This window comes from Macaca fascicularis, chromosome 17 (genome assembly GCF_037993035.2).
Source record: "Macaca fascicularis isolate 582-1 chromosome 17, T2T-MFA8v1.1".
Lineage (NCBI taxonomy): Eukaryota > Metazoa > Chordata > Mammalia > Primates > Cercopithecidae > Macaca > Macaca fascicularis.
The window spans coordinates 36,950,171-37,238,528 of NC_088391.1; the positions used below are offsets into that span (position 1 = coordinate 36,950,171).

The 288,358-nt window shown below is 34.4% G+C and overlaps 1 protein-coding gene and 1 long non-coding RNA gene across 9 annotated transcripts; one reads left to right on the forward strand and one right to left on the reverse strand.

Moving 5' to 3' along the window:
- Positions 1-3,334: 3,334 nt before the first annotated feature.
- Positions 3,335-163,251, reverse strand: LOC102132238 (uncharacterized). Of its 2 annotated transcripts, XR_012426680.1 has the most exons (6): positions 163,135-163,251; positions 110,838-110,960; positions 90,473-90,614; positions 19,164-19,272; positions 16,606-16,744; positions 3,335-3,611 (listed from the first exon to the last, which is right to left on the reverse strand). It is a non-coding gene; the product is annotated as an uncharacterized lncRNA (long non-coding RNA). The 2 variants fall into 2 exon arrangements; XR_010582613.2 differs by lacking the exon at positions 3,335-3,611 and having other exon boundaries at positions 16,383-16,744.
- Positions 55,704-153,175, forward strand: PCDH17 (protocadherin 17). 7 transcript variants are annotated; one of them, XM_015439303.4, is made up of 6 exons: positions 55,704-56,246; positions 56,352-60,708; positions 91,472-91,530; positions 91,665-91,837; positions 133,380-133,463; positions 148,459-153,175. In XM_015439303.4, exons 2-6 carry the CDS (start codon positions 58,144-58,146, stop codon positions 149,139-149,141), a joined length of 3,564 nt encoding a protein of 1,187 aa, XP_015294789.3. In that variant the 5' UTR covers positions 55,704-56,246; positions 56,352-58,143; the 3' UTR covers positions 149,142-153,175. The 7 variants fall into 7 exon arrangements, 4 of the variants coding, with proteins under 4 accessions (XP_015294789.3, XP_015294790.3, XP_073877689.1 ...); XM_015439304.4 differs by having other exon boundaries at positions 55,704-60,708; positions 91,668-91,837; XM_074021588.1 differs by lacking the exon at positions 133,380-133,463.
- Positions 163,252-288,358: the final 125,107 nt, after the last annotated feature.

The window sequence follows — 288,358 nt, forward strand, 5'->3', positions numbered from 1 at the left end:
CATGACTTACATCCCATCCCTAAGTAAGAATCATATCTTGAGTCCCTCATATCTTATCGTGAGTTCTTCAAACTGTTGATGTATAATTAATCCATAACCTATTGCCATTGACAAGGACACTGATTTGTTTCTAAATCATGAAGTTATGCTGTTTTGTTTCTGGATCATGAAATTTTACAGATTGTTTTAGGCGTAAAGCATCTTAGCCATTATGCTGTCATCTGTAACCAACAATTGTAACCACTATATAGTACCTGCCAACGTAAAGAAAAAACAAAAACAAAACAAAACAAAAACACAAAAACAACTCTGGTATGAGAAATCTTCCTTTCTCTTAAATTTTCTTTTAAAAACGTTCCAATCTGTAACAGATTTTGAAACACATTTACATTTGTTGGTGTGTCTTCCTAGGTTGAGCCTCACATTTGGCTTCCAGAAACTTTTAGCAAATTATTTCTGCCTTAACAGTCTTAATTTCAGTTGATACTTGTTATTTCTGTCCTGGATAGTACAATAATATCTTAACTAGATTCCACAATTCCAAGCAATTCTTTGTGGCTTTGTCAATGTTTTCTTTTTAAAACCTAAATGTGAAAGTGTCACATCTCCACCAAAAAACTAAAATCAGTTGCAAAGTTAAGATAAAATGTCCCAGACTTCCACTGATTTAGTTAATATTACAGCTTTATTTATTCAAGACATTCACCCGAATGTTCCTTGCTTTCTAGCATAATTATGCTAAATATTGTCTTTTCTGCCAGCTTTTGCTTTCTGGAACACCTTTCACTTCATATATATCCATAGGGAAGTTTTTCCAAAGCTTTAGTTTTCAAGGCTTAGTTCATTAATATTGAAAAAAAAAAAACCCACAAAACCTCTGCAGAGAGAATTAATTAGATTAAATCCCTCCTCTCCTGTCTTTCCATATCCCTTCTTTTGTATCTGACATATAGCCTCAGTAAAATAATTAATATTAGAATACACATATCTTATGGGCATAAGCTCTTACTAGATTGTGACATCCTTAAAGACTATATTGATCTTTAAATTTCTATCATTCATTGGTCGATGATGGGTACCAGATACCCAATATTTTTAATTGTGTAAATAAATGAGTTCTAGTTTTATAGCTGCAGTTAAGAAAGTGGATAAGAAATAAAGTATATAATTTTAAAACACCTCCTATTTCTAATATATTCTACTACCTATGAATTAGTACTGCTGTTTCTATGTCCACTTTGTTTCCTGACTGCCTATCAACTTTGCTTAATAGTGGTTGTTTCTTAATGATTGTTCAATGTGTGTGAGATATCTAGCTTCAACTCCACCCCCTACTCCTGTTGCTGTAAGTGTGAGCAGGCAAATGATAGTAGCTGTGTTAGCATTAATTTAATAAAATGTAAACTTACTTAAACAACTAGTATTCACATTATGGTGCTTCAGAATATTTTTCAGGAGAAAGGCAGAGAGAAGTATATACTATTTCCAATAAGTCAGGAAAAAATAAGAAAATTTTCAAGTTAAAATGCTCTTTAGCCAATCTCTATGACTTAAAACATGTTTTATAGTATTGCCTGGAAATGTAAATTTCTTCCAAAAGCATCTATTGCTTTATTCACTAACTGGTATTTTAGGTACTTCCCAGAAAGAATAGAACTGTCATTACATTAAATAGTATACAATATGGCAACTCTACTTAGTGTTATGTATTCTTATACCACTTTTTTCCATCACGCATTGTTTTTTTCTTCTGTAATTGTTCAGCATTTCAACATGTAAGTCTGAGGTGTGTGGAAATGTCAGAGTGTGAACGCGTGGCTGTCTTTGTACATTATAAGTCTGTATTTATTACACAGATGCCGATCATACTGTCATCTCACAGGGGCAACGCCAACTTACAATCTCCCTATGTTTCAGTTTTTATGTAAGAAAAAAATATATTATGCAGAGTGAAGAATTGGCAGCCAAGAGGTAAATGCTGCTAAATGTCAGTTGACAAAATCATGAGAGCTTACGCACGAGAAACTATATATTTTTACTATATGACACTATATTAGGTTGGAAGAACAGCCTTCTGAAGAGGAGAAAAAAATCTGACTATACTCTGATTTCTTGGAAGCAATCTTCTTCAAGAGAATAAAAATTAATTGCATGTAATTTTTTCTTATACTATTTAGGAAAACTTGTCCAAGTTTTAACAATATAATGCAAGATTATTACTAAATCATCACATTAATGTGTGTTTTTTTTTTTTTTTTTTTTTTTTTTTTTTTTTTTTTTTTTTTTTTTTTTTGAGACGGAGTCTCGCTATGTCGCCCAGGCTAGAGTGCAGTGGCCGGATCTCAGCTCACTGCAAGCTCCGCCTCCCGGGTTCACGCCATTCTCCGGCCTCAGCCTCCCGAGTAGCTGGGACTACAGGCGCCCACCACCTCGCCCGGCTAGTTTTTTGTATTTCTTAATAGAGACGGGGTTTCACCGTGTTAGCCAAGATGGTTTCGATCTCCTGACCTCGTGATCCGCCCGTCTCGGCCTCCCAAAGTGCTGGGATTACAGGCTTGAGCCACCGCGCCCGGCCACATTAATGTGTTTTTAAAGAAATGTTCACTTTTAGAAGAAAGTATAACATTTTTCATGAAAAATATTACATGATAATCACTGTAGAGGCTTATATTGACAAATATATGATTTTTGCAAAAAAAAATTTAGCTTAGAAAATTGTAACATAAAGAAATATGTTTTTAGATAACTATAAAAATTCTACGCTAATATTCAGCCACATTTTCTTCTGGTTTTGGGGGTTTCAGTTTTGTTCAATTATGAAATTTTATCATATGCACAGTGCTATACCAAATACTTCATCAAAGTAATTATTCACTGACAAATTTTTCATGAAATCAATTATGTAAACTGTGATCTTTTTCTGTGCCTTCTTTCTTTTTTTTTTGTTAGGCGCAGCATCATACTTTCCTAAATTATTTAAAGTTTAGAATATGTTTTATTTTTCATCTTTGTAGCTCTTCATTAATTTTCCTGAACATTATTCTTTTATTTGGATTTCACACATGTGTCTTCCATGCAAGGCAATTCTATAAATTAAAAGACCATTTGAATTTGTATTGCAATTGCATGAAAATGCAATAGTCATTCAAAAATAATTCTCTTCTGATTATCAATTAAATTTTAACAAGCTACACCCCCAAACCTTAGTGGCTTAAAATGACAAATATTTTATCATAGCCCGTGATTCTGTGGGTCAATAATTTTGAGCGGATTTAGCTAGACAGTTGTGCTCCACATAGGTTTATGGTGGTAGCAACTACAATTGAGCCAATCAGGAGATTCCAAGACAACTTTATTCAAATACCTAATACCTTAGCCTGGGTAGCTGGAGTGCTCCCTCCCCATTTAGTCTAAGGGTCTCTCCACATGGACTCTTCCACAAATTGTTGAACCTTATGCATGGCATCTCAGGCTTCAAGAAACCAAGGCTGAAGCTTCTAGCTTCATAAAAAAATAGGCCTGAAGTAGCAGAGTCACTTTTGCTGTACTCTATTAGTCAAAGCAGTCACAAGCCAGCCAAGATTCAAGGAGAAGGAGCTAGATTCCACTGCCTGAAAAAAAAAAAAAAAAAAAAAAAAAAAAAAAAAAATTTGCAAAGATTCTGCAGCCATCTTTAATCCAGCATAGTTGACCCTCTGCTCACAATTTACCTGAAGTCTTGTAACATATCAGATACACTTATCTCCTCTCAAGACTCCCAAACTCTGACTCCATTACAGTCCCAGATCAAAGTGATGAAAAGAGGATTTTATCCCTTAAGATGTGGTATGTAGTATAGAGTATAAGACAAGGCTGAAATTCAGCCAATATACATTTGTGGTACCATCCTGGATGTTAAATTAATGAAGTACTTCCAAAGTTTGATTCTGTTTATAATCTCTCAGCTCTGCTCAATTCCTCACCACTGCCCCTGCCTTGAGTTCCTGTCCTTAATCCAGCATTCAGAGTGTTAAAACCTGGCACAGTCAGTGCTTTTGGGGATAAACCTTCAGCAAGAAGGCCCATCTTCTTCCTAATTGCAAAATACTCTTGATAATCTAATTCAATATTATTCATATCGACATTGGAAGGAAGACAAACTAGTAAAATTTACAAATAAATGAGTTTAATACTGTATTATATTATTTATGCAGTAAATAGATTTGATAAGAGTCAGATAGTGATGTCCCAAGAACCTCATTTTCTCCTCCCTTTTGGTATCTTAGTCCAAATCAGCTCACCTAAACTATTCTTACTGTTCCTGGCTGGTAGGGCTGTTTCCAAGGCCTAAGAATGCAGGCCTTAGTGCTCACTGTATACATTTCTTATCACTCTTCCTGGCCCAGAGATACCATTGTATAGAGAAACTAGGTGTTTCCTAGCTCCTAGTAGGGTGCTAACTTATAAATATGGTCTGGAGGTATTTTTCCCACTCTTCTTGGTGTGCTCTGGTTTCATGCCTATGCTTGCTTCTGGCTGAAGCTGGCCTCCCTCTGTGGAAACCTTGGCTGAGGTGCATACAGAACCCCTCCATGCCCCTCCATGTTATGGAATAGAGTTTGGAGGACAGCATGCTCTCTGCTACCTCTCTGATTGTTGATTATTCCCCCTCCCAAATTTTTATAACTGTATTCTGTGGCAGTAGTGGCATGTATCTGTAATGTCCTCCAACCCCACACAATACCATTCAATGAAATAATTAGTAAGGAATATTTCATCATTTTTACAACCATTTTAGATATTTTTGTTTACTTGAAAATGTAATAGCATGTTACATGAAAAACTAAAATGTATAGACTTAGGCAGAAATAATCCATTTGCTCTATCAGTTTCTGCATAAAGACTCAAATATTGCAAAAGTCACTGATTTTCATTAAAATTTTAAAATTTAATAATTCAGTTTATTTACTAGAAAATCTTACATTAAGTCAGTTTCAAAATATTTTTTCAATCGAATTTAATTTCAAAGCATCTGCAGAAAATTAGAATAAACAATGGCACTTTTGAAAATGTACATGTATGGTCTTATCAGCTTAATTATAACTTTGTTTTTGTCATTTCAGCTTCAGCATGTATATCTGGAGCTTGTCTGGTTGGAAATTTAAGACCTATGTTCTAGGAAATGGTTGACATTTTTTAGCAACATGAAGAAGCTTTTTATAGAGCCATTTGCAATCTATTAATTATAATCCACACCACCCATGTCATTATCATGTGAATTGAGCTGAAAGATCTGATCACGTGCTCTTCTGCACAGAGCAGATTACATCTATGTCACTCACTGAGCATTTTAAAAACACATTTTTAAAATTATTACAAATAGATAACATTAAAAAGAATAAGCTTTGGGAAAAAATAAACATGGAAAATATTTTCAGTGCTTGAATCCTGTTGGGATTTAGACTTCTGGATAAATAATATTTTTAAATCTACATTTTTAGTCAATTGTGAAGAAAGGGATCCTGTTCTATTATTCTATCTTGTACATTTTTGTGAAATGTAGGGAAGTAATTGTTTTTTAATAGTTATTATAAAAATATACTAGTAACATATCTATTATTATTTTTGAGGGTGTGTGAGTCACTGTTCTTACCCTTTCTATACAGAACATCTTTTTGAAATAAGGGACATTGGGCTGTAGCTTTTGATAATAATTGTATTATTTTATTTCTTCACTTATTACATTGGATGAAAATTCAAGAATAATGCAATAGCAGTCATATTTCTTAAGATTAAATGGGAATGCCAACACATATGATCTATGAAAGATAAGCTTTATTTTCCCATTTTATTAACAACCTTTATTAATGTCATATATTTAATTTCATCAAACTTTTATAATCTATTAAATAATTATATATTTTTCCCTTTGACCAGTGATGAAACAAATTATATTAATATATTGAAACATTAACAGATTTATCTTTCTTTTTTTGAGACAAGAGTCTCACTCTGTCACCAAGCTGGAGTTCAGTGGCACGATCTCTGCTCACTGCAACCTTGGACTCCCGGGTTCAAGGGATCCTCCTGCCTCACCCAGACTCCCGAGTAGCTGGGACTACAGGCACCCACCACCACTCCCAGCTAATTTTTTGTGTTTTTAGTAGAGAAGGGGTTTCAACATGTTGATCAGGATGGTCTCGATCTCTTGACCTTTTGATCCACCCACCTCGGTCTCCCAAAGTGCTGGGATTACAGGCGTGAGCCACGGCTCCCGGCCAGATCACATAATCTTTTATGAGAATTCCCATAACAAAATTTACTTTATTACGTATTGTTGGATTTGTTTTGCTAGTATTTTAAAAATATTTTTAAAACTAAGATATTTCTTTAATTTCCAAACATGAGATTCTTTTTTGTGCTACTTTTGTCAAATTTTGGTAGAAGTTTACCAGCTTCATAACATGAATTTAGAAATTTTGTATCCTAGTCTATGTGTTGAAAAACTTTAATAGTATGTGTTAAAAATAGTTATTCTTGGTAAATTTTAGAAAATTGACTTTTCCTTTTCTTTTCTTTTTTTTTTTTTCTTTGAGACAGAGTCTCCCTCTGTCGCCCAGGCTGGAATGCAGTGGCGCAATCTCAGCTCACTGCAAGCTCCGCCTCCCGGGTTCATGCCATTCTCCTGACTCAGCCTCCCAAGTAGCTGGGACTACAGGAGCCCGCCACCACGCCCAGCTAATTTTTTGTATTTTTAGTAGAGACGGGGTTTCACCGTATTAGCCAGGATGGTCTCGATCTCCTGACCTTGTGATCCCCCCGCCTCGGCCTCCCAAAGTGCTGGGATTACAGGCATGAGCCACCATGCCCGGCCCCGAAAACTGACTTTTAAAAACATCCGACTAGAGATAAAAAATTATCTCTAGGAGAGAGAATTATTTGACATATTTTTCTATTTTATTCAAGTTTATTCACCTTGTTTTATTCTCATTTTTTAAATAAAACCTACTGATCATCTATGTTTTGCTACAAATCTCCCATTTGGTTCTGATTTTTCAAATGCTATCTGAAAATATACATAGTAAATAGTTTGACGGTTTTTCTATAAAATATTTGTTTTAAATTTATGTATCTGCTTTCTTTCTTTCCTTCCAATTGACTAGGATTTTAAAAGTTTTTATAATAATTTTTAAAAATAATTTTCTATGTATTTTTAATTCTACTATGTAATAATTTTTTTCTTTTATCTCTGTTATTTCCTTGTTGCTATTTTGATTTATGCAGTTCGTTTTAAACCATTATCTCTTCTCTCTTCCTGCTTAATTTTAGTCCTTTCTGTTCGCCAATTGAGTCTTTGAGTGTTTTGTTATAAAGGTAAGCATGTTACAACATCTTTGTTGGATTCATTTATGTTTCAAAATTCCTTTGCGACCCCATCACCACCACAGCCCCTCCAAAAAGAGCAAGTTGCCTAATATTTATTCATCCAGTTACACTTTTCCACTTCAAAGCTCTTTAGCTTGGTCTACTTTTATGTAATATTTAATATTTGGAGAAATATTCTTAATTCAATGTATTTCTACCTGACGATTTATTTTCACTTAGTTATCTTTAATAGGCTTATGAAACATCTTAATGCAGACTATTTTTAGTTTTCCATTATGTGATTTTTTTGGAAACAGGGTGTCACTCTGTTGCCCAGGCTAGAGTGTAACGACGTGATCTCCACTCACTGCCACCTACGCCTCCTGGGTTCAATTGATTCTTAGGCCTCAGCCTCCTGAGTAGCTGGGACTACAGGCCCGCGCCATCATGACTGGCTAATTTTTGTATTTTTGGTAGAGACGGAGTTTCGCCATATTGGCCAGGCTGGTCTCAAACTCCTGACCTCAAACGATCCGCTGGCCTCGGCCTTGGCCTTGGCCTCCCAAAGTGCTGGGATTACAGATGTGAGCCACCACACCCAGTCTCCATTCTGTATTTTAAATGCCGTTCATGCTCAATTCTCTGTATTTTCTTTTCTCCAGCAAAACCAATAGCCTCATATTTTCTCTATACAATACTGATTTAGTCATCTGTATCATTCATGTTGACTTTAATTCTAATACTGTATTTTGTTTCTGTAGTTACTGATCTATTTTTTTTGGTTTTCTTCTCAGCTGGTCAATTAGCAATTTACTATATTATTTTACCAATTTTTCTATTACATATATTTTTTTTAAAAACATGTGTTCTGGTGGGCAGTTGGGGGAGAGAAATTTTATTGGTAATAAAAGGCAGGAGATTTCTACTATGTTTCTTTCCTTTGTATTTTTCCATAGCATGCCCTTTGTATGCTATCACATTGTCTTATTTGGTTATATAGTTTGTATATTATTATTGGAGAGAACAGTTGTGTGTCTACTTATTCTTGACTGAAGAGGATAATATGCAAGCTTAGCAGGGTAATTTTCATGACCAGCAGCAGGGTAGGAGAATCCTTCTGTTCTTTGGTTGCTCTTAAAATTCTTTTTTCTGATTTTAAGTTACTGACTGGGAGATATAAATATACTTCTTTATTTCATTAATTATTATCATTCTAAGAAAAAGAAAAGCCTTTTCAGGACAAAATTCCTTCCATGAACGCTTTAAATCTTTTACAGAACTCAACGTAATTTGGGACACATACAAATTTCTTTTGATGGCATTGAATCTATAAATTACCTTGGGCAGTATGGCCATTTTCACGATATTGATTCTTCCTATCCATGAGCATGGTATGTTCTTCCATTTGTTTGTGTCCTCTTTTATTTCACTGAGCAGTGGTTTGTAGTTCTCCTTGAAGAGGACCTTTACATCCCTTGTCAGTTGGATTCCTAGATATTTTATTCTCTTTGAAGCAATTGTGAATGGAAGTTCATTCATGATTTGGCTCTGTGTTTGTCTGTTACTGGTGTATAAGAATGCTTGTGATTTTTGCACATTAATTTTGTATCCTGAGACTTTGCTGAAGTTGCTTATCAGCTTAAGGAGATTTTGGGCTGAGACAATGGGGTTTTCTAAATATACAATCATGTCATCTGCAAATAGATTCAATGCCATCCCCATCAAGCTACCAATGAGTTTCTTCACAGAATTGGAAAAAACTGCTTTAAAATTCATATGGAACCAAAAAAGAGCCCACATCTCCAAGACAATCCTAAGTCAAAAGAACAAAGCTGGAGGCATCACGCTACCTGACTTCAAACTATACTACAAGGCTACAGTAACCAAAACAGCATGGTACTGGTACCAAAACAGAGATATAGACCAATGGAACAGAACAGAGTCCTCAGAAATAATACCACACATCTACAGCCATCTGATCTTTGACAAACCTGAGAGAAACAAGAAATGGGGAAAGGATTCCCTATTTAATAAATGGTGCTGGGAAAATTGGCTAGCCATAAGTAGAAAGCTGAAACTGGATCCTTTCCTTACTCCTTATACGAAAATTAATTCAAGATGGATTAGAGACTTAAATGTTAGACCTAATACCATAAAAATCCTAGAGGAAAACCTAGGTAGTACCATTCAGGACATAGGCATGGGCAAAGACTTCATGTCTAAAACACCAAAAGCAACGGCAGCAAAAGCCAAAATTGAACAATGGGATCTCATTAAACTAAAGAGCTTCTGCACAGCAAAAGAAACTACCATCAGAGTGAACAGGCAACCTACAGAATGGGAGAAAATTTTTGCAATCTACTCATCTGACAAAGGGCTAATACCCAGAACCTACAAAGAACTCAAACAAATTTACAAGAAAAAAACAAACAACCCCATCAAAAAGTGGGCAAAGGATATGAACAGACATTTCTCAAAAGAAGACATTCATACAGCCAACAGACACATGAAAAAATGCTCATCATCACTGGCCATCAGAGAAATGCAAATCAAAACCACAATGAGATACCATCTCACACCAGTTAGAATGGCGATCATTAAAAAGTCAGGAAACAACAGGTGCTGGAGAGGATGTGGAGAAATAGGAACGCTTTTACACTGTTGGTGGGATTGTAAACTAGTTCAACCATTATGGAAAACAGTATGTCGATTCCTCAAGGATCTAGAACTAGATGTACCATATGACCCAGCCATCCCATTACTGGGTATATACCCAAAGGATTATAAATTATGCTGCTATAAAGACACATGCACACATATGTTTATTGCAGCACTATTCACAATAGCAAAGACTTGGAATCAACCCAAATGTCCATCAGTGACAGATTGGATTAAGAAAATGTGGCACATATACACCATGGAATACTATGCAGCCATCAAAAAGGATGAGTTTGTGTCCTTTGTAGGGACATGGATGCAGCTGGAAACCATCATTCTTAGCAAACTATCACAAGAACAGAAAACCAAACACCACATGTTCTCACTCATAGGTGGGAACTGAACAATGAGATCACTTGGACTCAGGAAGGGGAACATCACACACCGGGGCCTATCATGGGGAGGGGGGAGGGGGGAGGGATTGCATTGGGAGTTATACCTGATGTAAATGATGAGTTGATGGGTGCAGCACAGCAACATGGCACAAGTATACATATGTAACAAACCTGCACGTTATGCACATGTACCCTAGAACTTAAAGTATAATAATAATAAATAAATAAATAAATAAAATAAAATAAAATAAAATTTCTTTTGATGGATTAAAAAATGGTGTAGTGATACTATGAAGATGAAATTGGTAGAGCAATAAAAATTCTTACTTCATATTTCATATACATGCCAAAATTCTTGATTTGAAGTCATACAGCCATTCGTAGCTATTGTGTGTAAATCTGTGTCTTGTGCTAAGCATGCTTTCACCCCCAACCTTGTTTACGGTCAAATACTTGGATTTGCTCATTTATATGCCCACCAACTGTAGAATAATCTTACACATTTTTATAAACATGTGTTGTTGCACACAAGAAAATAAAATGTAAAATGTAGAATTTTAAATGTGTTAAAATGTAATTTTTGAAACATGGAAAGGTAACACAAAACAAGTGTTATGCTTGTTTCCTCAATCATACTCTACATGACTAGCAGAGTCATTGGACCCAAGCATAAACGAGCAAGGCCAAAGTTAAGTAGGCTATTTTTCATCAAATTAGTAGCTTGGCTTCTTTTTATGCAGGATTGCAAACCTCAGTTCGTTTTGGCTGACCCTTAATATTTGTATGGTCTGATGTCCGATATCTATTATATATCCCTGTCCTTCTGCCTGCTAGTACACAATCTGCTTTGTTCTGTTGTTGCTAATATTAAAAACTTTTACTTAGTGAAGGTTTAACTACTGTTTCTGCAATTTAGTGTTTAAAATGGCTCATATTCCTGTTCATTCATGGATGTCTATACTTTATATATACAAGCCTTGTTGCAAGGGTCATTTACAAATATTTTTAAATTCAGTTCATAATTTTTTCCTTCTTAAAATTTACCTAACAACCTTCACCATCATCACCCAGGTGGATTTGCCCAGTATATTCTTAAAGCCACCAATGCATTTTTTTATATGAAACAAAATTGTGTATCTTATCTCTCCAATTACAATGTAGCTCTTTTTCAATTAGAGGTTACATCTTATTTATCTTTGCAACACTAGTACTTAGTATGCCAGTGAAAACTACTAAATTAGCTTGTTTTACAAAATGTATGCTATAGGTGCTCCTCGTTATAATACAGAAACTATTGATATTTGTAGAAAAGGTATCAGTAGCAGGGGCCTGGCCAAAGTGCCTGTTCTGTTACTTGCCAGCTAAAGATCTTCAGGCAAACTAATGTCCATTAAACAGGATTAAATTTTTTGCATTCCTCATAGGGTTGAGAATTTAATGAGTTATGGTATATAACCCACATAGCAAGCATTGAATAAATTTTAATGAATGTTATTATCCCTGTATGTCAGTAAGGTAGTATACTTATAAAAGTATACTACCTTAATAATATTCATACTTCGATAATAATATTCATACTTCGATCCTTACAAAGTACTATCTTTTAGAATACTACTTATATTCTTTTAGAATACTACTTATATTCTAAAAATTAAAGTTAAGAGTACCAGAATTACTTTGCAGTGAGTTGTCATCAGAGTATAATTTAATATTTCACTTGTCGGTGACCCAGTTCTAGTAATTAACATTAAGTGGGGTTTATAAAAAGATCAGTGGTAGATTTATATAACACAGCCATAAGGAAGATTTGAAACTCCTAGTGCTTTGTAGTGCTAAAACTCAATAGCTCATTAAAGCATATTAGCAAGTCCACATGTTTCTGAGGAGACTGTCGTGATCTGGGTGTCTATTACTCTATCAATGTTTACAACTCTATTTAGTGCATCTCTCTAGGCTATCATTTTATCTTTAAATCTCCCATACTGGGTACAATGTTGGCAGATAGACACTCAATAACTACATTGAGGGAGAACAAAAACAAGAAACAGAAACACTTCTGTAAAACAATGGCCCGATTATCAAAAATTCAATTTATTTACAACAAAACTATGCTTAAAGTGGTAAAATGTGTGCTTCCAATATTATTTGGTTTATGTTATTGCAGTGGAGATTAATTTTTCAAACTGTCTTTATTGTTGTTTTCTTCACTTGGCTTTTTTTAAAAAAAAAGTTACTATATTTTATGAAAAATCATGTGCTAAGAAAAAAATATGAAAATGAGACCTACCAATTTAATTATTTAATGTTTTAAGTTTTATTTTTAATTGATGCATGATAATTCTACATGCTTATGAGGTAAAGAGTGATGCTTCCATATGTGTATAGCTTGCATAAAGACCAAATCAAGATATATAGCTTATCTATCACCTCAAACGCTTATTTCTTGGTGGTGAGAAAATTCAGAATCTTCTCCAGTTATTTTAAAATATAGAATATTGTTAGCTATCATTACTCTACTTTGTAATAGCACACCAGAATGTATTCCTCCTATATAGTTGTAATTTTGTATCCATTGAACAGTCTCTGCCCATCTTTTGCTTTTCCCCTGCCTTCCCCAGCCTCTGGTAACCACTATACTACTCTACTCCTATATCAACTATTTTAGATTCTGCAAATGAATCAGATATGTGGTATTTTTCTTTCTGTGGCTGGCTTATTTTACTTAGCGTAATGCTCTCCAGTTCCATTTGTATTGCTTCAAATGACAGGATTTCATTGTTTGTAATATCTGAATAGTATTCCATTATACATATATATCACATTTTCTTTATCCATGCTTCCACTGACGGACATTTGAGTTGGGTACTCATCTTGGTTATTGTGTGTATAATGCTACAATAATCTTAGAAGCACAATTATCTCTTCAACATACTGATTTTATTTCCATTAGATAACTGCTCAGTAGTGGGATTGCTGGATCATATGGCAGTTCTACTTTTTATTTTTTTGAGGAAGCTCCATACTGTTTTACATAATAGCTGTACTAATGCCCACCAACAGAGAACAAGAGTTCCCCTTTGTCTGGATCTTTATAAGCAATTGTTAATTTTTTGGCTTTTGAATAATAGTCATTCTAATTGTGGTGAGGTGATATCTCATTGTGATTGTGATTTGGATTTTCCTAATGGTTGGTAATGTTGAGCATTTTTTCATATGCCTATTGGCTATTTGTATGGTACCAATTTAAGCTTTACATTTCATCAAAGTTAATTCTTAATTGTTTTAAATTTTTTGTCAAAATAAAGTGGAAATGTGTTTAATCATGAGATTTGGGGAAAGGATAAATCTTGCCTTGCAATATACTAAAGACAGACATGCATTAATCAACAAAGTACCTTAAGAAAATAACTTCGTAAGACTTCATGTCTAAAACACCAAAAGCAACGGCAGCAAAAGCCAAAATTGACAAATGGGATCTCATTAAACTAAAGAGCTTCTGCACAGCAAAAGAAACTACCATCAGAGTGAACAGGCAACCTACAGAATGGGAGAAAATTTTTGCAATCTACTCATCTGACAAAGGGCTAATACCCAGAACCTACAAAGAACTCAAACAAATTTACAAGAAAAAAACAAACAACCCCATCAAAAAGTGGGCAAAGGATATGAACAGACATTTCTCAAAAGAAGACATTCATACAGCCAACAGACACATGAAAAAATGCTCATCATCACTGGCCATCAGAGAAATGCAAATCAAAACCACAATGAGATACCATCTCACACCAGTTAGAATGGCAATCATTAAAAAGTCAGGAAACAACAGGTGCTGGAGAGGATGTGGAGAAATAGGAACACTTTTACACTGTTGGTGGGATTGTAAACTAGTTCAACCATTATGGAAAACAGTATGTCGATTCCTCAAGGATCTAGAACTAGATGTACCATATGACCCAGCCATCCCATTACTGGGTATATACCCAAAGGATTCTAAATCATGCTGCTATAAAGACACATGCACACATATGTTTATTGCAGCACTGTTCACAATAGCAAAGACTTGGAATCAACCCAAATGTCCATCAGTGACAGATTGGATTAAGAAAATGTGGCACATATACACCATGGAATACTATGCAGCCATCAAAAAGGATGAGTTTGTGTCCTTTGTAGGGACATGGATGCAGCTGGAAACCATCATTCTTAGCAAACTATCACAAGAACAGAAAACCAAACACCGCATGTTCTCACTCATAGGTGGGAACTGAACCATGAGATCACTTGGACTCGGGAAGGGGAACATCACACACTGGGGCCTATCATGGGGAGGGGGGAGGGGGGAGGGATTGCATTGGGAGTTATACCTGATGTAAATGACGAGTTGATGGGTGCTGACGAGTTGATGGGTGCAGCACACCAACATGGCACAAGTATACATATGTAACAAACCTGCACGTTATGCACATGTACCCTAGAAATTAAAGTACAATAATAATAAATAAATAAATAAATAAAAAAGAAAAAAAAAAAGAAAAGAAAAGAAAAGACAAAAGGACCTGTATTGTTTTGGAATAACACATAGGTGGTAAAACTGTAAAGAAAATAGAAAAAGAAATTTCCTAAAAATCAGGATCGTGATTGTTCAGAGAGAAGGTTGAGATGTGTGGTCAGAAAGAGTCATATAGGTGGCTTCCTCTGTGCTTCTAGTTTTCTTTTTCTTGACTGGATACTGGTTACACATTGTTCAAATTAAAAATATTCTTAAAATTTTTCTGTAAAATTAAAATACAGGTTTGCTATTTTTTCTGACTTTTCTGTATGTTTATGTTTAACAATAAAATTAATTTTCAGAATTTAAGGTAAAACAAAAAAAAGAAAACAACTTCGTGCATATGGAAATAAGAAATTAAATCATAAATGTTAATTAATATAGCTATTAAAAAACAATGTGATTGGAGAAGAAAACATAAATTATGGCAGGGTATAGTGGCTGACTCCTGTAATTCCAGCACTTTGGGAGGCCGAGGAGGGAGGATCACTTTAGTCCCTGAGTTTGAGACTAGCCTAGGCAACACAGTGGGACCCTGTCCCTATAAAAATAAATAAATAAAAGATAGGTAGATGAATAAATAAATAAGATAACATAAAGTATAACAAAGCTCTCTTTTTAAATCTGTTTTTACTTTTTACCCTCTCTCATTAATGAATTGTCATTGAATTGTAAAGTCATCCCAGTGAGAAGATGATGATGTTGGTACACACTATACTGTATTTGTTGGGGCTCATAAAAAAGATACCCAAAAGTATGGCAACTTTGAACTAAAAGAGCAGCTTCAAGGTGTCTCTCTGACCCTTCCCCTCTCTGGAATCTCTTTCATTCCTGAAGTACCCCGTGTGGTATTCTCTAAAATTCTCTTATCTGATTAAGGGAAATTCCTCCAGAATAAGGGTCGTCTTTGACCCTCTCCCTGATCTACATTAACCAGACAAGATTAATTCCTGTTGCAGGAGAGAAGACTAAAAGTCTCCATGCCCACGTTACCATGCCCAGGTAGACTTTTCACTTATTTTTTTCAACTATTCTTCTAAGGTCTGCTACCTGAGAGCCTTTATCTGTATAATAAGAAAACTTTTATTTTCTATGACATTTCTCTCCCTTCGCTTTCCCATGTTAGCAGTTCCACCTCCCTACCTATCCATCAGAGGTCCCTGTTTCTTTCTGTAGCTCACGGTGCTATTTTAAACTCCAGCCATCTGGACCTGAGTTTAATCTTTCACGTGGCTCTCGTGTACTTGCACATTAATAAACTTGTACACCTTTTTTCCTTTAATCTGTCCATTGTTCATTTGTTCCATACCTTCATGAGATAGAAAAAAATCTTCCACCCCTACATATGTAAGCCTAGAACATATGACTATTAATGTGAAGATTGAGGTATAAGTAGATATTAGTGAAATTAAATATTTTATATAGAAAGCATTCATTTAAACATATGATTTAATATATTTATTTTATTGCAAATAATACTAAATCATCAGAAAAAGTTCTACCATAGATAAATGAGGGTGGGAGACTGAATTATATACCTCTAGAAAGGTAATTGGACTTATGTTTGCAATAACATCTTTGACTTGTGGATCCGTATTAGCCTACTAGGAGTGTCATAAGAGACTGGGTGGCTTAAGCATCAGAAATTTATTTTCTTACAGTTTTGGAGGCTGGAAGTCCAAGAGTAAAGTCCCAGCAGTGTTGGTTTCTGGGGCAGCCTCTATCCTTAGCTTGCCATCGTAATATCTTTTTTTCTGTGTGCAGGCATCCTCGGTATCTCTTCCTCTTCTAAAAAGAACTTCAGTCATATTGAATTAGAGCACTGTCTTTAAGATTTGATTTAATTTTAATTACCTCTTTAAAGGTCTAATCTGCAAATATTGTCACACGGTGGGCAAGGAATTCAATATATGAATTTTGGGAAAACACAATTCAATCCAAAATGTGTTTTACTTTCAGAACAATTCAGGAATGTGGATATGTAGAATAACATCTATTCTACATATTCCTGGTAATTCTACATATCCATAACTACCTGAATGGATACAGATAATTCTGAAAGCTTTTAGGAAATGTTAGCAGCAGAATAGATGAGAGCTCAAAGTGTCAAGATATTTTTACTTAAATTAAACATTTGTGAATTATAGTGTTGATCATAATTAATATAAGAACCACAGGAAAATAAACTTTTGTATAGGATATGCTCTGATAATTTTTACATATTATTCATAGATAGATAAACAGATAAACTGAACAGAGTCATACAAATGAAACAACTTGTAAATTTCCACAATAATTTGCTGTAAAGTTCAAAACATAAAAATAATATTATAGAATAATGTTATTGAAGGGTAGGGCCTACATTTAAAGAAAAATCAATTTCCATTAGATCTCCAGCCTGACATATGCTGAACATTTTATACATATATGTTGAATGAATTTGTTTATTAAAACAGTGTGGAGCAAATAAATATAATGTCTGTTTTTATGAAAAAAATGATTTATATAAAGTTTATCATTATTGCTAACTTAATTAATTTAATAGAATTTAGTTTTTGCTCCAAATATCAAGGTCTACCAGGAATCGGTAAGATATGTTAGACCCACTCTCTATTTTCCAGGGGGTCATAGTATATATAGAGAGATACATTATTATGAAATAGTGAAATATTAAAATAAATCTTCAATGATGTCCTGAGGTTAAAAGAAAGCATAGAAGAATGAACAACTCACTAGACCTGGAGGTCTCTGAGAAGATTTCACAGAGGTTAACGATATATGAATAGACTGCAAAGTATAAGCAGGTAAGAGACTTAAGGATGTTTTCAGCAAAAAGAGAAATAAAATTAACTATTATGATGGTATAAAGAAGCATCCTGTGGAATAAAAAAGAAAACTCTTATTTATACTTATAAAAAGAAGTAGGAATTGGACAAGAGATGGCTCTGGATTAAAAGTCTGGAGTTAAGCTATAAAATACTTCAAATTTTAGCCTCTAGCATGGTATCAGGTACCAGCAAGCTTTTCCTGTGAAGGGTAAAATATTAAGCACCTTAAGTTTTGTAGAACGTAGCTCTCAGTCACAGCTACTTACCATTGAAGTGTAAACTACTCATAGACAGTACGTAAACAAAGGAATGTGGCTATGTTACTATAAAATGCTATTTACAAAAACAGCTATTGTTTTCCAAGCTCTGCTTTAGCAAGTGGATACAAAAGAATGGTCAACTTTTATTCAGAAACTATTATAAGAAAAATAAGTTGAAAATATTAATTTCATGTTTTAATTTGTCCTTTTGCAGACTTTCACTTTTCATTTTCACCTTCAAAGTCAAGCAGTAAATTATTTTTATTTCAAGGACGAGACAGTGATTATCTTGTCCAATAAAAAAGCAAATAAAGTCAGATACAGTGTCTCATACCTGTAATCCCTGCATTTTGGGGGGCTGAAGCAGGAGAGTTGCTTGATCCCAGAATTTGAGACTAGCCTAGGCAACATAGTGAGACCTCCATCTCTACAAAAAATTAGCCAAGCGTGGTGGCACTTTCCTGCGCTTGAGTCTAGAAGTTTGAGGCTAGCCTAGGCAACATAGTGAGACCTCTATCTCTACAAAAAATTAGACAAGTGTGGTGGCACTTTCCTGTAGTCAGAGCTACTTGGGAGGCTGAAGCAGGAGGATCACTTCAGCCTTGGAAACTGAAGCCACAGTGAGCCGTGATGACACCACTGCATTCCAGCCTGGGCTGCAGAGTTCCTGCCTCAAAAAACAAAACAAAATAAAATAAAACTTAAGAAAAGTGTATAAGCTAAATTTCATTATTCTTTTTATCAAACCAAGACTTAAACTAGAAAAATGTGTAATAAATTCGGGGAAAAGAGAGAATTTGATCACACAAGAAGTAGAAAATACAAAAGCTAGTCCTTCCTGTACTGGAGGATTGCATCAAGAATAATGGAGAGTTTCTGCCATGAAGTGCCATGGTGGTGGGGGTAGGGGGGTAGATAAAGAATAGTAGAGAGAACAGCAAAAGAGTTAGGTGCTCTGGATGTGTTCATCATACCTCTTTAGGATCCAGTATCACATAAGGGAGGAGTGTGCTAAACGCAGGAGTTACTGTGTACCACTAATATCAGGACTCTAGGTGGAGATCACTTTCTATGTTATTCCCCTACTCCACACCAGAAACCGGCCCCATCACAGTACAGTGCTACATACATCAGGGATAGTCAGAGTCCTGTTTGCACTCGCCGATTGCCTCTGTTCTCAGGTGCAGTGGATAGAACCTTCTGGCAGTGTGGAACCTTCTGGTGCTCCATAGAGAAAACTGAGAAACAAGAAGCAGAGAAAAATCATCTTCACTAGTGGAAGACATGAATGAAATAAAGAAGGAAGAGAAGACCACAAAACAACCAGAAAACAAATAACAAAATGGAAGGAGTACGTCCTTACTTATCAATGATCAATGATAACATTGAATGTAAATAGACTAAACTCTCTAATCAAAAGACATAGACTGGTTAAATGGATGAAAAAACAAGACCATTCATCTGTTGTCCACAAGAAACACACTTTACCTATAAAAACACACATAGACTGAAATACAGGGATGGAAAAAGAGATTCCATTCCAATGGAAAACAAAAAAGAACAGAAGTAACTATACTTATATCAGACAAATTAGATTTGAAAACAAAAACTATAAGAAGAGACAAAGAAGGTCACTATATAATTATAAGGGGTCAATTCAGCAAATGATAATACAATTTTCAATATATATGCACCCAACACTGGAGCAACAAGACATATCAAGAAAGTATTATCATAGTTAAAAATACAAATAGGCCCCAATATAATAATATCTGAAAACTTCAACACTCAACTTTCAGCATTGGATGGATTTTCCAGACACAAAATCAATAAAGAAACGTCTGACTTAATCTGCACTGTAGATTAAATGTATCTAATAGATATTTACAGATCATTTCATCCAAGAGCTGAAAAATACACATTCTTTTCCTCAGCACATGTATCATTCTCAAGGACAGATCATGTATTAGGCCAGAAAACATAAAACATTCAAATGAATAATATCAAGAATCCGCTCTGACCACAATGGAATAAAACTAGAAATTAATAACGTGAAGAATTTTGATAACTATACAATTACATGGAAATTAAACAATATGCTTCTTAATGAACAATAGGTCAATAAGAAAATTAAGAAAAAAATTGAAAAATTCCCCAAAACAAATTAAAATTGAAATACAACCTATCAAAGTCTATGAGATACAAGAAAAGCAATACTAAGAGGGAAGTTTATAGCTATAAGTGCCTGCATCAAAAAAGGGGAAAAAATTCAAATAAACAATCTAACAATGCATCTTAAGAACTACAAAAGCAAACCAAACCCAAAATTAGTAGAAGAAAAGAAATAATAAAGTTCAGAGAAGATATAAACAAAATTGAAATTAAAAAAATACTAAAAATCAATAAAAAATTGTTTTTTTGAAAATTTTAACAAAACTGAGAAATCTTTAGCTAATCTAAGAAAAAAGAGAGAAAATCCAAGTAAATAAAATCAGAAATAAAAAGGAGACATTACAACTGACACTGCAGAAATTCCAAGAATCATTAGTGACTGCTATGAGCAACTATAGTACCAATAAGTAAAAAGTCTAGAAGAAATGGACAAATTTCTAGATACATACAACTTACCAAGTTTAAAACAGGAAGAAATCCAAAACCTGAACCCACCCAAAACAAGTAATAAGGTTGAAGCTGTAATATAAAGTCTCCCAGTAAATAAAAGCTTTGGTCCTAATGGCTTCACTGCTAAATTCTACCAAACATTTAAGGAAAAACCAATACCAATCCCACTCAAACTATTCCAAAAAATAGAGGAGGAGGAAATACTTCCACACTCATTCTATAAGACCAGTGTTACTGTGATACCAAAACCAGACAAAGACACATCATAAAAAGAAAACAGCATGCCAATATCTCTGATTAATATTAATGCAAAAATCCTCAAGGAAATATTATCAAACTGAATTAAACTATATGTTAGAAAGATCATTTGTCATGGCTAAGTGGGATTTATCCCTGTGATATGAGCATGGTTCAGCATACACAAATCAATCAATATGTTATATCATATCAACAGAATGAAGGGTAAAAAACATACGATCACGTCAATTGATGCTAAAAAAGCATTTGATAAAACTCAACAACCCTTCATGACAAAAACCAAAAATATTGGTGATAGCAGAAACATATCTCAACATAATAAAAGCTGTGTATGACAGACTCACACAGCTAGTATTACACTAAAATGAGGGAAAACTGAAAGCCTTTCCTCTATAAGCTGGGACAGACAAGAATGCCCACAGTCACCACTGTTATTCAACATAGTGCTGGAAATCCTAGCTAGAGCAATCAGACAAGAGGAAGATATAAAGAGTGTCCAACTTGGAAAGGAATAGGTCAAAATATCCTTATTTCCAGATGACATTATCCTCTATTTTGAAAAACATAAAGACCCCACAAGAAACTATTAGAATTGATGAACAAATTCAGCAAAGCTGTAGCCTGTAACATCAACATACATAAATCAGTAGCATTTCTATATGCCAACACTGAACGATGTACAAAAAGAAATAAAAAATAGTCCCATTCACAATAGTCACACATAAAATACCTAGGAATTAACCCAAAAAGTGAATGATCTCTATAATGAAAACTGTAAGACACTGATGAAAGGAATTGAAGAGGACACCAAAAACATGAAAAAATATTCCATGTTCAGGGATTGGAAGAATCAGCGTTGTTAAAATATTCATACTACCCAAAACAATCTTCAGATTCAATGCAATCCCTTTTAAAATACCAATGACATTCTTCACATAAATAAAAATATTATATAATTTATATGAAACCACAAAAGACAGAGAATAGCCAAAGCTATCCTAAGCAAAATGAGCAAAATGAGAGGAATCATACTACCTGACTTCAAATTATACTATGGAGCTGTAGTAACCAAAAGAACATGGTACTGGCATAAAAACAGACACATAGATCAATGCAACAGAATAGAAAACCCAGAAACAAATCCACACACCTACTATGAATTCATTTTCAATGAAAGTATCAAGAACACACACTGGGGAAAAGATAGCCTCTTCAATAAATGGTGCTAAGAAAACTGGAGATCCACATGCAGAACAACGAAACTAGAGCCCCATCTTTTGCCATATACAAAAAAAAAAAAATAAAATCAAAGTAGATTAAAGACTTACATCTAAGACCTCAAACCATGAAACTACCAAAATAAAACTACCAAAATGAAACTCTCCACAACTGTCTAGGCAAAAATTTATTGAGCAATACCCCACAAGCACAGGCAACGAAGGCAAAATGCACAAATGGCATCTCATCAAGTTAAAAAGTTTCTGCACAGTAAAGGATACAATCAAAAAAGTGAAGTGATAGCCCACAGAATAGGAGAAAATATTTGCAAACTGCCCATCTGACAAGAGATTAACTACCAGAATGTATAAGGAGCTCAAACAACTCCATAGGAAAAAAATCTAATAATCTGATCAAAAGATGGACAAAATATTTGAATAGACATTTCTCAAAAGAAGGCATACAAATGGCATAGAAATGAATAGATACTCAATGTCATTGATCATGAGAGAAAATGCAAATCAAAAATATAAGATATCATCTCATCCCAGTTAAAATGGCTTATATCCAAAAGATAGGCAATAATAAACACTGGCAGCATGTGGAGAAAATGAAACCCTTGTACACTGTTGGTAGAAATGTAAATTAGTACAACCACTATGAAGAACAGTTTGAAAATTCCTCTAAAAACTGAGCTACCATAGTATCCAGCAATCCCAATGCGGGGTACACACCCCAAAGAAAGGACATCAGTATGTCGAAGAGATATCTGCACCTCTTATTTGTTGTGGCACTGTTTATAATAACTAAGGTTTAGAAGCAGCCTAACTGCCCATCAACAGATGTATGGATAAACAAAATGTGGTACTAATACATAATCGAGTGCTGTTCAGCCACACAAAAAAATGAGATCCAGTCATTTACAACAACATGGATGGAAATGTAGATCATTAGGTTAAGTGAAAATATGCCAGACACAGAAAGACAAACATTGCCTGTTCTCACTTATTTGTGGGATCTAAAAACCAACACAATTGAACTTATGGATGTAGAGAGTAGAAGGATGGTTACCAGAGGCTGGGAAGGGCAGTTGGGGTGTAGGGGAGATGGAGATAGTTAATAGGTGCAAAATCATAGTTAGAAAGAATGAATAAGATCTTCTATTTGATAGCGCAACAGGGTGACTATAGTAAATAATAACTGTAGATATTAAAATAACTTAGAGTGTAATTGGATTGTTTGCAACTCAGTGGATAAATGCTTGAGGCGACAGATACCCCATTCTTCATAATGTGCTTCTTTCACATTGCATGCCTGTACAAAAATACCGCATATGTCCCATAAATATATACATGTACTATATACCCACAAAAATTAAAAATTAAATAGAAGAGAAAAATTAAGGCTGCCATGCAAGCAGACAATACATGATTCAAGTGGAGCACATGGCAGAAACTCTGAGACCTGTGCATGTGTCAGCTAAGGTAGAGCACCACTGGACATGTGGGAAGGTGCCAGGTAAGAGTTATACAGTTGCCAGGCGTGGTGGTTCACACCTGTAATCCTAGCACTTTGGGAGGCCGAGGCGGGTGGATCACAAGGTCAGGAGTTCGAGATCAGCCTGACCAACATGGTGAAACCCCATCTCTACTAAAAATACAAAAATCAGCTGAGTGTGGTGGCATGCACCTGTAATCCCACCTACTCAGGAGGCTGAGGCAGGAGAACTGCTTGAACCCAGGAGGCAGAGGTTGCAGTGAGCCGAGATCATGACACTGCACTCCAGCCTGGGCAACAGAGTGAGACTCTGTCACAACACACACACACACACACACACAAACACACACACGCACGCACACGAAGAATTATACAGTCACCACAGCAGAGGCCACTGGGTCAGATAAACCATACCTACCTCCATAATATGAAACACCTCTATGGGAAGAATGTAGGGAAGGTGGACAGATATAAAGAACTAAAATTTAAGAGACAGATAATTTTTCCTTACAATAAACCTATTTAACAAACATGGAAAATAGACTCTCTAAATTATTACAAAAACTAAATTTTCAAAAGTCAACTAAAAACTAGTTTTGGTAAAGTGGCTTATAATACTGAATTACCGGCACATCATGTCTAAAAGGTCAATTTTCTTTGCACGTGTGAATAGTTTCAATATAGTGAAGTTGATATGCAATTCTGCTTCAAAAAGCGTATCTAAAAATTGTCTTTTAGAAAACTAAACCTAAATAAAGTAAAAAAAACACAAAAAGCAGGACAATAACAGTAGAGAGGAAACATTTCTAAGACAGAAAGAACAGTTAAGAGATTTGGTGCATCATCATGAAAATCTGAACTGAAAAAAAAAAAAAACAATAAAAGTAATGAAAAAAAGACATGAATGAATTGAGTTTTAGCATTTTTTTTTTTTTTGGACTACATGGCTTTACGATTTAAAGCAGGATCATAAAATTGAGTGGCTGTGTGATTAAACACTTTTATTTAACCTTGTGTTTACTCTTTAAAAGGCAAATACAAATACACCATGGTATTTTCCTCAATGATTATGTTTCTTTTCTTTCTTTTTTTTTTTCTTAACTTCATGTTCTAAAATCTGGATTGGAGCTGGATGTGGTGGCTCTTCTCTGTAATATGATAATCCCAGCACTTTAGGAGGACAAGGTGGGTGGATCACTTGAGTCCAGGAATTTGAAACCAGCTGGGACAACATAGTGAGACCTTATCTCTACAAAAAAATAAAAATAAAGATAAAAACATAGCTAGGTGTGGTGGCATGTGCCTATAGTTTCAGCTACCAGAGAAGCTGAAATGGGAGAACTGCTTGAGCCCAGGAGGTTAAAGCCACAGTAAGCCAAGATCACACCACTGTACTCCAGCCTGGGCAATAGAGTGAAACCCCGTCTGCAAAAAAATAAAAATAAATAATAATAATTGAAGTCAATACCTAGATGATAAATTTAAGCTATATTCCAAAATCTATTTAATTGATAAAATAATAGAACATATTGATGGATTTGATTGTATAACGAGTAGTGGGAGGGAAAGACAGCAGCTGAGGTTTACTCTAATATTTATTTGTAAAACTAAGTAAATGATGATATCACTGAGCAAGACAGCAAGTACAGAAGAAGAAGCAAAATTTAGAAGTAGGCTAAGAAGTAATTAATTTAGACTGAAAGAACTCAATTTTATGTTGTCTATGAGATACACAAAAGGTAAAGTATCCCAGAACAGAGAAAGAGTTTAGATATGGCTATCATCATTGCCTGCAAATCATAAGAATTGATTATTCCAAAGCTGAAGCCATACAGGAAAAACATCTGGTGCAAGAAATTGACCAATGAATGAACAGAGAGCAACAAAAATTTATAAACCGTGAAGAATGAGAGAAATTTGTTAGGAATCCTAAGAAGAGTAGTTATATTAATGAGAGAATATGAAAGAGTAGACTCACGAGGTGGAAAGAGGAAAGTCATAAATACAGTGGGTGAGTAGCAATGTCAAATGCTAACAATAGGTCAGATTAAATGAAAACTTAAAACAGGTTTTTGCATCAGTTACTTCAGCAGCAATTTTGGAGTAGAAGTCAAAGGCAGTAGATCTGTGAATTAATTTGAGGAAATGGAATTTTTTTGTTACTATTTTCAGAGATTCTGGACGTGAAGTGAATCAAAAGAAAAAATAGTAGAAGAGGGAGGTCAAGGCACGAGGAATGTAAAAAAGAATTCAGATGTACATAAGTTTGGTCTCAGAGCACTACGGAAAGTTAAAAGGTTGAGCATTGAATATGTTTTGTTAATTTGCTCTGGACCAAGTTGAGTGAAGATATTGTACAGAGTAAAAATTTGTAATAGTTGTTATAAGACACGTAAAAAAGATGGACTGTAGACAAGTAAAAACATGACTCAATGGCCATGGCATTGTAGGTGATATTTAGAAACCATGAAGCTATAACTGTGTCACTCAGCGTTATTCCATAATTATCCCGTCAGCAGGCTACAAGAAGGAAAATTCCATTTTAAAAAACCAAACATGAGATGAAGATTCCATGGAATTTTTCTTGAGTTAATCTCATTTGCCTGTGAAAGAAATGTCACTAAAATGTTTATCTGCAAACAAGAAAGAAATCCTGTTTATCTCTTAAAATGATATATAAGAAAGAGCTGGGCAAGGTGGCTCACATCTGTAATCCCAGTGCTTTGGGAGGCTGAGACAGGAGAATTGCTTGAGGCCAGCAGTAAGAACAGCCTGGGCAACACTGTAAGACCCTGTCTCTACAAAAATTGTAAAAAATTAACTGGGTGTGATGGTGTGCACCTATAGTCCCGGTTACCAGGGAGACTGAGTGAGGAGGATTGCTTGAGCGAGGAGGAGTTTGAGGTTGCAGTGAGCTATAATGGTGCCACACTGCACTCCAACCTGGGTGACAAAGTGACACCTTGTTTCTTAAAAAAAAAAAAAAAACAAAAAAAAGATACATAAGAAAGAGCAGGGGCTGTGTGCAGTGGCTCACACCTGTAAACCCAACACTTTGGTAGGCCGAGGCAGGTGGATCAACTGAGGTCAGGAGTTTGAGATCAGTCTGATCAACATGGTGAAACCCCATCTCTACTAAAAATACAAAACTTAGCTGGGCAAGGAGATGGGTACCTATAATCCCAGCTATACTGGAGGCTGAGATAGGAGAATGGCCTGAACCTGGGAGGCAGAGGCTGCAGTGAGCTGAGATCTTGCCATTTCACTCCAGCCTGGGCAACAAGAGTGAAACTCCATTTCAAAAAAAGAAAGCAAGAAGTATATCAGGGACCTGACAAACTTTCATCAAATTAGTATATGGAACATTGGCATGGTACACTCTTTTTTTGTTTTTTTTTTTTTTCTCTTTTTTTTCTCTCTCTCTCTCTTTTTGTTTTTTTCCTGAGCTTTGAGGTATGGTATGGTTTTTAAAGTTGAATTTAGCATGAGAAGATTTGGGTTCAAATTATGGCTCTGCACCAACTGTGTTTTGTGTTTGTAGCTGCTTCAACAGTTGTGATTGATTGTTTTTATGGCTAGTCCTGATTACACCATAATAGGGACCCTGGGGTTTGTTTCGTTGTGTTTTTGTTTTTTATATCTGTTTGAATGAGTTACTACAGAATGAAGGAATAGGTAAGCAAAGTGTTCGAAACATAGCTGGTGCTAATAAATGGGATTTGTTATTGTCATGGTTTCTCTACTCATTTTTCTATTAACTTCTAAGACATCATTATACTCTAAAGTCTATCTCTCATACTGTAAATTTAGGCAGAGTTTTGTTCCTACAAAAATATAATAATAATTATCCTCTTTGCTCCTCTAAACTTATTTGTGAAATAGTCCACATAGAGTATTTATAAGATCTATTCAACTAATCAGCTAATATAAAAATGTATGAGTATATGTTTCTGAAACCAATGATCTCCATTTTCGCAGGCAAGGAGTGAAGATAATCAAATGTTATAAAAAGGAGAGTGGTGTTAAAGCAAAAAGTAATGATGGCATAGAAATTTCACATCTTTAGCAAATGCATCAAATCTTTTCCAAACTACACACAAGCTTTCCTTGCCTCAGAACAAATGAATTAAAATTCAGTGAAAAGGCAAACCCAAACATTTGCTTTTCATATAGCACTGGTATACCAAATGAGGAATTTATTATAGTACAGTATATGTAAAGCTCTTTGCTTAAAATCAGCTTAATTTTTCTCCTTGAAAGAATAGTATATTCATGGTTTTTAACTTGATTTTCTTAGATGCAAGAATAATAAAATGCCTACAGAATATTCTCTTTACATTATATTGAGATATAAAATACCACACACTTATACCACTGTAGAGTCATATTTATTACATTTCATTTCTGGAGCATGACATAGTTGAAAGGTCTGTTAAAGTGATATTACAATTACAATTTGTGTTCAAAGCACAACAAGGGAATTATAATTCTTAATACAAATGGTTATATGGCTGGTAGTGCAGTTTATTCTCTAGTTGGTGGCTCTCACATAAGCTAGAGGATATTCTACCCTCTCCCAACCCCAAAGAAAACAATAGTGAAACAAAACAGCAAAATCTGGCTATGGACTGGATAACCAAGTTAATCTCATTTACTCGTGAATGAAGTAGTTCCTTTTGGTAGATTGTTGCTGATATTTTAAGAACCTCTGTTACAACCACTACTGTAAAGTGGGAGTACAACTTCAAAGCAAAACTTCTCTGCTGATTCTGCATTGTTATATGTGGAATGGCTAGTATAAACAACATATAAGCCTAGCAGTATTTTAGGAGACAAAGTATTAATCAACCACCAGGGAGCTCACCCGTATTAAACCCCCTGAGGTTTCTGAAAGTATTATCAGTAAAGCAATTCCAATGCCTCTGGCAGTCAAAGGGTTTTAGTATGTTAAACTCAACTGCAATTTTTTACTGAGAGGGGAGGGATGCTCTGGAATACTTAATGTGACAATTTGTAGCTGCTAAAGTTGGGGATTTTATTGTTTGTTCCTACAATTATGTTTCCTGACAATCCTACTTAGGTCCTAGGATTTTAAAGTCATGAAACCCAAAGAGAGTCTATCTTTTGGTAGTTAAGCAGACAGCATATTTACAAATGGAATTAAAAATAAAACACAACCAAAAGATGTCACTGTTTTCAAATTATTTTGTATTAGATTGGCCTTGAAATTGGTGTAAGGTTAGGTACCATAACAATAATTTGATTTATTTTTTTCTTATATCACCTAATCTCTTCTGGATTGCTTAAAACATTGTATCTAATTTTAATAACATTAACCATTTCCACTCTCACATACAATCCCTCAACTAGAGATATACCTTTTTCAAAATACTGATTATTAGCTAGCAACTGAAATAGATTTAGAACTGCCTGAACTTGAATATCAGCATTGATTTTGGAGAGTGAAAGGTAATTAATTTAACTAAAGAGAAGTTGGCAATATAGTAAACAAATAAAATAAACAAACCAATGGTATTCTCTACCAATTTTTTTCTTATACTTGACTTTCACTTCTTCATTTTTGCCTAATTTAGTATATAAAGACAGGGTGAAGAGAGGGAAGGAGAATAAATGGAAAGCAAAAGGAGAACATGTTTCTCATTTATAGAAAAAGCAATTACAATAGAATAAAAATGCACCAGAGTTAATTTGCCTACCAGTTTAGTTCTTCCCAGACCCTGCTCTTCAAAATGCTTTTATATCAAGATGTTGAAAAATAAAGGAACATTATAGTCATATACAGAATGTGTAACAGAAAGGATAGACCTGATAGATATCTATTACATAATTCTATCTAAATATTTATACAAAATAAGCAAAATTTATGGAGTCTAATAGCATTTAGAAGACATATAACTTCTTTAATTAAACTAACACCCACCTGCTTTAATTGAAATAGTGATAGAAAACTGTGTTTGTACAGAAGCACAATTATATGAAATAATTTATGTTTATATTGTCTATAAATATTGCATTTAACTCTGTAGCTATAGCTAAGCTATTAATGTTTCGCAGGTCAATTTTAAAATTATAAAACACATAAACATAATTTATAACATTACATTCATATGAGTCATTGTACATCCAGTGATGTGATTACTCCCAAAGGAAAAAAAAAATAGGGTTAAAACCAAGTGATTAAACTGTGGTCATACTACAGAGAATATCTCACAGATTAATCTTTTAATTTTTATGTAACTTATTCTACCTCTTCTAGACCATAGAGAATTCATAGCATTTCTTGAATCTTGTATCCCTTTTCATTCTAAATCCACTGCTCATTATTTTCATAAATGGAGACATTTGTTTTCCCCAACACAAATTCTAATATTGCAGTTATTGTTAAGTGACACTCAATTTTTTAAAAGGCTTTCCTAAATTAATGTCCTCTTCTATTGAAGAGTTATTTTGAGAGACTTTTCTCTGAAGGATATACATTCATTTCTCCCCATTTGGCAGGACAAGTTTCAACACAGTTTTATATTCATTTTCCTGAGGAATGCCAAATTTTGATACACTTTGTGACCTTTCTTAAAAAGCCTTGAAAAACACAAACATAAAATATTATATGTGTTTGTTGCTAAACATATTAGTATATTTTATAAATTTGTGCACGTCCAAAAACATTTTGCCTCCAGATGCAATTGCTGCTGATACAAAACTGAATCAGTCATTCTTATTTTGTTATATTATGCGTAACTTGGCTTTGCTTCTGGATACATTTAGAATTTTCACCCTCCTTTGTGTTCCAAGATTTGACCTAGTTATGTTAAAGAGCAAGTCATCAAATTTCTTCTGATTTCATTGAATGGATCCTTTCAATTTTAAGATACATTTTTTAAAATCAGGAAATTTTTCTTGTGTTTTTGCTGTAATTGAATTAACATAACTCATCAGACTTTTCACCTTATTTTTCTTTTATATTTTTAAACTCTTCATAGTTTTTACTGTAAACATTTGGGTACCCCTTTCACTTTGCCTTCAAAATCATTGAAACTTAACTGATAGGTGTGTCTGTTTTATTCACAGAACCACCAGCATTCAAAATGTAGCTGCCTACCAACAAGCTATATTGTCGTAGGCAAGTTACTCAAATTCACTCGGAGTCAGTTTCCTCATTTATAAATGAGATGATAGGAGAATCAAATGTTTGGATTTATTATGAGAATTGGGTAAGTTAAGAATAACATCAAGTGTATAGAACAGTTCTTAACCCTTTGTAACCATGAAGAAAAACATTATCTTTTTTTTTTTTTAACAAGCAGATGGCTTTTAGCCCGCTAATATATTATTTGATTTATTCATGGATTTTTTCTATTCCAAAAATTGTGCAATTTTACTTGCTCTCTTTGCTGTTTATTTTCATATAGCTAAGTCTATTTTTCAATGTATATTTTTGACTACCCAACTTCTCCTCGGAATTTCTTTGGCGTGTGTTATTAGTATTTTTATTTTTAATGGTCTTTTCCTGAATTGTTTGGTATCAATGTGGTCCTTTATTCATGTCTTTCTTATTCCACATAAGTATGGTAATCATTGGTTTTTCATTCATTTTTACATGCAAAGACCAAGTGTTTAACATAAAGCATTGATATAGACTTCCTTTTCTGTTCTGTGAGTCTGTTCCACAGGAGGTCTCTTGCTTAGTAAGGAAGGCTATGACAGGCGCCATGTCAGAGGATGCTTCACTGCAGAATGCCTAAACATAGCACAGTTTCCAAAGGAAGGAGGACTTACTCTGACTACAGTCCTTCAGTAAATTTCATTACTAGGAAAAAGTCATGGTCTTCCATTTTTTTAAATGTTCCCTTCAGAAGCTATGATTTCTTTTTGGGGGGCCTTGACATCTACATTTGCAGCTACCTGTGTACCATATCTGCCATGAATAAAGAGCAGGTCTTAGTTTTAAATCCAGCTGCAACCCTAGTGGGGCAGTGGGATAAAAGAGGAAAGCTCAAGCTGGCTGAGATGTTTTAATTAAAGTTCTGTAATAAATTACGTAGACAATCTCTTCTTCTCATCTTTTGTTCTTTGGATTTATTGACCCTAAGCTTAGAGCTTGTCTGAAGTCACATGGGAAGGAACCTTTATCTCTGGTGTTCACAGGCGCTGGTTGCTTTTCTATTTCATCTTCCGAAATTCAAACCCAATTCATTTTTACACATTCAAAAGTCTTTCTGAACAATTTCTGCATACTTTTGTTTGTTTGTCTGCCTTTTTGCATGTTACGGTTACATTTCTAGTTTCTTTTAATGAAGGAGCTTCTCATTATCTACCATGATCAGTTCCAGGAAAAACAAAAAGTCACTCAAAGTAAATCATCTTAAAGCAAAGACTGAAATTTTATATAAGGAGAGGACACAATAAAGTTTGTTTGGAAAATTAGCTTAAAATAAAAAAATAAATATTTTCAAGATCCTTAGTAAGTTTTTTCATCAGTGGTTAGCTGTTTTAATACTGACATGTATTATATTATGTACATAATTTGTAATTCCAACAGCTGCAGTTCTCTAATATCACTTCCATTGCTTTCAAGACATCCTGCATATATCTTCAGAATTTCAATTTTGATTTTTTAAATGTACATTATATTTATATTACATTGTGGATTGTTCTCAATATAGGATTGTGAAGGAGAAAATATCTGACAAAATTGTGATGTGATTAGCTAATATTAAATGATATATATTCCATCAATTCAGTAGAATGAAAAAAATTTTTAAAAACTATGTTGTACTCTTTTTGTTTTAAATTATTTTGTAAACATTTTTTCTTTTGTAAATCACAAACTCTATTTTCTAGACCTCATAAAATAAATGATCTCAAACAGTTAATAGTTAAATGGCTAATAATGGTTGAATCTTCTGGTATGTATTTTCTTACCAACCTTTTTATAAAGCTGTTTCAAATTAATTCATAATAACTTTTCAGTGTAAGAATTTTAGAGATGAACTCTTAATGATTCTTATTTTTAAAGCATTACTTTATCACAAAAGTTCATTCTAAATAATTTCTATATATTAATTACATATACATATATTATTTATTGCACACTTAATTTGTACCACCAACTAGCAGTAAGAGGCAATCTAAGATGTAATTTTTTACAAAGAATCCCCAACATTTCCTCACCATAACTCTTTTTAACAGAGTAAGGCTTGAGTGATTGTTGGTTTCTTCGGAAAAGCCTGCTATCCATGATAAGATTTTCTAATTCCAGCCTATCAACAATCAACAAAAGGTCTAATACTTTGCCTCTGTTCATTTTTATATGCTGATTTCTTGGACATTGTCAGGAGGTCTGGGACATAACTGCACAATATCTCTTTCTGTTAAAATATGTTTTAGCCTTTGGCCCTTATTAAAGTACATGTCCTTAACTACAGACATGCTCTACTCATATATTTACAAGAGTCCAATAAGGATCATGGTTAAGTTACTTCACTTTTATAGCCTACAGTTACAAAATTGGAATTGTTCTATATATAATTCAGGCTTTTTCATAGTATTAGTCCATAGCCATGTGGTAATAAAAATTTGTCTTGCATACCGTGAAACACAGCAAAATTAATCTCATGCATACAATATTTGTGCAAATTAGTAACCAACCTCTGTTAGTTTTGAAAGAAACCCTCCATTTTAATAAAATATATGCAAAGGATTCAAACTAAATTCTTTGATCACGTAACAATTTGAGTGATTATTAGCAAATATATTACTTCTAAGGAATTCTAATCTATGTAAACATATATGAATATGGAGTATAAATGTTAACTCACTATATTATCTAGAAAATTCCAATTTGATTATGTTGAGACTTTCAGTAAAGGGCAAAAATCTGAGGTAATAGTCTTTGTTCATTAACTAGGATGAGAGAATGATTGATTGATTGTTTAATATTTAAACTGTTCTTCCATGTGCATTGAATTAACTCCTCTGTTGATAGGGTAGCTGTCATGAATAATGCTTCGACAGCTTAAATAACGAATTATTTCATTAGAAGAACTGCAATATCATCATTGTTATTTGTTATTCATACAAATTATGCTAATTATTACCATGTCATATTTTAAGAAGCTTAGATGAAGTCCCTCAAAATTAAGCAATAGTTTTAGGACAACGAAGTAATATACTAAGACATTCCATTTGCAAAATAAGGGTTATATTAGCCATGATTTTAGAAGATGACTTTTAATCTGTGACTCTACCATTTATTTTTCATGTATCCTGGATATATTTATATATGTTTAATGTCATTCATTTATAATGACTTATAAATAATAAGAATGGTATATTTTTATCTTTTTTTGTATAGGGTTAAATGTTGTGCACAATTATTAAACATTTTCTCACTAGTTCATTTTAATTCAGCTGTAATAAGTGTAATAAGTGTAATATGTGGCATTTGGACTGCTGAAGTTAGTCAAGAGGCCACAATTACATAGCTCTTCTCTTGTATTTATTGTATGCTAAGATAATTGGGAAATTATATTTCTGAATTTCAGATGTTCAACTAGTATCTTGACAGAGAGAACATAATACTGTTAAAGTTACTCACAAAATCTGGCAGACCAATTTAATTCAGTTTTTGTTGAGGGGAAGCTAATTCTGTTAGATACAATGGTGTATGCAGAGTTTTAAAAAAAGTCTTTGTCCTCTAGGTCTTTAAAGTGTGATGATGGATCAAGGTGAAATAATAATAAAATAAAAATGATAATGAAAAACAAAATATTTGTCATAAGAAATTATAAATAAATTGTTATGCAGTCCAAGAAAGGGGAAATCATATCCAATTATAAGCAATTAGGACAGGACTTTCACTTAGGTAGGACTTACATGGATGTTAAGAGATGACTTTAAGAAATTTTAAAATAAAAGGATTAATATAATTTTCATATGTAGAGATGAGGTGCTGAAGCCATTCTAATTAAAAAGGAAAATACTTGAAAACATAAGGCATATTTAAGAAATGCCAATTAGTTCAGGATCAGAAATGCATGTAAGTGCTGTATGTTAATGAATACTGCTTTATTTCACCACCTGATTCTTTTTCACCCTTCACTCTAGAAAATCTGAATCCTATTCTCCTGTCACCATAACAGAAGTAAAAGCTGAGAAAGATGGACCAGGTGTGTGTGTGTGTGTGTGTGTGTGTGTGTGTGTGTGTGTATGTAAAAACTTCAGACAAGTTAAATTTAACAGAGTCTATTTTTGCAAAAAACTATTCATGAATCAGGCAGCACTCTGAACCAGGAGAGGTTTACAGAGTTCCATTCAGGAACGTGGACAGGCAGCATTTATAGCCAGAAAAAGAAACTGACACACATAAAGAGCTTGATGGGTTATAGCTTAGCATTTGCCTTATATAAACATGATCTGATAGGTGGCCCACCTGTGATTGGCTAAAGCTTGGTTGCTCTGATTGGCTGAGACACAGATGTTTGATATAAGAATCTACTCTTAGGTTACAGTATTTTTTTTTTTTTTAATATTAAGTTAGGTTGCAGTTTTCTGTGTGGAAATTCAAAATACAGAGGCAGTTTTAGGTCAAAGGTAATGCAATTTAACAATTTGTAGCTTGGTTTTGTTTCATAAAATGCACTACATTTGTTTTCTGAGACAGAGTCTTACTCTGTCGCTCAGCTGAAGTGCAGTGGTACAATCTCAGCTCACTGCAATCTTCCCCTCCTGGGTTCAACCAATTCTCGTGCCTTAGCCTCCCAACCAGCTGGGAGTACAGGCCTGTGCCAGTAAGCCAGACGAATTTTTGTATTTTCAGTAGAGACAGGGTTTCACTATGTTGGCCAGGTTGGTCTTGAACTCCTGACCTCAAGTGATCTGCTGGCCTCAGCCTCCAAAAGTGCTGGGATTACCCACCACACTGGGCCTAAAATGTACTTTAGAAATGTTCAAATCATACACCAGAAGGGTCATGGAATAAATATTTGAAAGTGATGTTTTTCATTTTATTCCTGAGTGAAAACTTCCTTAGGTAAGAAGAAACTGCAAAAAGTCATGAGGACCAACTCCAGCTACCACGGTTCCACATATACCTTTTTTTAGGTAACTATTCTGGGACAACCATCTGCAGTTGTACTTTCCATTAGATGAGTCAACATATTCTGAGCAATATGTTTCAATGTCTGTCATTGTAAAGAGAGTCAAGAAGTCATTCTTCTTAAATTATAGCTTATTGAGAACATTTTCAGATAATTAATGTTCAGAACATTATATTTTCACTAATTATTTCTGAAAATAGCACATTTTTAATGTATAGCCTAATCCTGTACCTTCTTGGAGTTAGAAAACACAAAAGAATCATAGTGCTGCCTTTACTGAGCAGTTTTAAGAACAGTCAGTTTGGAAAAAACAAAATTGGGACTCAGAACAAAAGAATATTTTATATAAAACATTTTTGTCCATTAGTATTCCAGTTCTTGATCTTACTGTTCTTAGATATCATGACCTTTTAATTTCCTATTCACCATATGCATTGTATTTAATACAATATATTATGACAATTCAGATTCGTTAAACTACACAATTAGCTGCATATTTTAATGCTTTTTCTATGCTTCCTCCCCCAAAAGAAATTTACACATTAAAAGCAAATGGAATGTCCTTGAGAAAAGTTCAGTAACTGGGCCTTAGTAAATATTATAAAAACAACAATTTCTTCATCAGTATGAGAAACCAGTTTCAAAAAGCCTGAAGAATATGAATTAAGTGTTCTCTGGGAGAAATGGAAAAGGTTAAAATTCATCATTTTAACTGATAGGCTTTATACGGGAAAATAAGTAATGCAAAGAATACCAAATGCAGTTTTAATTTTGTTGTTTTTCCCAAATACATTTTCTAAGGGAAAAAATAGTTTAATTATTTCAATTGTAAACATGCTTATGATAATTATTGATTTTATGTTTAATAGTCCTTAATAAGATATATCTCTGAGTTTTAAAACACTGCATAAAAAAAATTATCACCTTTCTTCTTTTAAATGCAGTGCAACCTGTAAATTGTAATTTTAACTATTTCATGTTTTATGTGGTTAGATTAGATCTGAGCCTGTCTTTCATGGGTAAACAGAAATAGAATTAATTTCAATTGTAAACTTAAAACACCAATGTATTCACAAGACTACGAAATCAGGTTTTTTGCAAAAACTATTATTTCTATGCTTCAGCTTTTCTTCATTTCCTGGGGAGCAAAATAAGATAAAGTGCAAGGTCATCAGTTCTTCTAGCAAAAAAGGAAAAATTAGTAGTGGTAGAGTTTGACACCAAGATGAATATTTTTTTCTTAAGTTTAACCTTGTTCTGATTAATGCTTTGCCAAAGATTGTTGCTATCAATGAGTGATCTGGAATCAGTTCCTTTACTTACAAGAGAAATCAGAAAGGTTCTCTCCCCAAGCCTAAATATTATAGATTATCTACAGACAACAGGAATCAGAGGATTGCTATATTTCACAGGAATTGTGTTGACTTTGCTATTTTTGCCTCCTATTTCCTTAATCTACAGGGCAAGAACCCTTGGAAAGAACCACAAACAGTGTTCCTACCACAGAGGAAGAGCACAAAATTCCTGAACATAGTTATTGAAGGGGACAAGAGAATGTTATCTTAAGGGATATTAATGAAAAGATTTGGTTTTGTTTAAACAAAAGGGAATTTGCATGACTGATTCCAAAGGGAACTTGTGGGACCTACAGGAGTAGGCCAGAAAGCAAATAGGGATGAGAACCCAAAATCAAAATTCCCTTCACATTAGGGCTTATATTTAACCAAATGGAGTTGTGGATTTCTTTTGTAAAGGGTAAAAGAAGGGCTGGAAGCTTGATTTTTCCAGAGGCATTTATGTTTATGTGAGGGAGACAGAGCATGAAGGATAGACAATGACAGTAATACATCCTTAATACTGATACCAGACAAAAAGCCAAAGTGGAACCCAGTGGCTGGGGCTGGCCAGGAATTACTGAGGTGAGCTGGACAGGCTATTATTGAATACACAGATACTCAGGAAAGAATTCCTGGTCCATTCTTATGAAACTTCAATGTGCAAACACATTTCCAATGTCAGTGTCTCTTTCAACCCTATGTCTCTTGCCTTGTATTTTTCTACTCAGTTTTCCATATCTTGAGCAATATCTCAGCATTTAAGAGAAATGTAATCTACTTATTAAAATACCAAATGGTGCATTTGAAGCTAATCTTCTTTCCAATCTTACTTTTTGATCTTAAAATTTTTTTCAAATATTACTTTAATTTTAAATTAAGTAGACCATGCTAACTATATAATCTTGGAAAGTTTTTTTACCTCTAAATTTTTTCATCTGTAAAATGTGGACAATCATACTTCAAACTGTTGTTGAGAGGATTAAATGGCATGATATGTGTAAATTGGTAAGTAGTCAGCCATAAATAAATGACTATTATTGACTTATTATAAATTTTCCTTTAATCTTTTAATTTTTTTTACTTTTACATTTCTGCAGATTGCTAGATATTATGTCTGTTTTCATGATAGTTTGGACCTATCACAAAGGCACAGTCCATTTACCTAGTTATTATCTTGGGAAATTTGGCACATAGCCTTCTTTTGTTGTGGTTCCAGCTTGTTTAATCTCAGGGCTAGAGATGAAAGGAGTGGGGTCAATAAAATCTCCTCAACACCCTCAAGCTATTTACCATAATGAGCAATTAATTTCCTCTCTTGGATGTTTTCATATGAAGTTCTCCATGGGACATGAAAATAGCATAAACTACAAACTTGGAATATTTGCTAAAGAAGTCTAAATGCACATCTGTTCATCTAGAAGAAACATAGATTATCCCCTTTTATAAATTTGTATTTAAAGTTTTTATTTGGATGGAGATTGAAGTGGCCTCAGTTATTGATATGATTTAAATAGTTTTTACTGTTGTGAGAGATTTTTTTCCTTAAGATAGTTCAGTACAATTATATTGAACACATTTTAGCTAAGTAGCTTTTACACGTAGAGTAATAAAGGCAAAATTAGTCACAACATGTTCCATTCTCTGTATTGCATATCTTTCGTTCATATAAGTAGGTATTTTTCAAGTTCAGTTTTATTAACACCATGTCTATTTTACTCAGGTGGTTAGTGCACGTTGCTAATGAAGCCAAGGGCATGGGTGACATCAGTTTTCGGGCCAATTAGTTTTACTCTGCCAACAGACCATAACCCTAAACTAAGGCAAATTGTGCTAAAACTGAATGCCCTTTACTATGCGGCAGCCAGAAATGGAACATATGTGATTATTTTATCCCAACTGGAAATACAATTCAGTGTCCATGTCGGTACAGGTCAAATCACTGTAGACTTACATAAACACAGCACATTATTATTATTTTTAATTACCTTTATCTCTCTAGGTTCTTGCTTTTTTCTCAGATTACTTTGAGACAAATTAGTTCACTGATGTTTAAATCACTTTAATTTGAATGTTTTTAATTTGAATATCCCCTGCATGTATACTCCAAATCAGAGAGGTGAATAGTAGTTTTTACTGTGGGTATTCTACTGATACCTAGATTTAGAACTCTTACAAAGAGTTTCAACTTTTGTTTTATTCTCCATAAGCCCACAAATAAAAATATTATTTGAACTTTTAGGTCAGTTTCTGTTTTACCATTAAGTTTGATTGATGACTTCTATTCATAGCAGTAGTATATGAGTTAGGTTTATGATTCCCAGAGGAGTGTTGAGCCTTTAGAACCGCACATACACCTCTTACCATTAGTTAGCCCCTAAAAGTGTGACTGAACATTTCAAAACAGCTTATAAATCATTACAATTAACAACTTTCAAACTGTCCATCCAAAGCGACTGGCTTGACATGCCATCTGTTATTTTTTCTTTAAAACCCTGTAGTCCGTTTATTTAAGGCAGCCATTTAACATTTAAAATGATGCTTCTTTTTAAGGTGTATGATGGGCTAATGAAGACAAGCTTTTGTTTTAATTATCAACAATTTTTGTGATGCAATATAATTTTTGCAGCGCTCAGGGCCCTTTACAAATCAAAAGGAATCCAACTAAAACAGTAATTAATGTCAAATGACTAGTCACAAAAGGCCCTATTTAATTAAAAAGTTCTAATCTTTGATTAAACCTCATCACACGTTCTCCTGATTGCAAACTGTTGTCTGAAAAAGGAATGTAATTGGGGACAGAGTTTATTGTGTCTCTAAAATGACACCTGCAAATTACACAAAATGACTACGGTCTGCTTAAAGTTGAAAATTATTCTTAAGTCATGTTTTTATATGAGTTATTTTTCTCTTTTTGCAACTATAATCGGAAGCCTTGTTTTTCATTAAATAGTTTACAAGCAAAAAAACAGGAAAAAAATTTACTTATGAATTCAAAATCTGTTAATAAGTATGTTTTGGACCAACTATTTTTCTTGAAGTTGAAATCGAAGAGTATCTTTATTCTTGTAAAATCAATAGAAATGAGAGAAAAATTCAAAAATTGGGTCTACTCATGATTACATATTGTGCTTATAATTACAAATTTTTCAAATGTACGTTTTAAAAATGTATATGTTATAAAGCATGTTCTTTTTAACTGCGTAGTGAAATTATTGATGGATAATTCAGTTTTCTTCTATTTATTGCCTTCCATTTCACTTTTTAATTTTGTTAGATTTATTTGTAAGATTCCTATGTTGGGACATAAATGTTGTTTTATTATATTTAGGTCATTAAAAATAGTTATAATCCTAACTGGACTTAAAAACAGAAGTTTATTGGCATACTACTGAATGGAAGGTACAGTCACGTGTTTTTTCTTTTTTCATTATGATGGCGAGGAGCTAAACAATATTCAGTTCAATAACATAATTAATTGCTCACTCAAGTTTTAATTGATCTTTTACACAGTAATGTTGTTTCAAACCATGTTACCACTATTTATATCCATATCCAATCAACTTTATGCCAATCTTATGTACCATTCTGACATCACCTGTGCCATTTTAACCATTTCTATTGTGCCCAAAGAAAATAATAAAAGAAGAATTTAAGAAAAGCTAGAGAGAAAAAGATTAAAGGAATCCATTCAGTACCTACTTCTGCCCTATGTGTGGCATTAAATATATACCACTTCATATAACCTACCAATCAAATCATTTATCATCTATATAGAAAACTTAGCACATATATAACATGGAATCTCTACAACAGTTCAAGGAAATGTAAATATTTCCTTCCTTGTAGTGATTAAACCACAGAAAATGTAAGTAAAACTTTTTAACAGCAAGTACTTTTGCTTATGACAGTTTAGTATCTCATAAATTATTTTTAATTCTAAGATCCAGCTAATGACTAAAGAAATAAAAATGCTTCCTTGAGTCTTCTTTTTAAAATAGAATTAAGCACTTGATTAATTAACATAACACATCTTAAAGTGTAGCATCAAGTCATTTGTATGTATGACTTATATGAGTAAAGCAGTTTGCTAAAATTTGTGGAACTGCCACTTCAGTAAAAAATGGAATTAACTTCATAAGGATAATTGAAACAATAAAGCAAGTTAAAAGACATGTCATAAAATGATTCCAAAATTAATCCTATCAAGTATTCAACGTATGATGACAAAATTGAGAACCATCCACCTATAATGAAAATATAAATATAAATTGTTATTGAATTTTGATGACTCTCTTCCTTGAACATCTAAGACTACTATAATCTTTTTATGTATAATAATGTAATAAACTGTCTAATTCTGGAGACAATTTCTATTATAAGGTGTACAAAAGAACAATTCTATCAGCAGGAAAATTTTACTCAAGAGTATTGTGATAGCTAAGAGAGATTGAACTCAACTCCCCTAAAACAAAAGGCACGAAAAGTTTAAATACTTGGATGAGGTAGTGCAAAACTATATTATATACACACACTCCTATTTATTTTTATATCTATGTTGGTAACCATGAGTACATCTAATTCCACTGAAAAACTGTGGAGTCACATGACTTCCACCTACTTCCAAATTTATATCTGCTTCCTGGAGTTTGACATTTGTTTACGCCATCTTAATTCTCCTGTATGTAGCCAATCTCCCAACGCTGTTAGGCTACTATACCCTCACATTGGGCCCTACACTGATTTGAACGTGCCTAATATTGGGCTGCCTACCTCATTTGAGTTTGTCTAATGGATTTGTGACAATGCAAGGAAATAAAGAAGAAGAGTGGAAGAGACAGAGTGGAAAGAACACCTGTAAACCCTCTACTAGATTTAGCTTTTGTAAAAATTTTGTCACATTTGTTTTCTCTTTCTCTTTCTTTCTCTTCTCTATATGGCATGTATGTATAAACATATGCATCCATTAAGAGTATATGCATATACATATCATCTGTGTATACACATGCATTACTTTCTGAATCATTTGAAAATAAGACTTACAAATCATAGCCATTCACTCCCAAATATTTTAATGTGTATTTCCTCAAAATAAGGATAGTGCCTTAAATAACCCCTTGTAGACTTACTGCCATCAAAATCTAACATTGATACAGTCATCCCTTGGTACGGGTGGTGGAGAAATTTGTTCCAACAACCTCCAAGAACCTATGCTGATACCAAATTTGAGGAATGCTCAAGTCCCTTATTTTAAATGATGTAAAAATTAAAAATAAATAAAGTAGTTGGGCATGGTGGCATGTGTCTGTAGTCCCAACTGCTCAGGAGGCTGAGACAGGAGGAATGCTTAAGTCCAGGACCCCAGGAGCTCCAGGCTGCAGTGAGCTATGATCACACCACTGCACTCCAGCCTGTTCCACAGAGTGAGACTGTGTCTTATTAAATGAATGAATAAAATGACATAGTATGACCTACTGTATCTGTCAGTTCTACATTCACAGATTCAACAGACCGTGGATAGAAATACATTTTCCGACAGGCACAGTGGCTCATGCCTGTAATCTCAGCACTTTGGGAAGCCAAGATGGGTGGATCACTTGAGCCCAGGAGTTTGAGACCAGCCTGTACAACATGGTGAAACCCAATCTCTGCAAAATACAAAAATTAGCCTGATGTGGTGGCGGGTAACTATAGTCTCACTTACTCAGGAGGCTGAGGTGGGAGAATCACTTAAGCCCAGGAGGTTGAGGCTGCAGTGAGCAGTGATTGCACCACTGCACTGCAGCTTTGGCAATAGAGTGAAACCTTGTCTCAAACAGAGAAAAAAGGAAAAAAAGAAAATACAGTATTTTATATAAGTACAGTATGTATTTATTTTTGTCCAATCAACTAAGCATATACAAATTCTGTCATTTTATCCAATATTGTTATTTAGAGTATTTTTATTTAAGTAAAGAATCCTGTTTAGGATTGTTAATTAATTTCTCTTTAGTTTCCTCTAATCTGAAATATTTCCACAGCCTTTTTGTGTCTTGCATGACATTTACATTTGTGAAGAATGCAGTATCCCCAACTTTTAATTATAATATACCAATTTGTTATGAAATGTGCATTTCTTTTGATATGGATAATTAATTTCTTGCAAAATAATTTCATGTAGAAAATACTCCTACAAATATAGAACAGAAAAAGATCTTATGTCAATTTCAACACTAAAAGAAAGATCATCAGAATCAGTCTATATACCTATTAAGAGGGAATTAGTTACATACTAATATCTACACGATGAAATTCTACACATCCATTCAAAAATATAATGTTCTACTATGGAAAGATATTCTTGGTATATCATTACTGGAAGAAAAATAAATCATAAAAATGTGATTATCATGTCTCATTTAAATTTGCTAATGTATTGCTGCTTTTACAAAAACTATGACAACCAAATTTAAAAAATTTATGTCAACATTATTTTGTATCAAAGATATACATTTAAAATATTACTCAGGTTATATTTAAGACTAATCTAAATAATTGAAACCTCTCCTAAATTCTAAAAAAAGTTTTAATTTTACTATTCCACAATTTTCTGACATTAGGTATTTATAACAATTTTACTGACATCTAAAAGTATTGTAATCATAAGTATTTTATTCAATATAGGACTTCTGATAGCAAAGTCTTTTTACAAATTTAGAAAAGGAGTATTCACTGGTATTTTGGAATATGTAAGATTATTATTAATTTAACAAATAATTTTTGGTAATATGTCTAGTATATAATCAAACAAATTACATGCTGAAACTGTACATATCAAATAACTATCAAAATAATGTGATTATCTTTTGAATCAACTTATAGACATTCAGCAGAAAGTCACATGTAGATATGTCATCTGTATAATAAACTAGCATGTCAATTTCCCCCCACAAAAATCATGCAATAGCCAGCAGAGTATTGATGCTAATTGGTATATGTTTTTCTTTTAGAAGTGAAAATTCTAACCTTTCACTTGACAGATGTTTGGGTAAAATGCCATGTAACATTTTGAAAGCTTATCTGTGCTCTTTACAGTTGTGTTTATGCTGCCACACATTCAGGAGCAAACAAATGAAAAAGTAAACAAGAGTAAAAATATGAATGCATTAGCTATTTACAGATAAACATATAAATCAAAAGCAAGTTAATCTCCCATATGTAAAAATATGTAACTAATTAATCAAATAAAATATCAACCTAGAAAGCATATTTCAAAACATTTGTAACGCTCGGAAACAAACAGCATATAGGATGGTCAAAAGATTCATAATTTTAAATAGATGTGAAAACCATATCTCTTATGAACACAAATTTCTAATTCTCAGATGCTGATTATATTCCTTTCTGTCGTAATTTAGCTACAAATGACTACTAATGCAATAATTATAGTGACAACTGTTTTTTAGAGTTAGTAAAAATTTATTCAAGTATAATCTGGTTCCCACAAATGTGGGTAGAAGGAATGTCAGATATTTTATGAGCATTTTTGAGATTAAAAATTTAGTCTCTGTGAAGTTAGCTAATTTGCCTACTGGACTAGATTAAAACCAAGGTATTCTGATAATATTTTCAACCTCATTAATTAAGAGTCCACCCCCTCCTCACTTCAACAGTTATCAGAAACTTTTAGGTATAATTATGACTGCCAGTAATTCCATGTGCTTTATTATATGTTATGATTACTACGACTGCATCGCTAAATGAATTTATTAATGTCTCTATTAAAAACGTTTACCAAGTCCACACAAATCAATGAGTTTTGTTTGTTCTTGTGTCATAGCTATCTTTTTTTAGTTGTTTATTTATTATTATTTTTTTAAGAGATGAGATCTTGCTATGTTGCCCAGGCTGATCTAGATCTCTTGAGCTCAAGTGATCCTCCTGCTTCAGCCTCCCAAAGGGTTGATATTACAGGCATGAGCCACTGATCCTGGCTTTGTATCATAAATATCTTAAGTTCATCAGGATAAAAGACAAATACATTTGATTGAAAAAATACACAGAGAATTATGAGTTATAATAAGTTAATTCATACTTTCATAAACAATAGTTTATCAATGTAACACTAATCTAATTGATCCACTAAAGAAACTCATCAGATATTGGACCCTATATACACAACAGTATTAAAATATAACAATTTAGTATACCTAATCTATGGAGTTAAGTAACAGAAAGAAAAGCAGGAAGTAGTAACAAGTATTTTTTTCCTTTGAAATGTTAAGTTACAGCATACCATATCAATAGGTTCTTATTTCATTTACCTATAAATTAATTTCTCTTTTTTGTTAACTGGCTTCTCAGCAATACATTAAAATAAAAAAAAAAAAGATAGTTAGTCATGCACCCACACCCAGGTTGCTGCTATTCTACTTTGGGGATAAATTATTTACTATAACTGTTATAATGGAAAACAAGAAAAAGTAGTATAAGCAATCAGTTGGAACTCTCGAGTTTTGGAAAACAGATTTCTGTAAAGAAAAGATTTGCCTGGAGAAAAGAGCAAAAGAAAACATGGAAATTGATATCACTTATATAAGAGGTAGTGAAGTAATAAGAGACTAAATGTATTGGTGAGGGAAAATTGTACTACTTCTCTATTTATATATTTTCTTTATCATAAATTAATGTGTTCATAATACAATATTTATAAAATACATGATGTTAAGGAGTCACCCACCATTCTACCACTCATGGAAATATTTATAGCATATGTTTATAAATACTTGATGTTTATCTCACCATTTATTTTTCTACATACAAATGTGTATATACAAGTTTTAAGAATGTTTTAATAGTATATACTCTGTTCCTATTCCGTTTCAGTATACATTTTGACTGTTTCCATTTTATTAATTTTTATGTTAACATTTCGATGGACAGCTATCATATAAGTTGTAGAATTTGTTTATCCAATTCTTTTGTGGTTAGTCAGAATGCTACATTATATGGGGAAAAAAAAAGTACTTTGCAGATTTAACTAAGATTGCAGACTGATTTAGGGAGATTGTCCTTAGTTGTCTGACTGGACCCAATCTAGTAACATAAGCCCTTAAAAGCAGAGAATTTTCTTCTACTGGAGGCCAAAGAAATAGCACAGAAGGGGAATTCAGACAGATTTAAAGCTTAAGAAGGAACAGACTTTGCTGCTTTGAATATGGAAGAGCAACATGATAAAGAATGCAAACTGCTGAGGAAATCTCTTGTCTGAGAACCGGCAAGGAAATATGGACCTCCACTCCTACAGCAACGCTGAATTTATACAACCTTGGACCTTGGATGAAGCACCTTCCTTGTCTGCCTCCTTCACTATTATAATTCAATGCCCTAAAATTTACATCTCATTTGCTAAGTCAATAAATAAATAAATTATATTCCTTTTTTTGGAGATTGTTCTTTAATGTCACTTGTTGAAGATTTTTTTTTCCCTTTACTTGAGGAATAATTCCACCTTTCTTATTGATTTGTGGGAGCTCAAAGTTCTACACAGGTATTAAATACATAAAGGATGAGAAATTCAGAAGACAAATCTGTCTTATAGAAGAAGAAAAATGCATGAAAGTGAGTTAATGAAAATTAAAAGAAATTGGGAGACCGCCCAAAGCAGTTCTGGGAAGCATAAATTAGGGTTACCCCTTGACAGTAATTTTCTCATCATCCTTGAATTTCACATGTCAGGGGAATATGTCTATGTTTGTTCTTACGTTTTGTTGGTATTCAATGAGCTGGTCTAATTTATAAACCTCGGCCTTTTCAAACTTTTCTCCTCATATTTTTATGGTTATAGATTTTCCTCAGTTTCCCCATTTTATTTTGTTTTCTTCTTTTAAAATTTCTGTCATTTATTACTATATTCTGGTAATAGCCTGTACTTGTCACTATATTTATTTGTCTCTGATTTTATTTATTTCTTCATCCACCCCATTGCACTGAGTTATTGAAAAATATCTGAACTTTCTCTTGCATTTCTCTGTTTTCTGCAATATTCTCTCTGCTATTGATGGCACTTACTGTAGTTTTTCACTTTACAGTCATGATATTTTATTTTAAGATGGAGTCTAACTCTTGTTGCCCAGGCTGGAGTGCAATGGTATGATCTCAGCTCACTGCAACCTCCACCTCCCAGGTTCAAGTGATTCTCCTGCCTCAGCCTCCCAAGTAACTAGGATTACAGGCACCCACCACCATGTCCACCTAATTTTTGTATTTTTAGTAAAGACGGGATTTCGCCATGTTGGCCAGGCTGGTCTCGAACTCCTAATCTCAGGTGATCCACGACCTGGGCCTCCCAAAGTGCTGGGATTACAGGTGAGCCACTGCGCCTCAGTCATGAAATTTAAATATTGTCACTTTTTCTTCATGATCACCTATTCAAGTTTCATGGATTCACTGTTTCCAAAAATCTTTTTGAGACCATGATGTAGAATTTTTACAAAGACTTTCTTCTGTCTCTGCATTACTTCCACTTTGTTAGAGAATGTATACTTTGATTCCTTAATGTGATCCTGAAACTCTAACTTATAGTACTATTTTTCATAATGATACACTTCCCTTGTTCATCTTCACAGAGAGATCCTTGAGGGTTAAGACAGGTTCCCTGAGAGACTGCAGATTTTTATCAAATGCAGACAAAAGTGAGGGCTGAAACTTCTGATTCACTTCCTATAACTACTGATAAAATTTGCAACCACTACTTTCCACAGCCTATTATTTGTGCTTCTTCTCTTCACAGACATGATATTTACATTCTTCCAGGGTCTCTTCCTCTTACTCCCAGAGAAGTGACTGTGGGGAGTTAAGACTTGAGAAATGCCCTTCAATGTAGTCCCATCTCACCTGTATCTATAAATCACTCTTAGTTACTCAAATATGTCACTGTGGTTTTTTCTATTGTCATGCACAATTTTGTTTGTATTCATTTAGTTTCTAGTGATATTTTAAATGACAATTTAGCAAGATTTGAGGCAAAGGAGTAATACGTGACAACTGCACATGCCACTAACTCAATTTAAAATTAGGACAAGGTTTTAAACTGTGTTTAATCTTAGGTAATTCTTAGGTGCTTAAATTTCTTCTAATCTGGAGTCCGTGGATCATAAGCAATTTCGTAGCTTGCTTCTTCATAAATAACTTTTTAAAAGTATATAATATTTGAAATATAATGTTTTTATATGCAAATATATTGGAAATATATTTGAAATTCAAATGCACTCAGCAGATTCTTGGAAGGGTGAATGACTTAAAAATCTAGTTACCACTTTTAGAATATTGTTAATTTATATTTGTTGAAAAGACTGAGCCATAAAATAAACTTTTAAATCTTCACCATTTTCATGCCCTTCTCTTACGGCTCTTGCCTGTCCACATCAGAAGTGCCCTTTACCTCTAGCTAGATAGACTTATAACATCCATCTTTCACCAGTCAGAGTGAGAAAGATCTCTACATCTCAATGGATTTGTTGCTGCTAAGCCTGAATAGTAAAGTGAAAAGACCGCACCCTGGACAATCTTTTCATTCTCTCCTGGTTGTGAGATGCACTTGAACCACAATAGTTTCAAGCTTCCAATTGTAAATGAAGTTTCTGGTCATAAGCTCAGGAAGCTGTTTTTATAAACAGATTTTTCAATTATTAAAATACGATCATATTGTGAAATGTATTACACAAATTCATCTCACTTTTCTTAAAATTTTAATATTAGCAGATTAAAGCTAATTCCTGAAAATTTTTGAAACTGAGCTACTTCAGTGTTTGTAAACACTGAGTATGCTAGTCAACTATATACAATTCCTACAAGTGTTCATGAAAATATTTGTGTAAATTGAATTTATAGATCACCATCAAATTTATTGAAAAGAGGTTTTGTAGCATTCTTGAATGGATCTTTGTAACAAAGGAGTTTAATTAGCAGTATTCTTTACTGATATACTTTCAGAATATTGTTAATTTATATTTGTGTAAATAGCTGAACAGTACAATACATTTTAAACTAATCTGCTTTTATGACTTTCTTCGAGTCTTATGCCCTGAGTATATGATTTGGAGGGGAAAATGGATCACCCTGACTCATATAATTATTATAACCAATATGTTTCTGAATTTGATCTGTATGTTTCTGAGAAAAGATGGCCAATATTTAAATAAGTATTTGAGAATCTAAATTCCTTTTTTCTAATACTACATTTATGATTATCACATATCAAACATATATTGCAATAAGCATTTTTGGTAAGAAATTAAGACGTCTCACTTATTTACTACCAAAGTTCTACTTAAATCTTTCAATGTTTAATTAAAATATTATATAAATCATTCTATTTCTGTTTTAGTATTGTCGATTTGTAAATGATTATAGCCTTTTTCTGACATATTCTTCTTATCTTTTCTCTTACCACTGGGAAAAAAGTGACATTGACTCAGAAAGCTACAAATACTCTTTAAAAATCTGAGTATACAGATAGATTACATTTCAGTAGCTCCAAAAATCAATTCAGTCATGGTAAATTTCAAGAAGTTTCATTCCAGTGGTTCCTTTTATTTAGTATCTAACATCATTTCAAAAACTTCACTCAAGTAAGAACAGAAATTATTTTATCAGATGTATATTTGTTTATGAATATTTTGGGGGAAAAAAAAAAAAAACGAAACAAAGGTGCTTTACCTAAAACAAGAGTGTGCTGTTTTGAGGGTTACAGACAATAGCTGTTTAACAGCCCTTGGTTTTCTACTGAAATGCTCCGAATTTTAAAAGATAAGAGAAAGTAATATGCTTAGCTCGCTGAAAAGAGGAATTTACATAAGCAGAACGTAATTATCCAAGTAAGACCTTGTCGCTGAAACTTGGGAGGGTTAATGATTATGATGATAATTAAAATGCAGGGATTTGTAGAGCACTTATTTGCTTTCTGAAGAGCTCAGCGTACTTCTATATTCTTCTCATTGATCTCTGGGCAAGAGCTATACAATAGGCTGTTTAAATACCTCAGAATTATGGAAAGAAACATATGGCTTGTTATATCCATAAGTTATTGTAAGCTTTTGGTTTTTGCCTCACCTGAAAGGCAGGACCTCCTGTGACACAGCTTTTTGAAACATCATTTTAGGTCATTGTTGCTAAACTGACTCTGAGGAAAGAGTGCCACCTACTGAATCAAATTACCCGGGTTCCCTCCAAGGGCTGGTCTCCAGCTTTAGAATTGTCCTAACATGCTTAACTATAAGAAATAACGGGATTGCTGCACCATGCATGAAATCATCTTTGTTTCCAGCTTTAACCACTTTATTTTAACAATCCACAGGTTACATCTATAAATTAACTATTTAATTCATAAGCTTTTCATTTGTTTTTCAAAAGTAGTATACAAAGATTAAACAAACCTAATTTTCCTAAGAAGTAAATTTCCCTAATGCCTGAATCTCTCTCTCTATTGTCAAAGTGACCACAAGGGGGAGCTAGCATGTAACTTCTTATGGGGCAGGAGCATTGACGTTGTGTAATGAATTGATCTTACTTCTGGCTGACAAATCAGGAAAGAATGGAAATATGCCACTTGAAACTCACGAAGCTCAAGACAGTTTTTCTCTGAATTACATCTTGCACAACGTAATCTAACTCCCCTTCTTAATATGTACTAGCTAATACATCAGATAGAGTGTAACATGTTTTTTGGTCAGACAATTCTTTTTTATCTAGGGTCAAGTCTATCTATACATACACAATTTATTTTGACCTTACTAAATGACGTTCAATTTTAAAACTTAAATGTTTTTAAATATTAAAGTCTTAAAATATTTAAAGTCTTAAAATAATTTTAAATATATCTCAGTACTTCAGAATATATGCCCTGAAATATGTGTCATTATTCAAGAGTCATTGGTTACTAATTTATATTTACTTCTGACTTACAAACTTAAAATTATACGTAAAGTACATAAATACAAGTTGTAAATTTAGGTCATTTATTGCAGAAATTACAAATTAATCTCATGCTATGTAACTTCCCTGTCTTTGTAGGGTTAATCCTACAAAGTGACTTTGAGTGTTCATTGGCAACGCACTTCCTATACTAGCAAGGAGAACCCATATTAACAGATACGTAAATCTCATCATATAATTACATATTATAACATAGACATAATGTTGAAGAAAATTAAAATACATTTCCTGATCTAAATATTTTTTCTAATAGCAACATTTCACAATTGTAATAAAAACAGAAAAAGTTCCATATTAAATTTAAAATGCTGTCTGTTTACAGAAATATTTTATACTTTTTCTTATTGTGTTGCACTGTAGGCAAGATTGAGTTTTCACAAAATTTAAAAATAAATAATAATTAAAATTTTTAAAAATTATAAACAAATTATTAATTTTTTTCCAGAATTTTAAAAATTCTTGTTAAATTACATTGCTTTTATACAGTCCATGTTTATCATCAAGGAGAAAGACACGTTTTAGCAATTGTCCTGTTAGTAGTGTGGATTTCTCATTTGTTAAAAGGTTAACCTTTTATTAAAAAGTCAGAAAATGGGCCAGGCACGATGGCTTGCGCCTGTAATCCCAGCACTTTGGGAGGCTGAGGCAGGCGGATCACCTGAGGTCAGGAGTTCGAGATCAGTCTGACCAACATGGAGAAACCCCATCTCTACTAAAAATACAAAATTAGCCAGTCATGGTGGCTCCTGCCTGTAATCCCAGCCTACTGGGGAGGCTAAGGCAGAAGAATCTCTCCAACCTGGGAGGCAGAGGTTGCAGTGAGCTGAGATCTCCACACTGTGCTCCAGCCTGGGTGACAGAGTGAGACTCCATCTCAAAAAACAAAACAAAACAAGTTATAAAATGGTTGATGGCTGTGTATTAGAGGTGAACGACATATATCTCTAAAAGAGAAGAGCAGCTAGGGGAACTAGCTATGAAGGAACTTCTATCATTAATTTGATAATTTAAATGTGACATGGAAATATTTGATACATATTATATATAAAACAGTTTAGCTATTAAATTTACTTTTGAAAATTTTCCATTAATGAATAAAAATATATGAAACCAGGCAGTGAAATGATGGTAAAAATGATACAGAAAGAGAAAATAATTGTGGAGAGAATGGCTTTTTATTCATATAAACAATGACTGCATTGAAAACATCAGCATCAAAAATGTCTCTTAAGAACTGTATTTTACTGAACTCAAGAACACAGCAAGTAGGACAAGTGGCTGAAGAACGTTAAAACTGATGCTATTATGACTGCATGCATAAACTCTCATAACTACAACTACAACTAATAAATATATATCTTAAGGAGTCTTTCTGAGGCAAAATTAAATAAGTTATATTACATAAAAGTCCATAAATTGTATTTTAACACTATTCTTTAATAATAGTGTTATTAATTCAATTATTGGAATACTATAGCAGTACTAATCATTTTTATCAGTCTATAAAAATGTTTTAATAGTTGTCTTTTTGAAGCTATTTCACCATAACAATTTACCTTTAAAACGCACCTAGATTAGCATATTTTATTAATTAGACATTTTATATATATATATATATATATATATATATATATGGCTTTCCAAATACTTTTCTCAATGAGTATGCACACATACATAGCTTGAATAACTGACAGATCTTTAGATGTTTAATGTGTGTGTATTAAAAGATATAATGTCTGTTTAAGGTTAAGACTATCATTTGTAATTATAAATAACAACTATCAATCAGTCTCTTCTTGAGAAATGTGAGACTGAAGGTATCTTTAGTTATTTATACACAATATACAATCTTCTAGATTCCTCAGTTTGGGGTTCTATGTCTATAGCCTTCTATGGGGTTAAAAAAATATTTCTGAAAAATTTAGCAGTATTTATACTATCTCTCTTTTTAAAATTAAGTTTAATACTTTAAACACAGTGAAGAATACATTCCTCAATAACTATATTGTAAACAAAAAAAACTATTTGGGGGAAAAATACAAGTCTTAAGAGATGGTTAAAAATTAAGAGTGGTTATTGTGGTTAAAGGAAAGCCAAACCATTGGAAATGAGATATCAGTTAATTTCCCACCCTTTGACCATAAATTAGGTATGGGACATAAGGAAAAAACTTAAATGCTTTGGGTATACGTCAGTATTCAGCAATAAAATTGAATTATACAGGTTAAATACAACACAAATATGTGATACATTTCTGTCAGATACCCTTTGGTATTCACCTAAAGCATGGTAGTTCTTTTTATATACACGAGGGGGCGATGTGACATAATTACTCTGGAGGGGTCATAAGCAAATTTATGAGGATGTATTTTCATATCACTGGGTCTCTTGGACACTGCATTTCTAACAACTCTCGGTTGCCTGCCAGCACATCTCATTAAGGCTAATTGATAAATCATAATACCCTTTCCTTGGAATTTTTCCCATTCTCTTGTTTTTGCTTTGTGGCAAACAAACCTCAAGGATATTTTATTACTTTCTTTGAATTAGTGTGTAATGCAAAAAAGACATAGATTTGCTGTATTTAAAAATTAATGATTAATAAATGAATGTGCAGTCACTATTCTTTATTTAAGTTAGCTGCTGTTTTTAAAGCCTTAAAGCCTCTGATTTTCAGTTTCCAAAATACGTGCCTTGGAACAGAGGTATTAACCCTAAAGAGACATAAAACGGGCATTTCCCAAGGCAGCATGGTTAAGTACTCACTCAGGAAAACAATCTAGATCTCTACAAAGCTCTAGCTCTACCATTCAACAGTAGTATATGCGTGACAAACTACCTGTTCAGAAAATACAAAGACACTTTAGGATTTAAAAGTCTGGCTGTAAATAGCTTCTCTTTGAAATTTTAAACTGTTAGAGTCTCTTAAGGGAGTGACGAATTTTGGATACAGATCAGACTGCAAATTCAGACTACAGGTTATCTCATTGAATACTCCAGGAAATAAATAGCTCCTATACCTGAATCTTTAAGTAATTATCCCAAAAACAGTCTTCAGAACTTTCTTGTAATTGGTTTGGATTTGATTTCCTTTGAAGGCTGAATGATTCATGTTACATACTTGTATGTTAGTCATTCACAATTTATAAATGGCAACTTAACTTCAGTATTTATGAATTGCGATCAATACTCTAGCAATCAAAACACTCACCTTTTCTATTTCAATACTTCAATTTTCTTTTTTGTTCTTAACTCTTTCTCAGAACGGCTGGATCACGAGCAAACCAGGCTCCAGTTGCAGATGTTTATGATAATAGTTAGGGAAGAAACCGTCTGTGAGATTAGTAAATGAATAAATAGATGAATCAGAAGTCGGTATGTGTATGTGTGTTTGTGTATATTGTATGTGGTGGTGTTGTGGTGTATGTGTGTATATATGTGTGTGTTATGGCTTACAAAACAGGAATCTTAGATATCCTAATGATTGGCCTTCATATTTTATACTTTTGTTTTCATGGAGCTTTGGCAAATGCGGTTATCAATGGCTATTAGATCTTAAGGAGAAACAATCAAATTGCAATGTGACACTTTAATAACAAGAATGGAGGTGAACAAAACACCACAACTTGTGTGTGTGTGTGTGTGTGTGTGTGTGTGTGTGTGTGTGTGTGTGTGTGTCGGGGGTAGGGGGTGGGTATCCACTTTACCTTGAACCTGGGCTGAGATGGTTGGGAAGAATGACCAAAAAGGGTAGAACCGAACCCTAAGTAGTAGTCAGCCAGATTTGAGTTTACAAAGCTTGTATTGACAGTGAGCCTTTCTCCTTAAAGGAGAGGCTCTATTCCTCTTAAGAGACATAGCTTCTCTTTCAATGGGCGTCTGCTTTTCTGCTGAAACACTTTCATAATTAAGTGACTTTCCTTGCATGGGTGCCTGGGGACAGCTGATTTTTCTCAGAGGATGAAGGAAGTTACATATTGATTGCTGTTGCTCGCGGCATGTTCGTACCAGTGCGGGCAGAAACGGGCTCACGAGCGCCCTCGAATTCACACACACTCACAGAAATACACATCTCAGCCCGTGGAAACGCGCTCACACACACCCACTTACACGCCTCCGCACCTCATTCACATGGGTCCACGCGGAGTCAAGGCTGCGCTTCCCTTGGCATGGGCGTATGTGCGGCGAGGGCGTGTGTGCGTGCGTGTGTGAGAGTGTGTGTAGAGAAACCCACTAGGCAGACCGCAGCTACCTTATTCTACAAGCATGCTGCGATTCCCGATCACGTGTATGTAGAACCACAAAAAAACTAAATCGCTGTTAAACTTTTTTTTATAAATTCTCTTTTCCGAAGGAAGGCGGTGGAAGAGCTACTCCCGGTAGTTAAAGGTGCCGGAGACCCGCCGGCGAATCCTGGGGCGCGTCCGCCTCGGCGGAGCGCTGGGCTCAGCCAGCCGGACTGGTTCCCCATCTAACTGATCTAATCAATGACTCCTAAGAGCTGAGGCTCCTGGCCCCGCCCCCGCCATCCTCTTCTCCGCCTCCCATTGGACGCGGGCCGAGAAGGCAGGGCCTTGCTCCTCGCTCGGATTGGCTGGCAGGGAATCAGTATCAATGTTTAAGCGGCGGCGTGAGGTGAATAGAGTCAGTCAGCAAGAGACGCTGGGGAGAGAGCCGGAATCGCAAACCTGGCGGATGCGGCAGCAGCGGAGGGCGGCTGGGGAGACGCTACTCCAACTGTTGAATTGAATTTTCACCTTTCCTTTCATCCGCTGCTGTGCTTGCGGAGATGGATTTATTTGCTTTGAAATCCGCACATCTTTCTCAGACTGTGGGGTGATCCCGACACCAGACTGAAAGAGACCACCCGTGACAGAAAAGGAGGAATTAAAAAAAAAAAAAAAAAACCCTCCACAACAGACTGCATAATTAACTAGACACACGGATGTTGGACTTTTGTGAATAGAGAAAACTGAGAGGAAAATCTTGAACTATGATGCGAGGCTAAGCTGGGAACAATTACTGGAAAACCGATTTTGTTTTTCCTTTTCCAAGACTCTGAAAAATTTCGGGGTGCCTCTCGCCTAACCAAGAGGAAAGGTTTAAAAAAAATAAACAAAATAAATAAACCAATACACCTAGCAAAGCAGACGCCTTGTTTTCCAGAACCTCGGACTCCGGCAGAAAGAGGTAGAGTAAAAGCGCTGCTAGATTCAGCTTCACCTTCCTCCCTCCATCCCTTTCTCTTGCATTTTCTTTTCCCCCAAAACATGAATCTGGTTTTTCTTTCTATAGACTGAGTCAGAAAAAGCGTTAGAAGAAGCTGCAACTAATGTCTGTGAAGGGAGGACCGTGAGTCGAGAGTGAATACGATTCGTTCCGCTGCTTCTGACTCATCCGGCAGATCGGAACACCTGCATTTCTGGATGTGTCATTCCCGTATGTCGAGGCGCCTCCAGAACCCGAAATAATGTATAGACAGACCTGTGTCTAACAACCCCTCAGAGGGACCTCCCCGGGGTAGGCGCCCCTGGCTGGACCGCCGCGGCCGCAGCTCTGCACCCCCTGCCCTCCCTGAGTCGCCCAGAAAGACTGAGAGCGAGACTGCAGAATGCATCACGCCAAACCTTGATGTGTTGCTTTCATCCAGCCCACTCCTCCTACTATAAGAGAAAATTGAAGGGGGAAAAAAAACCCGTACTTTATTTGCTTCAAATATTCATCACTTTTATTCCTCGCCAAGGTTTTCTTTTCTAGATGAAGAGGACTGGGAGGCAGGGCTATTGGAAGGAGATGCTGAATAGAAAGAAAAGAGAGGCACTTGACAGCCCAGCCCTGTGAATGCAGAGACTGTTTCCCTTCTAGCGAGAGACAGGGAGAGTGTGTGTGCGAGGACTGGGAGGGAGGCTCCCCTTTCCTTTTTATTCTGCCTCCCCCTCCCCCTTTGAATCTGCACGTCCAACCATGAGTTGCCTGTTGATTTCCCTTCGCCTGGGAAGAAAAGCAAACTGGAATTAAACTGCTTGGAGAGAAGTCTTTGCTCGCGGGGAGAGGATGGGATGGTAGCGGAGGCTACTGGCTTGGCGTAGAGAAATTAGAGAGTGTGTTCTACGAACAGAGGAGAAGATTTATCTCTCTATTTCCCCCCTCCCAATAGACACACACAGCAATTGCTGATCAGGCTGTGGCTTTCTTGATTTCGGGGGAGAGCCTTTTCCGAGGAAGAGAGGGAGGAGCCTGGTGGGGAGAGGAAACTACAAATCGGGACACTAGTTCTTTACGCTGCATTTCCTCCCCTCCCTTTGGCTGCTCGGAAAGGAGAGAGAGGAAAAAAAAATTACGCTTGGCTGGGAGATGCAGTCCGCCGCCGCCGCTGCCTTAGCCAGCAATGCAAGATTAGATCTCTAAATGCAGCAAAACACTGCCTGAAAACAGACCAGCCCGCGCAGCAAGCAGGCATTCCACGGTGCGCTGGGGAAGCTTCAAAATATATCTGTGACTCTGTCTTCGTTGCTCTTCATCCCTATCAATTTCATCAAGGGAAGCGAGCAGCAAGTAAGAATTTCACTTTCGGATCTGCCTAGAGACACACCTCCCTGCTCCCACCCCCACTCGATGTGAAGAGTATTCCGGAGGCTCCGGGCGGGAGTAGATTTGCAGCACCCTAGCGGGAGCGAGGAAAACCTACTGATTCTTTAGCTCATTATCATCTCTCCCAGACGAGATTTCCTTCTTATCGCCTGCCTCATCGCTCAAGTTTGAGCCTCCCGAAGTCCAGGCGGGAGAGACGAAACCCCTGGCTCGCCCCCAGCCGCAGGAAGCCGCCGCCTTGCTCCAAGCCCCTGCAGCTCTGCTGCACCGCAGCTTCTCACCCAGTGCGGATGCTGTAGATCAACAGGTTCAGGGAACTTGAGCGGAATAAGGAGAGACCACCGGGTGCCGCAGCTCGGGTGCAGAGGGAAAAAAGGACCCATAGACTTGTGGCTCGCGTCGCGCGCGCACGCTGCGCCAGGGCCCCAGGCTGGCGCGCACTGCCTCGCTGGCCCCTCCAGTCCGGCTGTTCCTGCCCCCACCTTACAGGTCTGGGATGTACCTTTCCATCTGTTGCTGCTTTCTTCTATGGGCCCCTGCCCTCACTCTCAAGAACCTCAACTACTCCGTGCCGGAGGAGCAAGGGGCCGGCACGGTGATCGGGAACATCGGCAGGGATGCTCGACTGCAGTCTGGGCTTCCGCCGGCAGAGCGCGGCGGCGGAGGGCGCAGCAAGTCGGGTAGCTACCGGGTGCTGGAGAACTCGGCACCGCACCTGCTGGACGTGGACGCAGACAGCGGGCTCCTCTACACCAAGCAGCGCATCGACCGCGAGTCCCTGTGCCGCCACAATGCCAAGTGCCAGCTGTCCCTCGAGGTGTTCGCTAACGACAAGGAGATCTGCATGATCAAGGTAGAGATCCAGGACATCAACGACAACGCGCCCTCCTTCTCCTCGGACCAGATCGAAATGGACATCTCGGAGAACGCTGCTCCAGGCACCCGTTTCCCCCTCACCAGCGCACATGACCCTGACGCCGGCGAAAATGGGCTCCGCACCTACCTGCTTACGCGCGATGACCACGGCCTCTTTGGACTGGACGTTAAGTCCCGCGGCGACGGCACCAAGTTCCCAGAGCTGGTCATCCAGAAGGCTCTGGACCGAGAGCAACAGACTCACCATACGCTCGTGCTGACTGCTCTGGACGGTGGCGAGCCTCCACGTTCCGCCACCATACAGATTAACGTGAAGGTGATTGACTCCAACGACAACAGCCCGGTCTTCGAGGCGCCATCCTACTTGGTGGAACTGCCCGAGAACGCTCCGCTGGGCACCGTAGTCATCGATCTGAACGCCACAGACGCGGATGAGGGTCCAAATGGCGAAGTGCTCTACTCTTTCAGCAGCTACGTGCCCGACCGCGTGCGGGAGCTCTTCTCCATCGACCCCAAGACCGGCCTAATCCGTGTGAAGGGCAACCTGGACTATGAGGAAAACGGGATGCTGGAGATTGACGTGCAGGCCCGAGACCTGGGGCCTAACCCTATCCCAGCCCACTGCAAAGTCACGGTCAAGCTCATCGACCGCAACGACAACGCGCCGTCCATCGGTTTCGTCTCCGTGCGCCAGGGGGCGCTGAGCGAGGCCGCCCCTCCCGGCACCGTCATCGCCCTGGTGCGGGTCACTGACCGGGACTCCGGCAAGAACGGGCAGCTGCAGTGTCGTGTCCTGGGTGGAGGAGGGACGGGCGGCGGCGGGGGCCTGGGCGGGCCCGGGGGTTCTGTCCCCTTCAAGCTCGAGGAGAACTACGACAACTTCTACACGGTGGTGACTGACCGCCCGCTGGACCGCGAGACACAAGACGAGTACAACGTGACCATCGTGGCGCGGGACGGGGGCTCTCCTCCCCTCAACTCCACCAAGTCGTTCGCGGTCAAGATTCTAGACGAGAACGACAACCCGCCTCGGTTCACCAAAGGACTCTACGTGCTTCAGGTGCATGAAAACAACATCCCGGGAGAGTACCTGGGCTCTGTGCTAGCCCAGGACCCCGATCTGGGCCAGAATGGCACCGTATCCTACTCTATCCTGCCCTCGCACATCGGCGACGTGTCTATCTACACCTATGTGTCTGTGAATCCCACAAACGGGGCCATCTACGCCCTGCGCTCCTTCAACTTCGAGCAGACCAAGGCTTTTGAGTTCAAGGTGCTTGCTAAGGACTCCGGGGCGCCCGCGCACTTGGAGAGCAACGCCACGGTGAGGGTGACAGTGCTAGACGTGAATGACAACGCGCCAGTGATCGTGCTCCCCACGCTGCAGAACGACACCGCGGAGCTGCAGGTGCCGCGCAACGCTGGCCTGGGCTATCTAGTGAGCACCGTGCGCGCCCTAGACAGCGACTTCGGTGAGAGCGGGCGCCTCACCTACGAGATCGTGGACGGCAACGACGACCACCTGTTTGAGATTGACCCGTCCAGCGGCGAGATCCGCACGCTGCACCCCTTCTGGGAGGACGTGACGCCTGTGGTGGAGCTGGTGGTGAAGGTGACCGATCACGGCAAGCCCACCCTGTCTGCAGTGGCCAAGCTCATCATCCGCTCGGTGAGCGGATCTCTTCCCGAGGGGGTGCCACGGGTGAATGGCGAGCAGCACCACTGGGACATGTCGCTGCCGCTCATCGTGACTCTGAGCACTATCTCCATCATCCTCCTAGCGGCCATGATCACCATCGCCGTCAAGTGCAAGCGCGAGAACAAGGAGATCCGCACTTACAACTGCCGCATCGCGGAGTACAGCCACCCGCAGCTGGGCGGGGGCAAGGGCAAGAAGAAGAAGATCAACAAAAACGATATCATGCTGGTGCAGAGTGAAGTGGAGGAGAGGAACGCCATGAACGTCATGAACGTGGTGAGCAGCCCCTCCCTGGCCACCTCCCCCATGTACTTCGACTACCAGACCCGCCTGCCCCTCAGCTCGCCCCGGTCGGAGGTGATGTATCTCAAACCGGCCTCCAACAACCTGACTGTCCCTCAGGGGCACGCAGGCTGCCACACCAGCTTCACCGGACAAGGGAATAATGCAAGCGAGACCCCTGCCACTCGGATGTCCATAATTCAGGTAGGAGACTTTTAGCATAACTGGGAGTTAACTTTTTTTTTTTTTTTTTTTTTTTTTTTTTTTTTTTTTTTTTTTTGGAGCTGTCCTGAAACCTTTGGAACAGGGCAAGCCACTCTACCAGCAGCAGTGAGAGGGGAAAAAAAATTAAATGAAAACGGTTTACACTTTTGACACTGTGTATATATCACATTCTACACATAATCCCTCCCATGTAAAGAGTCTAAACTCTGCAAAATGTAAATGTCTTACTCCTATTTCATTTTAAAATTTATTTTTATAGGTTTAAAAATGTTAGCAATGTTCAATAATAATAGATTATTTTACTTATTTTTATTTGTTGGTTTATATTTCTTTTCATAAAAAAGAACTCCCAGAGCGGAAAAAAGTTTTAGTTAATTATCTTGAAAATATTTTAATGCTGTTTTTGTAAATGATGCCAAAAATGAAAGAAACTTATATCCAAATATTAAGAAGTTAACTTCTGTAAGTACAGAATAACAACCAGTCAGAATTTCAGAGTTCATTCAATTTGAGCTAACTTTTCACCCCTTAAAAAGTCAGTTTTATATTTTAAAGGTACTTTAAAGAATATGAATCTCACTTACTCTTCATCCTTCCATTATGCTAAAAACTACAGCATAATGCATTAATACAGCTTAAGCTTTTGAAATGTGAGTTATACTCTGAAGCACTTTGAAAAGTTTGAAAACATGCAGACTCTACATAATGACTAGTAACTATCTATGAAAAGTTTGTATTTGTTTTGTCCTGCGGTTTTCGTGATCTGTTTCTTGGAGTAACTGAGGAATGAAAGGAATATAGCAGAGGACCAGAGGCTCATTTTGTGCTGCTGTAAAAAGGAGGCAAAGTTACACTGAAGGCACTTGATGTGCCAAAATAAATTCAGGGTGCATTTAGTTTGCATAGTGTGTATTTGATATATCTAAGTGATATTTTATATATATATATATATATATGATAGTATGATTCAAAGTTTTATATAATATATATAATATATATATAATATATATATTATATATATATTAGATAGTATGATTCAAAGTTATTGATAATATCACAAAACTAAATGACTGACCCAGCCTGGACATAGATTCTAACAGCAGCAGGTGACTATACTATGTCTAGTCATTGTCTTGTTTCTTTCACCCACTATTGAGTTGTGTCACAGAAAAATTTAATTCTTGCTTATTGTAATTGTATGTTGCAACAAATTACTCTGGATGAGCAGTATGTGGAACTCAAAATTGAGCTTAACTGAAAGTGACACCTCGAGAGGAAGATTAGTTTGGGGCAAGTGAAAATAATTTGCTCATAATTTTATGCTTTGAAAAGCAAATAACTTTTGATGACACTTGACTCAATAATGTTTTTATTCTTAAAATGGAGCAGTAAAATTTCATAATCTTATTCTTTCTAACATAATAGGTATACCAAATACTAATATTTAGCAAAATATATTTTTCTGTAATAGTATAATGTCCTTGTAAAACAATCTCACACTTGACACTATTAAATATTAAAATATCAATTATAGTATTTAATCTCACTTCTAATAGTGTTTACTGTACATCAGTAATCATAATTTTTTAAGGTCTATATAAAACTGAAAAAGAAAGTATCCACTTAAAAAATGTGGTTTCTATGAAAGTCTTTCTGTGACTATGTAAAACTGGTATTTATGACAGTCAATATATATTTAGAAGGAGATGTTAAAACACATATTTACAGATTTGCTACAGTCATTTTATAAATACACATATGTTAAATACCTTTCAATTACAATTTTACCATTGGTAATTACAAAGATGTCACAGAGGGTTAATGCTTAGTCTTCCATTTAAAGTACTGTGAGTTGAATTTTCATCTAGTTTCCAGTAAAAACGAAGGTGGTGCAGAATTTTCAACAAGCCTGATTCCTTGGTTAGCCTAGTGAGAAACAATCTTGGATTGAAATATCCAGTGGTTTTGAGAGATAGTGATACCTGTAGTATATTGCACCATGCTGTTCTTGAAGTTGGTCATTGCTTAAGGAGGAATAAGATAATTATTCCTCTCATTGACAGTAAATCTCAAGTCAAAGCAAATACACACGTGCGCGCGCACACACAGAATGCAAAGGGAAAACTTTTTTTTTTACATTGCCTTTCCTCTAGATTCTTAATTCATGCCATAAAGAAACAAACTATGTTTTTGTTTTAAGTCCTTGAAATGTTTTCACAATAGCTCATTTTCCCATATTGCTTCTGCCCTAGGAATATCCTCAACATGCATTGTTTAAATGATTTTTTTTTCTATTCAATTTTTGTAATCCTCTAAAGGATGCTTTGTAAGTTCTTAATATGTTAATTCTCTTTCAAATATATCAGGTTTATCTCAGTATTAATTATGGAGAGCAGAGTAAATTAACTGCAGGAACTGTCTTTTTTTTTTTTAACTGGAGTGTCACAAACACACTGTGCTAAAGTGACATGCTTAAATTAAAGCATTTAGGTATCCCATAATCTTGTTTCAGGTGCTTTTATTAGTGTGTATATGTAATACAGCTTCCTAAGGAAACACACTATTAATCTCATGTGTATTTCTGAAGGTAGAATTTTAATCCACAGAGTGTACTTGGCCTAACTGCTACTAGGTGTCTGGTTCATGTTTATTTTATAGCATCTGTGTTCTGTTTGGAAGTATAATGTATTCTATTGATGAAATGAAAATAATTTCATAACTGTGTTGAGATACACTGGTACAGTGTGGTGATATGAAATTTAGGAACTTTATGATTTATGAGGCTCACATTATAGCTAAAATTAAGATTTAAGTATCAAAGCATTTTATGTGAGTCAAAGGGCCTAAAATGTTAAGGTTAATGCCTGTAGGTTCTCCTTGGGCATAGGAGTACTTTTACTGAGTATGGATGCTAAGCATTCATATAAGTTGATACAGAAACAGTGGTACTTGTGAGAAGAGATTTGATTTCAGGTGTTTTTCAAGTTCCTCGGAAAAATTAAAGTATAACGTGTTTAAACAATAGATTAGCAACTAAATAACCACAATAGTGAGAATCATAATAAAACACAGTCATAATGAAATATTTAATTCTTTTTAAACGTATAAAACTGATTTTGAAGAATAGGAGCACAGGTTTTGTAGTACATAAGGCAAATAGACTGTTACATAAATTTATAAGGGGACTTTTTATAGGAGCAATTTTCATGTGAATTATTTTATGTGTTAATATGAAATCTAAAGTCAAGTAAAGAGATTACTAGTTCTTAAGAATAACTGCTTATCGTGATTTATCAAGAATTAAGTGCTAAGTCTCAGGGTGACTTCTCAACAGGTGTTTTCGACGAAGGCCTTGTTGGAAAGAGAGGAGGAGTCTGGGGACTTGTCACTGATGGGCGACTTCCCAGTTTTGTTTGAACATCTGTGTTTTCACATTTTTTGTAGCACTACTACAAGTCATTTTAATATGCTCCCATAGAAGGAAATATATTGAGCCAGCAGAATAAGATCTACTAAAATAAATTTTGAAAAGGAATACATTCTTACTCAGTGTTTTACAAATCAATTTCAAAAGATTCACATTTCGGTTGACTTTAAAGTCTTTATGCTAGGAAGATAAAATCCTCTTGATAGATGTACATGGCCTTTTCAATAACAGGGAATTAAGCATATGGTAAATACCTAGAGCCAATCCAAATATATAAAAATGATATTGAAGTATAGAGGACTAACGTATCATAATGTAAACAATAAACTCAATATTGCAGAATAAAAAGGTGAAAGGAGAATCCATCTTTAATAGCAACATTATCCACTGTATGCCTTTATTCCCACTTCACTCTAGTACAAGATCTTCACTACGGGGACTTATTCAGATAAGTTCCCAAAATCATGATCTTCAAAATTTCATACTCTAGCCTATTAATGATTTCAGTAACAAATACAAAGTGTGTGAACAATTTATTTTGGCATTTATAATTTTGGAGCTATCTTACTATGATTTTTATTCTAAGACAGCTGTTTAATTAGTATATGTATTAGTTTCCATAAACTATATATACATTTCTACTTATAGGTATTCTGGTATCTTGAGTAGGAAAGAAATGTCCCTTTCTTACTGTGTGCCTTCTGGATTGTTTAGTTCACTCATCCTTTTTCTTAAATATTTTGAAAAGGTAGAATGAGTAATTCCTACTTGAGAGTACACAATAGTTACATATTTTTTTCTGTTTTATCAGGCATTAAAAGTAGTGTAAATAAAGTAAATAAACTTAATTTAAAATATAATCAGATATTCAGTGTTTAGAGTTTTTTGGGGGGGAGGGAGAAGAGTTTAAAATCCCTAAAAATCCAAAAGTTGTTATCATCATTCTTATTATATTACTTTTATTTTTATATGCATCTATGAAAATTTTAGCTCCAATTTTAATGTGGCATTTCTCTTTTTCCCAATAAATGAAAACACACAGAAAGTATAAAGTTTAACAATATGAGCTAGAAACCAGAGAGTCTTGTTTTCAACATTAACTAATATAACTCTTTGTAAGGTATTAACTTCTTGATTCCATTAACTTTTGGTTTTCGATAAAATTTTCAAAATGCAAACTAGGTAATATTTTATCATTCCTGTATTGAGATCATAATCCTTCAGTCTTTTGAAAATGTTGGGAGTAAGATAATTTTTAATTTTACTTGAGTTGTATGAGTTCTATAATTTCAATAAATATTACCATATGTAAGTATACGACAAAAAAATTGGAATCTTAGTCTTGGCATCTTCATGTTATTTAAGGCTGTGTGTAATCATGGAAAGATCGGCATAGAAAAGTATGCCCTAAAATTGTTATCTCAACTATTTGAATATACTATTTTAGTCAAGAAAAAATTTACATTACCACCTTTGACTATATTGTTCAATATACAAAACACATACAAAATCACCCAATTTTCTAGAATGTTTTCTCCATAAAGTTGATGCTATAAAGGTTCACATGCATTTATTGCAGTGAAATTTGGCTAGGCTATATTTATAAAAATATACAAATAATTTTTTAGTTACATTAAGTATGTGTATAAATGTATATGTTCATATTTTCAATATAGTGTATGTAAATGCTTGCTCAATCACAAATAGTAGTCCAATTTTATACATTTTAGTTCAAAAGTATTTCTTCTCTAAGGAAGAGCTCAAGCTTTTATTTTTCTTTGAAAATATGTTGAAACTTTATTTTACTGTTTTAAAGTTTCAAACAATTTGAAGTTCCATAAAATAGAGCTAGTGACCCTAGAGGGGGGAACTTAAGAACACGTGGCCTTCAGCGGGCAACAGGTTGAAGCCTATGTAGACGAAGAGAAATAAAACTCTCACCCAAGTTCCTGACTCTTTTGAGAAGATGGCAGCAGAGCTGGAAGCATGTGAGAATGCATGCTGTGAGCCTGATGATGAAACAGCAACAGGAGAAAGAAGCAGCCACTATAACTGGGCCCATTCCAGTTAGGAAGTAAAACTTAACTCCCTAATGCGGAGAAGTCTTGCAATACACTCAATAGTGGGTAAATTCTTACAAATGCGCCCGCTAATTACAGTATTAGTCATTGCACTAGAATGTATTCCCCTCAGTGATACTTCTGTTTAATAAATCCCATAGGGCATTATCTTAAGGTTGTATTTTAGTAAAGCCATTAGGGAAGGATTTTTTTTTGTGTATTAAATTCCTTCAATCAATGACTGTATATTAGTTAGAGAATAGCATAAAGTTCCTTTTGCCTATCATTTTGAAGATAATATGACTTCTGCCACCCACTTACAAAACACTTTTAAAGTTCATCAGACCTACACTAACCTATTGTCAACCTACTTTAGTAAAGGAGGCTTTGACAAGATTTTCTTCAATGACACACAGCATTTTACAGTTAGTCATAAGCTTTCACCACTAACTTTGACAATGATATATTGCTATCTTTGGTCTTCTGAAATAAGTTATCTACAATAAAGAAGTCTTTAATGACATCAACATCCCTACTGTGACTAAGCAGAGTCATGCTTCTGGTTCCTTGCTACTGCCGAAATACTAAGATCAATATATTTAAGGTAAAGAAAAAGAAAAAAACACACACAAAAAAACCCATAACTAAATAGAGATGAAAAATTGTGGCTCTGTAGGTGGCATCCTTTGCTTGTATGCACCAAGTTCTTCCAGGGATAGACTCTAAAATTGGCTTCAGACAGTCTTTGAGAGAAAAAAATATATATGTGTATATATATGTATATGTATATATATATATGACATATTTCTGTTTGTCTGTTCTGGTCGTAGTGACATTCTGATTACCAGTATTTGTAGGCCTTGCCCTGGATCTATTCCAAGCAGTTTTATTGTAGTGAAATGGTTCTTACAATTCATTGAGCATCCAGCATAACTGTGCTGAATATGATTGGCGCGTTTGCATATATTTATTCAAAAAAAATAAGGCAGTTAAACAGCATAATTATGGGAAAACGAATCATAACAATAAAAGACCATTTAAGTTAACAAGCTTTGTGATCAAAGGATAAATACAGGTTGGATAAATGACACTTTAGATGTAAGTAATCTACATAAATAGACTTTGGTCTGATTAGAGGAGTGGAATATATTAAAATAACTTAATGGTATTAGAAATTCATTTATTTCAGTTATCTTGAAATGTTTAACGATCTGTATTATCTTATTTTCTTTATGTTTCTATTTAATACAATAGTGATACACCACATTTAAGTGGTATGAAAAATGCCAAGGTAAAGATAAATATAATTTTGTAAACTTCTATTTGGTTCTAAAATATACACAGTCTGAATAATATTTAATACTTTTTAAACTTTTAATGTTTTTGATTGATTTTTAATTAGTGGAACACATTAAAGGGACTATTTAAAGGAGCATTTCTTGTTTACTCTATCAGCTAAAAGCAGCCTTTGTAGAGTTTGAAAGCTAGAGCATGAAAATCAATTTGAAATTTCAAAGCTATACATTCATAATTGTTTTGTAGATATATACTCTTTAAAAAAAATGGTTACATATTTGTAAATTATATTGATACATAGACAATGACTTGATATTCTGAAAGATTCTGATGCTATTTTGATAGCATCTATGCTTTACAATTACAGATTTACCTTACAACTTCCCTAAACAAGTAATTTCTCTGCAACAACTATGGTGCTTTAAATATATTTTATTCAGTTGTCTTTGACAATAACTTAAAAATATAATTTAAGCACTGAGTCATGAATTGTTATATTTCATTATCTAGGATTTCCACCTAAATACTTAATAGTTATTGCTAAACAATGATTTGGTTTTTTTGTGTGCCTAAAATTTTCATGGTCTCCAATTCAGAAGAAAAGCTCAAATTAAAATATATACATGAGATAATTAGGTCATATTCGAAATTCCAATAATTTGCTTTTATCAAATGAAAATGCAACATGTATTTATTGTAGGTAGAAATGGTTATGGGGGTCAAAATAGCTTTCTTATTGTTATAATACAATTTCAGACTATCCATGTCCCATATAAATTCTTAAATTTGAATTTCCAGTACAAACATGTGCATCAGTTTTGAACATCTAAAAGTAGTTTTCACCCTTAATCTACAACATTCTTTAAAAAATCATAGTCCCCAATACAAATACCTTTGATAAAGGTAGTTCATTTTATTTTTCACACAACATATTTTAACAGCATATACTGAGATTAGTTTAACTGAGTACTCGATATATTTTTGCTGTTTTTTCACAGCGACAGAGAAATTGCATATGCATTACTGAATTTATAAAGCAATTCACCTTTGATTATCATGAAAAGAATTAGCTACCCACATGTGACTGTGTGAAATTTTTACTGATGTCCTTATTTTATCAGTAGATGAAATGAAATTAAGACATTAGAATGTTTGAGAAATAATATGCTTAAAATTTTAGCAAAGTATAATAAGAAAAAAGTTATAATTTTAGTATTTTGGAAAAGGGAATTAGTTTAAAAGAAAATATTTTTCAGTTTAAACTTGAATAAGTGCTTAATGATACATTTTATGTAAATTCTTCATCATAAAATCTTCCTAAACAATGTTTAAAATAGCTGCTTCAATTTCCATAGTTCTGTCAGCAAAACAAAAATGAAACAGAATATCATCTAAATATTGGTGAATTCTATTATAATAGTGTCTTCTTGAGTCCCAGAATTCATGCCTTCTATTTTGCTTTTACAGTTTTGCATCTATTTTAAAATACTATATCCCAAGTCCTTTTACTGAATTAAGAATGTGAATAAGAGCAGTTATAAGTCATACAAAAAAGATAAATCAATAGTCCCTTGTTATTATCAATTTCATTGTGGTAGAATTAAAGATTCCATACAAACTTACCTTCCCATAGTTTCACGGCAAGACACTTGATTGTTTTAATTACTATTTGAAACTTTGTGTGGCCTTGTGTTAATGATTTTTTTTTTTTTTTTTTTTTTTTTTTTTTTTTTTTTTTGTGCTAAGCCAATGCCTTGCCTCATATTGTAACCTTGGTTGATTAAATCAGAAATTCCTGATTTAAAGAAGTAAGTTTATATATATACTTTGACTGTTAATTGGCATGATATGCATAGAATGCATTTATCATTTTAGAAAACAATACAAATATTTTGGTGCTGTGTCATGAACCAAAGTATAGAGTAAGATGCAGGATTATTGAAAGCAGATATATCAGAAAAACAGTAACTATTTTAATATCAATGCATACCTTGAAAAAATATTCATAACCTTCCACTTTTTGGTGTTGGCAGATGCACGGGTAGTAATTATTAGCTAAGTTTCCAGGTTCTGACCTTCTTAGAAAAGCTGCTATTTATCCCTAGATTGTAATAAGGATGGAAATAAGAGAACCATCCTATTAAACAAATCCCACTCACAGGACATTTTAAGGATCCTTGGCAGAAGTCTATTCTATGGTGTGGCTCTGATATCAGATGTGCCAATACCAACAAATGAAGCACTATGCCTGAGTGGAGAGAAACTAGAAAAGACAAAGAATACATTTATAGAGACTTTTTTTCTCCTTCTGATTTTGAGCAATAGACTTTCCACGATTTTTTATAATCGAGACAATTACATAGTAATTTGGGTTAGAATGCATGCCCAGTTCCCCATCTCAAAACCCAATTTGTTACCACCTGTGGCTATTTCTATTAAAAAAAAGAAACATAATTACTATGAGTCTCAGCAGTCTTAGAGTAAATTTTTGCAATTACAATACCTCCCTTGGGCAGATGTGTGAAAATGGCAGATTAATTCCTGCCAGGATCTTTCTGTTCCTTGTGCATTTTTAGGTTTGGTGTTGCCTGCTTATTAGAGTGCCTGTTTTGCTCTGGTTAAAGGTCATGTCAGTGTTTCCATAGTAAATCTCTAGAAATAAAGTTCCACAAATCAGCCATTAAATTTTGCCTTAGGTGAAAAGTTGACATGTAATGTCTCAGGAAAGGAGTAGATAATATTTTCTATCACTCTCCTCGGTTGCCTGGTTAAGTTTGAAGTAAAACGGAATAAGACCATTTGGCAACGTTGAGAAAGCAGGACTTAGCCTAGGAGGTAATAAGAAAAGTGTGATAAAATAATATCGAATCCAGTAGAAGCCATGGAAGTGATCCCAAAGCTACCTGATGCCTAGGGATTTTAAAGTGCAATAAAAAATATATTAATACTGGATGGATAACAGGAAATTTAACACCCAACTCATTTCCATTCATTTCTTCTTGTAGTTGTTGTGTGTACTCTTTTCTTAATAAAGATCTAACTGATCTACACACAAAACAATGAATGATACTAAGTCTGTAAAATGTTAAACCTCTGAATCAGGATTTTAACTCTCTATGAGTAAGATGAAGTTATTTTTTTCTCAAAGCAGTCTAGATAGTAGAATACTTGAAACCAGGAGCCACATCCATCTTGATTGTTACTGTAGCTGAGGTAATATAGCAGTTTCTGATACGTAGTATACACTTTTAAAAATATGAATTTTTTGTGAAGAAAATGAGACTTCTACAGTTAAGTCATTTTCGACAATCACCCATCAGATATATGCTGTAATGTGGATTTAAATCTAGATGTGACTAGGGCTAAAGTCTAAGATATTAATACAAATATGCTAAAATATTGATCTGCTGATAAATAATTTATTTGAATGTGGCATATTTTGATATTTTTTAAATTTATAGTTATGACTTTTGTAATTATTACTATAAAAATTTGTTTATAATTTTATTAATAATATTACAACTTCATGGAGAAAGGTGATCAAGTTTCACAATTATGAGCATCAAACTCTCACAGTATTTGTTTATATTATATATCATGATATATGATATATAATATATACACACAAACACACTTATATAAATGGTATATCAAGAGGAAATTGTGTTGTTTGTTGCATGTCTTTCTATCTTTTCTCCCACTTCTTGGTCTGATTTATATGGTATTAGAGTGATGCACTTCTGATATTAGGTCTATTTTTTAAGACTTTAAGGATTACCCAACCCCAGGAAGTTTTTAAGAAACTAATACGATCATTTAGTCTATATATTAATTAATTTTTAAGCTGGTTTTATTTGTGGAAATGCTCCATAAAGTATAAATATTTATTTTCTGTATGATAATTTTAGTAAAATGATATTATATCTAAACCATAAACAGTTATTTGGGGATTACATTTAATTTTATTTTTTGATATATAATTTTACTATTTAATCACTTGGGCACAGATCATCTACCATGTGATAATCAGAAAATAAAATTATAGTTGGAAATTGTTGATTGTATGTAATAAGCCAACTTACAATATTTTTCTCAAAATTTCAGAATCTGTCATATGTATGTGGTAATGAAATTTTTATGCAAATATTGAGTAAATGCAAGCTAAGCCTTCATATAAACAGTATGTTGTCCATTTCAGTATTGTTATTAAAAAGACATCCACAACGTTCAGAGCTGTTTAATCTATAATTATTAATTCAATGCATAAATCATGAAATAATTATAAAAGCTATTAATTGAAATGGTTTACTGGTTTTTCATTTTTTTATTTCTGCAAATTTATGGGGTACATATGAAGTTGTATTATTTAGTACTTGTAAGCTATACTGAGAGTTAGTTACTGTTTGTCTGAATTTTACATTTTAAAATTCATATTAGACCATAAGGAGGTTTTATAGAATAAAGATTTTAGGCAGAATGAGTTTTCAAACATATTAAAAATTCAATTATCCCCATTAGTCAGAGTAGCTGAAATAAAAAGTGAAGGAAAAATAGAAGGAAGCATAGAAATGTAATTTTAAAATGTTTAGAATTCATTTTCAACCTTCGTAGATGAGAGAATTTTTCCGAAAGATTAAACTAACAGTATTAAATATCATATAAGATTATCCCACAAATAAGAAGTTCTCAAAGCAGAATTTATATCCACATTTGTCTAAGCATTATATTAAGAGTTCAAGTCCATCTGTTAGTTCTCCCTGAAATATTTGGCATTTTTGAAAATAAGGCACATCAGCAACCAGTGCTACTCAATCCTGATGGAGGGGGATATCAAAATAAGTCTTGGTTACATGTTACTACAAGAAACCCTGTGTGTCAGGAACAGGTTTTCTCTTAGACACTATCAACCAGAAACTTCCCCTGTAATATTCCATAATCTGTTTGCATTTTACTGTTTCTGTGAATTTTTCTTAAACTATCATACGTTCATACAGGCTTTCTTTTAAAATATGCAACTTGGACATCTACTGGCAATGCAACTTCCAAATAATGTTGGTAAAAATCTGAACGTTTCATAAATACACCAGTTGGCAAGCAGTTTTTAGTCTTCATATCAAACCTTATAATCTAAAAACATATGTCATGTGTTTAAAAGACTTTGAAAAGTCACTTAAACATTTTAAAAGTATTGTCCAAAATACATGATTTTGAGTGAAAGAAAAGGAAATAAATTATTATTTATGTCTTATGCTGACCTATTCTAATTATATTATTTTTATCCTTGCCTCTGGTCTCTTTTCTGTGACATCCCAGAAGAAAATATGCTTATCACAGGGATACTTTAATACCTGTATATTTACATCTAGTGTACTTTTTAAAAATATTCAAATAAATATGTTGATAAGGCATGGTGGTATTTATCACCAGATTAATATTTAACCACATGTACATTTGGGCCTGGGCTCTGTATAGTTGACTTTACATAGTACATATATACAGGGGTGGACTGGGTTGAGTAGTAGTATGTTTCTCATTTTAAAAATGCATTTAATAGACAAGAAACTTTTGTTTATTAGCTAAAATAAAAGGTTTCTTCAATTTCCTTTAATTTAGGCTTGAGTATATATTTTAAGATGTAAAATGTTGATTTTCTTTTACATAAAAGCAATAAAATAAACTTCTCTGCATGATTTCCTCTTGTGGTTCTTCAGGCAAGAGTGTGCTCTAATAAGATGTAGTTGAGATAAAACTCTCCATCTGCTACTCCTGGAGAATAGTATGTTAATTTTTTTAACCTCTTGGTAAACCTTCTTTCTATACTTACGACTATGCAAGTCAGCTTAAGCTAATGTATCAGTTCATCATATAAGGAAAGAAACTTTATAGTTAAATTTAGTCAACACATTTCTTAAAATTTTTTTTATTTGAAATTTTCCATTGAGTCTCCGTGAACTTAAACTTGACATTTACGTTAAATACCCATTATTTAACTAGAGAAATCAAATCGCCAAGGAGACATCTGTTATTTAATGATATTATGGTTTGGATTTTTTTTGGTTAAAAGTGTGGGATGGTGATAGAAAGCCTCTAGGGGTGACGGAAGGAAAGGAGCTGTGGTTCAATATCCCCAGGTAATATAAATAATTGGAAAGTGGAGATACCTTTTCAGTTGGTTAATTGTAATAAACCTATTATCTTGTTACAGCATTAAGGTAGAATCAACATGTTGGAAAACAGATAAAAGGTGCATGAAAGCATTTAAAATTCAATCATTAGGTTTCATTGCACCCATCTGCTCCCAGGAAATATAATGGGAAATTTTATTCATTGACCTTTAACTGCCGTTGTGGACAACAGCCTCAAAGTCTGTATTTTAAAGTTGGACATTTGAAGTTAATTAGATAAGAGTCATAATCAGTGCATTTTTAAAGCCCATTTATTTGTTGGAACAAAATTTGAAAAAATAAAGGCAGGCTTAATGGGCAAGTGTATATTTGACAAAGAGTCAACACAGTTATTTAATCTTGGATCTGGTTAAAAGCAACTAATGTTCAACTTCATTAACATTTCTGTTAACTAGAGGGACTGTTCAAGTTTTTATTGTTATTTTATATGCAAATTACTACCTCTCATTAATTATTTTCAGGATCCATATTACCTTAGAGTTATACTTACAACGTTCAATTACACTAAAATCACATACCATGATATAAGGAAAAAAAAATCAATGAAACTATTTAGTATTTCAGGTGGTTATCTCAAGTTTTAAAATGTTGGGCACCCCCAATTCATTTTGCCAATATAAGTATAATACCACATAATCTTTCTAGAATATTTTTATGTCTCTACTCAGAAGGATGATGTATGATAAAACTGTGTGTCTAATATAGGAAGTACATTATGTAAATTGATCAAGATGTCTTGCCAGCATTTGTGTATTGCTCTGCTTACTGCAGTTCATGTACCTTGGAAAAGAGTCATGATTAAACAGGTGTTTCTTCATCCTATGAGATCAAATTTCTGAAATATTTATATAGTGATGAGCCAGATGTACACAGCTTAACCTTGTAATCCCATTTCATAGCTTTCCCAAATACTTGGAAACTTGTTAAGTATGAAGCTGATTATTTTGGCAGCATATCTCCATTAATAAGATTCAGATATTACTTATTTACAAGCCAGTGCTGTTAATATAATCTAGTATATTAAATCAACAAGGCAAAGGAAAAAAGATAATCCATCCAAGGACAAACTGACATGGAAGCTTTTCCTAAAGCTTTTTAATTTGTTTTTTATTGACTCCATAATATCAGAAAACACATAGCACATGTGAATAATGTACATGTTTTGGATACCAGGCTACAGCCATCTTGGTGTGAAGTAGTTAGTACTCAGATTCCTTGTACTTCTGTCGTAACCTTGATATAAGCCATATAAAACCATGCATCTCTGCTCTTTACAAATATCCCTTTCAGCATCATCTCAATGGCAAAGTTTACTGTCATTTGACATAAAATTATTTTAAATGCACTCATCTGTTTTTTAAATGAACAGAAGCAATACAGAATAATGTAATAATGTGTCATGATTTTCATTATGCTTATTTATTGGTTCTGCAATAATAGAAGGAGAGTATATTGTTATGCTTTCAGCTTGAGCTATTTATGCCCTGTGCTACTGGATGCACCATTTTATATTTGTGATATTTTGCCCTTCCAAGAAAACGGGTATCAAGATCCTTAAATCAAATTAGACTAGGGGAAGAGTTTCATACTTTGTCTTTTTTATATTAAGTATATAGCTTGTATAAATTACCTGACTCTACTTGAATAAACTTACACACCTTCAGAGAGAGGAATACTCTATTTTCGAAGCTGTATGTGACAACCTGATTTACGTGATTTGAAAACAAGGAAGGGGAAAACAGCCTATCAGGAAAGAGAACAACTTTTTTGCTTTTTTTTTATCTGTTGGAGAAAATTACGTACTTTGTTGTTTATATTTCTACAAATGTTTCTAACACACCAATAAGAAGGTGACATAACTTTTTCAGTTATGTTACAAAACAAAACAAAACAAAACAAAACATAGAATTAAATAACTTCTTAAAAAAAAAAAAAAGAGTTCTTTAAGCCCAGATGAGATGTAAACATTTGAGATTTCTGGACCCTTGATTTTGTGTGTGTGTGTGTGTGTGTGTGTGTGTGTGTGCAATGACAGATATTCCAGAGATGGAGCTGCTCCACTGAGACAATGTGCCTGTAGGCCTGTGTAGTTGAGATTCAGGCACTGCTGGTCTAGTGACTTTGGATTTCAAATAGTCTATCATTGAACTGGAATCTGTAGTGACCCTCCAGGGATGAATTGCTTACATTTGACTGCAGGGTCAGTTACTCCTCTCCTGTTTGATTTTTAGCAAGTCAGTAGTTTCCCTCCAAAAAGATACTTTACTCCTGGGAAAAACAACAAATATTACAAACTCCTAATGTTCAGATATCCATGTTTTTATATTAAAATAATTTCAAATTGTTTTAAAAAATGTTATGTGTCTTTGAGTTTAATTTTCACTCTTCTCAAAATTATGACTATATTTTCCCAATTTTAAGAAAAATTCTTATTTATTGCAAACATTGTACTAAAATAAATATCTAAAACAGTGTCTAGTGTATTGTAAGAAGTCATTACATAATTGTGGACTGAAAATAGAGAAGTTGCATTTTAGAGTTAAATTGCCTATAATTTACTACTTAGAACTATTGTTAATTTTTTGTTGAGTAAATCTCCATGTCTTCCTTTCCGATTCTAAAATTCAAAAGACTCACGCCTGAACTGATTTAACATTACTTATAGTCTTTATTTATTCTACCTAGTGTGAATAGCAACATTTTTCACTGCAGAGGTATCGGTATGTTTAATATTGAGGCGTTCCACTAGTCCCTACTGGAATGGATAATACATGACATATACATCAAAATACCATTCTAAAATATGAAAGAGGATGGGCCTACAAAATGAAAAAAAGGATTGTGAACCTGTATCTCTTTCTACTTCTTCATGCCTGTGTACATGTACGCAAACAGACAACTATATATTTTATAAAAAGTTGTATATACTAAACACAGCATCGTAAACTACATTTTCCTTAAAATTATATAATATTTGAAGAAAAATGATATGCTATTTCATTTTTTCATGTCGATAATTTAGTTTCATATTATCTTAATAATGGAATTCTAGGCCAGTCAATGGATATATTAAAATTCAGTTACTCTCTGATAGATAGGTTGTTTACTTGAGAATTTTTTTTTTCAAGACCGAGTCTCACTTTGTAACCCTGGCAGGAGTGCAGTGGCATGATCTCGGCTCATTGCAATCCTTTCACATCAGCCTCCCAAGTAGCTGTGACTACAGGCATGTGCCACCAGGCTTGCCTCACTTTTGTATTTTTTTTTAGAGCTGGGGTCCTGCCAGATTGCCCAGGCTGGTCTCAAACTCCAGGGCTCAAGTGAACCAACCGCCTCAGTCTCTCAAAGTTCTGGGATTATAGGTGTGAGCCACAACGCCTGGGATTCTATTTTTAAAATTCCTGACTTAAAAAAATATATATTAGCTATGCAGTCCAGGGGAAGTTGCTTAATCTTTTTAAATTTTGTTTATTTTGTTTCTACTTTCTTATAAGGCATAATATTTACTATCTACAGGGCCATTGTAAGAATTAAAGATAAAATGTAATTATTTGTATAAAGAATATGATAAATACTAAATATATATTAACATATTATTGTTGTTAAAAGCAAATTACATAAAACATTCTGATGCAGTTAAACTTTAGGGTACTGTTACGCAGACATGTTATCTACAAAAACAATATTTCACTTGGCCTAAATATAAGCAGTTGAATAAAAATAGAGTTTTATTCAAGAACACTTATGATTATAAAAAGGTAATTTTCCTGAAATACTAATTAATTTTATTACAAATTTCATTTTGCACCTTCTTAACCAGGCTTGGTCACTTTTGGTTAATTTTTGTTAGGTGATTTTTAAAGTGACAAACTTTTAGTAGAGGATTTTCCAAAATCTGTTTCTAGATATTTTAAACTTCTTAAAATAACAAAGTAAACTCTAAAGTAGAAAAATGTTAAGTCTTCTGTATAAATTGTGATTTATTTTTTATGGAGGGAGCCCTCGTAGGAAGGAAAACTCATACCAGGGAGAAAATGAAGAGAAGTTTCTGCAAAAGAACTGTTGTAGGATAGTGAATATTAGAAATTTGGATGCGTACAATTGCTTCTGATTCCATTTATAAGTCTTTTCTTACAAGAAAATTGAAATACAGAGATTTCATTCATGTATTTACAGCCAGCTAGGAATACAGAACTAATGTCATCTGATTCAAAGTTTAGGGTTCTTGCTCTTACACCACTTGGGATCTCATGACGGGCATGCATTTATCATATTGAGGTATCTACAGAGTTTGAGAAACTTATGTAGTATAAGTAACTGCTGCTATAAAGTACTGCAACTTGGTTCCTAGATTGCAGGTCACTTTGGAGGAGAATTCTTTAAGGCTTCTGCATATTAAACATTAAAAATTATGCTGTGACCTATGTATAACACATTGCCACAGGATCTTTCAAATAGGAACCTGGCAGTAGTTTCAAGAGGTTCTCTAGCTTTGTCTTGTGTAGTAAAAGTATTCACAAATTTTGGATACTATAGAGCAGCCCAGGATTCTTATAGATTTAATCTCAGATTTAATGTTAAATGTATTTAATTTTATTAAATTTATTTAGTTAAATCAATTCTCAGATTTAATCATAGAACTGATTCTGATTATTATTTTATTCTAGTCAAAATACTCCAGTAGATCTCATTGCTTTTATTTGTGTTTAATCTCATTCAGAACTGAATAGTTAGGAAGAAAGCCATTCCAGGGGGTATGACCTCGTATTAGAAACTGTGAGGAGTGTAAATTAGAATGAGAATAATAAGTCTGTAAAATAGATGTGACAATGATAAATAGAATAGAATAGAAAGCACAATACACACAAAAGCTAGATGAATCATATAGTACTTGAAAGAGTACAAAATCTGAGTCAAAAGAAACTTGTTCATATTACTGACTCATATTGAAACCTCTACTAGCCTTTCATAAATGCCACAGGACTTAGTTTCCCCATCCACAAAAGAGAAATAATTATAATGGATCTATAGAGGTGAGGTTAAAAGGAAAGAGATTTGAAGGTGTTGTAATATAGTGGTGAGATCATCCTATAAAATAGGTGAGGAAGTATGCGATACAAAGGAATAAGTTCTGGGTATAAGGGTGAGTTATTTGAAGTAACCAAGAGCTGAAGAGCAATGTTGCTGGAAAGAACCAGTATTTACTCTTATCCTAAGTACACTCTAGAGGAATTTACAATGTGCTTCAGGAAGCTTCATGGGTTGAAGTGCATTTTGTTTTCAGGTGTTCCCGTGGTGGTACTGTTTCCGCAGTTTTAAGTAGTTTGGAATTGAATATAAACATGCTGCAAATAACCTAACACTGAAATCCACTTAAAAGAAATGTGGACAGTTTTTCAATCTGGTGCTTTCCATATGTACATCCTGTAAGGGAGGTCTGCGTCCTATAGAGAAAGAAAACGATTTGTGTTTTTTCTAAACTATGACCTAATTAAGCATTGTGCATGCATAAAAATTCATCTTTAATATTTTATCTACAGGAATGTGCAGAGTAAAAATTTTAATTATATGGTTAAGAACCTATACCTAGATTTTCTAAGTAAGGAGTCAACAACTTTTTCTGTTAAGGGCCAGATAGTAAATATTTTAAAGTTTGTGGTTCATGAAAGTCTCTGTCACAAATACTTTACTCTGCCATTGAAGAAGGAAGGCAGCCATAGAAAACATGCAAATGAATGGGACATGGCTGAGTTCCAATAAAACTTTATTTTCAAAAACAGATGATGGGCCATGAGACAACCATTGTTGTAACGCACGACTGTTATCAATATTTCTTAAGTTTTTTTTTTCATTTATGTGTGTGTGCCTGTAAAAATTGCACCATGTTGATTATAAAAGGATTCTAACAAAACCAAAAGGATTGTTACTTTAAAACTAGATATAGAAGAATGCAGACATATTGTCTCATGAACTGATTGTCATTAAGTAAGATTGCTTGTTTCACTAGAGGAGAAAATTCTTGAAATTAAAATCTTTAAGCAAAGAACAAATTGGAGATTCTTGAATTCGATATTATGTGACAGTCTGATAAAGAGTACAGAGATTTCACTTCATTTTGTGCTAATGGTTAATTAAAAGTATGTTGACACTAGTAAAGACACTTTATTTTAATTTGAGGTATAAATGCCTACCTAAAGTAGACTATTTCCATTGTGTCGTACATTTTAAATGTGGTATATATTCTTAAATTTCAGAGAGAAAATGATAAATATCGTAGAAATCTAATACTGATTAATTTGATTAATAATTATTTTTCTCTTCAAATTTGGGAATATCTTTTCCTATGTAATGATCATGTCAGAGGTTGTCTTTCATTATGTTTTTGGATGCCATTGGTAAATTATCTTTGAAGCCTATGTAGAAGGTTGGTGATTTCAAAATTTACCCAAACTATTTATTAATTATTATAAAATATATTGGTTGATTAGCTACTGGACTGACTTGTTTATAGTTACAAAAAAGTAAATTTTTTTAATGCCTATCAAGAGTTAAAAGAAAAACAATAGGCATTGTGTCAGTCCTTTTCATCTTGAACTTCTTTTGTTTTATTTTGTGTTTTATTTTAGGAGTTAAAATGCACCTACAAAGGTGATAGTTTGAAAGAATGATGCAAAGCAATCAGAAAGCTAAATTTGTTGATATTTTTTATTTCATTTGTCAAAGGTAACATTATCTAAATAATAATTGATTTATCTTCTAATTGATGATTTAATATTTTGAGGTGTGAGAAAGGTGAATTTTGTTTACCAAAATTATTGTATTCATAAAGTTTCCTATTTTAGTGTATTGTGAAAAAATAAATTGATGGAAATATGTAACAGACTTGTAGTCTGTTATATGTTTGGATCAACTTTTAAATTAGTTATTTTTTTTTTGGTCTGGGAATTTTACATAATGATTGAATAAGTGTAACATATTAAATTTATTTTGCATTTTAAAAGGTAGGTATTTATAGGTGCCTAGTTTGACAATTTATATGAATATAATGATGGTAAGTAGTCATATGATTAAACCTACTGCATGCATTAGAGTATTTGATAATAAATGGCCATGATTGCCTTTTAATGTTATTGATCTAAGATAAATATAGTTATCAGAGTTATATATAAAGTTCAGCACATTGAAACAATAACATGAGGGTATAGAAATGTAGAAGGACAGATTCTTTCAAAGAACCATCTTGGTATTAAGGGTAATAGCAGTTCTAGTTTTATTTATTATGTAACAGTAATAGTAAAAAAATATTTTCAAGGAAAGTTACATTAATTTCTCATTAATTTATTTCCAAAAATATTGGAATGGTTCATTATTTTTCTCCATTATCTCAGAAAGGCAGTACAGCAACCGGCTGGTGCTGGCAGGCTCTGGCAAGTGTCGTTGTTCTATAATAAATTGGGTATATGATGGACAAATCTATGAAAGTCACTTAGCTGCCGTTTCTTTGTTTGAAAAAAGAATGCAAACAATGCCACCACTTTATCTCCTAAGGCAATTGAGAAGAATGAATAATAAACATCACTACAGTAATACTGTTTTCTAGATCCTAATACAAGACACTATACTCCAAATCTCCCAGTGCAGAATTTAACTAGTGACATTATAAACATGCATTTAGACCCAGTGCATTATCGTTTCCAAGCATGCCCGTAGTAGTTAAATAAATTAGACTAAAAACCAGCTTGATCATAAAAATTTAATTTGTAAAAATTTACTTTTGCTTGTTAGCAGGTTTCTTACATTTAATTACATCTAACTTTAAGAAAATTTATCTACCAAAAGACTCAGAATTTATAAGTAATATCACCAATTTATCTTCCTTTCTTTATTCTCTTCCTTTGTCTTTATATGCCGAGAATATTAGAAGAAGCTATTTCAGAAATGTAATGAATTTTCACTGGCCACATATAACTTTTGAATTCTTAGTCCTGGGGACCCAATTGCAGAGAATCCAGTTTTAGATATTTCTTTCAGTGAGAAAAATCTTCAGTATTCTTAATAGAGATGGAAAAAGAGCACGGGAGGAAGAAAGCAGAGGAATGTCTCCAGAGATAAGTCTGGCTGAGAGATAGCAAAAAAACAGAAAAGAAAAGAACTTCAAATTTACTCCTACACTGCCACTGGAATAAAAAGGGAAGACAAAGTTTTGAATAGGGCTGAGATGAAGAGCCTGACAACACTGAAGAGAATGGGTGATTTGAGGATGTTGGAGTTAGCAGTCTTTAAGTATGTTTTAATTTCTGCCCTCATGGCACATCCAGCATTTAGTGGCATCTCAGTTGGCCCTGGGATTCACAATGCAGCAAATATATAAAGGGAATGTATGGCAGTGTCTATTTTATGTGCTTTCACAGATAACAAATAGGGCTCATCTTACCTTTTGATAATCTCAGTTTTCTTTGTTCTTGTCAAAGATAACTTTTTTCAAGATTCATAAATTACATAATTAAATGCTGGCACATCAGTTATTATTAAAGTTATCAATGTCATTTCAAAGAGTTAGCATTTGCGAGAGATCTTAATATATACCCAGATTACTTTAAGAAAAAAAATCTAAGTCATCCTCATTGAGCAGCAGACTTAAAATTCTTGCTTACAGGATGTGGCTGTTCCTGTCCTCTCATTTTTAATTTAAAGGAATGCTGGTTTTTGCTCAATATTGTAAGAATACCCTATGTTTTTATTATGCCTTTAGTAGCAAAACACAAATGTCAACCACACTATACTTGTATAAAATGTATTATTTTGAAAACCACTGATAAATACAGTTATTGCCATACTTCATGCACTTTAAAAATTCCACAGCCATAGGTGCTGTCAGATAACTTTATAAGTGGTGGCTTAAAATGCTGTTGCCTACTTCAGCAATGTAGAAAGAACCACACCATATATTCTGTGGAAGGCAAAGCTATCAGAAGCAATGTCGGTATGAAAAGGCTTACAGTGAATTATTCACCTCTTAACACTCCCTTGTGTTCAGTCTACTGCAAACAGAATGCTTGTTATAAATGTGAAAAGCAGTGGCTTTGAATTAAGGCAAAAACTTGTTTTGTTTGGTTTTCAACGCAATGGTATCAAGGTAGACAAACAAACTCTGTCCCTAATTCAAAGGGATTTTTCAAAATTTTATGTCTCTGTACCCCTGGATTAGGAAAACACTGAAAATATAAATTTTACTGAATTTATAATTATACAATTGAACGCTATGTCTAGAACCATTTACTTTTAGACAAAATGTTGTTCTGTTCACTACACATCCAACCCCAAATTAGATGTTAAGAGATGAGTTGCTCTCTTAATGACTTCAAAAAGTCAAAGACCTACTTACATTTATTCTAGATTAATACATCTAGAATTAAAAATGTCTTCATGTTTATATTTCATACAGTGGAAGATCACTTTGTTTTTTTTTTGTCTTTATAGTATATTTAAAATGTATAAAAATAATGTTATACAAACATATAAAGCTTATACAGATAATGCAAAAAAAAATTAAGTATTATCTATTTAGATTATTGAGACAAATGTTTCTATAACTTGCTGAACAAATGCTACATCTTTTCTTCCTTAGTCTCTATCTGCTGCCAGTCCCATCCAGTGTATTTTTACTTTAAAATACTACAGCTTTTATTTTTAGATGTTTCTTATGAATCTTCTTTATATCTTCTGTTTCTCTCCTTCAGGATCAAAATTAACGTGAGGCAAGGGAGGTAGTTAAGGCACGAGATTTAAGGAGACACTCTCCATGTCCTGCTTTTACATTCCTGAACATATTCTTAATATTTCTGATAGATTTTTAAGGTCCTATTAGTTAATCCCATCATCTCTCATCCCTGGGTCTGTTTTTATTGATTTTTCTCCCAGGTCTAGGTTATATTTTCCTGGTTTATTGCATGCCCTGTAATTCCTGATTGAATCTCAGATATTGTGAATTTTACATTGTTGATGCTGGATTTGGTACTGCCTATGTTCTGAGCTAAATGTACATCTGTGAAATGAATGCATCCACTGGGCTGAGTAGTAGACTCTGACTTAAAGGTCTCCAGTTTGGTAAAGAAATAGAGAAACCCAAGAGGACTTCAAGAATGCTAGCAGGGGTTTTTTGTTTGTTTGTTTTGTTTTGTTTTGAGACAGATTCTTGCTCTGTCACCCAGGCTGGAGTGCAATGGTGCAATCTCTGCTCACCTCAGCCTCCGCCTCCTGGGTGCAAGTGATTCTCCTGCCTCAGCCTCCACCTCTACTGAAAGTACAAAAGAATGCTAGCAGTTTATAATCCATTGCCTCCTATGTCCCCGCACCAATCATTCTGGAAGTGTCAGAGTTCTATGGTGTGTCAGAATTGTTCCCTTCATAGGAAATTTCCTGAATATCTCATGACTCTATCTATAATGGGTGTGTGTATACACACACACACACACACACACACACACCCATGTATGATTATTAGAGTATGTAAATTAATCTCAGATTGAATTCTAGCAGCATTTGCTTAAATGGTATATTTGATGGTGAAAAACTGACCGTAGAATAGTTCCCTGCTGCTCACATTATTCTTCTCTTCCTTTTGCAGGGATACATTTGAAGACTAGTATTCTGATATTTTTCTTAGAAATTCACTAGAAATTAGACTCAAAATGATGAGGTCTTTATTTTTCTCATCCCACAGGTGTCTAACTTTATAGAAATCCAAGTGTTGTATTAAAATTTACCATATACTCATCCAGTTACCATTATTTCATATCATTACAGTGCTGCACAATTTAAAAATTAAAAACTTATAATGAGAATTGTATTATAAACTTGAAATTTGCATACATTGTCTCATATAAACTTAAAATCCCATATTTTGGATACTCTTATATTATCTTAATTTTGCTGCCAAAATTGTAAAATTATTTTGACAATATTTTGCATATATTTTGGTACATTTCAGAGGCTAATCATTTTGTATTACATGTCTTTTGAGTTTTTACAAAGTATGGTATTAACTTACTTCTAAAGGTAGAAACAGTTTTATGAGCCATTTTGAAAATTAAAAGAATTTACCAGTTTTGAAGACAGAGCCCAGTCCTCCATGATCTAGCCATGTTTCTTTTCTGTGTTCAAAAGAGAAGCTACTACTTTGCAACAAGTTCAGTTTGAAGTTTTTATATAAAGTATTTATTTTATGGCTGGGTAAATCAGAGATGCACACAAGAAAAAAAATTCTTTGGAGGAAATAAAATTTGAAGGCTGGGTTCAGTGGCTTATGCCTGTAATCTTAGCACTTTGGAAGGCCGAGTCGGGTGGATCTTTTGAGCTGATGAGTTCGAGTTCGAGACCAGGGCAACATGGCAAAACCCTGTCTCTACTGAAAAAAAAAAAAAAAAAAAAAAAAAAAACAAGCTGGCATGTTGGCGCACCCCTGTAGTTCCAGTGACTTGCGCGGCTGAGGCAGGAAGATCGTTTGAACCTGGGAGGTCCAGGCTGCAGTGAGCCACGATCACGCCACTGCACTCCAGCCTGATGACAAAGTGAGACCCTGTCTCAAAAAATAAAATTGGATAAAATTTGAGCTATGTATCTGTTGCTTGGATTTGCTGGTGTGATTAAGTAGATATTTATATCCAAATTCATTTGTGTTCTGTCCAAATAAATATTAAATTTTTACATAGGTTTTACAAATTGACTCAGTGTCATTTTAAAAGACAAGTTCAGAAACTCTCTTTGTTGAAAATATTCAAAAAAAAACTTGTATTATAATTATTTTCTCAGACAGAAGAATCCTCAGCATATATGCGATGCAGAAAGCACATTAGGTATATTTTGGTGTTACCATTTGCTTTTAAAATTAGTTACAGTAATGTGAACTTTTTTTGAGGTGTATAGTTCTATGAATGTTCATACATGTGTAGTTTCATGAAACAAGCAAGATACTGAACAGTTTAATCACTTTAAAAGCTTCCTTATGCTTTCTCTCTCTCTATCATACCTTCCCTCACCTTTAACCCCTAGCAACCACAGATTTGTTCTGTGGCATAATAGCTTTGCTTTTTTTTTAATGACTAGTCTTATAAATCGAATGATACAGTAGGCAATTTTTAAAGATTGACTTTTTTCACTCAACATAAAGGTTTTGAGATTCATTTGGGTTGTTCCAACAGTAGTCCATTTTTTCATTGCTAAACGGTATTTTATTATACATATGTATGAATATGTATGATGGTCTGTCTGTTCACCTTTTGAAAGATACCTAGGCTGATTCCAGTTTGGGGCAAACATACAGAATTTTGTGTGAACATAGTTTTCATTTTTTTAGGGCATGTCCCTAGAAGTAGGATTGCTGGGTCATATGATAGATTTATGTTTGACATAAGAAATGGCCAGGTTGTTTTCCAGGGTAGCTGTACCACTTTGCATTTTCATCTAAATGTATGAGAATTCCAGTTGTTCCACATCTTCATCAGCATTAGTATTGTTAAGTTTTAAAATTTCATGTAACATAATAAATATATAGTGTGATTTTATTATAATTGTGATTTTTTCATTTTCCTAATTGCAGATTATAGTAAATATCTCTTCATGTGCTTTTGTGTCATCAATATATTCCATATGATTTAGTGTTAAGCCTTTCAAGTGTTTTCTTTTTCTTAGTTTAGTTTTGACTGTTCTTTATACAGTCTGCATACAACATTACAGATGTTCTCTCAAGAGTTGTAACTTATTTTTAAATTCTCTTAACATTGTCTTTGCAAAACCAGCATTTCTAATTTCATAAAGTCCAACTTTTTCTTCTGTGGGTCATGCTTTGATATTGTCTAACAACTGTACAGTGCCCTGTCACAAAGATTTTCTGCTAAGTTTTCTACTAAATATTTTTAGTTTTACTACTTGCATTTAGGTCTATATTCTGTGTTTCAAGGAGAGAAAGAGAGAGAAAGAAAAAAAGAGAGAGAGAGAGTGTGTGTGTGTGTCTAATGTGTAAGGTATAGATCAAGGTTTATTTCTACTGAAATATATATTGAATTGTCTTTTCAACTTTGTCAAAAAGCAACTCTTCATATTTGTGTGGGTCTGCTTCTGGACAGTTTTCTGTTCCATTGTTGTGTGTATTCATTCGTTTGGCAATGCTGCAGTCTTCATAAGTGTGGCTTCGATAGTAAGTGTTTTTGTTGTTGTTGTTTTGGAGGTAGAGTCTCACTCTGTTGCTCAATCTGGAGTGCAGTGGTGAGATCTCAGCTCTTGCAATTTCCGCCTCCTGGATCCAAGCGATTCTCATGCCTCCGCCACCAAAGTAGCTGGGATTACAGGCATGCGCCTGGAAACCCAGCTAATTTTTGTGTTTTTCTTTAGTAGACAAAGGGTTTTTCACCATGTTGACCAGGCTGGTCTCGAACTCCTGGCCTCAAGTGATCCACCCACCTTGACCTCCCAAAGTACTAGGATTACAGGCATGAGCCACCATGCTGGGCCCAACAGTAAGTCTTGAAAGGGAGTAGTGTAATTTCCTCAGAAATGGATTTATCTTTTGAAAAATTGTTTTGGGTATTATAGTTCATCTCCTATCATATATTAATTGAAGAATCATCTTGTTTAAGTACACAGAAAATTTTGCTGAGAATTGCATGAAATTATGTTACATGCATACATTATTTGGGGATCCAAATTGCCTTCCAATCCATAAACATATATCTCTCCATTTATTTAGGTCCTTTAAATTTATTTCATTTTTTAATAATGTTCAGCATACAGATCCTATACATTTTTTAAAAAATTTGTTAAATAATTAATTGATAGGAGCTATTGTAAGTGTATTGCTTTTACTCCTCTCAGATGAACTTAAGGACATGGCATATCAAAATAACCTACTTCCATAAATAGAGAGCTTTCCTAGTTTCAGCCAGTATGACTCAGTTTCACTACATACTGTCTTTTGACCTTTTTCAGACAAGATTTTTTTTAAAATTACAATAATTTCTTTCAGAATTTGGATCAGATAGCAAGTTGTAGAAGATTGCATATCCTTAGGAATAGTTTGTTACTGAATACTGCTGATAAAAATGTTGATTTTTAATATCATTTATAAATGTACCACAGTTCGCTGATTGCTAGTAAAGAAAAAAGACAAATAATCAAAGAATTCATATTCTGCAAACTTTATCCAACTTAAGTGTTTGCTTGCTTGCTCACTTGTTTATTTTCTTGTTTAATTTCTGCACAAAGGAAAGTAAAGAATATCTAAATTTTTATTAACTTTAACACACACAAAAAAAGAAAATAAAAAAATAAGAGGGTACATTCAGTATGTTAGTTCACATCGGTTCTGTTATGAGCAAATAATCACTTTTTTTAAGAAGATAACTTTTGTCTCATTTATTATTGATTTTTGTAGATTTTTAAATAGATTAACATAAAGATTTAAAATATCTACTTGAAAACATTTATGTAACTACCCACCAATTGTAGGTACATGTGATATTTTTAATGATAAACAAATTATCATGTTTATATGTTTATCATACAAAAGTCACTGTGTTCAAGTTGAGTTTGAAGAGAAAAAAATAGTGATTAGCTTGCATGAAAGATAAGGTTTTTCAAGCATTGTAGATATTCATGTAATTACTTTACTGAGCCCTAAATGTACAAATGTCTGACCTCAAATTCTACCCCTTCCAAGACTTAAAATTTATGAATTATAAATGGAAAAGGTAAAACTCAATTTTTAGAGCATAGTGTTGTAAAATGTCTGAATGCTCTTATACGTCTAATTAAATGATGCCGTCATACACATGTTTTTTTCTATATTTTTCATTTTTATATGTAAATACTGTTATTTGATATTCAGATTATTTTAAATGAATTTTCAAACACCTTTGGAGTCTAGATAATGAAAATATAGTGAATTAGTTATATGTTTGTTAAAGGCCAAATGGCTATTACATTATGATAATAATACACACACACAATCTCTCATGTTCCTATCTACTTTAATCGTTGAGTTCAGACATTATTAGTAAACTTCTGATACTTTACTAGTGATTGAATTGCAAACTTTTAAAACTGTACTTTGTGAAATTCTATAATTAGAAACCAACTTCTTTTTTCTACATTTCTTTTCACTCCTCTCACCCTGCTTCCTCCTCTATGTATCTTTTCGTTTCTCTCTCCCACTTTCTTTCTCTGTACTTTTCTCTTGCTGTTCCTCAGATTTCTGTTTGTTTGTTTATTTTTGTTTTTGAGATAGGTTGCCCAGGCTGGAGTGCAGTGATACTGTTACAGCTCACTGTAGCCTCGACATCCTGGGCTCAAGTGATTCTCCATCTCAGCCTCCTGAGCAGCTGGGACTACATGTGGGCACCACCACACCTGGCTAATTTTCTTATTATTTTTATCGAGATGGGGTCTCAATACGTTGACAGGGCTGGTCTCGAACTCCTGAACTCAAGTGATCCTCCTGCCTCCACCTCCCAAAGTACTGTGATTACTGGTGTGAGACACCCCACCTGGCCTTTCTTTGACTTTCCATTTTCTTTTGTTCTCTCCCAAACACCCTTCTTTTCTCCCTTCCTCTTGTTTTTTTATCTTCATCAGACCAATATTTGGCAGCAGTACCGTTGCCCAGAGTTCATCAAATTCTCATGCATGAATACATGTGTGTGTACATGTAATTTTCATAGTTCTTCATTCAATTGAAATATGATTTCATTTCTTAGCTTAAGTTTCTTATTTAATTAGAAACGTTTAGAACTTTAATAATATGCAAACATTTCTAGATACTGTTCCTATCAGGACAGTATCTAGAGAAAAGAAAGTTTCCCCAGACTATTTCCTTGTGTCTAAACGAATAGGTATCCACATGCTATGAGGTTCCACTTAATTAAAACCATTAAAATCACAAGACTACTTATAATAGTGCTTATAACTAGAGTTTCTGATTTCACATTACGTTTTATTGTCTCTTTAATAACCCGGATTTTGTTGTCTTGAAGTGTTCTAAAACACTAATATTTAGTTTTCAACTGACAGTAATAGTGGATTAGATACATGTGTTTGATCAATTCAAAGGACGAACTAGTTTTTATTAAGTTAAAAATGTGAAGTGACTAATATAGTTTAAAAATTTTTCAAAATATTTTTGCAAACATTTTTGCCACTGGTGTTGACTACTGCTATTAACTTTGCTAGAAAAACAAGTTATCCTTAAAAACTGATATTTTGTCATTATGGAAACAAGAAGTAAGGTGCTTCACTGAATCTAGAAATTAATACAATACATTAACGGAAAGTGTCTGCTACCAACTGCTAGTAAAAGATGGTTAGGAGTGAGCAATGAATCCACCCTTTTCACTTCATCTTTGCATGTACTTCGAGATGCCGGTGAGTGAAGTCTTCCAATACTTCACTTCATCTTTGCTTGTACTTTGATAAAGGTCGTTTGGACAAACCAAACAAGGTTATATATTAAGAAATTTGGGAGGTGGGGGTTCTGTCCCCAAACTTGACAATGAAACTCACATAATACTTTAAACTATCATTCTTTAATGATATCAATACTTTATACTACTTACCAATACTTTAAACTATCATTCTTAACATGTCTTTTTCTTTTTTCAGTAATTGCTCGCAAAGCCAAATACTTTATATTATTATATGTGAAGAATAAAAAAAAAAAAGAGTATCTTATTTTAAATTAGCCTTATTCATAAGGAAAGCACATATTGCACTACATTAAGTCTTACCTTGGGCCCTCTGCTTCATTATTTGTATGATCCCCGTGTCACTGACACTTGTATGCTGGATGATCTTGTAGGAAGCCATAGCTGCTTCAGAGTATAATATGAGGTGGCACAGAAAACAGTAGAAGCTTTGTCACTGAGTCAGCTGCAAGAAGAAGTAATGTGTATGAATGTACAGTATAGGGAAATCTATGAAAGATCCAGTCTCTTTCTCCCAAAAGACTCTGTTCCATGATACAAGGAGAATTCAGTTCTTTTTGGCAGACCTCCATGTCAGTTTGGAAGCAGTAAAAACAACCGCAAAAGCAAGCCTGCTTTCTCAATGTCTTTACGTTTTAAGTAACAATTTTTTCTCTCTTATTTTTGTTTTGTTTTGTTTTCGATAACTAGGAAGTAAAACAGAAATCCATTTTCACTGGATTGTTTGCATATAATTTCCATAGTTGGGTTGTAGCTGAGAATGAATTATAGCTATGAGTTCAACCATATGTGATATGCTTGTATCCATTACTGGCAAAATTTGAAGGAAAGGCCCTGCATCTCTTAATTGAGGAGTGAATGACTTTAAATGATATTACATGGAGAAAGGCATAGAATCCCAGCAGATGATGTAATTATGTTTAAAAATGAGTATTATTAAATAATTCACACTTTTAATATGGAGAAATTAGGTCATTTTCCCACTCCTCCCACAAATATTCGATCTTAATATCTAAGTAATGAAACAACACAGACAGTGTTATCCATCCTGGTACTGAAAGAGAATGCCAGTTATGACAGGCTCATTGTTTACTTTAACAGGTAATTTGTGGACCGGAATCATTTAATTGTTCTGAGTACATAATTACATGTCAGCAATTTCCAATTTAATTAAAATGTACAAATCTGAAGATTAAGGGAATTTTTGAATTATTAATCATTTTTCCACTAGGAAATCTTGTTGCTCTGCAGGAGATTTGTCCAGTGTACAACTATACGTATTTTTTTCCTTCTCTTTCACAGACAGACAATTTTCCCGCAGAGCCCAATTACATGGGCAGCAGGCAGCAGTTTGTTCAAAGGTAAGGCCTATTAAATAACTTTTCTCAGCTTCCCCATTTGCATTCGTGTCAAAATTGCTTTGCAAGAGACTACACTTCAGATTCAAACTAGTAGAGACAACAGTTTCTCTTCTTTTTCTTTATATGTATTTCAGTAGCTCCACGTTTAAGGACCCAGAAAGAGCCAGCCTGAGAGACAGTGGGCACGGGGACAGTGATCAGGCTGACAGTGACCAAGACACTAACAAAGGCTCCTGCTGTGACATGTCTGTTAGGGAGGCACTCAAGATGAAAACTACTTCAACTAAAAGCCAACCACTTGAACAAGGTGAGTGAAGTCTTCCAATGCTTACAAAGTGTAAAGCCTAAGCAGTCATTATAAACCTGTTAGATCTAGAGTTGCAGTTTATCACAGTGGAATGGACCATTGATAATATAGCAAAGAAACAGCAAAACTTGAGGTTGCCCCAGACAAAAAGCAACCATTGAATAACACAGTCAAAAATGAAAAAGGAGGGCCCTGAGTATCATTCATTAATCCTAAAATAAGAACTTGACCAAAGTCACTTGATTGTTCTTATTTCATAGACATTTCCTACCCTTTCCTATTTGGAGTTATACTAACAGGGAAAATATGGCGTTTATTAGCTAGATATGTATATTTATGAATTTCGGTATAAAAATTAGTAAATTCAACACTTTTTAGGTAAAATGAAATCACTGGAATTTTATAGCTCTTAGCAGTGTTTGTTGATTTATTTTTTGTTTGGATTTTAGCTTCAAAATAGTTTTTCAAGAGTCATAGGTAAACTGGAGTTTTGCCTTTCTTTTAATTTACATCTAAGACTTCATGGATATGAAATGGATAATAAAACAATGTGTCTTAATAAATGCATATATTTTTGTAAAATTTTATCTCTAATTTATTGGTCTCATATCACTTTTTATTAATTTTAATGCTTTTGTTGTTTTAAATACAATAAAATGTTTGCTAATGATTCATCCAAAGTAAATTAAGCTACTCTTATGTGTAAGACTAAAAACTGTGAATAGGTTTTTTATGTCCTATTGTGAAAATGAGAAGAACTGTAGTATAAATTAGATTTTACAATTACAAGTGCACTAGACTAGTTGATATAGTAATAGTCTTCATAATGTTAGTAGTATTTAAATATATTTACACATATTATTTCAGTTGCTTTGAATGAGAAACTACCTTTAAAATATGTGAACCTAACCTCTAAGTCATTTATTGATTAATTATTTATAGAAAGTAAATTTTTGCCTGTAGGGCAGCCTGTTCTATCATATATACCTCAACAGATACAGTGTTAAGTTTTCTAGTCATATTAAAATGTTTAATGAAAATATTAATATACCATATATATAAGTATATACGTATATGTTTATATATACATATATATATTTAAAACAAAATATATATTCAGTTTAAATATATATTAATATTTTTGGACTAAATATAATTATGCTGAATTTATTTTAAGGTTGACCTCAGAAAAAGGTGTTTTCAAAGTAACAATTGCTAGACTGATTACTTTTTTCATGATCTTTTACCATAGCAACTTTCTGTGTTAATAGTGCAATATTGTTTTAAAAATATTTTTAACAAAAGCAATGCGAATCCTTATTTATTATTCCCATTTTCTGAAAATTTGTATGTTTACTCGACGTGACTTAAATGGTCATGATGGGTTATAGCTCTGTGATTTTATAAAATATATGAATCTTTGAGATACATTTTCAATAATGGGTTGTTGAAACTTGATATGTAAATACACAGCATGAAATAGACCCATCTATGTGCATGACACATAAAATGATTGATAGATAATTGATTGGCTACTACTTATGAAAATGCCTAAAGTAAGTAAACAGTTTATTGTATCTTTATGAGAAACTCTGTTAACTTTTTAAAAAATGAGCAAACCAACAAAAAAAGCAACAACAAAAAACTGCTGTTCACATTAACTGTTTAATTCCTTGCCAACCACTAACTTAGAAATGTATTTGATAGGAGTGAATTTTGTGTATATTCTCTCATAGAGAAAGGAAGCAGTCTTGTTTATTATGTATGAAAACGCAATTTATACTAAAAACTCTTTTTTCAATTTTGATATTGAAAATTGAAGTCTAGGGAAGGTGGCTATTATTATTAAAAGAATGCCAAAAATGGCATAAATTTTAATTAATATTGCACAGGAAATAATTGCTAGTCTAAGAGTAAGAATGCCTATTAGAAATATCTCTTGTAAAGTAAGAAGCTTCCATACATTCCTATTAGTAAATACAGGAAAATTATTATAAATCTAGAAGATACACTTAAATAATCTATTTGAATTATGTGTAAAAGACTGGCTTTGACTTTAAAGCATGATATTTAAAGTTAGTTAAAATAATATTTCACAAATAATATTTGATCCTTTGATTTGATTTATTCATTCATTTAATAAATATCTATTAAGTGCTTTGAATATGAAAGGAAACTTTAGATTATTCAGAAATGTCAAAACTGAATTTTACTTAGAGTCTGCCTTTAAGTAATCATATGTAACTAATTATAGATGGGCGATCACTCTCTCTCTCTTTCTCCCCTTCTCCCTCTTCATATTCCCCTCCTTTGCTTTCTCTCCTCTCATCTTTCTGTGTCCTCTATCCTCCTATATTTCTCTACTTCTCATCTGTATATCTCTTTATCTATCTTCATTGTCTATGTCAACTATTTTATCCGTCAGTCTGTCTGTCTTTCAAGTATCTATGCTTGTATCTGTTCATCTAGATTTAGAGGAGGAGACTGCAATCTATTGAGTTCTTACCACTTACCATAAACAGTGCAAATAATTTCAACATTAGCTTGTTTAACCTACAAACTCTAAAAAGTTTTTATTTTTATCTTACATATAAAAATAAGCTAACTTGAAGTTTATTAACTGGAACAGCAGGTTGGAATTTAATCCTAGGTTTGCATATGGCTCTAACTTTTCTATTTTCTACACAACCTTGTCTCCAAATGGGAGAGTTTGCTCAAATAACCATTTTGACTCGTTGCTATAAGAAGATATTGAATAAACATCAAACAGTAAGTAAAAACTTGAGTTAATGTGTGCAAACCAAGGGGGAGAAGATCAGAATCTCTCATATGCATTGATTGAACTACTGTATTTTGCTCAGTACCTGAAACATATTACCCACCCAATTTAATTTTCATGGCATTTATAGATAGGAAAATACTGTTACTCTCACATTCAGTAGATATTAAGTAACTGTTTTTTAATGTTCTATAGTTATAAGTGTGAAGGCAGTATAGAAATTTTAAAAAAATATATTCAAAGCCTGCTCTTTCAAACAATGTTTTATACTATTCATGTAATGAGTAGTTTACTCAGAAATAATGTTAAAATGTTAAAGAAGCAAGCAGCTATTGTCTTGATCAATATATTTAGTTATTCTATTTGAAAAACATCATGAGAGACAATTCCACAAGTAAGTCAAGCACACATATAAATAACTTTATTTATAGATGACAGATGATGGCAGCCATATGCAAATCATTATTTCATGTAGATTTCAAATATTAAACCCTAATTTTAATAGTTTCAAAATTATCCAAAAAGCAAAAGTAAATTTTCTCTTACGAGAAAAAACTAGAGCCAAATGAAAGGAGACGTGTTTATCAGTCATTTTCTCTTACTAAAAATGTGTAGCAGTGCATTACACAGATTTCAAATAAAATTCAGTAGTATATTATGTTTTATATTTTTGTATGAGATTATTTTCCAACTAAAATGATCTCATTTTAGAAAAATAATGTTTTATATTTAAATTGAAATATTTCTTTAATTTAGAAATGAAAATCAATTTCAAAAAAATCTTTACATTTTCAATACTTTCTTTGTTAATAATGGTTTTCCTTTGGAAATGACTTAGGCCTTTTGAGATTTTATTTTATTAGCTCAAATATTACTTTGTTTCTCATCTTTTGTGCAGTGAAATTTTTTCTGTTTGCTCCATTCCTGATATTTGTGTATTTTTGTTACCATTAGTTTAATTACAAATGCATACCAAAGGTAATGTATTGCCCACTCTTTTGGCAAGATAATTTAAAAGAATTCAGCAGCTAATTGAAGGTGTGATATACTGTACTAGAGCTGAAGACAGCTTTAAGGATGTAATGTTAATAAACCCTTTAGTAGAAAGAGGTTATTTTTTCTTTTAGTGTGATGGAAAAAAATTCAAAGAATGTACCTAATTTCCATTTTATTGCATATTTGTGCCCTAGTTTTCTATTAGTTAATTAGATTTTCTCCATACCCCCCCTTCGTCCTTTATAAAATACAGTAGGTAGGTAGATTAAAAAATTCCAAATGTTTTGGAAGTTGTATAGTACCATAATAGCATATTACTTAATAAAAAAGGTAAATATGTATTGTTACTTAATAAACTATTTTTTATTTTAAAAATGGGAAAAGAAAACCATGGACTATTGAGAAAAATATATTTGAATTTGTTTAACTGATTTTATATTTTGGAAGAAGATAAACTGATTTATACCAAAACCTAATGAAAATAATTATAGTATTAGTTCTGTAAAGAAGAGCCACATATAGTTTTATAAATAATACAACTCTTTTAAGAATTTATGAAGCTAATGTTTTCTTAAGCCTCGGAATATTATTCACATTTTAGCTTCTTTAAGTAAGTACTATACCTATGAATTTCTATCCATTAGAAGCCCTGTAAATTATTTTGATTGTTAGCAATCACTTTTTCTTCATGAAAAGATTTAATAAGCATTTTCTAAAATTTAGTAGTCTCCATTGATTTCAAATAATAAATGTACAGTCCTTATAAATGCTTACCAGCAATTTCTCTGAGCTCCTTAATGATGGCTAAGTGATAGTTCCCAATTTTCCAAGGATGATCAGCCTTCTGCTATCTTTATAATTGACTGAAACCAACTCCTTGAAGCCTGAAGCTAGTGGAATAGAATTGTGAATGATAATTCTGTTGACAATCTGTGTGCCAACCAATTCTAAAATCACCCTTTTGGGTGACCGGCTGTTGGTCCCTTCCCCTGTGACTGGATTCAAGGACTTCTCTGCTTCCCAGGGATTGCCATTCAAATTCTTTCTCATTTTTTTCATTTTATTTAATTGCCTTGTAATTTCTAGTTTTCTACTTAATCCTATGGCTTCCTTCTCCTGCCTCTACTGTTAGAAAATCTGTCTTCTCAAATTACATTGAGTTAAAAAATTGCATAATGAAATTCCCGATTCAAATCCAATTTTTAAAATCCATGAAAAGTTGACCGTAATAGGAATATCAAATATCTTTGGTTTGCTTTAGTGAATTCCAGTTTTAAGACTAAATTTCTTTCTTAAGGATGACTTTTTTTTTCTTCCTAGAGAACATTCTAGAAAATCACAGAAAGTAAAGCTAATAAATATTTTTTTGTTTCTTTAAGTTAGTACTTGTATTTTGCTTGGGGCTACCTTAATCAAAATAGGCTTAGGCTAGTTTAAATGAGAGCAGTGTTTGTTATGTAATTTCACAGTTGCCTAGAGGTGGAGGTGGGGGAGGCTCTGAGTTTCACTCCCTCAACTCTCCCTTTCTAATTCACCATATAACGACTGAAATTTCATCATATTTCGAATTATGTTTGGAAATGAAACCGATTAAAAAACTTTCCACAACCTGTATTTTACCATGAAGGAACTATTTAAGAAAGCTATAGCAAGGAAATAGAAGTCGAGGCTCATGTCCACCTGGGGAGGAATGTGTAGAACCACACATTCAGATTGTGTGAAGTCAGTGAGCTAGAGGTATAAGGTGTTGAACATAAACCACTTACTTTACAATCTTCCTTATAACTGACACTAAACAAAAAAGTAGTAGAACTGTTTCTTTCTGTGTTCTAGTCTGTGGAATGGTTACTGCAGTTCTGACTCTTCCAATTAATGAGTCGAGGCCTTTCCCAGACTTTCCCATAACAGACAACAGCCAAACTTTTCCCAGGCCAAAGAGAGGGTCGAGACGCTTATTCTTGTGGCCCAACAGCAAGATGCAGACGAACTGGGAAAGAAGAGAGTTTATTTCTGTAACCGGGTACAAGGAAAAGGCTGAGAAAATATCACCAGACTAAGTCAAAATCACAAAGTTTTCCAGAGCTTATAAACCTTCAAAGCTTATGCCTATGTGTAAGTGTGCATTTGTTCAAAGACATAAGCGATTAACTTCTTCTAATCTATAACTAAGGTCAGAGTCCTAAAGACCTTCCTCTGGAGTCTCAGTAAATTTACTTAACCTAGGTGGGTCCGGGTGCCAGGGATGATTACCCTCATCTTGTCTCCTGCTAAATCATGGAGGTTTGGGAAGTTCCTTCAGACATCCGAATAAAATTTGTTTGTGGAGGTCTGATAAGTTTCTTCAGACCCCCAATAAAACCTGTTTAATCAAACTTGTCCTGTTAAGAATTCCTTTGTTATCTTGTTATGTTCTAAGGCCCAGGAAAGGCCTGCTCAAGACTCTTGATGGACTTTTGTTACATTCCAGCCTTTGTTTAGGGGCACTGGCTCTTTCAGTTTTTAATATTTAACCTAACCACTCAATCCGTGCTGAGACCATTGTCACAGAGACATGCTGTTCACCTGTTAGTGAGACCTGGCTTGCCACAAAACCACTTCCGCTTAACCAAGAACATGAAGGTGATGACTGTGTCCCTCCTTGTAGTGGCTACCTGCCGGTCTCTGAAAACAATTTTTAAAAGAAATGCTGCTGTAAGCTTATTAATAGTAAATTTGTCTTAGGAAGGAAATAGAAAATTACTATCACATATGGGGGACAGGAAGAAACTATTGAATGTTTAATACCAGGAAAAAAAAATACTTAGAAATGTTTAAGGACACTGTTGCTTTGTAATTCACATAGGTGGCATGTAAGAAACTGCACTATTTGCCAGGACTTCCAATTATTTTCAATCCCTGTAAGGTTTTACTAGAATGCATTCATCTAATAGCATCTCAGTGTCAACTTTTGCACCCTCCTGTGCTGTCTTTCAAGACTTTCAAAATTCATCTCTGTTTATGTTTTCTGGATAAAGTGTTTTTCCCAAATTGTATGCAGCTTCAGTTTACTTTTGCTTACCAAAGTTTGCAATTGCCCCATGGTTTACCTAACTTTAAAAGTTTCAATATATTTTTCACATGTGCAAACATCTGCTTCTAGAATCCAGCAGCTGGTATCATGAAAATAGAGAGATTTTATGATCCTCATATTTGTTGCTCATTGTAAAGCCTCCTAACAAGTGTTGTATGATTTACCATGAGTGATATTATCAAAATCACTCATGTGATTTTGATAATATCTTGCTTTTGCTAAAATTAGGGAATAAAATTAGGGAATGCTGGGACCGTGTTTCCGAAAGTCCTAAAAGCCCTCTCCTGCCTTATAATTATTGTATTTTTCAAGTAAATATCTCAACACATCAGAGGATTTTCCTTTTTTAGATTTTATTATAATGACAATATTTTGTTTTATTTTTTTATTTCATTCTATTTCTTTCTAGAAACAGGATCTCGTTCTGTTGCCCATGCTGGAGTGCAATATTGCAATCACAGCTCATTGCAGCCTTGATCTCCTGGCCTCAAGTGATCCTCCTACCTCAGCCTTCAAAGTCGCTAGGACTACAGACACATACCACCACACCTGGCTAATTTTTCAAATTTATTTGTAGGTACGGGGTCTTGTTTCATTGGCCAGGCTGCTCTTAAACTCCTGGCTTCAACTAATCTTTCTGCCTCAGCCTCCCAAAGTGCTGGGATTACAAGCTAGAGCCACTGTGCCTACCTTTTTTATTTTTTATTAAGACAAATCATGTACTATTATTAAGTACACTTTTATGAAACTAGGAGTGTGCCCATACACTATTAAAATTCAGACAAGTTATCAGCATCAGTTAATTAAGAACTTAAGGAAATAATTTTGTTGATTTAATAGGTCCAAAACATTCCCCAGAAATTTTCTCTTACTTCACTTTGAGAGCATGTTCCAATATTAGAAGTTCTCTGTTCTTTTAAAAACCATATTACAAAACATTATGGTGAGAAGAAAACCTGAAGTATAATGCCTCCATTTTATAAGTAAGAGAACAGTTTCCATTAAGTCTTCATGTTAGTGGCAAAGGCAATACTAGTTCCAGGTTTGTAGTTTTCCACTTTAGGACTCTTTCCATCCTACCAAGCCATTTCCATAACACACAATAGAGACTTCAAAGTCTCCAAATAGGCACATCAAACCTGTAGCAGCACCATTTCCTTACCTGGAGGAAATCTGAAGATGTAAGTGGTCATTTTTGAGAGCTTCATTCTTGATCCTTTAACATATATTGAATGAAAGCTCAGATGTACCCACTGACACTACTGCATTATCACCAAACACTAGGATGTATATATTTTGTCAGTCTGTGAACAATATCTCCATTTCTCTTATCTGTTGCTCATTGATTCTTTCCTTAGTGTTGTAAGGAATCATGGAAACAGGAAAGCTTTTAACTCATTCATTTATTCATTCACTGTTTTAAAATAAACAGCTATACCATGGAATACACAGATGAGCTGAGGCACAGACTGGGTTTTCAGGGAGCGCACACTGTCATAAGGGAATCTGAAGAGAATCTGACATATAAACTATGAGGTCAGGGCAGTGAGACATATGTCCACAAAATTCATGTAGAATGAAACCCCAGCCCAGATTTAAGGAATCAAAGAGATTTTGTGGAGTAAGAAACATTTGAGCAGACCCTTCTGCACACTTGGCAGAGTAGTCAGACGAGGGAGGATGACAGGAAACACTCAGAAGCACAGATGAAGTGAACCAGTGTATGGCAAGTTGCTGTGAGGTGCAGATGAGTAGCGATGTATGAGACTAGGAATGGCAGATACTAGACTAGGGAGGTGGCTGGAAGCCCAGTGATGCAAAGCCTGATAGAGAGCCATTAGGGGTGCTCAGGAGGTAACATTGCAAACTTGCATTTTAAAGAGATGATGTTTCTGGAAATATGTCGGGAGAGAGGAATAAATTAGGAAGCTTGGGAGGTAGCCCAAGGCAAGAGAAAATGAGGTCCAGAGTAGTGAAGAGGTAGGAGGAATGAACAAAGTAAATGATTAAAAACTTGTTTTGATATATACCACTACTTTTATAATGATAATGGATTGCTTAGCATTCTATTTGAAATTAGCTTTTGGGATAAGAAATTCTAAAGGAAAAAATGACTTAATGTCTAACTAAATGGAATACTAATTGAATTATTTATTGCCTTAATTAAGTTTTTAATGTTATGTATATGTTAATTATTTCTTAATGTCCAATGCTTATATGTTTATTAAAATTGACTCCGTAATGTGGAACATTTGAAATTTTTTTCCAGGGATGCTAGGAAAAACAAAAAGTAACAACAAAAATAAAACTTAACCAGATCTTTGAGAAAACCTTCAGAAAACAATCAGGTAGTATAAAACTTGATGTGTTGTTGTATTTTAGAATTGTGACTTAAGTAGCTTCCTAAACAATAGTCCAGTTTAGTAAGGTGGTGAAGACAGGGTGAGGTCACTACAGGAACAACATTTGGGCTTTATAAAGAAGAGTTTAGATTTAGACGTGTTAATTAGAAATGTCTGAGGCACCCATATGGAAGTATCAGGAAAGGCAGCTGGCAATCACAGTCTGGCAATCAGAGAGGTCAGGAGATATAAACTTGCAGGTTATTGGCATAGAACCATACTTAAATCCAAGTAAATTAATGAGAAAGAGTATTGGGAGAAAAGATAATAGGGTAAAGATAATAGGGCTCATAACGTAATCCCACAGAACACAACACTAAGAAGCTAGGAAGAGGAAGAGGTCAGTAATAGTTCAGCCTGCCAAGAAAAATACTCAGTATGTTCTGTGGAAATCCAAAATCTAGAGACCCCCAGATGAGATATTTCACTGAAACTTACAGTTTTTAGATTTCATTTCCGGCCAAGTATAATTGATAGCCAAATTACGTCAGTATATTAGCTGAATAATGCTGTGTCTGTTTAGAATAAATATACTGAGCTGGTTGTATTTTATGATTCACAAACTAGTTCGGAGGGCAGTCCCAAATATGTGATTATATGTGACTGGCATAAATATATAACTTTTCAAACTCACTATTTTGAAAGAAGAAGCATTTACTTGAAAAAATATGTTTTGAATTTTTAACTAACTTGTTGTCTCGTGCCCACTATGCATATAGGACTGTCTTAGTTGTCATGTTGAATGTTTGTTCAACAAATGTATATTGCACTTCTGGCATGTGACAGATACTGTTTCAAGTGTTAAAGATTGAGTAGTAAGTGAAACAAACATTCCTGCTCACATAGAGCTTACGTTCCAGTGAGGATTCCTAGCAAATTCCCTAGACTCTCTTGGGACTTATGAAAACTATTTCAAAGAATTTACAATCTAGTAATGAAAATGAAATATATATTGAAAATATAGTAAAATGTAGAAAATAATGTATTGTTGTTTAGGTATAAATGAAAAACTCTGGGGCTTTTAAAGAGGAGGGATAGAATACTAATACTTACTCAGTGAAGATTTCATGTAAGAGTTAAAATTTGAGCTAGGACTTAGGAGATGAACAGAATTTTACTTTGAGAGATAAGGAGAAACTTACACGCATAAACAAGCATGATATATAGAAGATATATATACAATGTTTCAATGAATTGTTTGATGCGTTCAGAGGAGAATGGACAGAGACAGAAGAGTTATCAGCAAGAAGAGGAAAGCCATAGTCAGTAAGGAAGGAAAGGGGTAGTAAGCTACATAGTCACAGTAGCCGAAGCTAGGCAAAAACACACAATGTCGATTCATTAGAGAAATCTAACACAATGAAGTTCAAGAAACAACTATACAATCTGACAACTGACAGGTCACTCCTGATTTCCATGAGAGGAGTTAAGATGTTAAAGATAAGAGATTTCAAAAGGATATACCCTGGCACAGAAACTCAAATACTGCGTGATCTCCCTCATGTGGAATCCAAAAAAGCTGATCTCACAGAAGTAGAGAGTCAAATGGTGGTTACCAGAGGCCGAAGTGGTTGAGAGGCTGGGCTAGAGGATTAGAGAGATGTAAGTCAAAGGATATGTAATTACAGTTAGAAGAAATAAGTTCAAGAGATCTTTTGTACAGCATGGTGACTATGGTTAAAGATGATACATTGTTTTCTTGAAGAGTGCAGAGACTGTGGATGTTAAGTGTTCTCCCTACATACATAATAACTATGTGAAGTAATACATTTTTTAATTAGCCAGATTTAACTATTTCACAATGTGTGAATATATATATACACACACACACACACATATATATATACACACACACACATACACACACACACTCCTCAAAACATCATATCGTATATGATACATAGGTTTTTTTTGAAGAGGGATATGCCAAGGAATTATGGTCAGAGATTGGAGACGGAAAGTTTCCTCCTGTTTCAAAGAAAACATAGCAAGTAATGGAGAGGGAGCTGGGGTAGCTAAGAAGATAGTGCTATGAATGAAAAAAGGTTTTACTATTCAAGAAAATTGAGTGTCAATATACTAAAGCAGCTGATCCAATTAGGAGGAAATATTGAAGGATTGGGCTAGAAAAAGGATATTAACTGAAGCATGATGGGGAGGCTAGCTTTAAAGTAAAGATAAACTCTTCTCCTGTAAAGAAAGGAATGAAGAAATAAATTTGAAAACATAAACATAGATGTGTAAGAAAAGGGTAAACAATTACTGGTAGTTTATAATAGGTGGCTCTAATCTTTTCTATAAAGTGCAGGGCAAAGTCCACGAATCTCTTATTTCACATAAACACTTATATAAATGACACTCAGATACGTAAAAATTCAGAGAAGCTAAGAAAATTACCAAGATATTCTACCACAAGGTGCATATGTGTCAAAAACACATGTGGCCATTATTTCATATTTATAATTGCAAAAAAAAAAAAAGATTTAGGGGCATGGAATATATCAAACCAAATATTTTAACAAGTTAAAATTAATTTTTTCTTTACTTTTCAGTCTCATAGTTCTCATGGATTTTTGAAAATTGATGTTATGATATTTAGGCCTATAATCATTGAAACTCTGTGCTTTCCAGAGTTAAGAATTTTTCTGATCTTAGAAAGGTGCTATAGTGCATATACATACATTATGTATCATTTCCACTGGATTCTGTGGCAGTATCCATAATCAAACACATTAACACTGTGTAGTGAGAAATCTGAATACTCTCACTAAATGGGGTAAATTCCTAATATAAGTAACCTATGCCAGTTCAAGTCAGTTTTATTCACCAAAAAAGTAACAAAGTTACTTCGAGATGTGGATTTTTTTTATTTTAAAATTATGAATAATGAATATGCAGTCTTATCTTATATTTAAGTTGCATGTTACAGCTTTTCCTTTTTAAAATTCTTGACAAGTTATATTGATGATGATTTAAGCAGTTGTATAATGAAAAAAATTTATCTACTACCAAGATACATTATTTAATCCAATATTCTATGAAATTGTAATAGAATTGTGCAGTTAGGAATCTTTGGACTGGATACAAAAAAAAAAAAGAGTATAAGTGATGATGGACTATTTCGTCTAGCCAAAGTAAATATAATAAATATTTACTTTGGGAAGCTAAAAAGTAATCTAGGCACATGGTAATGTATAATCACAGCATAGGATCATTTTGAATAGCACTTTTAGGATTTGCAGACCAATAATAAATACACCTTTACCTCTGACACTGGGTTTATTTTTAAAACAAAATATATATTTCATGGAAATTGATTTGTCTGGCCTAGATTTATTTTCTTTGAGGATTTGAGAATTCATATAGAAAGATGAAATTGTTTTTTGTTCAGAGTCATTTTCTTTCTAATTTGAATTACTGTGTTCATTACATAATATTCTTTATACAGATATCTGACCTTTTACCTTTACAAGCTAACAGTATTTGTAGTATTTAATGGGAGATGGCAAGAAAAGCTGAGAAAATTTTAATGCATACAGAATAACTTCATGATGTATGCAATCATTACTCCACTCTGTTAGAAAACAATAGACAATAGATTACATCTTAAGTAAATATAAATCTGAGAATATTTCCTTTACTCTTGGGGTTATGTTTTGATGTTTGTTCAGAGCCGGATCTCATTATCATTAATTAATATATGGATAAGGTAATTCGGTAAATATTACTTCAACACTCATGTATATGACACTGTTTGCCTTTGAAGTGCTTTGTCTTTGAGGATATCAACTCTCTATTATTGATCTGTAATTCCATTAGGTAAATGTTATATCTACTTTTATATATATATGTATGTGTGTATGTATATATAATTAATTTTGTTAGAGAAGCAAATAAGGAATGACTTCACAAATTACACGAGCTTGTAATAGGGTCTTGAAAGTGGACTCTCTATCAGATGAAAATATAAAAATTACAAAAATCGACAGTAATTTAAAAAGTGAATTGATTGTTTAAAGATGGGATACTAACATCATCAAAGAACTGGAGATGTAGCAAGCCATAGCATAATTTAGAAGTGGTAAATAAATCAAAATATTTTTATTGGAGTGTAGGGTTTTAATGGAGATAAATTGGACCAAAAGAATGTGTTGGGGTCAGATTATGAAGGACTTTGAATGCCATACTAATGAGTTTAAATCTTATTTTACAGACAGCAAAAAAAACTTTATTTTCAGTGTGGTTACGTAGTCAGGTTGTTGCCTTAGAATGACTATGTAATGATATACCTGAGGAGAGTTGGAAATGCAAATAACTTGATGGCCAAGCTGATCATTCATCAAGTTTTGAAAGGACAGTGGCATGTTTAAAACTCTCTAAACTTTGTATATTATAATATCATGTCATTTAATTGCTGTGCCCAAGACTTTTATTGAAATTATTCTGAACAATAAGCATAACTCAGAAGAAATATTGTGCAATATTGATTTCTATTTGTTGATAATAATCAAAGTTGATTTTTCCCACGCATTTTTACAGCAGAGCTGACACTCCTATGTTAAATATAATTCCTACTGAAATTCTTAAAAAAGGATAAATATATGACAAACCATATGAAGTTATTCAATCAGATAACAAAGATCAGTTAGTAATAATTGGTAATTTAAAGAAAAATATTAATAAACATCTACTATGTGTCAAGCATTGCAGCAAGTGCTTTTAAACACATCTCTCAAGTTGATAATATTGCTGTTACCACCTTTAAGAGATGAAAACCTGAGTATCAGAGAACTGAGGTAACTTGCCCATTTTGATGCCTTTAGCAGTGCAGCAGTTGTCTGTCTTATGCCATGTCTGTACTCTTTCCACTATCATCCCTTTTACTTATTTACAGTCTTAGATAATGATGTCCAAAGGAGAGTTTGCAGAACAGTTATATCAATATTTCTAAGTTGGAATTAAGATATGTTACTTTTAAAAGGTGAGTTGAACCTGATTCTTTATACCTAAGTTCAAAGGTTTATGGAGAGTACTTCAGCACCACCTTTAGTCAACTGATTAATTGTGATTATTTATTAGTATTATTCTTTTGATTTACCTTGCTTAGCATTTACTCCTGAGACTCATATCTGGTTTTCTTTTTTTTTTTTTTTTTTTTTTTGGTTTTGTTTTGGTGCTTATATAGATGACTTGCCTTTACCCAGAACAATCTCTAGTTTATTGCTACAGATTCTGCAGTTAACCCTGGTCAGTCTTACTGAAAATAGATAGAAGACACAAAAAGCTCTGTGTTAACACATTAATACCATTTAAAAATAATTTAATTTCTATATACCCCTAAAACCACCCTTATATATGAAGCTTAGCTTATTAATATGTAACCAATGGTGAAAGCAAGGTATAATAAGACAATTCTAAATGTAGGGTCTATCTCCCAATTCAGTGCCTCTCAGTGCCAAATGGTACTTCTGCTAATTTTGAACAATAAATAAGATCACTTTTTATTTTTTAAATGCTGTATTTATTAAGTGCTAGCGTGGATGTTATGTTTAGAACTATCTCAGACTCTTCCAAGATATCTGTATTATACACACAAATTTAATTCCCCTTCAATGAGACTCTACAATGTGCAGAACACTGTAGTCCATCTGTATTCATAAGACATTTCACAGTTCTCTAGGTACCTAATCAAAGTTTTTGCACAGTTAAAATAGAGCAGCAACAACAACAACAACAAAACCCACATACTTGGTTAAATTCCATTTTGTTTTCTCCATCCCAAACCTGGCAGGATTTTATCTTCACTTTTATCCCAAGCCCTCCCCAGCCATCTTCCTTCTTATAATCCTACCATTTACCTAGTCACTCCAGTTAGGAACAAAGGAATTACTATATCCTTTCTCTTCCTCATGCTAACATCTGTCATTAAGTCATATTGTTACCATCCCCCAGTTCTACGTGAAATTTCTTCAGTTCATTCACCTCCGGTGTATCTCCCTACGCAGGCTACCCTTTTTTCTTGAAATACCCTCTCAGTTTGTCATATGTTTTCTTTGTTGTCCTGTTACTTACTCACCAACAATTAGCAAGAAAGTGATCTACTTGCGATGTAAATTAGGTCATTTCACTCTTCCGATTACAATGCACAACACTTCCAAAACAATGTAAACTTTTAACCTTGGCCAAAAAATCCTCTCTGTCACGCCTGCTAGCTCACTCTACAACCAGCCATTGAGGCATTTTCTTCTTTTCTTTCTTAGGAAAGAAGCATCTAGTGCTGAGACTGTTTTGTTGTTGTTGTTGTTCTTGTTGTTGTAGTTGTTGCACCAACTTGTCTCCACCAGTAGTCTGCAGGTTTTGTGTGGGAAGAAAATATTTCTGTTAACCTCCAATGTATTCCCAGTGATTAGTTTAAAAGAAAAATAGATTGATCAAGGATTAAGACCACAGGTTAAGCAGGAGAATTTAGAGAACCTGAAGTCGACAGTGGGTAAATGTTAAAGGATCTTGATCTGGTAAATGACATGATATCAAACTATTAATAATTTTTAAGCCTTAGGGCAGTTCTGTTGAAGTCAGAAGCAGATACAACATTTAATGACTATTCAAAGAACAGAATTATGTACACTTGTCTAACTTACCTCAGGGAACGTACAAAAATTTCAACAGTTTCATGAGACAGGCATATTTATTTTCATTTCGAATAGAGGAAATAACCATTCTAAGGTTACTAGAACTTTTGTGTGACTTAGCCAAAATTTTAGCTTAGGATGTCTAATTCTAATCTCATAAGTATTTTTTATTATTTCACAGTGACCATAGCCCATGTGAGAAATAATGAAGTTCTAACCAGCCTAGGTGGTAGTTAAGAGGGAGTCAGGGGGATGATTGTATTTGGAGAATAAAGGCCTTAACGTCTTGATAGGGAGTTGGAAATCCTTGATAGAATGATCATGTTTTTCAGTATTAAGAACTTCCATCAGATTTTAACAATACAGTTGGGCTGTTAAGTAGTATTGGCTGGCAAAAACAATGTGCAGAGGAAACAAATGATTAAATAGAAAGGGTGGAAAGAGAATCGGGCATTGCAAAGAATGAGCGCAATCCATTTTGAGATGTATGACTCTTTTACTTGAAATAAGAGACTGCAGATGCTCAGAACATAATGTAGTCTTGAGAGAAAGATAGAAAAACTTAGGTTAGCTTTTGATTGTCTATAACTGATATTGTACGATAAAGTATATACAAAAATTATGGTAAGCTGACATCTTCAGGAAAATAGTGAATCAAATCGACACTGTGAAGCACAAGAGACAAATCAGCAAAATAACAACCTATCCTGTGAGTAAATATAATAAGGAGCTCAGGTGAGACTGGTAAAGATTCCTCAAGATGCAGAAACCGCCTTTTCTGTTACCGTACCCAGAAGACACATTTCTAATTAAATAATTCGATTTGAATACCCAGATAGTAGTGGGCATTTATTTGTGAAATGCTGATTCCGTTAGCCATATATATATGCATTGATTTAAAAACCATCAATTTAGGTAAGTTCATCTAAATTTATTGAGATGTGTAGAAAGTAATGATAGAAATGAAAGATTTGCTAAAAGCAATAAGAAGACATCACCAAGAAAAGGAATAGCAGCAAAGTACTTACATATTAAATAGTTTCTAAAGAGAGGGGTAATGTGCCTCTGAGGCATGAGGTGAGATCCCCTTAAATTTAAACTTATAGGAGAACCCATATTTAAAATAATAAAAGTTAAGGGAACGAATCTTCAGAGGCCAGAGTTTTCCAGGTTTCTTTCTTTCGTTTTTACTGAGGAAAACAACACTATGTTTCTGCTCACACTTTCCTTCCGTAATGTACTGAGATTTTTAAAAACTAGGCTACATAGAATCCCAGATGTTAGAAATAAATCTCCTCCTAGATTTGTTCTTATAAGATGCAATTTTGACTTTCTATATTTGATTACTAAATATATGTTCTGTTTCATAACCACACATTCACATATATATAAACATACATTATTTTATTTAAACACATATATTTATATTTAAAGTTTAATGGCATAAGCGTTTTAAAATTTTAAGAATTACGCCTAGCCTACATCTACCAGAATATTATTAACTTCTCAAATGTACTGTAATTGTGCCTGGAAATTATACCAGGTTGCTAGGAACTTGTCCTTAAAATTCCAAAACGCATAAACCATAGTTAATAATGCATTTTCACATAGATTTGTTAGCACACAAGTGTTCAAAACCCATTATTTATCAACCTAATTATTTCTGTGCTCATATGACAATATTTCATTACCATCATTTTTTAAATGTTGAATGTTGAAAAGAATGAAAGAAACAGCTTTTTAAAGCCACGGGGCAAGTTATTGGTTTTACATTATGAGCATTATGCTTTTATGAATAGAGGATAAGTATTTTACTTAATTGGTTTTAGAACTATGGTGTTATGAATATAAATATGTACATTCATTTCACAACATTTGTTACTTAGGTATCACCAGTTCATTTGAATATGCTTGATACATGTGTTAGTGCCATCAATGTTTAAGTGATATGCTATCATTTTCTTCTAACATAACCAAATTTTTCTGATATCAGTTCAAAAATGCCAAACTACTCAAATTCACTTAATAATACAGTATAATAATTAATTCTGCCTTGGGGGAATCTATCTGCATTATGAATCACTTTAAAAAGAAGTCAGATTTTTTATTTGCTTTGGTTCAACATCATACTGAAATTGAAGTTGAGTGTCAATAGTGTGTTGCCATATAAATTCTTATTAAAATCTTCAAAGATAAATAGATGTGATAGATAGTAATTAGTATGTTATCTATAATTTTCTTCTAATTTACTTGAGGGAGACTAAAACTAGCTTGGTCCCTTAGTACTATAAGTAAATTCTTATAATTGTCTTTATGCTCTTAATATGTAATACCTATTAAAAATATTGGACAAGGTAAAATCTATATAGCAATAATAATACTGACATATGAAGCATTACTGATTCTTCAAAATGGTATACATTCTTTTCTTTTTTTAATGTTTCTTTTTTTATATACTTTAAGTTCTAGGGTACATGTGCACAATGTGTGGGTTTGTCACATATGTGGTGTACATTCTTTTCTATCTTCTCAAATATAGTTTGCATTAAGTGAGTCAACAGCTATTTGTGCCACTATATAAGGAACGAAGATGTGAAATTATGTACAAACAAGCCTAAAGCCTAATTCCTGATCTCTTAAATCTTACTTTCCCTCAGTGAATGTTTGTGTTTTTCAAAGCTTTTGGAAAAATATGTAGTTTGATATTGTGCTAGTTATGAATACCAGTCTAAAATAGTTTTAAATCTACTATATGAATATCAAGTAATGGATGGAAGTTGAGTATAAAAGTTTGTTGGAATGAAAATTTATCTTACTTGTGGGTGTGTCATTTGTGTGATGAAATTTTAATCAATTTTATATAGAATAAAAAGTTGTGGAGTCAGATGGTGGATGGGATCCTAGAACACAAAAAGGACATATGGTAATAACTAAGGAAGTCACAATAAAGGATGGACTTTAGGCCAGGAATAGTGGCTCGCGCTTGTAAACCCAGCCCTTTGGGAGGCCAAGGCAGGAGCATCTCCTGAAGGCAAGAGTTCAAGACCAACCTGGCCAACTAAGTGAGATCCCCATCTCTATGGAAAAATTTTCTAAACTAGCTAGGCATAGTGGTATGCACCTGTAGTCCCAACAACTCAGGAGGTTGATGCAGGAGGATCGCTTGAGCCCACGATTTGAAGTTGCAGTGAGTCACGATGTTGCCACTGCACTCTGGCCTGAGCAACACATGGAGATCTCATCTCTGGAAAAAAAAAAAAAAAAAAGTGTTGAATTTAGCTAGTAATAATGTTAGTAATAATTAATTAATATTTGTTCATCAACTGTGACAAATGTACCATACCAATATAAGATGTCAGTAATAGAGCCAACTAGTCGTGCAGTAGTTGGAACTTTCTGTGGTAACTAATTTTTTCTATAAATCTAAAACAATTCAAAAATTTTAAATTTATCTTAAAAGTTACTAACGTTAGCAGAAAAGGACTGAGACCAAATTGTGCAGAACCTTGGATGTCAACCTGAGAATTTGAACATTTTTAATGATCAGTAGGAAACCATCAAAAATACGGCCGGGCGCGGTGGCTCAAGCCTGTAATCCCAGCACTTGGGAGGCCGAGACGGGTGGATCACGAGGTCAGGAGATCGAGACCATCCTGGCTAACACGGTGAAACTCCATCTCTACTAAAAAATACAAAAAAAAAAAAAAAAAGCCGGGCGAAGTGGCGGGTGCCTGTAGTCCCAGCTACTCGGGAGGCTGAGGCAGGAGAATGGCGTGAACCCGAGAGGAGGAGCTTGCAGTGAGCTGAGATCCGGCCACTGCACTCCAGCCTGGGTGACAGAGCAAGACTCCGTCTCAAAAAAAAAAAAAAAAAAAAAAAATATATATATATATATATATATATATATATATATATATATATATATGGGAGAAGCATAATATAATTAATGCAATCATTTAGGAAAGCTTTTTCAATGGCTCCACAGACAAATTGTAAGAGAGAAAAGATGATGTCAAAGGGGTCAGTCTGGGTCTATTTCCCATATAAAATGATATGGACCAGAATTTATGTGGTGGTCTGTATGAGTGGAAATATGAAGATTTGAGATAGTTTGCAAATAAGTAACAGAATTTGGCAATTAGATGGATATGACATCTGTAGGAGAAACAAAGTCTGGGTAATTTAGAGAAGAGATATAATATAAAAAACTAGATTTGGAAATATGAAAATAATGTAAACTTCAGACTTTAAAACTACCATTGCTAATGGTGTTAAACTAGATAGTGGAAAATAACATATATTTGAATTCTCAAGGCAAAGTGAAAGTTTATTTCCTTGAAATATGGCCTATGATTAAAAAATTTGAAAACTTCTTGAACACTCAAGAAGGGATACTTAAAATTTTTCAGCCTAGAATGCACTGTGGTCTGTTTCACAAATCTTTTTATTATGACTGTTTGTGTTTTATTTGAAATTCCAGCATTTTCTCTTAAGAACATAGTGAACCCCATCCTTTAAATGCATAACTGTTAGAAGCAAAATAGAAAGTTTCCCAACTGCCAGACCATCACTAAATGAGTAATCTCTAATATGTATTCAGAATAGTTAAATAATGGTTATAATAGAAGTCTAAAAATGGCACATCGTGCAATTCCAAATTCAGTTGATAAAATGCAATTTTAGGTAGTTTATTTTATTCTCATTTACATTTCTACTTTTCATTATTAAAACAACTTTATGTTCTGTATTTCAAAGTGGAAAGTAAATTACTTCTGAAACATTTAAAGAAGGTTAAATGATTGGAATTAAGGAATTTGAAAGTGACCAAGAAAACATCAGCAATTACTTGAGAAAGAGAGTGAGGAGAAAGGGAAATAAAACTTATTCCCAGGTGTGTGAAACAAGCTGTTTTCTTTCAATGGAGGTTCTTAGAATGTTTTTGTTGGTATTTTGATGTGTGCAAATTAGAAGTAGCTAGCTATTAGATTAAACACAATCTCAATCTCAATTAGATTTACATTTGCATTGTATAGATTTGAATGGCCCTTGAGGTTCATTCTGTAATAATGAAACTAACTCACTTTTTAAAAAATCTAAAATTACATTATCAAAGAGTAGCTATGAAGGAGTTCACTTGAAAAAAATTTAAAAAGAAGGTTTGCATTCATTATTAACCTGTACAGTGCCTTTCATTTGTATTTAGCAATTTAAAATATTATGATTAAAATATATAAAATAACTAAATATTAAACACTCAATTTGACCATGAATACCTGAAAAGAATGATGAAAGTTTTGTCCACACAAAAGGATGAATATCACAAATTTTTCTATAATGATGTGTCCTCTTGTTCCCCTCTGTCACTACTGTCCAAGGCTGAAGTTGTGGAGGGAGCTCCCCCAGTGGAGCTAAGTCCTCACACATAACAGATTGTCCTCCACCTTCATCAGGTGCAAACATATGTCTTAAAATAAGATCTCTAATTATTTTCTTCAGAAGTGACACTAAAAGCAAAATTATTGTTTTAAAGGATATGAATAGTTTTAAAGGTTCTTGATGAAAACAATAACTGCATAGGAAGTTAAAGTAAAATTAATAGGCTATAGATTCTTCAGAGTCTTCACATAACCAGGCCAGTTTCCAAAAAGAAAATACTCTTAAGAAGGAAATATACTTAGATTTTTATATATCATATTTAGGTTTTAAAAATTATGTATGAAAAATAATTATTTTAATATTTAGACTAGCATCTTATCCTTATTAATGCTGGATTTTTACTGTATTGTTGGCATTATTTGGGCACAAGTGTTTTTACAAATTAGTAAAAACATATGCTTTTCATATCCTTTTATTGGAACACATCTCTAAAAGTGGCAACACAAAAATAAGCAGTATCAGGTAAACTAATAGAATCTAGAATAACTTTTAAGAATTACTATAATATCATCTTACTGTAGTAAAGAGTGTAGGAGATTATATTCAAAGGTTCTTCATCTAATTAGAATGTAAGCAGACCATTTAATGATGTGTAAGGGAGTTCAAGTTTTAGATAAAACAGTTTAGAAAACCTAAAATTATTGCCATAATACTCAAGAGTCATATACCTTTTTTAAAATCAAATTATGCGACTGAAACTAAATAGGAAAGGTGAAAAAAAGTAAAATCATGAATTTCTTCAGGTGAAATGTATATGTAATGTATATTTATAATGAAAGAGTATGACATCTCAATAAAACTGAAAATTTTTGTGAGTAGAAAAATTTGATACAATGCATAATCCATAAATATAAGTCCTTTTTAGTATCATTTATGTGTGATATAAATCATGAAATCTTTATCTTGTGCCAGGTATAGTTTTTATGATAATCTAAGCACAGCATGTTCACTAATTGCATTACTCTAACTAGCTGTATTGTATGCCCTTCATTTGACAATATAACTGTATAACCTTTGAAAATGGTATCCCTTGTGGTTTTTAAATGCAGTATCAACATTTTGGCAGAATCATTTTACAGACATTTAAATTACATGCATTTGAGTTAAAAATTACAGCCTCAGAATAGTGTCTGCAATATGTATATTTTTTCTTTAACTCTTGCTCATTGGAAGTATAATAAATTAATAATTCTTTGGTAACTACCAATTCATTAGTCAAAAGTGTTTACCAAAATTAAATATGAAGTAATTATGAAGAAATATTTAATTATTTCAGCTAAAATTCTGTTATTAAGTGAAAGAAGTAGAAAAAATGAAGCAAACTTTTTGTTCATTTAAAATGAACTTAGTTCACTCAATACATGACCATTTTTATAGTTTATAGCACATAGTGAAAATATTTAGTAGGATGATCATATAATTTATTATTCAAAATGGCTAATTTTTGAGGATGAAAGGGACACTTTTAAGTCTTTCACTGGGACAAATAGTTCGGGACAAATAGTTCAGGAAAAATCTGAACTTATGACCAACCTAATAATAGATAATTTTTTTTTAATGATGAAATAAAAGGTAATCATGGAGAAAACCAAAAACATAAGAACCATGGAGTGATAAAAAGTGGGGAGTAAACCAAGTATTACTCTTATTTGTCTCTTTTGAGATTATTTTTTAATGTTAAAGCTTTTAACATTTACATTTTAATTTTTAAAAAGAATGTAAGCTATTTTTGGTACTCATAGATGTAGTAAGTGTACACATCAATTAAAAGCTTAAAAGCTTTACAAATAGCTTTACACATCTCCCTTGTGTATTTAGAAGTAGAAATGGGTAAGTTGAAAGGGAATCCATGAGAAAGAAAATTATTTAAATTTTAATTCATGGAGACAGTGGCCTATCTAGGATAATTTTAGGTGCTGCCAGTATGAATGTATAGTTTCCTTACATATTTTGCCTTTGCCTAATTAATAAACACATTATTGTTATGATGACTAATATAGGTATTTTATTTTTGAATTGAAGGCAAACCTATTGAATGTATATCAGACTGTCTTTCTATTTTGAAATTATACTAGAGCTTATTAAATTTTAATACAAGTAAACCAATTTAAGGTGACTTATGGTTTAATAAATGCCAGTGAGAACAGGAAGTTAAAATGCTTATAAAATCAGGAAGATAATTTCAACTTGATAATGTTTCATGGTGCAGGCTGATAACATTTTCTCTTACTATTTCTTTTCATCCTCTATTTTCTGGTAACCAGACACTGATATTTAGCATTTCATGCCTTGAGTAACAGTTCTATGCTTATTATTAAATTGTCTGCAATTTTATGGATAAATAAATGAGAGAGTCTCAATTTCTTACCCATGCCCAGGAAGCATACTGACAATTTTTATTTCCATACATCCATTGAATGTTACATTAACTAACTGCTCTCTTGGTTTATCAACAGTTAATTATATCTGTAGTAATTTGAAGTTTTACTTTTTAAATATTGTAATATGTTTGAAGTTAACTAGGCTGGCATTTAGGGATTGTATTCACAATGAAATAAGACTTTTAGAACTTTCATAGTAAAATGAGTTAAGATGTGCCATAAACTAATTCAGCTACTTTTATAGTAATTCAAATGTTTTATTCAATGTATAAGAGCTACATCTGGGAATGTTAAAATGCTATATGTATTTCATATCCTTTTATTGGAACACATCTCTAAAAGTGGCAACATGAAAAGAAGATGGAAAGAACACAAATTAACTTGTATTTTAATATTCACTTGTTTTAGATTGAGTATTATTTTTCTTTCATTCTTACTCTTTTCTTTTTTAGTCACCCTTTCAAGCCTTCCTTTCAAAGGGGAGAAAAAGAGCTTGGTTAGTTTTCCCAGCTCAGCTTATAAACATAAATCTCATTTTAAATACTACTATTTCAATTAAAAAACAAGTTACACATTTTATTATACATTATATGTCTTTAACAGTAAGGTGAAGCACATCATAAAACCTTTGGATTTTTATTTATTTGAACTTGTTTTAGAATCAAGTTATTGTATGCCCATTTCTCTCACAAATACATAGATATAAGAAGTATAAAGATTTTTTGTTTTTCAATAGAAGAAATAGAGACAGTGGAATTTCTCAGCTTTTCCATAGTCAAAAAGAAATCCATGACTCAGCCTGGATAGGAGGTTATAGTTTCTGTACTTATCTCCAGGGATGTGCCTGTTGTCAAGATTTCCACTTTCATTTATTTCCATGGTTTTCAAATACCAAGAAAGTTAGTGCTCATTGAAATAATAAAGGTGAACACCTGAATGCAGACCAACATTTTTTTTTTTTTCGTTTCAGTATGATAACTAATTGTGAACTGAAATAGTATTCGGGAATCCCAGCACTTTGGGAGGCCGAGGCGGGTGGATCACGAGGTCAGGAGATCGAGACCATCCTGGCTAACACGGTGAAACCCTGTCTCTACTAAAAATACAAAAATATTAGCCGGGCGTGGTGGCGGGCGCCTGTAGTGCCAGCTACTCCGGAGGCTGAGGCGGGAGAATGGCGTGAACCCAGGAGGCGGAGCTTGCAGTGAGCCGAGATCGCGCCACTGCACTCCAGCCTGGGCGACACAGAGAGACTCCGTATAAAAAAAAAAAAAAAAAAAAAAAAAAAAAAATTAAAGAAATTTGGTATATCTGTTCACTTACATTCATATATATATCAAGGAGTTAGGATACAAAATATCTTCTCTAAAGAATGCTTAGATCTTGAGATTCTGATTCGTTTAAATATTTTATATTGCTCTTTCATACTTTATTTCTTAAGGTTTAACTTAGAGGAATTACAGATAGGTTAGAGTGGATGTGAGTCCTATATATATTATTTGGAAATGATGAATAAAGTCAGATTTTATAAATCGAATTTCTTAAGTTTCTTAAATTTGATTTCACTTAAAATCATTTGGACCTTATTGTTTCTAATATGATGGCTGGAGAGACACAATAATTTAAAAATGATTGCATGATTTTATAACTTTCAGCTGCACAGATATCTTTTATAAAAGATTAAATTATTAAAAAACATTTCAGTCCAAATAATTATTTTTCTAATTATATAGGTCTTTTATGTTATTTTTCTCACATTTTATAATCTCTTCTTTTCTTTAGAAAAAAAAAAGTTTTACAAATTCTTGATTTTCTTTTTAAAATTTTCAAACTATTACATTTTAGATTTCATCTTTCTATATAAGTTATGTCTTCAGAGACCAGTTAAAGTCAAAGGAGGTTGCAGGAATACTTCCAACTTACACATTGTAGGTACATAGATCCAGCATTCAATCAAGTGTTTTTTTATTTTCTTTTTTGAGGTAAATGACTTAAGAATGGCATACAAGGCAAGTCTAGGCAGCACATCTTGCATATTTCATAGCCAAATGTTTTATTTCCATCTAGATCAAGTTAGATGTAAAATGAAATCAATCCTACCTTGATTTGGCAAAAGTTGAGTATTTACTCAGTTGTCAAGATGTGACAGCTAGAAGTTGGTAAATCAGTCCAAATGTATGGGTTTATGCTGTTTTCTCAGCTAAAGATGTTTGTTGTTAAAAATGCTCAATGGGCATGAGTTCTGTTTGCAACAGTTTTGGAACATAATATAATTGCTACATTATAATAGCTACTTTCTTATTTGTAAAATTATGTCAGCAATACCTTGTATACTTACCATAAAGAGCAATTGTTAGAATCCAATGAGCAATGAATATGAAAAGATTTTGATGAGAATGAAGGACTTTCTTTTGTTTTGTCCCTTTCTAGCCCTGTGCATTCATATATATATATATATATATATATATATATATATATATATGTGTGTGTGTGTGTGTGTGTGTGTGTGTGTGTGTGTGTGTGTATATTCCTCCTATTAAAAAAATGCATGTCCAGAAAGTGTTAGGGAACATTCTTTACTTCAGAAGTTAAAAGGAAATTTGAACCTTCAAAAGATATCCTAATCAAATTCAATTATTGAATAAACACATTTAACACTAGGGTAAGTTTCTAAAAGAAACTATAAAATGGTAAATATTATGTGTTTTCATTTTTTAAAAATACTTTCCTGAAGTGAAGTACTTTTTCTTGAGGTCAACATTTTATTATTAAAAAATTTTTAATCTTTTTAAAAATTTATCTGAAAACCAAAAAAACAGTTACAGTATATGATAGTATAATTGTTCCATTTTAATAGTCTATTTTTTCTCCAGTCCTTAGAGAGATCTTATGTAGGCCATTGCCAGATGTATCATTCTAGAGTATATTAATCAAGGATCCGAATCAGGATGGCAACTCCTGTGTGTCCAAAGAGCTGGGTCAGGATGTTTCTGTAATTCCTTGATGAGGAATAGAAAGATATTGGCCTTTTGTGCTATATAGATTTTAGTGTTTTGTATTTTATTAACCACTTGATTGCTGCCCAGGATACTTACTAAGTAGGACACATTTTTATAAGTGCAAGTCTCAATTATCCAGTTGAATGGAATTTTTAGAAAAGTCTCCTACTGACTGAAAAAACTGAAATCAATTATGTTTTTCTTTTCTAAATAAATTAAAATCAAATGTACAGAGAAAAAGGGAAGATTGAGGTACCATCTATTTATTGTAGTGCATCTGTCACAAAACAAAAGCTTCAAGTATATTGATAATTTACATTAAAAAAAAATAACTGTCAAAAAGGAAGGAGATGATCATATTTAGTTTGTAAATTTTTGATTTTCATTGAACAATTTTAGCATAAACCCTTGGTTTTAGGATGCTGCCAAATTGAGGTTTTCATATGAAGGCACACAAGGTAAATTTGAGGTTCCAGATAAAATGAGAGAAATAAAGAAAGAAAGAAAAGGAAGGCAGGGAAGAAGAAAGGAAAGACAGAATGGTGGGGGTCATGGGGGAAAGGATGGAAAAGATTAGTTTCTAAAGGTGAATTTTGTCTTCAGGGGAAAGAAATGTATTCACTCTAACTATTTTATGAAAATCAATCAATTTTTAACATATAGTCTGGCAGTTATAATTACCACCTCAAAACAACACTTTATGAAGAAACATCAATTTAGGGATGGAAAATTGGGACCAAATTTAAGTGTTGTGGACCAATGTGGTAGATTACAAAATTGCCACTACCATGTCTCTACTTAATATTCAGCCCTTTACTTATATCATTTCTGTCCTCAAAGATTAAAACCATTCTAATTTATATCTTATTTCCATATTACTAAAAAACAAATAATGGCTCAATAAGCATTCTTATAACTTAAAGTCTCTGCTTTATCCAGGATATATTGTTGTTTCATATAAAAGTAGACAATTAAGCAGAAAATCTGGGACCTGGTTTAGTTTTGTCAGTTGCTGATATAGATCAAGTCCCTTTAACTCTTTGGTTTCAGGACCCTCATTTGAAATCCCAAACTGTTAGCAGTGGTCTCTCAAGATGAAGTTCAAGTGTATTGATACATGTGAATACAATGTGTGAACCCTGTAACTCTATACATATGATAACATAACGGTTGTTCTTAGTAAAGAATAGGACTACATGATTGATCTTTATATTTAATTTGTAATTACTACCTTGATTTTCCAAACTAGTTGCTTTTGACTTTCAACAGACACATTTGATGAAAATACTGGCTAACTAAGATACTGAGTATCTTGACTAGAATACAAAGGAAAAACTGCAGATAACATAAAATTATTTAAATCTTTATTTTTAGACAACCAAATTCTTATTTTACAAATGTTCAAAAAAAGTTGATTGTTAATTTCGTGTAAATTAATTATGTTTTATTCCCAATATTTTAAGAAAACCATCTTAAATGTGTAGAGAAATGTAATAAAATAGAATATTGATGGAAATGTTAATGTTACTTAAAATAGATCATTTTAATAAAGGAAAATACGGATATATACTTTTTGCAAAAAAAAATGGAAAATAATTGGACTGTTTTTAAATGCCTTAGGATTAATTCTTTGAAGCCTATCTTATATGGTATCCATTAAAATATACCATATTTTAAAATATATTTCAAAGAATTAATAATAAAATTGAAATTTATTTTGTCATTTACACGGGATAAAGGAAGTTAGGGGTTCTGTTTTTTAAGCAAAATGCCAGGTTTTACACATTTTGAGTATTAACAAAGGAAATTAGAACAGATCTATAACTTGAGATTCACAATGAGGAAAAAGCCTTTTTTTCTTTCTAAATGGCAGTGAAATTGCTAAAGTTTTTGTCTGTTTTAGTAGAAGAAAGGAGTCAAATATAAAGGTTGGCAGTGCTTTCATCTACTTAAATTCCTCCCACATCCACAGTTGATTGACAGTCTCAACAAACTGATAATTGCCCATTTGGTTTGTTTTAAATAATTCTTAATTTTTTTTTGTATTTTAAAGTAGGCTTGAAGAAATCATTAGGAAATACTTGCATCAAGTGGGATCATTTGCTTTTATTAAGGTGGGGAGTCCATCCTTTATGGAGGCAATCTTCTTTCCATTGGGGCACCTGCTTCAGATTTCAAATGCCCCTCTCTTCATTAAGCTGCATGAGCTTGTTTTCATTAAGTGAAAACCCCATGAATTCAGGCTGGTTTTTATTCTTTCTGATCTCTCATGGCTAGACAGAGTAGTTCTTATTTATTCATAAAGTAAATGGTTTTATGCAGATTAGCCATGTTGCAGAACAGTGATTTAGCAAATTTTTGCATGTGTTCTGTGCTAGAAATCTAAGACGGTTTTCTTTTTTCCTCAAGAGATACTGGATTTTTAAGTCATCCTTTTAGATTTGTGTTAATAGGTTTAACATCAAATGTATACAACTCACATAGAGAAAAAAAAATCGTTGATCTTGCCAAATAAGCAAAATAGGCTAAATGACGTTAAGAAGCCAACTATTTATTATATCCAGCATGAATTGCTATGTTACCATTGTTATCTGATATTTAGGCTTGTAATAATATGTTACTATCAAAAGTTAAACTGTGAGCCTCCTGTTAACAATTCATACTGGCTGGATAAGAATAACTGTCATTATATACTCTTTCTGTAGAGTCAAAAGTTAAACAATCGAAAACGGTATTTAGAAGAAAAAAGACTATAGATTTCAAATAATGAAATAAAACACCGACTGTGTATCTTTAACATACTCATCCTAGAGCTCAAAACAAAAGTGATTTTTTTTTCTAGGGTACAAATGAAAGTTGGAAAAGGAGTCAGTAACAAAACACAGAACCAAAAATCCTAGTTCGGGGGTACTTCACATTGAATAAATTTAAATTGTATTTATTATGTGAAATTAAATAGGTCATAATTCTACTTTGGGTTTCTACCAGTCTTTCAAATATATTAAAATATTTTTTAGTAGTCCTGATATTCTTCAGTTGTTTCTGCAGATAACCACATCACAGCAGTGGGGCATCTGAATTCAATGATAGTGAAAATTCATGGCCTTGAAAAAGCAGCACCATATACATTTGATGCAACATTGTACAAAAACATTTCTTCAAGTAACATTTTACCTGGACCTAATGTATTTTGTGGTGCCTAGAATTAGAACATGTTCTGAATTGATTGAATTGATTCATTTCTATATATAAGTATGAAGATAATATATACAAAAATATATATAGAAAGACATATACATATATATACACACACACATAGAGAGTTTATCTTGTTTAGTTATTTTTAAAAAATAACTTAAGATTCCTTATTCATATGCTAAAGTACCATTCCTAGAATATATTTATGGAAACAAACTTTCCCTGTTGACCTTATAGGAAAATTGAGGCTAGAAAGTTTATCACATAAATATTCTGTTTGAGATAAAATTAGTGCTTAAATATTGGTTTTCAGGGGCTGAGAAAAATCATGCTGCTTTCTCGATCCTTCCTGGAAAACAGAGACTGATTTTACAGTATGGGCACTATTCCTGCTCATGTTACTGAAAGACACCAAATAGCATATCATGCTTTTCACAATTTCAATTGCTAATTTTGAGCACGATATAGTGAAATAAGTTTACCTATTCCACAGAAATCATTGAATAATGTGATCCACTCAAAAAATATTCCAACATATTGTCTCTCACTCTGAAGCTGATTCATTCAGGTTACAGAGATATAATGATCCGAAATGATGCCTAATAAAATGGCCTTCAACACTGTTAATGCCGGCCTTTCAGAGTGAAAGAACTCAAATGAGCAGTGACCTTCACATTATGTAGCATATCTTTATGAGAAATTGAAAAATGGAAAGTGATCTATAGCACCTTGCAGAAAATCAGAATAAAATACTAGCTATTTTATGTCAAAAATTGAAAGGATAAAGGGGGGGGGAAAACAAACAAAAAACAAAACGGTAGCTAGAAAACCAGCTTGACATATTTTTTCACTCACTCTGATTCAATTATATGTAAACAGAGCTCCATTTTGACAAGTGTTTAGCTCAAGGCACAGATTTGAAGTATTAGAGATAATGGCAGATTTATTAGAGTAACTTTTGCCAGGATCTTTTAGTGTCCTAGATAATTACCAGCCATGGTACATCTCAATGGTTTCAGCTTGTAGTATTTTAATGTGTATGCGTTCCCTTGTAGGCATTGACGTTTTGTCAAAAGAGATACTAGAAAGTTCATACTCAGTTCTGTTTCATTGATTTGTGTTTTTAAAGTGTGTATGTGTGTATGTGTGTGAAATAACACATATCTTTGTTTTTATATACCCAAATTGAAAAAAAGTGAAAGTTTCTTTTAATTTCCTGAATTCCTAAGAAATTATTCTCCCAGCTATCTTTATAATTTTAATTATTGATCTGTCATTCTTTGATTACTCAAGTGAGCGGCACCAGAATTCTTTCATCACATTTGCACATTACATTTCTCTCTCCTGTTTTGTATGATTAATTTGCACAGTCTCTTTGCAAACTTGCAATTCGGATCCTCATGCCTTTGTATCTTCCTTTTGTTTTACCTTTCTTTCTTTCTTTTTGTAATACTTTTTTTTTTTTACAAGTCATGTTTGTATTGCTTCTTTTATAACTCTAAATTTGGTTTAAAGTTTTTTGATTAGCTTAATATTTTATATGGATATTCTTACCATTTCTCTATTTCTGTTCTTTGTGGTAACTATTGTTTCTCTCAAAAATGATAAAGATTTTCTACCACATTTTTCCACGTACATTGAAGGAATCTTCTTTTCAGTCAGTAAATATACAACTGTTTAAATATTTTAAAATATTAAAAATTTATATTCTTCTCCAGGAAAAAATGTTAAAATTATTCAACACAATGAAATTTTTATTTGGTTTACTTTTTTAAATGACCTTTTCAGAACAAAATAAAGGATACTAAACTTGATCTTTCTTTATCTTATGAGTAGGGATATCTTATGTCACGGTTCACTCAGAAAAATCTCTATTTATACATATTCTTCTGGCAAAATTATTAATGGCAGCTCCTATCACTTTCAAAATGGCCGTGGTTTGGTCAATACATTCTGTGGTCAACTTGTTATGAGTAACTACCACAGAGAAACACAAAAAGAAAAATATAGAGATACATGAAGTGTGGAAAGAGACTAGAGTTGGCATCAGTTGAATAATTCTTGTTTTGTCCCTAACTATCCTGGACCTCAATATTCTTACCTGAAAAATAAACATTTTTTAATGATACTTAACATTCCTCACCTCCCTAAAATATAAACTATCACACATAATTACATCTCTCTCTCTCTCTCTCTCTCTTTATTTTTTATTTTTATTTATTTACTTTTTTTTTTTGAGGCAAAGTCTTGCTCTAGCTCCAGGTTGGATTGCAGTGGCGTGATCTTGGCTCACTGCACTCTCTGCCTCCCGTCTTCAAGCAATTCTCCTGCCTCAGCCTTCTGACTAGCTGGGACTACAAGCGCATGCCACCATGTCCAGCTAATTTTTGTGTTTTTAGTAGAGATGGGGTTTCACCACATTGGCCAGGATGGTCTCGATCTCTTGACCAACTACACAAAGATTATGTATGCTAATGTACAGTAGCGGCAAGGGAAGAAGCTTAGATGGATATATTTGTTTTGAGGGATTGAAGAAGCCTAATTGTGGGACTAAATATGTTCTTTCTTTTGTTTGAAATTATGTTGATATTGTCCAAAGGCATTTGTCTTCGGAAAAATATAAAGTAAATATATTAATGTGACTGTCATTCTATAGGTGAACAGTCAGTCATGCACATTAAAATTTGAACTAGACTAGACTAGAAAAATTCAGAACAAACACTTCTGAAATAGGATTATTTTCACAGTGTTCAATTAAGAGGTAAATAAGATGTGTTTTAAGCCAGGCCTGGTGGTTTGTGCTTGTAATCCCAACTACTTGGGAGGTTGAGGCAGGAGGAAAAATGAGCCCAGGAATTCGAGAACTGCCTGGGCAACACAGCAAAACCTCATCTCAGTAATAATAATAATATAATAATAATAGCAACAATAATGCCCTTCTTTTGAGTCATGATTTTTTGACTATCAATAAACAATGTGTAAATAATAACTAGATGTTTAGACTAAAAATAAACCTTCCGTATTATTTTCTTACAGAATTAAGACTCATAAAAAAGAATTTTTTTAAATGAAGTATAGTTTACCAAAAAAGTCAAAGACAGACAAAAGCTAGCATTATCTTTCACAGTTTATCAAACTACATTGTCACAGGGTTACTTTATATTGCCCCACTGTTGTCTGTCTGTTTGTTTTTTAACATAACCTGTAGAAGCGAAGCAAAAAGTGATGGGAACATAATTTGTATGGTAGATATGAGATACTGTTCTAAAATTTGCTCTGCTTCTAACTTGTGTGGGGCCCTGGTCAAATCCCTTTACCTTTTTGATACTTCCCAGAATTTTCTACTAAAGGATCTCTAAAGGCAGAAAAAAATAAATACATACTTCTGGGCCTTCCAACTACGGCTAGAAGTATTTGATTCTCATATTTTAAATTTAAGACACCCGTGATTTTCTTTATGTCTTATAATTTCAATATTTTTAAATTAAGAAGTAATGTTTAAAATTATTTTTCATCTAGTAATTTTATTCTTCAGAAAAATGTGCCATGTTTGTTTTCGGTTTTATGTATCCTGAACATAGTCTCCTATAAGAGAAGTACGGTGACAGATGACCAGTGGCTCTAAAATTCTGATTCTATTCATTACAAAAATGACATCGAAGTAAAGAATAATATATTTATAACATGTTTGCTTCAATTGTAAATGAATTCCACCCTCAAAAGTTTTGTGTATTTGTTTTGTTTATTACATATTTAAATTTTGAATAACTTTTATTTTAAGTGTAGTAAAGTTTTAAGTGTATTAAAAACAGCAACAACAATAACTGTATGGGTTTTGTTTTGTTTTGTTTTGTTTTGTTTTGTTTTGTGATGGAGTCTTGCTCTATTGCCCAGGCTGGAGTGCAGTGGCATGATCTCGGCTCACTGCAACCTCTGTCTCCCAGGTTCAAGCGATTCTCCTGCCTCAGTCTCCCGAGTAGCTGGGATTACAGGGACGTGCCACTACGCCCAGCTAATTTTTGTATTTTTAGTAGAGATGGGGTTTCACCATGTTGGCCAGGCTGGTCTCAAGCAAGCTCCTGACATCTGGTGATCCACCGCCTCAGCCTCCGGAAGTGCTGAGAATACAGGCGTGAGTCACCATGCCCGGCCTGTTTTTCTTTTTGATTCTGAAACGTAGCTTCAAAATAAATGGCTTTCACTTGCAAAAGGCTCCATGTCTAAACAGAGTTTGTGCCTGAATTATATTGTACATTTATTCATTTGCCCACCCAGCCCTACTTGGCATTATAACCTAATGGCAGCATTCACTGGGTGCTTTGCATACGTGTATTCACTTAGCCCCCACAGAAACCCTGTGAGGATAGCCCCATTTTTACAGAGGAGGGAATGAAAGAATATAGAACATAAGAGAATTGATCTAGAACACCTATAGTAAAACTTTAAATCCGGCTGTGCAGGGTTGCCAAATTCAACGCCTTCCCTTCCCCAATGTTCTAACTGCCAGACATCATTTGTATTTGCAGTAATACACATATTCAAGTTGAAATTCTCAACTCCTCAAACAAAGCAGGCAGCTATAGTCAAAGGATAGTAGAAATACTCTCCCTTTGCCTCCACTGTGCTCTCCAAGCACTGAAAGAGCTCAGCAGTATCACATACAGCTGCATGTGGCCAGACAGCCAGTTTCTGTCTATAAATGACCCACATAGACCCATAGGAGAACACTGTCCTGCTCTTATTGTCTTTGTCACATTCTGAACTGCTACTAACAATGAGCTCAAAAAGTGGTTAGAAAAAATAGCTATTAGAAGGAGGCACAGTTAGAGATGCTGGCAGGCTCCACCTGACTCTGACCTTTCTGCCTATCTCTCTGCAAAAGTATGTAAGTGTTTGTAACTGTGTTGTGTGTGTGGTGTGTTTGCACGTGCACATGTGCATATATGTGTTCTGTCTTATATCACCAGTTTCCTTTTATTAAAATTACACAAGTGATGGAGTTAACTGGCTTCTGTAAATGTTTCCCACTTTTGAATGACACATTCTCTTTTGCCAAGATAAGAATTTAAAAGTCCATAAAAGGCATCTTCTTTTTCTCTAAAGTTTGAGGTTATGGGTTTTTTAAGCCACATGACTTTGAATATAATTTAATCAGCTTGCTTTTAGGCCTAACGTACAACAGATATGAACTGCTTGGCATTCACATTTTTTTTTTGTTTTGAGACAGGAAAAACTTATAGATAATTTGGGGTGCTTAAGGAACTTCTAGGGGTAGTAAATAAGTAAAGGTGACATTTCCCAATTAGGTTAACAAAGAAAGTCTAATAAATTTAGGGATGCAAGAAAATGTATAGTGGAGGAAAGATAAGGAGGAGCGAGAGAAGGAGATCAGAGTAAAACAAACTCGTCTTTCATGCCTCTTCATAAAATCATGTCTATGGCCCAAAAGAAGGAAACGAGCTCTTTTTCTCCTGCGATTTCTATTATGTTTTATTGTTCTGTTCAAAGACTTCAGATTAATTGCTAGAACTTCAAATTAATTAGCCTGAGTTAGCATTCTCTTTTTTAGAACAATTGCACAACATGTTGAATACAGCTAATAATTGAGTACTGTACATTTCAATATCACTAACTGAATAAACTTCTAATGTTCTGAGCTAGTATTCTTAGCATTGTATGTAGCACTGTAATTCAGCCACCCTATGAGTTTAGCATATTTTTGTAAACTAAACTAAGAATCTAATTAATTATGACCTTTTTAATGTAGTAAAATTTTTATTTGAATTCCAAAATTAAAAATAAAGAATAAACTTCCAGAAAATAATTTATTTTGAGTTGTGGAATACACATAGGCTCAGTATTTTTGGTTGCATGGTCTACCAGTGATGTTTGTTTTCTGTCATAATAAGAATGTTGACTTATCCTTTTATTTTTACTGCTGTTGCTACTATTGTTGAGCTAGAGAAAGTCACAGAAAAAATTTAAGATAAGATTTATTCTTGATTTGATTGAATATTTTTATACTCTTAGATACCTGTTCTCTGATTTCAAGACTAAAATGAATGAGAATTCAGCTATATAGGTTTGTAGTCTCTGAAATTTAATCACAACCCAGCTGTACCTGTCAGTGTGCCATTTTGTTTTGACATCAAATTGAAATGGTTTAAATGATTTCTCTCTTCTTTGTAGCCATTGTCAAGTATAATGATGATTACATGGCTTATTATGTCTTCATGACTTTTTGGTAAGCATTACAGATAACAAAATCCGCTCTCTAAAGCAGTCTAGTAGGCAGCAGAAATTTTGTAGAAAACCAAAAGTCTATTGAGCATTTTTCCCTTTGATTATAATTCTGATAACATAAACCATTGTTTAAATATAATTTTGCATTATATTTCTGAGTCAGCATAATGATTGATAGATAAATATTAGGAATAATTTTAATTTAATAGCTATTCCCTATTGTAAAGCCCGGCTTGCTGACTCAAATCTCTAAAAAAACTACTGAAACCTAAGATGTGGGCACTGTAATTGGAAGCCATTATTTGAAACAAAGTGACAAGGGGTAATTTGCTATGCTACAATAAAACATGCATTGATTTTTCATTTAAAGAAATTGAAATAACATGGCGGAAACATTCTACTTTGAACAGTATCACAAAACAATAAGAGATATTTTATTGCATTTGTGTGTAAGATACTCTTGTCAGTTTTCACACACCATTAGGTTTAATCACTTTGAGGTATATTATATAACTTGGATAGATTGATTTGTAAGATCTGCACTTGCTAAGGACATGTGAATACTATATATACATATACATTATATAATGTGTATATGTGTATGTATATATCTATATTATGTGTGTATGTGTATATGTATTTGTAATGTAGAATTTCTTTAGCATCCCACAACGAATCAGTTGTAAAGTTTGACTCAATGTCTTTTTAAAGCTACTTGACATTTACTCTTTTCCTCCTCCACGACAGTTATTTCGTGAAGTAGAATCCCTTAGGGAAAAAATATGATTTAATATTAATATAGATATAAAACCAAAAGAAACAAAATACATGCATTTGTACTAAATTGAGAAATGCCTTTGCTAATAACCCATATAAGTATTGCTAATATATAGTGTATTTTAGTGAAATTTAGCATAATATTTCTTAAGGAAAATATATTTCTGCCTTTTTTATCTAAATGAAAAATATAATCAATGCCTTTTAATAAATGTATAAATATGAAATATTTTTAATGTTTAAGTTTTCATTTTCTAGAAAAGTAGGACAATTATTTATATATTGTCTGAAACAATGCAGAGTACCATCTACTGGCATCATCCAGTCATACTATTCATATTAAGTATCTGACTAAAAACATGCATGTATATGGAGCTATATTTACAAATACAAAGACATGTATTCTCCTTATAGAAGACAATCTCATTTGATCATTAATCCAAATATCCATATGCATATGTGCACATTTTGTGCACATGTATTGTCACACATTTCATTTAATAACTCACTAGTATATATGGAAAATTTAAGCAAATTTATCCCTGGAGATGACGCCAAACATCTGATATACTATACATATAAATCAAACACAGTACGCAAACAGAAAAGAGAAGTTTCAGCAGTTTTAAAAAATAAACAAAAATAGGTTGTGTGTGGTGGCTCATGCTGTAATCCCAGGACTTTGGGAGGCCGAGGCAGGTGGATCACCTGAGGTCGGGAGTTCAAGACCATCCTGACCAATATGGAGCAAATCCCATCTCTATGAAAAATACAAAATTAGCTGGGTGTGGTGGCACATGCCTGTAATCCCAGCTTCTCAGGAGGCTGAGGCACAAGAATCACTTGAACCCGGGAGACAGAGGTTGCGGTGAGCCGAGATTGAGCCATTGCACTCCAGCCTGGGCAACAGGAGCAAAACTCCATCTTAAAAAATAAAAAAAATAAAAAAATACTCTCACCTTTCACTAGGTGTCAGAGAAAAAGCATCAGATCACTTCTACACGTTGAAATCCAGGAAATGTAAATATTAAAACATGAAACTGAAAATAAAAGCAAAACTAGTAATTAATTTGTAGACATTTTAAGAAAACTTTTTTCAAAGTATTTGGTGTGAATTGGAACAATTACATATGTGTTTCTTGGGTGCTGTCAATTGAGTCTTACAGTGAGCAGCATCAATTTTACTGGCATATATACTTATGTCTTTTGCCAAATTGTTTATTTGTGAACCATAATATGGAAGACAAAAATTTAATTTTGTCATTTCAATCTTGTTTTATCTTTCCACAATCTACTTTTTAATTTTCTCCATTGCCATTATCAGCAGCAATATTTTTATTGCTATGTAGGTGTTTTATATTTTGAAATTATTTTCCAACAGGCTGAATTAATTTCCTAGGGCTGCTACAACAAAGCACCACTAACTGGGTGACTTAAAACAAGAGAAATTTATTCTCTCATGGCTCCGGAAACTAGATGTACAAAATCAAAGTCTAGCAGGGCCATGCTCTCCATGATGGTTTGTTCTTCATTTCATCCCATCCCTGTCCTTTTCAGTCCATGTTGGCAATGTTTCTGTTAGTATAAAATTCTCAAAAACTTTGTTCATCTTCTGTGTTGACAGGATCAACAATAGACAACATAGTTCTCTATAGATCCTTGCTCAGTAACTCCTTCTCTAATCCTAACCACTGTTGAAATGGTGGCTTGGATCCTTAAGTCACTTGCTTAATCTCTTTAGCAAATGGTTGTTGAGCCGTACCCTTGACTCTGTTTCCAAAGCATGTTATCTGATTGACAGCTGAGAATTTTTCAAATCAAGTGCTGCTTCCCTTTTCCTTAAGAGTTCATTCCTCAATTATTCTCTTTTCCTTTAATTAATTTTCTCAATTTTCTTTTTCTCAATTATGCAATTTTCTCAATTACAAAAGTAACTGCAGCTTTTGCCATTAAATAAATTGCCAAAAATGCAAGTACTTTTGCACCTAGCTAATATAAGCATCAAGAAGAGTAACCACATTACATACATCATACTTAGCTTGGAGATCTGGGCTAAGTATCCAAGTTCATCACTTACAAGTTCTACCTTCTACTTAGTAGTAGATCACATTTGGCAAAGTTTTCTGCCACTTTATAACAAGGATTATCTTACTTTCAGTGTCCAAAAATATTTCAATTTGAGATCATTTCCATTTATGACTATATATACGTATATATATACGTACATAGTCATAAAAAAGCTTTCTCTGTAGCTTTGTTTGTGATATATGACCATTTGTGTGTGTGTGTGTGTGTGTGTATATATATATATATTCATAATAAAAGCTTTCTCTGTAGCTTTTCCTTTGCTTTTTTCTGAGCCCCCAGCAAAATCAACTTTAATGTCATTATTTCCTTCAACAGTACATTCAAAACAATGTAGGCTTTTTCTATCAAGTACCCTCAAAGCTCTTTTAGCTTCTACCCACGGCACAATTCTAAAGCCACTTCTACATTTTTAGATATTTTTTATAGCAGCACCTCACTTCACAGTACCAAAATTAGTAATGGTTTTCTAGGGCTGTTATAACAAAGTACTACAAACTGTGTGGCTAAAAATAACAGAAATGTATTATCTCATAGTTCTGGTGGCTAGAAGTCCAAAATCAAGGTGTCAGTAGGACCATGCTCTGTCTTATGGTTCTAGGAGAGGACCCTTCTTTGACTCTGGTAATTGCCAGCAATCTTAGACACACTTCAATCTCTGTGTCTATGGTCCCATGATGTTCTCCCTATGTGACTGTCTCTGTGTCTCTGTTTTCCTTCTTACAAGGACACAAGTCTTTGGATTAAGGCCAACTCTAATCCAGTATGACCTCACCTTAAGTAATTACATCTGCAGAGACCCTATTTCCAAATAAGGTCATATTCTGATGTTCTGGGTTTACATACATTTTGGGGTGGGGGTCAGTATCCAATCAAGTACACAGCCTATAGCTGTTTTTTCTTCAAATTGGATGAGATCAATTTTTCTGATTAAAGGAGTTGTGTACTTTATGTGACTGCTTATATTATTTTAAAAATATGTGACATATTTTGAATATATCTAAATACATTAGATATTGACGATGGAGTTTGGATTATTATCAAGTAAATGTAAAGTGCCTTCTACATAGTAAAATGATTAATGGATATTAAAAAGTCTTATTGTTGGTAGGATTGAAAATCTAAGAGGGTCATGTTATATGTTGAAAAGACAAATGAGTTTGGTAACAAAGTAAGAATATATGAAGGTCATAGACTTTGAGTTTTTTTATATGTATTTGGCAAGAACTAGTGCTTTTTCAGAATTTCAAGATGAACATAATAACAAGGTAATTTACAGATTATTCTTTTTCCCTAAACAAACATTCAGTATATTCTGTATTCTCTTTACTCTGTTAAATATTACAATAGTCATCATTTAAATGTGTGTGAGGCAGACTTATTTTCAGGTGTTTCCATCTGTTGTGAGAGTATACTTTAAAAATAGGACAGAAACTTACACAAATTAAACACAAAGCCAGGGGAAAAAGAAAAGAATGAAAGAAACATCCCCAGGGCAACAGTGAGAAAAAAACCATTTGAGCTACTTGTTATTAATTGCTCAACCTGTTTTACCTTGGAATCCTACATAATTATATTCCAGGGGAGGGGCAAACAACAGATGTTGAATAAAGGTTGAATCTCAGAAAATGAGACTATTTTAAAAATAAAGTTACTCTTGCTCACCAACAGGCTTTCTTTAAAATTATTTTTTGGCAGGACTTTTAGGCAGCAATTGATTTCTCATATTCACCATGCATTTGTTCATTTCAATAACATTAATGCAAAACAAAATGTTCTTTTTTGGTTTGTTTTAGTCTAAGAAGTAGATCAAATATACATGTACATAATTTATCTAAGTTAGAGGCTCATAAAAAGCAAAACAAAAACAAAAGCAAGAGTATATCACAGCATTTTCTTAATGTTGTATTACATACATGTTTCACATCAGGTAAAAAAAGATGTTACAGAAATATATATTATATATCTCTCTCTATTTTATATGTATATATATATATATTTCTCATTGCTAAAAGTCAGTACATTCTTAAATTAGGTGACTGAGTAAAGGGCTAAATTACAAATAGTCTCTTGTTTCAAGTTCTAGACAGCATATATTGTATAGTTAACATTAAGATTCAGTACACATTTTTATTAAAACCTTGGTAACTAGGGATATTATAGAATAGTTTGTGACTTTAATTTTTGGGGCCTACTTGTTCACATCTTGTATCCACTATTGCAGAAAATTATTTGATTTAAGGTAAATGAACGCATCATCATCATGAGTGTATTTCTTCCATGGACCTAGGAATACATCTGATTACTTTGCACTGTTTTCATCTCACCTAAACTTAAATGCCCCCAGAAAAGTAATTTTCTTCCAATAAGACTAAGTCTTGTGTAGCTGGGGAAATACCAATGACCATATCTTTTAGATATTCATCATTCTAAGAAATTTTAATATAAAAGTTAAAATCAATAGAGAAGGATTCGTAATTCATTTGGCCCTTTTTCCTACTTGTTTTTTTCTATTTGTTAACTAAAAATATTTTATTTTTCAAGCATTCCCGACTTTGCTTTCCTTTGCTATCCTCACCCTACACACCATCACAAGTAGACTTCAGTCTGTTGATCTGCTTCCTCCAGGTGAGCAATTTCTTCATCTGCTAGCTTTCTTCTCTGTGATCCAAATTTTACTTGTTAGATGATAGCACTCATAAAACTATACATTTGCAAGGCAGAACGTGTGGACCTTATTTCTTTAAAGGAAAATAGCATAGTAAGTGAGTAATTTTCTTTATTGTTTCTTCATTAATGCTCTTAGTATTTCAGGAAAAGCTGTATAGTGTTAACGGTTGAAACAAGAATCTAGTCTTACACCAGGTTTTTCATATTTGTTATTCTTAAGTGAGTTTAAGTGGGCCAAATCGTAATTATTTCATATTTTGAAAATTCTACCGCTTATATTAATTTCGCTTAGGATATAGTGTAGAATAAACTGATGGAATAGAAAGTGGGCTATACGGGAAAGAAAGACTTGATTATTTTCTTTTGGTGTGAGTTGGTGGTGTAGATGCAATCTGCTTCACTGTTACCACCTGAAGAACTGTTTCACCTGAGAAACTGAGTCCCCAAATTCCTCTTTACTTTTGGACTCAATTACACATCATATTAGCTAAGTGTTACTTTGTGAAAATACAATAAAGACTTCTTTATACAATACTTTTAAAAACCTTTACATAGCAGCCCCATATAGTTTCCTAAAGGCAAGGCAGAACCAAAATTATGTAAATTATAATGGCCAATGAGGCTAATGAATATTTAAATCCCTGGAACTCCATAAATTATGCAGTATATTTCAATCTCTAAGTATGCACTAGATGTGATTCAGATAATCTTGGAAAACACATTAACATTTGAAACAACTGGAAAAATTAAGTAACAAACAGAAAAAAGTATTCCTATCTCAGGTGAAATTTTAGCTCAACATATTATATTATTCTATGTCTGGATATCATCCAAGTCTCTGAGTCATTTGAAGGCTTTTGAGAGATTTGATTGGTTTCTGCATAGTTTAATCACTACATAAGAAAAACACTTGCTACTAGAGAAAATGATTATATCAGGTTGTTGCTGTGTTTGAAAAACATACATGTATATTATAGCAATCTAAGAATCGCAATTTTTCTTGCTTTATTCATGCCAGAGAAAGAGACAAGGTTGCTTTATTTCTTGTATGGAAATGAATGGAAATTGGAGGAAAATTAGAACAGCTTTAAACAGACAAAGTTGTAGCTGGGAAAGTTATAACTGTCCTTGATTTGGGGGTAATAAGGTGAGAAGTTTGAAACACAAGCGTGGGCGTGTGCATGCACACACACACACATATATAAGGCCTATATAAAGTCTTCCTTGTTACCCTTGAATAACTGATTTCACATTGATTAAATTTTAATTAGTTGGGAAATGAGTTATATTTTTTCATTCAGCAAAAATTAAATTCAAAGGTATCATTTATAGCAATACATCATTTTGGATTTTAGAATGTAAATTCATATACATTATTTCATGTGTTCTTAATATATTTCTGTCTTGATCTCACATCCATTCCCTGCTCAAGTGTATGTGAATGCTCAGTGGTGCATACATGCACAGGCACATGCACACATGTGAAGAACCATGGCCATTTACCCACAAGAAACACAGAGCTAGTGTTGTGATTGAGCACCAGGAAAACTGGAAGCTGTTGTTAGGTAAATTAAGCCTGATTTTATGTCCACTAAGTGGTTCTCAGAGATTGTTGCCTTTAGGCAAGGCCCCTTCTATTCATTTCCATCTGGCATATGAATGTAATTATTTAGTCATGTATATGAAGGATGCATGCATAACCATATGTACCTTTGCTTTTTAGCTGTATTCCTTGGGTGATAATTATGTGACAAATATGAAGTTATCTTTTTAAACTTACGTTTTCTCAGTTAAAGTATCAAGATAATCAGCAGAGCAAAGCTTGCAAATATTTTCTATGAATATATATACTATAAAACTCTTCAATTTAGAATACAATTGTTGAGGCTACTGAATGTAGTTTTGCATATTTTTATTATCATAAAATTACTATAATATAATAATTTTGTCTCTGTTATAAAATAATCATACTAATATTTTTATTTTTGTTTAAATTATCTCCCAAATAGTTCATATAGATATAATCTTTGTGTTTTATAGGTAATAAATACATCAATGAGTTATGTATCTTGGGATGTATAGTTTTTAATAAATTCTTAATCTAACAATACATTATTTATATTTGGGATTTTATGCAGATATATTTACTTTTAGTAATAAAACAACTATATTCAATAAGAAAAAAAGCCTAAGTTTCTTTTTACTAAGGACTGCTAACCTAGTAATTTTTCCATTTTATAATATACCAGGTAGGTTTCCTTTGTGATCATAAATACTTTTTTCATTTAAACAATGAGTATTAAAATAAATATATTACTGGAAATTTGTCGAATCAAATAGTTTAATTGTAGTTCACTTACAGGTAGACCTTGGATTTTAATGCTGGGTAACTTTATCTCAAGTCAAAAACTCATCTGAACCTGAAAAATGTACACATTCAAGGTTAGAGTGAAACTTACTTAAATTCAAGTGTTTTTCTCCTTTGAGTAGAGACTTTGTGATCCCAATTATGTGTCAAATAGAAGTGTCCACATTCTCCAATTGACTTATTAATTATATTTCTAAAGGAATTTTAGGGTCCAGTTAGAAGACTACTGCTACTTTCCTAAGCATTATAAAGAAATTTGCTGTGAAAGCAAATGTAAAAATCTGACTTGCTAGAATTTAAGTTTATTTATTTTTTAATATTAGAATTGCCTAAAAATTTTATTTTGGCCAGATTGTGGAGGTCTTAGAACACCAAACTGAATAATTAATCATACATTCATTTTTGATAATGAATATGAAAATTGTTAAATGACTCCTTGAAAATACCTTCGGCAGCAACAAAAAATCACTTACTTCTAAGATTGAATGAAAAGATTATTAATAAGAAAAACTCAAAAATAGCATGTTTAAATTAAGAAAGACTGTCTTAATTAGTTCTTCTGTTATATCAACATGAATTCCTTTTTAGATTAGATTCAGATTGCAAGTCTGAAAATAAAATAATTGCTTATATATTTGTATTTGTTTTCAAATCACAGAAAATACTCTCCAAGATGAGAAAGTATTTAAAACATCACTGTTAGTCACTTTTTTGTCTCCATACTGTATGTCTCATGGTACCATTTTCTTTAAAAACACATTTTTATCTTTACTGTGATTCAGAAATAGCCCTCTCCAGTAGCTTTTTTGCCCCTCAGTTTGATTACATAGCAGGATAATCTAAAGAGCCACATCTCCTCTCTTTTAATATGTAAATTTCCTGACCTCTTTTTACCAATTTCTCCATTGCTTCAGTGTGTTTTAATGATTACAAAACATTAAAGCTGTTACTAGAAAAATGGCTTGTCATTGCCAGTAAAACCTATTTCAAGAAACATTTCTGTATATTTACTTTAGAACATGGATATTGAGTGCATTGATTTTACTTAAAGTTTTATTCTTGGGATGAACCAATTGTAGAGGATAAAACACATCAGCTTCCAATAAATTTATAGCACAGTTACAGGTAATAAGAACAGAATGGTTTTAGAGAGGTAATTCCAAGAACAGCCTTTATTCAAAATGTCAGTTGTCATTCCTTTCCTACTCTTTAGAGATACTTTTGACTATTTAAAATAATAGTAGCCATAAGATTCATGATTTCAGCAGCTTAGGGTAGGGGTACTTGTTTGAGTAAGATCAAGGCCAAATTGTTTAGGTCAAAATGCCTGTATTTTATTCTAAAGTTACCTTTGGAAACTATCGTTTTAATTGTCCTCTCAGAAAGAATCCACTTCATAGGAGACATTTGTATGTATTTATTAAAGTATGTATTTATTATTATTTTTCTGTGTGTGTGCATGCATGCACATATACACGTATGCATGAATGCATTGAGGGCATTTAGCTTTAGTTTTTACATTTTTGTTATATAAGTACTTTTTGCAGAATCATTTACGGAGTAGTATAGTTTCATATATATTTCTCACTCATTTGAATCTTTAAAAAAACCTTTTGTATTACTTCTTTCTTCAAAAGTATAATATTTTTGAAAATATTTGAGCAAGACATCCATCTGTTCATCTAAACACGTTCGTCTAAACATGTTCATCTAATTTGAGTTAACAAAGGAAACTTTAGATCTATCCCAAATAGAAATCTTTGAGTTTAATAAATAGCTTCTGGAAACTAGAATGTCATTAAAAATATTAAAATATTAAAAACATTCTTTAAAAATCTATCTTCTGGGACTCCCATATCCTATTGGCAGAGGTTGATTGCTAAATAATAAGCCAGAGAAGATGAACTGCATCTGAATTAACTGTTTTCTGAGAGTGCTAAAACTGACACCGGATTCTGTTTGCTTGTTTCTAGCAATTGAAAACAAGAGCTGCTAGAAACAAGATGAACAACAGGATTTAAACTGATAAATAGATATACATCCCAACAGCAATCAGATAGCAGGCAGAGAAAAACACTAATAAGACTCTCTTGCTTGCTTCTTACAACAAGTTTGGCTTAATAGGCATGTTTTCATTGACCTTCCTTACAGGATTACCACTTTGCTAGGAGGATGACTTGAATCTTAGATGTATTCATCCATGTCATCAAAAACGGTGTCATTATCAGAGATGGGGTTAGCTTACAGAGGCAATAAAAGCATAAGGAAAACATCCTCTCTAAAGATGAAGAATAGTAGAATACTTAAACAGTCTTGGGTCTGAAATTCACAGTATTATTTAAGTTGCTAGAATTTTAAATTTGTCCTTGTAAACCAAACAGCTTTTGCTAACTACTGCATGCCGGAGCATAGGTTTCTCACTGCATATAAATCAGGTTCTTTTGGAAATTGCATTAACTCTTTCAAGACTCTAAAATTACAAAGACTTATTAATTAATTCATATGTCGATGATAGCTGTTGGCTAAAGTGTAAGCTACAGAGACAGCTCACTTAAAAGAGAAAACTGCCTCATTTGACACGGCAATGCAGTAGAGGAAAAAAAAAAAGAGAAACGTAGCAGAGAAGAGAGAAACCTATAGGTGCTGAGGTGTAGTTTTCATGATACTCACTGTTTTCCATAATTTAAAATTATAAAGAGGTGATTATTTAAATACAGGCTTTGATTTCAATAACAGTGTCACTGGTTTAAAAAATTTCCTAAGGGGAAATTATTCTGACCTCCAAGTTTGAGTAGAATATATGTCAGGCAGGATTTATTTATCTCATAATTTAATATGGTATCCTTAATAATAGATAGAGAACTTTATATTTTCTATATAAACATTGTTTTTAACAGACATCTGATCTTACTGTAAATAATGTGTATCTCACAGCGAAAGACAGTTATAATGTACAACTTCATTTGGTCCTGGGATCACTCTGAAAATTGACAATATAGGCTCACAAATGAATGGTAATGAAATGAGTAATATATAAAGTATATAGTTGTTCTGATTATAGGCTACCCATAGTATTTGATAATTTTTAATTTAATGATGCTTTCCATCAATTAAAGCATTTTGTTCAAATTTAGAAGTGTACATTGAGTGTGTCATATATTCAAGGAATGGAATGCTGAAGAATATACTGTAGTATCTTGATTTCAGGGAACTTTAGGGTCTCCAGGTAAACAGATAAAAAATAATAAGGAATGCAGAGTAATGCTGTAATATATAATTCAATGGGAAAATTGTTACATTATCTTCAAATAAAATATAAATGCTTATTTAGAAAAAAATTGAATTTTTTAAATTTCTTGTTCTTTATATAGTGTATCAAAAACCTTTTCAATGGAATGGTGTATCAAATTCGAAAAGTGTTCTGAGATTCAACATCCATCCATCTTATGCGTTGTTGTTCCCTTGGCTTTGTTGATACAGTTTTTACCTCTCTTTTGAATACCTAAAGAATCTCGTGTGTTCCAGACTCTCCGTTTTCTGATCTTCTAAAATAATCCTTGAATATTTCAAATATTTTATCATATGAAATGTTATGTTTGGTTAATGATAATAGAAAATTAGAGGAAGAGGGAAAAAAGATAAAGTAGATATAGGAAAAAGAAATATTTTTCTAATGAAGAATTTAAAAATGCAAAACTTATGCTGGTAACGTAAAATACCAGTTTAAATGTACATTAAGCCTTTCTTTAGTTGAGAAGAAGCAAGACGAGATGAAAGCTGAAAGCTGAGTTTGAGGGCTGGAATGCCTATTCCAGCGAATCATTCAGGTCTTGTTATGTCTGTTGGAGACACTCTGGCTTAAGCCAAAAACTCCAGATATCTGTTTTTAGAAATAAAGCTGATTTGGATTCTATTTACCCTATAGCTCATCCCAATTCTGTAGTTTCATAAATGGTGTCTGATATCTTTCCAATCAACCACCCAAATAATTAAAAAATCTTTGAGACATATGATACACTGCTGCATTCAGTTTGGTCTTTTACTTAGAACTTTCCCATTCTTTTTTCAGATCCTAGCAAATTTTCTCTTCATTGTTATGTCAAGTGTTGCCATTGCAGCTTCAGTCCTTTGACCTATAAAGCTGGTCTCTTACTGCCCTGTGAAGTGCACATTCCCATGTGAGGTGTGTTTCTTTTCTTAATCCTTCTTTACCTGGACCGCCCTCTCTCTGCTCTCCACTCTCTGTTGAAACCCTGATCAGCCTGTGAATCACAGATCGAGCACCACCTCTTGCATAAAGCCTTTCACAATATTACAACCTACGCTTTTCTCTGTATTTCTGCTGCTTGACATTCATATGACATAGTTCAAAATGTAATTGATCATGAATATTTCCAATGTAGCTGATTTCACATCTACTTTTTTGTTTCCAATCAAAGTTTACACTCATCAGTGAAGACAGATAGTCTTACAAACTTCAGAATTTTAAAAGTAGATAGACGTAGATTTATTTACCACAGGCCTGTCTCCAACAAAACACTCGTTCTACAACATTCTATCCAAGATACCCCTCCTTGAAAACTTTCAATTCCTTGGCAAAGTGCGGGAGGTGTGTAATGCATTTTTACCTTGTAAATTATTGCGTGTAACTTCTTTAAAGTAATTGCTGAACTACACATATCTAATGCGCCCACAAAATGTGAGCTGTCTTTACACTGGTGGGACATTTGAATTGTATTGTTTTTCCTTGAAAGTCTCTGTTAGCGCACTTTTCTCAAAGTGAATATAAACCTTTTTCTAGTGGTATAGTATTGAGCTTCAGCCAGTTCTCTTCAGGGTACCTGTTAGGAAAAAGATGGTTCCATTTAGCTGTGCCTTTACTTCCAAGCATCTGCTGCTGCCCCAGGTAATGGCTGTGCCTACAGAAGGGAATTCAGGGAAGGGGCAGGTTAAATTTTCAATGTTAATCTCAGAGTGGCATGCCATGGGACACAAATTATATTTGTGCCATAAATTCCCAATGCATGGCTTAGATTCTCATTGTTTTACAGTCCTAGCACTTCTGTATAAAATACTGTTTTGTATTTATTCCTTATCATATTTCATTTCAATTTGTCTTAAGTTCTGTTCACCTTAGAGCACTATCTATGTGTGGTCAATATATATGCCAGAAAATTCTACTCTGGTAAACATTTTACTATGTCCAAAGGGTCACAAACACTTAAAACCATCCCTGAAGGTGTGCAGGTGCATTGAATAGTAAGTGCAAATGCTCCAAACTGCTCCAAATACCCAGCTGTGATTGGATTCACTTGCTTATGATATAGGACAGTGATTTCTGGTGTCTGAATGCAGCCGTGGCAATACATTCAAAAGCATTGTGTGATGCAGGTGCACGCTAGAGGATTGGTACTTCAAAGCTGCCGTGGTTTGACTATTTGATAGTATTATAACAACTTCCTCTTCGAAATGTGCTCTCTGCTATCAAAAGCAGATAGAATGGCACTTCACAATGTAAATTCTGGAAGCCAGATTAGCAGTGCATACTCCTCAAAATGTATACATTTTTTTCTCATAGTATTTTTATTATTTGAGCTATATTTTAAATTTATAATTCTTTATGGGACTGATTTATTTAAAAATAATTTCAGTTCCTGGGGTCCTATGTCTAAGTTTTCCTCGTTATATCACTGCCAACATGTGAACAGGCAGCCTCATGAAATAAGCGTATCATAACAAGATATATTTTCCTCATTACATTAAAAAATAAAAGCATCAAAAGACATTCCATATCTGTTTATCTGTATATGAGTTACTTGATTAAGAAACAACATGTATCCCTGTGTACAAGGGAGACACATGGGAAATACAATGCTATAGAAGAATAGCTTAGCTAAGCAAGCAATGGATTCTCCGATTAACATTTTTTCTTACCCAATCCTGTTCTTCCTTGCATAAAGGATAAAACAAGCTTATTAAAAATGGTGTTAAAATAAAACTTGGAAGTAGGAAAAAAATTCCGGGAAATTTGTAATATTAGAATACCCATTTAAAAATCTGGCACAGGAAAAAATGATTTTGATACAACTTACTTATCCAGAACTGTCTCTGGAAATAATATTGAAAGCAAAAATTTTACTCCTTATAGTCAGATAGTGAGAACAGAATATTTATTTTTAACAATATACAGGTAAAAGGGACATAGAAGTCATAAGTGGAAATAATAATGTGTATGAATATAGATTGTTAAGGTACCATTTATATGGAATGATTCACTCTATCATTATAACAAGTGTAAAGGTTTTATAGGATGGGAAAAGAAAGCAAGTGAATAGTAATCAACATAGCCATAAAAAGAAAGAACTGTTTATGTTAGAAAAGTGTCAGTTCACCGGATGTTGTAAATTATGTCAACTCACTGAAAGAAAAATCCATTTTATTAGAGGTATGTTGGACGATTTCCCAATGAGATTTCTATTTTATCATTGATTTGTTGTGATAATAGGAAAGTGTGTGCACATGCATGTGTGGGTAATTGTGTGTATGTGCTGAAGAAAGAAAAAGACCATAAAATCAAGCTATTGTTATACCATTAAAGCCTCTTAACAGAAAACTATTACTGAGCATGAACTGCCAGCCAAAGGTCTTGGCTTGGCTTGGTTTGCAGATAGATAAAGAATTTGTGATGGGTACTTAGCTCAGATTCTACAGAATTAATCTACAGAACACTAGTGCAAACCATAAATAGAGACGAGAGCTTGCTTTCTGATTTTTCAGACAACTAATTAGATATTATGAAAGCTTATGTTGGGGAAAGAAGGTAAATTAGAAACAAAAAAAAAAATAATGGGAACAAATAAAACTGGACTTCCATTTATAGAGTTGTCTACTTGGAAACAACTCTAATATTAAGATGCTGTTAGAAACGATACCAACTACCACAGTAATGGAAGAGTATGACTTCTATTTAAATCTGTTTACAAAACAGAAATAAGACCATTTGGTTGACAGTCGTAAAGCACAGATAACTTTCTGAAATGTCTTTTTCCCCTGGTCACAACAATTTAGACTGTCTTTATTGATGCCATGATTTATAGATTTTGTTTTTTAAGCGTCTGTGACACAGACATTTATCTCATCATTATAGAAAAGAAAATCAGAGGCAAATACTGGATGCACATAGGAAACTCCTGTGCTGGAAACTATATGCATGTTTTCAGATGTACACATACGTGAGTTCCCAAGGTACCAAGTAAGCGTGAAACTCAGGGGAGGAAATCCTTTTATGCTCTCTAAAATTTCCCTAAGTGGTCACAAATTACTTTTGTAGTGCTTTGAAGACAGGGAAAGCAAGTTTAAAATTCTGACTTTTGACAAATTTCTGCCTGAGAGCAAGACAGAATAGAATAAAGAGGTAGATTCTCTCCAAAGTAAGACTCTTTTGGTTGGTTCCTAGGCATATTTCCTGTGTTTGGACACTACAGAATCAGAACCCACAAGTGTTTTTCCCTGAACTTTCCACAATAACTATGTTCAACTGAGGCCCATTTATTTTTGTTAATCTTGGTTGATTTTAATAACATTTTGGTTTCAACTTTCCATCTTATACATGGTAATTTTGGGCATCATTGAAATGGTTATGCACTCCTGTGATATAGCGACATTATACAATTAAAACACATTGTAAAATTAAATTATATAACATTCGTGGGAGACTATTAAAACCCAACAATTGACCAGGCGCGGTGGCTCACGCCTGTAATCCCAGGACTTTGGGAGGCCGAGGTGGGCGGATCACAAGGTCAGGAGAGCGAGACCATCCTGGCTAACACAGTGAAACCCCGTGTCTACTAAAAATACAAAAAAAATTACCCGGGCCTGGTGGCATGCGCCTATAGTCTCAGCTACTCGGGAAGTTGAGGCAGGAGGATGCTGTGAACCCGGGAGGCGGAGGTTGCAGTGAGCCGAGATCGCACCACTGCACTCCAGTCTGGGCTGCAGTGCGACTCTGTCTCAAAACAAACAAAACAAAACAAACAAAACAAAAATTTAAAAGCAGATAATTTGATGTTTTTATCTAAGTATTTTTTCCTCACATAGATATAATTTATAATAATTTCACAATGGCTTAATTCCTCTGAAGGTATATTTTGTCACAAAATGATTGCTTGCTTGATATCCTTAAGATTATGCTGTTAAACTGCTTAGTGTAGGTTAAAAAAGAGAAAGAGAGCTTTCAGATATTATCAGCCAATATGAATATGCAGATTTCAGGTATCTTTATGTCCAAATCCATTTTAATTACATGAAATTCAAAATCAGAGACAGTTAAAGTGTTGATCTAATCATAGATTTTCCACCCAGGCTTGTGGCAAACGGGAAGATTAAAATGTTGCTTATTAATGCTTTTAGTCTGAAAGATATATATGTATATGTGTACATTTATATATATATAAATTTTGTTAATATATAAGCAAACATATAAAATATTATTTTATTTACAATAATAAAATATTGTCTTATTTTTGTACCCCTTATATTATGAATTTAGAACTTCCTGGGATTCACCTGTATTTCTCTTATGGCAATTGCTAGCGATGTTCATAAATGCATAGGTTATGGATTTAAGATTTTCTATTTTATTAATGAATTTTTAGACTGTCTTGGAAAAAGCTAAGTTTTATCACAAACATAAAAATAAAGGTTTGTATACAATATGAATATGTGTGCATGTGTGTGTATGGTTTATGGTGCAGGTAAACTGCAAGTACTATAGTCTTTTGAGTTACTTCATCTGTTTTGCAGAAATGTCATATAAATTAAGAGGCACAATTGAACTAATTAAGGCTACTGCATTTAGATACTTCCCTTTGAGGCCTGCATAATAGTCAGATGCAGCAACAGGAGTATAGAAAGTGATTCTTAATACTAAAAAAGTGTTTAAAGTTATTGAATGTCACATGATATTTCAGGGAATCATGCTTTTAAAAGATTAGACACTATAAACTAATAGTTTTTAACTGTAAACACTATAGTTTACAGTGACTAATATAGGCAGAACTGTCCACAGTTCCATCTTGTGTACTTTAGAATTGTTTTCCTTCTGCAATATAAACATGCTTATCTGTATCTCTCATCTGCATACTATTTAGATTTTGTTATGTTTCTTGGCAAGGGATGCATTCTGTGAAGGGGTGATCATGTTATATTGAGGAAAGTAGGAAAATAAAACTAAATAATCTCTTGGTAATCCCAGATTGAACCTGAAGAAAAAAGTGAATATTGGATCAACTATTTTTGATTTGATTTCTTCTGTTCAGGGTTTCTGGACTTGTTTTCTGGTGTATATATTGAATATATGAAATGGTGGCTATCTAAATAATTTGCTTTTGTTTTCATTTCCATAGCTTATAATTCAACATATCTATTCCAGAATCCATTCCCCTTAAAGTACAGAGAGCAGTTTGACCATCTACCTTAGAACTGTAGGGCTTAAGTAAATACTCCTCAATGTTATTTTTTTTATACACACTTAACTTATTGAGGGCATTTAAAAAGGTACATGGCAGAAATACTGCTAATACAACTTTTCTTGTCTTAAACAAACCCTGTCTTTGTGGCAGCTTTCCCTCCTTCTCCCTCCACACTCCACTCTACCTTCATCTCCCCGCAGCCCTTGAGTCCCTCTCATTCTCCTTTCCCTCCTTCCCTTCACTTTGTTTTGCTTCTTCCCTTTCTACTTTCTTCCTTTTTTCCATTTGTCTTTTTTTTTGTCCAACCAGTCATTCATTGTATATTATCTGTCTCTTCTTTCTGTATTTACCTATTCATCTATTTACGTTTCTTCAAAAATGATTTCCCTCTCTCACAAATTCTAACTTGACCCTTAACAGTTAGAGTTCACTTCGTGCTCATAGTTTCTGCTATTTGTACAAAAGTGTCCATTCAATTTTCTTCACTGCCTGTGAACTGCTGCCATCAAAATTATAGTCTAATCACAAGGTGAACAGCTTGTAATGTATCATAATCAATACTCAAAATGTACTCCCCACGATGTGATATAAAGGAGTTAAGTAAAATGCTGCAGATTTTCAGCAGTGAAAAGCAAACAATAATTTTATGTTGTTGGTTTCAAATTCAAGGTCGATTTACACTTTTATACGTCTGCATTATTTTCTTTTTCTCTCTTTTAAATTCATATTGAATTCATTCAGTGTTAGCTATCCAAATAGCTACAATGAAAGGCTGGTCAATATGAAATATGAAGCTACATTAGCATGTTTTGAAGACAGTGTATGAGTTATAAATGAATTTTAAAAAAATAAATGATGCTAGAAGATACAAAGTATTACTGAGTGAGATAGATTGTAAAGTTTTCTAATTTTCCTTCTTTTTGAAAGATAAAATTTGTTGAAAGTTATCTATTTATTGAAAAGATATTATATTATTTTTTCTAACATTTACTGACAGATATAAATAAGGTAACATTTGTGATTCCCATTTAGAGTAGGTAAAGGAAACATAGACTCATACCTGATATTGAACCTTTCTTTTTGCTTTTCTACGTATTTATTTACTTATTTATTTTGAGACAGGGTTTAACCCTGTGACTAAGGCTGAAGTGAAATGGCATGATTACAGCTTACTGCAGCCTTGACTTCCTGAGCTCAAGCCATCTTCCTGCCTCAGCCTCCCGAGTAGCTGGGATGGGAAGCACGCACCACCTCACCTGGCTAATTTATTTATTTATTTTTTAATTTTTGTAGAAGGGCATCTTGCTATGTTGCGCAGGCTAGTCTCAAACTCCTGGGCTCAAGTAATCCTCCTGCCTCAGACTCCCAAAGTGCTGGGATTATAGGCATAAGCCACCATGCTGGGCCAATGTTGAATTTCTGATACCCCCTTTTAAAAAATTTCAGCTTTAATTTAAATACATAAATGGAGGCTTCTGAATAAAATTAATGCCTAGTTTCTGCTGCTCTTCATGTCTGTCTAACAGTCTTTCAATTTGTAGATAGTATTTGGGTCTGTAGATGCCCTGTGAGACTACTTTTCAGCATTATTTCCTGCATAATAAATTTAACAGTGAATATTTAATTTACTCATAAGAAAACATTTCTTTTAAAAAATGAAAAAATTAAAATAGAAGAAAGATACCTAATTTTTTTTTATGTTTCGCAGGTGTGAATAAATAGTATAGTATCTTTGTTCTGTCAAGACACCATTTGATTTCTTCCTACAAAATTTCAAACTCTTAAGAAATTATTTTATCTTAAAACCTTTCGAGATAAAACAGATTGTGGGCCTTTTAATGTAAATAATTATTTACATGTTTTAAGTATAATTTTAGGTTTCATATATAGCTTTGAGAAGTGATATACAAATTTATCAATGCTGTTACATTTGCTGCTATTTTAAATACATCTTTCATGTGGAAGTCTTTTCTTGCACAGGACACTCTAAATTCATGGGAATCAACCAGCATCAATTAAATGGCAAATCCCAAGGGCGCCTAAAACTGTAGGCACTTCTATTCCCATTACGTAAAAGTAAACTGTAAATATCCTCTCCTAAAAGTAAAAGTCTCTGATTTAAAAACAGTCATTAACTACAATAGGCACAACCATTTTTAGAAGAAAGGGACAACTGGGAAGATGTAGCTCAAAGTTATGGTTTAAAATATTGGGGTCAATGGAAGTATGCAGCTGTTCTATAATTAAGGATTTTTTTTTTCATATTCCATGTTCAGCATCTGGGAAGTAGAGATCATTAAAAGAATGCTTTATTTAGATTCTCTATTGGCAAAGGAAAAAAGTAAAAATTCCCACAGAAAGCATTATTATTTAAAATGGAAAATCATGATTTGTCATTCATTTTGAACTATATCTGTTGCGTAAATGCATTTTCACCTACTTACACCCAAAAACAAAAAGCTGAACAGAAAACTGATTACATGATCCGTAAGCCTATCTAATAAAATAGGAATGTGCACTTTTTGACAAGTTTATTCATAATACATTCTGATAAAAAATTCCATTTGCCACTCTCAGTAGGAAAAGTAAGCATTTAAAGGAAACCTTTTATTTCATGACTGTCATCCAAATAGCAATTACAAGCAAAATAGTGATAAAACATTTTTTAAAGAGCAGCTTAGAATTTGTTATGGAAGTTTGCAATCCAGTTTTTGCCCTGTTATTTGATTTGAAAAAAATAATGCTGATAATCTTTTTTGAAGTTCACTGTTTCTAGGATGAGTTATAGAGAACAAAGACTAACTGATATCCCCAGGAGTTTAGTTTACAGTGATGCTCTGTTCTACTGAGAATGATTCTCCAATGGCCACCTCTTACTTCTTCCCAGGCTATGGGAATTCGTTAATATCTAGAGAATAGACTTAAATTAAACCATTGTCTCAACCAGCAGGTTTATGCAACCATCCTGAAATGTTTTAATTATTGTTTTCTTTTCCTTTTTAATTAAGAGACCAGAGGTCAAGCAAGCCCATTGAGAGCTGATCACAGCCTCTGTAGAAATTTAAAGAAAACCCTAATGATTGGATTTGCTGTTTTCTCTTTTGTTTTGCAGAACCCGAAGAGTGTGTTAATTGCACAGATGAATGCCGAGTGCTTGGTCATTCTGACAGGTGCTGGATGCCACAGTTCCCTGCAGCCAATCAGGCTGAAAATGCAGATTACCGCACAAATCTCTTTGTACCTACAGTTGAAGCTAATGTTGAGACTGAGACTTACGAAACTGTGAATCCCACTGGGAAAAAGACTTTTTGTACATTTGGAAAAGACAAGCGAGAGCACACTATTCTCATTGCCAACGTTAAACCTTATTTAAAAGCCAAACGTGCCCTGAGCCCTCTCCTCCAAGAGGTCCCCTCAGCATCAAGCAGCCCAACCAAGGCATGCATCGAGCCTTGCACCTCAACAAAAGGCTCCCTGGATAGCTGTGAAGCAAAACCAGGAGCCCTGGCTGAAGCAAGCAGTCAGTACTTGCCCACTGACAGTCAGTATCTGTCGCCTAGTAAGCAACCAAGAGACCCTCCCTTCATGGCTTCCGATCAGATGGCAAGGGTCTTTGCGGATGTGCATTCCAGAGCCAGCCGGGATTCCAGTGAGATGGGTGCTGTTCTTGAGCAGCTTGACCACCCCAACAGGGATCTGGGCAGAGAGTCCGTGGATGCAGAGGAAGTTGTGAGAGAAATTGATAAGCTTTTGCAAGACTGCCGGGGAAACGACCCTGTGGCTGTGAGAAAGTGAAAAAAAAAAAAAAAAAAAAAAAAAGGCATTGGCATTTTCTTGTCTCTTCTGTTGATTTAAAGATGATTCCTCCTGGTGATAACCCATTTTACAGGGATGAAGAAAGACCAATGCTGCTTTAAGGCTTTTAGTGAACATCTGAAGTGCCGACAAGTATGTTCTTTCCACTGCTGTTTCTTTTTCAGAGATAACAATGGTTTCGTTTTGACCAAACTTATATTAGGACAGAATTATTGATGCTTAAAGAGAAAAGAAAAAAGGGAAGAAAAAGGAGAGAAGAAAAAGGAGGATAAGAAGAATTACCTTTTGACAATCTGTTAGGAAGGTATGCAGTGTGAGAATTGAAGTATTTCTGATCACTCTCAGACTGTCCTCCGTGATTTATGCTGACTTAACTGTTTACCTATAAACCCCATACAAAGCAGGGTCATAATTTGTGATCTGTGGTGGATTTCTAGCAGTCATCACAGGCTTCTACTGAAAGTCTTGAAAAGACCTTGCAGTAGTCCAAGCTACACCAAACATTAACACGTATTTGTGGTAAACATTTCTGTATAAAGTTACCTGACACACATATAAACACAAGGAACATTCCATATCATTAGTCAAAAACAAAAATTAAAAACAACAAAAAAAACAAACCTTTGGTCATTTGTAAGACATCTCATGTCGTATAAAGTTAAATGTAAAAAGATATAGTCCATTTTGTCCTGCACACACGTAGACTAATTCATGTCATTAAAGGAGAAGAAAATTTAAAGATTTAAAATGCCTATTTAGCATTTTAGTGTCCAACAAAGATTTAAACAATGATGAGTATGTTTTAAATTTGACATAGAAAAGTTCTAAAAATTAGTTACCATTGAGTGGTAAGATTCAGAGAAAATTAACTTGATTAATATGTTTTATTCATTTGTGGACACTAAAATAGCTCAGGAAAGTGAAAATGTCTTAGACATACACAAGTCACATGACCATTTAAATGTGCAAATGTAAGAAGATTCAATGTGTTTACATCAAATGACATATTTTTTATTGATTTATTGCAGATTCAGTGCATATGAGCCAAATTGTTGAGTGTATAAGAGCTATATTGTGTATTTTATTAAATTAATATATAGTTGTGTTGCAAAAATATTTGGGCTTATATTGTAAATGGCAAGTGTTGCCTCGGTAGCTGTCGAACTCTATGAGTTTTGTTTTTTCCTGCTTCCTTTTCCCCATGGAGCGTGGGAAGCAGTGCCTCAGAGCAAAGTCTCTTGTTTAATGTATAGTCTACCAAGTACTACAGTACATAATCTGTTCAAAATGTGTTTGAGTGAGCTGATGGAGCTAACTGAAAGGTCAAAAAATACATCCATCAGTCATGGTTATGTGCAAGTCCTTGTAGAAGATTTTATTGTAGTCATGCTAAATCACAAGAATTAACATTTGTACCAATATCTGAAACTTCTTCATGTTTTTTCAATAACATACAGCTTCTGCCTATGTAGATATTATACCATCAGTTGGTTCTCAAAGTATTTTAAGTGGTTCAGATGTGTGTTCCCATTAAATTTCAAAAACATGAAAAATGCTTTAATGCATGTATGTACCAGCAGTGGTTACTTGCATTGTGTAGTGTTTTTCAAGAGGTCTGTGTCTTAACAAAATGTTTTCCTTTATCTCAGTGCTCTTCTGCCTCTTTTTTGTTGGTGTCCTTTGAGAACAATACACCTTCTATTCCTTCATTTGGTTACACCTTTTCTTGTGACATTTAGCGAGTTTCAAACTTAATTCCATATGAGGCTAAGAAACCTCAAATTTCAGGAATTGGGAAAAATAAAATTAGCACTTGCAGAAGTAGCAGCAGATGGGAAAATGCCTTGATTGACATTTTCTTTCAGCATTTAAAATTTTTGGCATTTTACAGCTTCATGACAAACAGTTTTGTGCCCATACCTTAGAAAATGTGGTGCTGAGTTAAATAAAGGCTGTTTGAGCACTGGAGCAGAAAAATGCATTATTTGCAAACTGGTGGAGAATTTTGTGCCTTCTCTTCTGGCCACCAAGCCAGTGTAGAAACAGCATAAATGTCATAAAAATTCTTATATTTAAAACAAAAACAAAAGCAAAAACAAACATTGAATTAAATTAAGTTTTGTAATTTTAAACTTTAAAAACTTCTACTGAAAATACTTCCATCAAATGCCATCAATATTTTAGACTGTACCTCGTTTGCAAAACTGCTTTGAGAGGGAAGAGTGGACAACTCCCATCAGCCTTATTCTCCTGAGAACTATATTTTGGTTCCTAGTAACAGCCTTTCCAAAGCTCTACTCTTGGTGTTTATTACTCATAAATGTTTAAATTAGAAAAGAAGGGATCTTGTACATGTGAAACCTAATTGACTCTCTATATTTTGGGCAATTTATGTATCTGAAATGTGTTGTCTCTGTTATATGACATTATTTTTGCCAGGAGACTACAGGTTGATTTAGCTTGATAGCTGAAATTTGATGGAAAACTGATTTCCATTTAGTCTTACCAAGTGTTGCCTCTCTCTTACTAGACAGATAACCACTTAGTAAAATCTAAAGCAGTATGTAAATGAAATCAGCAAAGAGAGTAGGGTTTATTTTTTAAACATTCTTAATGCTAAGTAACCAGTTGTTCAATTTATTTTATGTGTCTGAGGACATTAAAACACCATAAGATTTTAAGAATTGGTTGTGCCAATGTGTGAGGGATTTACCTTTAGGCTCTCTGTCACCAGTGATTTACTAGTGTTAGCTGTTTAACACATTATCTGTATTGAGTAGTGATTATTTATTTACAAGTTGGTGGTAATACAGCAGTCAGGACTCTAAGCTTTTATAGTTGAATTGAAGAAATCTCGCTTTCATTCATTTAGCTGGCAACTGCCTTTATCGCAGACCTCTGGTGCTTGGCTTTCAAGGAAGCCTATGAGATGCCAAAATCACACCTTTAGGGAACAACTAGCTCTAATAGGTGATGCATGAGCAAACAGTGAGATTTGAAGGGGTTTTAGCATAATTTAGAGTGTGAAAAAAAAAAATCAGTTCACATCTTTCAAGTACTAACCCCTCAAAAATATCCCACACATACAAAATATGTGATGTGATACTACTTTAGGTCTTTTAGGTCTTTAAGTAACTGAAGTTAAGCACAGAAAAAAAAAAAAAATCACTTCATGGAAATTTCAGTAAGAAACCCAAACTTCTAAAAATTGCATACAGATGAATTAAAAAAAAAAAAATCAGCAACAAAATAACTTTTTCATCAGTTAAAAGTAGTGAGAATCTGTGTTAGTTATACCTATACCAAAGTAAACATTAAAGAGACATATCATGCAATTTCAAAGAATTCTTTCATGCTATTTCTTAACCTGACACTTCTAACTTTATTGCAGGCAATAGACAAAGATTGGCTCACTACTCCATAGGTTAATTGAATTCCTGGTTGAGAAACTAACTTGTTTTGTTTTCCAAAATTAGCTGAAATCTTGTAAAACATGACTTCTCTTTAAAGGATCTAGACATTGCTCGATTTAAAATATGGCACCATAAAAAAAGCCATGTAGTAATAGAGCATATGCTATTTTAGAACCAGGTTAAAAGCTGTTTGTTATCTAATAGAGTAGAAGTTACTGAGTTCAACAAATAGACAGGTCTGGCATAATATATGCCCAGTCATAATTGTCTGATTATATTCTTTTGACAACAGACAGCATTTATCAGAGCATTAATTCAAATGAGAGTTTTGGCTATCAAGATGTGTTGATTCGAAATATAATTGAATGAGACCTGATTAAAGTCTGACTTTCCTGGCCCCAGTGTTTTGCAGGTTGGCTATTTCCATTATCAACCCATCACTCCATAAGGTTCTTAGCTGCACCAAGTGATTGGTGAACAAGGACAACAACAAAAGCAGCATACATTGTATGGATTTATCTCAACGCTATTGTTTAACGGCTGTGTTTAATGTGACCTATCTGGAAAATGAGGACTCTGAATAAAAACCTATTACTAATAGTGGTGTTGCCTTCCCTTGAATTCATTAACACAGAAGGGATGTGTTACACACTGCATATCACAGGGACCCTGATCGTGATTATTTTAGAAAAGCAAACTGTGGCATCACAACTCATTTTGCTAGTTATCCGCTTGACAGTAAAATAAGACTTAAAAAAAAATACTTGATAATATCACTAGTTTCTCAATAGAAGTGGATTCGCAATCTTTCACATAGCTTAGATAAACTGACTAGTTAAATAATTACCAAGGGTTCATAGCCTAATGATATTTGTGGTTTTTAATATTTGCAATTAGTATAAAGATAATTTGGCATAAGATCCCAGAGGATTTCAGAAAAGTGAGTTTATAAGTCCTGTCATAATCTTACATGACTGATGAAAGCAAATAGAATACTCCTCCCTCGTCTGCAGGGGAAACGATCTGAGACCCCTAGTAAATGCCTGAAACTCCATATAGCACAGAATCCAATATATAAAATATGGATAAATGGTATTTTAAAGTAAACACATATTTATCTTGACATTTTACAATAATAAATCTCCTTTTCTCCCCATTTAATAAGCATCTATTGCATTCATACTATGTGTTTGCTTTGGGCTATGATGCCTCAGGAGTAAACACTAAAAAGGAATGGAGTCAGGGTTACTATCTTGTTGGAGAAGTAATTAGGTACATTCTAATACGCATTACTCTTTATAAATTAGATTTGCTTGTTTGCATTTTTTCTCAGTTAATCCACACATCCCATATATCTGCCATTTCACTAAATGAGTGACATCTTCTAAATTTCAAACTAGTGTAATATTCTTTTTGTTTGGACTTTATTTATTTTTTTAATTTTACTTTTCTTCCAGCAGCATAACACATATCATGAAGAGTGCATTGCCTTTTCATATCTAAGAAGATCTTTATGGGTTATATTTATTGTTATAGATTAAATAACTTGCATATTTATTCTTTTGTTCATTTATTTGCTTGCTTTTTCTTTTTTTATTGAAGACCATTTACGCACTAGGTACTATACAAGGATCCTAGGGTACAAAGAAGTGCTAAGCCAATTACATTTTGCTCTTAGAATATGTATAGTTTTTGCTTGGTGATATTTACTAACATAGAAATTGACCTTATGCTACCTTGACATTACTACTTAATACAAGTAATTTCATTACATAATAAAAATAACTTTACTTTTAAGAATAGCAAAAACCATATGCTTACCATGTCGTTCCTTCACTGCTCTCAAGTAGACCAAGCTGTTAACTGAGTTACCTGAACAATCTGACCAGGGTGGTACTGGTCAACCTTTTTTCTTTATTTATTGAAGATCACTGAGTCTTCAATAAAAGTGCTTCAGGGACTCAGTACTCCCTGAGAACTGAGTCATTCAAATGAAGCTCGCTGTCTGGCTATGCTGCAATTAGGAGGAACTGTGGAAGGGACATATATCACAGGCTTACTCCATATCAATGAAATGTTAAAGTCCTCCATATAATATTTACTTAAGTAGGTATAGTCACTAGATACAATTATTTGGCAATAGCATCATTCTTTGTAGAATATGAAGAAAATTAATTTGTAAAGATTAGTATAGCATCAATAAGGCACATACAAATAGATCAGCCAGCTAAAAGACCATCTTAAAGCTCTTTATTACCTGCTTTTGGAGGTGGATGCATTCAGCTCACCAATAGCATGTATCATTTTCTGTTCATTTTAGACACTAATGATATTTTAAGAAATCTATTCTACATTAGGGATCAAATTCTCAGTATTCCTAAAGGAGGGTGCAGCTTCTTTTAATGTTCCTGATTTTAAATATTTCAGAAAGAGTTATCAAAAAATAACTTAGGTTTTGGTCAAACTATGGCAATAAGTATTTTACTGCAAGGAATAAGTAAAGGAGGGAAGATACTGGTGAGCTTTTACAAACTATGTATTACACAAGTCAACTTACCGTTCATTAGCTCTAATTAGTTGCTCTACTTTTTCTCTTACAAAATGAAGCATCTCACTTTGAGAGGAGTGATATATTATTTGTTCCACTCTCCTTTTCTTATACACATTAAGTTATTTATAATAATCAAATAAACTAAATTTTGATTATGATTCATATTTTAAAATAATGCTTTCTGAAGTTATGTAATTCAAATTACTTTGTAACATATTCCAAAGATTGTAAGGAAAAATAACCAAATTTTAAACCTTTTTTAAATTAACTTCAAATAGATTATAACTATATTTTGTTCAAAAAATTGGCATTCAGCACTGCTTATATGAAGACTATGCTTACTTTCCTAAGGATAATTCAGAATCTAAATTAATACTAATAAACTCTGCTTATAGAGCATATTTCAATTCACAGAACACTTTCACAAATTGATAAGACGTTACAGAAGTAAGAATTCTAAAGCTCAAAGAGGTCAATGGACTTATCCAAGGGCAACTAGTTGGGAAGCCTTGTACTCAGACTTGAACCAAAAGTTCAATTCCTCCTGTTATCATAGACTTTGTGAATTCTGCAATCCTGCCATATTTAAAATCTTACCCCTCTAGTATCTTCAATGTAACATTTGAAACCGTTTTCAAAATTATTCCACTAATACGATTGTCTTTTAAATTCACTGTTACATCATATATTTTAGATCATCTTTATGTTAATAGTTCTTAATGGTCAGGATTGTTTCTCCAGGATTGCCTTCAATTTTTCATTGCCATTTTAAAGATATTTCACAACATGGGTGGTATGGGCTCTAAAAAATATTATGGCACATTAGAAATTTTAAGTGAGCTTGGTATATTTTCACCTGGAAGCAATTATGTAGACTGTATTGAATTCCTTTATATCATAAAGTTTTGCATATATAAATTAACAGTATTATCAATTGGCTTCTTAGAAATGGTTACATAAGTTCTAGTAATATTAAAAATATATTTAAATATTACATCCATACATATGGGTTAACATACACATATAAAGGCATTAAAGCCTAATAATTTCAGAAGCCAGTATCATAAAACAAAGGGGAAGGAGAAGTTAAGTAACAGCAATATGGCTAATAAATAAATAATACATTTTAAAATGTCTGACTTGCTTCATTTATATTAAATAAATGCAATTGTATTGCCTTCTTCAAAGATTAGATGAAAAGGTAATACTGCAATTGCTAGTAGCCACTTTCAGGGTGGTTAATCAAGTGAGGCTGGCCTGACTCTGAATTTAACTTACTAAAAAAAATTGTTCAATATCTCTCCTTATAACTTACAGAGATCCATCTTATTCTCAAGAGATGCAGTAATACATTTCTAATGTTCTTTAAGCACTACTTATTTTATATTTTAGAAATTAAATTAAAATAGATGGGATGGGATATTCACTCATTTCCTTGATCTGCTAAATACCAGTACACTACCTCTTTAACAGTCTTAAGTCATATTTTGATAGTATTTTCCCTTACCACTGCAGCTTAAATGTTGTCTTTAATTTAATAATCTGCTTTGAGATAATATTTTTGAACTTTTATTTTATCCTTTCCCTTTAAGAATCAAATTTATGTCCTTATCTTTTTGTCCATAGTATTACTAAACATTCTTTAATAGTTGTCTACTATCTCCCATGTGATTATTATATTATTTTCACTTTTATTTCATAATTTTCTCTCAATGACAACTAAATATTATGTTGTCTTTCTCATCTACTTATTTCTCTATTAAAATAACCCCCATATGTCCACATGTTGTAAATCAATGATGGAAGTAAGAATGACCTACTCAATAATTACATTAGGTGGAAAATGTCCAAACTACTTATGTAAACCTGAAGGAAAACTAACAGTAGTATTTAGGTATAACTCACATGGAGTGTTGAAACGGGAAGTATACAAAATGATAAACAGGTTAGAATGACAAGTCTCAGATAAAATCTTTATGCAAGAGTTCTTAGCTATCTCATTGAAAGGTTGAATAAGTGATAGAAAGTTAATTATCTTACTATATTATCACCAATTCCTGTGTATTAAGAAATCCTCATTTTAAGATCTCACCATGTGAAGTGTTTGACTTTGATTCGAGGGTAAGAGAAGATAACCTCTGAGATTATGTGCTCATGATTTCTTAACCTGAATTTCTTCCTAAAAGATTTCTAAAATTCAAATCTTACCTGTACTTCATTTCTTTAATTTTGCACAACTACCAAAATTAATCTCTGTTTATAATCTAGAGGAGGAAAGGAAATAAATGAATGGGTCAAATATGACTTCTCTGGTGCCTTTCCTTCCAGAGAATGTACATCCCAATTCAATTCAACGGAATTTTATGGAGCATGTATTGTATATTTTGACACCATGGGGCATACAAATATTAAGTAGATACAGTTTTTGTCTCACTGGAATTTATAATATACTGAGAAATGAAGATATTTACAAAATATAGACTGTAGTTGGTACTATGAGAAAAGTACAAGTCACAGTGAGCAAAAATTTTTTCAAAAAAGCAAAAGCAAGTACTTTCAATGAAGGAAATGAGAGGTCAAAAAGGCAATCAGTAACAGCTTCTTGGAGACAGCAGCATTTGAATTGAGCATTTAAGGTAGGACAGGATTTTGGCAGCAGAGACTTACAGGAAATGCATTCTGGAAGAAGAGAGAGGCAGCCTGTATAAAGACATTTAAATAAAGTCAGGATGTATTCTGATTAGAAAGTTAAACAGAGTTAGAAAGGTAAGCTCGAATAAGGTGAGGATTGTTCCAAATGTGTCACTTAGGAGATGTCACCGTGATGTCTATCCTAAGGAAGATCCTTAGCCAAGAGACTTAAGGACACCTGAATTAGAGTCACTAGATTGGAGAGCTCTGCAGAAGACTTGCCAAGCTGAATGTGAATTCAGGAAAATAACAGTAGGACAGCTTGCTGCTGCCTGGTGATCCATTCTTTATAAGATGCTGCCTAATAGCACCTTGTTCTTGGGCCAGGTCCAACTATCTAGAGGCAATGCCAACTTTGCTGAATCTTGCAATTCTCAGCTTCAAGCCATCATCAGAGTATTTATGTGTATGTTTCCAACTTCCCAGAAATAATTCTTTGTTTGAAATCTGAAATCATCTTTGAAGCTTTGGCAGACAAAGAGACAGAAGAGAGAGGTGAAGATCAAGGGCAGGAATGATAGGAAAGATGTCCATGCCTTGAAAAGTGACTTTTAAATATTCCCAGGTCCTCCAAGCAGCTCCTGAAATCTGCTGTGTGAATTCTGTTAGGCAGAATAATTTTATTCATAAGAATTGTTTATGTGTGTCCACTGTACCAGGAACTCCCAAAGTTGATAGAACTGTCCTGTCTTATTCCTTCTATAATATTCTATGTTTACTGGAGCTTGTACTAACTGGTATTTTGGCACCAAAATAGAGAATAAGTAGTTCCCAACTAGGGACAATTTCCTCCCCACAGATATTTGGCAGTGCCTAGAGACAATGTTGATTGTTAAGACATGGGGATAGAGAAGTTGTTGATGCTTGCAACCGGTGGGTAGAGCCAGGGGTGCTACTAAGCACCCTACAATGCACAGGACAGGCACCCACAACAAAGTTTTATCCAGTCAAAAATGTCGATAATGCCCAGCTTGAGGATTCGTGCCATAGAGAGAAAGGACATAGATAAGAAAAGAGGAGTGAACAACACTGGGCTTTGGATATTGAATATTAAATAGATTAACATGTTTTTCTGTTTTGTGTGTTTTTTTTTCCCTAGAGTTTAGAGAGAATTTCTGGAGATTCTTTCCTTAGCATTCAGTACTACTTCCCAACTTCGTGGGGATATGTTCTTCTCTGTAGATTGGCAGGGCCAGTGTCTTCCTGCAACTGAGAGATTAGCTCAGGCCCTAGTCAGTACAAAAGCATACATGTTGGTAGAATCGCCATGGAATGTAAGGGAAAGGCGTTACTTAAAATGACTGTTTACTCCTTTTTTTTTTTTTTTCTTTTGATATGGGATCTCACTTTGTTGCCTAAGCTGGAGTGCAGTGGCATGATCTCGGCTCACTGCAACCTCTGCCTCCAGGTTCAAGCAATTCTCGTGCTTCAACCTGCCAAGTAGCTGAGAATACGGGCGTGCACAACCATGCCCAACTAATTTTTGTACTTTTAGTAGAGACGGGGTTTCACCTTGTTGGCCACGCTGGTCTCAAACTCCTGACCTCAAGCAATTCGCTCGCCTCCACCTTCCAAAGTGTTGGGATTACAGGCGTGAACCATGGCGCCTGGCCTTCTCTACTCCACTTGAAAGAATTTAAAATGGATTCCTTAAGGAAGGCAGGTAAAACAAAATTCTCAGCTATGAAAGGAGAGAAAATAATCTGTCTCTGGGACTCTCTCAAAGGTCTAGCCTTCTGTTGCGTTTTAGACATATTGGCGTGACCAACTTATTCTCCATCTGAAGTCACCTGACTTAGCGTCTCTACCATGACTTTGGGAGTCTGTACAGATTTCTCAGGTAGAGAAATTTGTCTCTACCATGACTTTGGGAGTCTGTAGAGGCCAAATACTAAAAAGATAATGATGTTAGAGTGGTAGCACATCAAGAAATGGCAATCTTCAAGCAGAAGCTAGCTAGCCATATGTATCCCTGAATGCTGTAGAAGGAGTAGAGATCTTTATTGATCTCTTAAGTATCTTCCAAGCATAAACACTGATTTTAATTCTTTTAAAGTAACACAGGGAATGTCAAAAAAAAAAAAAAAAAGTCAGGTTGACTTTCTAAATGAGGTGAGGGGAAGGTGAGTGCAAACGTTTCTTAAAAGTTTTTTTTTGTCTTGACACACACTCTGTTTTACCCATCTGTAAGGCAGGGTAGGCGGCTCCAATGCACATTTTATGAATTTGAACTTGAGATGACTCTAGTTTTAAAATAATAATGGTAATGTGTTAAAAGGGTGACAAGAACTCCAGTGCAAAGTTGAAAGTCTGCACACTGACAGGCTAATTAATATAAATAGTAATTACCATAGCCAATCCACATTAGAGACTGGATTTTATTTGGCTAAGTATGAACTAAGTGTGTTAAAAATAAAGTTATTATACATTGTAGTGAATACTAGTATTACCGACAGACCAGGAACCCTGAAAATCAGATACTTTCACAAAGGGAGGCAGAAGAAAAGACTACAGCCTCAGCTTTGGGAGTGATCCTTCCATTGGGACTCAGTAACCTCCCCAGCACATTTACAAACGTGTGTATCTCCCTATTTTAAAAAGCAATATAATTGTGATCTACCACTACTGTTCAAGCTAATTTACTTCCTAATGGTTTATTTGCATAGTGAAATTTGCATTTTATTTTACAGTAAATGTTATTATTGCTCCACCTGCCCTCTCTTAGATGGAACACCAAAACTAACAGTGAAAATAGAAACAATTTAAGAAGAGAACAAATATTGGAAACATCTCACTTAGGCATCCTCGCTTGACAATACGGAATTTGGCAGCCAAGATAGGGCATACCAAACCTTGATACTTTCTACCTTTCGTGTATGAGTGTGCCAGCTTTCCATTTCAGTCATCTCGCTTCCTGTTTCTCTGTCTCTCCGCCTCTCTCTCTCTCTCTGAGTGTGAGTGTGTGTGTGTGTGTGCGTGCACGTCCAAGTGCTTGTGTCTACTGTTGCAGTTCAATAAAGGTAATTTCCACAAGTGACGCTAAGCCATACTAAGTTCATTGTGAGGGTGCATTCATACTGAGAAATGTTAAAGACAAGTAAGAAGTTACATGCAGGCATAGAATGACTTACCAACCTTTAACATCACTCCTGCCTGCCTGACATTTATTGGCCTCAGGCAGACAGGAGTCCAAACTGCAGATCACAGCCTAATATAAAAAGCATTGCTGGCTGGGCCCGGTGCTTCATGCCGGTAATCCCAGCACTTGTAATCCCAGCACATGCCTGTAATGCCCACCTGGGCGGCCCAGGTGGGTGGATCATCAGGTCAGGAGTTTGAGACCAGTCTGGCCAATATGGTGAAATCCCTTCTCTACTAAAAACACAAAAATTAGCCAGGCATGGTGGCGGGTGCTTGTAGTCCCAGCTATTTGGGAGGCTGAGGCAGAAGAATCGCTTGAACGTGGGAGGCAGAGGTTGCAGTGAGCTGAGTCGCACTACTGCACTCCAGTCTGAGTGACAGAGCGAGACTGTCTCAAAAACAAAAAACAAAACAAAACAACAACAACAACAAAACATTGCTTTCTAACTTCTTAATGTTATCAATAACACAAAATCTGGGGATATATTTTCCCTTTTTGTTGAAGCACATGTATCATTAATATAAATAAACCTATATATAAAAACCCATATATACACACATATATATGGTTTTTTGCCTGGTTCAAAATTCAAATTCGAGGGTGACAGCTGTCATTTTAAAGGTGACTCACTATAGTCATTTAGAGGGTTCTGTAAGAGATAGATAGGACTTTATTGCCCAGGGAGCATTGGCAGGTAACAATTCTCAACAGCTTTTAATCATTTCAACAAACTTACACACGTGTGTCAATTAGCTTATTTGGGAAAGTTAACACAGCAATCAGAGAACGATAGAGTGCTGGAATCAAAAGAAAAAATATTCCATAAAATTTTTACATACAGAAAAGAAAATGTAGGTAAAAACATATTTGAAAGTTTATTTTTTTAATCCTTCAGCAAAAACTCTGAATTTTCAATAATAAATTTCATGTTTATGTTATTATTGATGATAATTCTTAGATGCTTCATAAATAAAAGTATTAGGGGTAAAACTTTTAAAATGTAATGAATTAAATAAAAAATTGAAGGCACATAATTAAGCAAAGTCATTTTTCTCTTTGAAAACTTTAATCATTATACAATTAAAGGCTTCCAAATGAATGTAATGGGAAGTATTTTCAGTTACAAAGTCACAGAAAGGAAGTAGAGAATGGTGAAGTCATGGACTGTAGCTTAACTACCTCAATTAGAATCATAACTCTCACCCACCACACTCAACTATGTGCATCAGTTACAGGCAAAACACAACCTTTGGGCCAAATCCATCCCCTCGTCTCTTTGTGTAAATTAACCGGAAGCCAGCTATGCCCACTTATTTACTTATTGTCTTTGGCAGTTTTCCAGCTGAAGAGTTCGCTCGTTAGGACAAAACTGCATGTCCCCAAAAGCTAAAAAGATAACTATTTGGCCCTTTAAGGAGGAAATTTGTTGACTCTTAAATTATGTAACTGCTATGTGCTTTAATTTCTTAATATGCAAAATGTGAACGATAACAGTAACTCCTAAGGTAATTGTAAGGAATAAATGAAGTAATACATGAAAAGCTTGGAACTATTTGGACACATAATAATCTTTCAAGAAATGTTATCCATTATTGCAAATGGAATATTCTCAGTAATACCAATCTTCCCACATCCAACCACAGTACATAACTTCAAAATCTTGTTGAAGGTTTTTGTCAGACAAATCGTTCTAAAACAAAACGCAACAAAACAATAACTATAACAAAACAGTTCAAATATTGACTGAGTTTATTGTAGTTTCCCGGCCATTACGAGCCACTATATTCCTTGCACATTAATAGCCAATAAATCATGTAAGCATTTACCATTATTATTTCACCAGAATCCTGAAGGCTTTTACCTTGTTTGCCACTAGCTCGTAGGAGTATGTAGTCCATGGTCAAATGCTTCTCAGTAAAGTTAAACAAGTGGCAGCTGGCACCATACAGCTCTGTTATAATGAAAACATGAGGTGGCTGCCATTACACAGTCCTGCACTAATGAGAACAGTAGGAGGCTAGCATTACAATGGTCTAATGAAAACAGGAAATGGCTGGCATTAAAGTGGTATAATAAAAACAGGAGGTGGCTAGCATTACCCTGGTAGAAAAAATAAATTAAGAGATGTCAGGCCTACCCAATCTCATCTCCATTATATATGACCACGGTACTCACAATTTGGACCAGTTCCACTCAAAGTCAATCCAGTGTTGGATGAAAACATGATTTTTTTTTCACACTTTGCTTCAAAAGTTTCTTCTGTTTCAATGTGTGTTTTCCTTCTGCAAATGCAAGCACGTTATAAAATAACGATATAATTTACACTGAATTCTTTCCCTCCCCCTTTACTCCAAAAAAAGCAACATTATTTCCGACTCAGAAGAAGATTGGCTGGAATAAAAGCCAACAATTCAAAAGGAGTTTCTAATTTTGTCCTTGCCTTTTCCTCACCATTCTCTTTTAAGTATCCAATGGTGACTAAATACTCAGACTTGCATAAAACACACTGAAAAGGAACACAGAAAGAAAAAAAAATGTTGTAGAGAAAAAAAAAATAAGCATAAAATCAATCATTTAACTCATTCAACGAATGGACTTTTTTCTCTGAACAAAAGGTCACGTTTATTCATCCATTGGTTGATTTTTAAAAAATATGTTAGTGTAGCTAGAAGACTCTTGTGCATAGCTCTTAGACAATAGATTTGCCAGAATCCTGTGCTCTGTTGTAACTCACAGAGCCAGCTGTATCTGAATCACTCTGGTTTTTTTTGTTGCTGTCTTTTTTGGGGGGATGGGGGACTAAAAACTGAGCAAGTTGGCACAGTTCAAGGTCAGTACGTTAAGAAAGCACATCAATCCGCTGTCATTCGGCGGCTCCAATTTCCATTTTAAATTTATATATCAGCTGCTTTGTTTTTTAATTTAAAAATGCATGCATATGTACATATTCGCCAACGACTTCCAAACAAGAACAATGCCAAAAGTATTAAATACTTCTACGGAAAGGATCCTGTTTCTGTAGGCTCAGATACTGCTGAAAGCTTTAGGATCCTGATGCCGAAAGCAGAAGCAAACATTCTGATAAGATACTCAGGTGAGAAAACAGCAGTGTGATTCAAATAAGGTCAAAATAAAACTTTTTAGTCCAGTTGTATACACTGATAACATTTTAATTTTCTCTGCTCCATAATTTTTATTGGTTTTCTCAAATACTTCTGAATATATCCAATTTCATGAACACATTTCTAATATACTAAAGAAGCAAGAAGGTGACAAGGAAAAATAATTTTCTTATATTGTCCCCACTTACCTTCTACATTTAGGTAAGGTTAATTCTTCCTTTGCTGAATATGCCTTTATTAGAAATCATCAAAATTGATATAAAAATTTAGAAAGATAATGGACAACAAAAAGTCAATTAACATTTCTTATTGTTTTCAAAGAGATGGAAGTTATAATATTAAAAAAGTGCTTTTGTCCCATGTTTAAAGGCAGAATAAAATTAATGATGCCCTGAACACTAATACATATGCTGCATAAAATCTGTTGCTGGGCTTGCATGGGACTCACAGACATGGCTTAATCGAGACACAAAGTGATGCATGCCATGCATTCAAAATTAGCATCTGGCTCGGGGCCACTAAATTTGGCATCCCAAGAACTGATTCTATGCTCTGCCAAGTTTCTGCAGGGACTAGACTCACTGAATTCTGAATCACAGCCTCTAATTTCCTCTTCAACAGAATCTCTTTGAATTGTGAGAGCAGAGAAACTTGCAAGTGGACATAAAAATTGAATGTGAAATATAGAACTCTTCAAAGAACATTCTAGATAAAAGTTGGATACAGAACGTGAAATATTTCCTGTTAATCAATTGTAATATGGACTGCTTACTAGCCAGCTTGCCCCATTCAATTTGTTTTCCTTACGTAAAGAGGGGACACGATAGGCTGCTTGTTCTGCCAAACTCCAAATAAATACTTGAAAGCTCATAAATTTCGCATATCATAAATTTACTTGACAGGTTTCATCACACTGTAAGCAATATTTTTTATTTGACACATTTGTGGAAGAAATGGTGTTTTGCCCTATTTCCAAACTAATCAATTTTGTCGTGGTTGGCATCTTTATTACATTATTAAATACATCAGTCAATACCACCTGATGCAATTGAGTCCTGTTATGTAACAAAGTTGCTAAAACTATAGATTTTTTTTCCCAAAGTCAAATCAACAGGTAGAAAAGAAAATTATTTTTAATGGAATTTTTTAAAAAAGTATCACCATTGAGACTATTTCTGATTTAAAATAATAAATTGACCTTTTTTCAGGTTATGCTCAAAATCACCGATAATTGTGTTTCGCTGAAAGTGCTGCATCAAGCATTTGATTATACATGATTTCAGCTTTTGCAACCCATGAAACCAAGCACCTGGAAATTACAAAGGGATCACAAATGAATGAGGTGGTAAAATGTAACAAGGACTTGAAAAAGTCTTGCTTAGAATTCAAAAGAGGGGAAGAGAAGAAAGGCTTAGAAAACATCATTTAATAGGGGAAAGAGAAATCACTCTTTATTTTAAATTATTTTTTAAAAACTCTACAGAAAAGGGTTAGTAAGTTTTATTGCAGGTCAATAAAATTGTTTTAAACACAAAAGATGCTAAGAGAGGGAAAATTCAGGGAAAAAAAAGTCCAAGTGGTTAGTTTCCTTCTCTACTGAAACTCATTAAAATAGCTTTAAATGCCAATATACAAAAGAACACAGAATTAAGTCAAATTTTCATAGACAGTGTCAGCATTATTTTAAAAATTTAGTATCTTATCTGGAAAAAGCAACTTAATTTCTGATTTACCCTCAAATCAGAAAACCTAACAACCATTCAATCATGTTTTTGAAAGAAAAACAAAATATTTAATCTTATCTAGAAAAACAAAATTTCCATGATAAAATTATTGTATTTTTAGCATATCTGAACTCAGAATTCCACAAGAACTGTTGGTAATATTTCACATTGGAGCAATTTATATGTGACTCACCTCATTAAAAGTGAAAACTTAAAGACTTTGGGTGTCAATGTTTTTACGATAAAGCTCTCTCTCTCTAGGTAGAAACATAGATACACATAGAGATCTATCTATCTATTTCCTACTGGTTCTAGTTCTCTGGAAAACCCTGACTATTATTATTACTAATATTATTACACGAGCATACCATAATATTTTCAGTACTTGAAGCTAATTTGTTTAATGGTAGTTTTGGTTTTAGGACTGTTGAGGACAATGTTGGGAAATGCAGCCTCAATTAACTTTTTTACCCAAAGCACATATAAGTTGATTATCCCAAACATCTTTTCAAAAGAATTGACACAGAAAGTAACCACCCAGCTGTTTTAAAGAATAAGTAGAAGTTTGTGTAGTGAAAGGAGGGATGAAGAAATCCCTGCAAATAATTCTAGGAAATTGAAGCAGTACTTGTAAAATCTGGATGTCTGAAAGATCACGACTTATTTAGAAAATTATATTAATAGGAAGCTTTCTACTAGAATGATCAATTGCTGTCAAGCACATTGAATGATTTCCTGGCAAGTATGTTATAGAGGAGGATTTCTCAACATCTCTTTGAAACACTCGGCTTCCTTAAAAAAATACATCTAAAACTCTTATTAATAACATATTACTTATATTAGTTAATTATGTGCGACAAATGCAAAACAATGTGACTTAATACACTGATAGCTGATAACCGAACAAAATAAAAACATTTGCAAATTGTATATAAACAGGAATACAAAACCAACAAAACTCAGATTAGCCTGGAATCCAGCACTTTGGAGGCACAAGGCAGAAGTGTCACTTGAGCCCAGGAGTTTGAGACCAGCCTGGGCAACATAGTGGGACCTTATCTCTACAAAATAAAAACAAGAAAATTAGCTGGGCATTGTGGCACATACCTGTAGTCCTAGCTACTCAGGAGTCTGAGCTGGGAGGATCACTCAAGCCCAGCTCCCTTGAGATTTCAGTGAGCTATGATCTTGCTACTGCACTCCAGTCTGGGTGACAGAGTGAGACTCTGACTCTAAAAATAAATTTTAAAAAAAGAATACTTAAATAAACCACAATTAATTTAAGATAATGAATAATTGTGTTTCACTGAAACTGAATTGCCACTTGAAATGTTAATATGAATATAGCACAGTGCTCTGTTGAGGGACTGAGTGCAGGTGGTTTTGAGTTTGGCACTGTGCATCTTACAATGACGTAAATCTCCCACCACTCATCTGGTTTTGACCCACTGTAAAACACTCATTAGTACACATACCCTGGTGTCTTTGGAATGAATGCATCATTTACATATTAATTATGTCTTTATTCTTTTCTCTTTAGCCTACAAACATGGTGTTAGGTTCAAGCTTAATACCTAATTTTTTAAAAAATCTTTTTAAAAATGAAAACCTATACTTGAAAAGTTCTGGGAGAAAATGTTCCAATACTCAAGGATATATCTGTATATCCCAGAGAACATATGGACCCCAATTGAAAGAAATTATTATAGAAAATATTTGTATTATGTTAATTTGTTATCCTGAGGTATTGGAACCCAAATTCTTTCTCTTCTCCTTATCGTGGAAATAACCTATGGTTATACCACCCTGAACGTGCCCAATCTCATCTTATCATGGAAATAATTATCTTGTTCCTCATCTTGTTCCTCAGAAATTTTTCTACAGAATATAACAACGAAATATACCTAGTGTAAATGACGAGTTAATGGGTGCAGCACACCAACATGGCACACGTATACATATGTAACAAACCTGCACATTGTGCACATGTACCCTAGAACTTAAAGAATAATAAAAAAAAAAAGAATGAAATTGTGAGATGCCATAGAATGTGCCATAGAAACATAATGAAATCATGATACAGCTTTAGTGATTGTATTTGAGTTCATGAATGAAAGTTGAATTCCTGCCATTATCCACAATTTGGTTGGAAAAAGCAAATCAGTGTCATCCAGGGAACTTCCATACAGTGAGAATAAGTTTAGGTGAAGTGATAATCTTCCATATATTTCCAAATGAAGTAAGGCCAGGGAGATAAGGCACTCCTTAACCAATCTTTAATTTCCTCCAGTTTGGCAAGGTTCCTAACAAGGAATCAAGAAGTGGCATTGAAGTATCTAATTCTTACCTTGATAAGTCCTTAAAATGCAATTTACTGTTACTTTCAATTACTATATATTCCACAAGTGTTGACTATATTTGGCTTATGGCAGTCTCATAGTCAAATAATGATGAATGAATATAATGGTCTGTTCTGTTTTAACAGAAATCTAGTGTTAAAGCAAAATAAGATATTTAGACTAATCTCTATGACTCCCACTTGAAGTTTTAATAAAGTGCCAAAACAATGTGTTAAAACTAGAGTGAAACAGTTATTTCAGAGAGACAAATTTTTTTTCCAGGAAAATAAGTGATTTCCTTCCTAAGAAAGTGATAATTTGGCATGTTTTCCAAATGTGTTATTTATATTAATTATCTCAGTTCTAGAAGGTCCTACTTTATATTACTAAACAACTTAGTAGGTAGCAATGAATTCAAATGTCCTGAAGTATGGCAAGCATTCCCCAATTACACTTTAATTGAACGTACCTTTTCTGAAGTTTTGTCATATGGGTCATATGTATCTCATAATATATATGTGTGTGTATATATTGGCTGTTTAAGATTTACATGGTGGCCAAAAGCAAAACAACAAAACAAAGAAAAAAACTTACTGAAAAATATTGGCAGGGAAGATGATACATATGGATGTGGGTGGCAGTGTTTGAACAACAGATCTTGTCGTCCCTTAGGGAACATTTCAGGAAAAAAAAAATATATATATATATACACATTTAAAAGTATATGTATATATATACTTTTATATATATTCTATATATAAAATATATATATACACATATATAAGTATATGTGTATATATATACACACACACACCAAACTAGTTCATTGTGTCACATTGAGTGAGATTATTTGTATGATATCAAATTACAACGTTTGCCATGGTTAGCTTGGTGTCCTTGGATCTTATTATCTTATTTGTGAGACAGGATTTAAGATACTGCCTTACTCTCACATTGTCCTACACATTTTAAATGTTGTTTCACTTATATAGAATTAGTTTTAAAATATTGAATTAGTATTATTTATGTACACTGAATAACATGGATATCTATCTTTATTTACTGCAGCAGCCCATCACGTGGCTTGGAAGCAATCGAGCAGAATATTTTAGATTCATTGTATAACAAGTCCTAAAATGTTCATTCCTCTTTTTTTACTCTCATTGAAAACTTGCTTTCCTTCAAATATAAGAGAGATAATTAGAGATCATTTAGTAAGAACACAGACTTTGAAATCAGAGGGATGTAAGTGCAAATCTGCCTCAAAGTTTTGCAAACTGAGACATTTATTGAAATTATCTGGATCATGAGTTTTATATGTATGATTATGCCTACTTCATTAGGTTATCGTGAAGGTAAAAGTGAAACTTTATGATCTGATGTACAAACAAAATAATATCTGGATCATATTAATTTCTTTTTAAATGGTGGTGCTGATTATCAACAAATCCCTTTATTATTCAAGTTACTTCAACACAGAAAACATTTATTGAGCTTTAAGGATATATGCTAGATACTGTATAAAATAAAAATATAATTAATCTTAGGTGTAAAATAAGTGAATATAGGTGTATTTAGGAAGGTGGGAAGAGACGCATATTTTGTTGCAGTTATTTTAACATACTTCAATCCCTTTGGTTTCAAAAATACTTTAGATTATATCTTATCATCACTGTCTCTTTTTTTAATGGATGAAAATATTGAAGCCTAGACAATTTAAGAAACTTGTTTAAGGTCACAGAAGATTTTAACCAAAGTTCAGTTTCGAGATATGTGTTTTCTCAACAATGCCCTATCTGTCAGGCAACCTATGGGCACTTTTTTCAAGTATTCATACACCATTCGCTTCTCATGCCTTCCACTAAACTAACCCAATCCAAGACACCATTGTTTCTAGCCTGGGTTACTTTGTAATTTTCTAGCACAGCTTTCTGCTTCTAGCTTTTTTCCTTGAATTATCTGTTCTCAACTCTGAGGGATAATTTTATTTGTCACCTTGACTAGGCTAAGGGATGCCAAGATAGCTAGTTTAACATTATTTCTGTGTGTGACTGTGAGGATGTTTTCAGAGGGGATTAGCATTTGAATCAGCAGACTGAATAAAGATCCCTCTTTCCAAAGTGGGTGGACAGTCATCCAATCCATTGAAGGCCTGAATAAAACAAAAAGGTAAAGAGAGGGCAAATTTACCCTTGGTTGAGCTGGGACATCCACCTTTTTCCGTCCTTGGACACTGGTGCTCCTGGTTCTATAGCCTTCGGTCTCAGAACAGGATTTACTCTATCAGCATCCTCTTGTTCTCAGGACTTCAGACCTGAACTAAATGACATCACCAGCTTTCGTTGTTCTCCATCTTGCGATTGGCAAATCATGGTACTCCTTGACCTACATATTCTGCCTCCCAGTGGGCAGAAGCTCAGGTTGTGTACTTTTCTTACAAGGAGAAATAGACAAGCTTGCAGTTATATATTAATTCATGAGATGTAGACAGTCATCTAGCTGGACAGTAAGAGATTTGAAAGGAACATGATTGGGAAATTGGTGACAAATTTGGGGAAGAATGTGGCAAGATCTTTCTGAAAGGGCACAAAATGTTAAGATAATTGTGTTCCATGTGAATGCTCACCAAAAGGTGACCTCAACAGGGGAAGATTTTAATTATCAAGTGAATGCAATAATCTGTTTTATGGACACCTTTCTCCCAAGTCACTCCTGTCATTGGCCAGTAGGCTCATAAACAAAGTGTCCGTGATGGCACTGATGGAGGTTACGCATGGGCTAAGCTATGTGGGTTTCCATTCACCAAGCCGACCTGGGTATGGCCACTGCTGAGTGCTCAATCTGCCAGGAGCAGAGACCAAAACTGAACCCCAGATATGGCACCATTCCCCAGGGTGATCTGCCAATGACCTGTTGGCGGGTTAATTACATTGTAATGCTCCCACTGAGGGTAGAGTAACATTTTGTCTTTACCGGAATAGACATTTACTCTGGATATGGATTTGCTTTTCCTGAACATAATTTTTTTCTACCAATACTACTTTCCAAAAAGTTACAGAGTGCCTCATTACCATCATAGCATTCCATACATATGGTGCTCTGACCACAGAACTCACTTCACAGCAAAAGAAGTACGGCAATTGGCCCGTATTCATGGAGATGACTTATTTCATCATCTTCTCCACCATTTTGAAGCAGTTGGTTTAATAGAATGGCTATTAAATGGCTATTTTGAAGTCCCAGTTACAGTACCAGCTAGGTGGCAATACCTTGCAGGGATTGGGCAAGACTCTTCCAAAAGGCTGTATATGCTCTGAATCAGTGTCTAATATGTGGTGCCATTTTTCTGATAGGATTCATAGATCCAGGTTGAAGGGGTGGAAATAGGAGTGGCATCACTCATTATTGCCCCCAGTGACCCACTAGCAAAATGTTTCTTTCTTTTTCTACAACAGAAACAGAAAGGCCTATAAGTCTTAGTTCTAAACAGAGAAATACTCCCACCAGGAGACACAACAATGATTCCACTGAACTAAAGACTGCCACCTGGCCACTTTGGGTTCCTCATGCCTCTGAGTCAACAGATAAAGAAAGGAGTTACAGTGCAAAGAAAGAAGTTACAATGCAAAGAAAGGAGTTACGGCGTTAGCTTGAGTGATTCATCTGGGGGTACTAAAGGGAAATTGGACTACTACTGGAAATTGGACTACTAATTGGAAATTGGACCACAAAAGACTTAAAGAAGACTATAGCTAAAATACAGAAGATCTTTTAGGGCCTCTATTAATATTACCATGTTCTGTCATTAAGATCAATGGAAAACTACAACAACCCAAGCCTTGCAGAATGACAAGTGGCTCAGACCCTTTAGAAATGAAGGATTGGGTTACATTGTCAGGGAAAGAACTATGACCAGCTGAGGTGTTTGTGAAGGCAGAGAATTTAGAATGAGTAGTAATAGATAGTAGTCATAAATGCCAGCTATGACCACATGACCAGTTACAGAACTGAGGACTGTAATTGTCATGAATATTTCTTTCTTATTTGATTATGAACACATTCATATGTATATATGCATATATTAGCAACTATATTTGTTCTCTTTCCTCTCTTCTTCCCTTTTCATGGAACATAAGATATATTAGCTCTATATCAGTGTTTTAAGTACTCTTAATTTTAAATCTTAATATTCAGGCTATAGGCTGTTAGAAGAGTAAATGTCACTCAAGGACTTCACTTTTCTGGGGAAGGGATTATTGTTTTTCAGTTGTATGCAAGATAGTCGTATCACGTTTTGTGAAATTATGACTTCACTATTGTCTTAATTAGGCTATAATTTAAAGAGATGTGGATATTAAGTTAACAAGGGGTTGGCCTTTTAATTTTATGTGTCAACTTGCCTGGGCTAGGAGATACCCAAACAGTAGATTAAACATTATTTATGGCTGTGTCAGGATGGTGTTTTCAGAAGAGTTTAGCATTTTCATGAGTAGATTGAGTAAAGAAGATTGCCCTTATCAATGTAAGCAGACATCCTTTCATCCATTGAGGGCCCAAATAGAAAAAAAAAAAAAAAAAAAAAAAGTGGAGGAAGAACAAATTAACTCTCTCTTTGAACCAGGACATCCATCTTCTCCTGCCCTCCCACATCAGTCTTTGGTTCTCATGCCTTTGGACCAGGACAAGAACTTAAACCATCTGTTTCCCTTGATCTCAGGCCTGGGGACTTGGACTGAATTACCCTACTGGCTCTCCTTGTTCTTCAGCTTGCAGACAGCAGACTGTGGGATTTCTAGGCCTCCACAATCAAGTGATCAAATGAGTCAATTTCCATAATAAATCAGTCTGTCTATCTATCTATCTATCTATCTATCTATCTACCTACCTACCTACCTACTTACCTATCTATCTTGGGTCATCGGTTCTGTTTCTTGGGGGAACCCAGTCCTATACATCAACCCAATTTCCAGAGTCATACTTTGTAATCATAACCTGCAATTAATTCCTCATGTTACTCAGAGAAAAAGCCAAAGTCTTTATACAGGCTTACAAGATGGGTCTTATGTTTACTGCTATCATTTAACATACTGCTGTCCTGTTCTCTCACTCTATTTTCAAGTCCGCTGGACTCTCTTCTGGACATGAACTTGGCCAGTTCCTTCATTTATTTCAAGTCTTGACTTAATTCTTACATTTTTACTGAGGCCCATCCCACCACTCTAAAACAGCCATCCTGATCACTCTAAATCCTGCTCACCCTACTCCATTCCCTGACATTCCACATCCTGTGTACAATGGTCTATTTTCTTTCATAACACTTATCATTTTCTAAAATAGTAAATCATTTACTTATTTATATTTATCACCCAATCTCACCACTAGAATCAAAGTGTTTTAAATGCAGGGGATCTATGTTTTTGTTTTGTTTATTTGTTTTCTTCATTCCTGTTTCTCAAGCACCTACAACAGTCTTCCTGGAATATAGTGGGTCCTCAATAAATACCTGCTAAATAAACTTGAACCTGAAAACAACTTAATAGATATTCAATAACTAGGAAGGTTGTGAACAAGACTTCAGCAAATTAACAGTGTAGGAGAAGAAGCTGATTATGGAGGTGACATAGAATCTATAGAGTTTGAGGTTATTTTTATTTTAGACGGTATAAAGTCATCAGTATGGATGAAATCAATAAAAATATATCATTAGAAAAAGTTGGCTGGCCACAGTAGCTCACACCTATAATTCCAGCACTTTGGGAGGCCGAGGTCAGTGGATTGCTTGGGCCCAGGAGTCTGAGACCAGCCTGGTCAACATGGCAAAACCCTGTCTCTATGAAAAGTGTAAAAAGTAACCAGGTGTGGTGGCACATGCCTATAGTTCCAGCTATTTGGGAGACTGAAGTAGGAGGATCACTTGTGCCTGGGGAGGTAGAGACTGCAGGGAGCTGTGATCATGCCATTGCACTCCAGCCTGGGTAGTAGAGTGAGACTCTGTCTCACACAAAGAAGAAAGCAAAGCACCAAGTGAATTCTGATTAGAAGTTTGTCATGTTTGTCTCCATAGTCATTAAAACTCAGTACTGGATAATAGGATGCATAATAGATAGGCAAGACTAACAAACATTCACTACTTGAGAATTGTGAGACTAGGAGGATTTACACCATTCTGAACTCTGACCCAAGGTAAGCTAAAAAGTAAAAATAAACAACAAATATTGTTTTTCTTAACCTTTTGTAAGTAAAAAAATATTCTTAAAGAAATTTATGTTGTATTTTTTAATAGATAGTCTCAGTGTTTGCTTGCCAAGTATTAAAATATTATTTAGGCAGAAATTCACAGGAGTTACTGTGCTCTAGTTTTCTTCTTTGCAGGCTCCAACTTTGGTGGTTGCCACTTCAATTTTTCAACCTCTGTCCAATTGTGTATACTACTTTATCCATTTGTTCAGCCACTGTTAATAATGTACCTACTCAATGCCAAATGGTGTTAACAATCCTGAGGATAAAATTGTGAACAACATGTAAAGGCCCTCCCCTCATGGAGCTTACATTTTATGTTCAGATAATAGTTACATGAATAGTTATTTTGAGATGGTGATATATGCCATGAAGATAGTAAAATAGGTAATATAATGGAGATTTACTTGAAGGATGGAGTTACCTTATTAGACCATTGGTGAAGGAAATTTTCTCAGGGAATGTAATATTCGAGCTATAATTAGAAAAAAAAAAGAGAAAAAATAAACAGAAAGATTATCCAGGACGAGTACATTTCTTTCAAAGTGAGAACAAAATTGGCAACATCACACACACATACTCTCTCTCACACACACACTCACACACTTAGTAGCCTGGAGTTAGTGTGCAAGGAGGCAACTAATTAAAAAAAAAAAAAATTGGCTAAAGAAGCAAGAAGTAACAAGGGGCCAATTATGCAAATTCATGCAAGATATAATAAATGACCAGGATTTTGTTTTGAAATGCAAAGCAAATCCACTAAAAGATTTTAGGTAAAACGGAGGTTTAATTTTTTTACAATTATAAAAAAAATTATTCTGGCTGCTATTAGATAAATGATTTGAATGGCATTGAGAGTATAAAGAGTGGCATTACTTAATAGGTTATATGTTAGTAATCCTGGCTCAGATTAGGGAATGTTGGTGGAGACTGAAAGATTTGGGCAAATTTAAAATCCATATGAGCATAAAACCAATTGATGGATTGAATGAAGTGGAGAGAAAAGCAAGAAGCAAAGAGGATGAAAAGATTCAAAGATAAATTTCAGGTGTTTAATAAGAAACTGGGTAGATTGTGGTGTTATTTGCCACAGTGAGGACAAAAAGGAGAGAAAATGGATTTGGTCGAGAGTTGTAAGAGTTTTTGTCATGTTATATTTGAACCTCACATTGAGTCATCAAGCTTAGCCCAGTAGAGGCAGTTTTAGCTGACCAATTTCTATTAAAGAAGCAGAGAATGTTATTGTATCATTGCCTCCACCAAGCAGCAGATTTAAATGGCACCAAAACTTCAGACATCTCATTGCTTTCTAAATTGTACAAAACTTCAAACTTCCCAATGTTATTTACAATTTTTTGAAGCATTAAAAAAAATCAAATTTAAATAAATACCTATACTTGTCCTCCAAAGAAGGTTATTGATAATCTTCCTCTAAATAACAATAAAAAGATATTCCAAATAAAATACTAAAATCAGCTCAATACAAATTAATGCTAAAGTCATTTTTTATTCCAGAAATGCAAGGATGGTTCAATATTAGGAAATCCATTGAGGTAATTACTATAATAATAGGCACACAAGAAAAACCATATTATCTATTTGGACACCAAAAATGCATTCATATGTAATGTATGTAATGCACATTCCTCATTTTCAGAATTTTCATAGAAATCGAAACAATGAATATTCCTTAATATCATTAAGCATTGAACTATTTAACTTTTCCTATTAAAGCCAAGAACAAAATAGAATTTCAGTATTTCCATTCTTATTTAAAATTATGTTGGAAGTATGATCAGATGCAATTGGGAAAATAATTGGCCATATAAAAATTGAAAGGGAAAATGTAAACTATTTGTATTTAAAGCAGTCATAATACCTTACATTGAAAAGCTAAAAGAAACAAATAAAGAAAGCATTGAAACCAAAAACAAAATGAATATATAAAATAAAAAATTTAGTAAGTTCACAAGATACAAAATAAACACACTAAATTATATATATATACACACGTACACACACACACACACAAGAAGGAAGTATAACGGAAAACTTATCTATAATAGAAAAAAAGAAAGTGCAAAAGAAAGATAAACCCTTAGAAATAAACCTAACAAGTAATGTGAGCAAACTCTATGAGGAAAAAATTAAAATACTTCTGAAAGATATAAAAGTATACTTGAGAAAATAGAAAAGACATATTATGTTATTTATTTGGATAATCCACTTAATAAATATGTAAGTTCTACCCAAGTTAATAACTAAATTTTGTTCAATTCTATGACTTTATTTTTTAACACTTAAGTGGTTGACTCTATAATTCATACAGGAAAAATATATTTCTTAGCTCTATTTATTAAAATAATATACAAGCAGTGATACTCTGGATGCACCAAAACCTAGATCCTGCCTTCAAACAGCACTCCTAACTAAAGAAACAAGTCTTCTTGAAAAAATAATTATTTTTGGTATAGGTTGAGGAAAACAAAAGATGAGGTAGTAACATTTTATTGTGCTCAAAAGACCCCCAAACAAATGAGATTGTGTCCAAAGGACGTAGGCCCACTTGACTTGGCTCCCATCACCCAAATTTAGGGCAAAAAGGATAATGTCTTATGTCTTTCTTTTTTTTTTTTTTTGAGACGGTGTCTGGCTCTATCGCCCAAGCTGGAGTGCAGTGGCCGGATCTCAGCTCACTGCAAGCTCCGCCTCCCAGGTTTACACCATTCTCCTGCCTCAGCCTCCCGAGTACCTGGGACTACAGGCGCCCGCCACCTCGCCCGGCTAGTTTTTTTTTTTTTGTATTTTTTTAGTAGAGACGGGGTTTCACCGTGTTAGCCAGGCTGGTCTCAACCTCCTGACCTCGTGATCCGCCCGTCTCGGCCTCCCAAACTGCTGAGATTACAGGCTTGAGCCACCACGCCCGGCCAGGATAATGTGTTTCTATAGTTAGTGTAACATGCTGAACAAACAAAATCCCTGAGAGCATAGTGATACCCAAGAAAGTAAAGAAATAAAGAGCAAGTAAAAAGATAGTCACCACTGAAGGTAACTATTATATGAACTTTAAAAATTAGTAACCTAATTAAAATAAATAAGCACTTATCTTGCTCATGCCATTGTCCCAGCTACTCAGGAGGCTGACATGGGAAGATTGCTTGAGGCCAGGAATTCAAGGCTGTAGTGAGCTATGATCTCGCCACCTCACTCTAGCGTGGGCGTTAGAGTGAGACCTCCTCTCTAGCATCTCTGATAGTGAGAAAATGTTACAGCATATGCCTCCTGAATACAATACAAAGGAACCAGAATTATGTGTGTGTGTGTGTGTGTGTGTGTGTGTACAAACTATATATATATACACACATACATATATATACACACACACATATATGGGTGTGTATATATGTATAGTTTAGTTTGTACACACACACACACACACACACACACACACACACACACAGAGTCTCGCTCTGTCACCCAGGCTGGGATGCAGTGGTGCATCGTCATCACCAGATGATGATCTCGGCTCACTGCAACTTCTGCCTCCCAGGTTCAAGCGATTCTCCTGCCTCAGCCTCCCAAGTAGCTGGGATTACAGGAGGCCGACACTATGCCCGGCTAATATTTTGTATTTTTAGTAGAGTCAGAGTTTCACTATGTTGACCCTCCTGATGTCACGTTATCCACCCACCTCGGCCTCCCAAATTGCTGTGATTACAGGCGTGATCCACTGCGCCCAGCCATGATACGTTCTTAATGTAAGTTTTACTAGATTTCAAATCAAAATCTCAGAACTAATATTCATTTTATAGAAAATGCCAGAAATAGAGAAATTGTTTCAGTGAAGCCATAAGGAAACAATGGTTAAATCTAGCATATAGAATATTTAAAGATAACTGGCCCATTATCTTTAAATTTCAATATCCTTCTTTGAAAAAAAAAAAATGTAATGAGGCTGTTCTGCCAAAGAGAGGAAAAAGAGACAAAATAACCAAATGCATTGCAATTCTTTTTTGGATTTGATGTGTGTTTAGGGTAAAATGTTAAGATGTCTGCAACTTATTTTAAGTGGTCCAGAATAAATAAATAAATAGGTAGATATTAAGAAAATGTGATAAAATGTGAATAACTGAATCTAGGGATATGGGTATTTGATACACTATTGTTTGAAATTTTATCTGTTTCAAAAAATTGTAAATTAAAAGTGGGAGGAAAAAGAGCAGAGAGTAAGAAAGCTGGAGATGATGTGTAAATATTTTCTCCCGTTCTGTAGATTGTCTCTTTACTCTGGTGATTGTTTTCTTTGCTGTGCAGAAGCTTTTTAGTTTGACGTACTGCCAATTGTCTATTTTTTCTTTTGCTGCCTTTGCTTTTGGGTCATATCTAGAAAATCATTGTTCAGACTAATGTCATGGAGCTTTTTCTCTATGTTTTCTTCTAATAATTTCTTCGTTTCAGGTCTTTAATCCAGTTTGAGTTGATTTTTGTATATGGTGAAAGGTAAGAGACTAACATCATTCTCCTGCATGCAGATATCCAGTTGTACCAACAATATTTATTACAGGGATTGTCCTTTGCCTTTTGTGTGTTCTTGGTACCTTTGTCAAAAATAAGTTGGCTGTAAATGTGTGGATTTATTTCTGGGATCTCTATTCTGTTTCATTGTTCTGTGTGTCTGTTTTTCTGACAGTATGATGCTGCACATGATAAATATGTACCATTTTAAATGTCAATTTAAAAAATAAACAAAAATATTTGAACATAAAAAAAGATAAAGCTGAGAAATAAGTGTGATCAAATAATATAAGCAAGCCATGACTTGGAGTTACTAACTTAGTACCTGAATTTTTATGTATGAAAGCTCGTATAGTATCTATTTCATGAAAAAAAAAAAAATCTCCTTTCTAGAACTCAGCAACCTTGGGACATTTTATACTACAAAGACAAAAAAGGCTGTAATTTTTGCTTTATAAATGCATTTCAGAGAAAAAGTGAGTTGAGCAAGAAAGTAATTTGGTAAATAAAAACAGTTTATTATTTAACAAAATACCCATATTACTCACTTTCCCTAAAAATAAATCTTTGAAGGTATTTGGAGAAATATAAAGGAGGTTATATTTATGCCACTAAAGTGGTGATTTAAAATTGAACATTAGGTGTTAATGCTTTCCAGAGTATTGAGAATAATTGGTATTTTTGAAAAAAAGAAAAACTTTCATAGCTTTTAAAGTTTATAAAATGGTTTTTACGTACATATCTGTTAGTATAGAAGGAACAAGCATAATTTATATACTTAAAACCTAGTAATCTTATAATATGAAATGTTTGTCTTCAGAAACCATCCAACTATCTATACATCTCTGCCCTAGAATTCTATTTCTCTAGTATTATTATGTAAAAGAGAAAATGCTAAGCAAAGGCTTACTGTGTTCTAGGCACTATTGTAAGTGTTTTATCATAATTTTGCTATTTATGCCTCACAATATTTCTATGTAATTATGTAGTATTGTTACTTTAATTATATAGATAAGGAAACTGAAGTTTAGAGGTCACTAACTTGGTCAAGGATATACAAATAGCAAGGATGGAGCCACGGTTCAAATCTACTCGGTAAAACTGGTGGTCATGCTCTTAACCACTCTATATTTACTACTTCTATGGGAAAAAAGGCAATATGAGATTTGTTTCATGATAACTATTTTAGAGTTACAGGCAAATAAAAATAGAAATAGCATAATACGGAAATGTTTGGAGTTGGAACCGATCTCTATCAGATTCCTTGCTTGAAGATACAAAAATGGAGAATAGGGATAAATCTGGAGAATTATATATAAGTACTGAAGGACAGCATAGTGGGGAACTGTTGAACTCAAAGTGGAAAGCTGCAAGCAATGTCCAGTGCCATTTTGCAAATGATCTCGTGTCATGTACATTAAAAAGTCTGTCATGGTCACTCCACATTGAAAGGTAAATTTGTCTGTCCTGGGAGACCTGAGGACCTTGAAGGCAGTCTTTAAGCTAATTTGAAGAGTCACTAGTCACCTTGGTTAAAGCAGCATCAGGAGTAAAAAGGGTGAACAGTTCACAGGAAACTTCCACAAATATTTATTTTTCATAACCTGATTATTTTAAATATGAGATTAAGATTTAGAGTTGTGTTACTTTAAGATTAGCCATAAAGAAATGTCAGAAATACTCTTCATTTTATCCTTCCTTCTTTCATTGAGATAAATGTAATATGTGTAAGATTCACCAAGGGTCAATTAACATTCTCTGTCTTTTGCTATTATGACTTTAAAATAGTACAGGGATGCATTATCTAAGACAACTGAATGTAGAAAGCTAATCTGAATAGTTCAGGCTTATCAGGCTGCCTTCCTTCAATAAAAGAATGTGTGTCTGCTATTTATAATTTTGCAATGATCACTTCATCTCCACTTTGTGTGTGTAGACACAGTCAGCATTAACTTTTATGAAGTGTGAAATCAAGCAAACTGGAACTAATTTAAGTATTAGTCAACACTGTACTCAAGTTGAATAAAACAAGATTAATAGGGCTCAGGTAATAATTGAGAGAGTCATCTGATTCCAGATAATCTCATCTCTGAAATAATTAATGTATTCTATAACATAAGCTATGAAGCCAATGTGTCTATCTACCTGTTTATCTATCATCTGTCATGCTACAGATATACACGTGTAGATGTGTAAATATATTATCTAAGAATCTTCCCACATTATAAGCTTTTAACACTATAGAGAGGCAGTATAGCCTAATATTGAATATGGCTCTTGAACCAGACAGAATTTCGTTCAAATCTTACCTGTATGACGTTTGGAAATTCATTGTCTGCAAAATAACCATAGTAGTACCTATTTCAGAGCTAAATAATTACTATAAAGTACTTAACACAATACCCAGACCAGATTGTGAGCTCAATAAATGGTGCCATATTAAAGAAGTAAAGCAATGACTCAGTAAAATAAAGCATATAATCCTGCATCTACAAAAAATACCTTCAGTTATTCTACCTATCATATCTCATTTCCTCATTTCCTTGTCAGGCTCTAGTTAGGCTAATTTGGGGGTTCTCAACAGGGGTTGAACTTACCTCTCAGAGACATTTAGCAATGTAATTTTGGTTTGTCATGACTTAAGGAATGGGATTTCCTACTGGCATCTAGTGGGTGGAGGCGGAAGATGTTGCTAAATATCTTCTAATGCACAGGACAATGGCATACAATGAATGAATATCCAGTCCAAAATGTCAGTTCTACAGGATTTGAGGAACCCTGTGCTAATCCTATCATATCTGGAATTTATGATGATCATATTGTAGTGTCAATCCATAACTAGCCTACTGTGTGACAGGCTGAGTACTGAGGATACAGTGTATAGTACAAGGCACAACCTTTACCTTCATGTTGATTACAGCCTATTCTCTCTGCTGTTCTTTTTTCTGTTCCTCTCCCTCCTCAAATTATGTTTCTATACAAGTTATAGCTGTCTTTTCAGAATTTCCAGCCAGCCCTTTGTGGCCTCTCCAATTTTCACTAATCTTCTCTTTTCCAAAGATCCACAGTACTGTTGCCTCTGTCATGTACTTCAGAACGTACTTTTTATCCCATGCTGATGGTTCACTAGTTGTTTCATGTACACTAATTTTATCTTCACAGCTAAAGTTTAATTGGGAATCATAACTATATTCCAAGATGCTTATTTCATGATTAATTTATATAGCAAGTATAAATTCTCTATTTATGCACTTAGATGTGTAAAAACATAACTTTATTTTTTTCTCTAACTGAAGAAAATTAATATAATGAGCCATTTTATCTGATAATGAAAAACTTAATGTCATCAGTTCAGGATAAACTCAGTTGCTTGAGGGTTTCTTCTGCTCTACCAGGATAAATTTGATTAATGTTGGCTTTATGTTTTCTCAACTTCTCCCTAGCAAGCCATCCTAGGCTCTAGAATATTTATGTGGCCTGTGGGGCAGATGTCTGAACACCTCATGCTTTCCTTGCCTTAGCTGAAAGGATATTTACATCTGCTAGTTCAGGTCACATTCACGGGCAAAAAGAAAGGACTCTCCTGTACCCTATCAAAGGACAGATTACATGAGGCTGCCTTATACTTGCCTCTACTCTACTTTTTTGTGCTATGGTTGTCTCTCATACATGGATGATTGGGCACCTGATCTCTTCTCAGGGGCGTTTACCTGCACCTATCTACATTATTTTACTTTCCACTTTAATGCTGTCACTATTTGAAATGATCTTCATATGATCTCTGTATGTCTTATGTGTGTGTGGTGTCGGGGGTGGGGGAAGTGAAGCAGGTAGATAAAAGGGGGTTGACAGCAAATACTTGTTCTGCCTGATTATTTGCAAATCTTTTCCTACAGCTGAAATATCACTTTTGAAATCAGTCTTTTTTTCTATACCTGAAACACCACTTTTAAAATCTAAAATCTTGAAATGTATATATTTACTTTGAGGTTTGCTTTGATAGCCTTCCTCTAAGCAATAGAGCCCAGAGTAATCAGAAATACAGGAAAAATCATATCTTCAAATACTCCACAACAGCCCTTTGTAGCGCCTGGAGCACTGTAGGACAGCTTTATTAGAGCTACTCCCACCTCCATCCTTCTGCCTCGATTATTCACCCAATTATTTTCTATGTTTTACCTTTGGAGTTTTCTGTATGCATGTAATTTTCAGTTTGTCTTCCTTTCTGTAGACATTCTCTTCTTTCAAAACTTGCCATAATGCACGGTCTTTTATGCAGAAAATTACACATAAATTATTCCATATCTAATGAAAGCAATGGATAATTTTGCATCTAAAGCAAAAGACTTAGTTTCTTTGTTTTCTCAAATTATATATTTCTAAAATCAGAGCTCTTAATCTAACTGTACAGTAGCAGTTAGCACACTGTGGGAATACAATAATCAATTGCATTTATGGTTATATATGCAATATATACAAGTATTTGTATTTCTAATATAATCTGTTCTGTGGAACAAGAAAACACTTGAATTAATTTAATACACAAATTTAATACAGCTTGGGTGATATTGTCGTTTCTGTGTAAATATCCAGTACAAAAATAAAGCTGAATATGTAAGAAGATGCATGATAACAACAGTTCGGTTATTTGAATATGTACTTTATGGGCATTCCATATTCTGCACTCTCACTACACCCATATAATGGTGTCATAAATATTTCAGTACTAATCTGAATCTGTTCATCCCTTTGTACAAGCAATTTCATTTTCCTTTGCTTCCTAAGATAGCACCAATTGCCCATTTTTGCACCTCCAAACAAAAGCAATCCAATCTCCCACAATTTTTCACCTGATGCTAGTAATAAGCAGCCAGAAAAATGGAATTTTCCTGTTAATGTCATCATTTGCATAGCTATTAGTATTCCAGTGCATCATTGTATCAGAGAAATGGGAGAAAAGTAACATTGTATTTTATTCAATCAAAAAACAATCAGTGTCAAAAGCCTGATGTCCAAACCTAACCTTTTAATTATAGTTTCCTTCCATATGGGTTTGTACTGTGAGGTACAAAGGATAATCCCTTAATAAAAACAAGGAGAACTTACACTACTCAGGAGAAATCCACAACAAAACTACGGTTGAATACCCGAATAGAAATTATGTGTGTGTTTCTCCAGGGAAGCTTTGGTCCTGCACATTCCTGAAATCGAATATTTCTACGAGTGTTGACTGAGGATGTGATTGTTTTACTGTTAGATTACGCCAATGCTGCCATTGCAATCTGTTATCACTTTACCAGCAAGGCAATTTCACACAATTAATTTCTTTCTTTAAAGGAAGCAATAAAGGATAGGCAACTGGAATCCTCACAAGTGATAACTAGTATTCTTTAGTAACTAGTGTGTACACCTGGAAACACGAATAACACTTTGCGTACACTTAAACACAAAAGTACACTCGATTGTAAAATGACAATTGGATTTTCACAGATCCATTTTGAGCTTGCTGCCAAACAAAACGAAAAACAAAACAAACAAACAAACAAAAAACAGTATTGTTTAAAGCAGAAAGCACAGACTGACTCCCAGTGCCCAGATATGAAATGCCTCTACGGGTACTTCTGTTCATTTTGGGTATTAAATATTGCAGTTGTAATGCAAAAATACACACACAAAAGGAGCAGAATAACAGAAAGTAACACGGTATGAAGACAAAATCTCATGACTAATTCCAAAAGCTTGGAAAACATTGATTTCATAATTATTTTCCATTTTTTAAAGTTAAAAGGCCATGTAGAGTGCTGTAAAGTATAACATAAGCTCTCTTTTTCCTTATGTGGATGTACTTTGCTTTCTGGACATCCTTTCACTGTCAATACTTACATCTGTTGTTTAAAAAGCTATTCGTGGTGCAATTGCTTTTTAAATGCAAACCCATATGTGTGATCTCTAGAGGAACTGGTAAATTTCACCAAATGGGCATTCCTAAATTGCATGCCATCTGTAGCTAGTGAAGAGAGGACTGAACCTGTTCAGCTGTGATTTTGCACCAATGTTTCCATCATTTTGATTGGCTCTAGGGAAATCATCCACTTTTGGCATGAACTTTCTACCCCCAACAGGTTATTATGGTTTGCTTCAGTTGCATTGGCTCAACAAATATTATATATTGTTGGCAAATGTTAGAAACCATTTGGCTTTTTAAATTGGTTTCTATACCACCTTCTACCATGATGGCTTAAATCCTTTTTTAAGCTTTCCAACTAGTGTGGAGATGGTAAAAGTAATTCTATTGACTAAATAGAGTCGTATAAGTTGTTGAAATAAAAATAAATGATACCCCAGATTGCACATTCTAACAGTTGAATTACTTTTGTAAAAATTATCACATTAAAAAGTGAAGCTAAAAGATCATGTTGTAAAATAATATAAGGCACAGGGTAAACCTTAGGTATACCATTTTACCATGCTCTAAGGCAGAATTTAAAAAAAAAAAAAAAAAAAAAAAAAAGAGGAGTACTCATTTTTTTTTTTTTTCAGTTTACAAATGCAATTTCCCACACTTAATTTATTTTCTAGCCAAAGGCTGTTCTAGCTCATATAGAAACTGTGGATAAACTTCCAAATCATCAATGTATAGTAAAACACTCAACACACATACAAGTTATTCCTTTGACTACTCTTTTAAACCTACAAAATAATTTAAAGTTGAAGTAACAATGCTTTCGAATAGGATTGAACCCAGTAGTCTAACTTCTCTCTTGCCTTTAGTCAAGCCTAATATTTTTGTAAAATTGTTGAAACACGAGCAAAGGCAAAACATTAAGAAGACAAATATTATAACTATGTATCACAACCATGAACAGGATGTGACAATAATTTCCCACTACTTTCTGTAGTCATTTCCAATGAATTCTTTTTGGCTCATCTTAAATCAGAACAGATGACTGGTGGATGTAGGTAGGGGAGAAAGAAATCTTGCTGCAGAAGATGCAGGAGGTGAGAAGTTTAACATGGAACAGAGTGAGAAATATCAACACCAGGAATGTGTAAATAAACTAATTGGGACTTACGCTTATAATCGACATAGCAGGGTATCAGTGAAGAGGGAGTAGAGAAGAACAGAAATAAAAATGTGTGTGTAAAAATTCAAGAAATAGAAACTGGTATAAAGGGCCATGACAAATGCAGGCATGAGACTCAACACTAATTAAAAGTTCACCATTTCTTTTTAAGACTTCCAGAAGTTCTAAATTCCTCCTTTTGATACTTTTAATTTTTAAAGAATATCCATCCAGGGTCAGTTCAGAGAACTGGCTCACCAAAACTGCAGTAGAATTATAGAACATGAGGAAAAAACAGAATTAAAATTTTAAAAACCTGCTGCCTCCCTGCCAAATATCCTGGCACTAAGTGAAGTGGCAGAAATGTTTAGCAAAATAAACTCAAATCTTTACCTCTTTACTCTCATCTCTACCTACCTAGAATGGCATTACTATATGATATAATACTCCAGTCACTTCTTGTGTGACTGAATTCATGGTGTCAGTTGCATAGAAGTATTTTAATAAAATTTTGGCTGAAAACTGGCAGAAATAACAGGTATTGCCAGAGAGCAGGTGTGTGCCAGATAGTAAAGATTTTATCCATAAATTATTTTCCTTAAGTCTAACTAATGAGTCAATGGCAGGGTCAATTTTCAGTCAGGAAATCCTGGATTTGTAATATAATCAAAACCCTTGGAATGTGTATTGAGAATTTAAGATCTTTTGGCAATGACTAGAAAAACTAGTAATTTTGATTTCACTCTTGTGTTACTAATTTAGCTAATAGAAAATGCAAAACTTAATATTGTCCATACATTGAACAGAAAACCTCATGTAAGAAAAAGCCTACTTTTCCTTTGTTTACAAAGGCTCTTGAATTATCTCTTACAATTCCTAAGGAGACATTTGTCAGCCATTTTTTCTTATACACACACCCACACATAAGGAGAATATTATAGTATCCTTTCTGATTTAAACACTGCTGAGGCAACATAGAAGCTAGATATCCATGGCTAAATGGAAAATAGAATAGGGAAATATACAGAGTGTGGCTGTAATTGAGTAGAGAAAAGAATCTCCGTGCAGAAATACAGGAAAGAGAGAGAATCGGGACTTAGGCCTTGGACCTAGCCCAGGACCATAGCCAAAAGGGAAAATTTAAAAAAAATAAAAAAGAGGAGATGATGCTCTTTTGAAATACAGTGTTCACATTCTTTAACACAAGAACATTGCCAAGTATTTGGTATGGGTCTATTTTATAATCTCTGCTAAATTACAAACAATTGTCCTAAATGTCCTCATGTGTATAAATAATCAGTAAATTATAAAATTGCTAGCTGTATTAGAGGAAATGAAGTCACTAATTTAGTTACTTTCTTGCTAAAAACGTTCATGGGCACAGCTATAATCTCTTAGAAATGTATTTGGCATTATTTGGGAACATTCATGGAAGATTCATATTTGATACTGTGTCATCGAAATATGGTGATATAAGGCATGGGACCCCAACCCTCGGGGCCACAGACAGGTACTGGTCCATGGCCTGTTAGGAACTGTGCCACACAGCAGGATTTGATTGGCAGTTGAGCTGCATCTCTAGTTACAGCCACTCCTCATTGCTCGCATTACCACCTGAGCTTTGACTCCTGTGAAATCAGTGGTTGCATTAAATTTCTCACTGGAGAGCAAATCCTATTGTGAACTGCACATATGGGGGATCTCGATTGGATGCTCCTTATAAGAATCCGATGCCTGATGATCTGTCACTGTCTCCCATCACCCCCAGATGGGACCGTCTAGTTGCAGGAAATATAATAATAGTTGAAATAAAGTGCACGATAAATGTAATGTGCTTGTATCATCCTGAAGCCATACCCCCACCCCACCAACTCCCTGGTCCATGGAAAAAATGTCTTCCACAAAACCAGCTCCTGGTGCCAAAATGCTTGGGGACCACTGATCTAAGGAAAAGAACATTAATTCTCCTACTTATTTTGCTGTACCTAGCTTCCATTATCTTTTTGGTTTAACTCTATGGTCATTTTCATCGTGAGAAAGTCCTAATTGCAAGATAAAAAGGAGTGGTGTACATGTTGTCCTAGACATAAAATATGCAAATACCAATTTCTACTGGCGGTGTGTGTGCACATGAACTCGCGTGTGTGTTTGTGGGTGTGCGAGAGTGAATATATTTGTGATATACAGGCTTAAAATACACTTTGCTGACTACTGGTTTTCTTAAGCAGAATTGTTGGAAATTGTCTATAACAAATAAAACTTAAGTCATTTTCTAACCTCAGTGGGAAGATCACATTTAGAAATTTATTTTCAGTTATAGACACAAAGCATTAAAAATAATATCAAACATTGGAAAGCACTAAGAGAAAGTGTTAGAATGTTAAAGAAATTTAGGAGATTATTTTTCAGAGAGATGTCTGAAGAAAGTGGGTTTAGAAAGATGAGGAAAGACTAAATGGCATTAAACTCTTAAATATTTGAACACTTTAGACCAAAAACTTTGTTTAATGTTGCCCCATAGGATAAAAGTAAAAAAAAAAAGAAGAAGACCATATATAAACACCTGTTTTAGTTAATTATATGGTAGACAGTTCTGATATTTAGAACTGGCCAAAGATAGGATGAAAGTTGAAAGCAAACAGAGACATTTCACAAAGAAATGTTTTCATTCAGTTTATTTAAATATAGAATGAATATATGTAATAAAATCAAATGTAAGACCTCTTCTAAGGCTTAGAGATTATAATACTATCATGAAACTGCAGAAACCAGCACAATTTTGGGGGTATCTTTTCTTGATATTTTAAGTCCTACACAAATATATTTTATCATAAAACAACTAACAAATTAGTAAATGTGACAGGGCTATGTAATAAAACTGTCTAGTCTATATACTACATTTCATGTATTATAAGTCTTCATACAGATATATTTACAAAGTAGTACCTGAAGTATAAAATTGAGAAAGCAATCTTATAAAAGTCACAGTAAGAATTTCATGAAAAATGAAGATTTTTAGGATTTTACTAAATATAGTATAATTTGTTTTTCTTGTAAAATGGAATGACTTCAATACTAAATTTTCTCTAAGCAGTGTAATTTTTATCTGGGTCATTCTTCATGTGTGAAGAAGAAACTTGGGACTGATTTTCTAAAAAACACCCATCCCCCCATGAGTTACCATTATGATACACATTATGATTTTCACAGAATTTGTTCCATTATTTTTACTTATTATACTCATAGAAATATTTATCTTTGATATCCAGGATTCAGGATTCTTATATTCAGCTGCAGGCTCTAGTAATTGACATTTCAAGACTATTAAATAACACTAGCACTTAAAATATATGGAATTTTATTTCACAATTAAAAATGTACTAAATAAAAAATGGAAAATTTACAAATACTTATCTATATATCTATATCTATCTCTCCATAGATCTAGATGTAGATCTATAGATATGTGTGTGTATATATGTGTGTGTATATATATACATATGTGTGTGTGTATGTGTGTGTGTGTATATATATGTAAACAAACAATAGTCCTTTGCAGTAGGCTCACACTGGCTTGCGCCAGCTGATAAGAGCTGATTTTGTACATTTCTTCCTAAGTGAATGCTCAGTGACATGATATTGGTAGTCTGAAATCAGTTAATCTGGGAGAATTTATAGCATGGAAATTGACAAGTGCTGCAAATCAGGATTTTTTTTCCTCTGAAGAGACAGTTTTTAAATATTTACTGAATACAATACTGGTAAAACCTAATCATATAATATACATATATGTTGATATAATATACATATACATATAAATTATATATATACAATAATATACATATACAATATACATATACAATAATATACATATACAGTAAATATACATATACATTGAAGTTTAAATCCCAAGCAGTAATATTGTCATATTTTGTAATAGTTGTCTACTTATTATGAACAATATATAATCCACTTGTAAATTGAGGTTTTATGTGAAATTGTTTAAAGAAAGGTGTTTAATAATTCTTTGGATTATACATTAAATTATATCCGTAATGCTTATAAATTAGATTCAGTGCTATTAGAGAGAATAAATTAGAAATAAATGATCTAACCCAGATAAAGATTAAGTTGAGTAGAAAATAAAGGACAAAGCTAAGTCAGTTCTGGTAATACTAAGGAGAGAAATAGTATTTCCCAGTGAAGAGAACAAATATTTGAAGAGAAAATAATGCCATATATTTAATTTAAACAATGATCATCATATATTTTAAAGAAATCTAACATCTCAGCTATATGTAGTAGAGAATCAAAGCTGTGTTCACCAAAGCAAATACAAAGTGCCTATTCAAGTTTTGAGGATTTATGTGCCATGCAGATGTCCTTTTGCATTTCTCCACCTTAAAAAAGGATTCGTAGGAGAAAGAAGCTAGGTGGAAAAGCCAACAGAATAGTAAAAATACCCTCAACAAAAAGAAGGAGTGATTCTAAGTACTGCAAGGTGTGTCTAGAACTAAAATTTGTCTTCGAGTCCACGGACATCAACAAAGTCTGAAAAAGTAGTTTTTACTAGAATTCTAAAATGGTAGAAAGGAAGGCACTGTAGCTTTAATGATCTTCTAACCTAGAGAAGCATTAAAAGAAAAGTGTTTGCCCTGCTTCAACATGATAGCTAAACAAATCTGAAGCCAGGAGAATGTGTTCATGTAAATCATAGAAAGCATCCAGTGAAGAGGTAAGAGGTAAATGTACTTTCCTATGAGCATATTTGAAACCTCTGTTGAGTCCCAGAAATCATGTACAGTATTTAACAAGAAAGTTAGCATCCTGGCCGGGCGCGGTGGCTCAAGCCTGTAATCCCAGCACTTTGGGAGGCCGAGGCGGGGGGATCACAAGGTCAGGAGATCGAGACCACAGTGAAACCCCGTCTCTACTAAAAATACAAAAAATTAGCCGGGCGCGGTGGCGGGCGCCTGTAGTCCCAGCTACTCAGGAGGCTGAGGCAGGAGAATGGCGGGAACCCGGGAGGCGGAGCTTGCAGTGAGCCGAGATCGCGCCACTGCACTCCAGCCTGGGCAACAGTGTGAGACTCCGTCTCAAAAAAAAAAAAAAAAAAGAAAAAAAAAAGAAAGTTAGCATCCTGCAGTAATAAGTGAAGAAGAAGAGTCACGAAACAAGGGTTATAATGTCACAGCAGCACATATTACCAGCTCAATGAAAATTATCTAAAAATATTTATTGATTTTTTCATCATAGTTATATAACAATAATTTTTATTTTATTTGACTAAATTGTAGAGTCAAAGAACTAGTCAACTAAATAAAAAAGGTTAAAAAAGAAATAAAATATCGAAATTACTGAATTTTTCACCATTAACTACTAGGAGAGCACCTATAAATGCTGTGGGCTATAGCAAATTCGTGAAAGCCTAACTAAACCTTTTTTCAATCAGGTTTAGGCAAGGAGACATAGGCCACAAAGAATGACAAGCACTGTATTTATGGCTGAAGCTTCAAATCAACCAATAGATTTTGTGTGTGTGTGTGTGTGTGTGTGTGCGTGTGTGTGTGTTCACCAGATGATTGGTTTTATAATTCTTTATATGATCAATTTTGCATGTTTGAGTAAATATCACCAACTCTAATAATTTTAAAAAATGCTCATCACATATAACTATGTAAAATATAAGTGCATAAATTTGTTATGTAAATACATATAATATAAACATATTATATTTGGAATAACCTGCTAGGAGACTATTATTTGATGCTATTATGGATAAGGTATTTTATCTTAAATTTTTGAGTACATTTTCTTTGGAAGGAGGAAAAAGTCAAAGATGAAAAACTCATATTTCTGTCTCTCTGGTTGTCCCTTGAGACGGAGGCAAAAGGACGCAATAGAAACAGAACATTTATATTTTACAAAGGAGGAATTTAAAAACTTTATTTTGTTATCTGGAAAATTGAAAACATACCAGAGTAACCAGAGTATAAGTGAAAACAAAGATTATCAAGAACAACCATATTATGGAGAATTTCGTCATATGTCATCCTTTGAATCTTTTTCTCTTACTTTTGTTTTATGTGCTTGTGTGTGTGTGTGTGTGTGTGTGTGTGTGTGCATGAGTGTGTGTTATTTTCTTTTCCATCATGGGGCACATCAGGTAGAATTAGGTCTGTACAACATACTGTGTACAAACACAAAGATACATATATAATGTATTTTCTTCCTGCTTGTCACATGCTGAATAAGGGCTGTTCCTTGGAGACATTCTCTACCTAGTTTTCTCAGTCTAGTGTCAGAAAAGATAACTCTTAAACACACTGCTGAATTTGAAATCTGTGGTTCTGTTGAGTCTGTCTTTGTTCTTCTAAGTGCTAAGGATATACACAAAACTTTGGAAGAAATATATGGTTTGAAGCATACCAGGGTCTCACATTCATTAAGTTATTACACTTATGGTTAAAACATACTTCAAATTTTATGTTTCTTTTGCCTCTTTTTAGTTCTATGTAGAGGACTACGTGCTCGCAAACAGGGTGTTCCCCATAAGTCCTGCTCTCGCAAATGAAGCAGGGTGTTCCCGATAAGTCCTGCTCTTGCAAACGAAGCAGGGCGTTGGGGGCTTGTTTATGTGTAAACATCTTGAAAATCCAGAAAGTCAGGGAAAGGTCAGAAAAACAACAATGTGTCTTGTGACTTGGCAACATTCCACAAACCACTGTATAAAATAAAGCAGAGCGCGCCATTAGAGGCGGCAGCCATGTTTGTCTTGTCTTGTGTTGTCTTGTGTGTTCATTCCTTTGTTTAGGAAACACGCGGACCCCAACAGTTCTATGATATAGAATCACCTTCAATAGGAAGTGAACCACATTTTATTCACACTGAAACTAAAATAAGAAAGAAATTAAATTTTAAAAAATATTTAAAGACTTGAGATGTTCTCAAGCACTTTATTTTTGCTAATAACATAAGAATATATTAAAATATTTTAAGAAAATATTCTTGTACACAATATAGTCAAAATTTAAATAGCAAATAATCTGCCAAATCGTTTGCTCATTACAGCAAGCAACAGATTTGAATGACTTAAACACTTGACTATATATTTAAACCTTTAGGAGAATTTAAAATTAGTGTCTGTCCAAGGAAAATGATTGGCACCTTGCAAATAATGTTGGTTATTTACTTACAGCATCCGTAATAATCTCCCCAGATTTATCAAATATGTACAGACTTTTTTCCTAAAAGAGGGAGACTTGACTAGAACCTCCTACGAGATTCTCAAGTTTTTCAAGATCATTGGATTCAAGATTATGTGTGATTCAGTATCAGCATGTTCTGGATTTGTTCCTTCTTTCTTTCTCTTCTTGTTGCTTGTATATAGTTATGAATCCTAATTGAACAAAAATAGAGAAATACGACACATAAAATGACACATTTGACATTCGAGCTCACAGAGGCATTATTCCAATTAGTAGGAATTAATTAAATAATTCAACACAGACCGTGGGAGGCAATGAGCACATTTTCCTTTAGAATGATTATTTGTTTCTTAAGAGAAGTCAAATGTAATAAGAAATTGTTTAATTTTCATCCTATACTTTTCGTAGAAAGTCCATTTGAGTCCTAAAACAGTCAACATTATTTTTCCCAATTCTAAAAGTATACATTTGCCTTTTGGAAAATTTGCAAAGTATAAAATAATAAGGGATTATTCCATTTATAAACAATCCAACAGATTAAATGTTGTTGTGTTTCATTTCTTTATTCTCTTGATTTCTATAGTCACTTTTTTAAAGCTTCTTTATATGTTCAGTGCCCTTCTGAATAAGGCACATTTTGATCCAGGAGAAGTATATCTCATTCTTATTCCACTTACTTTTTTTTTAGGTTAACCTTACTTTTAAATTTTTATTTCAACTAAATTCATTAAAGCATTATCTTAAGGTAAAGTCACTCCTGCTTTAAATTGGACTAAAGGATTTTTTTTTGCCCTGAGGGCTGAAACACAGGGAGGAATCAGTTACCAACCATCTCATACCACACTCTCCAGAAGTTAGCTATTTTTTCTTAGGCTTTCTGCTGTTATAAAGATAAGGTTACAAAAGAATTGCAAGATATATAAGGTCTTCCATAACCTAGTCTAATATTGATGTTTGCAGATCTCAGGTTCCACAGTTTCCAATCAAGTACATTTCAATCGAATCTTATTATACTAAGAGAAAATGTTTTTTTCAATACTGTACACCATTATTTTCCATCTTTTTATCCAGTGAATTCAAGAGGGATGCTGTCTGATCATGTCTATCAGGATACCCTAGTCCACAGCAGAGTTGCCTTATACAATTTATCCGTCACAGAGAATTCAACTCATAAACAACTGTGAAATGAATGAAAGTTACGTAATGTTTCTGAGGTGTTTCCTATCTCCCAAAGTGAGATAGATTTTAGATGTTATTCCTCCATGTTACTTCTTTCAAATTTCTATTACATAATTTATTATGTTTTATTACAATTACTGATAATCTTTTTCTGTCTCTAATAATATTTTGAGTTATTTGGCTCAAAGACCACAACAGATGACAAAGTCAGAGTTAGTGAGGTAAGTAACAGTAGGGGTAGAGAATATTAGATGCAATCTAGAGTTACTTAGTTAATAGAATTGGCATGACTAGGTGAGCAATTTGATGTATAGAAAATAATCTAGAAGAATACCATTGTTTTTTCACCTTCAGTGACTATCAATGATAGGGGAAATTTTGGAAGATAACCATGTTTTCAGGGATAATAATATTCATTCGATTTGTAGAAATAATGGGTTTGAAGTGCCTATCAGGTATTGGATATTTGAGTTTGAAATTCATTTCAGAAATATAGACTGGAATTTAATATTAATCTAATGTACAGTTGGTAGTTGAAGTCATAAAATTAAAAAGGTCATTTAGGGGGAGAGTACTATGAGATTAAGGCTGTAAATGAACCCTGAATATTATCGCCATTTAAATGATAGGAAAAAGATGACCCAAGGAAGGAAGTTTTATTAAAGAAAGCATTATTATGCAGAAATGTTTTTTAAAAAATTGAAATCAGGAAATCTTTTATGGTAGGTGATTCCATCTCTGCAGAAGATTAATCTAAATCCACTAAAATTTCAAGCCTACTGTATAGTTAGGAGAGGAAGGCAGAGTATTTGTGATCCACATTAATGGCTACCAGAATTCCCTCTTCTTACAAACAAATACTCAGTTCACTTTCCTTTTCAAGCAGAAATCCTTCTCAACTTTGTCCAGGAAACACAATAAAAAAGTCATAGCTAGTCACAGCATCCAGCTCAATGTTCAGGATCTCTATTCATATTATTTTGTCAGGATTGATAAATGATAGTCATTACATTAATCCCTTATATAGAATTACATACATATCATATATAGAATTACATACATATACACATATAATACGCATATTATATATAGAACTGTGAACAAAGAAACAAGTGATCTATCTCACACACCCAATTTATAATGAATAAATAGGTCCAGGATACTATCAATGGTCACTCACACAGAAAGGAGATAAATGGAAGACAGACAACAGCAATACCAAGTCTAATATCCTGTAAAACAACATTGGAGAGGACTCCTTCCTTGGGGGAAAAAAAAAATGGCTTTTGACCAGGCCTGATTCTGTTTCCAGGAATGGGTGGCCTTCAATTCATTGCCAAGAGGATCTTCCTTTCCTCTTATCCTCTTGACCACAACTCAATTGATTACTGCAACCTGTATCCTGTTATCCTGCTAGATAACTGAATTGCTTTTTGCAATGGAATGTTGAGGACCTAATAATCATTTTATTTCAAAAAAATCAGAATCTTTTAGGTTGGGCTAGCCTTTCTTATGGCAGAACAAATTTCTATAAGACTTATTTGGCTGCATATCTATTTAATTGAAGTCACTTCCATGTGCCAATAGCTATGTTCTTTTCTTTTATGAATATATATTTTTTAATTAATATAAGATGTTTATTTCTGAGGCATGTGTGAGTATTTGTTACATGCATAGAATGTGTAACAATCAAGTCAGGGTATTTGGGATATTGACAACCTTGAGTATTTGTTATTTCTGTGTTGATAACATTTCAAGTCCTTTTTTCTAGCAACTTTGAAATACACTATACAATGTTGATAACTATAGTCACCCTATTCTGCTATTAAATATTGGGACTTATTTCTTCCAACTATATGTTTGTACACACTGATCAATCTCTCTTTATCCCTGCCACCCACCCATACATGCTTCCCAGCCTCTAATATTTCTCATTCCATTCTGTCTCCATGAGATCTTTTTTTTTTTTTTTTTTTTTTTTTTTTTTTTAGTTTCTACATATGAGTGAGAACAGGTGACATCTGTCTTTCTCTGCCTTGCTTATTTCACTTTGCATAATAATCTCCAGTTCCCAGCTGTGGCCAACATGGTGAAACCTCGTCTCTACTAAAAATACAAAAATTAGCCGGGCGTGGTGGGTGGGTGCCTGTAATCCCAGTTACTCAAGAGGCTGAGGCAGGAGAATCACTTGAACCCAGGAGGCGGAGGTTGTGGTTAGCCGAGATCGCACCACTGAACTCCAGCCTGGGTGACAGAGTGAGACTCCATCTCAAAAAAATAAATAAATAAAAATAAAAATAATAATTCCAGTTCCATCCATGTTGCTGCAAATAACATGATTTTATTCTTATTTTAGAGTCAAATAGTATCTCATTGTGCATATACCACATTTTCTTTATCCATTAAACCATCAATGGACATTTGGTTAATTCTATATCTTTTCTATTGTGAATACCACTGCAATAAACATACAAATACTGATATCCCTTTGATCTGCAGATTTCATTTTCTTTGAATAAATGCCCAATAATGGTGGCCCGGTGTGGTGGCTCACCCCTGTAATCCCAGCACTTTAGGAGGCCAAGGCATGCAGATCACTTGAGGTCAGGAGTTCGAGACCAGCCTGGCCAACATAATGAAACCCCGTCTTTACTAAAAATACAAAAATTAGTTGGGTGTGGTGGTGTGCACCTTTACTCTCAGTTACTTGGGAGGCTTAGGCAGGAGAATCACCTGAACCTAGGCGGCAGAGGTTTCAGTGAGTCGAGATTGTACCACTGCATTCCAGCCCAAGTGACAGAGCAAGACTGTCAAAAAAAAAAAAAAAAAAAAAAAGAAAAGAAAAGCAAAGAAAAGAAAAAGCCCAACAATGGGCTTGCTGGATATTATAGTAGTTTTACTCTTGGTTATTGTTTTATTTATGGTAGTTGCTCTTGTTTTGAGAAATTGCCATGCTGTTTTCTATAGTAGTTTACTAAATTATATTCCCATCGGTGGTATATAAGAGTTCCATTTTCTCTGCATCCCTGCCAGCATCTGTTATTATTTGTCCTTTTAATAATCTTCATTCTAACTAAAGTAAGATGACATCTAATTGTGGTCTTGATTTACATTTTCCTGATGCTCAGGGATGCTGAACATTTTTTCATATACCTTTTGACCATTTGTATGTCTTCCTTTGAGAAATATCTATTATGTCCTCAGCTCATGTTTTAATGGGATTATTTAGTCGTTTTTATTGTTGAGCTGTTTGAGTTTCTTCTATATTTTGGACATTAATCCATTGTTGTGTGAGTAGTTTGCAAATATTTTCTCCCATTCAGCAGGTTTTTCCTCACTCTATTGATTGTTTTCTTTGCTGTGTAGAAGCTTTTCAGTTTAATACAGTGATATGGTTTGGCTGTGTCCCCACATGGGGCCAGGTGGAGATAATTGGATCATGAGAGCAGATTCCCCCATACTGTTCTCGGGGTAGTGAATAAGTCTCACAAAATCTGATGCTTTTATAAATGAGAGTTCCCCGGCACAAGCTCTCTTGCCTGCCACCATGTAAGATAGGACTTTGCCCCTCCTTTGCCTTCCACCATGATTGTGAGACCTTCCCAGCCATGTGGAACTGTGAGTCAATTAAACACCTTTCCTTTATAAATTACCCAGTCTTGGGTATGTTTTTTATCAGCAGCGTGAAAACACACTAATATATATAGTCTTATTTATCTGTTTTATTTTTTATAGTTGTCTATGTTTCCAAGGCCTTAACCATGAAAACTTTGCCTAGACCAATGTCTTGAAGTGTTTTCCTTATTCATTCTTCTAGTAGTTTTACAATTTTGGATCTTATATTTAAGTCTTTAATTGATGTTGTGTAGACTTATGTATATGGGGATATATAAGTGTACAGCTGCATTCTTCAGCATGTAAATATCCAGTTTTTCCAGCACAATTTACTGATGAGATTGTCCTTTCCCCAGTGTGTACTCTTGATACCTTTTTTGAGTATAAGTTGAATGTACCTATGTGGATTTATTTTTGAACTCTCTATTCTGTTTCATTGGTGTATGTGTCTGTTTTTACCATGTTGTTTCAATTACAATAGACTTGTAATATATTTTGAAGTCTGGTAGTGTGATGCTTCCAGCTTTACTCTTTCTGTTCATGATTGTGGTGACTATTTGGGCTCTTTTTTGGGTGCCATACAAAGTTTAGAATTGTTTATTCTAATTCTATGAGAAATTTTGTGTTATTTTGATAGAGATTGCATTGAATCTATAGATAACTTTGAGTAGTATGATCATTTTTACAATATTCCTTCTTTTGATACATGAGCATGATATATCTTTCCATTTTTTTTGTGTCCTCTTCCATTTCTTTCATTGGTGTTTTGTAGTTTTCCTAGCAGACATCGTTCACCTCTTTGGTTAAATTTATTCCTAGGTATTTTATTTTATTTTTGTAGCTGTTGTAAATGGGATTGCCTTCTTCATTTCTTTCTCAGTTAGTGCATTACTTGTGTATAGAAATGCTACTGATTTCTGTATGTTGATTTTGTATCCTGAAGCTTTACTGAATTCATTTTTTAAATCTAAGAGATTTTTGGTGGAGTCTTTAGGTTTTTCTAGATGTAAGATTATATCATCAGTAAAGAGCCAATTAGACATTCTCTTTTTCAATTTGGATTCCTTTTCTTTCTCTTAATTGATTTCTCTGGCTAGGACTTCCAACTACTATGTTGAATATGAGTTGTAAAAGCAGGCATGCTTATCTCGCCCAGATTTTAGAGGAAAGGCTTTTAGCTTTTCCTTATTAGATATGTTAACTGTAGGTTTGTCATATATGACCTTTATTATCTTGAGGTAAGACCCATCTATTCCTTGTTTATTGAGAGTTTTTTTCTTTTATTGTTTTTGTTTGTTTGTTTGTTTTTGATACGGTCTCACTCTGCTACCCAGGCTGAAGTACTGAAGTGCAGTGATTTGATTATGGCTCACTGCAGCTTCTATCTCCCCAGGCTCAGGTAATCCTCCTGCCTCAACCTCCTGAGTAGCTGTGACTACAAGTATGTGCCACCATGTCTGGCTAATTTTTGTATTTTTTGTAAAGATGAGGTTTTGCCATGTTTCCTAGGCTGGTCTTGAACTCCTGGACTCAAGCAATCCAACACCATCAGCTGTGCAAAGTGGTGGGATTACAGGCATAAACATTGTGCCTGGGCTTGTTGAGAGTTTTTGTCATGAAGGGAAGCTGAATTTTATAAAACCTTTTTCTGCACCTGTTGGAATTATCACATGGCTTTTGTCCTTCATTCTGTTGATGTGATGTATCACATTTATTGACTTCCATATGTTGAATCATCCTTGTATCTCTGGTGTAAATCCCACTTGGTCATGGTTTACTATCTTTTTGATGTGCTGTTGGATTCAGTGTGCTAGTATTTTGTCCAGAATTTTTGCATCGATTTTCATTAGGATTGTTGGCCTGTAGTTTTTTCTTGTCATATCCTTGTCTAGTTTTGTATCAGGGTAATGCCAGCCTTGTAGAATGAGTTAAAGAAAGTTTTATCTTCTTTCGTTTTTTAGGATAGTTTGAGGAGGACTAGTATTAGTTCTTCTTTTTATGTTTGCTATAAGTTAGCAGTGAATTCGTCAGACCTGGGCTTTTCTTTTTCGGAAGACTTTTTTATTACTGATTCAATCTCACTACTTATTACTGGTCTGTTCAGGTTTTCCATTTTTTCCTGATTCAATCTTGGCAGGATGTCTGTTTCCAGAAATTTATCCATTTCCACTGTGTTTTCCAGTTTGTTAGCATGTAGTTGTTCATAATACTCTCTAATGATTTTTTGCTTTTCTATGGCATCACATGTAATCTCTTCTTTTTCATTTTGATTTTGTGTATTTGGATCTTCTCTCTTTTCTTCTTGATTATTCTAGCTAGATAGAGGTTTATCAATTTTGGTTTTCTTTTCAAAGAACCAAAGTTTTGTTTAATTGACTTTTCGTTTTTGTTGTTGTGGTTGTTGTTGCTACTTTGTTTAGTTCTGCTTGGATCTTTATTATTAATTTTCTTGTGCTAATTTTGAAAGGGGTTTGTTCTTGCTTTTCTAGTTCCTTGAGGTGTATTGTTAGGTTGTTTACTAGAAATCTTTACAATTTTTTAAAATGTAGGTGTTCATTGCTATATAATTCCTGCTTAGTATTGCTTTTGCTGTATCGTACAGGATTGGGTATGCTGTGTTTCCATTTTTTATTTGTCTCAAGAAATTCTTAAATTTTCATAGTATTTTTTTTAATGATCTGGTGATTATTCAGGAACATGTTTTTTAAAAATTTTTGTGTATTTGTTTTCCAAAGTTCCTCTTGGTGTTGATTTCTATTTTTATTCAACTGTGGTCTGAGAAGATACTTGACATAATTTCAATTTCAAAAAATATATACTGAGGCTTGTTTTGTGTCCTAAAATATATTGTATCCTCGAAAAAGTTCCATGTGCTGATGAGAAGAATGTATACTCTGCAGTAGTCGGATGAAATGTTCTGTAAATGTCTGTTAGACTAAAGTCCAGTTGAAATTCTATTTTTTTGTTGATGTTCTGTCTAGATATTCTGTCTAATGCTGAGAGTCAGGGTCTTCCACTATAATTGTATAGATGAATTCTTCCACTATAAATATATAGGAGTCTCTCTCTCTTTAAATATAGTAATATTTGCTTTATGAATCTCGGTATTTTAGTGTTGGGTGCATCTATATTTAGAATTGTTATATCCTTTTGCTAAATTGATGCCTTTATCATTATACAGTAACTGTCATTGTCTTGTTTTGTTTTGTTTTTTACTGTTTTTTAACTTAAAAATGTTTAAATCTGATGTAGATATAGCTACTCCTACATTACTTTTGTTTTGCATTTGCATAGAATAACTTTCATTCCTTTAGTTCAAGTCAGTATGTGGCTTTTCCAGAAAAGTGTGTTTCTTGTTGGCAGCATATGGTTAGATTGCATTTTTTTATTCAGCCATTCTATATCTATATCTAGACAATTTAATCCATTTACATTCAAAGTTATTAATATGTGAGATTTTGTTAATGCCATATTGTTAATTGCTTCTGGTAGTTTTGTAATTTCATTTTTTTCATTTTATTGTTTGTCATTGTGACTTGGTGTTTTACCATTTCACTATAGTGGCACTATTTGAATCCTTTTTCTTGCTCATTTGTGTATTTGGCTTAACAGTGGGTTTAATACTGCTGTGTTTTCATGATCATAAGTGTCACACTTTTGCTTCCAAGTTTAGAACTCTTGAGCATTTCTCACAGGGCTATATAGTGGTGATTAATTCTCTCAGTGTTTACTTATCTTGGAAAAACTTTATTCACCTTTATTTATGAAGGATAAGTTTAGGTTTGCTGGATACAAGATCCTTGGGTAGCAGTTTTTTTCTTTCATGACTGTAAATTTGACAGCTCATTCTCTCCTAGACTTGAATGTTTTTGTTAAGAAATCCACTGTTAGTCTGATGGGGGTTCTTTCATAGGGAACTAGATGTTTTTTCTCTTGCTGTTTTTATATCCTCTCTTTTGCTTTGACTTCAGACACTTTGACTCTAATGCACTTCAGAAAAAGATCTTTTTGCATTATATCTGTTTGATGGTCTTTGGAACTCCTGTATCAGGATATCTAGATCTTGTGATACACTTGGGATTTTTTCATGTAATATTTCATTACATATGTTTTCTAACCAAGGGCATTGATAATTCACATATTCAGTCACTTTATGTTGTCCAAAGTGTCACAAAGGCTTTCCCCATTTTAAAAATCATTCTTTCTTTTCTTTTTTTTTTTTTTTTTTTTTACTGGATTATTTCAAAAGACCTGTCTTTAAGTTCTCAGATCCTTTCTTCTACCTGATCTGGTCAATCGTCAAATCTTTTAAATGTAGTTTGTATTTCCTCCAGTTAATCAGTTTCAGAATTTCTGTGTGGTCCTTTTTTAAAAAAGCTCTCTCTTTGATAAACTTCTTATATTTAGTTGTTTTCTTATTTCTCTGTTGTTTTTCAGAGTTCTTTTATCTCACAGACTTTCTTTAAAATCAGTATTTTAAATTATTTTTCAGAAATTTCGTGAATTTTTGGTATTAGGATCCGTTGCTGGAGAATTATTGCGTTCCATTAGAGATGTCATATTTCCACACATTTTCATGTTTCTTGTGTCCTTATGTTGACATCTGCACAAATAGTGGCAATGGTGATGCACTGGGCTGTGAGATTCTCAAGCCTGTGGATGGCATGCTGGAGTATCAGGGAGATGGACCAGGCCCCTGGTAATGTGTTCAGACACTGGTTGTTATAGACAAGGTGGTACCCCACCCACCAGCAGATGCTTAGGTGTGGGCATCTGTAGCTGCACTGTGAGCTTGCCATCAGGGAGGAAAGGGTCACCTCAGTGGATCCAAGGTAGGCTGGTAGCTGTGGAACATGTGGTATCCTCATGTCTTTATCCCACAGCAGCCGGCAGTCAGATTTATTATTGAGGTATGTGAAAGTGCCTGCCTTCTTCCTCTCTTCTTGACTCACCAGCAGCAGCAGTAGTGACATTGGCTCCAGGACAGGACAGAGTTCTTTGGGGTATTGGCTCTCAGAATGGTGTCACGCTGTAGCTTCTCAGGGCTTAGAAGCCTATGGGACTCAGCATGAGTTCTGTCTCCAGAGAAACGCCTCCGTGCAATCTCTAGGCAGCTCTCTATTTTAGTCTCAAAGCCTGCATGGGTTGAGAGGTTCTCCTGTAGCTAAGACTGTAAATGTCCACAGTGGAAATGTACAGCCCTGTGTATCTCTCACCTACCCTTTTCCAATGGCTGGGAGCAACAACTCCTCTGTTGTTCTTTCTTGGATGATCTATTCAAAGTGTGAATATCTACTTGCTATTTTGGTTCCTCTCTCTGGAGGAGGCACATACTCCTACATATAGTCAGCCATCTTGAATCTGCATTCCATTTTATGGGCCAGAAGTGGCTTCCCATACTGCAGTTCACTGCTGGTTCTTATTCACTTCCAACTTCACCTACCTTTGCTCTCTCCAGCCTGACTTTGATTTACTTCTTAAATTTGCTATATTACCTTTCATTCTCTCCTCCACCATCCCCCACATTCTCACTGTCATATTGTTGAAATAATTGTGAGTACTTTTGCCCTGTTAAGCTTTGATAGGAGAGGCATAGCCTTTGTCTTTTTCCCTAGAGTCATTTTGTCCAGATGAAAAGATTTACTGTGTACCACCTTAGCTATGCAGAAAATTTTAGTAATGAGTGAAAGGGTAAACATTGTTTCGGTCCCTGCCTTTAAGCAGAATTTAAAACAAATTAATTGTATGATTTACTATTTGACATTCAGATATAGTTCAATTTCCAAGCCTTCAAGTTTCTGAATTTTCTACTTGGAAATATACAGTTCTTCTTGACATAATCCACTTCTTTTTATATCTTGGCAAATCCACCTAATGACATCTAGCACACACCACTAAGATTCTATATTTAAATCTCTCCTTCTAGATCAACATTATTTGCCTTCCAAATTATGATGGGAAACTATATTAATAATGCTTTCATCATTCCATTCACTGCATCACTTTTTGTAGATTTAATATGTTTCCTTTTTACCCTAGGCAAGGTCCCAAGCAAATGACTCATATTTTAAATTTGCAATACTCCATATCTGTGTAGCAATATCTATGTCAACCACATCATATCTAATTGTGCTGTGGTTAAAATAATACAACAGCAATGACTCAAATTATGGGTAACAAATCCTTTGTGTAAGTCAAGCAGTTTTCTGCATTTTGTTCTAAAAATCATTGAAGAAGGAACACAATAAGTTATCAGCTGATACATCATCTAGAATGATGTTTAGTAACAGGTCACTATATATATCATGGAATGATCTCAAAAGTAGTTCATAGAAGTGATAATTTGTAGAGTCAAATTATCCTTCTTAATAGAAACATAATTTCAGGGAGAAAAATAGTCAATTTACATCCACAGTGCAATGTGACTAAAGAGCTGCACATAGTGTAATTGATTAGGCAGTGCAACTCCCTGACCGCAGTGTAAATTATTACTAATTGTGGATGCCATAAAACATTATCGAAAAGTAACATTATTTTTGCTTGAAAGAATATTCACAAACTGAACTTCCATGAAACTGGAAACTTGCTTCATTGAGAAGCAGGAATTATCTTCACAGCCATTATATTGTCTGTAATTCTAGAATGGGTTAATAACACTAGAATTTAACACTGATGGAAACATTTTACCTACATTTCCTGTCTCATTTCTACTTAATTTACATTTATGCACTGAGCTTGAACAAAGATTAATGATATCTGAAGATCAATATTGTCTTTACATGTGGTATTGTAAATCTAGCTCCTTGATGAGCTACCCTAGAAGGGAAACAAGGTATCTTGGTAAAAGTCACCTGAAATTAATGTCATGTATGATTATATTAATTACTATTTGTTTGTGATATATGCTAGGTAATTACAAATATTCAAATGTCATTTATGAGACACTTTTACAAATGACCTAATAAAGCCTCTTTACCGTTTTATAATTGTTTAACTTTTCATTGCTGCTTCTCATAAGCAATTTCCTTTACACTCACAACAGTCTCACAAGATGTAAGGACAATTAGTTATATTACCCACCTGAGTGGTAACAAAGCTGAAGCACAATGAATTCCATAGATAATCCAGGGCCATACAGTTGCCAGAATGAAAATATCCTCATTTTATCACTTTGTTCTTCATGACACATTAAGCTTTTCTTTAAATATATGATTATTCATAATCTTAAATTTAGTTGTAAAAATGAAATGTATGCTAAACATGTATACACTTAGGTCACATAAAAGTCACAAAAATGTTTAAATTTATTTCCGTTGACTTTAAATTGGAATTTCCTTGAAGGCAAAATTTTTCGGGAAAACTCCCTTCCACAATTAAAATAATCAGAGGGGTCTAATATACTATTCAATGATTAATATAATCTTTGATGTTAAAGCTTTTCAATTTAGTAGCCTCCATGATAACCCACAATGATACTGATCTCCTAATATTCATGCTCTGTTTTCTCTCACATTTGATAGGGATGACTTATATAACTAATAAATCATTGAAGATGATGCAGCATGACTTTCAAGTTTAGTCTTAGAAAACACTGCAGATTTTGTGTGATTCTTGGATCATTTGCTCTAAAATAAGCCAACTGTCATATCACTAGGACACTCAAGTACCACTAAGAAGAGAGCCATGTGACAGAGAACTGGAGCCTACTGTCTGTAGCCAGAAGGGAGGCCTCTCTTTGAAAGACATTGAGTGAACCATGTAGGAAGAAAATCTTCTTGCGCAAATCATGCTTTCCAATAACTTCAGCCCTAAACCACATCTTGAATGCAGCCTCATGAGAGACCCTGAGTCTGATTCAACAAGCTCAGCTGCTCCCAAATTCCTGACCCACAGAAACTGTAAGATAATAAATGATTGTTATTTTGAGCTTCTATGTTTCAGACTAATTTTTATGTAGAAATAAATGGCTATTCTAATATTCCTCAATACATCCAAATTTCACTATGTAGTCACTACTCCACCTACTATCATCACAAGAAGGATGTCATTTAAGTTTTAAAAAGGGACACCAGTAGAGACGGCTATAGAAGGAAGTTGAATGGAAAGTTTCAGAGGAGCTGAGCAAAGGAAGAAGAAATATGGAATAAGGAAAGAAAAATTTTTAGCAAAGCTAACAGACTATATGTAACCACCAAAGTATAAAAACGCATGGTCCTTATAGGACATTTCAGGAAGTTCATTGCAGTTAGCAAAGCTTGTGTTGCTTATGTGGATGAAATGGTGAATGAACCTGAAGAGGAAAGCAGGAAAATAATAATGAAGGGCCATATTCGTGTGAAACTCAAACTGAGGAGTTAAAATTTTTATCTGAAGGATCTGAGCTATCATTGAGGCTTCTAAGTAGAAGTATAAATGAAATTTTTAAATTAAAACCAATTAGAAGATGGTTGCAATAATCCCAGCAATAAGCAATAAAGGAAACTAAGAATTTGTGTTATAGAAGCAGGAGGTGATGAAAATCTTAATAGGCAGGAGGTAATAACAATGAAAAGTAGAGCTAATATTTATTTCACACTTAATATGTGCCAGACATTCTTATTAAATGCCTTACAGGTATTATCTCATTTAATAGTTACAAAAACTATGAGACAAGCACTACTGTTACCTTTATTGCCCACATTAACAAACTGTGACACAGAAAGAGATGGCAACATTTCAAGTAAATGGCAGAGCTCAGACTCAATCTATCATTGTATTATTCCAAGCTTAAATACTTTTACTGTAAAACATTTACATTTTGGGTTCCATATGAAATTTAAAGTATTTTTTTTTCTAATTCTGTGAATGGTTATCTTGATGAGAATAGCACTGAATCTATAAATTACTTTGGGCAGTATGGCCATTTTCACTGTATTGATTCTTCCCATTCATGAGCATGGGATGTTTTTCCATTTGTTTCAGTCCACTCCGATTTCGTTGAGCAGTGATTTGTAGTTCTCCTTGAAGAGGTCCTTCACTACCCTTGTTAGCTGCATTCCTAGGTATTTTATTCTGTTTGTAGCAATTGCGAATGGGAGTTCATTCATGATTTGGCTCTCTACTTGTCTATTGTTGGTGGATAGGAATTCTTGTGATTTTTGCATATTGATTTTGTACCCTGAAATTTTGCTGTTGTTGCTTATCAGCCCAAGAAGGTTTGGGGCTGGGATGAAGGAGTTTTCTAGATACAGGATCTTGCCATCTGCAAAAAGAGAATGTTTGACTTCCTCTTTTCCTATTTGAATACTCTTTATTTCTTTCTCTTGCCTGATTGCCCTGGCCAGAACTTCTAATACTATGTTGAATAGGAGTTGTGAGAGAGGACATATTTTTCTTGTGCGGATTTTCAATGGGAATGATTCCAGCTTTTGCCCATTCAGTATAATATTGCTGGTGGGTTTGTCATGAATGGCTCTTATTATTTTTAGGTATGTTCCTTCAATACATAGTTTATTGAGTTTTTAACATGAAGGGATGTTAAATTTTATTGAAGGTCTTTTCTGTGTCTCTTAGGATAATCAGTGGTTTCCTTCTTTAGTTTTGTTTATGTGATGAATTACATTTATTGATTTGTGTATGTTGAACCAGGCTTGCATCCCAGGGATGAAGTCGACTTGATCATAAAGTGTAAGTTTTTTGATGTGCTGCTGGATTCAGTTTGCCAATATTTTAGTGAGAATGTTTGTATCAATGTTCATCAGATATATTGGTCTGAAGTTTTCTCTTTTTTGTTGTAACTCTGCCAGATTTTGGTATCAGAATGATTGTTGGCCTCCATAAAAGGAGTCCCTCCTTTTCCATTGTTTAGAATAGTTTCAGAAGAAATAGTAACAGTTCCTCTTTGTACCTCTGGTCAGATCCAGCTACAAATCCATCTGGTCTGAGCTTTTTATTTTTTTCGGAATCTCGCTCTGTTGCCCAGGCTGTAGTGCAATGGTGTGTGTGATCTTGGCTCACCACAACTTCTGCCTACCAGGTTCAAGCACTTCTCCTGCCTCAGCCTCCCGAGTAGCTGGGATTACAGGCATGTGTCACCACGCCTGGCTAATTTTGTATTTTTAGTAGAGACAAGGTTTCTCCATGTTGATCAGGCTGGTCTCAAACTCCTGACCTCAGGTGATCCACCCACCTTGGCCTCCCAAAATGCTGGGATTACAGGCGTGAACCACTGTGCCCAGGCTGGTCCTGGGCTTTTTTTGTTGGTAGACTATGTATTACTTCTTCAATTTCAGAGCTTGTTATTGGTCTATTTAGGGATTCAACTTCTTCCTGGTTTAGTCTTGGGAGGGTATATGTGTCCAGGAATTTCTCTATTTCTTCTAGATTTTCTAGTTTATTTGCACAAACATGTTTATAGTATTCTCTGATGGTTGTTTGTATTTCTGTGGGGTCAGTGGTGATAGCCCCTTTATCATTTTTTATTTTGTCTACTTCATTCTTCTCTCTTTTCTTCTTCGCTAGTCTAACTAGTGTCTATCTATTAATTTTTTTTTTTTTTAAACGCCTCCTAAGTTTGTTGATATTTTGGAGGGTTTTTCTTGTCTCTATCTCAGTTCCACTCTGATCTTGCTAATTTCTTTTCTTCTGCTAGATCTAGGTTTTCTTTGCTCTTGTTTCTCTAGTTTATTTTTAGTGGTAATGTCAGGATGGTCAATTTCAGATCTTTCTTACTTTTGGATATGGGCATTTCATGCTATAAATTTCCTTCTTAACACTGCTTTAGCTGTGTCACAGAGATTCTGGTACATTGCCTCTTTGTCCTCATTGGTTTCAAAGAACTTCTTGATTTCTGCCTTAATTTCATTATTTACCCAGGAGTCAAAACAGGAACAGGTTGTTCAGTTTCCATGTGGTTGTGTAGTTTCGAGTGAGTTTCTTAGTCTTGAGTTTTAATTTGATTGCGCTCTGGTCTGAGAGACTGCTTGTTATGATTTCAGTTCTTTTGCATTTGCTGAGGAGTGTTTTACTTCCAGTTATGTGATCAATTTTAGAGTAAATGCCATGTAGTGCCAATAAAAATGTATACTGTGTTGTTTTGGGGTGGAGAGTTCTGTAGCTATCTAACAGGGGCAACTTAATCCAGAGCTGAGTTCAAGTTCTGAATATCTTTGCTAATTTTTTGTGTCAATGATCTAATATTTGCAGTGGAGTGTTAACTCTCCCATAATTATTGTGTGGGAGACTAAATCTTTTATATGTCTCTAAGAACTTGTTTTATGAATCTCAGTGGTCTTGGATCAGATGCATATATATTTAGGATAGTTAGCTCTTTTTGTTGAATTGATCCCTTTACCACTATCTAATGCCCTTCTTTGTGTTTTTTTATCTTTGTTGGTTTAAAGTCAGAAGCTAGGATTGCAACCCCTACTTTCTTCTGCTTTGCATTTCCATGATAGATTTTCCTCCATCTCTCTCTTTTGAAACTATGTGTGTCTTTGTGCAAGATGTGTCTCTTGAATACAGTATAATGAATGGGTCTTGACTCTTTATCCAGCTTGCCATTCTGTGTGTTTTAATTGGAGCATTTGGCCCATTTACATTTAAGGTTAATATTATTATGTGTGAATTTGATCTTGTCATCATGATGCTAGCCGTTTGTTTCTTAGACTTGTTGACGTAGTTGCTTCATAGTGTAATTTGGTCTTTGTAGTTCAGTGTGTTTTCGCAGTGGCTGGTAATGGTTTTTCCTTTCCATATTTAGTTCTTCCTGCAGGAGCTCTTCTAAAGCAAACCTGGTGGTCATAAGTTCCCTCAGCATTTGTTTTTCTGAAAAGGATTTTATTTCTACTTTGCTTACGAAGCTCAGTGTGGCCAGATAGCCGATTCTGGTTTGGAAATGTTGAATATTTGCCCCCAATCTCTTCTGGCTTTTAGGGTTTCTGTTGAGTGGGCCATGGTTATTATGATGGGCTTTGCTTTGTAGGTGACCTGGCCTTTCTCTCTGGCTGCCTATAACATTATTTCCTTCATTTTGACCGTGAAGAATCTGATTATTATGTGTTTTGGATTTGAGTTTTAATTTGATTGTGCTGTGCTCTGAGAGATTGTTTGTTATGATTCTCATGGAGTCTTTCTGGAGTTCTCTGACATTCCTGAATTTGCCTCTCTTGCTAGGTTGGGGAAGTTCTCCTGGATGATATCCCAAAGTGTGTTTTCCAACTTGGTTCCATTCTCCCTGCCTCTTTCAGGTACCACAATCAGTCATAGGTCTGGCTTTTTTACATAATCCCATATTTCTTGGAGGTTTTATTTGCACCTTTTCATTATCTTTCCTCTAATTTTGTCTGCCTGTTTTATTTCAGCAAAATAGTATTCAATCTCTGAAATTCTTTCCTCCACTTGGTCTATTCAGCTATTGATACTTGTGGTTGCATTTTGAAGTTCTCTTGTGGTGTTTTTCGGCTCCATCAGATCACGTATGTTTTTGTTTGTTTGTTTGTTTGTTTGTTTTTTCTAAACTGTTTATTCTGTAATTACAGATCCTGTAATGTTTTATCATGGTTCTTGACTTATTTGCATTGGGTGAGAACATGCTCCTTTAGCTCAGCAAAGTTTCTTATTACCTAACTTCTGAAGCCTGCTTCTGTCAGTTCATTCATCTCAGCCTCAGCCCAGTTCTCTGCCCTTGCTAATGAGGTGTTGCCATCATCTGGAGGAGAAGAGGCACTCTGGTATTTTGAGTTTTCAGCATTTTTTTAATCTTTCTCATTTTTCTGAGTTTATCTAGCTTCAATCTTTGAGGCTGCCGACCTTTGAAAGGAGTTTTTGTGGGGGCTTTTTTATTGATGCTGTTGTTGTTGTTGCTTTCTGTTTGTTTGTCTTTCTTTTAACTCTCAGGCCCTGCTTCCATAGGGCTTCTGTGGTTTGCCAAGGGTGGTCTTCTGGGGGTCTACTTCAGACCCTATTCACCTGGATCCCTCCTGCACCTGGAGGTGTCTCCAGTGCAGGCTGTAGAATAGCAAAGATGACTGCCTGCTCCTTCCTCTGGGAGTCTGTCCCAGAGAGGCACTATCTGGGGAACCCACCCCCAATATTTCAATATAGGTTCTTTCTATTTTCCCTAAGTGTTGGATGGTCTGAGAAATAAAGAGAAAGAGTACAAAGGGAGGCATTTTACAGTTGGACCTCTGGGGGTGACATCACATATTGGTAGGTCCGTGGTGTCCCCTGAGCAACAAAACTAGCAAGTTTTTACTAGAGATTTAAAAAGGGGAGGGGTGTAGGAACAGGGAGTAGGTCACAAAGATTACAGCTTCTTAGGCCAATAAAGATCACAAGGCAAAGAGTAAAGCACAGATCACAAGGCAAAGGGCAAAATTAGATTTACTGATGAGGGTCTATGTTCAGCTGTGCATGTATTGTCTTGATAACCATCTTAAACAACAGAAAACAGGGTTTGAGAGCAGAGAACTGGTCTGACCTCAAATTCACCAGGGTGGGATTTTTCCCCACCCTAATAAGCCTAAGTGTACTGCAGGAGACCAGGGTGTATTTCAGTCCTTATCTTAACCACATAAGACAGACACTCCCAGAGTGGCCGTTTATAGAACTCCTCCCAGGAATGCAATTCTTTTCCTAGGGTCTTAATATTATATTCCTTGCTAGGAAAATAATTTAGCAATATCTCTCCTACCTGCATGTTCGTTTATAGGCTCTCTGCAAGAAGAAAAGCATGGCTCTATTCTGCCTGATCCCTCAGGCAGGCAGACATTATGCTTGTCTTCCCTTGTTGCCTAATATCGCTGTTATTCTGTTCTTTTTCAAGGTGCACTGATTTCATATTGTTCAAACACACATGTTTTACAATTAATTTGTACAATAGTGGTCCTGAGGTGATGTACATTCTCAGCTTATGAAGATAACAGGATTAAGAAATTAAAGACAGGCATAAGAAATTATAAGACTATTATTTGGGAACTGATAAATGTCCATGAAATCGTCACAATTTATGTTCCTCTGCTGCGGCTCCAGCCGGTCCCTCCGTTCTGGGTCCCTGACTTCCCACAAAAGAACACCAACCTGATGCCATCAGGAATGCTCTGGTATAATGTGGCTGGTGATCCCTGTTGGGATGCGACCCAGTCAGGAGGCAAGGGATCAGGGACCCACATAATGAAGCAGTCTGGCTGCCCTTGGTGGAGGCGATGCATTGTGCTGGGGGGCATCCCATTCTTCCAGACTGCGGGGATTCCTCAGAGCCAGCAGTGGAATAGACTAAGTCCACTGATCCACAGAGACTGTGGCGGCCCCTGCCCCAGGGGCTCCATCCCAGGGATATCAGGGTTCTTTAAACCTCTGGTTGGAGTTTCTGAAGTTCCTGCAGGGAGGCCCTGCCTGGTGAGGAGGGATGGGTCTGTGACCTGTCTAAAGAAGCACTCTGGCCACAGTCTGCCACAGCTGCTTTCCTGTGCTGTGGGGAATTCCACCTGGGTCCAAACCGCCCAGTCTCCCCAGCACCAGCAAGGGAAAATGGAAGACTGAAGCTGCAGTGATGGCTGCTGCCCCTCTCCCCAGGAGCTCCATTGCCTTAGGTAGCAGGCAGCTGATGTTAAGGTGGCTGCCTCTCCCACTGGGAGCTCAATCCTCTTAAGCAGCAGGCAGCTGAAGTAATGGTGCTCCCTCTCCCCCTGGGAATTCAGTACGCTTAAGCAGCAGGCAGCTGAAGGGGTGGCATCTGCCCCTCCCCCCAGGAGCTAGGTAGTCTTAAGCAGTCTCCAGCCAAAGAGCTGCACGTAATCTGCACAGCTCCGTGCTTGGGACAAAAGGCCCTTGTGGCGTGGGCTCACGAGAGGAACTCCTGATCCTCAGATTGCACAGATCCTTGGAAAAAGTGAGTGGTTTCCTGGAAGGGGTAGCACAATCACCCACCGCCTCCCTTGGCTAGGGGTGTGAGCTTCCCTTGCTCTGTGCGGTTACCAGGTGAGCCATTACTCCACCCTGCTTTTCCTCGCTCTCCGTGGTGGGTTGCAGCAACTACCTAGTCAGTCCCAGTGAGAGAACCTGGATACCTTAGTTGCTGGTGCAGGGTTCACTTGCCCTTTTCGTTCTTCTAGGTGGGCGCCTCTGACCACAGCTGTTTCTAGTTGGCCATCTTGGCCCCTCCCTCCCCCAAATTTTAAATTGTGCAACATTTTTAGTAGCTTGATGAGATCTCTTGTCTTTGGACCTCTTCCTACCTGACTATAATCAACCTTTTGTCAAAAATATACCTATTGTATATACTAACCACCAATTAGGTACTTACTTACCATTTCGGATATCAGATGGACAGATCACAAGAAGAATGAGTATAGCAATAAGAGAAACAGAGAGAGAGAGAGAGACTACATTCACTGAACATAACTTTTATTATGGTATATTTTAATAATTGTTTTATTATTGTTGTTGTTAACCTATTATTGTGCCTAATTTATAAATTAAATAATATCATAGGTATGTATGCATGGAAAAATCAGTATATTTTCGGTTTGCTACTCTCCATAGTTTCAGATATGCCCTGGGGGTCTTGGAATATATCCTTCTCAGGTAACAGGAAACTACTGTATATCATTTGCATATGTATATAGACACATATTTTACATACATGATATATATGCAAATATGAATACAGACTTATTTTGGTAAGTATTTTTATTTATTATTCTTTTTTAAGACAGGGCCTTTTTCTGTCACCCAGGCTGGAGTGCAGTGGTGTAATCACGTCTTGCTGCAACTTCCACTTCCCAGGCTCAAGTGAGCCTCCTACCTCAGCTTCCTGAGTAGCTGGGACTGCAGGTGCACACTACCACACCCGGCTAATTTTTTGACTTTTTTTAGAGATGAGGTATCACTATGTTACCCAGACTGGTCTCAGACTTCTGAGTTCAAATGATCCTCCCATCTCGGCCTCTCAAAATGCTGGGATTACAGACATGAACCACCATACCTGGTCCAGAATCTTTATTTATATATATTATACATGGAGAGACAGGTGATACACATATACATATTATATATGGAAAAACAAATGATGCACATATATCACATATAATCTGTAATATTACATATGTATTATATGTGTACAGATGGATGATACAGACACTATATATATGTATATATGTGTGTATATATGTATGTATATATAGATAGATATAGATATTTTTTTCCCCTACTTGCTCTATCCACAGAGTAGTCCTGGGAGTGGCATCATGCCAATAATACAGCATCTAGATCATGTTTTCTGAATGACCTTCAACACTAGAAAGAATTGGGACTTCCAGGTCCAAGGCAAGAAAAGTGTAAGATGGATCCGAAAAACATTGTGCTACAAATTGAGAAAGTATTCAATAAATGAAGAAACATAAGATACATAGAAGCCAGCTTTAAGTGACTTTGATCAGACCTGAGCTAATGTGAAGACTAAAATAATGATAACATATTATAACCTAATATATGAGTCCATAGTACATTAGTTTGCTAGGGCTGCCATAAAAAGTACCGCAGTCTGGGTGGCTTAAAAAACCAGAAACTTATTTTTTTCATAGTTCTGCATGCTAGATGTCTGAGACCAAGGTATTGATTCAAGGTTATGAGGGAAAGATCTGTTTGAGGCCTATCTATGTGGTTTGTGGATGACCGTCTTCTTCCTGTGACTTCACATATATTCCCTCTGTAAATGTCTGTGTCCAAATTCCTTTATAGGAATACTGGTCATATTTTATTAGGGTCCACCATAATGACCTCATTTTAACTTATCACTGTAAATACCATGTTTCCAAATACAGTCACATTCTTAGGTACTAAGGGTCAGAGCAAGAGTTGGGACACAATTCATCCCATGACACTTAATGATATGAATCATTATATAAATAAATTCATAGTGCGGAGTAGTGTGCCCTCAAATTCAATAGAAGGCCAACGAATAATAATCACTTTTTAGTGGAGTAACTGGGATATACCGTCAAATCAAGTGATTTAAGTTAACATTTACTTAACGTGCCTCTTGATATAATATATGGAGAAAACCATAGCACTGCTTCTGTAAGATTCCTACTATGGTTGAGCATCTTGAATATGATCATGTGGAATGAGCATAGCAACACAAATCTGGGCATATTTTAAAGAAGACTTGCCAGTGTTCTTAAAAAACATCAATATTTATAAAAAACAAGAGACTGGAAAACTCTTATTGATTGAAGAGACCAGACAGTTTTGATAACTACATACAATTAGCAATCCTGTGTTGGATCTTAGATCTATGAAGGCTATTGTTGAGATAATCAGCAAAATTTAGACAGGATCTTTAAATTAGATGGCAGAATTAAATCGCTGTTCGCTACTTTGTATTGATGGTTATATTGTGGTTATTGAGGAGAGTGCTATTCTTAGGAAAAATACTAAAGTACTAAATGTGGATGAGGCATTGTGACTAATATAAGGCAAATATGGTAAAATCCTGGATTAGCTGGATGATGGAGAGTTACAAATATGGAATTTCTTTTTACTATCCTGTAAATGTTTTGATGAGGCTGAAGTTATTTTAAAGCACCACCCCCCAAAAAATACACAAATAACATCAAGATAGTTTTGTATAAAAATTCTTTCTAAACTTTGAAGAAGAGGATCCACTTCCCTCTACCAAAACTGAAGGTTAGCAGATCCTTCTGTTCATCACCCACACTCCTTTAAGATGCTATATCTGTTGCAACATCTTGGATGCATATGTTACATAGAATATGCAGTGTTGCTTTAAATGTGTATATTTTAATTTTATTTTGCTATATATCCACTTTAGTATTCTTTTTAAAACTTAATGCCTACTTTGAGTTCTATGTATACTGTATGTTCATTCAGTTCACTGATTTTAACTCAGTACATTCCACTAGAAGAACTTATAATATTCAAATTTTTTTTCTTATAGTGATGAGCATGTAGGTTGCTTCCAATTTCTAAATAACACAGAAAAACCTACAATAAACTGCCTTTGGTATATCCACTTAGTAATCCGTGTGAGAATTTCTTCTGGACATAACCAGGTTTGGGTCCCTGAATTATAAACTGTCTGTATACATTATGTCTCTAAATACTACCAAATTCATTTCCAAAACAGCTGTAACAAATAGCCCTTGTTGGTTTTTAATGTTGCTAATATCTTCTTTGTCAATATTGTCTATGATGTACTACATTAAACATATCTTTAATTTTGCTATATTCATACCAATTAACTTTAAACTCTTAATAAATGTGGATTTTAAGTAATTTTTCTTCATTCCAAAGTTACAAAAACATTATTCTATATTTTCTCCATTATAAATTATTACTATTCACATTCAGATCTTAAATTATTCAGAATGCCCTTTTGTATGCAATGTAATTTAGAGATTCAACTTTTTTTTTTTTTTAACATATAGTGAGCTAGGATTTTATTGCTATCCCTTGAAAATCAACAGTTAAAATATTACAATGTGATTTGTCAACAAAAGCCAAAAATTGATATTTTTAGCAAGCATGACTAATTAAAACACTAAGAAAAATAAGAATTTATGGAAACTAATTCAAAATAAACTATTTATGACTCAGATCCTACAGACAATGGTATAAGGCATGAAAATCAAATAGTAAGTATAAATATTAAAAAATGTTTTTACTCAGAGTTAATATTGTTGCATACATAGAATATCCAATAACAATTAAAAATTTGTTGAAACAAATAAAAACATTTAGTGAAATGACTGGATTTAAAATAAATGTACAAAATAACTAACTTTTATCTATCTTGACAAAAAACAGACATGGAATCAGAACAATATTCGTGTCTAAATTGAGAAGAAATTTTAAATATGTATATGTTAATTACCTAGAGTTAATCATTCTACCATATGTACATACTTCAAAACAATATATTGTATACACTAAATACATACAATTTTATGCCAATTAAAGTAATAATAATGATATAAGACCTATATGAAGAATATTATTCTTTTTTAAAACACTATTTTGGAATTCATTGTTGTTTTAATACTACCTTCATTTTAAAAAACTTTCAGGACTTTTGACAATTCATATTTTTATTCTAAGCGTTTTTTTTTGTTTTTTTGTTTTTTTTTGGGCGGGGGAGGAAGGAATGGAGTCTAGCTCCGTCAGCCAAGCTGGAGTGCAATGGCACAATCTCAGCTCACTGTAACCTTGTAACCTCTGCCTCCCGGGTTCAAGTGATTCTCCTGCCTCAGCCTCCCAAGTAGCTGGGATTACAGGCATGCACTGCTACGCCCTGCTAATTTTTGTATTTTTAGTAGACAGGGTTTCACGATGTTGGCCCAGGATGATCTCGAACTCCTAACCTCAAAAGATCCACCCTCCTCAGCCTCCCAAAGTGCTGGGATTACAGGCATGAATCACTGCACCCTACCTAGTCTAAGCATTTTAATCTTCTATACTTCAGCAGTATGATACATTTAATAATTGAACTAATGCCTATGTGTTGGGTTTTGTTGGTCTCTAAATTTACCCATTTACCAATTTTCAGACATAAGGGTGTATTGTAAGTTTGTGGTGAGGTGTTACCATAGGCCCATTCTGCGCCTCCTTTTTTCCCCTCCTGTCTCATTTTACCACATTGGCTAGCCCATTCAGACAGCTACTATAGACAGCGATTGGAGGTTCACTTGTAAATGGTTTAACATTCCTTTTACTAGTCTGAGGCAGGCAGGCCAAAACAGTCTGCAATATACGCAGCAGTTTTTAAAAATCTGGCTGCTATTTTCTGCTTTTAGTGGAGTAGTAACTTTTGTAAAAGTAATAATAAACACCCTTTTACTTAATTTCTGCAACAATTTACTTCTGGAAATTGCCAGAATAACTACTGTCATAGCTTATTTGTTCAAATGTCATCATATCTTTTTTTTTTTTTTTTTTTTTTGTCTCACGCTGTTGCCCAGGCTGGAGTGCAGTGGCGCGATCTCGGCTCACTGCAAGCTCCGCCTCCCGGGTTCACGGCATTCTCCTGCCTCAGCCTCCTGAGTAGCTGGGACTACAGGCGCCCGCCACCGCGCCCGGCTAATTTTTTGTATTTTTAGTAGAGACGGGGTTTCACTGTGGTCTCGATCTCCTGACCTTGTGATCCGCCCGCCTCGGCCTCCCAAAGTGCTGGGATTACAGGCTTGAGCCACCGCGCCCGGCCATCATATCTTGTTTATAATTTATATAGAGTGACAAGTTAAAAAAAGATTTTGGATATAGATCTCAATGCACAGTTATAATGTATAAAACATATTTGAAATATGTCCAGATTAATGTCATTTATTATTTTAATGTTTGAAGCATATTTTTAACTAAAACTTTCAAAAACCACGTGCAAAGTGCTGACCTAGAAAGAGGCCTCTTAAAAATCATTTGCTATGGAATTCTTACAGAACGAAACACTCCTCTCTTCTGTATTTGCCATCAATTTCTTGTCAGATGTAGTTCAAAAATCTGATCCTGATCCTTTAAGACTTGAATGAGGTAGATAAAAAGTTGTGCCCTCTAATGTACTGTGCTTTTTACAAAGTGGGACCATTAAAAGCATATACACACAGTAGTAGTCATTTGTTACACGATGAAACTAAATGAATAATTATTCTATTACTATTAAAATCAAATTTCTTGGCCAGGTGCGGTGGATCACGCCTGTAATCCCAGCACTTTGGGAGGCACTTTGGGAGGGCAGATCACAAGGTCAGGAGTTCGAGACCATCTTGCCTAACATGGTGAAACCCCGTCTCTACTAAAAATACAAAAAAATTAGCTGGGCGTGGTGGCGGGCGCCTGTAGTCCCAGCTACTTGGAAGGCTGAGGCAGGAGAATGGTGTGAACTCGGGAGGCGGAGCTTGCAGTGAACCAAGATCACACCACTACACTCCAGCCTGGGCGATACAGCGAGACTCCCTCTCGAAAAAATAAAATAAAAAAATAAAAATAAATAAATCAAATTTCTTAACTTTGCAGAAGTTTGCATACTGTGACTTCCTTTACTAATATGCAAGTGTTTTGCTTTGCCACAAGAAATTGCATAAACTTTTCTTACATCTTCATTACTTATATAAAGTATTTCCAGCAGAGCACCTTTCGGACTACAAAGTGCCGTTAACATACATTGTTCAATTTTATAAATTGTAAATTGTTATGTCCTAAAATCACCCTAAATCTTTAGGAAGATTTCAAATCTTTTAGACCAAAGTGCAGACTCCACTCTTTTAAAATCCACCAGACACTTCATATGTATATATATTTTCTTATCCTATAGAGAATACGTGAAAAGTGGCAATCACGAACTTCATTAACAGGCCTAAATCATGTGCCCTGGATTACATAAAAGTGAGAGTTCATACATTAGTTATGCTGGCCAGCACCAGGTATATAATTGGTGAGGTCAAATGAGAAATGAAAACTTAAAGGCCTTTGTTTAAAAATTGTTAAAAATTTTAAGGTAGTGACAGTAAAGCATTAAATCAAGCATGGTGCCCTTCTGACTGTGGTTCTGTAAGTGTCTGCAGTTTGCCTGCCCGTGAAGTAATCCTGATTTTGACAGTATGTATGCAATTGGTTAGCAGAAATAAAAAAATGTGAAAACTATTATTTGCCTCGCGCAGGTTGGGTTCTCATATCTTGGATATTTCTTCTATAAAATAGAAACCATGAGAACTACTGTTATCTTATTCTATGGATGAAGACACACAGGCAAAGATTTTGCAATTTCACCCATGTCTTCTGGAATATAAAATGCTTCTACCCTCAATTTTTATTCAGAGATGAATTCTAAATGAGTGATTGCAATTATAAGAGGTGAGGACTTGAAAGGAGTTTAATTTAATCATGAACTTTGAAAGATCTACCAAGTGCAACTAAAAGGAAAATTTTCTAGTCAATCTCTCTACTCTCAGTACTAGGATTGTGTTTATGAAATTCTTATGTGATTCTTTTTCATAATTTTGGATATTTCCACAAGGTGTAACATTTTTCTTTTGCTTTGCAGTGTCTTTAAGTAGCATAGGGTTAGAGATAAAATAAGTAAATAATTTTAGTTTTTCTTTTATCTCTGATTACAAGGCTTGGATGAGGGTCCAGTTTTCATTTCCTCATATCTAATAAAACTTCTGGATGATAGTGACAAAATAAAAGTCATCTAAACGGCCTGGGGCAGTGGCTCACGCCTGTAATCCCAGCCTATAATCCTCGTGAGGCCTAGGCCGGTGGATCACGAGGTCAGGAAATTAAGACCATCCTCGCTAACATGGTGAAACCCTGTTTCTACTAAAAATACAAAAAATTTGCCAGGCTTGGTGGCGGGCACCTGTAGTCCCAGTTACTCGGGAGGCTGAGGCAGGAGAATGGCGTGAACCTGGGATGCGGAGGTTGCAGTGAGTGGAGACGGCCCCACTGCACTCCAGCCTGAGCTATAGAGCCAGACTCTGTCTCAAAAAAAAAGTGATCTAAACAAGAAAGATGCTACTACAATGTGGAAGAAACCTTGCTTTATACAAGTAGTTGTCCAAATGTAGTCATTAGAGCTGTGCTGGAAACCTCAGTGTCCACACTTACATTGCTGTTCAGCTTCGTGTAAGAAATTAAGTCACATACGCATCTACCACTCACATTTTTCCATAATATGTTATGGAAGAAAATGATTTTTGTCATGATATACTTTGCTGGCAATTTCAGGGTTAAGAATTTATAATTATTTTTAAAAATTTAAATACCAAATACCTAAAAAATTGTAAACTTTTAGTTTTTAAATTAATATTTAAACGAACATGTTTATGCACACGTATTCTTCTTCCTTGAGGATTATTTCTTTGAGCAAAATCTCAAAGGACTAATTATTGACTCAAAGGTTATATAATTTACTGAAATCAACTTTAATTTTTTTCCTGATTATAAAGAAAATTAAAAAGTTATTTTAGACAATTAGAAAATACATATAATATAAATAGAAAGATCATCCCACATTACAGTAAACATAATTAGTCACTATTAAAATTTTAGCATAGATGTGTGTACTATTACTCTCTCTGTATATGTGTATGTGCATATATTTGAAATATCTACTATATTAGTACTTTACGTATAGTCGTATATTGTGTCTTTTTCATTTAACATTTCAATATTAGCTTTTTCTTGGGACACTAAAAATATTACAAAATAATAATTTTTAATGTCTCCACACTATCCTTTTGAAAAGATTGTACAGTATTTCTCTCCTTTAGCTGCTTTACCATCATTAATACTTAATTTCACACTTGTGCTTATATTAAAGTAATGCTGTGATAAATATAATTGATGAATATTTAAGTTACATTTTAAACAGATTAAATTACCAGATCAAAATGTCCTTTTTTTAAATATTGCCAGATTGTTCTCCATAAAGGCTGTAGTAATTTACACTCCCAATTAGAGTGCATGAGAGTGCCTATTTTACTATCAGCTTTAAGACTTAAGCAAGTTTTAAAACTATCAATTTTATTTAGCATCAATGATTTCTTATTGTTTTTACTTGTCTTCATCAGTAATGAATTTGTTCAAATGCATATTGGCTATTGTCTTGCCAATTATCTATTGGGACTTTGTAGTTTTCAAAAAATGACTGGTAAGAATTTATTATAATTCAAACGTGTTAATGCTTTTCAAATATGCAAAAGTTATTTTTCCATCCTTTGTTTTCATCCGTAATACCCAATTATTTATATGGTTATGTGTTAGTTTATTTATTGTAAAATATTTGAATAAAAAAACTGAAAAGAAGTTTGGAAAAAATAGAACAAATTCAGAGGGATTGGTGCTCTGGTGTCATTTTGTAGACAAATTGATTCAGAAAGGACCATTGACTGGAGGGAATTACCTGAATGAAATGAGCATCTTCCCTAAGTTGAAATGACTGCCTTGCAGCTTCTGCCTGTTTCCTTTCTTTCTTTTCTGAGTAGTAACACCCCATTACTATCACTAATTAAAACTGTTTTCTACCAATTTGTTTCTGTTGTAGTTTTAAATAAGAATTATGGGTTTTGTAATTTATTAAATGCATTTTTGACATTTCTGGAGAAGACCATATGCTTTCTTTCACCTTTGGCTTACTGGCATGATGAATCACAGGACTATATTTTCTAGAATAAAATTAACACTTGACACACATTCTTTGTGGTTATAATTTTTGCCTTTTGGCTGGATTTGCATGTAGTTTATTCAGAATATTTGTGAAATTAGTGAATTTAGTCTGCTTTCTTTTGCACTGTTTTTGCATACAGTAGCTTTATAAAATATATTGGAAACTTTGTAACTTTTCCTTTGAGTTTAGAGAAAGTAAAACTTATCAGATTAATGAAAATTTAACAAAGATCATATGTAAAACTTTATGGAAATAGAATTTTCTATTTTATAGCATTTTTATATCTTTCATAACGAATAGTCTCCTGGTTTTACAATATTTCATCTGTAAATTTTAAAATTTATTCTTAATAGAAAATAATCTATTTTATTGTGGTTTAAAAATAATCTCTTTTATTGTGGTTTAAAAATGTTAATATAAATTTTCTCAAGTCATATCTAACAGTTTTTTAATATTTTTTGCTCATTGTTCATTTTTGTGTGCTTTCTCTATTTCCTTATCTAACTATAATTTTAATCATTTGTATGTGAAATATTTTGCTCTGGGGCATTTACAGGTATATTTTAATTTTATAATTTATCTCTATACTTATCATCATAGTTCTTTTCCTCCTTTTCTTAAACTTGCTATATTTTTTTCTTACTTCATAAATGACAAATTAATATAGAGTTATTTTATTTAATAATTAAAACAATTACAAAGTAATTATTTTCTGTTGAATATACCTTTAGCCATAATTTACGCATCGTGACATGCAAAGCTATAAATAATTGTTTTCTTGATATTTTTAATAAAAATATTTATTTTTTGGTCAACTTTATTTTAAAACTAGAATTTTATTTTTTCATTTTATTTTTAAAAAGACAAAGTACTTTACAATGTACAGTCGTCATTAATTTGATTTTATTTAGTCTTTATTTATTAGAGTAAAGCTGGCTACTATAATCGGCAAGTATCCAAATTTCATGGTATATCTCAATAAAAAGTTTTAACCTCTCACTTAATAGTACATTGTGGGTTAATGATTCAATTTTCTCCACTTTGTGATTCAGAGACAGGCTTACTCCTTTTTCTTTCTTCAATGACTAAGACCTCAGAATTATTATCTTCCATCTTTTAGTTCTGATATGCCATTAATACATGTCTCTCATTTTTGTACCTGTTTTATTTCAAACAATTTTATGTTCCTAAATTTTTAATCCTTTTTTTTATAAAGTATCATATTTTAAAATTTTATTATAAAAATAATGCTACCACCAAATCCTGTAACAGAATATATACATGCAAACCTGGACTTCATTTACCATGTATAAAATTGTATCCCTTACTAAATTTAAGCTCCTTATTTTAATATCATATGTCCTGCTGTTTCAGAAGCGTCGCTCTAGAAGGACCTCAAGGATCTTATCCTCAACCTTGAGGAGAAGAAAAGTTACTATGGATTAATTTAAGACCAACAAGACTCTTGAGCTACATGCAGTATTTTGGGTTGGAGTTTTCTGTGTGGAGAAAAAAGAGGCTAAAGTTTCTTATATCTTATGCCATGGATTCAATGAATTTCTCTCTTTTGCATGATCTCTTTGATATTTCTGGATTCTCAACACCTTTTGAAATCTACTCTTTGATTTTTCTCTTGGGTACTCTTTCTTTCAAAACCTTACTTGGTTTGTGCTTCAAGACGCAATTAAAACTGTCTGTAATTTTGGAGGAAATCTCATTTTCAGGCCAAGGAATAAGTAGAATAGGTTCCAGAGCTAAGACAGCTTTATCTAGACAGCTCGCATCTGGACATGACTATTCATGAGGCTAGGCTTGTTAAAGACATTTGAAATTCATACTAATATGTAATGTTTGTCTAACCTTATCATCTATATTAACCTCTTACAAGACTGATCTCCCCCATCCTGTTTACTTATTTTGTGTGACTTGTTCTCAAAATAATATTAGGGCAATTTTATCTGTCTACCTCACTCTCCATCGGGTGAAACCTAAAGCCACTTCTCCAGTATTTAACATTAAGCATTAAGGATTATGTGTACAGTAAATATTCAGTTCAAGAAATGTGGCAGTAGGAAAAAGTATCCTAACATCACAAGATACATTTATTCTAGTATTATTATGGCAGTGATGCTGTGCAGTCTATTTTATTAAAAAAAAAAAAAAAAAAAAAAAACTTTTTTCTTTTTAGTGTAGGCTTTTCTATATAAGCAGACTTTTTTCCTAGTGTCACTTCCTTCGGTATAACAGAAGCAATGATAACTCAGAGAAAGGACCCACCGCCTGATGACTGTCCCTTCCTGTGGTTGATATAGATTTTGAGAAGCTTACAAAAGCTCTTTTCAAATGCTGTTTTTCTTGCTGGGAAATGGATTCCAGGTGGAGAGCCTATTTGTCCAGTGACTGTCCCAATTTCAGTCACTTATGTCACAAAATTGGGAAAGGGGGCTGGTAGAATTCTGCTTCACTTTTCCTTAAAAAACTCCTTATAGATTTCCATTTAAGAATTATAAAATAATATATTTGTTAAAGATGTAAGTAGTTTTTAGTTCACATTTTAAAAAAATTACTAATCTTATTTTTAGGCACTTGTTCAGCACAGCACAGTCGTCCTTTGGTATTTTTTTCTTATTCATCTGAGACTTATGTCTATTTCTGATTCTGTTTCCTAAGCCCTCTGTGAGAATAGAAAGGCAATGAACTCATTTGATTTTTGTTTTAGCAATGCCTGTCTTTTCAGTCAGTAAATTGCTCTGGCCATCTGTGAGAAACTCCACTCTCTCTGTCACTGACCTTTTGCTCCTTTCATGTTTGAAAAACGTCTAATTATTTATCTCAATGTCTTCTGCAGCCTTCCTTACATTTGTCGCCTTTCCTTTTCTTATCATATTTTTCTTTTACATTGCAAACTCTGAAATCATTTTTATATTCATAGATTTGCATGCGATTTTCTTTCCCTGATACTCCTTTTCTTCGCATTTGGTGTAGGTAGTGCAAAAATTGCGTTATTGTCTTCATGTTCCGATGCAATGCATTTACTACAGTCATTCAATATAATAAATGTAAAATGCTTGTTACTTTTAGTTGTTTCTTATTTCTATCTCAAATTTTAAAATGAAGTAGTAAAAACAGTATTCACTCAATCATTCATTAATCAAATTTATACAAAATACCTACGATGTTTTGATACTTGCAATCTGTCTTAAGTAAGTTCAACTAAATGAAAAGTATATACTTTTCCTGGTTCTTAATACAATGTATCTGATTTTTTTTCCTTCCGTTTATTCTTCTGGGGTGTGTATAATGCTTACAAATATGTCAACACGTAGGCCCCCAGAGGGCAAAGGTCACTATGTGAAACTCTACTCATTTTAGTATACATCGTTGTCCAAAATGATGAATGACATATTTTCTTAAAACATCCAAATATTTTATCAATACTATCTGTTTATCCAAGGAATGTTTCTTCAATGAGAAAGACCCTATAATAACTACCCACATGACCATGCATTTTTGTAGTACATGAAAGCTGCCTTAGTTGAGGCAGAACTTGGAAGCTTTGGTCACTCTGAGATATATGAACTCTGAAATGTATAATGTTTAAAAATGTTTACATGGTATAATTATGTTAGAAAATTAAGACCAAGTTAGCAAACCATGAGTTTTAAGTCAAGTAAAATTGTCTTCAATTTCCCTTAAAATAAACAAGAAACAAACAAACAAAAAAAACCTTGGTATTTACTGGGTGCTTACTCTGTGCCAGGTGCTGTTATAAGAATTTACATGAATTAATTTGTATAATCTTTAATAATAAAACCTATAAGGGAGGTATATTACTGGCTCCATTTTATGTATGAAGAAACTAAGAAAAAGAGAGTATCAGTAACTTCTGCAAGCTCAAATAAGGAATAAGTGGCAGTGATGAATTTGAACCTGGGGTGTCCTGCTCCAGAGTTCAAGCTCTTACACACTATGCCATATCTGGATTCCTCCATCTATTTAATCTTTGTATCACCGATTATCAATTACTGGTATAAATAATCAAAATGCACAAGTTGTACAACCCAAGAATTGAAGATTAGTATAAAAATACATGGCAATAATAAATAGCACTGCCATATTGCAGCCTGGTTACAGAGTTTTTCTACATTTCATTTTAATACTTTTTAACAGTTGCTCTGGGAATTAAAATATGCATTCCTCTTTTATTTTTTATTTTTTATTTTATTTATTTATTTATTTATTTATTTTTTTGAGACAGAGTCTCGCTCTGTAGCCCAGGCTGGACTACAGTGGTGCGATCTCGACCTCGGCTCACTGCAAGCTCCGCCTCCCAGGCTCACGCCATTCTCCTGCCTCAGCCTCCTGAGCAGCTGGGACTACAGGCGCCTGCCACCGCACCCGGCTACTTTTTTGTATTTTTAGTAGAGACGGGGTTTCACTGTGGTATGGATCTCCTGACCTCGTGATCTGCCTAAAATATGCATTCTTAACTTATCACAGTCTATTAGGTTTAATATTGCCCCATTACCTATTTCAGTCTTTATATATCACATCACAAGTGTGGAAACCTTCTAGATATGTTATAACCACCTTATAACTAGTTTTGTTCTAAACAGATACTTATCATTTAAGAAAATTGTGAATGAAACAAAAAATAGTTTTCAATATTTATCCACATTTCTATTTTTTTGTTTTGTCTCTTCCTTTGATAGACTTGAGATGTGATCTGTTGTCATTACCTTAGACTAAAGACTTTAGTATCTTTTACAGTGCAGGTTTCTGACAATAAAATACCTCTATTGATTCTCTAAAAATGTCTATTACACAATCTTTTTAATGTATGTTTACATCACACATAGATTTCTGAGGACACATTTTTTTAGTGTTTAAATAACATAGATATGTATTTTTATCTTTTGGCTTCTATTGTTTCTGGTAAGTTTGTCATAATTAATATAATTATCCTTTGTATATATTGTTATTTCTTCTGAAAATACACATGGTTCTTTCTTTGCTTTTGATTTTCAATATGGTTTGTATTTATTCTACTTTAGTTTCACTAAGAGACAAGTGATTGTTTCTCACCAAATTTTTGGAAAATTTTAAAGCATTGTTTCATCTTATGTTTTTTTTCTAACATATTATTTCTCTCTCTTTTGGTATTTCCCAAATCAAACATATGTTAGACTTTTTGTCCCTGAGGCTGTTTCTGTTTTTTTAGATTTTCTTATCTCTATTCTTCAGATTAGATCATTTCTATGGATTTGTCTTCAATATTAATGAATTTTTCTTCTGTAATCTCCCATCTGCTATTAAGCCTATCTAATGAGTATTTCATTCTAGGTGGTATAATTTTAAGTTTGATAACTTCTATTTTCTTCTTTTTAATAGTTTTCAATTTTTAATTTTTAGATTTCCTGTATGTTTAATCACTGACATTAAAAAAAAAACTAATTGAACAAATTAATAATAGATATTGTTTGCTAATTCCAGCTCCTAAGTTATCTAAAGACTTTTTTCATTGACCACTTTTTGTTTCTTTTTTTTCACTTTTTGTTTCTTGATATTTGATAGCATACTCCTGATATTTTAATTTCTAGTAAGTTTTTATTGTATTCTCTATGGGTTATGTATTTTATTGTTGTTATTTTTAAAGAGCCTTAATATTGTTTTATAAAGATATTAGTCAACACTTTACATTGGATTAATGATTTATTTTTAATCACAAGACAAGCATATTACTTTAATACCTGAAACTGTATCATTTAAATATTTGCTATCAGCTTTTAAATAATTAGTATTTGCTAAATTTTTAAGGTTACCAAAAATACATGAATATCTGAGTATGAATATCTAAAAATTGCTTTAAAAAATCACTTCTTTTAGTTTATATGCTTTTTTAATAATGAGAACTTTTATGAAAAAGAATAGTAAGAATGAAAATAGTAACCAAGAATAATAACAACCTAAGAAAATTTAAAAAGTCAGAATCATATACTTTGGATATTATTTGCTTAATTAATTTTTTTTTTTTTTTTTTGTCCAAAACAATCATGTTTACCTGTTTACTTTAAGATATCTACTTATCTATGTTTGTAAAATAGTCAAACACATTTTGGTTGACCCTATGTTCCATAGGATATGGTATTTTTCACAAAGCTTCTTCTTAAAACATGAGTTACTTTTTTTTCTAATCAAAGTATCTTATGACGAAATGTATTCTTACAATGTTTTTTGAAAGCAATGCAAAATATTTAATGAGTAAAGCATTAACGCAGTCTTAACATCAATCTTTTCTATTCATTAGTTTTAAGTTATGAGATATTGTTTCCCTTATGATATTGCTTATGAAGAATGCAGGGTATTTGCTTTCTGGTTGCACATGAGTAAACTGCCAGACCTAACTCAAGTGGTCTAACTCGCTCCTGTTAAGCAGAAACACGGCAGACCCAGCTAACTGGGCAATTAAAATTAAGAAAGATGCAGCACAAAGAGCGTCTCCCCATTCAACTCCACTCAGCACAAAATATTGTTAATTCAGCACTAAAATGAACTTATATTTAACATGAATACTAGGCTTTGTATTGATCCTTGGTGATCTAAGGGTACTTTTACTTTCTATATTACTAAAAAAATTTTAGGTTACATGAAGCAACACTAAGTATTAAGTTTTGGTTGCTTTTCTACAACTAAAATTTCTGACTTTCTCTAAAATTTTGGTCAGCTATTGTAAAAATGTGTAGAAAATGTCACAATAAAAAATGGATCCTAGCTAATGGTAGAAAGGAATCTATTTTCACAAGGATAGTATAAAATTTGACTTAATTCTTCAGTATTGTAATGCTGATGCTTCTAGTACTTGAATTGAGCTTTCTTAGTTGAGCATAAACTCAACTGTTTCTACATGATTTGTGTTATTCTATATATTCAACATAAGATCAACATAAAATATAAACATATATGTACAAAACAACTGCATATTATTTGTATGTCTAATTTTCTTATTCTGTGGCTTTAAGAGAAACTTTTTTGTCCTTAGTTAACCTTAGGGAATGCCCCTAGCATTTTCTTTTCCATTTTTAATGCTATATTCATTGTATTTTTTGCACATATCTCCATTGTCCTTCTAGCTGGAGCATTCACCTTTGCTTCCTCAGGTCTGTTATCTGAAGTTAGAGATTTGTTCATTTTAGCAAGTAGTTGAAGCAGTTCTGCATATCTCTATTCCTGGCAATGTGTACATGATGTCTTCACAAGGAATTACTTTGACATTCTATAGACAGTGCCTTTGGTTTCCTGGGGTCATTTAACTTGCAGTGATCATAGTCTAGATCACAGTTGGCATTGTGTGTTTCTGCATTTTATAACAATTGGATTCTTCTATTCTGTGTTTAAAAGATCTTAGCACAGTGGAGAAGGATGCTGCTTTGCTTAGGGCTTCAAAGGCAATGGAAAAGATAAATGAAGGACAGAGAAGAAAGAAGACTTATAATTTGCTTGGAAACTTGACTTTGCTATTTTTGTACTTTTCTAAATATAAAGATAAAGTTTTAATTGTTGAAAGGCTAGCAATTATAATCAGTATGTGAGTTCATATAATTTTTCTTTGTGCACTACCCCATAATCCATATTTGTCTCAGTACATGTATCACACTTTCAGGCTTTCTTTAGCCTATGCAGCCATTTTCATGGTATTGTTGATCCAATCAGTTGGGCGGGTGGGGAGGGGCGGTACATTGATTGATACACTTTCTTATCCATTAGCAAAAAACAACACAGGATAGCATTATAGCAGAGAACAATAAGTAGGAACCAATATTTTCTACATAATAATGGAAAGGATACAAAATATACTAAACAACTGATTAGCAGAAAAGTTTGTACATATCATGAGTTTCGAATAAGTGTGGAAATTAATGCAATTCAATATGAGTTTTCAGAGCCTCAAGGTATACATATAAGTCTAAAAATGCACGTGTCAATCTTAACCAAAGAAGATGCAAATCCAATCTTTAAAATACTTTGTAAATATATATCTGAATGTTGATACTAAAATTTCCATTTAAGTGTTACATTTTTCAATGATTATCAAAGAAGTTTGGAATCAAATTCTGTTTGTCATAGGTGTTTTGAAAATGCGATAGAGATTGACAACAAAAGACCAAGCTAATAGTCTGTAATGTGGAGGCTTCTTGCTTAACTTCATTAACATCAATTAATAGAATGGGTTCATTCTTTTTAAGGTGTTTTCTAGCTTCAAGGTAAAATAGAGAGAAAATATCTAAAGGTGGAATTAGAGAAAAGCAAAGCATTTTGGTCAGCACTCTCCTCTACACATGTTAACTCTGCTTCAGATGCAGGTATCAGAGGACAGTCTTAAAGCAAGGCAATATGTAATTTCTTATACTTAACTTAACATTTTTAATGACAAGAAAATATCAATAGAAACTAAGATAAAAACTTTGCTATGCACAGTGTGACCAGTGGATCAACATCAGCATTATATACTGGAGGGCAGCTTCAAAATGCAGAATCTTAGGCCACACCAATGGCCCACTAAATCAGAATTTGCATTTTAGCAAGATTTTTAGGTGATTTGTATGCATAGTAAAGTTTCATAATGTCTTTTCTAAAATGCCCTTAGTTTGCCATAAGTTAAGTACTTTTTATTAGGATCCAACAATACTGGTTTCTAGAAGTGCCAAGAAGAATAAGCAACATATCAGCAAGATGCCTAATTAGAGTTGTCTGGCATTCATTCCCCTTGTCCCCTCTAAAAAAAGGAGACCAAAGCAGTGAATATACAACAGTATTTTAACTGAAGAAGAATCCTGGGGAGTACCAACTTAGTGACAAAATCCTTGTGAAGCACACAAGCCAGGGATAGCACTATAAAGAAGGGAAAGAGGCATCCTACCTCTGCCACACTGTCTCCACCCGCCCCCCGCCCCGCCACAAGATGGGCTCAGAGTCAGGGGGAACTTCTTACAGGAAATAGGTAGGCTGGAGATGCTTAGCGGTCCTCTATTGCTGGCACAAATGGCATTAATCTTCGCTACAGGAGAGCCTCCCAGTCCTTAGTCCCCAAATTCAGTTGAAGAGTAGCCATAAGTTCATGCATGTGCACTGCCTCAGAGTAGGAGCCCACACTGAGCCTCTCCCACCCCTGTGACCCAAACCACTGTGGCATATCACCATCTTCAAACCTGACCTATGGCTACAGTGTATTCTTCCCTGGTGGCCAGTGGTAACTTTCTCCATCCCTGAGGCCCCACCATCATTTTACCTTGTTCAAACAGTTAAACATGACCCTGTTCAAACATGAACAGTTCAAACATGACCCTGACTGCCCAGAAACTTGGCCAAGAGAACAGATGAGATACTGGGTTCTGAAATCACGTATGCACTGCACCCCTGCCCCCTCCTTCAGGGAATAGGCAGACCTGCACAGCAGAGAGGCCACCAAATAGCCAGCCAGTTAGCGGGACAACATGTACCTGTTCCTGGCACAACAGCAGGTCTGCTGATGGCCCTTCCTCCCTGGGGAGATGGTCATAGAACTCCACAATCCTGCCATGCCCTCTGGACTCACACCTAGTTCAATGGCCAGTCCAGTGATGGCTTCCACCTCCCTAAGGAAGCCACCAGAAAACCTGTCAGCACTTTATGCCTGACCAGATCTGGCTCAATAATCAGCTCAGTGTCCCTCCACCCAGAAAAACTGCACCACGGCTGTTAAAAATGCCCACAGTCATGGCCACTGAGAATTGCAGACATTGCTGAGGTGGATTAAGCTAAACAAACTGCATGGAGACCAAACTATGAGTCCACTTGGAATCAAAGTCAATACATTATATTCAACTGACACCTTAGGAACCACCTAGCGGGAAATCTCTCCGTATGGAAACTACTTAAAAAAATTGTAAAAAGTGACGATTCTACTAGATGTTCAGATATCAAAGTAGGGAATCAAAAAATATGAAAAAGCAAGGAAAGATGCCATCCCCAAAGAAAGAATGAAATAAGTTTCCAATACCAGACTCTCCCTCAAAAAGAACATGTCAGAAATGCATGATAAGAAACTCAAAATACTTAACCTTAAGGAAACTCAGTGAGGTACAAGAGAACACAAATAAACAATTAAATGAAATCAGAAAAGTAATTAATAATCTGAATGAGAAATCCAACAAAGAAATAGATATAAATAAGAACAAATAGAAATCTTGGAACTGAAGAATTCAATAAATAAGAAAATGCAATTGAGAACTTCAAAAATAGACTAAATCAAGCAGAAGAATAAATGTATTAACCTGAAGATGGGTCTTTTGAAATAACTGAATCAGATAAAAAATAAATAAAAATAAAACAAGAATAAATAGAGCCTATGGGATTTAGAGGACACCATTAAGCAAACAAATATTTGCATGATAAATTTTCACAGACACAAGAGATGGAAAAAGATACAGAAAACTAATTTAATTAGAAATAATAGCAGAAAACTTCTGAAGTATTGAGAGAGAGAGATGAAATCCAGATGCAGGAAGCTAAAATATTCCCCATTAAATTCAACCCCTAAAAAGGTCATCTTCAGGGAATATTATAATCAAATGATCAAAAAATCAAAGGCAAAGAGAATTTTAAAAGCTACAGGAGAAAAGTTAAGTCACATGTAAGGTATTCCCACTAGAGTATCAACAGATTTATCAGCAGAAATCTTGCAGGCCAGGAGAGAACAGAATGGTATATTCAAGGTGCTGAAAGAAGAAAAGCCTATCAGAAAAGAAAGCTTCATCTAGCAAAGCTATCATTCTGAAATAAAGGAGAAATAAAGATCTTTCCTGATAAGCAAAAACGAAGGAAATTCATCACCACCATACTAGCCTTATAAAAAATTATTAAGGAAATGCTAAAACTGAAAATGAAAGGACAATCATTATTGTCATGAAAACACACAAACCTATACAACTCACCAGTACAGGTACATTCATAATTCAAACTCAGGGTTCCTCAGTAATATGATGGCGCTGTGTAAGTCCTTCAATCCTCTTCTGCAAAGATTTAAAAGCCAAATGGTCAAAAACAATAGCAGCTACAATTACTGGCTAAGGAATACACAATAAATAAAGAAGTAAAATAAGGAAGTAAAAGTATAACTTTTATCCCAGAGGAAAACTGTCTAGAGTAATTTTATGCAACCAGAATCAAGTTTCTATCACCTTAAAGTAGTCTTTTATAACGACAAGGCTGTTTATATTTCCCCATGTTAACCACAAAGAAAAACATTACAGCAAATGCACGAATGAGAAAGAGAAAGGAAACAAAGCTTAGCACCATAAAAAACTACCAAACTACCGAGCTAAACAAAAGAGGATTAACACTTAACAAAATAGTAGGAGTAAGTTCTTACCCATTGATTATAAACTTGAATGTAAATTCTTTGATTAAAAGCGGAGTGGATGAATAGATTTTTTTTTTTAAAAAAAGGACCCAACTATATGCTGCCTATATGAGACACATTTCACTGATAAAGAACAAAAGATTGAAAGGATGGAAAAAGATATTCCATACAAATGGGAACCAAAACCAAGTAGGAGTTACCTTCCTTAAACCAGATAAAATTGACTTTAAGTGAAAAACTCTAAAAATAGACAAAGAAGGTCATTATATAATAATAAAAAATTGATTTAAGCAGAAGATATGATTATAAATATACATGCACTCAACACTACGGCACCTAGATATACAAAGCAAATATTATTAGATTTAAAGAAAGAGACAGACTACAATATAATAATAGTAGGGAACTTTAATACTCCACTTTCAATAATGAAGAGGTCATCTAGATAAAAAATCAGTAAAGAAAGGTTGAACTTAAACTGTACCATAGACCAAATGAACCTAAAAGATACTTAAAGAATGTATTATCTAATTCCTGTAGACATAAATATTCTTTTAAACTTCACGTGGAACATTCCCCAGGAGATCATTTATTAGAGCATAAAATAACACTTAACAGATTCAAGAGGATAGATATCATATCAAGTATTTTTTTTTCTGGCGACAGTGGTATAAACTAAATTAACAACAAGAAAAACTTCAGAAACTTTACAAACACATGGAAACTAGACAACATGCTCCTAAGCAAACAGGGTGTCAATGGAAAAATTAAAATGGAATTTTAAAAATGTCTTGAGTCAAATGAGAGTAGAAACAGATGATAACAAAACCTATGGGACACAGCAAAATCAGTTCTAAAAGGGAAGTTTACAACAATACTCAACTACATCAAAAAATAATAAAAATTTCCTACTAACAACCTAACAATGCACCTCAAGAAACTTAGGTAAACAAACTAAACTAAACAAAACACAAAATTGGTAAAATAAGACAGTAATAAAGTTCAGAGTAGAAATAAACACAACAGATTAAAAGTTCAAATATATCAATGAAACAATTTTTTTTGAAAAGATTAACAGAATTGATGAGCATTTAGCTAGAATAAATAAAAGAAGACTCAAATACGTAAAATCAGAAATTATAAAGCAGATATTACAACTGATACGACAGAAATACAAAAATTGTTATGCCACTAAATCTGATAACACAGAAGATATGGACAAATTCTTGAACACATAAAAACTACCAACATTAAATTGTGGAGAAATAGAAAATCTGAATGGACCAATAACTAGTGAAAAACTGAATCAGTAATAAAAAGTTTTCCACTGAAAAAAAGTTTAGGACCTGATGGCTTAATTGCTGAATTCCACCAAACAGTTAAAAGAAAATTAATTCCAATCTTCCTCAAACTATTGCAAAAATTTTAAGGTGGATAATATTTTACAGGATCAGTATAACCCTGATTTCAAAACTGAACAAGGAGATGACAGAAAAAGAAAACTTCCAGCCAAGATCACCAATGAAAACAAATATAAAAATACTCCACATGATTTGAGCAAATTGAATCCAACAGCACATTAAAAAGATTATTCAGTATATCAAGTGGGATTCATCCCAGGGATTCAAGGATGATTAAACATATGCAAATCAATTAATGCAATATACCACATTAGCAGCGAGAAGGACAAAATCCATCCAATTATTTTCCATACAAGCAGAAAAAGCATTTGACAAAATTCAACATGCCTTTAGGATAAAAGCTGTCAACAAATTAGGTAGAGAAGATATGTGCCTCAGCACAATAAAGACTATATATGACAACCCACAGCTAGTATCATGCTGAACAGGAAAAGCTGACAACACTTCTTCTAAGATCAGAAACAAGACAAGGATGCCCACTGTCACCACTTCCATTTCACATAGTGCTGGAGCAATTAGGGAAGATTAAAAAAAAAAAATGAAGGCACCAAAATTGGAAAGGAGAAAGTCAAATTTTGCAGACAACATGTTTGCAAACAGAATGTTAGTATATATAGAAAACCCTAAACACTCCCTTAAAAAACTATTAGAACTGGCAAACAAATTCAGTAAAATTTCATTCTAGAAAAATCAACATACAAAAATCAGTAGTGTGTCTATATACTAATAGTGCACTACCTGAAAAAGAAATCAAGAAAACAATTCCATTTACAATAGCTACAAAAAAATACCTCACTTAGCATTAAACTTAAACAAGGAGAAGAAAGATCTCTGTAATGAAAACTACAAAAAACTGAGAAAGATATCTCTTGCTCATGCACTGGAAAAATTAATATTGTTAAAATGACCATAATACCCAAGCTAATTTACAGGTTCAATGCAACTCCCTGTTAAAATACTAATGATCTATTCAGAAGCAAAAAAAAGAAAAAAAAAAGTCATAACATTCATATGGAACCATGAAATACCCTGAATAGTCAAAGCAATACTGAGAAAAAGGAACAAAGCTGAAGACATCACACTACCTGACTTCAAAATGTACTGCAAAGTTACAGCAACTAAAACAACATGGCACTGGCATAAAAACAGACATAGAGACCAGTAGAACAGAATAGAGAACTAAGAAAAGAATTCATAAACCTACAGTAAACTGATTTTGGTCAAAGGTGTCAAGAATACACATTGGGGAAACGATAGTCTCCTTAATAAATTATGCTGGGAAAATTTGATATCTACTTGCAGAAGAGTAAAAAACTAGACCCCTACTTCTCACCATGTATGAAAATCAACTCAAAGGGGATTAAAGAGTTAATTTTAAAACCTGAAACTGTGAAACTACTAGTAGAAAACATAAGAGAAACACCTCATGACATTGGGCTGGGAAAAGGGTTTTAAAAATAAGACCTCAAAACACAGACAACAAAAGCAAAATTAACAAATGGTATTACATTGAATTAAAAAGCTTTTCCACAGCAAAGGAAACTATTAACAGAGTGAAGAAACAACCTACAGAATGAGAGAAAATATTTGAAAACTACATATCTAACAAGGGATTAATATACAGACTATAGAAAGAATTTATTAGCGATAAAACCAATAACCCAATTTAAAAATGAGCAAAATATTTTAATAAACATTCCTCAATAGAATTCATAGAAATATTTAACAAGAATATGAAAAATGCTCAGCATCACTAATAATCAGGGAGATGAAAATCAAAACCACAATGAGATACCACCTCACTCTATTTAGAATGACCATTATCAAAAAGACAAAAGTAAATGTATGTTGGAGGCCGGTTAGAGTGTCTCATGCCTGTAATCCCACTACTTTGGGAGGCCGAGGCAGGAGAATCACTTGAGCCCAGGAGTTCGAGGCTGCAATGAGCTATGAAGGCTCCAATACACTCTGGTCTGGGCAACAGTGTGAGATCTTGTCTCAAACAACAAAAATAAAAAGAAATCTAATGGCGAGGATGTGGAGATAAGGGAATACTTATACACTGTTGTAAACTAGTGCAGCCATTATGAAAAATATCATGGAGGATCCCCCCAAAATTAAAAACACCATAAAATTCAGCAATTTCACTACTGGGTATACATCCAAAGGAAATGAAGTCAGTAAGTTGAAAAGATATCTACACTCCCATGTTTATGGCAGCACTGTTTATAACAGCCAAGATTTGGAATCTAAGTGTCCAACAATAGATGAATGAAGAAAACATGGTATATATACAGAATGAAATACTATTCAGTCATGAAAAAAGATTAAAATCCTGTTATTTGTGGTAACATGGATGGACCTGGAGAATATTATGATAAGTGACATAAGCCATGCATAGAAAGACAAACGCCACATAATCTCACTCGTATGTGGAATTAAAAATAAAAGTAAAACTGTGGATATCATAAAGTAAATAGTAGAACAGTGGTTATCAGAGACTGGGGAGATGAAAGGGAAAAGGAGGATGGGGAGACATTAGCCAATGAATATAATGTTACCAGTAGATAGGAGGAATAATTTCTGGTGTTCTACTACACAGCAGGGTAACTGTAGTCAACAGTAAAGTATCGTATATTACAAAACAGCTAGGAGAGGAATGATAAACACATAAGGTGATAGATATATTAATTATACTGATTGGATCATTGTACTATATATATGTATTTAGACATCAAATTGTACCCTATAAATACGTATTATTACAATGTATTAATTAAAATGAATTTAAATTTATTTTTAAATTTTCATTTAAAAATTTTAATTTGACAATTTGAACTGTCAACTAAAAAAAAGAAAATTGTTAAGAGCCAAAGTACACAAATATTGTAAATGGTGCTGAAATACACCTGCAGAACATAAGTAAATATAAGGATGCTGTGGCTTCACAATTCAAAGCTCTAAGTCCTATTATATGGACATGAAATTCTTAGTGAAATATAACAGGGAACATATTTCAACTAGAGTAATTCATTCATTAGGAACCCAGTAATATCTGTTTTTAGCCCATGTTATACAGCATTTTTTATTATCTTGTTCTATAATACTTTAAAATATTAAAGCTAGTACAAAATTATTTATGTAAAAGATGAACCTTAATATTAAATAAATGTTATATGACTCCATTATCTCTTTAAATTTATCTAAAGCACTTTTAAAAGTTTTACATCAACCTTTTTTTTCAAGTGGTTGAACTCATTATTCTGTTGTAAATAAAGGTTTCCATGCTTAAGGTAGTCTTTGTGTGCATGCTTTTTTAAAAAATATATCATTGTAAATATGTTTGCTTTAGATTTTCTTTCAAGTATTACTAAATTTCTAATTATTTTTTTGCTCACATATGCTAACTGGCAGAAGTCCTTTAGACATTTCCTTCGGGCTTTCACACTGTTCATTTCTCTTTTGAAGTGCAAGTGTGTATTTATGCCTTGCTGAGGTGCTTAGCCACATTGCCTTTACAAGTCAGATTCAGATTTTTCCAGGTCTTGGTGATGCCTTAAGAAGAGTACCAGTTAATGATAATAATAAAATGTTACTTACCCTTGGTGTTGGTGGGAGGACTGTGAAATTCACATGGTAAAATGATGTACAGTTCTTAGAAACAAAATACATTACAACAACTAAATATGATAAAGAAATTTTTTATACTTTTAAATTGCTGTCATTTTCTTGAGGAAATAGGAGACCATGTTTTTTCATGTTTTTGAAATTGTTTTGAGTTGTACTAATATATGCTGTAGTATATCATAATGAATATGGACATTTTCTGGCAAAGTCTTGTCTTTGAGCTACTGCAAGATGATTCTGCAGAACACTGAAAAAAATTAATAACAGAAAGAGTTCATTCTAATCTAAAAGTGCTTTGTGGAGCTAGAAAGTAGCTGAGACTACTGGGATAATCTGAGTCAATTATGTTGAATTCACATGGGGTGCTTATGCAGTTCTCAGCGCCACCCTTTAACAGCTGTTCTTGATCAGTCCTGATGCCCCTTACAATGCTGACTCTGTCTTACTTAGGCAAGACTCCTTAATAATTGCTCACTCATTTGGATCAATCTCTAGCATTGCTTGCCTTTTCACTTTTTGCTTCCTCTCAGTTATTTCTGACTTCTTTACATTAAATATTAATGATTTCTTGTTTTATTTTGCTAGAACTTTACATAAAATGTGAAATTCAGAATGGTATTTTACATAACAGAGTGGAGGTCCAGAGAAGTCGAAGAGCTTTATTTTTATTCACTAGCTATGGCTAATTGCTAGACCTTAAAAAAAAAAAAAAAAAAAAAAAAAAAAAAAAAAAAAAAGGCAAGAAATAGACATCTCTATATCTCTATTCCCATTTTATACTGACTTTTGGAACTACAACTGTCATCTGTGATATTGTCTCTTTGCCCATCTCTCTTGTAGGTCAGTTAAGATTCAAAGTGATGTATTTACTAAATGGAAATGAAATAATTTATTCGTACCTATCACATTTTGACCTCTTCTAGCATCTATTTTTAGGAAATCATTTTAAAACAGAACTGACCCTGCAGCTTCTGAGATCACATTCCTAAGTTTACATAATATATTAACTAAACTAAACTAGACAATGTTTAATGATTTTATGGAAGGAGATTCGTTCACAAAGCATGGAATACAAAATTGCTACACTGCGAAGACTCTACAACGTAGACCTTTGATATTACCAATAATTTATGCTTTAAATATAAGACGTAAATAATATGGTGTCTCCATGGGAGCACTGAAATGTACCAATATAAACCAGTAGCTAATAGCTGAATCCTCAGTATATCCTGACAGCTGGTTGCAGTTAAAGCTAGCCCGTTAAAGTAGCCACTGTTTTCCATACATAAAGCTAAGTGTTAAGTGTTTTATTTTATTTTATTTTATTTTATTTTATTTTATTTTATTTTATTTTTTGAGACGGAGTCTCACGCTGTTGCCCAGGCTGGAGTGCAGTGGCGCGATCTCGGCTCACTGCAAGCTCCGCCTCCTGGGTTCACGCCATTCTCCTGCCTCAGCCTCCTGAGTAGCTGGGACTACAGGCGCCCGCCACCGCGCCCGGCTAATTTTTTTTTTTGTATTTTTAGTAGAGACGGGGTTTCACTGTGGTCTCGATCTCCTGACCTTGTGATCCGCCCGCCTCGGCCTCCCAAAGTGCTGGGATTACAGGCTTGAGCCACCGCGCCCGGCCTTAAGTGTTTTAAAAACATTATTTAATTATCATCTTAATACATTTTCAGTATAAAACCTGCAGAGTATGTCTGAGTTTCAGTTTATGGATAGAAGTGTTCAACATTACATTCATGGATTGAATTTTTCCAAAATTAATTAATCTGAACTTTCACTCAGAATTAAACAAGTCTTTCTTCATCAGTTCAGTTTCTTTCTGTCCTACCCTAACAGACGTTTTTGAATCACATAAATTGCCCACACATTGCATGTTAACCAGAATCTTGATTACTATGTCTCTAGCTTCCTTAGTAGTGGTCCAAACTCCTTCACACAAATATTGCCACATTTTTCACAACTTTTTCTTCTTTCTATGTGCAAATTCCATGTTTTAGTGAAAAAATTTAAGGAGTTGCCATGGAAGCAAAATATACAATTAATGATTTTACGCTAATGTATTAATGTTTCATGTAAATTGATGTGTTACTCTTCCCAAGATTAAGAGCATTTAGAAAGGGAAGAAAAACCTTTTTTATTTTAAGCCACTTTCGATAGTTAAGAACTGATTGTCAGTGGTAAGGGGCATTACCCCTGTATATCTTGCATTCTAGTACATGGTAACAACAACTACAAAACCCCCAAAACAAAAAAGGCAAAAATAAGATATACAAATAAAATACATTTTAGAAAGATGGTGAGTGAAATTCTCAGTAAGAAGGTGACGTTTGACTTAAGACTTAAAGAAAAGAAAAGAGTGAGCCTTGTGGATATCTGGACCAGAGTATTTCTAGCCATGAGTAACAAGTGCCAAGATCCCGTGGCATGGGTGTGCCTTGTGTGTTTGAGGAACAGTGAGAGTTGCATGGCTACAGCCAAGTTATCCAGGGGTAAGGAGATGGAAATAAGAGCAGAGAAATAGGACATGAGCAGTTCATGGAGGGCCATGTGGTTATCATAAGGACTGTGGCTTTTACTCTACATGAGATGAGATGGCTTTCAAGAATTTTGAACAAAGTCATGATATATAAGTATATATTTTTAAACCAAATCTATCTGGCTGCTATGATGAGTGGGGAAAGAGTAAATGCGGGGGAAACTATCACAAAGCTATTACAATGTCCAGGTGGCATAGACTATAGTGGTTGTAGCTCAAATGGTGAAAAACAATTGATACTCTTTGAGAAAGTAGAGCAAAAAAGATTCTGTTTAAGGGAGAAAGGAGCCTAGGGTAAATCTAAGGTCGTTATCTGAGCAACTGGATATGTGGACCTTTGCAGGAAGTAAAGGTTTGGAAGGGAATCACAGATCATAATTTTGGATCCATTCTACTTGAGATGCCTGTTAGACTTTTAAATGTTGAGTGGGCAGTTGGATATACAGAAGTCTGAAGTTCAATAAAGAGGTACAGGGTAGAGTTATAAACTGGGGTTTGGCAAATAAATGATGTTTAATTCATAATGTGGGATGGGATCACTTGGGGGTAAATTTCAATAGAAAAAAAAAGTCTATTTAACATGAGAGACTTTATGTACACTATTGTTGTAAAAATCACTACCTACACATTATTCTCCCTTCTTCCCACCTCTGCAATACATTGCATATAAACAAAACACTTAACCCATTGTATATTCTTTATAAAAACCTGATGAACTCTAACTAATGATTTATGATTCAGTTTAGATACCACATTCTTCATCATATATCTAGAAAATGTATGAGTTGTCATTTTAATGGGGAATATAGTATCACACATTAACTCCCCTTTATTTAACTTAAATTTCTACATTGTTGTTGTTTATGTATCACCTTTCTCACTTATTAGAGCATAAACTTCATTAAGGAAGGATCACATATTTTCAATGCCAGTAATATGCTTAAAAAAATTGAAGACACATAGTATATTAATGAATAAAATAAAATAAAATAATAGAAGGAGAGGGGAAGAATAAACAGAGTTTACAGAGTAAGTGGTGGAAAGAGGAGTGAAAGAAGACGAACATATATTTTATCTAGTGTGTAAGGCTGCTTCTAAAAACCTGCTTGCAATTTTGACAAACACGGAATACATGCTGTATAACTTAGCAGAACATGATTTGATTTCCTCTTCTGTGAAATGAGAGTGTTGATCTAAGTCCCTTCCAGCTTTAAAATGCAAAGGTTTTGTGACTCTTGGATTCCCAAGTGAAATATGGTCTGTGATTTGTGTACATTTCTTCTTCCCCATGTTTGGTCATGCCTAGTACTCTAAAACCTCATACTGGTCCTGGATGCCCTCAAGATGCCTGTTTAGTCTCACTTCCTCCCCTGTCCTGGGTCGGCAGACTTCAATACTCTTACTATTTCACATTTGATTACCACTCATAAAAAAATCATCTGTGCTGTCTTTGCAATATTTGTATTTGCTCTAGATTGCCTTACTTTTCTTCTCAACATATAAAGAAAAAAAGTCCTTCTGTTTTCCTCTGGTTTTTAAAGTTTGTCTGCTTTTAATATTTGACATTAGGAAAGGAAATTATCAGCAAATGCCATCATTTAAAAATTGCTAGAAAAGATATTATGTGAAAATATGTGCTTTTGCAATGATTATAATTAATTCACTACTGGTTCTTCAGAGCAGTTTGTTATTGATTCATACTGCTTCATAGTTTTCCATATATCATTAAAGGTTCATTAATAAAGACCTATCCTTATCCTCTTGCCATCTTTTTTGTTTTATTCAAAGGTGTCTGCTGAAATACAAGCCAATAACACATGCATGATACTGATCTCACTAGAAGCTGATCCCATTTAATTCTACCTTCAATAGTGGCTTGTTTTCTGAAATGAGGCACTTTTTATAGCTACTCTAAAAGCTCACACATTTTATTCATTTTTCTAGATTATATAAATCTCATGGAAAGAAGTATGAATTTTAGAATTTGAGTGTTTATGGTACAGTGAAATAAAGCCCCAAGTCCAAAACTCATTAAACTAAAACGTATTAGGTCAACCTTAAATCCTTTTCTTACTTAGTGCTTAAGAAAATGTACAGCATGGTGACTATAATTAATTATGATATAGTGAATTTGTGAAAAATGCTAAGACAGTGGATGTTAAATGTTCTCACCACAAAATGATAGCTATGTGAGATAATGCATATTTTAATTAACTCGCTTTAAGCATTCCACAAAGCATACATACTTCCAAACCTCATGTTGTACACAACAGATACATTTTATCTGTCAATGTAAAATAAATAAATAAATTTGAGAAAAACCCACATAGCTTCATTAGGCTTCCTTTTTTGTCAAATGCAAAAACCAGAGTTGGTTTTTCATTAGAGAGGACATTAGATTTGAAAGCCAGAATAATGGAAAATTTGAGTGATACTAAGTGAGTCATATGATGTTTGTAAGCTTACTTCCTCCTTTGTAGTTTTAACTAAATAGGGAAATGATCTTTTAGTATGCTGCTTCAGCAGCAATATAATTATTATGTCTAACACAGGACCTAATTTTCTACCATGAGTTGTACATGTTGAGAGTTATTTCGACCAATCAAAAGGCAGATATTTAATGAGTTTCTATTATGCGAACAAGTCTGTGTTTAGTTCTATAGAGTAGCAGATTTCGAACTTTTTAAATTAAGATTTACAGCCGAGAAATCTGTCATATATTATGAACCGGTATTCATGCACACTTTCAACAGAAACAAGTTTCAAGGAACAAAACTTCTGTTTATATTTGTGAGGCACTCTGAGGCAGCCTTTGCTGTCTACTATTCTATTTTATTTTATTTATTCTATTTTATTTCATTAAATAATGTTGATTGAGACCCCTGATCAGCAGATTGAAAAACACTATTATGATGTGCATACAAGCTCTGTCTTCAAGGTGATATCTAGGTCAGAAGAGAAGAATAACATGAAACAATGTACAGTTTAATAAGAGTCAGTGAAATTGTCTTTGAAGAAATGAGACTGGAGCCAGACTCTGAAGAACAAGAAGAATGTGGAAAAGCAAATGTACAAATAGGAAAGACCAAGAATAGACCATAGACTTGAGCATAAGAATAAACATAGACTTGTTTTCACTATAGTGAGGAGACACTGCTGATTGAAGTGCAAATGTGCTCTTGGGACAAAGGAATTATAAAGGCAGAGAAAAAGTCTCCAACTAGATGAATAATAAGTCAGAACAAGAGGGCAAAGTTTACACCTAACATAGGCGAAACAAGAGAGCAATTTAAATATTTTGATCTTTAGAAATGTGTTGATGAAATGATATTTAAGGAAGATTATAATACGACGAAAGTATACAGAATGAATTATGAAGAAATGACTCCAGAGATAGAGAGATCTGCTGTGACAGTCATTCTAATTTTATTTAAATGGAATCTAGACTAGGTGTTAGCTATAAGGATACACATTAAATCAATTTATGGGAATGGTTTATTAATTTTCTGCTTACAGAAGTGTATATATTATTGATTTGTTATCAAATTGTCTCCTTTACATTTTTCCATCCTAAAATGTTGCAAAATACAGTGAAATTTTATAGATGTTATTCATTAATTAAGCAAATATTCATTAAGCACCTATTCTGGTCAGAGTGTCTGCTTTGTAAAACTTACTTTCTAGTGGGAAGAGAAAGATAGTGTTTATGAAGAACAAACAAAATAATTTTAGATAATAATATGTGCTATGAAGTAAATAACGCTGGTTTATGAAATAGAATATTAGGGGTCTAAGAATGGGTTATTTTAGCTGCAAGCAGCAACACAGAAATAACTAAGAGAAATAGAGCCCACACCAGGACTTTCAATTCCACATATGACCCTTTCTTATCTCATGAAAAAAATCAGAGACAACATATATGGACAAAGGACCTGGATCATGAAAACATAAATGCTCTGGAGACAGAAAAATTCATTGAAGAGTGCACCCAAGACCAATTCCTTGAACTGTAGAAGTCAGAAGAGCTATCTGACTCCCATAGGCCATGCAATTGATGCAGGCTTCTTCTCAGTCATTTTTCCAGCTGGGGACCTCTGCAGCTGGTGATGTCCCCACCCAGGCCTTGCTCAGCCACAGGACTTGCCACAGGAGGCAACATGTCCACTTGGCCCATCAAGCCACCCCAGGCTTGAGCACCAGCCTGGATCCCACACTCACTGTGGGAGCTGTGCTTAGCCCATGCCCGGGCCAGTATGCCACAGCCTGCCTGTGTCACAGCTTGTACCTGCATTCGACAGTTCCCAAAGTTCTTGCCCTGCATCCAAGAAGAATTAGGTTATGCTGTCTCTCAAAAGGTGAGGAGGATGGAGAATTTTATTGAGCAACAGAACAGCTCTCGGCAGAAAGGGGACACAAGGGTGGTCCCTACTTGAAGTCGGGTAGTCTCCCTCCCCGAAGTTGGGTGGTCTCCCTCCCCATGTGACTGGGTCTGGAATTTTTATGGACTCAGCATGGGGGAGTGTGTGATCACTGGTTTGTGAGTATACAAAAAAGACTAAAATAAAGGCACCACTCAACGGTGGGCACAACAATGTAAAAAAAATAATTAGGGAAGAATAGGTATATGTGAAACAGTTGAAGGGTGGAGATCAATCAGAGGAAAGTGCATCACATAGGAAGAGAGGTTCTCAATCTGGTCCACGGATTTGACTTGCTGCTTGGCTTTGATGCTTTAAACTATCTTTGGCTTGAAGGTGGGGTATCACTGGGGACCCACCCCTGTCTGCCTAGGATTATCTGCCTCTTGCTGCTATCACAATTGATTTGATTCTAAGTCAATTATATTTAAATCTCTAAGTGTCAAGGTGCCATATGGGTTACCCTAGGATTGCTGAGTTTTAGTGAAAGTTATAACAGAGTAAAGCAGAATAAGCATCTCTATGGATTATTGTTCCAACCAGAAATGATTGAACAGCCACCCCCAGATCTACTTGATCAAGCAATGTAGGACCTGTTGAAGAATCTACATTAATAACAAATATCCCAGGTAAAGCCAAAAACTACAAAAATTCAAGAATCACTGAGAATTTCTTTTATTGTACACTTGAGTTGGGCTGAAGCTGGTGAGATTAAGTAATGCTTGTGTTCATCCTGTCAGGGATTAAGCTAAAACTAGGATCTGATTTTTCTTGATGTTTTCAAAAGAGTATGGCTTTATATTTAGATGCATCTGACTGGTGTTTGACTCTGCTTTTCAGTAGTTATATGACCCATGTCAAATGGATTAAGCTTTCTGAGCCACTTATTTCTTTTCTGAAAATGGGGATAATTATACCTACCTTAAAGGTGTCATTTTGATTATTTGTAGGACCCAGGATAACTTTCATTAACGAATGATGCCTGGCATAAAGAACCTGAATAAACTGTAGCTATTGTCATGGTGCCTGCTGTATTGAGGCTAATAGAGTAAATGTTCAAGCATGTGGGCTCTATAGCTAAACAGTATATGCTCAGATCTCAGTGCTGCCATTTACTAGCCCAGAGACTTCAGGGGAAGCATTGTAAACTCATTGTGCCACGGTCCCTTCATTGGTCAAATGGTGAATGGAATGTAACACCTTAATGAATTGTTAAGAATAAATGAGTTAATACAAAAAAAAAAAAAAAAAAAGCCTATTTAAAACAGGGCATGGCACATTTAGGTACTCAATATGCTCTTGTTGTATGTCCTCACTTACAAAGAAAAAGAGAAATAGCCTTGGGGAGGTCATTGTTCATACCAAGGCTGCTGTGTAGTCAGACAATTTCAGTTACAGAAGAATGAATGTGATATGTCAAACATTTAAAAGAGGTCAGTGTAACCTTAAGAGTCAAGAATGCTTGGATACCTATTTCTCCTGTATACAGAGTTGTCTCCTCGGATATTTCAAGTTCAGGTAAGGCCAAAAATTGGGTAGACTGCATGTTCCCCCTGGGTGTTTTCTGTTTATTTTCTCAACTGTCTTTCTCCTTACTACTTTTCTTGTTTCTTTACTCTAGGTAACTTTGTATTTTCTTTGGATTTTTAGAAATCCAGTGAAACAAAAATGTGATTGTTACATTTGAATACATTTTCTAGCTTCATGGGTGTTTAGTCTTGTATGGAAACCTCAAAATACATTATTATTCCCAAAGAGGAAAAATAATTTTCAAACGTTTCAATTAAAGTTCTTGTCCATTAAATTATTCAGGTCATATCAACTAAGCTCTTCATGTAAAATAATAAATAACACTAAATAACATAACTAGCTACTTTTGTTTTAAAACATACCTTAATTATGATTAACATTAGGTTAAAAGAGTGAGTCATATTTATGTATGTACATAAAGGCAGTCAATGAGTAAGTCCTGATGATTGTACTTTCAGAAGCAATTTCAGACCTGCTGTTTGTATTTCTGACTCCCAACTCTACTGCCACTGATAGTGGTAGGTGGCTGATAAATTCCTAGGCAGACGGGGTGGGTCCCTAGTGAAACCTGACCTTCAAGCCAAAGATAGCTTAAAGCCTGAAAACTGAGCTGCCAGAGTCCATGACCAGAGTTAGAACTTCCCCAGTGTCTTTTAGTCAATCAAACGGTGCTTTTTCCAGGCCCACCCATGGACCAATCAGCATGTGCTCCCCCATTCTGGGCCCATAAAAACCCCAGACTCAGCCATCTATTGGGCTATTTGCTTTCAGGAACCCCTCTCACACAGAGGGCTACCTATGTCTGGTCCGCTCTCATTGTCTGGTCCCCTCTCATTGTCAAGAGCTTTTCTGTCACTCAATGAAATTCTTCTCTGACTTGTCCACTCTTCAGTGTCCACATAGCTCCTTCTTCTTGGATGTGGGACAAGAATGCAAGACCTGCCGAATGGCAGGTGTGAAAGGAAATGTAACACTGTAGCCCTCCCATCTTCTGCATGCACTGGGTGGCTGCCCCACATGATGAGAATAAGTGATGGCATGCCTGGGACAGCCTAGGAGCCATGTTCTGAAGCAGGGCAGTGGGACTGAACAAGCCATGACATGCCCCTGTTTGCTGAAGTGTGCAGACAGAGGAAAGAAATGAGCTGTAACTTGCCCCTCTTTTTACCACACTGCAGGCAGTGGGAACGAATGTGATCTGTAACATGAGAGAGCTGAAACATAGCCCCCCAGCCATGCTACATTGGCAGAAAAGAGAGAGTCCCTGAGTCCTCGGGGAATCAGGCCTTGGAACTCTCTGGGCAAAAGCCATAATACCGCTTGGGGCTTCATAGTTGTTGACCTTTCAAAGTTTTTGGGTGCTGCTATATCCCCCCTCATCTAGACACTGGCACCCAAGGTGGAACACAGTCGCAGCATGCCAGACCAGCTGAGTACAGAACAGCAGCAGGCATGGAATCTGGGCTGGTAGCACAAACTGAGGGCAGCCTGACAGGCTGAATGAGTGGAGCAAGCCCAGTGGAGAGCCTGTAGCCGAGAGAGGTCCAGGTAGGGGAACTGCAGGCTGCAGAGATTTCCGGCTGGTGAAGCGGCACCAAAAGAATCTTGTGTCACCACTACATTATTATACATTATTATTATTATTATACACACATTATTATAAGAACTTTTTCTCTCCAGGACTATTGCAATTGCCTTTTACCTAGCATCCTAAAGCATTTCCCGTTCTCAAACACAGCAAACTTGTAAAATCACAAAGTTCTCCATGTTACTCCTATAATGCAAGCAAATCAGTGGCTTTCCATTGCTCTTAGGAAAGCCAAAAACCTTTTAAAAGGTCTTCCTGGCCTGGCCTGTGCCTCCCTCTTGCTCCTTATATAACTCCTTTCTCTTGACTCCCTGTAGTGTATCAACCCCTCCTCAGAATTTATCAACCCCTCCTCAGAATTTCCTCCTGGCTTTAACCGTTGGAAAATTTCTTTGCTGTTTATCTGCGAAAAACATACACAGACCTCTTACTCATCATCCATGTATTAGGTATTAAATTTCATTTCTTCAAAAAGTCACTCTTGGCTGGGCCTGTAATCCCATCACTTTGGGAGGCTGAGGCGGGAGAATCACCAGAGATCAGGAGTTTGAGACCAACCTGGCCAAATGATGAAATACCATCTCTATAAAAATACAAAAATTAGCCGAATGTGGTGGTGCAAGCCTGTAATCCCAGCTACTCAGTAGTGTGAGACAGGAAAATCACTTGAACGAATTTGCAGTGAGCCAAGATTGTGCCACTGAACTACAGCCTGGGTAACATAGCTAGACTCTGTCTCAAAAGAAAAAAAGTCACTCTTGATTCCATGGAATAGTTTAGTCTTAACTGTTTTATACTATTCTAGCACCTGTTGGTATGTTTTTTTGTGGTCCACATTGTGCTTAAGCCCTTAAGCCCACAATGCCAGGGGCCATGCAGGGATTATTCAATATTACATCTTCAGTTGGAAAACTGCCAAGCACAGAGAAGGAACTCAGCAATTATTTGTTAAGTGAACAAATGCATGTATTAATAGCATCCATAATTGAAATAAAAAAATGAAAACATACATCTGCTGATAGTCACTACTGGCAATGACTAAATTAGACTTTAATTCTAACGTATATTTAGAGTTGGCAACATGAATGTGTGCATGACAACAATGGGATGATTACCTCTTAGTTTTTTCTTATTTTATATCCATGGTTGCTTTTTGCCTATAGTGACATATTGGTCTTGGTGGGGCATATATACAAATTGATTTAATTTGAATTAATGAAGAGTTAAGGAATGATCTACAATATTGCTCATTAGTGCTAAGTGAAATAAAGTGAATACAGAGGTCCTCTTAGTTTTTGCGCTGCAAAAACATCTTTTCCTTTTGACAATATAACTCCTGCATCCCCCGAACTACCAACCAAATGGTCTCAATACGTACAACTTAGACATGAGTATGAGCTCAGTGTAAGCCATCAAGACCTTTTCCATAGATAAATGGTTGATCATAGCTAAGCACATTATCCAAGTAGGACCAATCAAAGTTCAGTTGGAGTGATTTCAACAAACATTTAGAGTTAGGATCTTCCTCCTTTTGAGATTGTGACTACTCCGTCTTCAGCTTTCAGTGGTCATACTTTCTGTTAAGCAGAGACAGTCTACCTAAATATAAAGCAAATATTAAGAATAGCAGAGATGACAGAGAAACTAGGTCACCTAGATTTGGCTGTCTTTTTAGAATTAAAATGTATGTAATGACATAAATAACTTTTTTTTTCTACTCAATCTAATTTGTTTGCATTCTAGATACAGTGACAGTTTATAGAGATGAACTTTTCTTAAGATAATCCTTTAATGAGATTGAGTGTATATAGTGACACGGTATCATCAGTCATCAGATTTGTAGGATGCCTCCGTTAAACATAAAGATTAATAAATAAATATAGAAAAATATAAAGACAGAATAATATGAGATTTAGAAATCATCCTATATCAACATACAGTTTCCAACCTAAGGAAGAAAAGACTAAGAGAAAACATAATTCCAGGTTCTTTATTTGTCTTTATAGAGACAGGATCTCACTACATTGCCTAGACTGGTCTCAAATTCCTGGACTCAAGCAATCCTCCCACCTTGACCTCTCAAAGTGCTACATAATTTTAGTTTTTAAATATTTACAAGGCTCTCTTTCTTGCCCAAGGATGGGCAGCACATCTTTCTTTTTTTTTTCTTTTTTTCATTTTTTTTTTTCTTTAGCGATAAACATATGTAGGAGATTGGGATACATTACTGAATGCCAAATTTTTAGATTACTCTCAAGAACCACTTTTAACTTAGAAATGTGTAGTAGGGGAGAAGTCATTGTTGTAAGTAGCTTCCAGATACTGTAATTTTTGAGCAAAAGTTAGCTAATGCTTATCAGGAATGTTGCAGAAAAGATAATAAATGTGACAGAAGGAAGTCTATGGTTTCTCACTCTATGAACCATTGCTTACAATGGCCAGTAAAGCAGTAGCCCAGTAGAATATATATATTTATTTATTTATTTATTTATTATTATTATTATTATTATTATAATACTTTAAGTTCTAGGGTACATGTGCATAATGTGCAGGTTTGTTACACATGTATACTTGTGCCATGTTGGTGTGCTGCACCCATCAACTCGTCAGCACCCATCAACTCGTCATTTACATCAGGTATAACTCCCAGTGCAATCCCTCCCCGCTCCCACCTCCCCATGATAGGCCCCGGTGTGTGATGTTCCCCTTCCCGAGTCCAAGTGATCTCATTGTTCAGTTCCCACCTATGAGTGAGAACATGCAGTGTTTGGTTTTCTGTTCTTGCAATAGTATACTGAGAATGATAGTTTCCAGCTGCATCCATGTCCCTACAAACGACACAAACTCATCCTTTTTTATGGCTGCATAGTGTTCCATGGTGTATATGTGCCACATTTTCTTAATCCAGTCTGTCACTGATGGACATTTGGGTTGATTCCAAGTCTTTGCTATTGTGAATAGTGCCGCAATAAAACATAAGTGTGCATGTGTCTTTATAGCAGCATGATTTATAATCTTTTCGGTTTATAGCCAGTAATGGAATCACTGGGTCAAATGGTAATTCTAGTTCTAGATCCTTGAGGAATCGCCACACTGTCTTCCACAATGGTTGAACTAATGTACACTCCCACCAACAGCATAAAAGTGTTCCTATTTCTCCATATCCTCTCAAGCACCTGTTGTTTCCTAACTTCTTAATGATTGCATTCTAACTGGTGTGAGATAGTATCTCATTGTGGTTTTGATTTACATTTCTCTGATGACCAGTGATGATGAGCATTTTTTCGTGTGTCTGTTGGTTGCATAAACTTCTTCTTTTGAGAAGTGTCTGTTCATATCCTTTGCCCACTTTTGGATGGGGTTGTTTGTTTTTTTTCTTGTAAATTCGTTTGAGTTCTTTGTAGGTTCTGGATATTAGCCCTTTGTCAGATGAGTAGATTGCAAAAATTTTCTCCCATTCTGTAGGTTGCCTGTTCACTCTGATGGTAGTTTCTTTTGCTGTGCAGAAGCTCTTTAGTTTAATTAGATCCCATTTGTCAATTTTGGCTTTTGTTGCCATTGCTTTTGGTGTTTTAGACATGCAGTCCTCGCCCATGCCTATGTCCTGAATGGTATTACCTTGGTTTTCCTCTAGGGTTTTTATGGTATTAGGTCTAACATTTAAGTCTCTAATCCATCTTGAATTAATTTTCATATAAGGAGTAAGGAAAGGATCCAGTTTCAGCTTTCTACTTACTGCTAGCCAATTTTCCCAGCACCATTTATTAAATAGGGAATCCTTCCCCCATTTCTTGTTTTTCTCAGGTTTGTCAAAGATCAGATGGCTGTAGAAGTGTGGTATTATTTCTGAGGACTCTGTTCTGTTCCATTGGTCTATATCTCTGTTTTGGTACCAGTACCATGCTGTTTTGGTTACTGTAGCCTTGTAGGATAGTTTGAAGTCAGGTAGCGTGATGCCTCCAGCTTTGTTCTTTTGACTTAGGATTGTCTTGGCAATGCGGGCTCTTTTTTGGTTCCATATGAACTTTAAAGTAGTTTTTTCCAATTCTGTGAAGAAACTCATTGGTAGCTTCATGGGGATGGCATTGAATCTATAAATTACCTTGGGCAGTATGGCCATTTTCACTATATTGATTCTTCCTATCCATGAGCATAGTATGTTCTTCCACTTGTTTGTGTCCTCTTTTATTTCACTAAGCAGTGGTTTGTAGTTCTCCTTGAAGAGGTCCTTTACATCCCTTGTAAATTGGATTCCTAGGTATTTCATTCTCTTTGAAGCAATTGTGAATGGAAATTCATTCGTGATTTGGCTCTCTGTTTGTCTGTTACTGGTGTATAAGAATGCTTGCGATTTTTGCACATTTATTTTGTATCTTGAGACTTTACTGAAGTTGCTTATCAGCTTAAGGAGATTTTGGGCTGAGACAATGGGGTTTTCTAAATATACAATCGTGTCATCTGCAAACAGGGACAATTTGACTTCTTCTTTTCCTAACTGAATACCCTTGATTTCTTTCTCTTGCCTGATTGCCCCTAGCCAGAACTTCCACACTATGTTGAATAGGAGTGGTGAGAGAGGGCATCCCTGTCTTGTGCCAGTTTTCAAAGGGAATTTTTTTGCCCATTCAGTATGATATTGGCTGTGGGTTTGTCATAATAGCTCTTATTATTTTGAGATACGTTCCATCAATATTGAATTTATTGAGCATTTTTATCATGAAAGGCTGTTGAATTTTGTCAAAGGCCTTTTCTGCATCTATTGAGATAATCATGTGGTTTTTGTCTTTGGTTCTGTTTATATGCTGGATTACGTTTATTGATTTGCGTATGTTGAACCAGCCTTGCATCCCAGGGATGAAGCCCACTTGATCATGGTGGATAAGCTTTTTGATGTGCTGCTGGATCCGGTTTGCCAGTATTTTATTGAGGATTTTTGCATCGATGTTCATCAGGGATATTGGTCTAAAATTCTCTTTTTTTGTTGTGTCTCTGCCAGGCTATGGTATCACGATGATGTTGGCCTCATAAAATGAGTTAGGGAGGATTCCCTCTTTTTCTATTGATTGGAATAGTTTCAGAAGGAATGGTACCAGCTCCTCCTTGTACCTCTGGTAGAATTCGGCTGTGAATCCATCTGGTCTTAGACTTTTTTTGGTTGGTAGGCTCTTAATTATTGCCTCAATTTCAGAGCCTGCTATTGGTCTATTCAGGAATTCAGCTTCTTCCTGGTTTGGTCTTGGGAGAATGTAAGTGTCCAGGAAATTATCCATTTCTTCTAGATTTTCTAGTTTATTTGCATAGAGGTGTTTATAGTATTCTCTGATGGTAGTTTGTATTTCTGTGGGGTTGGTGGTGATATCCCCTTTATCATTTTTTATTGCATCTATTTGATTCTTCTCTCTTTTCTTCTTTATTAGTCTTGCTAGCGCTCTATAAATTTTGTTGATCTTTTCAAAAAACCAACTCCTGGATTCATTGATTTTTTGGAGGGTTTTTTGTGTCTCTATCTCCTTCAGTTCTGCTCTGATCTTAGTTATTTCTTGCCTTCTGCTAGCTTTTGAATGTGTTTGCTCTTGCTTCTCTAGTTCTTTTAATTGTGATGTGAGAGTGTCAATTTTAGATCTTTCCTGCTTTCTCTTGTGGGCATTTAGTGCTATAAATTTCCCTCTACACACTGCTTTAAATGTGTCCCAGAGATTCTGGTATGTTGTATCTTTGTTCTCATTGGTTTCAAAGAACATCTTTATTTCTGCCTTCATTTCGTTATGTACCCAGTAGTCATTCAGGAGCAGGTTATTCAGTTTCCATGTAGTTGAGCGGTTTTGATTGAGTTTCTTAGTCCTGAGTTCTAGTTTGATTGCACTGTGGTCTGAGAGACAGTTTTTTATAATTTCTGTTCTTGTACATTTGCTGAGGAGTGCTTTACTTCCAATTATGCGGTCAATTTTGGAATAAGTGCGATGTGGTGCTGAGTAGAATGTATATTCTGTTGATTTGGGGTGGAGAGTTCTGTAGATGTCTATTAGGTCTGCTTGCTGCAGAGATGAGTTCAATTCCTGGATATCCTTGTTAACTTTCTGTCTCGTTGATCTGTCTAATGTTGACAGTGGGGTGTTGAAGTCTCCCATTATTATTGTATGGGAGTCTAAGTCTCTTTGTAAGTCTCTAAGGACTTGCTTTATGAATCTGGGTGCTCCTGTATTGGGTGCATATATATTTAGGATAGTTAGCTCTTCCTGTTGAATTGATCCCTTTACCATTATGTAATGGCCTTCTTTGTCTCTTTTGATCTTTGATGGTTTAAAGTCTGTTTTATCAGAGACTAGTATTACAACCCCTGCTTTTTTTGTTGTTGTTGTTCTCCATTTGCTTGGTAGGTCTTCCTCCATCCCTTTATTTTGAGCCTATGTATGTCTCTGCATATGAGATGGGTCTCCTGAATATAGCAAACTGATGGGTCTTGACTCTTTATCTAGTTTGCCAGTCTGTGTCTTTTAATTGGAGCATTTAGTCCATTTACATTTAAGGTTAAGATTGTTATGTGTGAACTTGATCCTGCCATTGTGATATTAACTGGTTATTTTGCTCGTTAGTTGATGCAGTTTCTTCCTAGCCTAAATGGTCTTTACATTTTGGCATGTTTTTGCAATGGCTGGTACCGTTTGTTCCTTTCCATGTTTAGTGCTTCCTTCACGGTCTCTTGTAAGGCAGGCCTAGTGGTGACAAAATCTCTAAGCATTTGCTTATCTGTAAAGGATTTTATTTCTCCTTCACTTATGAAACTTAGTTTGGCTGGATATGAAATTCTGGGTTTAAAATTCTTTCCTTTAAGAATGTTGAATATTGGCCCCCTCTCTCTTCTGGCTTGTAGAGTTTCTGCCGAGAGATCTGCTGTTAGTCTGATGGGCTTCCCTTTGTGGGTAACCCGACCTTTCTCTCTGGCTGCCCTTAAGATTTTTTCCTTCATTTCAACTTTGGTGAATCTGGCAATTATGTGTCTTGGAGTTGCTCTTCTCGAGGAGTATCTTTGTGGCATTCTCTATATTTCCTGGATTTGAATGTTGGCCTGCCCTACTAGGTTGGGGAAGTTCTCCTGGATGATATCCTGAAGAGTGTTTTCCAACTTGGTTCTATTTTCCCCCTCACTTTCAGGCACCCCAATCAGACATAGATTTGGTCTTTTTACATAATCCCATACTTCTTGCAGGCTTTGTTCATTTCTTTTTCTTCTTTTTTCTTTAGATTTCTCTTCTCGCTTCATTTCATTCATTTGATCCTCAATCGCTGATACTCTTTCTTCCAGTTGATCGAGTCAGTTACTGAAGCTTGTGCATTTGTCACGTATTTCTCGTGTCATGGTTTTCATCTCTGTCCATTCCTTTATGGCCTTCTCTGCATTAATTATTCTAGTTATCAATTCTTCCACTCTTTTTTCAAGATTTTTAATTTCTTTGCGCTGGGTACGTAATACCTCCTTTAGCTCTGAGAAGTTTGATGGACTGGAGCCTTCTTCTCTCATCTCGTCAAAGTCATTCTCCATCCGGCTTTGATCCATTGCTGGCGATGAGCTGCGTTCCTTTGCAGGGGGAGATGCACTCTTATTTTTTGAATTTCCAACTTTTCTGCCCTGCTTTTTCCCCATCTTTGTGGTTTTATCTGCCTCTGGTCTTTGATGATGGTGACATCGACTGATGGGGTTTAGGTGTGGGTGTCCTTCCTGTTTGTTAGTTTTCCTCCTAACAGTCAGGACCCTCAGCTGTAGGTCTGTTGGAGATTGCTTGAGGTCCACTCCAGACCCTGTTTGCCTGGGTATCAGCAGCAGAGGCTGCAGAAGATAGAATATTGCTGAACAGCGAGTGTACCTGTCTGATTCTTGCTTTGGAATCTTCCTCTCAGGGGTGTACTCCACCCTGTGAGGTGTGGGGTGTTGGTCTGCTGCTAGTGGGGGATGTCTCCCAGTTAGGTTACTCATGGGTCAGGGACCCACTTGAGCAGGCAGTCTGTCCGTTCTCAGATCTCAACCTCCGTGTTGGGAGATCCACTGCTCTCTTCAAAGCTGTCAGACAGCGTCGTTTGGGTCTGAAGACGTTTCAGCTGCTTTTTTGTTGTTGTTGTTGTTGTTGTTGTTGTTTAGCTGTGTCCTGTCCCCAGAGGTGGAGTCTACAGAGACAGGCAGGACTCCTTGAGCTGCTGTGAGCCCCACCCAGTTCGAGCTTCCCAGGGGCTTCGTTTACCTACTTAAGCCTCACCAATGGTGGGCTCCCCTCCCCCAGCCTGGCTGCTGCCTTGCCCTTAGATTGCAGACAGCTGTGTTAGCAATGAGGGAGGCTCTCTGGGCATGGACCCCTCCTGGCCAGGTGTGGGATATAATCTCCTGGTGTGCCCATTTGCTAAGATCCTTGGTAAAGCACAGTATTGGGGTGGGAGTTACCCGATTTTCCAGGTGTTGTGTGTCTCAGTTCCCCTGGCTAGGAAAATGGATTCCCTTCCCCGTTGCACTTCCCAGGAGAGGCGATGCCTCGCCCTGCTTCAGCTCTCGCTGGTCAGGCTGCAGCAGCTGACCAGCACCGATTGTCCTGCACTCCCTAGTGAGATGAACCCAGTACCTCAGTTGAAAATGTGGAAATCACCTGTCTTCTGTGTCACTCGCGCTGGGAGTTGGAGACTGGAGCTGTTCCTATTCGGCCATAGTAGAATACATTTTTTTAAAATCTTCAGAAATGTATGATACTACTTTTTTCCTTTTCTTTTTACTTTCTTTCCCTCTTCAAGGTATTCTAATTTTTCTTCTATTATTCTTTGTTTTAATGTTGCCTTCTATAGAATCTGAAATTATAAAGACTTTTTTCTTCTTTTTGCTTAGCATGATAGTTAATATGATGAGAGATTATCTGTAAACAAATTTCAAAGTGCCTGAATTATTTCGATATGCACACCTTAAGCCAATTTTACTGATTCATAATCACTAAGCTAATGGAAAACACCTATAAATGATATGGTAGACTTTGAAGGTAATAAACTTCAAATGACAATTAGATAAGAGCACATCAATTCATTTTGAATAGGAAAAAAATTCTCACAAAGATAACTAAAGTTGAATACTTTCCAAAAAATACAGGAGGGAGCCCAAGGTGGCAAAGGTAGATGCATGAAAAACTCATCTCTTTCCCTCTAGAAAAACTACTGTCATTTGTCTTTGTAGCAACAGTGTACTCACAATTAGAAGTAGATAGCCTCAAATATTTGTTATTTTATTGTTAATGAGTAAAGAGTATTGTTCAATAACATCTGGCTTATCTGAAACATCCTAATTAAAAAAAATCATTGAATTTCACGCTGGAAGGAAACTTGGATAGAAAAAGTTGTCTAAACTTTGAGTTTTATAAATCACATGAAAAATGAGAGAGACAAAAATAGTAACATCATCAAGGGATTCATCACAGCTCTGCTCCCTCCGCCATGAGAAAAGATAGATACATTTAAAATCCCAACAAAAATAAATTACACTTCATCTAATGAATACAATTTTGAGTCAGATTATGACTTTCCTGCTTTGAGGCCTCTCTTTTTGAATTGACCCTGTGAGGATGTGAGAATTGGAGAATAGGGAAAGGACCCTGTATATAGTAACTGACATACTTTGTAGCACATTCTTTCTGATGTTGTCCATCTGATAAATATGAGATGAGAACCCAGGATAAGACAGTTAATTAAATTATTTAACTTTCTTATCACAATGTCTGGGATATAGTAAAATTTAATAAAGTTTTGCTCTCTTTGTGTATTACAAGTGTCCTGACTACACCTTTGTTGCTCTTACTTGGACATTCATTTATTGAATGGGAAAGTATAAGGTATGACATGTATTATTATAATGAAGCTGATGAAACTATAGGAAAACAAAAAGTAGGTTTTATTTATGTAGTGGTATTATATTTTAATATTAAACTAAACTTATAGCAGAGGTAAATGAAGATTTTCTGAAATGGGCCAAATGTTAAATATTTTAGGTCCTTCCAGCCATATGGTTTCTGTGAAAAATAGTTAACTTGGCAATGGTAGCATGAAAGCAGTCATAGACAATATATAAATGCATGACTTCATGGTAGTAATACTTGATTTATGAAAAAAGGTGATGGGCTAAATTTGATGCAAAGTCCATAGTTTGCTGATCAGTGATTTATACCATACTCTTCAATATTACCTCCCCAACATTTTTTTAGGATTTTTTTTTTTTTGTCCTTGGGATGGAGATCATTCATTTTTGAGTTTTGAACTATATTGAAGCTACGAAAATCTATAGCAGAATGTTTTTGAAATCCATGTCCCTCAATTGCAGCAGACAGAAATATGTTATTAGAGATAACTTTTACAGTTGTAACTTGACTTTAAGTATTAAGAGCCAAAGCTTAAGAAGACTCAAACTACAGAGATTTTTCCATAAGACATATAATAAGAAAGAGTGTGTGGTGACAGAAAAGGCATTTTTTCTCTAACCGAAAGTATATGAGAGCTTAATCAGGCAGAAAAACAAGAGTGAAAAATCAGAAGAGATGTGACAGATGTAATTAGCATTTAGATGCTGGTTGGTTTCTAGAAAGGTCTAACATCTCAGTCTCCTCTTTTGTGCTGATCTGTAGGTAAATGCAACCAGTTTTCTGAGTGCCCACTTTTCTCTTAATTATGGGGAAATGGCTGAGAGGTATAACAAGTCAGTTGAGGATTCATGGTTCAGGAGGTGAAGAAGCAATGTGTAAACTTAGCCATAGAGAATATAGGGGGATCAAGAACACCCATCAGCAAATGACACTCCAATAAAAATGGAGAAATTTCACATAGGAATATTATCTCCCAAACTAAGTATGCCCTAATGATACATACATTGCCTCCATGATGCAATCCAATTGCCAATTAGAAAAAAGAGGGAGAGAAGAGAAAATAGCAAAATCCAGAATTAAGTACTTACTAAAAGAAATTGTTTTGAACTGGAAATAACTGAGCTATTTGAATTGGCAAGTGTAGTATTTTAGTTGCTGAGTATAAGTCAAATCTTTTGAGCTATGCTAAATTAAGGAATATATTAAAAAAAAAAGAATTTTAATCCTTTTAAACCTCTATGTGATTGTCTAAATATGACTTATGAAATTTGCAAGATGCCAATGCTGTATAACATGGAACTTGCCCAAACTTCACCTTTCTATAAAGCCAACAAAAGAACATCAGAATACTATGAGAAAATAGCAGTAATAATCTAGAGAGAACATACGTTTATGACATTTGAGCCTGTATGTTTTGGGATTATGACCCAAACCTGAAATATCTATTTGTATGTGATGACCTACTAGTAATGAATATCAAAAAGTGAAACTCTTTTTCACAAACAATATCCATTAATCTACATTAGACCAAATGTTGTCTTAGAATGCAGTTATCTTGAGAATTTACTATTTGCCTTCATTTTTCCATGCATTTTGAAACTTTGAATTCCAATAGACAGCCTACTAACAACAGAAGAACTTCACTGTCAGTCATTATTTTTAACTCCTGCCCTATAAACAGGCCTTTATTCATATGGAACTGTGAGTCTATAAAGCTTCACAAGAACAGTGACTATGTTGGCACATTCTTCATTTACATACTGATTCAATGTCTGAGGACAGAGAAGTGAATAAGAGTGGCATAATGCCAGTTTCTGTGGGTCTTACATTCTAGTGGAAGACAAAAGAGAACATTTGCAATTAGAGAAAGAATAAATAGTAGTAAGTGCTAGGCAGATAATTGAGACAGAAGGTGTCATCGTGTGTATCTGAGTGACTACCAGAGATAGCCTCATGGAGAAATGGCATTTAAGTCAATGACTTGAAAGAACCAGCAATGTGAAAATTAACAGAAAAAATTCTCAAGGCAGAGGTAACATTTAGTGTGAAGATCATAAATTCAGAAAAAGAAATTTCATAATTGAATAGAAAGTCAGTGTTACTTAAAAATAGTAGTTCAAAGGAGAGTGCTATTGGATAAGGTCGGAAAAATGGCAGAGTTCAGCTCTATAGAGCTTTGTAAGCAGGATAAGGAAACAGGGTTTATTTCAAATACAGCGTGAAGTCAATGATAGACTTTAAATAGGAAGCAATTGTATGTGTTTATACATTTGTAGAAGATGACTTTGGCCAACATGATTTTGAGGATGTGGTAGTGGCAAGTGTTGAAGCAGAAACACTTTCAGAATATCAGGTAACAAATGTAGTACATAATAGAAGTAAAGAGGAAGAGAAATAGATAGATTCACTATACATTTTAAAATATTTACTGATGAGTTAGATGTGGCAGGGTAAAAAAGAATACTCAATGATATTCTCTAGATTTTTGATTTAAGCAAGTAAAAGGGTGGATGAATGATGTCATGGTTCTTTCAAATGAGGAAAACCAGGGGAAGAAGTAGGTGAGGACGTAGAAATAAAACATTCTGCCACATATTAATTTTGAGTTGACACATAATTCCATATTTATTAAATGAATAAAGGAATGATGTCCTTTTGTTCAAAAGTCTTGGTTCCTAATAACTTTTAGCTTAATTTTTTGTAGTTTTAAAAAAACCCTAAATCTCTCCTCAAACATTAGAGAGATGTTTCTATACGAAGTCACAAAAGTTAAAAGAAAATCATACCAGGGAAAATAATATGATAGGGGAAGAAAAGATTGTAAGAGTTCATTTAAATCAAATCTTTATTCATTTTCCTAGATGATAAAATAAATGTCAATAAAGGTAAGTGATTTCTCCACCTAAGTACAATCAATGACTAAAAGAGCCAGAGTACATGAGGTTTCTTAACTATTAATCTACTGCTGTCGTTTTTTTTTTTTTTTCTTTTCTTTCTGGATGCTGTCCCATATCTCTCAGGTCTTTTCCTACTCTATGGAAGATAAAAACCACTGAGAATAGAGTAGGCAAACAAATCATCACCACATCCCCATTGTTCACATAATGAAATTCTTCTGTGGCAAAATCTGACAATGAGAAAGTTTCAATTAAGCATTTAGGGTCCAGCAATCTTTGTAATAAATGTTGACATTTATATACTTCCAGAAATAACTATGAAAATCTTGATTTTCCATGTAAAATCCAGTTGTCCATGTAACTAAAGCATTGACATGCTGTGAAAACAAAATACAGGCCCCTCACATTTGTGTCCTAATGCACACTCGCGCTGTATTTAAATCTCCCTTGTTTTCTTATTCTCTCAGTTTATTGATAAATTCATGCTTTCTATTTCTTGCTACATCAGAAATCTCCAAGTTCTACATTTTACCTCTAAATTGCCCATTTTTTGTCTAACACTGATAATCTTATTTTCAATGTTATATTGAATATTAGGACCTTTTTATATTTTGTATGCACATTTTACACTAGAGCCTTCTCATACACTCTAATGAAAGATGGACTGCAATATTATAATTGTAAATTATAAATTTAGAAAATTATAAATAAATATATATATACATATATCTATATATATTAACACCCACATATATTTCCTTCCCTCTTTCTTTTTGTCGATTGCAATACCTGGTTGCTGCTATGGTTTGGATACGGTGTGTTTGTCCCCACTAAACCTCATGTTGAAGTTTGATCCTCTGTGTGGTGGTGTTGGGAAGCAGGGCATAGTGGGAAGTGTTTGAGTCATGAAGGTGGATCTCTCATGAAGGGCTTGGAGTCATCCCAGCAGCAGTGAGTGACCTTTTTGCCCTTACAAAACTGAATTGGTGCTGGGGGAATGAATTAACTTCTGAGAGGATAGGTTGTTATAAAGCCTGGAGGCCCCTTGTTTTGCTCCCTCTTCACATGTGCATGCTTCCCCTTGTGATATGGGAGAGAAGCAGGGAAGTGCTGGGTAAAGAAAAGCAGGTCCCTGGCTAGGACTCCACCCCTACAGACCTAGGTGATGACAGGCACTCCTGCTTTCATGCTCAAATGTTGCATTTTCCAAGACCACCCTGATCTGCCATGCCCCCATCCTGGGTCTATGAAAACCAGAGACCCTACAGGCAGACACACAGGTAGCCAGACATCAAGAGGAGCACATCAGTGAAAGAAGACACAAGCAGCTGGATAGCAAGAGGACGTCAAGGGAGCACACCAGCGGAAGCACATACTGACAGATGCCAGCACAATGGCATGCCATCCACCACCAAGGATGAGGCAGAGTTTGGCCAGAGCAGCTGGAGAAGAGCTGTGGCAGCCAGGTGGCCCAACTCCAGGGGAAACCATCTCTGTTCTGTCTCCCCATCAGTACAGAGCTAATTCCACTCAATAAAACTTGCACTCATTCTCCAGGCCCACGTGTGATCTGATTCTTCCCATACACAAGGCAAGAACCCAGGATACAGAAAGCCCTCTGTCCTTGTAACAAGGTAGAGGGTCTAACTGAGTTGATTAACACAAGCCACCTATAGACGGCAAACTAAAAGAGCATCCTATAACACACACACTGGGGCTTCAGAAGCTGTAAACATTCACCCCTAGACACTGCCACAGGGTCAAAGCCCCACAGCCTGTTTGTGTGTATGCTCGCCTAGAAGTCTGAGCAGTAGGGCATTGAAGAAACTAGCCACATCCCCGTCACAAGCTGTGGTAGGGGGATAAGGGAATCTTTTCTGTTTCACGTGGACTTTCTCTTCCAGGGTTTTTGTGTTTTGTTTAGAGACAGAGTATCTCTCTGTTGCCCAGCCTGGATTGCAATGGCACAATCTCTGCTTACTGCAACCTCTGCCTCCCGGGTTCCAGCGATTCTTGTGCTTCAGCCTCAGGAGTAGCTGGGATTAGAGGCATGGGCCATTACCCCAGCTAATTTTTGTATTTTTAGCAGAAACAGTGTTTCACTATGTTGACCAGGCTGATCTCGAACTCCTGGTCTCAAGAGATCCACCTGCCTTGGTCTCCCAAAGTGCTGGGATTATAGTCATGAATCACCATGGCTGGCCCTCTCTGCCATGTTTTGATGCAGCACAAAGTCCTCACTAGAAGCCAGGAAGGTGCTGGGGCCATGCTCTTGTGAGCTAATAAACCTCTTTTTTTGCAGAACTGTGAGCTAAATAAAACTCTTTTCTTTAAAAATTACCCAGCCTCAGGTGTTCCTTTAGACTAAGGCAGCCTCATTTTGTTTTACCTGTATACAATGCAATAAATAATTTTGCTAATAACAGTAATACTCAGTATATTGGATAGTATGAAAATCATTAGCATTATGTTTTCCTGATTTTTTGTATAGTTATAAATAACAGTACTGGATAATATCTAAGTAATATAAAATTATTACCAAACCACCAAGGCTACATTTTTTTCCTCCGTTTTCATGATTGTTGGTAAAATGTACGTTTTACTATCTTGCGCTTTTACCTCCATAAGGCCCAGCTCTCTCACATTTATCTCAAAAACAGTACATTTAGTAATAACACAAGTATATTAGGTACTGAAAACAAAAAATGTGGCTTTAAGTCCAGGATGTGCCTATCTTAGTTATTTGTGATTTTTTTTTAATAATTTGTTCATTTCTTCTAAATTATCATATTATTGGCTATAATCCGTTATTCCTTTAAAATCTGTAGTATTTGTCATGATATCTCTTCTTTCATTTTTCATATATAAATAATTCATGTTAGTGATATATATGTCTATATAAATTTAGAAACTTTCTACCCCAGTTTTAACCCACAGTGTTGTGATTATGTTGCAAAACCAAGATGGACCCTCCACCATGTGGTTTAGATATTAACACCAATGATGTCACCTGTGCACTAAAAGGAAAGATTTATTTCTCATGTAATAATGCTTTTGTGGGATAGCAGTGCAGGTTGGGAAGTTGGTCTAAAGATGGCTTGAGAAAGCAGAGAAAGAAAAGCAAACACCAGCTGTTTGTTTTTAGTGTGGTTTGAGGCGGGGTAGGGGAGAGGGCTCTTATACCAACATGGTTTAAATTTCCTGGGGGCAGCACAGAAGGGAGCACCTTGGCTTTTCTGTCTCACTCAGATATCGGACAGAGATGGAAGGAGGAGTGGTGAGGTGTGAAAGCTGTCAACAACCAAATGTACGGAATGTAGTCAGACCCTTTATTTTGCCCAATTAGATCTTTGCTACTATAGAATAAAGTGGGTAAAAATATCTGACGTAAAACTAATCTAGCCCCTTGAAACTTCTGATTTTAAAAGAAAGTTGTAAGGAAATGAGGGTTAAAATAAATAGATTTTTGTTTTGTTTTTGTTTTTATTTTGGTAGACAGTTATTTGGAACTCTCATGTTCCTGTTTTGCTCTTTGAGCATTCTAATAGTGACATTCACACATTCTTTCTGATAGGGCTGGAAAATAATTGAGTTCTGGGGGAGGTGAAGTCTACCAAATGATACCAAAAATTAGGCTGTATTATTCCTCTTTCATCCTCAAAAGATTAACTTTTTCCTCTACACATGTGTGACAAGACTACATGTTGCTGATTCATTTTCTTTCTTCAGGGTTTTTGTTTTTGTTTTATGTTCATGTTCATCCAGTTGAGGATTTTGGATTTTGTGGTAGTCCCTGAAAGTTAATTGTTTCCTTAATTTTGCACTTAAAAATATTTTTTTCTTCTGAAAATAACTGTTAGACTTTTGGCAAATCATAAAATAAGAAAGTATGGAATAATTTTAGAAAATGAATCAGTATATCCACTATTCAGGCTCAGTCAAAATGTAAAAATAATAAATTTTAAATTCAATCAACAAATATTTAATAAGTATTCACTGATTGCTTATCTATATTTCAGAAGCCATGATGAATACAAAAGAGTTTCAGAGTATGTTACATTCATAAAAAGTATATATTAAAAACACTTTAAAAATAAAATCTGTTAATATAGGTTGTTGACACTGAATATAATACAAAATATAATAAGTAATATCAAAATGCAATGCATGACTACTACACCTCTGGATTTCATTTTTGTTGTACTTGCATGGAAAGAGACATACTAGCTGGTTAGAGGTGAAAGAATCATGGTAAGTTTCAGGGACAGACCTGAAGAAATTAGAAAGGTTTGTTTACTGCAGAGAAAGGGAAGATACATTCTCAGAAAAGTCAAAATTAACAAATGCAAAGTGGAAAAATAATATATATGCTATGGATTGATTAACCATACTTCATGGTTTATTTGAGATAGTGCTTGCTTACTCATATTGTTCCTCCCAAAATTGTAAATAACACACTCTTTTACTTAAAATGTGGTTAAATTTGGACAATTAATTATATGGTCATCTTCTCTATGGGAGCATCAAGGAGACAGATCATTTTCAGTAAAAATTAAGGAAATAATTAGAATTGGCAATGAATTTGTCAAGAAATTGATCTAAGGGGTATATCTTTTCATCCCGATTTTATTCATGAAGAAGTAGAAGGCAAGAAACATTAAGTTATTTTAAGTATTGCTCAGTAAAGAAGAGGCAAAGCTGTCACGCAAACCAGGATCAAGTTCACAGTCTCCTGGAGAAACAAAGGCAGTACAATGACATGGAAGCTACGATAAAACAATTTAAAATATAAAACATTGCTGAGATGGAATAGGATGGGGTCTTTAAATGTGATTGGATTTGTTGACTACCTTTAAGAAGAAAGAATGAATGACATGATTCTTTGTCATGGAGAAACATATATAACGATGTGTTAATAAATGAATGAGTATTAAGATAAAGACTTACAGGCAGCAAGTGTAGAATTTCCTTGTAAAAAATTGTACTTATGAAAGCTAGAAATTTTGTTCAGAAGTATATCAGATTTAAGAGAAGGTCTCTTGCTTATTAATGAAGGGATTGCTTGAATAATTGGCCACATAGCGAAACCAGGAAATCGAAAGAGAGTGTGCAAAATGGAAAAACAAAAATCTTTGAATCCACCTATGACCCAGAAATCCCCTCTTTTGAGTTGTCCTGCTTTTCCAGATTGAACCAACGCATGTCTTTCATGTATTGATTGATGTCTATGTATTCCTAAAATGTATAAAACCAAGCTGTAGCCCTATCATCTTAGGCACATGTTCTCAGTATCCCCTGGGCTGTGTCATGGGCCATTAGTCACTCATATTTGACTCAGAATAAATCTCTCTAAATGTTTTACAAAGTGCAACTCTTTTCGTTGACACAAGCAAGCAAACAAAACAACAAAAAACAGTAGAGGGAGGAAATAATTTGTAAAACAAAGTTCCAGAATGTTTCCAAGGATTATGGTAAAGCATACGGGTGGAAGAAAAGCATGATAGCTGTAGGAGGCCGGTGTCCCAAGTGAATTTTGTTAGAACACGAATAAAAATGCATGACCATGAAGTTCTGTTTGGGTTTACTATAATTTGCCCCATTCTTTAAATAAAGTGGAAAGGGTATTTTTTCTTTAAATTGAGAAAACTGCTGTCCAGGTCTGGCCAAGGTCAAAGTCATTAGTCTAGTTGGAGCGCTAGGTGAAAGAGAACTCAGCCCAGTGCTGGTATCCAGGAATCCTGGGCACCTGGAAAAGAATTAATTGGTGACCCAGCACTAATTGGAGAGCAGCACAGCCAAGATCATTAAACAGCTGATTTTTTTTTTTTTTTTTAAGAATGTATCTATTCCTTTTCCTTCCAATTAATGTTACAAAATCTTCAGTCTTAAGACTGGTTTCCTGTTGTTCAGAAATGAGTAGAGCAAAATCTTTAGTACAATATATTGGAGAAAGAAAGATTACAGTTTACTGATTTAAACAGATATTTTAGTTTAACGTAGATACAACTTAAATACATGCATTGAGAACCATTAGTCCAAACAGCTATTAAGTGCCCAGGCTACTAACTTATTTCCAGAGCAAACATATGTGAAATGCCAACTTTACACTATAACATCATTTGAAAGATTGACATTCTTCACATTCATAATGACTCAGTTATTTTTAACAAAAGTAGAGGCTATTTACTATTATGTATATCAAATGTAAGCCATAAGGGAAATTTTATTTGAAACTGCTATCTTTTATTATATACTAAATTGACACATGTTTATAGGCATGTGTGTTTACTGTGTGTATATCTGTGGGTGAATATTCACATAATCTGCCCAAAATGGATAAATAACTTCTTAGATATTATTAATTTAAAAGATCATTTCTTTTTATCTCAATGCTTTCATGATCTTCAGTTTACTATCTAATACTGCCTGAAACCACAAATTATCATCAAATAGCAAAATAGTAACTTGGCATAATAATTTAATAACAGCATTTAATTCAGTGAGGTAGAGTAACGTATAGGATATGCCAAGAAGTTAGCAAAATCTTCATTTAATTGAAATAAAATTTATGGAATACTTAACTGTATTCCAGGCTGTGTGTGAGGCACTACTTTGAACAAAAAAACAAACAAACACAAAAGCGTTTTTTAAATCACAGAACTTCCAGTCTAGGATCAGAAACAGACATCTAAGCAGCCGTACTATGATAAAACATGATAACTATCCCACATTATCCTAATCTCTTGTATTAAGTGATATAGAAGTATAAAAGACAGAAAGATTCAGTCTAGGGAGCAGAGCCAAAGGATTTTGGCAAGACCTTCAAAGAAGAGTTGACATTTTAACTGGTCCTTGAAAAATCATTAGATCTCTGTCAGGCTGTGGGTGGGACATGTGGAAAAGGAGGCAAGGCATTTGCACAATATATAATGTGGCAATTTTGGGATCAGCAAAATAGCTCCCATTCTTCTTAAAGTCCTAATTCTGGCTATGTGACCTTGGCATGTTGCCAACTTTAGATACACAACTAGTACTCCAGACACAGTGTCGTAGGAAGAGAATTTAAGCTTAGCAGGGAGAAGACATGTGTCTCAACTGTGGTTCTTCCTTAATTTTATAAATTTTCCTATTGGGAAGTCTGAGACTTCCTTCACAGCTAGAGGGACTGAAGCAAAAAGAAGACAAGTGACTTCCCTGACAAACACCTCAAAACCCAGAAGCTAGGCAGGGTACATAGGCAATGGCTCCTAACTCCTAACTCAGTACTCTGCTCACTAGACAGGTCATGTCTCATAATTGGAGTTTGCCCTTTGCTAGAGAATAAATGAGAGGTTGAGCTAATTTCTTATGTGCGTTTATGTATGTGTAGTCAGATCTCTATGAAGATTTAGAGACAAAGGATTATCTTTTAAAAAAGTAGAACATATAATTAGTGTTTATTCAATGTGTATTTCTGAATTTCTTAAAATTCATTTAGTAAATGTAGTCTAACTTGAAATAGGCAGGATGAGGAAGTAATATTTATTAAGGATTTATTATGTGACAGAGTAATGTGTGAAATACTTTGCACATGTTCTCATGTAATAAAACTCAATGAGACAGAGTCAGTGATTTTATTCTTTTTCTTTTGTAAGTGAGAAATCTGAAGATTAAAGAGATAAAGCAATTTGTACAAAGCTATTAAATAATACTACGTTTTTTGACTCTAAAGTCCACCACGTCCTTTTCACCAAACCACAATACTGTCATCACAATTATCTAAGCCTAATAACATAGCTCAAGTACTCTTATATGCTTAAAATAAAAAGTACCTCCCACTTATTTCCTCCCGTTTAGTCCGGTGAAGCTGACGGTTTAGAAGCAAGTTATGAAGACACTTAAATGATTATGATGATGATGATAATGATGACAATGATAAAGATAGATAAAAATTACTGAGTGTTAATAGTGTGCTAGATGCTCCTCTAAGCTTTTTATATGCATTAACCAATTGGACCCTAACAACAAACCAATGGACTAGATACTTTTATTGTTCCCATTTTAGAGGTAGATATAATGCAAAAAAAAAAAAAAAAATTCCAGTAACTTGCCCACAATCACTTGGCTAATAATTTGAAACTCAGGTATCTGACCCCACTATCTATATAGTTATGTTCTGATAGCATATCCAGAGGAAGAAGAAATAAGATTGTATTGATTGCATCAAATATGCCTGAAACTTAGCTAGTTGTAATTTTCTGTATATCTCACTTTATTGCCAGAAAAGAATGGTACTCAGGCAAAACACTGCAGTGATTAAGAAGGCAAAATCTGAAGTTCACAGGAAATAGTCAGTATGTATGTATATTATTATTATTATCCCACTTCATGCATTAAAGACAATATCCTAAATTTCAGAAGTAGCTTGCACAAAGCTATGTGCTATAGTTATGATTTGGAAAAGAGTCCATGCCATATACCCATTGTTTTAAAAAATAGATTTTATTGTGTGTATTTGAGGTTTATGACATAGCGTTATGGGATACATATAGATAGTAAAATATTCCTATAGCGAAGGAAATTAATTTATCCATCATCTCACATAGTCACTTTTTTGTGACAAAACTGCTAAAATCTATTAATTTAACAAAAATTCCTAATGCAATACAATTGTATTACCTATAGTTCCCACATTGCACATTGGATCTCAATATTTGTTCATCCTACATGTCTTCTACTTTGTGTCCTTTAATCTACATCCTCCTCTCCAATTTCTTCCTCTCCTTGGCCCTGGTAACTACTGTTTTATTCCCTATGTCTGTATCTTTTTAAAAAAATTTAGATTTCACATATCAGTGAGATCATCTAATATTTTTCTTTCTGTATCTGACTTATTTAACTTAATGTAATGTTCTCCAAGTACATCTACATTGTAGCAACTGGCAGAATATCCTTTTTAAGACTGAATAATATTCCTTTATATACACGCACAATACAACACATTTTCTTTATCCATTTGTCCGTTTTCAGACACTTAGGTTCTTTCCATATCTTGGCTATTATAAATTATACTGCAACAAACATAGGAGCACTAATGTCTTCATGAGTTGAGGATTTCATCTCCTTGGTGTATATGCCCAGATTATTTTCAATTTATTTACGAACCTCCATACTGCTTTCCACAGTGACTACACCAATCTAAATTCCCATCAGCAGTGTACTAGGGCTCCCTATGCTCCACACCCTGGCTAACATTTGTTATTTTTTGTCGTTTTGATAATAGCCTTCCTAAGAGGTGTGAGGTGATATCTCATAGTAAATTACCTATAATTGCTAATGCTATAGTTATAGAGCCTGGAATAAAATGGAAATTTGACTTTCTTTTTTCATTAAATGTATAAAGAGTATTGAAATGTTAATGTTAAAACAGAAATAAAAAAGACATGAGAGAGGATTGTATATTCGATTTTAGAGATGTGAAAATAATTTTCATATTAGAAATAAATTCTTGATTTCATAGATTCAATTGTGATATATATTCTAGCATAGTGCATGCACCTATAGGAGCTCAAAATATATATCAGATGGATAAATATTCAATGAAGTAATGAATCAATTAATGAGTAAATGAATGGATGGATGATGGCAGAATCTTGTAAGTTTAGAGGAATGGAGTCTAATTTACTTCATAGCCTATCTTGTTATTGTAAAGACAAGAAAACGAGCAGGGATGTTCTTTCCTTATGCTTTCTAACATTCCTTTGGTAAAGTTTCTTTCCATTCCCAGATCCTGAGAGTCCATTTCCCAAGAAATAACTAATTTCCAGAAAAGATACTGAGATTGGGGTTCCAATACTCAAGACCTATGCTGTCCAATAGGTCTTGTAGATAACCTATTGGGCCCCAACCCTTCTTTACTGTGTATTCCCTGTGTATCCCTTAGTACCATGCACCTAGCCATGTGCCACATGCGGCTATCTAAATTTATTAAATTTGTTTAAAAATAAAAATTTACTTTCTTTTTCCCCATTGCAACATTTCTAGTCCTCACTAACCACATGTAGCTATGACTGTTGTATCAGGCAATACATACATAGAACATTTCACCTTATTGCAGAGAATTATATTGGGTCAGCATTGTGTTGCAGCAAGGCACTGCAGGTTCTTAAATAACAAGCCTAGGCCAAGAGACTTGGATCTGAGAAACAGTTTCTACAACTGTGCCAGGTGGATATTCTTATTATAGGGTCAATCTGAAAGCCATCAATAAGACAATGAAACCAGGTTAAAATTTAAATACAAAAAGGTAGAACCTGGAGAGTCCCTGAGATGGTATAACTTTACCATAGGGATATGTTATAGTATGCTCATTAGTTCACTCTAGGACAGAGATACGGAACTCTCTATTCTATTTATGGAGCAAAAATGATTAGTGTTTTGGGGAATTACAGAGGCTCCACGCTCACAACTTGAGAAATCTGGGAAACATTTTTGGTGGAGTTAATAACTGGGTATTATGATGAAGGATAAGCAAGATGAAAACTGGGTGGAGAAAAGAGATAAAGAAAATGGCATTCCATACAGTGAGGGTAAAACTACAACATCTTGAAATTTTCTTAGAACAAGTTCATCCTTATCAATATGACTACATAAAGGTTGAACATCCCCAGTCCAAAAATTCGAAATCCAAAATGTTCCAAAATCCAAAAGTTTTGAGGTGCTAATATGACACTACACATAAAAATTTCACACATAATTATTTAACACAACTTTTTTATGCATACAATTATTAAAAATATTGTACAAAATTATCTTTGATTGTGTATAACATGCATATGAAACTTAAATGAATTTTGTGTTTAGGTTTGGATCCCATCCTTAAACTATTTCATTATGCACATGCAAATATTTCAAAATAGGAAAAATCCAAAATCTGAAATACTTCTTGTCCCAAGCATTTCAGAAAAGGGACAGTCTACCTGCAGGGTATTAGTGGAGCATTGTTAAGAGTTAGGCTCAAAGAGAGAAGCAGTGTTCAGATAAGGGCTTAAGAAAGAAATGAAAGAGGCAACACAATTGCAAAGCCCTACGTAAACAACTTTATATAGACATTAATATCAGTGACAGATTATTCAATGTACTCTGGAAGAGGAATAGGAGAGTTAGTAGAATTTGATGAGAAATCTAAAAACTAACTTTGACTTTGGACAATGGAAAATAAATATCCACATAACTGATGTAAACCAAAAAAAAAGAAAAATCAATGCACACAATAACATCTGTAGAAAAAAAAAAATAAGGAAAACAAAGATCAGAGTTAACAAAAATATATTCTATTCTACGTATTGTTTCCCCTGCCCAACAAATACGTAAATGCAGATTCATTGAAATTATACAATCATAAGCCTTGTAGTTACTTTAGAGTCATAAGGCCATTACATATTATTGTATAATTGAACCAAATGTCTAATCAATTCAGCAAAATTATATTCTCATATAATGTAGCAAGATAAACAAGGGAAAATAATACTGCTATATATGTGCTTAGAATTTTTTAAAAGAATAACTTTAATCTTCAATTTGCCTTTACTGTTTTTATTTACCTACCTTACTTTTCTGTCATCCTACCCTTCTTTTCTGTGTGTCCCTTGGTATTATAGCAATCAAAATTACTGTGCGGGGCTCATCAGATGACCTACAAAAGTTATATAAAAGAATGTAGATTATATTTGAGACTTGCTTTTTTCATATTGCATCATGTTGCTAATTTATGACTGAAGAAATAATAGTAATATGTTCCCAATTCTTTTTAAAAATAACTTCCATTTTCCTTTAAATTTTTAACAGCTTAAATTAAAATCTTAAGGAAATGGGGAGCTAAATATAATTTTACTAACCTAAATGAATAAAGCATTTCCCTTATTACTAACATGGGAATTCCTCATCTATTTTGTTAATCTAAGTATGTTTCCCCTCTCTTGATAATGTGAGAACATTGTAAATATGCACCATGCTTGTTATAGCTAAAGAAATATTAATTTGTTTCTAAGAGCTATACTTATATGTCAGTAGATAGATTTAGTACTAGATATCTGAAAAAATTCCAGAAGTTTTATTTACAATAGGCTAAAAATATGCACATTGTATTTTATTTTGGCAGGTGTATCAGGATGACTGTAATAAATTGGCATATTGAAAAATATTCACATACTTTTAGCAATTGAAGAGTAAAATTTATGGTATTCATTTCAAGATAAAATAGAATCAACATGTGTCATTGAGGTAATTTTCTCAAAAAGATCTCTTACTAAGTATCTTAAAGATAAAAACAAAATATTAAACCTGTGTTTCCAATTATTGTGTCCAATCTTGGCAGATCTCAGGGAGGATAGTTAGCAATGTTTTACTGCCGTATTTGATATCACAAACAATATTCTTTTCCAAGAAGTAAGTCATTTGTAATCATTTTTAAGAAGGAATCATCTTTCAATTCTTATGTATTTCTTAATCAGGAAATATCTTTAATGGGCATGTGTGTGCAGTCAATTTCTTGTGTAACATTGAAAATGTAGCAATCCAAACGAATCACTTTCACATGTTGCAGGTGCTCTCTATTAAGAGGAAGGATGCCCTTTGATGTCCTTTTAATTCAAGTTTCTATTAAATTAGTTAGCATTCTACAAAGAAATAATTTAGTTTCCTCTGGTTATCAACCCGACAATTCTAGAAAATTCCAATGGCCAGTGAGCTCTGTACTTCTGCTATGTTTAATTTAGCAAGCACAAAATGAACTAGAGAAGGCTGGCTTATCTTTTAAATCAAACTTGCCTGAGACACTAAATTACACTTTATACGGTAATCTGGAGAACTTGTAAACACTTTCGGTCTCACCACTGGAAATTTCAGAATCCATCTAAAGAAAGTTTCTATTTGGCATCCATTTCCATTTTTTAAGTAGTCAGTCATCTCTTTGAAACAAGAATAAAAAAAGTTGTGTTGACTTATTAAGATGTATCTGAGTCCATTAATAATTGTAGTAGAACATCATAATGAATTAATATTCTAAAATCTAGGACTTGCTTCTGACTCTGTTCTTTACTGGTTACAAGATCTTGGGTAAATAGCTTCTTTCTTTGAGTTTCAATTTGCTCATTCAGAAATTCAATAAAATTGCAATTTTGGAGTATCTGAGATTCAGGCACCGAGTAGGCGTTGATCATCATATGATGATGAACAAGATACAGCCTGTGCCTTGGAGTAGTTCAGGCTGATAAAATGATGTCCACTGTCTCACTGAACTCTGCAATTAGGTGTATTTACAGAAGCATCATTTCTAATAAAAGCAGGCACACAGACATACAAAGAAAGAAACATTGTTTTTTGTTTTGTTTTGTTTTGTTTTGTTTTTGAGACTGAGTCTCACTCTGTCACCCAGGTTGGAGTGCAGTGGCTTGATCTCTGTTCATTACAACCTTCACCTCTCGAGTTCAAGTGATTCTCCTGCCTCAGCCTCCCGAGTAGCTGGGATTACAGGTGCATGCCACCATGCTTGGCTAATTTTTGTATTTTTAGTAGAGATGGGGTTTCACCATTTTGGTCAGGCTGGCCTATAACTCCTGACCTCTGGTGATCCACCTGCCTCAGCCTCCCAAAGTGCTGGGATTACAAGTGTGAGCCACCATGCCTGGCCTGTTTACTTGTTTGTTTGCTTTTGTTTTTTCTTGCACAAAGTGATAGATTCCATTGGAGAGACAGAAATCTGTCCTTTGCCCAATCCATAGATGTAAAGACACACCAGAGACTGGGAAGAAAAAGGATTAATTGGATTCACAGTTCCACTTGCTTGGGGAGGACTCAGAATCGTAGTGGGAGGCAAAAAGGACTTCTTGCATCCCCGCAGAAAGAGAAAATGAGGAAGAAGCAAAAGTGGAAACCCCTGATAAGCCCATCAGGTCTCGTGAGACTTATTCACTATCACAAGAATAGCATGGGAAAGACCTGCTCCCATGATTCAATTACTTCCCCCTTGGTCCCTCCTACAACATGTGGGAATTCTGGGGTCAGACACAATTCAAGTTGAGATTCCAATGGGGACACAGCCAAACCACATTGTTCTGCCCCTACCCCTTCAAATCTCATGTTTTCACATTTCAAAGCCAATCATGCCTTCCCAACAGTCCCCTAGAGTCTTAACTCATTTCAACATTAACCCAAAATTCCACAATCCAAAGTCTCACCTGAGACCAGGCAAGTCCCTTTTGCCTATGAGCCTGTAAAATCAAAAGTAAGCTAGTTACTTCCTAGATACAATGGGGATACAGGCATTGGGTAAATACAGCCATTTCAAATAGGAGTAATTGGCCTACTAGGGGTTACAGGGCTCATGCAAGTCCAAAATCCAGCAGGCAGTCAAATTTTAAAGTTCCAAAACGATCTGCTTTGACTCCCGTTCTCACATCCACGTCCCGCTGATTCAAGAGGTAGGTTCCCATGGTCTCGCGCAGCTCCGCCCCATGGCTTTGCAGGGTACAGCCTCCCTACAGGCTGCTTTCACAGGCTGGCATTGAGTGTTTGCAACTTTTCCAAGCACACGGTGCAAGCTGTCAGTGGATCTACCATTCTAGGGTTTAGAGAACTATGGCCCTCTTCTCACAGATCTGCTAGGCAGTGCCCCAGTAGGGACTCTGTGTGGGGGCTCTGACCCCACATTTCCCTTCTGCACTGCCTTAGCAGAGGTTCTCCATGAGGGTTATACTCCTGCAGCACACTTTTGCCTGAGCATCCGGGTATTTCCATACATATTCTGAAATCTAGGTGGAGGTTCCCACACCCCATTTCTTGATTTCTGTGCACCCACAGGCTCAACACCACATGGAAGCTGCCAAGACTTGGGCAACTTCTCAAGCCACGTCTGAAGCCACAAACTGAGCTCTACATTGGCCCGTTTCAGCCACAGTTGGAGCAACCAGGACACAGGGCACCAAGTCCATAGGCTGCACCCAGCACTGGGACTCTGGGCTCAGCCCATGAAACTACTTTTACCTTCTGGCCTCCAGGTCTGTGATGGGAGGGGCTGTTGAGAAGATCTCTGAAATGCCCTGAGACATTTTCCCCATGGCTGGGGATTAACATTAAGCTCCTTTCTACTTATGCAAATTTCTGCCACCGTCTTGAATTTCTCCTCTAAAAATGGATTTTTCTTTTCTAGTGCATCATCAGATTGCAGAACTTTTATGCTCTGTTTTCCTTTTAAAATGGAATGCTTTTAATAGCACCCAAATCACCTTTTGAATGCTTTGCTGCTTAGTAATTTCTTATGCCAGATACCCTAAATCATCTCTCTCAAGTTCGAAGTTCCACAAATCTCTATGGCAGGGGCAAAATGCCACTAGTCTCTTTGCTAAAACATAACAAAAGTCATCTTTGCTTTAGTTTCCAACAAGTTCCTCATCTCCATCTGAGACCACCTCAGCCTGGATTTTATTGTTCATATCACTATCAGCATTTTTGTCAAAGCCATTCAACAAGTCTCTAGGAAGTACCAAGCCTTCCAACATTTTTCCTTCTTCTGCTGCTTCTTCTTAGCCCTCCAAACTGTTCCAACCTCTGCCTGTTACCTAGTTCCAAAATTGGTTCCATATTTTTGAGTATCTTTTCAACAACCCTCCACTCCTGGTACCAATTTACTGTATTAGTCCTTTTTCATGCTGCCGATAAAGACATATCTGAGACCAGGAAGAAAAAGAGGTTTAATTGGACTTGCAGTTCCACATGGCTGGGGAGGCCTCAGAATCATGGTGGGAGGTGAAAGGTACTTCTTACATAATGACAGCAAGCAAAAATGAGGAAGAAGCAAAAGTGGGAACTCCTGATTAACCTATCAGATCTCATGAGACTTATTCATATCACGAGAATAGCACAGGAAGGACCAACCCCCCATGACTCAATTAATTCCCCCTGGGTCCCTCCCACAATAGGTGAGGATTCTGGGAGATACAATTCAAGTTGAGATTTAAAAGGGGACACAGCCAAACCATATCAAGATACATAATTTTAAAAAATGAAAGTCTGAAATTTATAAATCTCTTGCATTTCCCTCTTATGATTTTGAAATAATTTTGCATATTTAAAATATTTGGGGGACATAAATGGTGAATTACATTTGGAAACAATAATTGCTGTGGGCAGTGAATAAGGTTTTGACTGTTTCACTTTGTTTCTAAGGTGTGATGCTTTCTAGATACAATTTTTTTTAGTACTTTTAATTATGAAGATGGATGCTACACTTCGATAAAATTACTCTGAAATCTACAGTAACAAAAATGCCTAACTGAAGAGATTATTTATCCCACAAAGGAATTAAGAAAACGTTAAAAATGCATTTCCTGGTATTATTTGAAAATACAGAAGAAATTCTAAGATATTCTGGACCACATCTGCCCCATTATGCCAAACACTTCATGGAGAGTCCATTAGAATAATCATTTAACACCTGTATCACTGTCTTCTCATAGTGCAACCTGTAATCAAAGTGTGAAGCAATCACCACAGCAGTTATAATTTAGATTATGACTTAATAGCACTGGTTCTAAAGGACTAGATTTGAGTATTTGGAATTTCACTAACCATTGATTGCAGTAAGTGGGCACAATTGAATCAATATCAAAAAAGGTATCCCTTCCCTTCTGAGGCAGTGGTGATGACTGAGCTTGACTGAACTAGTTTTTATGTGTGAAATGCTTTGCATACGGGTGGTATCTGCTGTAATAAGAACATATTCTTGTGAAGCTTATGTTCTAGACTTTTTCTGATAATCCTTCCTTCATTAACTCTTTTTGTCAATAATCAGTTATATGCCCTCAATCAATCTTACCTACATTTAAAAAAAAAAAAAAACATTTTAAGCATAGTGGCCAGTATTTTCCAGATTTTACAAAGTAAATCACACGTACATTTGTGTTAAATCTCGTAAAGCTATTGTGATAAAATTTTCAGTTAAAACAATTACTGAGGAATTCAAATGAAGTGTTTCCCTTGGTTTCACAGAAGTTTATATTTTGTAATTTAAAAAATGGAGAATACTAGGAAACCAAGGCCATCAAATTTATTCTTCCAGCCTTTCAACAGTCTTGGCTTACCTGAGGGACTAAGGGAAGGGAAATGAGGAATAAAAAGTCACAAAGAAAATACACACGATTATTGTAATAGAATGTTTCGAGACATGTCAAAATATATGCAAACATATTTTAGGTAATTGAAGGAAGAAAAGCTATTACATTTGCTAATTTTCTTCAACAAATAAATGTGTATTTAGTGTATATTTTTTCTTTATTGAAGAGGCCGTCTTCCTGAATTTGTCATATTTATCGGTAAAATTGTGCTCTACTCTATGCCATTTCTGAAAGAACCCTAGAGGAGCTTACCCAATCACTATCAATTGATAGTTAACTTGTGGTGATTACAAACGTAACTACCAAAATCCAATAAACCTGTTAGAAGGAATTGTTATTAGAATTCCTACATTGACACTTATTATATGGTCTTGTATGATATTTGGTTTCTTTCATGTTGTTATCTTATGTGTAAAGTAGGAAAAATAACATTGTGTGATTTTTATAAGGATTACGGAACATATGTGCAATGTTTAGTGTCATGGATGTAACAGGGTAAGTGCCAAATAAAAGGTAGCTAATACTTAATGTAATTTGGGGGGTTATATGTATGTATCAAATTGGAGAACTCTGGGCTTGCTTAGGCTGTTACTTTTTCAATTTATTAATTATTCTCCTTTTTGGCAAACTTTTGAGCATTTAGGCTACTAGTACTTCTGACACACTCAAATTATTGCGACTGTGCTACAGAAATTTTACCCAGGATGAGCAAGTCAGTCCCAAATCTAGCCAAAAATCCATAAAATGTTATTTCCTTTAGTTGTATGTCCTAGAAAATTAAAAGTACTACCTGCATACCTCAAAGATGGTGTGGCTTCATTTCCAGACCAACACAATAAAATAATTCACACAAATTTTTTGTTTCCCCATACATATAAAAGTGAGGTTTACACTCTACTATTGTCTATTAAGTGTGCAATAGCATTATCTAAAAACAATGTTCATACCTTAATTAAAATGCTTATTGCTAAATATGCTAGTGATCTTCTGAACCTTCACTCAGTCCTAGTCTGTTTGCTGGTGGAGGGTCTTGCCTTTAAATTGAGGCTGCTAACTGATCAGGGTGGTGAGTGGTGTATATTGGGGTGTCTGTGGCAATTTCATAAACTAATACAACAGTGAAGTTTGCTGCATCAATTGACTCTTCCTTTCACAAAAGATACTCTGTAGGATGCAATGCTGTTTGATAACATTTCACCCACAGTAGAGCTTCTTTCAAATTCAGACTCAATTCTTTCAAATCCTGCTGCTGCTTTATCAACTAAATTTACATAATATTCTCCATTCTTTGCTGCCATTTCAACAATGTTCTCAGCATCTTCACCAAGAGTAGACTACATACATCTCAAAAAAGCACGGTCTTTGCCCATCCATAAGAAGTAAGTTCTCCTCCATTAAATTTATATCATGAGATTGCAGTAATTCAGTCTCAACTTCAAACTCCGTCAACTTCTAGCTCTATTAGCAGATCTCTTGCTATTTCTACCACATCTACGGTTACTTACTCCAATAAAATCTTGAACTTCTCAAAGTCATCCACAAGAGCTCAAGTAAACTTCTTCCAAATCTCTGTTAATATGGATATTTTGACCTCTTCTCATGAATCATAGATATTCTTAACGACACCAAAAATAGTGAATCCTTTTGAGAAGGTTTTCAACTTACCTTATCTAGATTTATCAGAGGAATCACTATCCATGTCAGCTATAGCCTTACAAAAAAAATAGTTCTTCAATAATAAGAATTGAAATTACTCCTTGATCCATGGGCTGCAAAATGGATGTTATGTTAGCAGGATGTATCTTTGTACATCTCCATCAGAGGTCTTTGTTGATATGGTGAATTTTTGGTGAGCATTGGTATTCTCAAATAATTTTTTTTTTCTGAGAAGTAGATCCCAATAGCAGGCTTAAAACATTCAGTAAACCATGCTATAAACAGAGAGCTGTCATCCTGGTTTTGTTGTTCCATTTATATAGTACAGGAAGAGTAGATTTAGCATAATTCTTAAGGGTCTTAGAATTTTTGGAATGGTAAGTCAGCATAATTGAAAGTCACCAGGTGCATTAGTGACAACAAGAGAGTCAACCTGTCCCTTGAAGCTTTGAAAAATTATCTCTAGCTATCAAGGTCTTAGATGGCATCTTCTTCCAATAGAATGCTGTTTTATCTACATTGAAAAATCTCTTGTTTATTATAGCCACCTTCATTAATTATCGTAACTAGATCTTCCGGATAATATTCTGCAACTTCTCTATTAGCACTAGCTGCTTCACCTTGCACTTTAATGTTATGGTACAGTTCCTTTCCCTAAACTTTATGGACCAAACTCTGCTAGCTTCAAATTTTTCTCTTGCAGCTTCCACACCTCTCTCATTCTTCATAAAATTAAAGAGTTAGGGCCTCACTTCAGATTAGGCTTTGATTTAAGAGAATATTGTGGCCAGTTTGATCTATCCAGACCATTAAAGCTTTCTATATCAGCAAAAAGACTGTTTCACTTTCTCATCATTCTTATATTTACTGGACTAATACTTTTAATTTCCTTTAAGATCTTTGCATTCACAACTTGGCTAATTGATTGGTGCAAGTGTCCTAGCTTTCAGCCTATCTCAGCTTGAGTCATGACTTCCTCAGTAAGCTTCATCATTTCCAGTTTTTGATTTAAAATGAGAGAGATGTGCAATTCTTCCTTTCACTTGACCACTTAGAGGCCATCATAGGGTTATTAGTCAGCCTTATTTTAATGTTCCTGTGACTCAAGGAATAGGGAGGCCCAAAAAGAGAGAGAGAGATAGGAAACAGCCAGTCGGTGGAACAGTCAGAACAAACGTAACATTTATTGATTAATTTTGCTGTCTTACATGGGTGAGGTTCATGGAGCACCCAAACAATTACAATAGCAACACCCAAGCTCACCGATCATAGGTTACCATAATAAATACTATATTAATGGAAAAGTTTAAAGTATTATGAGAATTACCAAAATGGGACACAGAGACTACAAAGTGAGCATATGCTGTTAGAAAAATGGTACGGAGAGACTTGATCTACACAGAGTTGTCACAAATCTTCAATTCATAAAAAATTCAGTATCTTTTAAGTGGAATAAAGGGATGTACAATAAAAGGAAGTGTGCCTTTAAACTGCTGCAATATATATATTCAAGAATTTTTGCTCAGTTTCATTCTTCTTTTACACTCGTAGAGATAGAAAAAGTTGACACAAGTTCAGAGTCTCACTTTGACTTCACTTAGAAAAAACAGTGCTTCTTCATATTCACCATAAAATATCTACTCCAGTAAGTAAGCCAGTAGAACTTACTAAAAATATCTTAGAAGCAAAATATTGCTTACTACAAAGATAATTATTTAGTTAATCCCCAATAGATATTTCTATTTTGTCTAAAGTCTCTATAGACACCTTCCTGTGGCTCTTATTCCGAGTGGTCAGCTTCTTTTTTATGCAAAGTCACTTCTGTATAAAATATAATGCAAATCCAACCTTGGACCGCCTTCTATTGTCAGAGGACTTCTCAAGGCTTCTTTGCAGCAACATTCATCTTCCACTTCTAGGAAATTCAAGCACCAAATAACTACTGAGAAAATAAACTTTTCTTCACATCTTACACTTCCTTAGTTCTAGTAAGAAGTATAGGTAATTCACATATGAACAAGAGGCAGGGTCTATTTTTGACTTTGGAATAAACAGGTAATTATAACGTCACGGTTTTCTGAAAAACAAATGCACTACCTACTGTGTTACTATAGCACCGATGAAGCTATGTGCTACAAGATGAAGTAAGAAAATGCTTTTGAACAGGTGCTTATGAGTAGGATATCTATGAGTCATAGAAGGCAAAGTTCAATCAAAATAAAGTAATCATAGTGAAAATCGAGAATGCCATTGATGGTTGTGGAATACAATTAAATCTCAATAAGTGATTGAGTCATTATGAAAGCAATTTATGCTGTTGAGCAGAGCATGGGTCAAATTAGAAAAAGATTAAAGGCAGGAGTAATAGTTAAGAAGATTTAAAAATAATATGGGAAATGGATGGTGGCTGTTTTATCTAAGACCTTGACAATGAGGATAAGAGCAGTACTCATCAAGGGGCACATCTAAAATATCTGAAAGGTTATTTTAATCTACCTTTCCAGGAATTTGGATAGTGCTCTCTGTCTACTTCCACAACCCACCCTAGAAAGAGGACTTAATTCTGATGATGATCACTTTTATTAGTAAGTTTAAGTACTAGTGTAGAAAAAGATAGCAAAATTTGAGTGGGACTTAACAGACATGAAATCTAGGGCAAACTTTAATTATAAATAAAATGTGTGAGCCGGGCACAGTGGCCCCCGCCTGTAATCCCAGCACTTTGGGAGGACGAGGTGGGTGAATCACCTAAGGTCAGAAGTTCGAGACCAGCCTGACCAACATGGTGAAACCCCACGTCTACTAAAAAAATACAAAACTTTGCCAGGCATGGTGGCGGGCACCTGTAATCCCAGCTACTCAGGAGGCTGAGGCAGGAGAAGTGCTTGAACCCGGGAGGCAGAGGTTTCAGTGAGCTGAGAGCGTGCCATTGCACTTCAGCAGGTGCAGCAAGAGCAAAACTCCATCTCAATAAATAAATAAATAAAATGTGTGATAGGCATTTTCTAATACTCTTATCTTGCCTCAGTTTCTTCACTTGTCACATCATAGTGAAATTTTTAAAATATTAAATATTATTTTTATTTCCTAGGGAAATTATCCACAATTGGCATCAACATTGGTGAAACAAATTCACACCTATAGAATAAAAACAGCCATGAATGCGTGAAGGGAAAGTTGTATGTATGCAGCAGCAAAGAAAAGAGGGCATAAGTCTTCAATATAAAGAAAAAGCTAAGAAAGGAAACCATAGACAGTGGAAATGTTCACAAGATAAGAGCTGGTAACCCAATACTGGGTGCCTCAAACTGTTTTCTTTGAGTAATTTTTTTGAACACTGGGCAATTTTTATTACTGAGTTCCTGGGCTATTATCTACTTTTCCTTTAAGGATGTCTAAAAGGCAACTCTTTCCTGATTAACATGGAACAGTAAGTAATTTATGGGCTGATACTTTCTGAATCCAATAATATAGTGGATCATAAATGTCGGAAAAAAAACAAAGAATACTTACTCAATATCTTTTTAGAGATATCATTTACCCAATAAGTTGAGTGTGCCTCATAGGAAGTTTGTAAGTGACATACAATTTCCTTTACAGCTTCAGATTCCTTTTTGTCCAAGTGTACAGACAAGAAATATGAACTTCATATATTCAGAATCTTTCAATTTTATTCCTCCTACTGTGATTTACAATGAACCAGTACCATAGCTCAGCTGGGTGGATATATCAAAACAAGAAAAGTAAAACTTAAGCACAGATTTAAAACTATAATACCACTGGGATACAAAATAAGAATGAACATCTAAATCTTCAAAACTGAACAAACAAAAGCTCTAGAATGAAAAGACAATCAGAGAGAATCACCGTTACCTCCAATTAAAAGTGGAATTAAAATTGTCCCACAATTTTTGCTTCCATATGCTTATGATCAATGTGATTTTCTCCTGGGTACATGTCATTTTGGACCTTATAAAGGTTTATCTACTATTCCTGGTGGTATAGTTTCTATGAATTTGTTCTTAGTTAAAAGCTTGCTTAAAGCTATATTTTTATGCTGAATAAGAAAAATCACATATATTTCTCTCACAGAATACTATCATTTCTCTTGACCTTCTTGATATAATAAGGCAGTAAGTGACACTGTTTCAAAGTTAGCACTATTTTACTGAGTATAAAAAGACGTAATATTTCAGTAAGCTTATATTCAAAAGTAATAAAGTTAGCATAAATTGATTTTTAAAAATTCTCAGAGTTATAGTGTCGGGAAGATTAGAATCTATTTTTGCTTGTTTTACTTACAGATAATCATTGAAGAAAACCAATACGGCACCTCTATATCTAGATCTCTGGAGGGAGTGAAGTATAGATGGGTTTCCTATACTGCCTGTGCCACTTGAAACACCAGACATGAGAGTCTTGAGCATAGCACATTTAATATTTTAAAGAAGACAAATGTGTTTTAAAAGTTAAAATGGCAACTGGGCGCGGTGGCTCACGCCTGTAATCCCAGCACTTTGGAAGGCCGAGGCGGGCGGATCACCTGAGGTTGGGAGTTCAAGACCAGCCTGACCAACATGGAGAAACGAGAAACCCCGTCTCTACTAAAAATACAAAATTAGCTGGGTATGGTGGCACATGCCTGTAATCCCAGCTGCTCGGGAGGCTGAGGCAGGAGAATTGCTTGAACCCAGAAGGGAGAGGTTGCGGTGAGCTGGAGATCGCGCCACTGTACTCTAGCTTGGGCAACAAGAGTGAAACTCCGTCTGAAAAAAAAAAAAAAAAAAAAAAAAAAAGGTTAAAATGGCAATAACTATTTTTTCCTAGAATGTTGTGAATTCTTAGCACATAATAGGTGCCTAGTTAATTGTTCCTTCAATTATCCTTTCTTTTTCCAATCCCCTTTACTTATACACAGACACACATGCATATACCCATACACACTCATTCAATTAATACTAATTGAGGCAGTCCTTACATTCGAAATATCAAACTCTTGCACCAAAGAAGAGTTCTCAACTGAACTATTATACTACAGATATTTTCTGTAAGTATTGGAGGGACGTGGAAGTCCCTGGGAAAACGTGCTGTTTTGAAGAGGCTCCTAAAATTCTACATTTTTTTTCAAAAATGTTTACAAACAAAAAACTAGTAGTTAGTAAAGGGCATGAAATTTAACTTGCTTAGGAGATTCATTAATTTGTTTGTTTTCTATTTAAAAATTTTTATAACTGTTTTTATATGTTGGACAACTTTTAGTTGCCTTGGGGATATGATTGACTCTGTATATTATGAGAATTAAACTCAAGATTTCTTCAAGTGATTTGAACATCTGACAATCCAGTTGGGGAACCAGGTCTTAATTAATAATTGATTTGTTGCATTATTCATCATATATTTTCTCCCTTCCACTGGCTTGTCTTTGACAAAATATGAAGTATGAATGTTTGTGACATGAAAAAATAGATCATGAAATGTTCCCATAGATTATTTCCCAAAATGATGTTTGATATCAATAGGACCTAAATAAACTTTCAAGAGTTATTATTTAGGGATAAGATCAAATAGGTCTTGAAGATAATATGAGAAAAACTTTATTTTTATAATGGATGAATAAATTCTAGGCTAAATATTATAAAGATATGACCATTTGTTATTATTAAGAACAAACAGTAAATCACTTTTTATAAAAGTCCTAGGTTCAATAATCAATAATGTTACATGCCAATCTAGTAGATTAGTCCTATATCTGTAAATAAAAATGAAGAAAAGATTAAGTAGGTGAAATAATTGGGGAAAAAGTCATATACTCAAAACCTCATGTCAGACCTTCCAAAACTTTGCCTTATATTACATGTAATACCCTGTGACTATAGAGAAAATAAAGCCACCGAAGTGGATTTGTTTCAGTTAATTTGTTATAGGTATTTTTAGTTGTAATGGTAAGAGATGTTGGTGTCTTACTGAATTAAAATAAAGCTTCCCTTTGTTAAACCATTGATAAATCATTAAGCAGGGTTTAAGAAGTGAAAGAAAGCTGGTTTGCTTGTGCAGTTCTAAATGGTGAAGAAGACAAATGCAAGAGAGTTTATTTAAAATTTAAAACTTTATCAATACCCTTCTTTGATTAGAAGTAATACATATAAAACCTTAAACTCATGGTCATAGTGGATCACACTTGTGATAGTTATTCCCTAGCCAGGATTTTAGCCATGTTATTTGCATTTAGTCTTTGCTAACGGCTCTGCTTATATTCTCGCCAGAGTTATTATACTGCCTTCTGCAAAGAAAAGTGATATCTATATTCCCAACCCTCTAGAACATAATAAAGGAGCAAACACTTCTGCACAAAGCCTCTCAGAGCTATTTAATTTACTTTTTGACAAAAAGAGAACGACACTCTGAGTATTGTACAAAGAACAAAAGCAATTTTTATACCATGAAATGCAAATGTTAATTTAATCATTACTAAAAATAGCATTACTATAAATTCAAGAAAATTATCCAATATATTTTTATAGACCTAGTGTGGTCTAAGCACATGACATCTTAATAAGAGTACTTTCAATTTCTTAAGAAAAACATTTTTTATTTTTATTTTAGATGGAAAATAATCAAAGAGAAAAATCAATCAAAATTAAACCAGGAGTAAAGGTTACTCTTCTATCTCCATGATAACTTTTTTATTGTTACATATTCCCATTTATTCTTCTAATTTTAGGAAAGACATGAACATCTTTATTAAAGGATATTTTTAAAATAATACTGCAAACTAAAAGGTAAAAAAGAGTTATAGGAAGTTCCTGAAATCACTACATTGCCAGGTGGTTTGGAATGATCACTCAAATATTATGTGTACTATATTAGTTGCTAAACTGAAAATTGTTAATGGTGACAGTAATATATTAACATATTTAAAATACATACCAGCAGAAAGCAAAGCTATATATTATAATGACAAAATCAGTATTTATATTTATGATGGTCTGCATTGTTATGTTTTGTTTTTCTAATTGCATTTTCTAAGGGCAATATTTTAACAAGAACCCCATAAAATGTCAAGTGATGCTATATCCCAGAAGACTTAGAATTTCATGACTAAGTAAATGCAGTAGTGAAGGAGCACTCTGACTTTGACGTCAGCCCTACATTTTATGTCAGGCTATCTCTTGCAAACCTAGAGTAGAAAAGCCATGGGCTCTCAGGTTAGTTCATGAAATAATATACCTTTTCCTTCCTAATAAACACATACACGTGCAAAGGCAACAGCTTTGAAATTTGAAACAACCAATACTCAGCTGGGCTGAGATAGCCCAGCCATACTGTCTAGTGTCTCCTTTAATTTACTTCTGTGACCAATGACCAACCTGGTTCTCAACCTAAAATATATCCAGGATGGCTGAGCGTGGTGGCTCACGCCCCTAATCCCAGCACTTTTGGAGGCTGAGGTGGGTGGATCTCCTGAGATCAAGAGTTTGAGACCAACCTGACCAATATGGTGAAACCCTGTCTCTAATAAAAATACAAAAATTAGCCAGGCTTGGTAGTGTGTGCCTGTAGTCCCAGCTACTGGGGAGGCTGAGATAGGATAATTGCTTGAACCTGGGAAGCAGAGGTTGCAGTAAGCTGAGATTGCACCACTGCACTCCAGTCTGGGCGACAGAGCAAGATTTCATATATATATATATCTGGGACTAAAAGTTCATCTAAATCCATCTTCTCCTTTTTTTACCCCATTTCATTTTGCTGTCATGCCTTATTCAATGTATCTAAAACTAAACTTACTGTATTTTCCATTCACATTATTCGTTTTGACTTATATAATTCTGTTAATGGCATTCACCAGAGTTAGAAATTAGGAGTCTGCTTTTCTACATCTTCAGAATGAGCAGTTGCCAAACCTTGTTTGGCCTCCTTGCATCATATTTTATTATTATTATTTATTAGTCTCCCTGGCAGCAATCATTTTCAAGTCCTCATATCTTTCGGTAGTTTCTTCAAGTACCCATCAATTTAGCCACCCTACCCCAATAACTTGCTTATTCAAAACAAGTTATCACACTGAAGCACAGCTCTGATTACAGCTCATTTTTCTAGAAATCCTTTATTGATCTACACATGCCATTAAGTG

Bases quoted from the DNA above. Each gene is read 5' to 3' on its own strand.
- PCDH17 (XM_015439303.4), top strand. From the start codon at position 58,144: ATGTACCTTTCCATCTGTTGCTGCTTTCTTCTATGGGCCCCTGCCCTC. The intron at 91,531-91,664 runs GTAAGGCCTATT...TATGTATTTCAG, and splicing joins AGGCAGCAGTTTGTTCAAAG to TAGCTCCACGTTTAAGGACC. The intron at 133,464-148,458 runs GTGAGCAATTTC...TTTGTTTTGCAG, and splicing joins TGTTGATCTGCTTCCTCCAG to AACCCGAAGAGTGTGTTAAT.